At 38.1% G+C, this 288,358-nt stretch overlaps 1 protein-coding gene and 3 long non-coding RNA genes across 28 annotated transcripts; 2 read left to right on the top strand and 2 right to left on the bottom strand.

Annotated features, from left to right (window-relative positions):
* The first annotated feature begins 14,332 nt into the window (after window positions 1–14,332).
* LOC135329722 (uncharacterized) lies at window positions 14,333–33,671 on the top strand. The gene is made up of 5 exons (XR_010391346.1): window positions 14,333–14,648; window positions 28,794–28,859; window positions 29,072–29,305; window positions 32,250–32,457; window positions 33,536–33,671. It is a non-coding gene; the product is annotated as an uncharacterized LOC135329722 (long non-coding RNA).
* A 30,510-nt stretch (window positions 33,672–64,181) lies between these two features.
* LOC135329718 (uncharacterized) lies at window positions 64,182–70,262 on the bottom strand. The gene is made up of 3 exons (XR_010391316.1): window positions 70,175–70,262; window positions 65,485–65,601; window positions 64,182–64,260 (listed from the first exon to the last, which is right to left on the bottom strand). It is a non-coding gene; the product is annotated as an uncharacterized LOC135329718 (long non-coding RNA).
* Window positions 70,263–78,734: 8,472 nt separating this feature from the next.
* Window positions 78,735–80,139, bottom strand: LOC135324439 (uncharacterized). Its single transcript, XR_010385814.1, has 2 exons — window positions 79,974–80,139; window positions 78,735–79,359 (listed from the first exon to the last, which is right to left on the bottom strand). It is a non-coding gene; the product is annotated as an uncharacterized LOC135324439 (long non-coding RNA).
* TBL1X (transducin beta like 1 X-linked) lies at window positions 79,909–285,526 on the top strand. 25 transcript variants are annotated; one of them, XM_064500643.1, is made up of 21 exons: window positions 79,919–80,020; window positions 80,414–80,576; window positions 80,963–81,024; window positions 138,903–138,975; window positions 176,100–176,161; window positions 185,834–185,939; window positions 189,825–189,932; window positions 227,741–227,848; window positions 245,515–245,660; window positions 248,404–248,653; window positions 255,318–255,450; window positions 264,143–264,284; window positions 266,984–267,047; window positions 267,151–267,248; window positions 268,780–268,840; window positions 273,203–273,324; window positions 274,822–274,896; window positions 277,340–277,467; window positions 278,667–278,832; window positions 279,914–280,015; window positions 281,114–285,526. In XM_064500643.1, exons 8-21 carry the CDS (start codon window positions 227,791–227,793, stop codon window positions 281,138–281,140), a joined length of 1,572 nt encoding a protein of 523 aa, XP_064356713.1. In that variant the 5' UTR covers window positions 79,919–80,020; window positions 80,414–80,576; window positions 80,963–81,024; window positions 138,903–138,975; window positions 176,100–176,161; window positions 185,834–185,939; window positions 189,825–189,932; window positions 227,741–227,790; the 3' UTR covers window positions 281,141–285,526. The 25 variants fall into 25 exon arrangements, with proteins under 25 accessions (XP_064356626.1, XP_064356713.1, XP_064356724.1 ...); XM_064500654.1 differs by having other exon boundaries at window positions 80,963–81,028; XM_064500605.1 differs by lacking the exon at window positions 80,963–81,024.
* Window positions 285,527–288,358: the final 2,832 nt, after the last annotated feature.

Raw genomic sequence — 288,358 nt, 5'->3', positions numbered from 1 at the left:
CTTCTCCAGATTCACTGAGGGACTCTTAATTTGTGACAGCTTCCTGTGATTTGGTTGTTATATCATCAATTATTTCCCACTGTGCATCTGTGATTCAGTTTCTTCCTCTTAAATAAAGCACTTGGGACTTCTCCTTATCAAATTGCATCTTGCTGAGTTGGACCATCTCTCCTATTTTTGAAACACAGTTTGAATTCTGACCTCTCCCCCGAGCTTATACTTTCCCCTAACAAGTTGCCACATTTTAAATAAGCACATTCTACTTGCTATTAATGTACTTATATTTAGAAGAACGTAAGAACAGAGCAGACCTTGGCAAGATCTTATTTGAAGCAACTTTCCATTTTTGGAATGAACTATTGATAACCCATCTGCAAGGTTTTTCGAGCTTATGATGCCTCATCTAGATCAAATTTCACAAAATCACTTACAAAAATGTCATTCTGGATGGTGTCAATAGCTTTACTAAAGGCATATACCCAGTAGACCCTATCAAAGAATAAAATCAGATTGGACTGACACATTCAGATTAGTGTTCCTAATATGCTAAAATTCAGCTTTCTGTGTTGACATTCACTAGTCCTACAAAAAAACAGTAATCTTTACCTTCCTTCAGTTCCCTCTCTCATTCATAACATACTTTCTAATGCTTGCAACAACGAGGTACTAGTCCAACAGACAAGTGTCCTTCATCTCCTCCCATCTCTTGTTCTCATCTCTCAGTCTCTTCTCCTTTCTCTCATTGTTCCTCACACCTCTGCTTTCATGACAGGTTACCTGGGTGCCCTCACCTGAGTTCAATTCATAAGTTGTCTGTAATAACAACTAACAGAATGACAGGAAATGCTTTTGTTGTGCTTATCAGGGCTGAAGGGAACCACTTTTTCTTTTTTCTAATTCATTCAGTTTTAATTGTTGCCATAGTCTGACTCTTGCACTGAATGGAACATTAATCCATCTAATACCATATGGGAGATCTGCTGTTTGCTGGCTGTCTTTAGTAATGCCTGCTTCTCCACTCTGTTCTTGCAAATAAATGAACCACACTAAGCAAGATGAGAACTAGACTGCAGACTCTATCAATATACTGAGATAGCAGGTATGGGACAAAGATGAACTTAAAATATAGTACTGACAAGTACTTCTGAAATTGTTTATGCTAAACCCAAAACAGCATGAAACTCTGTGGACAATGTGGCAGAAAAAAAACTAACTTGGTTTACCACAGGGCAATGTGCAAATTACAGTACTGGTCCAAGACAACTCCTACTTATGATGATGTTTACTTTATAAAAACGCTCCACGCACACCCTACTTAACACACATACAAACACACAAATGCAGACACACACTGGTCTTTTAATGTCATTCCCAAGACTGCAAAAACAATAGTCAAAAAAGAAGACAAACACTGCAAAAGAAGTTAAACCAAACATATACACAATATATTTTCTATACCCTGAAGCAAAAAAGCTCCCCAAATCATTCTTGAAAACCAAGTCTAAATCATATAAAAGCCTCCAACAAAGGGGCATTCATCCAAAATCAATCAAATCAAAACAATCTCAGTTAAAAAAAAAAGTAAGTTAAGAGTTTGTACACCTCAAGATTATCTTATTGTGTGGTTCCTTAATGAAAACTCATAATTAAATCCATCAGAAATACTTAGAACTTCATCACGTTTCCCTATCTCAGCACATTTCCTTATTACAAGGCAAATTTCTTCTTTCACAACAAAACCTCCAAGGTACAAAGCAACCTCACAACTCAATTTCCAGATGAGTCAGTTCAGACAGAAACAGTCAAAGTTAAAAACAAACAATCCAGCAAAGAAAAAAAAGGTGTTAGGAGTCAAAACTCCCCTGCTGCTGAGATATAAGAGTTTGGGGTTTTTTTCAAAGCAATAAACAGTCTCAGCTCAAAGAAACTATTAATTCATAGAGCTATTTAATGCTCTCCAGTGTCAGAAGATTAATCAGTCTCTCCACACACTTATTCTGAAGCCAGTTCTCAAGTTTGAATATCATCCAAAAACAGTTCCTTACTTGAGCTGTACTTGCAATAAACATTTCCTCTTCCAATGTGCAATTTCAACAGATTACTAGGAAATAATCACTGATGTCATTCCAACGGGTCTACCACAGTGGAGACCAAATGGATCTCATACAAACTTGCCAACTCACTGGTGTGAAGCCCTAGGTAATTCAGAAGCGGCATAATGATCCCCATATAGTGTGTGAGGTTACTGGTACACTGCTGTAGCACAAATTCCTGCAGCAAGTACTGACATATTGCTGTCAGGGCAGCAAAGCGCTTATGTACTTAGCACATAGGAGCTATGTGTTGTCCATGCAGATTAAAACTAGCTCACGATTTAGAAAACAACTCAAGTCTCCTAAGACTTTTTAACTGATCCCTGATATAGGAACTATCTCCATGTCAGTGGATAAATGGCAAATATTTTAAGCTACTTTTCTCTTTGCTTCCTATAGCAAACATCTCTGTGTACCAGCAGAACTGCACCCCAGTCATTTTCTCAGGCATGAGAGCTTTGTATATACCTTTTAGGACTAAAATAAGCTAAAACTACTGCCTGTTATAGCTAATATCAATGTGCCTTTCTAATACATATGAGACGCACAAAAAAGAGGAGCTTCAACAGTTAATGTCTAAACAATGTAACTAGCCAGCTGGCAAACTGGTAATGATACTGCCCATTTGTACACATCTCTATGCTTTGATGAGGTGATGAGAAATGGTAGCCATTATGCGTTTGTCAGGAGGAACCATATCAGATTATATTAATTAATTTCCTTATGACAAAAAAAATGAATTTGTGTCTTCTTCCTCTTCTCACAGCAAGTAATTCTTTCCCATTTATTTAGTAATGTGATAGAAGCCAAATGAATGCTTAGGTCAACTTGTAGGGTAATAGAAAGCAAGGGGACCACCTTCCCCAGTTAATTCTTTAAACCAGGAGTTGGGCTTACCAGGGTGGAGTCCCTTAAGGGACTGGTAATGGGAGGGATTTAATGGGTCACAGAGGACAGAATCCTCTTTGCTAACCATGGAGCAAATTGTTATGTCAAAGGCTTTCCCCACGGCAGCATGTGCAGTGACTACAACTCTGCTCAGCTGGGGTAATCACTGTATTCTCACTGGCAAGTGGAGGCCCAAATTACTCCATTGCACAGAATTGTTCACCACTGCCACAGCACAGAAATACAGACTGCATGGCTCAGAAGGAGGCTTTTCCAAATGAGATGATTCTTCAATTATTTCTAAAAATATCTCAAGCAGTAGTCAAAATATTTCAAGGAATTCCTTCACAATATTTCACTTTATACTACTCTACCCTTGAGTAATTCTGAATATTTGTATACCAAAAGAGCTTTGTACATTCAGTGAGCAAAACTCCAGAGAGCAAATAATTAAAAATCATGAACTTGCATACTCAACAATAAATACATTGCAAAGAAAATAAACATTCTTATATATCATTACAACATAAGGTTCTTTCAGGAATGCTTCAACATTGTGATGTTTTCAATCTTCTGAAAATGAAAACAAGCCTACTCTCTTAAAACATTTCTTGTAAGTACACAAAGACTCAACACAGAATAAAGCATCCTCAGGTCTGGATTTCAAAGTCCAGATCCACATTTGGATTTTAATCTCTTCTCACCAAAAACTGATTTTGGAGTGATATTTAAAGAAAAAAGGAGGTTCCATCTTCTTCTTAACTGACAGCATTGTTAACAGAAAAAAGCCAGTGCTGTATAGTAGAGGAATTTTGTTGAGCAATACCATAAGCAGCTCTAAAAAATCCTGAATGCAGACCTGGTTGATTATTGTTGGTAAAACTATCTCTCTATTATCAGTTTCTGACATAGTGCCACTTCCTGAGGGCAAGTCCAAAACTGCACAATCAGGAATAAACAAGAAGAAAGATATTGTGAGATAATGAATGACAACGAAATACACCAGGTGAAAAAGGTAATTGAATTCCTTTTCATTGTCAAGATCAGCCCTTATTTGTACTCAGAAAAAACATCCACCTGATTTGGAAAATTATTCCCAAGTCTGCATCCAGGAAAGGCAATACAGATGACCCCCCTGAAGCAAAATCCAGCTGCAAAATAGCAGACATTCTCCTTCATGTGTTCAATTAGCTACATCCTATAATTCACTGTGCAAGAAATTCCCCTGCCTAATTTTGAAAGAACTTCAACGGTAACAGTTAACAACCCTCTGCAAAACTATGGCCATGTATAAACAGGTTCTGTACTCAGTTCACCATATTAATATACTATTATAATAATTATACAATAGTTTCTAAAATTCAAACAGATTCTAAAATAATTAACTTCAACAGAAAGGTAAAAAAATCTAGATTTCCTTTGTCATTTTTATTTATTTTTCTTTGCCTCAAAGACAATGTTGATAACTCTTCCTGAATTCTGTTTAATCCCAGAAAAATACTTATTTTTCACTATGTTTTTCACATATTTCACAAATGAACATGCACATATACATGCATATATGGTCCTTAGCTCAGGCAGCACATTCTTGAGGTTGTCGATAAATCCTCCAGCTTGTACAACTGGCAGAGCTGACACACATGAATGCATAGACTCTCTACTTCCTCTAAAACTCTGGGAAACAAATCACAGCAACATAGCTAAAGAAAATTTGAGGCCACGGTTCTATGACACAGCAAATCTAGTTTAAGGATTTGCAGACACGTAACATCAAGTGCTGTGAACTGGAGCACACTTTGGCAGACATAATCATAGACTCATGTAGGCCAGAAGGTACCTCTGGAGGTCACCTGGTCCAAGCCTTGCTCAGAGCAGAGCCAGCTTGTTGAGGTTGTTCCAGGCCATGCCTAGTCAGGTTTTGAGTATCTCCAAGGGCAAGATCCCACAACATCTCTAGGCACCCTGTCCCAGTGTTTGATCACCCTCATGATAAAAAATTTTCCTATACTGAGTCTGAATTTCCTGTGTCTTTTGCCTCTCATCCTGTCACTGTAAACCTCTGAGAAGATTTTGGCTTCATCTTTTCTGTAACCTCTGATCATCTAAATGTAGACAGTGACGAGATCCCTCCATAGGCTTCTCTTCTTAAGGCTGAACTGGCCCAGCTTTTGCAGCCTCTCCTTCTATGTCAGGTACTCCAGTGCCTGACCAGCTTGGTGGCTCCTCTCTAGACTCGCTCCAGTATTTTTCTTACACTGGGGAGCCCAAAACTGGACATAGTACTCCAGTGCTGAAGTTTCACAAGTGCTGAACAGAGGGGAGGAATCACTTGACCTGCTGGCTAAACTCTTTCAGCCCAGGTTGCGGTTGGCCTTCTCTGCTGCAAAGGCATGCCACTGACTCACGTTCAACTTGTCATCCACCTGGATCACCAGGTCTTTACCTACAAAGGTGCTTTCCAGCCTGTCGGCCCCCAACCTGTGTGGTCACACGGAGTTACTTGATCCCAGGTGCAGAATTTTGCACTTGGATATGTTGAACTTCATTCAGTTGCTCTCAGTCCATTTTTCCAGCCTGTCAAGGTCTCTGTGATTGGGCAGCCCCCACCCCCCAGTGTATCAACCACTCCCCCTAGTTTGGTATTATCTGCAAACCTGTTGAGAGTGCACTCTTTCCCATCTCCCGGTTCTCTAATAAAGATATTGTACTGACCCCAAGATCGACCCCTGTAAGATATCACTAGTAACTAACAGACTTTTCCCCTTATAATCTAGTATAATATTAACATCTTTTTAATTGGTTGCTTATATAGAATTTTTTATTCTTTAGGCTCCACGGAAAAATTGGTTGAAACTAATTTTACTTAGTTAACTAATTTTATAACTTTACAAGTAATTTTACTTTGCTTTTTGGACTTAAAAATGAAAAGGGAGAGAAAGAAACACTCTCCCACCCCTCTTTTTGGCTGGTATGCCTGACAAAAAGAAACTTCCCAGACTGCCGGCGGCACTAAAATCATTAAAGTGTTTCATTTTTTTAACTAATACTTTATCATATTCTGCCTTAAGAGCACTCAAAAATTCACTAAGCAACAGTTCATTCACTTAGCTTGTTTCCAAAGCTTCTGGGTATATAAAAAAAGTTTATCATAATTATATAACTATAATGTATAAAATATATATATATATACACACATAAAGCTGCACAAAATGTTAAATCTGTTAACATCTTTACACTAAAACATTAACATTTGTATGTTCATATGCTGACATGTTGTTTTATGTCACAACACATAAAATGTGTAAATTCTCAGACCTCAGCTTAGATCTTGCAGTAGGGTCTCGTGGATTTTCTTTTAATACCACTCAAAAAAAAATCACAAAACCCATCCTAGGGAACTAGACTTGATAGCCATTACAAAGTAAGAGAAATGACAAAGCATTTCTATTTACATTTTCACATATATTTCCCTAATATATACGTTTGAATGATTTGCTTTGACCTATTTTTCTATCAGATATATGTTAAGAGATGCTGACATTGCTGCACGCTCTCTCTTCAGGCAGGTGAGGAAGTGTTTTGAAAGTACTGTTGTTCAGGAACACATGACAGACCCCATGGCTTGCAATAGTCAGGATTTTATCATAATCAAAACCGCCTTGTTCAATCTTCCATGCATTCTTTCCCTTCCTGTTCCAGGCTGTCTGGAGCTTTTTTCGGCAGCAGGCCTGCAGACAGAGCTGGCTCTGTAATGGGGATGACCTCATCTGCACGCCACACAGCTGCAGACGCAAGCTGTGTGCATGGTGCTTGAAACAACAGATTTCTGGGGAATTTATTTGTTCACACATGAACAGTAAATCAGCATTCAACACTTCTGAGTTGCAGAGGGCTTTTGCTTTGTGGGAAATGCCTAAGTACAAGGTTTGTATTTCACTGTTAGGAACAAGGAATAAAATGCATATTCCATCTAACAAAGATATGCTAGAAACAGCTCAGAAAAAACTTAAAAATCATGGAATATTAACAGTTCTGCTTGGAGAGTCAGTCATTCTGTGCAATGACTCATGTGCCAGACCTAGACATTATATTTAAAGGGCCAAATTTTAGTTCATATAAATACATGATTTAACTAAAATGACAATAAGCCAATATATATTAAAAACCTCCTAAGACTTGCTATTTGATCTTTCATACTACTTGCTACTACAAGCCTATCACTGAAGCACCTAAACGACTGAACTACATCTGTCACCTTCCTGGTTTTTATCTGGGCCCTGAGAGCCTCGGTAGCCCCCTGGTGCCCACCCCGGCCTGACCCAGTCCCAGCCCCATCTCAGCCCAGCCCTGGGCCATCAGTCGCTGGTCACAGCAGTGCCAGCTCCAGCCTCACCACGACGCTGCCCCTGCCCAGCAATGTAAATGTCTTTAGCTGAGGGTACACGACCGATCCAAAGCAGTGCAGCTGCAGTCTGCCATGGTGGGACTTGCAAGCCACCGTGAGCCAGGACCAGGCCAAAGGGACCCCTTGACACCTTTGCCTTGCCACATCTTGGTGCTTTTGAAATGGAAATTGCACCAATTTCTAGTGAAAGGGAATGACTACCCACAAGCTAAGCCCTTCTGCCCTATGGATGCTCCCTCTTATGCTTTTTTAAATGAAATACATTTACGAGTGACCAGATTCAGAGCTTGTCCATTCTGCTGCTATGCTTCAGCCCTTACGCAGTGATTTATCAGCTCCTCTTCTAAGTTTGGCGTTGAAATTTGTCCTCATTGAAATGCAAGTTTGGGGATCTAGACTTGCATTTCAAAACTCTCCCTGTTACTAGTAATATTCTAAAGTGGTGAAAATAAGCATTTTCTATCAAAATCAGTGAATCTACACTGCTTTACAGTGAGAAGGTATTGGCCCTTTATTATACTGAGTGTATAATGAATCATCGTTTATGACATTTAATGAATATCTGAAGAACTCCTTTCCTGCATTTTTTCTCATTTTTTCCCCTCTGATCTAAAATAATTAGTTGCCAACTGTGGCCCTGCTGCTTAGACACAACGTATTGTTCAGTCAATACATCCTAGCAAGGTGCAAGCCAGAGTGTAAAATCCCCCCTGACACCCAGTGACAGGTAGATCCCTGTTACACTGCGGATTCGCTTACAGCTCTGACCTCTGCTCTACATGAACTGGGTTTGATTGCAAAATTGCTCTGCTCCGCAATACAGCTGTGTGGAGGATGTGCGGTGGTGCTGCACTCAGCCTGACAAGCCATTTAGCTGTAATATTTATAACTGCTGAGTAGAAATGAAGAGCCACACTTTCAGCACCTCCAAACTCTAAAACCAGCTGAAACAGCCAGGATTGCTGTCCTATATCCCGGTAACAAGCCTGCCTAATCCCCACATTGCGGGATGGAAAGGAACAGAAAAATGGTCCACGAGGTACAGACAACGAGCTTCATTTATTTCCAACACTGACAAGAAAAGGATCTCCGATATTTTGGGAGGCACCATCCCAGTCTTGTTGCTACTAGGAAATACATGGGGAAACTTGCCAAGACATAGCACAGTTCACAGCAAAGAGTATTTAAACCCCGAAGCCTCTGGAAGATAGAGAAAAACCTAAACAAATTAATGTAAATATGCTTCGCCCACAGAATTTTCTCCAACTCTGTCACATGTAAGGTATACAGTAAAAGTACCTCAGCATGACGGAGTTAATGTAGAATACTGGTAATCATGAAAATTGTGAATATTAATGTTTAAAAAGCATGGGATAGCTGTGGAAGGGATACAGTATATCTAAAAAGTACAGTTGTCAGACACAGACCTACAAAAATCATGGGTACTTTTAGCTGATGGCAATTCTGAAAAATCCACTGGGGGAGGAGAAAGGAATGAGGACAGAAAAAGCAGTTGTCATTGAATTGAAAACCCTGTCAGTATTACACACATAATTTCAATTTTGAGCTTTATTAAAAGTATAATTCTAGGCAGGCAATCCATTTAAAATAAAAAATGAAAGTTTCATTTTGAAAGTCAAAGTAAAATATTCAGATTATTTTGGCATGTTTTAGATTTTTTAAAATATGAAATTCAACAAAGTCTCACAAGTCCACAGACTATTTTTGCACCGCTGAATCTGCCTCTTTCTATGGAAAAAGTTTTAGTTTTAAATATTTATCTAGATTTCATCAGTAAGAGAGATACTTTGTCATAACAGGAATTGTAGTAGAGAATTCTTGGTATTCTTAGTATCCACCCTTTTCATTCAGTTTTGCATAATATGTGTTTTCTTCTGCTATAAAGGACATCACTGGAGTACCATGAGTCTTCATCATAATATAACTAATTTCAAAATAAAGATTAGTCATTGTATCTTCCTATCATGACATTATATGACCAATTATTTTTTAACATTCTAGATGTGACAGATCAATAAAGAAGAGTTTAAAGTCAAAAAATATTGTGTAGGAAATATTTTTAAATAAAAGGTTAGATTCGCCATGGAGATGCATGTAACTCCAACTGCATCCCAACAGCAACACTGCATTTTTATACATAGGCAAATTGTATTTTAAGCACATACTTTCTAACTGTGTGTTGTTGCACCAATAAACAAATATGTTGTATATTTGATAACATGTAAAACAGCATAGCAAATACAGTTAAATTGCACTGAAATCATAATGGATCTTTCCAGCTTCACCTGATCATCTGTAAGCGTTTCTTATGAGAGCGCAGGAAACCAAGGATGCCAAGCAGCCAGAAGTGCAGACCAGCAGAAGACCTTTTGTTTCATTGCTCACAAGGATTGTGGACAAAGAAAAAACTCTCACACTCAACCATCAAATAATGACATCCCAGTGTGCCCTGGGGTTACCTAGAAGCCAAGCAGTGTATTTGACATGAAAGAATTACGGTCCTGTGATGGCGAACACTGGTCACAGGCTGCCTTGGGCCAGCATCAAGACCCTGCCATAGGCGAGCACCAGCAAAAGGTATCTGTCCAGCCATGGCCTTCCACAGACACCCACCAAATTAACAGTGCATTGGGAGTGATTGTATTGTGCCCTAAACACCACCACCTGTACCTAGCTATGCATACTTTGTTCTTCCAATCCACACTTAAAACAGGCAGGCAAAACGGAGGGAAACCTGGCCTCTAATGAGAAATCCTGTATTAAGAAATATAGTTCTGAGCACACGCACATATATAAACATGTTTTTATGAGGGGATTCTTCTAAAGGGAGCCTTTCCAAGGTGGAGGAGGTATATTTCCTCAGCATGTCCAAAAGGAGAATAGAGATTTTTTTTGACCCTTAAGCTCAGTCATCTTCTTCCTTCAGCCTGCATTTTTAATGCAGGCTGAAAACATTGATCAACTGATATCAATCACCTATACTAGGCTTTTTCATTGCACTCCTGCTGGTAGCATAGACCTGCTGCCAGTCTTGACTATAGTAGTGAATAAAAAGTCTACATCAGCCAGCATCAGCATACTCCCTATTACCACCAGTGACAAAACAGCATCAACACTGGCAAAAATAGGAAGTTTCTTCAGAAAAAAAGATGAAAGAAAAAGCTTAGCAGAGACATAATCCTTATCTTCATCCCCTCTCTTTAGTTTGTGCTAGTGATTTCAACATGCTGTTACACTGATGCTCCTTGCCCAGCATTCAACTTCCTTTGCCAAGCTGAGTGTTTCAGACACTGCAGCAAAAGTCACTCCATCCTCATAATTCACTACATCTTGGTCTTTTCTGCCAATTCCCAACTGTCACCCAACTTGCAGGACAAAATGCATACCCAGCAGGGACCAACCCCTAGAGGACTCCACTTCAGGCCGCAGCATCTCTAAGACCTGTGGCAAAGCCACTGAGTATTAAATAGCACAGTGGCTGCTGCCACCATGGCCACCTCCCACAGGGACAAACTCCATATCCATGGCCGCAGGATGATCAGGAGGCAATATGGGTCAAAGAGAGGTGATGTGCTCCCACACAGCGCAGTTCGTTGCTATACTTCTAGTTCCTTTCACTTATGTCTCCCCTCATGGGAGATCTGCCAGTGGAATCATGTTTAATCTGTTTAGTGAGTGACCTGTTGCGGCTTTGCAGAAAACGAGGTAACTGCCCCATGTCTTCACTCAAAATCAAAAATCAAAATCAGCCTTGTGTCATGCTGAGTGCTGAATGACTACATGTAAAAAAATATCCCTGTTCTGTCAATTTAATCTCATGTGCACTAAGCATTAAAAACAACACAGCTTCATTCAAAATACTGCCTCTTTACAAGCATAACAAATTCTCTGTGGAGTAAAATTACTAAATTGGTTGATTCTTTAAGAGCGCCATTATGCATAAAGAAATGTAAAAAATGTGTGTGTGTGCTTTTCCTGCATTCTTTTTTCAAAGCTGCTGATTGTTCATGTGTGTGTGTAAATAAGCTTTCACATTCATAATCAGCCACCTCCTCTTCCTTCCCTCCCCTCCTGCCTTATTCTTTTCATACTGCTTCAATCCTTTGTTAGTAGCAGTAATCACACAGTGAGATTTGTCTGAGAAATTTCAGGAGAATCGAAATGAAAAAAAAAATCCTTTTCTTCACATTTTCATAAAAGCATAACATTTCATGCTCTTTTTTCTGTATGACTGAACACAAAATTGTGCTCCTGAAAAATAAACCTTTAAAATTTGGGAAGCAAAGGAAACTGAAATGTTTTTCCTCAGTAATGTAAAAATAATAGTGATATTACAAAGAATAGTCTGCAAAAACTTCCAAAAGAGAGTTTAGTGAGAAAACAGCTCCTTTCTATCTCAGAAAGATCTGGGTAATGAATAATGGGAATGCAAAAAATATTCATGATAATTATTAAAAAATATCGGTCTGTTTAAACTGTACCGGCTTTTTTCTCAGAAAAGGTGGTTTAAGAATGGAAAGAGTCCTCAGCTTAGCCAGTTGTGAGTAGGTGGAGTTCATTGCAGAAATGGGTTTATGAGGATAATATGCATTGCTATTCTTGATTCTCTTCTTTCCTCTTATCCTGTGTCTAATTATCTGAAACTAATTCAGATAATCTTTTACTGGTCTTGATTCAGGCCAAAGAGGAAGAAGAGTCTACTTTTTTTACACACAATAAGCTTTTTCACATTTCATGAAGGATAAAGAAAAGATAGGAGAAGGGGAAGGAAAGGAAAGGGGAAAGGAGAAAAGAAGGAAGAAAGAAAAGAAGAAAGGAAGAAAGGGAGAAAATTAGGAGTTCTGTTTTAGGATTCTGTGATTCTTCAGGCTTAAAGATTACAGAAGATAAGGCAAAGCTACCTTACAAAATGCCAAGTCTTTTCATGAGGCATTTTAATGTTTTTCAACTCATAAGTAATATTGCAGTCCTCATAACCTGTAGTAATTTATGTTCATATCGCATTTTTCATGAGATATGTACCTTTAGCCTAGCTTAAGGCTGGGCAGTTTATAAATATATAATTGCTCTCTAGTTACCCATCAAAATTGATATAGAATCAACTATTTTTTAGACTAAGTTAATTTGTTTTCACAGGCAGGCTAATAAACCTAAAGTTAATCTGTGGCATATAATACTTTAAGTACCTTTAGAACCAGAAAATTCTCTAGACAAACCTTTAAAATATAATTAATGCACTGGTTAGAAATAATTCAGGTTGATTTGAATTAAAGACTGAAATCGAGAATGAGATGGGATTTTTTAAAAAGAGAAAAATGTGGTATATTTTCTCCCCAGATTATGTAGACTCATCCGTGCCAAGTTCATGAGGAATTCTAGAAACTGTGGTATGTAATGTAATACCATTCAATGTAGACTAGTGGAAGGTAATGTGAATTAAAAGAAACAATTTAAAATGTTCAGAGACATGACTGGATTCCATATTAATTATAACGACACAAGATCCTAGATGCTATTGACTTGGACAGCTCAAAACTACTGTTGCACATACTTGAAAAAGGTTTGTGGGATTTTCCTGGTAGAGTAACATTTTTAAATTATTTACTTATTTATTATTATTATAGCGTGGCAGAGTTATATCGCAGGCATTTTTATTTGTGCATTTTCCAAACTGCTTTATAATTTAAAGAATCAAAAATAAATCTTCCTCTAGTAATCCTTTCATAACCACTGCAAGATTATGGCATTTATATGTCACCTTAACTTAAAGTGCAACATATGGAGTGCCAGCAGGAAATGAAGAAATTGTCAGAAAGACAGTAAGAGAAAAAGCAAAAATTGCAAGAGTTCCTATATATAGTTTACGTTTGATCTACTGTACTACTCTTCTGCTATTCTTAGGAATACTTATTCTCCTAGATAGTCTACCGTAAAAGTGCTCACAAGGCTTCCAAAGCTATAAGGGAACTGCAGCAACACATTGACTGTCATGTGTTTTAACTTTTATTATGCTAGCTATTAAGGTGCATTAATGTTACACTCAGGTACGTCATTATGATCATAATAATATATAAACAAGGTAATACTTCTGTAATAATTTTTTTTCATTTCCTATTTTTTCACCTTTAGACATATAGGAAAATGTGTGTATATGCCACAAAGCAAGTACTTCGGCTTTTTCCCAAAGCCTATATCCACCAACGACTTCTGATCAACTTTTAGACCCAGATTTATCCTCCTTATAAAATTTACCTACAGAACTTAGTTAACAGTACTTATTCCTTGGAAAATAAACATAATGGCTAGTTAAAAAAAAACCTATGACTTCATGCCTATACTGTTATAAAAATAGGCAATAAAAAGTTTATTATTCTGATCAAACATCGAAACAGGGTATGAAGAAGAATACCATTCATTGAGAAAAAGCCCAGATGTACATACAGACCATATAAGGTAACAGTGTGTATCTGAGAGACGAATTGTTAAAAAAAAAACCCCTCTACAGAGAGCTGACAGGAAGAATTTACAGAAAGAACAGACTACATTTGAAAAGACTATATTCATAGGTGAAGACGGAACTTATTTTTAATTACGAGGAATGTAAGGGGATTTTTTTTTCTTTTTTAAAAGAATAAATGACTTGCATGTTTGAGGTCGCGGGCGAAACATTTTTGTTCTCCACAGTGCAAATATTTTCACCAGTTTGGAGGCTTGATGTCCCCATCAGCAACACAAGCAGCTTATAAATCAGGTTAAAGACAGCTTCTTCTTTGCCTGGTTCAAAAAGTTCTGATATTTTGCAGATATAAAAACATATGGTGCATATGACAGCAGCTACTACAAATGGGCATTTTTGGCAAAATCTCCTTCAGGACTGTTTAACCTCCCTGGCAGTATTTGCAAGCGAAGCTTGGGTGGCGCAGAGGCCGGGGAGATGGAAGCAGGAGAGGGTAAAAGCAGGCGTGCAGCAGAGCAGTGCCGAGCAGGCACAGAGCGAGCTGCAGCACGTCAGCACCGATGTGCCCTGGCAGAGCCTCCCGACCGAGGCGGGAACTGCAGGAAGAAGCTGCGAGCGCGCAATAGCGCTGTATAAAACACTCAAATGACAAAATCTCTCTTCCAAAGAGGGCCAAGGCTTATTCTCCACTTTCCCGCTGAGCCAGCCAATCCTACCTCCTGGAGGCAGATCAGACACCACCCCTCTTCTCTCCGCACCACCTCAGTATGCCATTTTCCAAGAGGTAATCTATTTGCCAACTTCTATTTTTGTCAGATCAACCTGTTCCCTGAAGCATAATGAAAATTCCTTGCCAGATAAATTTGTTTCTGAAGTTCACTGGTTGCCAGCTCCACTCCAAGTTATTTCATTTTGTCCGCGTGTCAAAACCATTAGTCTGGCAACAGATTAAATCTCCAGTTATTGTCGTAAGTGTGTGTGTGGGGGGGGGGGGGGGTGCTAGACAATCACAACATGAAGCAAAATGTCTGCCCTAAGGAGATGACACTCTAATGATGTGGAAGCAAAAGAAGGTATTAGCGGTGGGGGTTGTCGCCACACGGTGGGAGAGGGGAAAGGTTTCTCGGCTTTTATGTCCAGCTGTGCAGGTTCCCCAAAGCTGCTTTCAGTGGGGAAGAAGGAAGCGAGATGGAGACTTGCACACTGACCGAAAGGCCATTTGGCAAGCTCCTACAGGCCCCGGGGAGACATGGTCCTGCTTTCTTCTGGGGAGTACCTGCTCTCAGTGTGGCTGAAACCTGTCACTCAGTCTGCATTGCAATTAGCTGAGTAATCCTCGAATGCTAATGCCCTTGAGTGAAATATTTTTTTTTTCCAAGCCAGCACGATATTTTATGGTGTCAGGAAATGAGTGGCAAAGGCCAGCATCCATGAAGAGATGAGTCACTTTAAGTGGGCAGACAAAGGAAGTAGAGCTGCAATTCTGCAAGAGGAGTGCGAGTCAGTCAACATATTAGAGGAGAGAGGCATAGGATTTTTATGAAAGGCGATGCTGAGTCATGAACGCCAGCAAGGAGACAAAGGGAGAACGAAGGTGAAATAGAGTATACTTAGACAGGATTAGCAGGAAACAGTCTGTGCTTCATATCATCCCTTCCATTCTTTAGGGCTCCATAGGAAATTATGTGCCTTGGCTTTTGAAAACAGTGGGTTGCAGAAGTGCTGTGTGCTCTCCTCTTGGTTCATTCTGCACGCTTTGCTATGCATTAGGACAGCGCTGATTAGAGTAAGACAGCTGGTAACCCTATTCAGGATTTTTCCCCTTAGGAAGAAAAAAAAGCTGATGTAATCCCCCAGGGCTCCTCCTTTGGTATTGCTATTGCATAGCTACACAGTCTCTCCCTGAGTCTTTCTTGAACAACATCCCAACCCTCCAATAGACTGAGGGTCCTTCTGGTTGTTTTTTCTTGCATATGTTTACTGCTTTATGTAAGAAAAGAAACAGGGAGAGTGAAATCAGAAAAACAAAACAGGTGATGAAATTTTCAGTCAAGGCACAGAAGGTGCATTCAGTACTGAACGTCAGAGAGAAATCTGAGAGAGTAGGTTTTGCGTTCCAAACTCTGACTTTTCTACTGATGGGGTGAAACTGAATTGGGAGGCAGCAGATGACAGACTGCTGATCCTCTGCAGCAGAGACCCCTTCCAAACTGTGGCAGCTGCACAGACACTCAGTTCAGATCCTCTGCCTCCCTCTCCTGCACACCAAACCATCATTTAATTGATTCTGAAAACATGCTTTTTGATCACACCCACAGGTCTCATAAATGCACTATGGTTAAATTCATCTTGGACTGAAGGCTGAAGGATCATATATCCAAGCCCTCATCTGAGCTCCTCAAAATATGAGTCTGGAAAAACAACAACAAATCTGTTTTCGAATAAGCAGGAAAAGAAATGAGCGTGCTAAGATTCTCTTTAAAAGAGCAAATGCTGTATTTCCCTTAATCTGTGACCACTCATTCTGAAAAGGAACATCTTACAAATCAAAGGAGACGCTCAGATTTGGAAGGCCAATCATATTTGAATGCAAATAACTGTTTATGTACTTGCAAAGGGAAATCATTTTGCAGTATATTACAAAACAGCTTGCTGCCTCTGTGTCTCTTTTTTGCCACCTGAAAAGTAGGTCAACAATCCTCATAGCTTTGAAAAGAAGAAATTAGGAATGCTTGTTGAAAACAAGCAGGATTTAATTTCAGTTGTAAACAGAAAGAAATATTAGCCTCACCTTCTCTATGTGAGATTTCAATATACAGTTAGAAGCCAGGCACTACTGCACATTATATAGAGTTCACATTGAGAGCCAGCTGTACCCCAAATTTTCACTAGTTTGACTCAGTGTGAATACAAGCAGATACAATATACAGCCTGCAGGGATAAAATCACAACCTCTCCCATGTGGAGCAAAGAGAAAAAGGGACAGATGAGCTAGGACAGCCTTAACAAAGGAGCAATTTTTGGAAAAGGAAAATGGCAAGGTGGCCAAAGGATCTGCTGATTCAGCATATCCCACCATAACTACCCAGAATATTTCAGACTGTGGTCTTAAACTATTCATGGATGCTGACATCATAACAGCTGAACCCAAAGGGACAATAATGATTTTATTTCTTGGCGTTCCTTGGAATAAACGTCCACTGAGGGCACTGTGGATTTTACCATACCAAGCCTAGTGAATCTGAAAGAACCTGTATTTCCCTTGGATAGAAACATTTCTCATTTAAAAAGAATAGCAATTGACACATTTCTAAAAGCAATGACATATGGTTGGGAAGGCTTCTGTTTTCATCTGTCTGATAAACGGTTGGGAAAGTTTCTGCTTTCTTCTGTCAGGCAACTTCCAGTACCAAACATGAAGCATTTAACCTGTGATGGTATGGTGGAAAAGGTCTTACAAAACTGAACATGTAACGTATATATTCACACATACATGCATACGCACATAATTTGATTCTTACTTGTGACAGATGCACTTACACACTTCTGCTTTTCCTGCTAATCTGTTGAACAAACTTCATCTTACTTAAGCAGAGAGAGAACTTTTAGGGACTCTCATCTTCTGGCCTCCCCACTTCATTCCATTACACAGTAACTACTCAAAAGATCCTGGGCAGAAACTGAAGCTTATTTATATTTTAGCTTAGATATACAAGATTGCATATGCATTAGTGAGGCAAACTGAGTAACAAAATCCCAAATAATGCACGATGGAATAATTGCATTTTGTTTAGCTATACAATGAATTTTCAGCAGCCCTTCAAAAAAAGGTATTTGGTGACTTTGGTTGAGATTACAAGCGTCAGTGCTGCTTGTGTCCAGTGATTCTAGTGGATCCTCGACAAACTACAGCAGGCTTTCCATTTGGATCTCCTCCATCATTAGGTCTTATTTTCCTGTCAGTTTGCCCATTTTATCATGGGATTCTTTCAGGCAACAGACTGGGTAACATACCTCCAGCAGCAGAAGAAATCAAACAGTCTATAAAAATAAAAATATGTTTTAATATTTTTTCCCATAAAAGATGGTTTATCAGAATGTATAATATGAATGTGAGGCTCATGGTGGCCATTTCACTTTTCTCAAGCACATAAAAAAGTTTTGCTTTTCCTTATTTTCTTCTTTAAAAGAGTTAATACACTAGAAAGATTTGTATTTAGGACTGTTTAAGTGTGTTAAAGCAATCCAGCAAAAGCTGACTTGCCAAATTCAGCAGTGATGTGAATTGGGGGTTAAGCTGCATACTAAGTTTAAATCAGTAAGCGAAGGGGTAAATGTTAACATTTTTCCACCAGTGCCACTCTAAGACTCAATGGACATTCCAAAAGCTTTTACATCACACTGATACTTCCTGTGGGCTAAACTGATGCCATGTTAATTAGGGACATGATTACAGCCTAAGTAAACATCCGTTTACACCAAGCATGAATTTTATAGTCCTCTTTATTTGCTTTTGCTGAAATACTTTTCCCAGTGTTCTGGGATCGCAGTCACTTCTTGTATTAATCAGTACAATTTTCTGAGATTACTGGAATGGCATTAGATTAGGTCAGCAGAGAAACTGGCCCTCTGTGTGTATCCTAATTTTACATCCCCATGAAATACCACAACAGTCACATCAGTTTGACTTTTATACTTGGAATGAGTTTCACAGCACACTCTTGCAGCACAGCTTCATACCATCATTTACTCCACTATATAATTTAGCTCAGAACCTCCAGAGAGACTTCCTTGAATCTGTTTACTCCAGGCAACATTTGACAGACTTCAGCTTTTTTTTTTTTTTTAGTGAACATTTAGGAGAATCTCAGCGAACACAAGTGGTGATTGATGCATTGATACCACAAAGAAATGACATATATATATTATTTTTTTACTGGAGTTCCAGAAGGCACTACAGTTAGATCATTTCAAGGAAGGACTCACAGGAGTTCTCCGGATGCCTGGCAACACAGCATACTGTTTTTTCTGTCAGGTCCTTCTGGACTGACGTGGAAGATCATAGTGCAGACAGCTGGCGTAGAGTTCAAAGATTTTTGCGCTGCACAGTGCAACTGGCATAAGAAGGATGAGATTACTATTTTATAGCTATGTGTAAGAGGAGTAACCTGAAAGAATGATGAGCTACAGACCTTGCCGCGCTTTGGCGAAGGAAGGATGGGATTTCTCTTTAAACTCCTGTCACCTAAGCTCCTAAAGTGATTCTGGTGAAGCTGTTCCATGAGGGATTCCCTGTTCTTGGAGCACAACGCACCGCAGCATATCTGCACCATTGCCATCTGAACCGGAGTACTATCAATGGATACTGCTCCATTCCTTACATCAGCACTTCTAGGGCGTCTTCCCTTTTCCCCAACTCCTTATTCTCCTTCTTGAAAGATTAGAGGGAAATAATCTAACATTTAAACATATCTCTATGGACGTAAATATGAGCTATTGACTGCATCACTTTCCTCACTTCCAAATGCATACTTTGGGCCATTTTTTACAGTACCTACAGCTTAAGCGATACATTGTTAGGGCAGAAAGAGAGCTACAACATGCAATTACAGAAACACGTGTTTCTTCTGTTTTGTTTTGCTTTTAAACACATGTAAGTAAAGAGATTTAAAATGACGATTCATTACATTGTTAACTGTCCTTTAGAGTGAATTAACAAGAAAATCTGAATAAGGGCTAGATCGGCTCCCATGCCAAGGAAGCCCACGCAAGAGTGGGAAAACAAATTCCGTTTGAGAGGGAGCCTGGCACAACAGTGGGACATTTTACTGAATTTGGCCTTCAGTGATTAAAGCAGATTACAGACCACTCCTTTGCCAGTTTTCCTCTTTTCATTTCAGAGCCATTTTGAAGTCATATGAGCACAAAATGGCATTTTAAAGCCCTACTCGACTAAGTAATTGGCAGGAAGAATGACAGAATCAATACTGTTTCGTATAAGGATGCCTGTGTACCCCCAGGCTATTATTTTGTATACCAATTTTCAGCTCAGATTGAATTTTTGTCATTCAGGTCAGGGCGGACTTAAATCTTGCCTTTTAAAACTTCATAGTAGCACACGAACCTTCATTATAGCAGAACAAGGTGAACGCACTTATGGGGAAAACCTGTGGCTAAATGGTGAAATAACATGATGAATACCTTCAGTTAAAGCCCAAATGAAAACCTAAGAGTCTATTATTTCTTTTTTAAAAAATATGCCTGCAACCTTTATTTATTTAAACAAGGGCAAAAAAAACCTCACTCTGGCTAATGAACACTTCTTCCACCTTTTTTTTCCCTCTTCCGTGTTTTTTTTTCCATGGGCCTTTAATTAGGCCTCGGCACAGATAGCCCGTGTTTGATTTGCAGTCACAGAATCTAATGTGTTTTAACATTGTCCGCCGGAACTGAAAAGGAAACTGTAATTTTATACAGCCTGGTAAAAATATTTGGCATCTGCATCTTAATGAGGCGGGCCGCGGCCCCTCCCCCCCTTTTCTCCTCCCCCCCCCCCCGCGCCGGGCGGGCGCCCCTCCCCCAACCGCCGCGCTTTACCGGCCGGGCCCGGCGCTGTCTAGAAAGGTCACGTGACCCCCTATCAGCCTCCCGGGGTGGAGGAGGGGAAGCAGATTGAACCTGTTCTTTGTTAAGAGGTCAACGCCGGCTCCCGCGGTGGGGAGGGGATTACCGACAACCTTCGAAGAGCGGCGCACTCACTGCCGCCGGCGCTGTGAGGCGATCGCCCTTGGCGGCGCCCCGTTAGCCCAGGCAGGCCGGCAAGGGGGACGGCGGGTCGGAGCCCCGCAATGGTGCTTTCTGTCAGCGGGGCGCAGTGTAGGTCGGAGGCCCTGTGAGGGAGATGCCCCGGAGGCCCTGGGCTGCAGGGCAGACAGTTGTCGCTGCTGCCTGGTGCCCTGCTGCAGAGAGAGAGCTGGGGATGGGCCCACTGGAGCCTCTGCCATGCTGCAGGGCTGCCCACCTGCCTCGGCTCCGGGCCGCTCCAAGGCCACCCGGCCATGCCACTCCCCTGGTACAGGATCCCGACACACTCACGACACCCATTTGTGGGATAAGCAAATAGCGCTGCTGCCCTCTGGGCCCGTTTAGGGCTTGGGAAGCCCTGCCCCAGCTGCCAGCTGGTGCCTCCATTTTGTCCACCATGAGCAGCTCTGGGGAGGTTCCTGCAGAGCACTGCATCCTCAGGCGGGCGCGCAGAGGTTCCCTCTCTGTGTAAGCGGTTGTCACCATGGCCGCTGCAGGGGCAAACCCTGGCGCGAGGCAGGGATAGCTGTCCCTTGCCCTTGTGGGAGTTAACCGTGCTTTCAGAAAAGTTTCCTGTGCCACCTTCAAAGGTTTGCAGCTACACCAAGCTAAAACTGAGGGTACTTCAAAAAGTAAACAAGGTGCAGGATTATTTCTGGCTTCTGTACAGGAATGCAAATGTGATAAAATCCCCTTGTAGGCTCTTCTCTGTCCTCTGCCTCTTGGTAGAGCTGCACAGTCAGATGTAATGTCTCACAGCATCGCAAGATTTGACCCATTGAAAACAGCAGAGAAAAAAATACTATAATATCACTATCACGACATGAAGTGCCCTAATCCCCATTCCTTTCTTTGCCCGCAAGAAAACTTTCTTCGATTTTTCTCCTCTTTCCAGGCTTAATGATCAATTAAATAAATACTAGCTTTAAGTCACCTTCCCTGCACTTCCTTTCCCTGCCCTCCCCCAGCCCGCTCATTGTAAGCCACACAGACATCTGTTTCTCACTGCCTCAGTTAAAACTCTTTCCTTTGAGTGCTTGGTGTGTTCAGAGGCCGAAGCAGAAAATGTGGTGGGGAGAGGTGGGGGGCGTGCTAGAGGCTGATTCCTGTCCTTTGACCTCCGCTTAAATAGCAGAGTAGGTTAAAAGGTCAAGGGAAACAATTGAAATGCTGCTTTTGCTTGAATAGCGTGCCAAATAAACTTATCCAGGGGATTTAGAGTGATCCTTTTATGGGAATTTCTACCTCTCTCAGGATTGTACATGCTGACTTTATGGGAGTTGAGGGCATTCTCAATTATTTTGGGGGGTAGGGAACGCTTGAGCTCCTCTAAATGCTCTTGTTTGAGGACGCATAAAAGGTCGGAGGGAAGCTCTGCAGCCTGCTTTAACTCGGCTGAGCTGCCTTGAAATTTCTCTGTTACAGTATTATTTTTGTCATTTTTTGAATTATTTCTAATCTATGATGTCAGCATTTAAAATCAAGTCAAAAGCATATAGGCCTGACTCTCTTCTTAGACAAAATACACCGCTGTGACTCCATGTAGTAGTGAACTTACTGTTGATTTATGCAGGTATATATGAGAGCAAATGTTTCCCTGAGTATGTTCCCCTAAGCAAATAAAATATTATTTTAGTGTAGATAGTTGCCCGATAGTCATATGCACTAGAACTTTCTTCGAAAGGATTCTATATAAATACATTTTGGTGGTCCTACACTGTCACAATTTCTGCAGTGTTAACTGACAAGCCAGCATCTTTGTAAAGGAAGGAGTCTCTTAGAATAAACAAACTTTTGCACAACTGAAAATTCATAAGAGCTTTTTAAAGAAAAAAAATGGATTTGCTAAATGAAAACTTTCATAAAATGTTTACTGCATTTTTTTCAAATATTAAAGCACATTTTTCAGAAAGCATCAGTTTCTGAAGGCAGAAAATTGATGTATTTTACTCTCCATTTTTCATCTAAATCTTTGTTCTTTTTTTCCCCCCATTTTGGTAAGAAGTCATGGGGAAAAAACAAATGTTTTCAAAACTGCACTAAAATAACCACTTGGCATTATCAACCCATTCTCATATGCACTAGCCCTTTGATGTTGAATTTTCCCATCACCAGTATCACTACAACTGTACTGGTCAAAACAATAGGGGGAGTTCTAGTGAAAGGGAAACCATTAGAGCACAGAGTGTTTTATTACTTTGCCATCTCATTTGCTTGGATCAGGGCCTGATCTAGCAGTTATACCAGTTAGAATTATGAGAAAAAAAACCTTCCAACCACCCCTCTATGCAGGCAGAAGACTTTGCATAGACATAGTTCTACTGCATAGTCAAAATAGGCTAGTTTTTGCTAAACTGTCACAATGAATGTAATATGGATATATTGGGACCTAAAAATTTCTACATTGGCATTTATAAGAAGTCATACTGGCATTCTGAACATGGTTCTGGACTACTGGTAACAACAACAACAAAGTCCTTTTGATGTAGGGAATTTCTTGGAAGTATTCGATGGAGGAAGAGCTGCAAAAACTGAAGGGTCCAACAGGCAGAAACTATGCTTGGCTAATTAAAAAGTTGATGAAATCAAGGATCTTTTGGATAACACTGAAATTGCAGTAGAAAATATTTCATAACATTAGAATGCTGAAAACCCTTCTAATGCCTGAGTGTAGACACAGTCTATATAGATCATGTAAACTGTAATATTTATCTTTTTTTCCCTAAATTTTGTTGCTTAAAAACAGAGTAGATGTACCAGAAGATCGTGAAATAGTAGAGGCCAGATATTCTGGAAATTTTTTTTTTGAAGTATGGATGCATGAATTGCTGTTCTCCTAGTTTTTTGTTATTATGACACATCTACATTAGACAGTATTGCTACAGTCATGCACAAAAGCCTATTGCACATAAAACATTCATGATACCAAGAAAAGTGTGTTAACCGCAGGATAATTCTGACAGCTTTTTTAGATTCTGTGATTAGACGTTACATTTCTGAAGGCAACTACAAAATATTGGGTAGGTTCATCTTTAACTGCGAAGGTCAAAGTAGGCCATTTCACTTCATCTTGTGTTCTGACCCATCTACAGCCTCTGGCTCTATCTTTATTTCTGTATAAAAGAACAAGTTCGCTCACTGGGAATCCTTTGGGGAAGTCACATGCTGCTGAAAACAGCACTAACAAAAGTGCTGCAGGGTACACCAGAGTCATTGCAGAGACGCAGAGCCTCTCAAGAATATTTCAAGGGTTCGGAATAAAACTGCAGCTCATCGGCGGATGGACCCCACCTACTCAGACGTTGATTTGAGGGAAATTCCCTGATGAAGTGGTCAAATCCCAAAAGAGTACCTCCATCATCAAGCCTCACCGCAGGTCTTATTTACTGCCTAAGACATTCATTTATGTAGTCTGTTATTTTGTTGTTTTTGTTCTTGAGGATAAAAAGACATTCTGTGTCCCACTTAAAGTGAAAAGAATATCTTTATAATAATTTTTGCAGAAAAGGCAGTCATCTCTTTTGGAGGCAGTGAAAATATTGCCCTTCTGTGTGTAATTGCAAAACAGAGTAGATCCACTCAGCACAAAAAGGGCCAATCTACCACAGTTGCATGTCATTGCTGTTTATCCACTGCTAGAAGAAAAATAGTCCCGTCCTCTTTACTGTTGCTATGGGAATTTTGAAAAAGTTCCCACAACTCTTATTTCGAGACTATTGGAACAATGAAGAATATTGAGGAAAAAGTATTAATCTTTATGCACAGCATTTTAATAAATACCAAGTTTTATTTAAAACTGCATAACCATTAGCTCTTGCCAGCTCTCATCTAATTACTGTTGCATCAAATATGGTGGCTTTCCAAGAATTTTGCTGAAGTTCCCCACAGCTCCGTTGCTCATCCATTTGGGTCACCTACTGAGTTACATTCTGCCTTGTGGTAAAGCAAATTCCATGTGTGTTGCCTCATGATGGTGCAATTAATTTATTTACTCAAGCAATTTGCTGAAACATTAGAATAGAAAGGCATATGGTGTGAACTAGATGAACAAGTCAGAGTCAATTTGTAACTTTCAGCAGTGCTAACTTATTATATATGATACGCTTCAATTGATTTGCTTTTGTGCCCAACTCTGATCTTTAATGCATTAACCTTAAGAAACCCGGACTTTAAACATACTTGTATTCTATAACGGCACAATTGATTTTTTGATGCAGTAGTTCCTTTACCTTAATTCTCTGGGCCACATTTTGAAATGTACAGCCTTCACCTAGGAAGCTACTGCAGTTGCTGGAGTATAAAATTCCTGAAAACCCTGTGGACAAAAGCTGCATATTTTCCAAATTTGAATCAGTCACAGATTGTAGTCAGGCCATTTTGGGGGTTTTGCTCAAAAGGAAATTTACATTTTTGTTTGATTATTTTTTCTAGGTCCACCCCTATGACAAATCTATAAGAATTTTATAATTAACCTTCTTAAGGTTAGTATTAATTATGTGTAATTTCATGCAACATCATGAACATGACTAGTGACATCATCACAATACTGACCTGTTACACTGAAAGGTATTCAATTTTCACTGTTAGATTTGGGGGGTAGGAAGAAGGAAGGGAGTTTTTTTGTGTTTTCAGTTTTTAGCTGTTCCCTTTTAAATACTTCCTTCTCTTAGAAAAAAGGAGGAGGAGAATTTATTTGTGATACAGATAATAAAAGCAAACTGTAAGAGAGAAGTATTGAATGTGAAATCACACTGTTCCTAACCACAATTTCAGAGGTGCAGGTGTGAAAAGAGAATTCACATTACCAGAATCAAAATGTGTGTGATTCTTTTTTAATGAGTAAAAATGGAAAGCTCTATATTAATCTGATTTTTGTGAGACTGAGCTTAAATGTAGAGTGCATGGTTTTATGCCAGTGAATATTTGAGAAAACACTGTTACCAGCTGCTGGGCTGCAGTCTCGTAGGCTTGTGTAAAGGGCTGCTGTGAAGATTAGAAAATTATATCCCTCAGCTGTGGTCTGCATAGGTGCACACATCATATTATTCCTTGGCTTTCTGCCATTCTTAAATTCAGACCGAATGAAAAACACAAGGACCTTCCCCCCTGTTGTTTCAGAGGAAAAGAATTCTTATCCTCTCAGTATCTGTCTGTTCTGAAGCAGGGAACAGAACGCTTGATTGCATCTTGTTGGCATAATCCTACTCAAAGGGAAATTAAAACTGAAGTTCACTAGGAGATCTACTAGAGATGAATGGACTGAGCATTGCTGTTGTGTGGAGAGCAATGCCTAATGGCATTCTGCTTCACAGAGCTCCCACGATCTAGGAAACAATATGTCTATTGCCACAACTGTTCAAGGTGGCCAAGTTACTCCCCCGCCACTCCATGCAGCTGATGCACATTTTAATCAAGCCATTCTACAGTGTACAGAAACGTAATTAAGGATTTAATTTTTATCCTCAGTGCTGCTGCTTCTCATGGGTCTTCATCTCTGGCACCCCCCATTTGTCTTCCAACACTAAGGGATTGGTTGAGCAGTAACTGCACACACTAATGATCATACATTGGGATGGGATGAGGAGAGCAATCTGGTTGCACTTCATGCAGAAGAGGAAGACTGGATGGGAAATTCAAAATCCTAATATCCCCTCACTTCCCCCCAAAATCTTATGCACCCGTAAACCTGCCCACATGTCTGATAGCGTGCCTCCTCTGACTGCTTGCGCCTCTGTCTTCCGCTGGGACACCAGATGTCTCAAGCAACTGGGAAGAAGGCAACCTGTTCTGTGCAGGAGTTGCTTCACCACTTAACCATTACATGGCCAAAGAGAGGAGAAAGTAGAAACAGCCTTGCACCCTAAGGGACACAGGGGTCAGGCTGAAACTAGATTCAAGAGGTAGAGAAAAGGGAAAATGAAACTTAATCCACAGTAGCAACTCAGTTGCACACATTTTGTTCCATCGAAGATGAACAACTCTCTTCCAGTCTAGAGCATCAACCTGACTGGCTCTGTTCACAGGGTTCAGCTGAAATGAAGTTAAATATGTTTGCTGGAATGGCAGAGTTGAAGGACTTGTGAAGCTAAATTAAAAAAAAAAATGCTATTCTTGTGTGGTTGCTGCTGTAAGATCCCACAGCAAAGAGACATGCACATTTTCCATATGGATTTTTTTAATTCTGAAAATGATGCAGATTTTCCAGGATCAAGGAGCAGGAGAGAGAGGGGTGATTTCAGGGCAGAATTTTCAGCAGCATGGCTTCAGCTCACCTCACCAGCAAATATCCCATCGACTGCAGTAGAAAGAAAATTAAACCAGCGCTGAGTGCCTTTGAAAATGCCACTTAGGCTGGCATTTAATTTTTATCAGTATTGATGCTGCTTGCATAGGTATTTTTTATTGCCAGTCATCTTTTGGTCTGTTTATGTACTGCTTTTTTACCACCAGTAAGCGAGCCCTATCTCATCTAATCCTATTCCTTACCCTTTCTAACTTCGATAATAAAGGATTCTAGTCATACAGGCTCATCACATTTTCCGGAATTCATCTGCTTTTGTTGTTACTGGGGTTTTTTCATCTGCATTCAAACAAAATTTTGAAATATATTCAAAAGTAGTTGGAATTCAAATTTCAATTGGAAAATGTGTCGAGAAGTGTAGGCATACTCTTAGAATGGTGTTTGAAAATGAAGTAGCTTTAAAAAAAGTTTTTATAAATTCTGGGAAAATGAAAAAATATGTATTTTTCTATGAATTTCACAATAAGCACATTTTGATCTCCAGTTGTTGAACACATACCTAACATTTCTACAAGCAATGGTTTTTCGTACTGTAACCTTGTCCCCACAAATAACTGACAAGTTCTAAGTTCACATTTTATCCAAGTTGGAGGCATTTCTTGCTTTAAGGCTCTGGAGTCCCGGAATAGCTCAGATTACTTGTATTTCTTTTGTGACTCTCTGTTAGTACTTTGAGTCAGCAAAACAGGAAATGTCAAAGGATTGTTGAGGAATGCTTCAGGTATAATAAATGGGTAGAAACAAATTCTCATCTATTCTGTGTATTAAGAATCGCCGCTGGATTCAGGATACACTGCTAAAACTGAAGGACGTTTCAGGTATTCTCCAGATAAAAGAGAGATTACAGTTCAGAGAGCAAACTAATTCAAGGGCAGACAGATGTTTTTTAAAAGGAAAATACACACAGGAAAGTCTTCCCTCAACTACCAGACTATGCATTAACTAGAGTTACATTTGCAAGGAGTGGCTTTTTATAATGATCTAAATGCACAAGAGATCATCAGGCAAAGCAGCTTTTCTAGGTGAATTGGGATTTGGGGGTTATGGGGTACTGCAGATCTCACAGAAATAGTTTAAATTGTAGTTTTGGCCCAGATTCACTCACATAATTATCTCAAAATTAACATGAAGTGTGTCCATGACAGGCAATTCATGCAGATTTACACTGGACTGAGATCATAATTTTGCTTGTGGTCTCTCTCCATTTAGCATTGAGGTTTGCTTTGAATAAGAGGAGCTGGGAAATGATGAACAAGAACAAAAACATGATCAACGACAGCAATAACCATAACAAAAATTACTGTTTTGTTCAGGAAACAGATTCAGAGAAGTCTACAGTCTCCACAACCCTGAAGTTTAAATGATGAAGTCATGTATCTGCATGAGAATATAATTTTACAAAAAATAAACAATATCTGCAGTGCCACATCAATCATCTGGACTGTGGGTCAGCCATCCATAGTCTCTGCCTGATACCATTGTTTGTGAAGTTATTTATCTAAGGAAGTAGCAGTATTTCAACTAGCCCAAAAGCAAATTTCTAAAGACCTGACTTCATAGTGATTATTAAAAACATGTAAAAAAAGAAATTTGCTGTAATGTCCTCATTTATAGCACTTACTTAAAATTTGCAGATTGCTTCTTTGTTAAAAGTCTTTAACTTCTGTTAGGTTGTTTGGTATTATCATTATTTTGGTCTGATTAGCAATCGTTGCAAGAGATCTATTCTCTTGTAGCTGTAAAATTTATCATTGAATGTTCTCAAGTTGCCATAAACAAATTATGCTATACCTTTTTTTTTTTTTCCTGTTCTTCTCTGTTTAGGAGCCCCTAGAAGCAGGTGACAGCACTAAGGAACTGAGGACAGAAGAGCCAAGCCTGCACTACAGGGTAACAGTTCTCCATTCCCAAGATCATCCCACTAGAACGTCACACTTAATAAGGGGAGGTAAAGTGTCTACAGATTAGTTAAGATGCTCCCCTGCCTTTAGAAGAGACAAATTTAAATACTTCCTCTGCCACTCATTTTCTGCGTGACCTGTAAAGGACTTAGGGTTAGCTTCCAGAACTCAATTTAGGTATCTATGTTTCATTTCTTTCAGGTCATGTGTTAGGATAAAAGAATGGACCAGAAGTTCCTACACAAGGACATTTAGACACCAAAATGCAGACTGTGGTTGCCAATGCTACACTGACATCTAACAGAGACCGACACAGAGATGCCTAAGCCTGGAGAGAGACAGGACTTCAGTATGTCCTGTTGGACAGCTTAAGCACCCCCACATTTACCATGTTGTCTGGGTGACTCTCATTCCCAGTCTCTGAACTATTCTTAAGTGAGTACTGTGTATAAAACTTAAGACATAAAGCTTAAGCTTTTTATTTATATTCTAAGAGAGAATCACCTGCGAATCATCATGCCTAAGCCCCTCTGAGAACTAGGTTGTAGCGTCTCTGGTTTGCATCAAAACTACTGGGCAGATGATACACACCACAAGGTATGACCCACAGACCTTACCTGCCAGGCATTCCGACTAAAGCATCAGCTAGAGCACTCCATGGGTGTCTCCCCATCCAAGCGCTCAGTTTTGGGCGGGGCGGGGGGGGTTGTTTTTTGTTTTTGCAGTAGGAAAGCTGGTTGGAGGAGGGGAGAATAATGTTGAGGACTGGGAAGCTATTCTAGGTATTTAGATATGACTGCTGTATCTGTTCTCTATTGCTGAAATGGAGAAAATTGCAATTTTTAGTATATTCAAATAGATATATTTGTGGCATGAGAATAATTCCAGTGAATATTGCAAGGAATTCAAATGCTATGTGCTTCGGCTTTGTGACTTAGCCCTGAGGGCCATATCAAGCTTTAAAAGCTTAACTGTGGAATGGATGGCCTCTTGTCATGCTCCTTTCTCTTCCACCTGCCTCATCTAAGCTAAACCTATTGCAGAGCCCTGGAGAGCATCATATGCAAAGGCAAAGGAAAGTCCTGTAAATCCAGAGGTTTTTTTCAGATCTGATATTCAGCTATGTGTGAATTACTCTCAGTTGATTAGTTAAATTTGTTTCTATTGTCCATGTGTGACATTCAGTACAGGTATGCCTGCATAATGATAATGTTAAGAAGGGCTCAAATGATCGCTTTTATAAGACCTCTGTAATATGAAGACCTTCTGAGACCATTTCTCTCCAGAAAACTGTGTTCCCAAAAGCACTTTGCTGTACTGTGTGAAAAATATGTATGCTTGCTGCATAAAGTCCCATCTCAAAATGTGGTCATCTGAAGTCTACACAGATACTTCAGGCTTGGTTCATCAAGACTCCCACTACCTTTCTTTCAATATTTATTTCCATTTTATTTGGTAGTTTTCTCAAATGAGGTTCAAACCTCAAAGTCATTAGATGCCTATAATATCTAATCTCCATTAGATCATGGAGTTAGCAACTGGAAAAGGGAATGGGAGAGAGAGAGATCCTTATATTGGTGGATTTATGTCTTTGTTCATCATCATATCTTTTGATTCGGATTTGCTATCAAGATATTGTCTGATCAAGGGTCAACAAGCTCTACCCTCCAGGTTAGGCCCACAGAATCCCAATTCTCATGTCAGCTGTGGCTTGGCCTTGAGGGCTGTTCTGTAAAGCCACACCTAAACTGCACTGCAAGTACTTTCTACTGTGTATCTGCAGTCCTGATCCCTGATCATCCAGTCTGGAGAACCTGCTGTAGCATGCACAGCTCATCTTAAACACAGAAGCACCTTCCTTTCAGGGTCAACTGGGAGGCAGAACGGGGATAGTGAGCATGCAGGTTTCTCCCAGCATGTACACAGCATGCAGCTGGAATATCCTCATAAATCTAAGGAGTTGGGACACTTTCATTAGTTCTACAGTTTAGATAAAAATGCCTGTCCACAGAAGGGTTTATGTCAAGACCTTCAGCCTATCGATCTTGGTCTTCCTCCTGTATGTTAAGTTATCTGAAGTAATAAGGCCAGGGAAAACCTGCAGAGTGATATATGTGAAGCAGTGAAGAGCCCATAGATGCTAGAGGTGCTCATTCTCTCAGCCTTACCTTGCGTGGTTACCTGTTGTTTGCTGTTTCCTTTCTTGTAGGAGAGAGTTGCTCTCTGTCAGTTGGCTGAATCTGTGTCTGTTCTCCTGCATGAACATTTAGCGCAGATGTGTTTTTTCCTATATAATAATATATCTATGAATCTTCCTGGAGTTTGCCAACCTTGGTGTGAGATTTAGGATTCATAGTACAGGCAATAAAGAAATATAATTGAAGTGATAGAATTCACTCATGTAGCAAATTAGCTGCTTATGACAATTTAACCCTAAATGGATGCTTATTCAAAAGGCTGTCATTGGGAGATATACTAAGTTAAAAGTCCAATTACTTCTCCAAAAACACCTGTATTTTGCAACAAAGATTTCTTCAAATAGCTCAGATCACTCCGATTGTCTTTACTCTGTCTCAGCAAAATGCTGCAAGTCGATTACAACATTTTTTAAAGAAAGGAAGGGCACTTATTCCCCCAAATACCCACCTTAGTTACATGGTTTCTGAGCTGCAACACTACTGTTCATGGCTCAGTGCTTGCATAAACTCCTCAGTGAGAAATCTGAACATTATTTAATTAGCCTGGTCCTGCTGTGTAATACTCCAAAGACCCTGTTTACCCAATTAAGACAAAGGCTGCATGATCTTACAGTTAGTGTTTCTATATACTGAGCCTTGCAGTTGGAAACTAGAAACATAAAACATTTCTCTTTGCAACTCTTAATTGTGCTATACCTAAATAACAAAAAGTGGATACAGAATAAAAGAATAAGGAATCCTTTTCAAAACCCCTGGTTAAGACATTCTTATGATGCAGAGGAGGCTCAGCTAAACAGTGGGTTTCAGGTTCATGATATGTTCTGTTGCAATAAAATAAGAAAAAGAAGACTTCAGATATAATAATAATAATATGCCCATGAAAAGGCTCTTCAAAATAAATACGCCGTTCACTAAAACTAGCGTAAGAACTACTATGGATAAAAGGTACCTGAGCTGTGGGTCTTACTAGGAGATGGAAAGGAAGGAAGGAGCTGATTAGTATTTGTATAACACTTGCCTGCATGCTCCAATAAATATTTTTTTGTCTTGAATTGAATTAAAAAATATAGTATATCCGAGTAGCACAATGCAGCTTTTGCAAAATCTTTTCTTTCGTTTTATTAATGGTGAACTATTTGTCTCACCTATCCACATGATAATCCTGAAAATCTCTCTTTCAGTCCAAAGATCTTCCTATCCAGAAGGGAGACTAGAAGTTGAGCTGCTTAGAGGAGTACTGCAAACTGCAAACCTGCTCTTCTGGCTCAGGTGGAGACTACTGCAGACAGGAATACTTTGCTTTTGCCAAGAGAGGATTTTGGCTTCAGCCTCCATTTTGCTATTGTTTTTCCAACTGTGAACTCTTGACACTCTCACAAAAATCTGAAGGTAAACTTTTTTAATTGTTATTTTAAAATGTGAGATCTTTAAGCTTCTTTCAGTGTTCAAAAATATGGTTAATGTACGGTCTTCGTTTTCTTACAATACCTACCTGCCCTGAAAAGACAGGTAGGCTGAAATTCTATTTTCTTCTATGTATCAGGCTCCCTGGTCATTCAGAGGAAAATCTATATTGTATGAGATGTGTACTGTATCGAGAAGCCAGACCCAAAGAGAGAATTAGGTGACAGCACCAGTAAGGCTTCATGGCTTAAGTTCAATTTAACATTGAACTTAATGTGGGTCAATTTGATTTTCCAATGAAAAATCAAACAAAAAAAAATCACTAAAATGTAAAATTCCATTTTACATCTAAAAGCTATTTCCAAGTAACTCTAATAGTAACATATATACAGGACATCAATAGCATAAGCTTTTTGTCAGATCACACAGAATCATGCTGCATCAATATTTACATGGAAAATCTCAAAGGGAAGTCTTGTTCCTTTCAATAAAAACCAGAAGATGCTAGCCCTGCACAAGAAAAAGAGAAATATGTAGGATGTTTTCAAAATAATGTTAGGACTAAATAGTGTATCAAAAGCTGTATGTTTTCTGCTTATTTACTTCAGAAGATATCTACAGTATTATTCTTTACACTCAAAAAATTTTGTTAATGCAGATGTGTGTTGTTAGCTGTGTTTCATCCTGAAAGTCACTCTGGGGATGAGGAACTGGGTAGGTGGGTGGGTGTATGCGCACGTGCGGAACAGAGTCATCCACTGCCTAATCACGCTAGTAGGAGTGTGACAATACAGCTAAGACATAGATGTTGGCATGGCCATAAACAAAACATGTATTGCTACAGTCCTTCTGCATTATGGAAGTTCTTTTGATCATATTGGTGTCCGCCTTTGGAATTACTCCTGCACAAAGCCACATGCAGTCTGGCAGCATTGGAAAGGTCAGGAGGAATACATTTGCGTTAGGGAACTGGCAGTTCATTGTCACTAGGGTTTGTACTCTGCAAAAATTGTGTGGCTGAAGTTTACATAATGATGGGAAACACTTAAACTATCCTTCCTAGGTGGATGTAACACTGGAGAGGTGTGTAAGGACAGATGACTAATACTAGGAGGATGCAGTATCACTGATTTTCAGCAAGTCCCTGAAGTGAAGAAAAGCTATCCAGATTATAATAGGATCTTGCCTATTCTAAGAATCCAAAAGTAAGTACTCTTTAAAGATTTTCATCAGGCCCTGCCTTCTGTACTGGAGGATCTAACAGTTAATTATCTAATAAATAAAGGCCAAAAAAAGGAATTAAGCAGATGATTGAAAGATAAACATTAGGGTTACAGGTGAAGTTATTAACAAATCTCATATAGCAGGAGGCAAACCAAGATTATACTTGCAATAACTTTCACAACCTCAAGCAAAAAGCTCTCCAAGGAACTTGTAGGAGTGATATCCACCACTCAGCCATTTGGAGCTAAATTCAGGAAGGGCTGCTATGTAACTGGTTTCCCTTTTAAATGCCTAAGCCCACTATTTAGACAGAGCCAGCAATTAATAACTCCAGGCTCAGCTGCTGTCTAAATTGCCTTGACACATATGGCTATATCTATACTAGTAACTTTAACAGTGCCAGGGAAAGTTGCCACGCACCGGGACTCAGTTGTCTATCCTGTTACATTTTTAGAGTGGTCTTTGCCTTATTTGAGGTCTGGGCACACCATCACTTTCCCAAAAATTTCCCTACCACAGCTAGGGGTACTTTGCACATTGATATGGCTACCCTCCTTGGAGGCAAAAAGAGCTTAACCGTATGGATTTGGGTATGGCCACTGCGTCAAAGAATGGTTCAGGGTACATTTAATCTACTTGTATAGACGCAGTGTAGATATATGGGATGGAAACTCCCATGGAAACATCCCATGTATTTCTGCCTTGAGGCATGCACAAATTAGCAGCTAATTCCTGGCCACATTCAGAAACTGGTGGCTTGATCCAGTGAAAAGGAGCATTACCCAACCCTATATCAAATATTTAAACACAATATTCACCCCAAAAGTGAAGAGACTTGAACCTTCATGTCCCATAATACAAGTAGCTCTTTTCCAAAGGTTCCTGGACATCTCAAAAGACTGATTGTTCATTGAAAGGTCATCAGGTCTCTGACTAACTTTTTGGTTATCACAGCAAAAAGTGTGGAAGTAAAAAAATAAAACCTAAATAAATGTCTTTAGTTAAATTTCACCCCACTTCTAAAATCAAAATTGATATTAAAATTTTTTGATACGTCGAAACATTTTTTGCTCTATTATTCATTCTGATACATGTAGTCAAGACAAAGGAAAAGCTGCTTTCAGACAGTTCAGAGGATGCATGTATGCAAACCATTTCATTTCCTAAAAAAGTGGGGTTTTACCTACATTTTGACTACTGAGATCACATTTAGTTACATAAATAAGTTGCCTTCCTTTCAAAAATGTTGAGTGCTCTTGAATCCTACTGCAGTCATGTTCCCACATATTAAAAATGCTAGGCTAGAAAAAATTTCTGAACACTATTTAGTAGACAAAAGCCTAAAGGTTTTGTTTACAGACTCTTTCACAGAAGAATAATCAAACTCTGTGGAAAGCTGCTACTCCACTTACTTGCTAGCCTTATTTTGACAGCCTTTGCTGGGCTGCCCTCCTTTGAAAAGGGTGGGTTGATGTGGAAGCCAAAAAAGTGAAATCATATTTACTGTCAAAAAATAAGTGTGGTTAAGCTTTCATCTGCCACTAGCAAGTAATCAAAGATGGCAGTGGTAGCAGCCCTTGTAGTTAACCCAGTGCATGTTCGTTAAACGGCAGGGGGTACCCAGAGTGTTTATTTCAGTAAAAACAATTAAGCATATATATTTTTTTTCAGTGTTAATGATTCCCTGTTGACAGAGCTGAAAAGGGAGTGCTTCTTGAGTTTCCAAGAGTGATTATTAAAGAGAAATGACTGTCAGTCTTGTAATCTGGATGAATGCCAAGCAGACCAAAGGTAACGAGATAGGGGAAAAAAGGAAAGAAAGAATATTCAGGGCTGATTATCAACATATTCATTTTTTTTCCTACATTGTCACAAATGAGCTTCACAGCTTTCCCTTTGTTATCAAACCAGCTGCTGTAATACAGTCTTTTCCATTACATCGCAGTGTTGTTCCATGTAAGCCTGAGATGGTTTCTTCTTCCTAGCTTCTTTCTTGGAAACATTCATCATTTTCTTTATAAAATATTACCTCTTATACTGCTGTTTCTCAAGCTTGTCCCCCATCTGTGGAGGATTTTGCTCACACTCCAGCTAGCTGTTTCAGAAAAAAGACTGGAATTTTCAGGCTCTCCAAGGCTGTAGAGAAAGAAAAATTGTCATTGTGCCAGGACACCATATTCTCTGGAAACCGTGGTTGTTAGGACCCAGAGTTAGGAATTGGTTGCACAAAAGCTGAGAAGAAAGAGGCCGTGCTCTTAGCTTTGTTTTATGAAGGAAAATATGCGAATGATTAAATTCATGACCTTAAAAAGGTGTGGTGCACTTACAGGTTGGCTCATCCTGTTATTCAGAGTTAGCAAATGTTCAAATGCACAATCTTTCATATAGCTGCAGAGTAAGTTCTGCTGGCTCATCATGATTGTTATCTCTAGTGGAAAGCAAGCAAACCTCTCATCTGTATGAGATTTGATGTGACATTCTGCACTTTAGCCAATTCCAGCTGGCTGCTCCAAAAAGGCAAGCAATGTTTCATAGGTACCACAGCAATTTCTCTCTGTTCAGTCTCCTGAAGTAGTAGCTGTGGGGCTATACTTTAAACTGAGAGGTAAGGAAGCATACATTCATATTCTATTATATATGGATTCTTTTACCACCTCTGTTGCCAGCTTTGTACTAATCCACTGCAGTAGCTGATGTGACTAAGTGACTGCTTCTCTCCCTTGTCCCTTTTGACAGTCTTCCCTCTATATATCCCCTACTGCATTGTATGTATTTCTCTGGACTTCATAATCTGTTTTAGAGACTAATTTACCACACCCCTTCCATACAAACACCTTTCCTCTCTTTCTCGTTCATTGTAGATGATCATTTTAGGCAGAAAGGGGAAGGCAATGCAGACTGAAGATCTGCTAGCATAAATTTCCACTGCAGTCTGTTTATTTCAGTAGAATTATGGCTGGGGATCAGCTGCCTGATAGATCATGTTCATTCAGCCTTTTAAGCATATCTGTTGGACATATATCTTCTATGATTACCATATCATTATCACCATAACTCTTATTAGAACCCAAAGTAGATTCAAGAATATAGTCTCCGTTGACTCCTGTCAGAAAGAAAAAGTTGTGTAAATTTCAAACCAAAGGGACATAGGTGGCTATCGAGTAAACAGACAGCACAAAAACAGAATGATTATTTCTGTAGTTCAATTACAAATAGTCATAATTTCAAAACAAGGAGATTTAGGATTCAAAATGAGCTACTGGCCTTTTTAATAGTGGACGAAACTTTTGGCTGGCGTGTAAGATTTACTGTTTCTGTAGTTAAAAAAAATCTTTAATTCACACAATATCAAACATATTTTATCATGTAAAATGTTCTAACGTCTCCATTAAACTGATTTTTTAAATTAATAGAAATTGTTCCAGTTTTGTCATTGTCACACATTTTCTCTATTGGTGCTAGCGTTGCCAGGTTAGTTCAGGGGTATGTTTTGTGAGCTATCAAGGGACATGCATGTGTGAGATCCTGGGGAAAAAGGGACAGTGCTATCCTTAAAAGCACACAGTTTTGTGAAAAGATGCTAGCTGTGAATTTTGTTATTATCTAAGTTAGCAAGATGTCAAAACCAAAAAAGGTTCAAATTGTTCTTATCTGGATGAGGAATGATGCCTGTTCAGCTGTTACATAGCTATTCTTTACTGACGATCATAAGAGTAATAAATAGCCCTCCCTCAATTTACTCTCCTGAAGAGTAATTAGGCCTCTGCAAGGTCACTACAGCAATTGGTTGGGGGTCTGCAAACAAGTAAGCCAGGTTTCTTGGAATGGTACAGTCACCCTTTCCAGACATTCCCCGCTGTTACCTGTGGTACCTCCTTTTAAGTGGAAGTTGCATTGCCATATGGTTTTGTTTTGCTGAACGAAAATCCATCAAGCCTATCCCACTTTAAGATAACAGTTTCCTCACTACTAGTCACACCTCAAGGCAGACACAACAGAGATGCAGAAAGCCATCACCGTGTTGGTGAAAACAGCCTCATTGCGTGCAGATCCCCTGCTGGGTTCGAACTGTGCCATAAAAAGGTGAAGGTTGCTCTATGAATTGGCTGAGAAAAGAATCTGCTAATGCCCTGAGCCACTCTAATAAGGTTTTTAGTGTCCTAACACAGTTATCATTCATTCAAATATTTTCAATCTGGAAATTGAAATGTCAGTTTTTACAATGTATTGCTTCTTTGAATGCTTGCATTGTAGAAGAAAATTCCCAACACACAGACATTCGGCCAGATCCTGATGCCACACTGATGTAAATTCATAGTAAATATATTTACATCAGTTGTCACTTAAGAGTTACTATGACGGGGCATTAGCACCCTTATTATAGTTTCTAGATTGCATAACTGTTTTGATTTTAAAAAATTATTTCTGATGTGACGAGGTCAGAAATGTGTGGTAAGAGTAAGAATATGGTATAATTGATTTAAGTAAAATGAATACCCTGTTTTATTAAACTTTGAAATATGCTGGTTACAATATAAAATAAGTTACTCCCATTAACAAAAAAATATGAGAATTGACTCTGGCTCTTGCTTTTCATTTTTTTAATTAAACATACTGCACTGAAAATCACTAATAGTATTTAATTCAAAGTGTATTCTTGTAAAATAGGAGTCAAATGCATGTTTTAACAGATTCAGATTCCATGTCTTTATATTTTATCTGCTGCAGTGCCTCTATGAGTTTACAAATGTGCTAACTAAATTTAGTGTGTAATGCAATAGTCAAAAATAATTATTAACAAAGAATAGCCTTTAGCTAAAGCCAAAATTCTTTGCACTGGTGAAATAAAATGAATTAAATGCTGCAAATGAGGCAGGCTTACTTTTTATTATTATTATTTACTTAGGGCTTGGAATAAAATTCCATATGCCGTGAAGACAATAGGAGATTTGCTCTTCTCTTTGATGATACTAATATTTGAACTTAGAGTTCTGATTTAGGATGTGTGACATTAGTCTTATATCATGAGTCAGTCTGTTGCTTAATGAAGAAAATTTTGTCTTCTATGCTTTACACTTCCCTGAACTGGCTTACTCTGGGCAATGATATGGAGCAATATCAGATAACTTACCTTTGAACCAGTCTACATTATGGCAGCCTCTTGGCATACAGCAGGGATCACACTGTTCTTAAGCTGTCATTCTTGCACACAACGCTACCAACTGTGGTTTAGGAAGCTTGTGAGATACAGCTCTCTATAAATTGAAACAATATTAGCACATCTTGCCTACTCTCATATTCTTCCCTAGACATCTGCTGTAGGCTGCTGTCACTGGACACAAAGAAATTTTCATCTGAACTGGTCAGCCCATTCCCATGTTCCCTTGTACCTTCTGCTGTTTTACAGGAGAGAGTACCTGGCAATCAGTCTTGGAGTAAGCACCATAACACTTCTGCAGGGACGTGATACCCTTCTGTGATGCTCATTCCTTTTACTTGTAAGGGATGGACTGTTCACCTTATACTACGTGTTTAGTCTCCAATTATAAAGTATATACATACACATGCTTTCATATGGAAGCACGCTTTATCTGATCCCTGTTTTCCTTAGAACTTGTTCATAATTTCTCAGAATATATGCAGTCCAAAGGGTAATAGAGTTTCTATTACCAAAAAAATTGAGAAGATTTTGAATTTCCAGTTTTTCACAGCCTTGTCAGAGAGTCACAACTGAAGGAAGAGGTGTTTGTAGTGATGTCACTACAATAGCAAACTTCTTATTATGGTAACAGATTTTCAGAACAGTAGTTTACACTGACCATTAGTGAGATTTTTAGCATGCTAGTTCTAGTCTCTATTTTTAATGGAAAGTAATGTTTTCTCACTTTCTACAAGCCCAGTTTGATTTTTAGGAAATCATTCCTTAGCTCTCAGCTAGGCCATGACTAGGCTAGGTTATTGGAAAGAGAACTATCTCTAGATCTTGCTCTTGTGGTCTTGGACACACCTTTGCATCAGCCCTTACAGCACCTAGGTTGCTCTGCTTCTTAGACAGTTTGATTTGCTGAGTCTCACACTTCCCTAAGGTTTTTTTCCCCTTTGCCTTGTTTGGACCTTTATTCTTTCATATTGTGTCAATCATAGCACAGTGCCAAAACCTGACCCAAAGATTAAACAAACAGAGAAACTTCAAAACATTTTGTGTCTGACTGTAGAGCCTCTCCTACGCAGGGCTATGTTGCAGTAAGGAAATTCTTCAAAGTGTGTTCTGTTTTCACTCTCCTCTAGTGTTGAGTGTTAAACATTTCTTTTTCTGTTTTCTTTTTTTTTTCCTTTCCCTGTGCTCTATCATTAGTGCCGACTCTGTTTGATCCATGAGGAGAGCAAATATCCTACTTCTGCCTACAGCCCACATGAGAACCTTTTTACTAGAGCCAATAAGAATGCTCTTGCACTATGGATAACACAATACAATAAGAATGAAACTTGGTTTTACATAGTACTTTCATATCCAAACTGCAGCCAGCCAAAGTAATATACATACCAAGAGGTATTATGGCAAGCTCCTACCTCTGTGTTTCCCCAGAGGTCACAACTCTGAGTTGAAAACTATGTGGAACCAAATGCTAGAATTCTGTGGTTGCTCTAGGTGAGCTGGTCTTAAAAGGTGGCCCTTCTGAAATCGAGTCCTCTCTGAGAATGATGTAAAGGTCAGTTTGTTTTTTCTCTCCGTTAAAAAGTATTGTAGCTTTAATTGCTTCCTTGGAAGGGAGAGGGGACATTGCCATTGCAGATGTGCTCCTTGATATCAGAATGTAACTCTCGTCATTCTTGAGCATTTTGGAGGCTCCTATCAAGTGTATCCATGATATTTGAGTGCCCAAAGGTTGTAGCTAAACACATCCCAACTCCTACTGAGCAATGGTTTCAGTGTGGTTTCATCAACTTGGTTTCAAGATTCCCATGTGTTTGCAGAGAGCAAAAGCCATTTTGAACTGCTATATTGTGGACTTCAAGCTAGGATAGGTGGGATCTATCTCATTTAACTTCAGGTGTCTACATATGAGCTATTCACCATAAACTTTCTTTATAGTCAGTAGAGAGAAAGGGGCAGTTCTAGACTGTAATTTTGATACCTACATGAGGATGAGGTGAATCACACTAGAAGTGATAATTTCTCCCACTTACCATAAACCTGAATTTGGTCAAATAAATTTCACTCACAGTATCCAGTCTTCATGCTACATAATGTTCATATAGAGATAATTGTTAGTTAAACACAGCCTTTTTGTTCCTCAGGACTCACTTCCTTTAGAAGCAGGGAGTGCAAGTTCAGGAAGAAAGATGTGTTTATGTGCTTATTCTGTTTCTGCCATCCAAACCTAGTCTGAGCTAACTTGACTATATAGCACTGCACTGTACAGCACCAACATGCCTTTTGTTATAGAACTAATGCATAAAAGTAGCATTATCCAACATTTCCCATGTTAATATTATATTTTCAGTTGTTAAAATTTTTGCCAACGATGTCATTTGAACTTTATTTTAGCTGAATTTTGTTGGAAAGTTTCACCTAACATAGCTTCCCCTTTCCCAAAAATAGAAAATGAAGCAATCTGTTATTTGTTCTGTGTTAGATATGTTCCTATTTCGCTCTCATTGAGAACCTGTTGCACTTTGATGCCGTGGAGAACTGACTTAAAAATCAATCCGGGAGATAGGCCTGGAGTATCTCTGGTTATTCTGGTTACAATGTCGATCCAACATGGATGACTGAAAATCCATAGACCTTTGCTGTAGAATGTGTGTGTTACAGAGGAGAGTAGCATGCTCCAATTATCTTTCCAGCAACTAGTCTTTTTAGCTGTCTACCACTACTACAACAGTGGTAGTAACAGCTACTACCGCTACTGTGACACATGATGTTGGAACTAAGAGTAAGAGTTGTCTCTTGTGCTTATCATACCTCTCTGTGCTTCTGGCAAGCAACTGTGTGAAGAAAGGTGGTCACTTGATTTAATGCAAAAGGGTGAAAAACACAGAGAGTTAAGAAGAAAGAAAAAGAAAGATGAGAGGCCAGAAGAAAAAACTCTGAGGAGGGACCAGGAACAGAAATAGGCGGATAATAAATGGTGATTAGAGGCAGCTGGATGTACAAACCAAGGAAGAATGGGCAAGGAAGAGAAAAAATGAAAGGCGAGTATATGTAGGAGGCCAAAGAAACAGCAGAGAGGGGTTAAAGCATCTCAGATTACTCGAGCCACCCTCCTACTGAACCTGGACGTAAAGCCATATCTCTGGCCACAAAGCATAAGCAGGTTTAATCCTTGTATTTCTTAACTCACAACCCTAACATTTTTCTAAGAGATGCTTTAGGGCTGTAATAAGAATACATCAATAAATACCATTTTTTTAAACTTGGTTATCTGAGAGTAACTTTTCAATCTGAAGTTATTTGTGAATATGCAATTTTCCTATAAAACTATTCTGACAGATTTTTTTTCTGGCATGTCATTCGATATAGTAGAATTTAGCAAGCAAAACCCCTGTCAGCACACAAAGCAAGTGCAAATGGGTATTGTCTGTGCACACGGAAACAGATCTATGAGACAAATTCCCATATATTAGATGGAAAAAAGGTACAAAAGCATGGAGAAAGAAGCTGAGATGACATTAAAAAATATGAGCTTCATTTTACATATTGAGAATACTGGAAAGCACGTTAGATGTGTCTTTCATTCTTTTTGTGAAGTTCCAGTGGGATCTTTGGCCCTTGCATAAGTCTTACCTGAATATTTCATTTGAATGAAAGCAACTTTGACATTGCACCACTGGGCTATGATGTCTTTGAAGACTGTCTCAATCTTTCCATCGTAAGTTAACCGCACTACTGATAGAGCCAAACTCTGAACAATATACTGCATGGCTCCAGACAGAACATATATCTTTGTTCCTAAAACTGATAGTATAGATGGAAGAAAACCACTGATCTAAAGTTAAAATGAACCCTTCGATTTTCAGAGGTAATGCACTGTTGCCTGTGAAATGGGCAGATGTCAAAAAGAAATTAATAACCTTGTAAATCACATTGCTTGACTTCTGAATTAAGAGCTACAAAACCATGGAACACAACACTTGGAAAATAAACTCACTTTATTAATGAAAGTTAATTCAGTTATTCAATCTGTAGTATAAATAGTCAGGGCAAGCATCCTTCATTGACTGTAGAGTAGAGTAGATCATTTATTTTTATTATTTACTTTCAGGAGAAGTAATGTTAAAGCTACTGGCTTCTGTGTACAGTGCTGTTATTTGCTGGGTAGAAATTTGTTCCTCCTAATTTTAGCACCTAACCAAAGTATCCATGTTATGAGCGGAGCTGCTAAGCTCCTGGGCAGTAGGCCTCAAAAGCAGCCTGCCTTCCTTTGTGCTCTATAAACTACGATCCCAGTTCCTCCATTATAAGTCTAAGGTGAGATGGTTTTTCGCCCAGCCCTTTTATTGCATAAACTTGTGTGAGTTGCTGTGCTCCTGCTCCTCATGTCTCAGTTTACATATGTCAAATTTGTATAATGACACTGGTTGAACTTTTCACTCAGAAGTAGACAAAATAACATTGACATTTTCCCTTGTGCAGTTCAATCTTAGTATGAATGTTTTCTTGTTTTAATTCAGCTCCTTTCTTCTGCTCCCTGGAATAAAAGCAGAAAAAAACCAACCCCCACTTTCCTTTTCTCCAGCATTCAAACAAAAACATTACAAAGCTCTGCTCTTACCGAGATGAAAGCTTAGCCACCTACTTTAACACCTATATTTCCATTTCCTTCTCCCACCATAAAAGACACCCCTCTTGCCTCCTTGCTTTACACACCTTACAGCTCAGCTTTAAATGAGCTCCAGATGTATGAACTCAGTAATCTGTCTTTCCTTACCTGCAGGCTTTTTAGGAAAAATGGATTATGTTTCCTAACTGTGCATCAGTGCAGGCATTGTCTGGAGAGCTTCCTACTACTTGAACAACTGCTGCAGAATGACTCCGTTTTTAAAGAAATCTGCTTGTAGGAAAGCAGTGTACCAGAGGCTCGCACACCATCTTCATGAGGACAACCCACAGACGCTCCTAAGGGGCTGGAGCAGTGCAAGGTATCATGCAGAAGACATTGCACACCTGGAGCCTCAGCAAGGTCTAGAGAAAGTATTTTCAGTCCCATCCAGATGGGATTTTTCTAATTAAAGAGCAGCCATGAGTGAACATGTCCTGGCTAGTACAGTGGATGCTGAGGCATCTAGTATATGTACAGTGCTTTGAAAGTCTTTGCTAGAGAGATTTATATCACTACCCAGGGGTATAATTTATTAGGGCATTTTCAACCCTGCTTGAAATGGGGTTGGGACTGGCAGTGGAAGCGGGTTGGGACCCATGAACCCATAGCATCAGCCCCCAGAACAGGGTGAGTAAGCCGTATTCAGGAAGAACTTTATACCCTGGCATCTGCTAAGGAAGCATCTGTTCGGAGAGGGCTGGGAGGGAGGGGAAAAAAGGGGGAAAAAACTCTTATTATCTCAAAAATGTTCACAGTACCACTCTTCCTCTGTTCCCCCTTCCTCCTCAGTTGCTTGAGCTCTCTACTTTTTAAGGGGAATTTATTGCATAAATATATATAGCTTACTCATGATGCTTCCTGGTTTGCTAGACGGAAGAGGTAAACACTGAAAAATGTCCATGCTATTCATGGGATAAACCTTGGCCACAATTTCACTTCCATCAGCTTTCTCTATATGTGAGGTAAATTTATGTTCAGTAGTAAAAATGAGGGAGCTGTCTAGTTTGGGTTGAATGTGCTCACCTTTGGGACTAAAATAGTCCTCAGGTAAAGGACAGCTGAGTAGTATGCAAATCAACTACATTTTTGAGCAAAGTTGAAAAAGGCTAAGGAGGTGGATGTGGAGAGCTTTTAGCCTGTTAACCTATCTTCTGTTCTTTGGCAGGACTTAGAGCTGACCTTTCTTTCAGCAGATAAAATGAGAAATCCACTGTATAACCAGATGCATATGCATTCCAGCTTTAAGTCCTTTAAGTTTACAGCTTTCTCTGCTTCCCTTGGAAGTTTTTCCTATATCTTAATAATCACAGAGGTGACAAAATCTCTGCTTAATACCACCTGTGACTGATATATATTAAGGGAAATGTATTCATTCCCAGTTCACCTCTAGTCTACTGTAGGTCTTTATTTATTACCATCCTGTTTCCAAGCTAATAAGTCTTAGAAAATAAATTTGATTTTTTTAATAACCTATGAATGTTAAGATTCAATTGGAAGCTTTTGAAGCTTTACAATATATAACTGGAGTTGATCTCTTATTCTTTCTTCTTTAACCTACAGTTCAAGCAATTATTACTTTTTCCCTTATTCTAATTTTGTGCCAGTTTATTTTAGCCTGCTGCCTGTCATGTTGGTAGATTGAGCCTTTCTACATAGTACTTTTCTAGTCCAAAGAGTAAAACACTTTTACATTAAAATCCATGATTTGCCAGGAAAATTTTTAATACAAATATTATTATTTTCCAACCAAAGGTAATAAACCTATGGTTCATTCTGATACTGGTTTCCACCATTCTAGCCTATAAAGCTCTGAGTAAACCTATAGTTGAAGACATTGATTCCTTTCGGTTTTAAAAACAAAAAGACTAAATATTTGAATCCATTTTCTCTGTATTCAGGTTTCAGAGTTTGGTTTTCAATACTAGCATAAATCATGATCTTTTAATGATTAAAGTCTGTGATGGTTGTAAATGTGGTCACTTGCATGAAAACATGCAATTTAATATGTCTGGCAGTGGAACAAATATTTTCCTGATAAAGTTGTAAGGGCTTTTTAGTAGGAGAAGGACTAGATTAACAGGGGTAAATTATGTTTATTGCCTTGTTATTTGCTTCTTGCTTGATGTTTTTGGGCAACTGAACGTTGTGAAAAGTAGCTGGTGACGACTGTCTCACTTTCTGTTTTCATATTATGACTCCCTCCTTTTCACCCTCCAGGTGCTTTCTCATGTTGGATAGATGGCTCGTATACTGTAAACTGAAAAAGAGTAGAAATCTCTCTCTTAGGGTCAGGTGTCCAACAGGTCTGGTTTCCAACCTTTTTATTCTTCCCCTTCCATCCACCTATTTGGGGTGAGGGTGAGGGTGAGGGTGTATACACATGAGTGTACATAAATGTTTACCATGCATGTGCACAAATGTGCGCACTGAACTGCACAGAACTTGGAAAGCAATATTGTACATTGTATGAGCAAAACATAGAGAATGAAATGTTCATCCCAGAGATGTTATGTGACATAAATTACTTAGAAAAGTAGCCTCACAATGGGAAAGTCTCTGCTACACATAGTAGAGAGGAAAGATTAGCAGAGAAAGGATGGGCTTCTGGTGACAGGAAAAGCAAGCTGATATAATCACTGAGGAGGAATGGAAGGCAACACGGTATGACTTTTTTGCTTGCTCTCATTTATACTGATCTGTAAATTATGCAGCACCTGAAAGTACGTGAGATACTCTGTACATATTTCCCGGAAAGAGTATACAATGTATTTATAGCTATCACATAACCAATGTGATTAACACTAAAGGGAAGGTGAAGTAAAAACACAACAGCAAGATCATGGCGATCCTTATGCTTCTTGTGATCATGTCTAGATGTTTCAAGCATTTTACTCGAGGTGGGATCTTTTCAGGGGGAATGAATGAAATAAGGTTGGAGAAACAGAAAGAAACATGTAAAACAAGAAGTGGCATAGAAATAAGGGGGAGTTACAGTGTCAAGGACATATAAAATGAAAATGGTGATAATAAGAAAACAGACAACTGCAATTGCATGGAAAAAAAAGTCAACAAATTGCAGTGAAATACAAACTGACAAAGACTGAAACATTTGTAACCAAGCTGGTAGCATCCAAAGAGTGATACCCTGACAGAGGGTTTGGCAGAAGAGCTTTTCTGCGGTGAGGCTGGGTCTTCTCCCATATCTCTCAGCTTTGAAAGGACTGCTTGGTTCTAGCTTCATAGGTTGACTAAGCCAAGCCATGGAGCTTTACCTATTTTTAAGACAAAGGAGAATATGGTGGACTGTGGAGTATGAGGCATGTCATAGAGAACTGATCAAAAGGGCAGGAAAGAAGAAGTTGCTAGAATTAGGAGATAGCAGGAAATAATTTTAAGCAGTGAAACAGGCAGTATACGGTCAAAAGGGAAGTATATGGGAGAATGTTTAAAACATTGAAATAATGAGTTCACTGGAGAGAATGTTATATATACTATAAATGCATACAGTGGGACAAAGAAAATAGGAGAAATAAAAATATATGAACCCAGAGGGGATCTGAACATCACACACTTTACCAAACCATACTGAGGATACAAAACTTAATAGCTAAATGTGAAGACTGACACTTTTGAAGAGATAGAAGTGGGTGGAAAGGAGGAGGGAGAAATAAACTTGTCTGTAAAGGAAATTTTGTAAATCACCATGGTAGGAACTGAAGTTGCTTCACACTGTTTTAAAATATATTAACCACTTCTATACCAGATTTCACACCCCTTACATTGTTCCTACTATATAAAAGGATTAGAATATAGGCAGATCTTCCTGATAGAAGATTCCCCATCCTAATGAAGACTCTATTCACACAAGCCCATCTTCACTAGCTTGTTAGGGATGGAGGCGGTTATGTGCTGGTGAATCAGTACATCTGATGTAGCACACTACACTTGATCTATTCCGAGCCACCAGATTGTCCCCCTGGGGACTGTTCCAGCCCAGGTGCAAATTACAGCCTCTGAAAAAACAGGAGAGTCTCAGAAGAGCAGATGGGTTTTCCATGTCTAGAAGGTCGAAAAAGGCTGTTAAAATAACACATCTGTGTCTCTGTCGAGTACAAAACAATGAGGAAAGCCTAAATCGATCTTTAAAAGGTAGTGGGAACCTAAGCTTCAGAGAAGATCTAAGCAACTTCAGATATTCAAGTGCAGAAAGTAAACAGAGAAAGATATTTATCTGGTGATCTGAAGAAAATAAAGCTTGAGATACTGATGAGATGTATTCAGTTTCAGGCGAATCTTACTTCCCCTCGAATTACTGGGGGAAAGGGGTTATTGTTGCCTAAAAGGAGATTTAAAATTTCAAAAACCAATGATAGATCACAAAGACAGGAAAGGCACTGGCACAGCTTTTTAAACAACATGCAGTGATAATCCTGGGAATTCTGGAAAAGTTTGTCTGACTTTGGTTCCAAAAGGCTGATGGGGAACCAATCCTGAGGTTGTATTTATCCAAATACTTTATTTTCCAACTTTTCTGATCTCATCAATCTCCTCAGAACCAAATTAAAATTATTTAGGAGAGCTTCCATTATTCTTCTTAGATCTTTATATCTGCTAGATCTCAACCAAGCTTTCTAAAACCACATAGCATTTTTTTCTGACATTTTTTGGCATGTAAGCTCTTTTCATTACCAATTCAGGGAAAATATGAACTTAAAGCTATTTCCAATATTGTAGTACAAAAACATCAGCTCATATAAACAATGCTTCTGTAAAAGAAGATAAACCATATGAATAAGTTTAAACACTTTTGTAAATATTGTGGCCCGAGGTTTTTACTGTTGAACTGCTTCTCAGGGAGAAGCATGGGCAACTAGAATCTACATTTTTCTAATCTGCTCTGGGTACTGTCTAAACGACAGCTGCATAATATTGTAAAGTTTTTGAAAAAAGACGAATGTTAAGCTGTTGTTAGAGGAAACAAGTAACTTGTATTTTGCTTTGGCAAAATCACAAATGCATTTTTAATCTCTTTTTCTTTCATCTAAAACCGTTAAGGGAGGGTTGGGTTTGTTTTTTTTTTATGTTAAAAGTCAATCTGCATTTTGCATCATGATAGACAAAAATTCTGCAGAAACTTCACGATTAATGTAGCTCAGCACTGCTGCAAAATCCTGCAGGAGCTGGCAATTCTGTTGCTTTGTGCTGATGGATGGCCAAGCAATTCAATTTAAAAATGAAACAGAATCAACATAAAACAAAGCTACTGCCTTAAAATATAATGTAGCAATCCCTATAGCATTTTCACAATTTTTTATTTTAATTTTACTATTTAGCAAGGCACTGCCACTCGGCACAAGTAGGTTGCAAAAGTTACCATTCTCACTTCACATTCCAGGTGCACGGGCTACAGAAAGCTCCCTTTGTTCATTCCTCAAATGTGAATTAACAGTAGCAGCTCTTATAGTCCTGACACTGAGTGTGAGCCATAACAAGAGAAAACATGAATTGCTGGTGTACTCTGAGGCAAAATTATGCAAGGAGACATAAATTCTAAAACTATATATGTAATTTTAAAACAAAGCACAGAGATTTTAATACAAAATCGTAGAGCCTGTAAAGTCAGATTTGCCAGTTATAGGGAAAGAAGTTTACAGATTGGGGAAGAGGGAAGATAATAGCGGGTTGAAAAATAAAATAATCCTATCTCTTTTTCAACAAATAACAGGGTTATGCTTTCTGCAGTCTTGCAGCTTTTTTAAATGCTCAGCTTCTCAATTCAGATGATCATCAGCTCCTATCTCACAGTCCAAACAAATTATGCACATTAAAAATGCAAGGCCAAGTCCCATGCCCTGCTAGCTGGCATCGTTCTGCTGGCTCCAGTGGAAGTGGGCCAGCCACGCTGTCTGAAGACCTATCTGAGAGGCCGCGGGCATTAGCTTGGGCTTGGTGCCACGCTGACGCAGCTGCATGGCATCTCTTTGCCTGGGAGGCTGGGCCAAGACGGGTTACCTTACTCTGCAGAGGGGGTGAAGATCAGAAGTGGTAAACCAGTAGCCTGAGGCTTTTTATGGCCTTCAGTTTCATTTCATGATGACCACAGCCACATTTCTGGGTGCATACTGTTGTTGAGGATGCTGGATAATACTGAAGTGTGTGTGTGTGAGAGAGAGAGAGAGAGAAACATATGAAAAATAGTTTGAAAGGTCTATTTCTCTCTTACAAAATAGTTTTTCCCACATTTGCCAACATGTTTTAAAGGAGAGACCAAATTATATTGCAATCCTTTTCTTCTGCTTTTCCCAATCATTGCTAAGTTTTAGTAAATTGCATTATTGTGTTGACCCAGTATAAAAAGATGAACATAAGGAAATATATCATCACATGCCAAAGACTCAACAACTATGCTTTCCTTTTGGACACTGTTACAAGTTCATATACACATTGAATATGTCAACACACAAACAGGAGTTCTGATGCAAAGCGGAATGAGTGCTTCATGGATCTCTTTTCAAAAAAGGCTCAAGTACAGTCAGCAGACATGTCAAATAGACCAAAGGCATAAATGTGGTTGATACAGATCAAAGGATCAGTGAGGAGCCACGATCCTGCTCCCTTTCCAGGAACAGATCATGACCATTGTAGGTTTCATGCTCCTCTCTGCCTGAATTATTATCAGAGCCTTCACAAATCTGCATACAGTTACAGAACTGATTAGTCATAAATTTGATAATAAACTCATCCAAAGCTGGAAGCTGGGTATAGGGCTTAGCTAGAAACAACATCCATGACAGCAGATCGTTCCCTGAGTATGGCTCTAACACTCATTTTTTTTATCACTAGCTGACACCCAGGCCTGCCTTAAGAATGAATTGATAGTCACCTGCAGGGATGGCACTGCTCTGTCACCTTTCATTAACAAACCAGTGTGTGATTCTAACACAGTAGTAGTCACATGTTTCCCAAAGGGTCCAAGTTTATGAATACTGTAAAATAAATGTCAAATAGAGTAAGCTGTAGACCCATAATTTGCAAGAATACCTCAGCCCATTTGTAAGTACAAGCATTATATGAGTGCTACCCTCATATTACAAATACACAGAGAAGTAATGACTTGCAAAAAGCAACAGAAAAGCCCAGCATTAGGAAACTGAGACCAGGGCTTTAAAAAACACTAGCAGTTTACAAAAGACTAAATAAGGCACTCAAACCAAGCAAAATTTTTTTTACAAATTTCAGCTTTTCTTATGGCACATACACTTTCCTAATTTCTCTCGCATAGTCTAAAAACTTTTTTTCACACTATCATCTTATCTTTTCCTTTCCTTTCTTTTTTTCTTTTTTCTCTCTGTGTTGATCCATATTATGAGTCCACATATTGCCCTGAATATAACCTCACCGGCATAGAACTGCCTCTGACTTCTGTGCTAAGAGCAGATTATATTTTTTCATTGAGTTTTTCACTGAAATTTTTAACAGCATTTTCTTTTTAAAATTTTGCTTTCCATTTGAAGTATGAGTGAATTTTGTCAATCCTTTTTTTTTTTTTTTCTGAATCAGAAGCCAAATAAACAAGCAGCAATGCAGAACTCCTACACTGAGAGAAGGGAGGGAGAGAGAGACACAGAGACACATAGGGGGAGAGAGAATGAAAGCGGTTTAGGAAAAGAGTGAATTTTCTCTCCACAGTTTGAATCTCTGGCAAATAGTTTGATGCAATTTTAATTTCAACCCAATCTGATTCAAATTACATGCTTTTTCATTTTATCGCTGCCTTGCAATCAAGTGCTTATCTTTGTACCCCCATGTATTTTGCATACATACTGAACAAGAAGATCTGTGCTATGCCTAGCCATTTTTGGATTAAGAGCTGGGGAAAGGAAGGGTGAAGATGCTTACAATGAGTATGTTTTGATGATTCATTTTACACTGAAAAGTTGCCAGATATGCATCATTTCCATTTGCTGGGAAATGCTGTTTCAGTCAACTGAAATTGTTTTTGATCTAAGGTGGGGGTCTTCAACCTACAAGCAAATGGAGACCACTTGGTAATTATCCTCATGTTGATGCCAAAGCCAAAAAAGCTGCTGTTTTCAAAAAAGCAGAACCAGAAGAAGAGAAGCCGTGTAGTTAGAATCTGTTTACATCTGGAGTATAATGAAGGAGATGTCAAAGACCACAGAGTAGATGGGAAGAAACAAGAAAGATTAACATTTATCTGCTCTAAGTAATCAAAACCAAAGTCTATTCACTGAAGCATCTGAATATCAGTAATGCCTTAAGTACAGTAATATTAAATAAAACCTTGCAAAGGTAATTTAGGGGGGGAACTGTAGCTGGGAAACTAGAGCACTTTCTGGTTTGGAAGGAATACATGGATTTTGCATAACCTCTGTTCTTCCCGCTATCTTAAAGACGAAGATCAGATACTTGTCAGCTATCTGATTTCAAAGAATTTCTGAAGCATTTTTATCACACTACTTTTTAAAGAGGTGGGGCCGCTAGTGGTTTTATAATGGAAGCACTTGCTATTTACAGACTTTAATTCAATTGCTTAATTGCTGCTTCAAAATGCAAAGGAATAGAACTTGAGCCAAGAGTCATTTTTATTAAGAAAATATTTGTTAAAAATAAAAGCAAACCTTCACCATATCATGTAAGTTGGAAATCAAAGCAGAGCTGGTTAGGGAAACCAAGTCAACTGCTCAACCACAGCGAAACGAGAGAACAAATAAGAAGATACCTGTTTGAATTTTCCCCCTGCCCCCAACAACCCCTATTTAATTTTAGTGACTTTGTAGAAAGAAATCTCAGCAGTTTTTTCCTCTTCAGGAATGTCCATTATACAGCCTTTAAGTTCCTCAGGATAAACATACTTTCTCTTAATGGTTAAAGAGAGATCAGGAGAAGGATTTATAATGCTGCCTAAGGTACATGTGTGTTTAGTGAAATTCAGAAAGAAATCTAAGTGTGTGCTATGCCTAACTTTTTGACTGTATTACCTCATTAGGTGCCTTACCTATCACAAATACATACCTAAATACACATGTAAACTAGGCATATGATAACAGTAATATTCTGATGATCGTCAGTTAACAAGAATTCATATCAATGGGCTCACATCTTACATTACACACAGACATGTCAATATCTGGCAATAATGGACCTGATTTTGACTTCCTTGCAGCCTCAGCTGATATTTAGTTGGAGAATGCAGGTGATTCCAACCAGGTCATTTACATTGCTTCTCTTCTTTTGAAAGCCTGATTTTCAAAAATTTGATTTATGGAGGTTTATGTTCAAGTATTGAAAGCAGAGATAGTGAACCCATTGATTATTAAACTAGTATTTGACACACCAGTACAATCTGTGATGATAATACATTAAGGAATATCCTGTACATCTGCGGTGTAACAGACTCTGAGAATGAACAGATAGACATTGGAAGAGCCTAATGGGTCATCTAATCCATCCATGGTATATGCAGAATTCCTAACTATGGGCCATTGGATATTATCCTGAGAGTAAGCTAAGGAACAATAAATAATTCATAGTCCGTTTGTAGTTCCAAGTCTTTGATTCTCACAGATAAGTTTGGAACAAGAGTGGCATTTAATAGTGGAAGAAATGCAGTAAGAACAGCAGCAAAAGGTTCCTCTTCAGTGTTATCTTTGGACATAATTGTCTGTGCCGGGCTCTGCAGAACTCAGCCAATTCTCACTTTTGTAAATTCAAGCATAAAGTTCAAATTCTCAATAGACCATTTTAAGGTCTCATTGAAGTTGGTGTAAATCCAGAGTAGCTCCAATGAAGTCAGTAAAAAGTTACTCTGAATTTACTGCCGTGTAACTAGGAGTGGAATCTGACCTCATCCACATAATGCATTCTGTGAATTACTAGGCCAAATCTTGATGTCCTCACATAGGCAAAAACTCCTGTTTGTCATCTCAGAAATTCTGACTGAGTAAATGTTCCTTGGCTTGCCCTTTAATCTCTTCATATTTTTGTAGCTTAGCCATGCATTCCTTGCAACTCCCTGTATCAGCTAGTCACTCTTTTTGGAGGCTGGGACAACACGGACAGAGGACTAGACTGGAGATTATCAGAGTTATTATCAAGCTGCATTTCCACAGAAATTAGAGGTGCTTTATAGGGCAATGCTTGCTGTGCCAACATCCTACCCCTCCCCTAAAGGTTCTGGAATATTTTCTGTTTGGTATCAGATCCCTCCCAGTTCAGAAAAATTCAGCCTTCATTTTTGCCTCCTTGTTAATTTTGGCTCCCTATTCATCTCTGGAAACGTTATTCAGGTGTGGTACATTACCACTGCTGTGATGTAGCAAAACAAGAATTGGCAACCTAAAATTTAATTTTTCCAACAGAGCTTATCTGCAACAGGCTGATATACTGCTGAATCTCACTGTGCAACCTGACCACCTGGTATCAGAGAGTTACATGTCAGCTAACTACATGCCTCAAAATCCTTTTCCTCCTGGAAGCAAGCTCTAAATTGCATTGCATCTGAAATGAAATTGTAAACTCTTTCGATTTGTGCTCTGAAGTGCTATTACAATTGTAGGTGCTGTAAAATAGAGGTTTTATACAGTAAAATAATTCTTTTCATGGAATTTTTATGTTAATTTCCTCCACTTCATCGTTATCTACAGGAGATCTCTTTTCATTAATTTTATAACAATAGCTCAATGTTTTTATTACATCTAAAATTGGTATAAAACGACAGATGTTTACAGTTTCACAGTACAGAAAATGGAAAGAAAGACATGAAATAAAAATGATATCAAATCTGGCTAATTACTAACTGTAAAATATACAGGTTTGGGACAACAAGGTAGTATGGGAAATTGTGAATCATAAAAGAGGAAAATAACTAGATACAATACCCTGAATGTAACATTATAACCATCTGAAAAATAAAGAAACAAAAGCCAGTGACAATTTGCCACAACAAAATATATGTCTTTCTAATTTTTTGAAACCACAACTTTACCTAAAGAAACAAAAAATTTCTTCAAAAAAAATGGGACTGCAACTCTGTTCAGATTCCCACAGTATACTTAAATGAGGTAACTGGCCATAACCCTAAGCACTATGTCTAGGAATTCATGGAAACATGGCATATTTACTTTTTTCCTTGGCTAAGTTGAGGTAATTTGGTGCTGAAAAATTTGTATCACTATGTCTTGAAGCCCATTCCCAAAATGATGATTGTTGATTGCAAAACTGTTGATTGCAACATCTTGAATGTTGTGTTATGTGTTGTTTTAAATGTCTCTGAACTAAAGGTGAAAGGAAGGTTGTCTATCTATCTCAAGCACTCAGACCTTAGGTCAGTGGTAAGACAGTCCCAAACTCCTACAAAATGAGCAGACTCAATACTGAAAAAGATACAGGAGAGCAGAGAGGCAGCCCAACGTGTTAGAGTGCATCCAGGATGTCAAAAGCATGAGGCCTTTGTCAATGGGACTGTTGTGAAAAAGTTTTGAAGTGATGTCACTCTTTGGCGTGTGTTTATAGACATCTGTGATCACATTAGGATCAAGTAGTGCCAATCATTTTGTGCATGGGTTATGGTGTGATCCTGTTCCCACACATTTTAGACTGCACTTGAGGGAGTGGCATCTTAACGCTGGCTCTCTTTTGCCTATCTCTCTTGAGCAAGCAAAATGGCAGCAGTCAATGCTTGCAGCCAGTACTGACTGCGAAGATCCCAAAGCATCCTTTGTCCACATTTATAATGCAGACAAATGTACCCTTTGGAATCCCATCAATGTTATTTAAGCATTGCTTATTCAAAAAGAAGCTATTAATTAGTTAAAAGAAACTTCTGCCACTCTTTCTTCACTCTTAAAAGTTCAGCTGGAGATGATTTTCTATAACTATCTTCATTAATTATTCAGTGATATAGAGGGCAAATAAGTCTAGAAGGAAATTACTGAGTTCTCTCTTTGGCTTCACATTGAGGCAAACCCTAAAGCGATGCATAAAGGATTGCTGTTCTAGTTTACTGTTTTGCAATGCCAGCCCTAAGCTGGTGTCAGCAGTAAATGACAACAGCCAAGCAGAAAATCTTTTACATTTCCTTTACAAAGTCTCCACTTCTGTAAAAAGATCTAAGACTTGGAATCAACTATGACATTACTTCATCTGACTAAGTGACCTAGCTGAAGTCACAGGTGCTGCATTTACACTTGCAGCTTTGAAACAATTGGCTCTTGCAAAGCACAGGTAAAGAAGCTGATGTTGGGGTATTTTTCATTGTTTTACTCATCAGTGTAATCATTTTTTATTAACTCTGTATAAGAGTTGGCTGGCTTTTTAATACCAACACTAGAAGAACATACATTTGGGATGATGGTCTGATTTTATTTTTTGACATGCATTTTATTTAGAAATTATATATATGTAGCGCACTGAGCACCTGCTGTCTTCAGACACACAGGCCATTTATGTCAATTATTTAGGGCTCCCCTTGAGACTCGGAAGAGCAGTTCTTTCACTTCAGAAACCCCTTCTGCCCTTATTCATCTTTATCAGATTCTTATCTCAACCTTTTACTGCAGTCAGTCGTGCTGGGTAAGTCAAGAAATAAGGGACAGACAACCTGCTAGTAAGCAGGTGAGAAACCCAGAAGAGACCTAACTCTGGAATTTAGACTCTGGAAATGTAATATTCCTTACATGTCATTCCATATTCCCATTTGTTTAATGAACTGTTCCAAATTCAATTGCACTAGCACACCAACTTGCTTTACTGGAGTATGCTGAGCAATGCCTTACTCATTATAAAGATCTTCCTAAACTTGCAATAAAGATTTCTGGAATCATGAAAACCTATTTTTGGCAAGTTTTTCAAAAACCAAACAGAACAAGGACCATATATTTTTCTTTTTTTAGAGGAAAATTCTTTTAATTATAAGTGGAGAATTACTTTAGAGAAAATGTTTCAAATTATTCAACCAGTACAAATTCATAGCAACAACTACTTATTTAAGAATAGCTTTTGGAAAGCACTCTAGTGACACTAGTAGATTCATTGAGAACTACAGAAATAGAGAATGTTTCCTGCTTTCCTGCAATAGTGCTATCAGCTCCCAAGTATACAAATTAACTGCATGCTGACTCAGCTGTACCACAACTGTGTGTTTGTCTTACATATTGTTCCTGTGGGTTTGTACTTCAGACTTGCCATTTAGGGTACCAAAGCCACCAGTGCTAACAGTGGCCTCAGTTTCTGGTGTTATTGTTGAATCCTATTTATTCCCCAGTGCTACATTCATGTGGTGAACTGTCAGCAACAGCATATATGCATACATTTAGGCACAGATTATTACCCCACAACATGGTAATACTACAAAGCATAGGTAATGTGGCTATATATAATTTAAGAATATTATTTCAATTTTTCTGGAGAGTAGTAAACGCTGACAACTGCTTCTAAAGTAAATCCTAAAAAAATACAGTATTTCTCTGAAAATGATGTCTTTATTATTCTACTTGTGGACAAAAATGGCTGTAATCTGCATCGGAGACATACTAAGGGCAGATCTGCATTAACTGTCTCTGACTGTTGTGCTCAGCAGGCATGTACAGCTGCTGGTCCTCAACTAGCTCTGAGTTCTTCCAGCATATTTTTGGATGAGAGGGATGCATAGCTTTAAAAAAGAAACATTTGCCAGACCACACATCATTTCATTTTTGCAGCTCTTATGTTTAATAAACTATTACTTCTTCCACAACACTGTAATATTTTCCACAACACTTCACTTTTCCAGAGCATTGTCCAAACCTCCTCTGGCTCTGCAGCAGCCAGTACTCAAATTTTCACATGATTTATTTTCCCAGGCACCTTTATTTTATTTTCCCAGGCACTCATGGATATTAAAAGACTGAGAGTTTTATATATACACACATATAAAAAAGAAAATATTTTTCAACAGTTACAGTGAAGCCCTACTATTTGTATTTCTTTCCTTTGTATAATTCACCATCTTTATTTCAGCATGAAGTTAACTTAATATTCTGTGTGTTTCCTAATGCAAGAATGTACCCTGCTTTGTCTTTGATTTGCTGAAGCAGTCTTCTATCTCTACTTAATCCATTCTACAGCTAGTGGCTTTTTAAACAATGATGATTGATAAAAAAAACTGATTTAGTCGTGCTTCTTAAAACATCTGCCCATCAAAGAATGACAGCACTGCATTGTTATTCTTCTACTCTGTGAGTAGAAGAACTGCACAAACAAAGCAAAAGTGCGAATACAGATACTGAAACTATTATGCTACGCCAGCTTTCTGGATTGCAAAATTTCCTTTTAAATATTTCCACAGCTTTAATAAGAGGCAGGAAAAGTTAGTGCTTGTTTGCAACAAAATTTTAAAAATAATTTTAATAATAAAAACGTAAAAACAATGTTAGGTATGGCTCTTCAAAGTAAACTTTTAAAATGTGAATGTTCAAAATTAGACACCTAAATACATTTTTTAAATCTCCATTTCCAGTGTTTTTGAAAGCCCATATCTGCCATTCATTTCACGTATGTCTGAAATTATCCAAGACTTTCATATGAGGAAACTCCACATAAACATGGAAGAAACTGCCAAGCTTTTGTCAACAAAGTCTGAATTATCTTACTTGCAAATGTGGTGTAAAGTACTGATTATATAAGACTAACTTCTGCCCACAGAAATTATAAGCAACAAAAAAACACTTCAATGACTGTACACAAATGTAGCCATTGGCCTAAGGACATATATATATTTTTAAGTGATACTGAGCACTCAAAATCATAGAATCTTAGAAATGTTTGTTGGTTGCAGGGGACCATCTAGTCTTCCCTCACTCTCAGAGCCAGAGTATCACCAATAAATTTTTTCCATGTTGATGGATGCCTTTGATGAAGATAATACAGAATTTCCTCTTGAAAAGGACCTAAGCTGGAACATTTAAAGTTTTGGTTTGGCTTCTCCACATCACAATGTAATGATTATCAATAAGCCCAGTATTGTTCCCAAGTCATACATCCTTAATCACTTCAGACATTTTTAAGGCCAAAAGATCATAGAGTTGATCATAGAGACTATAGAGAAATCAGACTCTCTCCATAGTTTCTTACCATAAGCTCATAATTCTTGGCTAAACTAGAATGTAGCTTAGAGAAAACTGTACACCCTGACCAGAAATTTCAAGTTCTGAAGACTCCATTGCACTTTAGTAAGTTGTTCTCGTGATGAATTAACCTCACAATAAAAATTGTACCTCTTATTTTTATACTAAATTTTTATAGCTCTAGCTCTCCAACACTGAGTTTTGCTAGGAATTTATTTGCTGGAGCAGTTTACCATGGGAATTTCATCTTTCTGCCGTGATAGTACCAGACAGCAAGATAGGTCTTTACATGCCATATCTTATGGTCAAATCATTTCACAGTCCTATTTAAAGCACAGATTTGACTGATTGTGGTTTGCTCGATAAACAACCCTCCATCAGAAATCTTAGCACATAAGCCTGGCATTCTGGAGTAAACAATTGATACATTCATTTGAGATGTCAAATATGCTTTAACACAAAGAAAGCCAAAATATATCCAAATATTTAGCATAATTAGGTATTTCATTAAATGAATATTTGAGTATGGACCAGTAATGGATTTCCAGTAGAATAATATTGTGGGCTTCTTTTATTTTTAGTCTTTTTTTTAATCATGTGAAGAATAATGCTTTGATTCTTGCCATTTTACATTCTTTTCCATGAACTGCTTGGCATGATCATCAACATAAAATCAACAAGTAGATAAGGACTGTTCAGTTAATACAGAGATACTTATTAGCTAGTTTTGTTGGCTTCTTTTTCTTTATTTAATCAGAACATGCAGATTTTCTTCCAAATGTGCAATTATGGCTGGACGTACATTCCCTGTGATTTCTTGAGACACAAAACCATGATGGCAGAATGGAACATCCACTAAAAGATGATTCCAGGAGTTTATCATTTTAATTATATCTTATTTTGAAGTTCTGTTTTTCAAACTCCAATTCCCAGTGATTAGATTTTATTACGCCTTAGTGGGAAGGTCAGAAAGCCTACACTGCCAAACAGATGTTCAGTGTGTAAATGTCTATCCATAGTGATCTTCTCTTCCAACCTGTAAGTTAAATTCCTTGTATATAATGAGACTTGTCTTGTACCTTTAACATCATTTTATTCCCTTCATTTTATCTTTTTCTCATTTTGAATTTCATCCTGAAGTGCAACTATACCTCTTGGACATAACATTCCAGATGCAGTGTTATATGTTTAGGCACAGTCACTTCTCTGCTTGGTACCCTGTTTTATACTTCCAGGACACAAGGTATCCACAGATGCCTTCGGGATACTAGCTCTCTTGGCCATGGAGTTCCTTTGAGTGTTCACCTTGAGACGATTACCAGGGATTACCAAACACTTCCCAGAGTGACTGCTTGCCAAGACAGTCTCCCATTCTAAAGGCAGAACTTGGAATTTTATTTTCTCTTTAGTTGTATCAAATACATTATGCTCATCATGACAACCTAATTAAGCCATTCAGCTTGCACAGCACAGGTAACTTTTTTCCTTATTTACTATCCTACCAATTTCTCTATCATCTTCAGATATTATTAGCGCAGATGCTATGTCACTGTCTAGAATGATCTTTCATCAGATGGAGCCACTCCCTGGTGAATCCACTTTAAAAAGCCAAGCTTTTTTATATGTTCTGATTAATACTTCAATTTTGGATCTATAAGTGACCCAAGTTTTAATCCTTCCCATATTAATTCCAGGTAGTACAAGGTTTTTAATTAAATTGTCATGTGGTTCTAAGTTAGTATTGCAATATCAGATAAAACCCTGTGTTCTGGGAAAGAATTTCCTGGCTTTCCTATAAATGTTGCATAGCTGGGGATTGATGAAGATTGATATTACCTTGTTCTGGCTTTCTTCCTTACTCAGTGCCAGGGACGTCCAGGAGTAGTGTCCTGGATCAACAACAGATCGAGATTTCCCCACCTTCATTTCTTGATATACAGGACACAATATGTGCCCTGTCTAATGGAAACAATCTGAGAATAAATGAGTTCAGAGGGTTCTCAATGTCTCTTTCCTCAATAGTTCTATTTTGGCAGTACTGAAAAACAAATAGCTAGTTCCTTTAACTTACTAGGATTTGTTTTTATTCTTGAAGTTAGCTACTGGCTTAAGACGTGGCTAGAAGTTTTATACCTGCACACACATCATTGTATTATATTATATGTCTGAATCATAGAAACTGATAGACCACCAGCCACAAACCCAGACCTAACCATGCTAGATGTTAATCAAAAAAAAAAAAAAAAAAAAAAAGAAAGAAAGAAAAAAGAAAAGAAAAAGAAAGAAAGAAGTTGTCCTTGTCCAAATGGACTTACATTGCCCTAAAGTCTAAGTATTTGGCCTTTTGTTACACATATGTTTTCTAGTACTCTCAGTAATATTTCTCATTTGTAATCTTGCACTTTAATGCATCAAGGTCATTGCATGCATAATTATCAAACAAAACATAAAATATCAACTTTATTGAAGATAAACCCAAAGGGGCTGGTCTTCTAAGGTGCAAAACATGCTCTGGCCAATTCTGAAAGCCCTCGAGATATATTGTTTCCAGTGTCAGCTCAGGACTTTAAGCATCTCTGAAGAGGTACTTAAGTCCTGCCAGGTATGGTTCAATAAATAACTAGAAGTATATTAATAAAATCACCTTGACAGTGTGAAAGACTTGGCACAACACGAGCAAAAAAAGAACCAAATACTCACCTAAGGTGAATGGCTGTATCCCCACCAAATATATTATGCCAATTTATACCATTTCCTACCCATTTTCCATCAGAGCCCATGGTTTATGCATACCTATATTCACAGTTTACAAAAGACTGCATTTAACTTCATAAGAGTATCTTTTCCTGTTTCCCTTATACATCTGAGTAAACTGCAGCCGAAGCAGGGAATGCCTACATCCGCTTAAAGGATGTGTGCAAATCAAAGTTGTCCTAAAATATTCTGCCAATTAATAGTCTTTAAATCTTTTCATAATTATTGTTTTTTATTGTTTGTATGTAATTTCATAATTATTACTTATGACACATCCCACTTATCTTCCTTGGGCTTTTGGGTTTTTTTTTTTTTTTTTTTTTTTTTTTTTGTCTGTTCACTTTTGGAGAAAGCTCTTACACTCTGCACTTTGTCTTAATTTTTAAGTCATTCATATCCTGGCTACAAACCTGACTCCTGCATGTTCATGCATCTTAAACTATCCTGACTTCAAAGCTAGCTTAACCTTCTCCTTACATTTCGTTTTCTCTGGCCTCTTTCTCTTCCCTTCCTCTACTCCTTGGCAAATACTTCTGAAACACCAGCTTCTAAATGCACGCTGGAATTCCTGGGGTTTATATCAGTTTTTTCATAAAAAATAAATCTTCATTGTGGTCATCCTTGGACTTTTTCTGAGGCATTTAGTCTATGATGATTTTAGGCCAAAACAGAGGAACTTCACTAAATATTTTTAGAATATTTACAACGGTCATGATAGAGGCTTTTTTAACCTTTTTGCTCAAACTTTCCCTACATTTTAGCCTAAAGTTAAACTTCCATTCTGATTAGAATGGACAATTGCATACAAAGTGCCTGCCAAGAAAATATATGGATGTATCTACCCTGAACATTGCAGTTTTATACAGAGTTATCAAGGACAATTTGACTGCTGGAAGTAGTCATAGTAGAGAGAATCCATGTGAACTAGTTACTGGTTTTAGCCCTGTGAGTGATTCCACAGCACACTGAATTGTAACATGCAGACATCCACCCTTTAGCTACTTTCAGGTGTATTGCTGTGATTTCCAAGAGCTGTCAGGCCAATCCGAGAAACAGAATTTAAATGGTGAATTTAAATAGTTTTTCCTATAATATTAAGTGAATGGAATTATACTGTCACTAAAATAGTCAAAAGGTCTGTCAACTTTACAGAAAGAAACTCAGCTGAAGTACCTGAGCACTGGCTTCTTCTTGGCCTAATGTATTAATCTTCGAAGTATAAGAAAGGTCTTAATAATAATAGTATTCCACTCAAAGTCTTGTATGTCAAGAACTTTTCCTGTCCAGGTCTCCTTACAAGCAATCAAACTTTGTAGATTAATTGGGAAACAATGTGGTGGTACAAATAGGGTTAAAGCATTAAAGGAAAATTAGAAATTTACGCTATCCTTTACCTCTAACTTGGAGCCCAAATTAGGTGACCTAAGCTACTATCTTGTAGTCTATCAAGGGCAACTGTGAAGTGATCTTGTAAAGTACACACCTGTCCTGTTAAATAAAGGAAGCTTTCATGTTGTGGTTAATATGGCTCTAATAACAGAGATACTGATGCCTTTTACACTGACCGCTCGTGTAGTAGAGGTGGTACTGGTATATACCTCAAAGATACTAAAGTCCACTCCAGGGGTAATGAAGTAGGTGGAGAATCCAGGCTTTGGACTGAAATTCTAGAAATGTAGTGTAATGAAATGTAATGTAATGTAATGCAAGTTTTTTGGTGGGCAATGGAAATATGAACCATGTTTCGTTTGACCTTCATTAACCTTGTTGAATCAAGCTCCTTCTTCAGTGTGGGCTATAATCAGTTCTGCTGTTTGTGGTTTTTTGTTAAGCCAGTGCTGTTTGTTTAGTCAGCTGTGAAAAGGGATGGAGAGACTAGTTTCTTACAGGCAAGGTGTGAATGTGAGTCTCCCACACACCTCCATTTAGAAACAAACCCCATTTTCTTTAGATGCTTTTCAATGGGCACATCAGGAGAGCCAAGCTGCAGTGGGTACAGAATGAGTAAACAGAAAAAGAGTTTCTTTTCCTTCTCTTTTTGGCCTACCTTAAATTCTGCCACTCCCCTGGAAATACATTTTTTTCTGTTATAAGATAACTAAAAAATAGGGTGGGTTTTTTTCAGTAAACCCTCAAGAAAACAAATCTCTATTGATTTACCCTAACGCACTTGAGTATGGCTACCTTGGAAAGTTTAGTGCTGGCCTCACTGAGGTACCATGTAGTAAAAAATGGTGCTTGACTCCACTGGGATTTCAGAGCAGGATAGTAATGCATATTGATTTCCTTGCTTTAAAACACACATCTTTTTGATAGTAAAGACACACCACAGTCTCTGTCCCAGCTGAGAGCAAATCCCATAGCAAATGGAACCATTTGTTATGGCTCACCGAAGTATAAAGCACTCCCCAGTGTGGGAAAAAGGTAATAAAAAGATGGAGGAATGCCCCATCCATTTCTCCATTTGTTCAAAAATCTAGGTAAGAATGTTTTAAAAGATAAACTATTAATTGCCGTGTTTCTCAATAATTTATAAAGAAGGTTAAATGCATGATAAAATGTGGGAGAGAAAGGGATTTTCTTCTTTTTTTTCACCTTTAAGCTACAGGAAGGCTAATTCCCTCATAACTTTGCTGAAGGAGTCACTGGAGACCTCACATGTTCACTTTGAACTTTTTCTGCCCTGAAGAAAGAGAGTGAGATAAATTTTCTCCTGAGTGTTTTTCAGTACTTGAGTTAAAATCAAAACCAAACAGTGTGAATAAAACTCACCTTCCCTCTTCATTTGCATAGACTTTTCTGATGTCAGAATTCCCTCTCTTCTTCTTCTGTCTAGAAGTCTAGAGACTCCAAGGAGTCACCTAGAAAAGGGTGATAAGAGATAAATTTCTAACATGACACAAATGGGAAACTTCCCTCTTTTACTTTCCAGAGACATCATCTGATCTTTGTAATTAAAAAGGAGGAACAAGAACATAAACCCAGCCTTCCCCACCTTCTTTCATAGTCCATTATTAATAACAGTACCTTTTTCTATCGGGTTCTCACATGTGTCACTCATTATACTGAAAGAATTGTACAAGATTAGCTTGATTTATCATTGACATTGTTTCCTGACCTTAAAAAAAAGCTGTCTTTTAATCCACCCCACAGAAAAACACTGAACGAATTTCTAAAAGGTGAGTGAAATAGTTGCCATAGCCTGCAGGCAGCAACAATGTAAATGCTAACAAGTTATTCCGGTTTTACATGTCTATTCACCTTTATATAGATTCTACCACCTCTGTGTTTCATACTACATGTGTTAATGCCCAAAAAGTTCTTTTGGGCCCTATAAACAGTCCCATAATATACCTGAATGTAAACTGAAATAGTTTCCTCTAATTCTCGATTGCCTATTTTATAAGCGTATTCTTGCTCTGCACAACATTTACATAGTGCCCAGTTTTGCCACCCATACATAGTCTCTCATTTTATAACCTTCTTTTTTTTTTTTTTTTGTCTTTAATTTAGCACAATAGCTTGGATTGTGACAATTGCCTATTCAGTTTCAGGGAAAGTAAAAGATGCCATCTCCTTCTGCAAGACCAACCCACATCTTGAATCCATATGTTTGTGTGTGTAAGAAAACTGGAGCTGATTTGCACCATGAGCAAATTAAGGCAGGAAGGGGTTATGATAGTGATAGGAAGGACAAGGAGTGATTGAATCTATAACTGTACCCTTAGGAATGACTAAAGGGATACAAAACACAGGGAATAGAAGCTATATTTTATTATGACCCACTATATTGCACGTTTCCCTCTTTCCCAAGTCAGAAACCTCAGAGATGTAGTTCTTGTCAGGAATATTTTTACCTGAGATTGAAAACTAAATTTACAATCCAGGACAATATTTGCTTAACAACCAGTTGGAGTAAGAAACTTCCCAGAAGTAAGAAACAACTTTTGGGAGCTAAGTTATATTTTCCTCAAAGCTTATGCAGATACAGACTGACTCTTATCAAAGTCAAAGGAGTAATGCCCACTGATTTCAGTGGTCAAATATTTTATCCAGAAGTGAGAAGACCAGTGCCAGCTACTCACCACAACTAAATCCCAGAGTGCTTGACACGGGTGCATCCTGTATGCTTCCCTTGGAGCCAAAGAGCACCAGGCAGGCTGTTGGCATCCTGGCGCTCTGGAGTAGGGCAGCATTATTGACTGTAACAATTACAAAATAATGTAAGTAAAATAAAGCTAAGTGTTTTCAGCACTGGGGACAATATAGTATTGCACTTTACCTGTAATGGGGGACATGCTGTTACAATTTTGGGTATAAATATGCGAACATCAAGACACGTTAGGAAAAACACGGGAGCAGAATATAGTATGTTAATAGTAGTAGAGAGAGACAAGAAGAAAAAAACAGGCTGGAAGATGGATAAAGTAGATAGCAAGTGATAAGTAGACAACAGATTGTATCATGCCTGATAAATTTTCGTTAAAGGCCAGTACAGAAAACTCAGTGAAAAGTTCCAGAAGAAAAATACATATATTTTCCACACTTGTTTCTTCAGAATATGGTTAAGTAATGAGCAGGCTATGAGATCAGCTTCCTTTTCTTTCTTTTTTTTTTTTTTTACCTATTCATTTAATTTGAAAGGTATACATCAGCATGTATAAATTCATGGCTATATTTTTAGACTGATTTTTAATATAAATCAGCACTTAAAGGAAGTAGAATTTATATATCAGCACTTAAAGGAAGTAGAATTTATATGAAAAGATAAATGCGTAAAGGGTTGCACAGAGCAGCAACTGAGGAGGGAAATTAGAGTCTTACTGACAGTCATCATAGCTGTCTCTAAACCACTTGTACATCTGAGCTGTTGTAGTTTGCACACATGCAAGCACGGGCTGAAAAGGGGTGCTTAAAAGTTTAATCAAATAATTCAGACAGCCAGCTGCCACTATGCTAGACCCAAATATTTCAGCGGAAACCCACCTCTTAATGATTCTGCACTAGATTTTAGCATAAAAAGGGGCGGACTGCAAGTAGAACTATTGAGCCTAGTCTTGATCTGTCTTACACAAAGCAAATTATCAACAGGTAGAAGTCTATAAAGCCTAGAGAGCAAGGAGTCAGCACTGCAAGACAGAGGTGGCCATTCCCAATCCCAGTTTCACAATGCAAGAATGAGAAAAAACAAGCAAAGAAAAATTGAAAGCAAAAAATTTCAAGATCTTTTTTTGTTTATGTAAAATTTGTAATATAAACACAACTGTATTTTTGTACGCAGTGCCTTTCAGCTCTATGAATAATTTGACCATGATTTTCAAACCTGGCTAATTAATATTAGGCCATTAAAACAATACTCAAGTTTCTAAACAAATATTCTCCTTTTTTATTGTTGTTGGACATGTTGAATTCCTGCTTTTCTCTATGGCTATGTAGGATGGTTTTGCCTTTTAGTAGACTCTTAGGGTGAAGTAAAACAAATACTTTAGCATCACATAAGAATCTTAGAAATGAGGCTTCTGAGGATATCCCGGTTTTAACGGAGGTGCTGTTCTTGCCCCAATTCCCTCTCTCCAGCAGAAGAATTAGCGTATGAAGTTAGAATGGCAGAATCACAGAAAAGTCAGGTTGGCAGGATGTCTGCTGCCCACCCCCCACCTGCCCTGGTCCCCCAGAGAGGTGGCCTGGCCCAATGGCTGGTCCACCATGGCCCCCCTTTTACATCCTCCTGTACCAGCACAGTTTCTTTACCCACACCGCGCACAAAAGGTCTCATGAAAATCTAGATTGTTTTCTCTGAGGGGTGAAAGAGCTTATTCACACAAGGGAGCTGAACCCATGGTTTCTATAACCATCTCCCAAGTGCCTGTAGATTCACATTGCATGTATCATGTTTTAAACTTAGACTTTAATTGTGTGTGATTCATGATCAGAATTTTCTAAGCATGATCATATTGCTGCAACCACGATCAAAATTTTGGGAACTATTACTTGATGCCTTTGCCACTTTCTCTTCCCTTACCCTATCTCGCAGGGGATGTGGAGGATGAATGCATTGTTAATATGGAAAACATTCAGCTTTTGAGGGTGAGAAGCACCACCGATTATGAATTATCTTATAAATACAATATGTATTACTCAGCAACCATACTTCCTTATCACAAAGGAAATAATTTTTGGCCCCACTGAGCTTACAGATTCCTAACTAGAGAACCAAAAATTGTTAATCCTAAAATGTAAATGAAAATGTAAGTAGGAAAATAGTTTTAAATAGCTCATTGATAAAGTTTGCTCAAATGTCACATTTTACTTTAATGGCAACTTTGTGAGAGAACTTTTTAAGAAAAAAAATGTTAATTTTATATGATGTATTTTCATGCAACTCTAGTTTTACTTCAGTAAGCTCATTCATTAATCTATTATTTTCTTTGTTTAATTGATTTCTTTGGTAGAATGAAATCTCATACATTCTCTAATGTGCCAGCTTTTATTATTAACAAATAAATAAGTAAAAATAAACATTAGGATTAAATGTGCATTGTTATGAGATCTACAGTAATTTCACCACGGATTTTAATGAAGCCAGAACTCCATCCTAAAACTTTCAGAAACTGGGGGAATGTCTGCACTGAGAATTTGGAGCCCACTATGCTTTGTTCTCCTTTTTTAAGCACTCACTCATTTACAATGGTAACAGTAGAATGGCAGCTGGTGTAAGGTAAGTGAGGTCTTTTTGAATTTGGGATTAAAAAAATTTTTTTTTCAAACTCTTTTTTCAAACAAAGTATAGAAGAAAAAGAATTCCTCAAATATTTTCTTTCTCATTTATTTATTTTATTAACCACAGTGTCTCCCACTCATGGGTGTATCCATTGATCAGTCATGTAGATAGACTCTTTAAAGGGGTGCTAATTTTAGAAATACCTATATGCATTTTTAAGTGATTCCATTTTTTATTGACAGTATTCCTCAAGTACTACCAATCCATTTTAGGAATAAGACAATCATGCCAATCAGATACTTGTGCTCACTACCAAAACTATAGATTTCAATTTAGAGGGGGAAAAAAGGAAATTAGATATTACCTACAAGATGCCTTTTTCTTTCTTAGTCATTCTTCCATACTTTAGGAACATCTCTTTGCAGTATGTTAAGCTTGCAACATGTCCACCACCTCATAGTAAATATCTGAAATCTTCTTTGCACATTCTTCTGCAGAAAGAAATTAGGGACAACCCTCTCGGCTACTATAAATGGAAAGAACTCCATTGGCTTTAATGGGACTTTGGTATTTTAAATTAATTCTGCGCATTCTCACTTCTGAAATGTTTGTGATGCAGAGGAAAAGGGAGTGGGATATTTTCCAATCTGAGTATCTGGTTTTTTTAATTGCCACTAAGTAGTTACTTTAGATTGATCCAAATTAGAAAAGACACGTTGATCTAAGTACATTGGTTAGAAATGTGATTTTTTTAATCTTTTTTTTTTTAAATGAGCACAAATTCTTGTGCCTTATCCAAATAGTTTATTTTGCTTTCTTGTTGAAGGGAAGGTATACTGCTGCAACTGCTTATACACAAATGGAGTGGTTTCACTTAAAATTACTTTTAATAATAAAACTAAAATGGTAACCATTCTAGTACAGGCAAGCACTTTGTTTATCTTGGCTTCAGCTTACCTTTGAGTGGTGAGTAGGATAGTACTTCATCTCAGAGGGATGCTGTGTTATTGCATGAACTCAGGTTTGCAAACTGCCATTTGGAAGTACACATTAGTGCAAGTATCTTCATAGGACCTTATGCTGCGTGAGACAGGTATATGCAACCCCGGCCTTCGTGAAACCTGCCCTTTCTTATTCATTCCTGCAGATCTACCAAACTGGAGGGTCCACTCCGTTATCTGGGCCTTCATAGGAGGATCTTTTTGGAAACACTCCTTCCTTTTAGGCAAATGCATGTGTGCGCAAACACACGTGCACAAACTCATAGGATGTCTTCTCTGGGTTTGACAACAAAATGATATGATCAGGAATACTAAAATTCTGAATGGAGCATATAGCTACATATCAAGGTTTTTTAAGTAAAGTAAGCTGGTGACTATGTGATTTTGTTTTAACTTAAGAAATAAAAGGGGAAATTGCACCTCTACAATTCCTTTCACTACAGCATTTTCTGAGAAAAAAGAAAACTCAACATAAAATTGATTTGCTACTCTCAAAATGAACATAAGGAAAAGTGTAAGGAAATGGTTATTGCTCTGTTCCTTGGTTTTGGTAGATGTGGGACTGAATATAGCTTAATTCCAAGCTTCAAGCTTTGATTACTACTGAGGTGTGCAGAGTACATGTGTATAAATGGATGGATGGATGGAAATATGGGTCTTAGTAAATAAGTAAACAATAGAAATCTTGCAGTGCAACTGGAACAACAAAGCATTTCTTTTTAAGCTATTAGGATGTAGCAAAGGACTGTTGGCACATTGATCCCATTGATTTCATTGGACTGTTCATGAAGCTAAAGGCTATGGATTAGTTTCAGGGTATGTGTTCTTAAATGATGCATGTTTGTATATTATGTCTGTGTTTGCTGATGTGTGAAAATACATATATATAAATATTCATTTATGGTTGTGAACCCTCAAAGTATATTGAAAAATAAGTAATTTCATGACTTTGTTTTGGTTCACAAATCTGATAAATGCTTTGCTGTTTTATTTTACAGGAATTTTTTAGATTTAGTAAAAGAAAATATCAAGCAAACTTAATTTATCCCTTACCAGAAAGATTCAGACAGTCTGTGTCTTTGCAAGCAATCAAGAAGCTTCCATTGAAGCTCACCCTTATGGGAGGCAAGCTGTTTAGAATTTCATGGCACTGCACAAAAGAAAGAGATAAAAAGTAACTATACTCTATTTAGTGACCAAATTCCAGCTGCAAACGTTCACGTGATCCTAGTTGGCAAGTAAATCTTTCTAGCCTGGCTACTCATTACTGATACAACAGTAAAAATAAACATTAATGACTGGAAATGTAGACTATAATTGAAATTGTATGATATCCGTGAACCTTGCAGCTGCTTTTACTCCCAATTAAGTCCAAGTTCATCTTGGACTATGATTTGCAGATGAGTCCATAAGACTTAAAAAAAGGGGATCTCCGCTCTATCTTGAAAGTTGCAGAACAATCAGCTTGAATGATAACACTGCCTTACTCTAATTTTGAAGCTGGTTTTGTGAACACTATAGTACTGAAATTAGAGTAGCAATGCCACTTTATCTGATATGTTTTTAACCTGACAGTATCAATTTGTTACAACAATTCTTGGCACATATATTGCATTTTGTTTTCAATATTTTCACCTCAAGGTAATTTCAGTATTAGGCTCCTTCAAAGTCTAAAAGGAAAACAAGTGAATAAACATACAAAATACATCACAATAAGCATATAAAGACACTGCCTCTATTCTTATCACAGAGGGATCAAACTATATTTGTTGGCATATAGAAATGGAAAACACTGAAATTGGAGTTACAATAGACCATGTACAAAAAAAAGTTGATTCTTCATCTAATCTTTCTTTCAAAAACATTTAATTTTTGATATTATATGGTTATTTTGAATTCAAGGTTTTACTTAAAAATAGTAAATTTAAACACTATATATTCAAGTTTACTTTCAGTTCCACTTGTACATTTATGAAAACTCTGTGCTTACCTCACATATCTTGGTTATGCTTTTTTCAATCTTTCATGGTTGACAGAGTTAGAGATGCAATTTATCTAAGCCAGAATGAGATCGCTATTGTCCTTAAAAAAAAATGAAAAAAAGCTTAGGGCTAAACAGCTAGTTCTATTCTAAGGCTAAGTATAGCAATAACTTTAAAAAGAAGAATCCTATGGAAGTGGCTCAAAATATTTCAGGTTGACTCTTTCACAGATTTGTATCCTTTATTACAAAATTTGGATTTAATTTAAATGAAATGTTTAATAGTCTTGAAAATAGAAGAACTAAAGAACTTGGTACAGAAAATGCAAAATAATGTAATTATCTTAATAATATGCTATCTTCATATTTCTCCTCTTTATCATGAAAAAAGAAAAAAAATACAGTAACATATACACACTGCCAAATGCATAGAGGAATCATAAGCAACTGCAGCTTGTAAAAATATTGCCAGTCACAGATTTGCCATGACATAACACAGAGGAAGCTATAGTTTGAAGCCAAAGCTGTCAAGTCTGATTTTAGAAGTCTCAAACTGCATACTTAAACTTGGACACATTAGAGAGATATTCAAGGAGGATGGCTAAGGGGCATACAGGAACTACCTCATTCCTATTATCTTTCCTAACTTATGTTTCTAGTATCAACATTAAAGCAAATGATGGAATTGGTGAGAAAAAATCAGCACTAGAGAATTCAGTAAAAAGGAGGAAGTGTGGCATCCATGTGCGATATGGGTGTGCAGCAAGTATATGCTACCAGGCATTGAGTTTTCACATTGTGACTTCAGTCAAAACAATCCCCATTTTCACATGAGAAAAGGGAGAGGGAGAAATAGAGGGAGAGGGAGAGTAAGAGGGAGGGGGAGAGAAAGAGAAAAGAGTGAGCAAGAAAGAGAACTTCCCTCTCACTTACTAGCATTGACAGATAAAATAGGAATACTTGATTTTAAAAATAAGGACACTAAAGAATTAAGGAATCATTTTTGTTGTAATGGAGATTCAAACTGATTTATTGAAGCTGTTTCTTCATCACTGCTCCATCTTTCAAATAACCCACTGTGTTATTTAGGAACGGCAATAGTACAAAAAAGATTACTTAAAGAGGTTCTATTATATCCACTACTTTCCCAGTGGTTGTAAAGTATCGAAAATGAAGAGAGAGCCTTATTCTACTCCCATTGAGGTCATGGCAAAAACACCGTTGATTTCAAGGGGAACAAGACAGAGACTAAAAATAGATTTGGTACCTGAAGGTCTTTATTTAAATACCCAGGTTTTGAAATTGTTGGCCGAAGTGTGGAAGTATATTTTGAATTTTTAAATATTTGCTAATATTGCATTTTGAATACTGTAGTACTGTATGTCATGTGTTTAGTAGTGCTATATTTCAAAGTTAATCATAAAAATGAGCTGACTTTCTTCTCTCTATAATGTATCTTTATTTGTATCCTTGTAGAGCACCGGAGCCAGTGAACAGAGGCCATAAAGCATATGAAGTGAACTACAACCATATGAAAAGTAAGACTGAAAAGCAGGTCTGACTCATTAGCCTTGTAGTAGTTTGGTTTACTGCTAGAGAGGTTTTGGATCATTATATTTTTCTTTGTCTCTTCTTTCTCGGATAAACTCCCTGCGAAAAGCTTTGTAATATGAAGAAAACAAAACTACAGGGAAAAACTATTTTATACAAAGCTACTTCCATTAAAAACAGAAAAAACAGCCATTTTGCATGCACCCATAAAAATATGGTGTATGCAAATTTAGACTGCAAAGTAAAACTTCTGTGTTTTCAGGTTATCAAATTTAAATGGAAATTTGTATTAAATACATTGATATTTAATCAGATAGCCAGACAGACATTTTGAAATCTCAAAAATATCAGTTCTGAGAAGTCTGGATCTGTAGACTTCAAGGCTAGAAAGCACCATTGTGATAGTTTAGTCTGAGCATGTAAGATCATAAAATGAGCCATAGGACTTTGTTACATTAGTCTCTTTTGAAATTCAGGACCTATGCTTGACTTAAGACTACAGTTAGAGAACATCCACACCAGTTGGTTCATTGGTTAATTTTCTCTGCTGCTAAAAACTTACATTTATGCCTACATTGTCTTTAACTTCCAGCTGTACATACTCCCTACATTTGTGTGACAGAGTGAAGAGTCCTCTATTAGCTCTTTTTGCACACATCAGTTCTTCTAGACTGAAAAGTTACTTCATTGATAAGTTAAATAAGCCATTTTCCAATCCTTTAATCATTATCAGTACTCTTCTCTGTAGTTTCTCCAGTTTATCATCATCCTTCTTGAACTGCAGATAACTGAATGGGACTATGTTAGTAGCAGTAACACTGCTGCCAAACTGATAATATAACCTCGATTTTCCTTCTTTACACTTCCTTTTTGTCTGTACAATAATCACAGCAGCTTGTTTGGCCATGACACCTCCCTAGGCACTTAAATTCAGTTTGTTTTCTGCCACCATTAACATCACTTGTATGAGTTTCTTCAGAATCTCTATTCTTTGTTCCTAAAAACAGCAGTTTACATCTAGAAATAATACGGCATACCTGGCATGCTTAAGTAGCTATACAGAAGGAATAAAAAAAACCATTTTAGAGCTCTTGAATCAAAAAGTTTGCATCCTGCAAGGGAAGCAAGCCATACATGTAAGGTATTTTACTGAGCAATCCCATTGAATTACGAGAAATCTTTTGAAGTACAGAAAATATTATACAATATAAAGTCAATAGAAACCGGGAACTATCACAGTCTGTGTCTACAATAGAGTTTTAGTTTGAATCAGGAGTGCACTTCTGAAATGAATTGCCCGATTCTCCCCTCTCACCGCACTTCAGTACACACAGCAGAGCAGTCTCTGCGCATGAGAACTGGTTTCCTTTGGGATTAAACTAAACCAGATATGTGCCTCAAGAGTTTTATCAAAGGTGCTCCGGCTGTCACATGGCAGGCAGCCCATGGGGCGAGACTAGAGCTAGAGGCCACTAGTCCTGAGATGCATCCGGCTGTCGATGTTGGTGCAACGCAGGTGTTTGGTCCCCAGAACGCATTGTGTCATTGTACACACCTGCACTAAGCCACCTGCTTATCTAGACATAGCAACATCTTATTTCATGAAATTCTTGTTTGCTTGTTCATGCTCTATACACTCTCCTCAAGCAAGGGGCTGGAATCTTCTTGAGGGTTTTTCCTGACAAATTCTCCACTGGATTGTTTCCACTGGATTATAATCTGCATTAATGAGACCTTTTCAGGAAGGTTAGATACTCTCTACCAGCAGGTTTCAGGTTCCTATCTCACTTCAACCATTTCAAGAAGTGTACTACCAGGGCCCCTCCTGATGCTGGCCTCATAGAATAAGACTGTCCTCACAGGACAAGGGGAGACATCTGACAACACTGTGACAATGCTCAGAATTTCAGTACTAATATACCTCCAGAACACCGGAGCAACTAAGGGAGCTGATACCTGTCCAGCATCTCTCACATCCATAACCCGATCTCTATGTAAGTTTGGCTTTTCTGTGGGAGACTTGATCCTGTTAATTCTCTAGGTTTTTCACTCTCTGCAGCTAGCTCCTAGTTAGAATGACTATCCGTTATAGCATCTTTCATGGGAGGAAAAAAGGCTGTCCCAAACATGAATTCTGTGCAGCTGGGGTCAAACAATACTGGGAAAACAAGGAAAGAGATGATCACCTCTCTGTTCTTTCTATCTAGACTGGCAGGAGGCCAAAATATCTCTAAGAGTAAATTAGAGCAACATAAAAAATCTCTGTTCCATCTGAGGATCCTAAGGGACCCATATAGCTAGCTAGGCCCATCATGTCAACCCACTAAATAGATCAGAGGAGTGAAGATTAGGTACATCAGAGCTGATGAATTATTTTACCTTAAGCAGTAACAAATATACATGTTCCACATACTAAACAACATATTCTATATATAGAATAAGAGTTTTTCCCTAACTTATTTCAATGCAAGATTCTTGCAATTGCACTTCAGAAGAATCAGTGAGTATGTTCTTATCATCTTATATAAAAAAACAAAAATACACTTGACTTAACACTTATCTAACATGCAATATCCCTGAGCAGTGGTAGATATGCATTCATTATATAATGGCACAGGAAAGAAACTATGAATAGTGTATCCCAGTTGGTAACTTCTGCTACAGTGTAATAGCATCAAAATTCCCAATAGAAATGACCAGATTCTTGTCAGATTCCAAAGAATCCAGATCGCCACATCTTGAAAAGGTGGACGGAAAAATACTGCCAGAATGTGCATGTACTGCATGTCACATAAAGCTTTAACAAAGAACAAAAAAAACCATTCTTTCTTTGCAAAATCAAACCTCTTAACTGACTTCCAAAGCTTGGAGACTAAGTTTCTCACTATGGTGGCTTTTGATTTTGTTTTGGCTTCAGACTGAACAAATGTGAAGATTCTGGAACACTTTTACACATTTCTGTCAGCATTTATTCTCCCAAACAGTGTTGTTTTACTCAATGGGTCTGCTCGCACAAGTGCTCCAGAAGTTAGTAAAACTCTTCAGTCTAGTCCAAAGATATCAATTAAATAACATGACAAAAAATACCAATGATAGTCTCAGTTCCTGAAAATATCTTAGCTGATGAGAATTTTCTTTTAAAATCATAACTCTTAATAAATAACTAAATGAGAAATCTTCTTTCGATGCTGGGGAGCAGTTGCTCGCATGAGTGGCTCTATAGGAAAATTTATCTGAAAAATATCAAATATTGTGAAGATGTTCACAAAATAAGAATCAAAGCTTGCCCACTGTGGGTGTGCGAGCGTTTCCCATCCTACCACAAACTGTTTTGTGGGACATAAGAGGAAAACTAAGTATTTATATTTAATGTTTCTAGGTGTTGCAGGACTAGTGCCTAATATGTCGCATTTCACTGTATAAAATATCTGTGTATTACAACATAAGAATTGCATATTATAGCTATATTCAAGCACTCCTGAGGCAAGTACTCAAGGTAGAACATCAATTCAGTTTTCACTGTCATGTCAAAAGTTTTCATATTCATTCTGTTAAAAACTTTATGAGACTAATAGATTTGCATTTCTTACAGTTCATAAGAGGAGCAAATAATCAGTATTTTGGAATTTTTTATGAGGAGAAGCATTTAACTATAGTTCCATAAAAGTAAAACCGATTATTTATTTTTAAGTGATTCTCTTATTCAAAAGAACTTAACTTTCCTCTGTATGGGGAGAAAACAGGAAAACATGGTGTGGAGGAAACCAGAGTTAGAAACAGTTACCAACACAATGCAATGTACCAGTCTTGACTTTGATTGTTTCAGGTTTGGGTCTCCATTTTAGTGAGGGTAAGAAACCACAGCTATGGCTTCCTTCATCTGGAATTATAGGACCTGAGCATTACTGCAAATCACAATCAATGTGTCCAAAGTTATAAAACAAACAAAAAAAGACTCTTAAAAATCTAGGGATTTCTTTTATACATGGTCATTTTGGGCTCTTCTGTTACACAAGGGTCAAAATCATTATAATAATAACAGCAATGATTCACTGTTCTATCTTTTTCCCTACCATCATTTTATGAGGGTTTTCTTTTTGTCATTTTAATTGAAAAAACAAGTCTTTTTCATCAGTTCTGTGCTGACACTCTTAGCCCAGTGTAGCCAGAAAAAAACAAGTTCCTTGATAGGCTTCATTTTAAGTTCTAGACAAGTATTACATCAATATTTTACCTTTTCTCTCCAGGAGCTAGCTGTAGCCTACCTGGCTTCCCAGTGTAGCTGAGACCATTCCTGCAATTGCTCTTTCAGACACAGCTATGTAAAGACAATTTAGAGCTGGAAAGGAACCAGGTCAGAAAGTGAGGATAGCTAGACAGTTGTAACTCTTCAGACTTGCCGTCTTCTTCCTGTCCTACCTGTTGCAGGAGTTAAATAAAGGTGGTAACATACACCAGTTGTGCTCAATTAAAAGGGAGTAAAAGTCACTCCATGTTATTGATAGGACATTGCAAATTCCATGCCTTTGCAATAGCTTTGGTTCTCCATGGTACATCCTACCTGTCGTCCTTTGACTAGCTCTGCCTCCCTGGCTGCTCTGCAAAAGGCAGCGTGTGGCAGGGCTCTGGGCTGGGAGAAAGGTAAATTTGGATGACGAAGCCGCCAGGTGCCCAGCTGCGACACGACAGCTTTCTGAGCCAAAGGTTCAGCCACTGAGTAGGCTGCATGGCCAGAGCATCCGGGCTGGGAATGATGGGCATGTGCTGCTCCTCAGTTGCTGAAAAATCAAACATATGGCCTTGAAGGCTGCATTTAGGCAAACCTGGAATACTACCACTCACCTAGCCGGGTGCTGCTTGGGAAATCCCACATGTTCTGGTGTTTCCTTGTGATACAACGCTTCTGTTTTGCAACTGTAAAACTCACAGTGCTGAGCTAGCATAACAATGCTGAATGGCAAGAACTGGGCCAACCGGAGTGGATGAGAGTTTCACTGATTTTACCAAAGCTGAATTACTCTCCACAGAACATAAAATGAGTGTAAATGATAACAGTCTCCCTGCTGAATGACCAAGCCATAGCAGTTACGAAAATCGTAACTTAAGACCGTGACTCAATTTTCTGATCAGCTTACATCATTGGTAAACCCATTGGACTTAAAAAAAAAAAAAAAAAAAAAAAAAAAAAAAAAAGAGGCAGGAACAAACAAAAAGCATGGGAAGTAAAATTCAATACCATCTCAGTATATTTTTTGTTTGTTTCAATCGTTAAGTGACACAAACCTTTGAAACCTAATACAGTTTTTCCAAAAAGAAAAAAGGAAAGAAACCAGACAAATGGGCGCTTGTATAGAAAGAGAGGAATTTGCATATATGTCTGCCTAATGATAATTACCTTGCACTGTAATTTCTAGATCCTGAATATGAAAATGAATCACTTCAAAGTTAGCCTGTACTAACATTTCCCGTGTTTCAAGATTTATTGTTTCAACACATATGTTGATGTATGTAGCAACAGTCTTTGCTTTGCTGCCTTTAATGGCATCATATTTTTCCGTAAGAACTTTCAGCGATGGCAAGTAAATAGGCTCTAGGCTAAATATATAACAAGCGTGAAATTCCCTTTAAGGTCAAAATAAGGCCCAAAAAAAGCAGAAAGGTCACTTGAAAAAAAAATTATGAATTATGATGCTAAGTGCCTACCGTTGTTATCGGGATTGGCATATGAAAGCAGACATCCAGGCAGCACTCGGATAATCTTACTGCTCGCCCGGTGCTAGCTACGAGGCCAGGGCTGCCGCATGCTTTGACCACCGCAAGCATAGTGCGAGGCATGGCTGCACCCGCACCCGGGACGGGCCGGCGGTGGGGAGAGGGCTGAACGAGACGGGGGCTGCGCCACAGGGCCACGAGGCTCGGCCAACGACGAGGCCGCACACGGGCGAGGCGGCTTCGCCCCGGGGCGGCAGCCCGGAGCCGGCGCCGGCTGCGGGGCTGCCGCGGCGGCGGTTTTGTGGTGCGCAGCTAGTCGGCAGCGCGCGGTAGCGGAGGAATGTGTCACAGTAATGCAGAAAGCTGTAATGATGTCAACTTGTTATTTACTTTCCAAATCTGAATGACTGAGCAAGGCGAAAGGAGAATCAATCAACCACAAAGTGACCCGACAGGCGGAAAAAAAAAACAGCGCTCGCTCCGGCGGCCGGCGGCGGGGGAGGGGAAGCACATGTAACCAGGGCAGTGTTGCATCATTTGCTTGCACGGGGTTTTGTATCGCTCCCTTCTTTCCCCGATTGAATGTAGTATCTCAGTACCAAGCCGCACACATCCAGAGAAAAATCAGGAAAGAAGGGCACGTTCAAGGCAAAAGAGCAACCACATTTTCCCGGGTGTTGAATTTCTACCTGATAAGTAATAAAATCCATTCTGCTGATTCACAATTATGGAGACTGTGTAAGTCCACGCTTTTTAATGTGCTCTAGTGGGGCTGTGGCAACATTATTTTTACATCGGCCAGGTCTTACGATTAGAGAAATCCATTTCTGATCGTGTGCAGTGTTGACTGGTGAGCTCCCAGCTGCTTTAAGACTTGAAAAACACCCCATTGTCTTCTGATCTGATTATGTTGCCTCAAATTACAGCCCCGAGAACCGGGCTTCTGCCGTCTCGCCCAGCGCAGAGGGAACCACTCTCCACAAACTGGAATAGCCTGAAAAATAGAAAACGGTTCTGGGGCGTGTGTCCAATTTGGTTAATTAGAGCCTGCCTGTTCTGGTGTGCAAAAAATGCGGCTTCCTCTTATTTATACTCTCGAGGGTCCAAGCAACGTGAATTTAGATTTATTTCAGTTGACCGTTACCAGATCTGATTTTTGTGAACCTCTTCAAAGGGAAGGCATTCCCGGCCGGGCTGAAACTTAAGCAGGAATGATAATAATAATAATAATGATAATAATAAACAGCAGTTAATAACCCGGAATCACCCAGGCTGATGGGACCTTGTGCCACGGGTGTCTCTGGGCACGCGGCCCCCAGCCGTACGTGCCGCGGGTGGGGGTGGGGGGCGGCTGTGGGGACAAGGCTCTGTCCATGTGTATTAGGTATTTTTGCTCCTTATTGCCGAGCTCAGGAGGTTAATACTTCATTTTTCCAACTGGGTGGGGGAGGGGACAGATTTTTCTCCCGAGTGTGTGTGTGTGTGTGTGTGTGTGTGTGTGTGTGTGTCTGGCGGGGGGTGTAGTTTGTGTTTCACTGGGGGGCGGCGGCGGGGGTTAAAGCACGGCTTTAGCGAGGATACCCAGTAAAAGTGAGGGGCAGGAGTTACCTGAGGGCGCTGCGGGGAGACGTTGCCGGCGGCGGTACCGTTGCGGGGTGCGTGGGGGGAGGGCAGGGGAGGCAGGGAGGGCGCGGGGTGGGGCGGCGCAGGGGTCCCCCCTCCCGCCGCAGGGACCCGCCGGTCGCCCCCCACCGCCCCGGCCCGCTGCCCCTCCCGCCGGCCAGGGCGGCGGCGGTAGTGGCGGCGGGCCCCGGGCGCGGCCGGCTCCCCTCAGCGCCGCTCCCGCCGCCGCGCGCCCGCACCGGCCCCGCCAACCGCCGCCGGAGCCGCGCCAAGCGGCGGCACCTCCTGACCGCCATTCCGCCCCAAAACTTTCCATTTTCCCCTTCCCACTCTCCGGGACTTCCTTGTGCTCTCTGTGTGTGCGGAGGGGGAGGAGGAGGCGGGTGTGCGGCGGCGGCAAGGGGGGATTTACAGTCTCCTCGCAGGCTGGCCGGGACCCCGGGGGAAGAGGAGTTGCACCATGCGCGGCAAATGAGGGAAAGTCTCTGCGTGCGCCGCCCGCAGAAGTTGAGGCTTCCCCCACACACCCCCACCCCCCGCCGCCGCCTCGAGGAGCGGGAGCTGTGCCTTTAACGCCCGCTGAGTGAGGTGAGTTTCCGAGGCGGATTATTCATCGTTTGGGCCCTTTTTGTGCGCGCCGAGGTGACAAACGCCGCTGCCCAGCCGCGGCGGCGCGGCCCCGCTGTCCTCGCCTCGCCTCGCCTCGCCTCTCCCGGGCGGCGGGGTGCGGGCGGCTCCGCGCCCCTCGGCGTGAGGCGGCGGCCGCTGCCGCTGCCGGGGCTCCCCCGCCTCGTACCCCCGGCGCGAGTTGGGCTGCTGCTGCTGGGTGAACCTCGAGCCATTGCTGAGTGCCGGCAAACCGTGCCTTTATTTTTTTTTATTTTTATTTTTTGAAAGAGAGGAATAGCTCAGTCCTTGTCTGTTATGACGAAGTTCTTCAACTCTGGCTTTTTTTTTTTTTTTTTTTCCTGCAGAACAGTGGCAAAAACGTGATCGTTCCGGGAGAGGAGAGATTTGTTTGGGGTTGCCGTCTTTGGTCGGTGTGTTTTAATTTTCGTTTGAATTGGGCGAGAAGCTCCTTGCTGAGTGTGTGTGGTGTGTGTGTGGGGGGGAGTTCCTGAAGTGGCTCCCTAGTTCGAAAATATCATTTTAATTTTTTCTCCTTAAAAAAAAAATGCTAAGGGAGAAAAATGCGAGGTATTCACACTGAAGTGTAGAGTTTGCAGAGCCCGGGTGGGGGAGGGGATCCCATTCATCGCCAGGGTTTGAATCAGCAGCAGGCGGAGGAGCCGACCACTCCAGTAAATCGAAGTTTACTTCCAAGTAGGTAAACAAGCTAATTCCTCCTCCCTCCCCCCACTATGATTTATACCGCTGCCAACTAACTTAAAAGCGTTGCGGAGCGCTGGGAGCACGCTGGTGCGCCCAGGGAAAGCCCTCGGCGGCACTCGGGTGAAGCGCGGAGCCCTGCAGTGGTGCAGGGAGGCAGGATTACGGACCTGTTGCGCACGTTTGGGGCCGGCACACGGAGCCGTGGCTTCATTTTCTGTGACCGGAGCGGCGAGGCACCGCCGCGCGGGTGCTGTGCGCGCCGCGGGGACCGGGAGGCACCTTTGTCCCCGCTAGGGCCATCCTGCTCCCCATTTTTTAACGCTGTTTTGCTCTCGGCAGCTGGTCCAGGGTGTTTGCTTAATACGGTGTAAGGCTACATGTTAGTATGGTGCCATGTAAAGCCGATGACCTTTGACCTATCTATTTATGTGTTGTTGGATTCTCAAGGAGACATCCTGCACGACACGAAAAGGGGAAAAAAAACCCAAAACCACACCCTAAAAAGTTAGACTTGTATATTAATTTTTCAAAGTCAGTGCTCGGACTGAAGACAACGTGAAGGAGAGGCTTTATTAACATGTCTCTTGCTTTTCTCCATGAGAGTTTGTGTAGCATTTCTCTTGATGTACAGCTCAACTCTTAAAAGTGCATGTGTGCGTGTTTGGGGGAGGGGGAATGATGTAGTTAATTGAATGTTTCACAGAAAAGAAAATATTGCAGCATAACGTTGCAGAAAACTGAAATCTGTTGAAAAGAGCACTTCTCAAAGGATGAGCAAAATAAAATGGAGTGCAAATTAAAATTTCAAGATTGATATTTCAGGCTAATAGTATAAAATTAAATTTATTGTTCCAGAGGGAGACCTGATTGTGGGTAATAAATACAAAGTCTTTACTTGTGACAAATACAATGTCACATCTTTCTTCCTTAACCCATTTATTAGTGATCCTTTAACTGAAACTGTTCATGTGGCATATACAAGATTTAACGTGATATACCTTGCTTACCATCTGACTGCACATGCTGGATTTAGGCCTCCTCCTGTCCTACACTTAGTGTGTTAGCAAATATAGAAACACTGCATAGGTTTTAGAATACATATGTTCTTTCTGTTATAGCAGATCTTGTTGGCAACAGAGCAGAATTGTCCTAAGGTGTTTTCTGTGTGTGTTTTAACAATTATATATTGCAACATCTCAAAGACGGTAATAGTAAAAACGAGAAGTTTTCCCACAGAAGCTTTGTAGAGGGGGTGGGAGGAAAAAGGAAAGCTAAAGAGGGAGGATGCTAACACATTAAAAATGCATTAAACCTTTCTTGGGCTACATGCAATAATGGTAAGACTGGCAGAGATGTAAGCAGAGCTGCTGTATTTGTCTCAGTTTAACGCCTTCAGTGAGCTAAGGAATGGCCAATGTTGTTTCTTCTCCCCCAAAGATTAAAAAGTCTGTTTCAGAAGCAAAGAGGATAAATAATAATGCATGCATGTAAACACTGCCAGCTGCGCAACTGTCCAAATCTCTTAGGACACACGCGCACACACACACAACCCTTCTGAAAGTAAGTTGTCATCTGAATGTGTCCTTTGCCCTCCCCCCCGCTTGATTTAGTAAGAGAACTTCCATGTCCAGTGTCTGTCATACCTCTGTTATGAATTACACTACTTGTTCTTTTCAGCAAGTGGCAAATCTGCTCAACAATAAGGGTATCAAAAGAGCAAACATATATTAAATTCTTGATGGAGAGGGCGAGCGTGTCTGTGTTTAGAACTGTAAGGTGTCTGTTCTGCCAGTTTTTCCAGTTTTAGTCCTCGCATTAATTTACAAATGGGCTTTTCCCATTTCCATGGCAACAGGACCAGAAGTAGACCTGCAGTCCTCCTGATACATATAACGTGCCTTGCCTCCTTGAGGAACTTCCGGAATTGCGGCTCCTCAGGTAGCAGCAGTTATTAAAGGCCTACGGCCTTGAGCTTGAAAAGGAATAGAAGAGAATATCCTCTAGTGCAGATGAGATGGTGTGTCTTGGTAGAAGATAAGTCAATAGTCAGATAGTCAGTAAGTCAGGAAAGTCAACAGTGAGATACATTTTGGATTTAGCCATGTTCCGAGTTGTGTTCGGCTTGGTGATCCGGCTGGGAAACCTATCCCAGGTCTTTAGTGTGGCGTTTCTGATGCATAGTGCTTTGGTCACTGCTTTGGAGCACTCTTACTGTTTTCTGTTGACAGCTTCTCAGTTTCAGTGTTAGAATTCATGCTGTAGTCTATTTTGAACTGTTTATATTTTAATAGTGCCAAGAGGCCCCCATTCAAATCAGGGCCATCTTGGGAATATCCTAGATGACAGTTCTTATCCTGAAAAGCTTGTAATCTGAGTAAATGAGAGAGACAAAAAAAACAGGAAGGTAAATGGTGGAAAAAACTGACTTGGGGGAACAGCAACTGATTGTAATACCTTATCTACTGGACAGTACTCTAACCTCATTTGGTAGGAGAGAGTAGAGTTGTTAACACCTCAAAGTGGCAGTGTTGATAAATCAGATTGTTTTATGCAAAGAGAGTGTAGATTTTCCTTCACCTTTGCAATGTGTAATGCCTAGCCTACATTTTCTCTATTATTATTATTGTTTTAATTCATAGTGTTATTTTGGATTATGTACACCAGCACGCCTATTAAATAATCAAGCTTTTGTAACTCTCGAGGGCAGATTCTTTTTCATAATCTTCATCATGAGGCAAGATGGAAGTAATTCTGTGAACTTTTTTCCAACTGCTAAGTTAAACTCCCTTCCCTCTTTCTCTCCCTCCTCTTGACTATTTTTAGTCAGGAGGAAATAGCTGACCTCTTTACTGCAAGAACCCAGACCCCCTGGGTGCCATTTATAGGTTTCTACCAAATGGCCTACTTGGACAAGTTGGTCGAAATTAAACAAAAACATTGGAACTACAGCTCTACATAGGAATAACAGCCTTCCTGTAAATACAAAACCTATAATTTTAATATGGCAAAACTGAAATGAACATCTAAAGGTGAAAAATGTACTTGAGGATATTTTTCTTTTCTCTGGTAGGCAAATGAATATTTTGGGTTTTTCTTGCGACAGTCTGGTCATTAATATAAAATTTCATTTAAGAATGATCGACTATGTTGCTTTACAATAAAAGAAGCCTCTTGAAGTTAGGATGGTGTAAAAACTAGATGAAATCAAAGAAGGATGTTTGTTGTCATAAGAAAAGGTCATAGTTTCTTATCCATTTTTCTTCTTATGACAAAGAACTACTAATATGCAGTAATTACATAGAAATATGTAAACTTGCTTTGCAACCTTTCTGTCAACCATGGACACGTACATGACTTTTTGTATGTTAAGGAACACAGGTGTCTTGTATTGCTTGTGCGTATTTGTCTGTATTCAGTTTAAGTGATATCGATGCCTTAAGAATATTGCACTGTAGGAGCAGGTGATGGATTTCTTCATTTGTTATTAAAAAAAAAAAGTATATGCTTGTACTTGCAGCCTGTGTATTCCATCTATAACCTCCTGTCCAGCTCCCAGCCCCCAATCACTTTTTTCACTTTGGTTTACTAGTATGGCTGCAGTAGGACAAGAGTCTTGGAGTTAGGTGCATCTGGTGATTTGACTTCCATTTTTGTTATTTTGTTGCCTTCATGTAATAGAAGGTGCATCACAGTGTTTAACCCCATTTCTTGACCTTTTCTGCCTGTAGTACAGACAATTAATACATGTCTGCTTGTCCTACTTAAATTGAAGTGTATTTAGAATTTCACAGTTCTAAGTATTCTGCAAGTTATAATGGAATTTTATGCCAAAAACCCTACACTATCCATGACAATAGTAAAGTATTATAGTATAAAGTATAAATATTTGAACACTTTAGCTAAGTGCATTGCATAAATACAATTTGGCTTGGGTGTTGAATCTTACTCATTTATTATCAGAGGGTACGTAGTCCACTAAAAACGTGGACAAAGCAGTGCCTCTTGATGCTTAGATAAGACCTGTGGCCTATTTATGAATAAATAAGTAGCACTAATAATAAATAATAATTAGATATATGTACTAATCAAAACACTTCTGCTGAATTAGGTGTTGAGTTTTATTGGCTCACTCTGCCATGGGAGGGTGATGCAAGGCTTTTTAAAAAGTGATGTTTGCCATTAATATGTAATGGCTACTCTATACATCACTCTGCTAGCATTCAAAATGTGATTGTGTTTACTGACCTAAATTTGATTTGATCCCCTAACTCTAAGTTATGGTTTAACCTCTTACTATTATGTAGTGGGTTTAGGATGCATTTTATCACATAAAGTCGTTACTGTGTTATGTGGAAAGACGCGGTAACATAGTGAATTTTTTTTTCTAACGAAACACAACTTTTCACTAAATTATTGATACAGCAAAGGAACAACTTTTTTCCCTCAGGTATTAAAAACATTCAGAAGCTATCCTTTGACATTGTCTTCAAGAAAACAAAGAGGATTTGCTTTTAGTGGAGAGATTCCCTTTGTCATACTGCAGAATAATACATTTGTTGTGCTCCTTTTTGAAGTCAGCAAACTGCAGTGGACACACAACTTCAGCTTCTGCTATATTTTGTGGTGCAGCACTATCAGCTCTTCATTAATCCTGTACCATCAAACATAGACTCTGCAGAATATTCCCTGCAGTTCAAGAATAAGGCCAACTATTTATGATTCATACTTCTGAACAGAATAATCATGTGTTATAACAGCACCAATGAAAGGACACTGTTGAATTGTTAAGATTAACATGTATACAGTTCTTATTTCTTTTATACTTAAAAATGTACAGTGATGAGTTTATGCTGATTTTAACACATTCTGGTAGCCTGCAGCAAAATCATTCAAAAATTACTGCTGAAAGAAATGACCTTCACGGTGTATCATAAACATGCACATGAGATTTTTATAAAATTAAGTAAAAATAGTGTCTTCTGCAAATCCATATATATTGGTAACTTACAATTAGGAAGTCTTAGAACCATATAATAGCTTTGGTATGGAGCAGCTACAAGTTGCTTTTTGTCTACACCAGTACGTTGAGTCTAGTTGCAACTGGCAGATGATATGCGTGCATCCAGAGACCCATTATTATTAACACTGTTGTTAGCACATAGTCTCAATTGGGATTGTTAACCAGTAATCATTTTCACAAATGTTAATTGTTTGAAATGAACTAGACTAACTGCCATATCTTTTCTCAAAATGAAGTAAAAAATTATAAATACACACACACCCATGCACACGTCTGAAAAATAGCCTTGCTCTCATACCCTCAACTAGGATACACTCAGGTTTCCAGCTCTGTTCAGGAATCCTGGAGGTGGTACAAAGCCAGTAGAGTGACTGTGAGACTGGGTCAGGCTGGATGTCAGGTGTTGGGAGAAGACAGGCAGGAAGTACTCCAAATTACATGCTTGCTGAAATGCAACAAGGACAGGAATGGATGCTGTGTTCACACATCTGACTGAGCATGGTGAGACTGAGAGGTGACAACTAGGGTACTATAAGTGGATGGGGGATGGATGCAGCTTCAAAATTATAATCTTTTCATCCTTCCCCCCTTTTTTTTTCGTATTCATTTGTTGGTTACTCTTACAAGTAAAATGAAAACCTTGGTCTCAGCAGAGAGATCAAGGCAAAATTACCCTTTCCTAGTATTTCTTTACAGATACGGTTGAGCCTTACTGACAGTGTAGGAGAGAGAGTCCTAGCGGAGACAGTGCCTATTCATATTGTAGGGATTAGTTTCCAAGGATATCTATCTGGTGCTTTTTACAGTTACAAAACAAACTTAACTCTTCTTTTACCCATTTACACACATCAGTTAGACCTCTAGGAAAGCAATTTGATTATGGAATTGACTGAAATGCAACAAATCCTTTCTGATATTTCAAAAGGTATTGATAATGCTTCCAATTATATGTTTTCAACTCTCTTTCATTCTGGCTTAGCTTTGACTACTGTTTTATTACTTTTGGGATTGAGTTTTTTCTTTTTTTTTAAAAAAATAAAAGCTTTGGTACTTTTAGCTAGTTAATGTAATTTTCTTTTTATTTGTTGACTTCGTAAATAGAATAATGTAATCTGGAGGGCATGGATAAAAGGCAAGCACATGGATTATTCTAATGAAGAACACATCTTCTTTCCTATAGAAGTTCTTAAAAATGAGAAGAAGGAACAGAGGCAGGCAGATTTTCAATAATATTATATGGTGTTCGCAGGACCTAGGGTTTGTGTCATTCTATGTGGAATGTATTGAAGGTTTCTTTAATTCTATTTTGATTGTTACTCTGTTTTTTTGGATTGCTGGTGTTATAACTCATTAAGAATGCTCATTTGTATTTGTTGCTATCTGTTTTTATATAAAAAAAATGCTAGGCTCTGATGCTTCTGCTTGTATCAGTAAGCGTCTTAAATAGCTAGTTAATTTAAATGAGCCAATTAATCTAAAAGTAGTGCATGACAGTCTATACTAAAAATTCATCCAGCTTCATCCTTACAAAGTCTTATGTACTTGGAAAAAAAACCAGAAGGCAAGCTGGAAGGATAGCCATAGATAAAATGTTAGACTAGAAGAAAAAAACTGCTTATTACATGCAGCATAAAGATACTAAAGCATTATCATAGTGGTTACTTTTAGTGCTGATGAATGAAATCAGCTTCTCCAGGAGACCATCAACACATCTTTACAACATAGTCTGGTAAAGCTAGGTAGAGATTAGGTAAAAAATAAAATTTAATTTAGGCCACAGTGGGCAACGTACAAGGAAGAGGAAGGAGAGTGGGAGTAGGTTACCTCAAAAGCTAGACTCTGCTGATTTTAACTTGCTGACTGTTAAGTAGCCAGCAAAAACTGCTTCAGAATTTTTTGAACTATTTTTTTTTTCTTGGCTAAGATGATGTGCCTTCACTTCTCTTATTCCTGCAAATTTCTTCAGTGTTATGATGGGGATATATATATATAGTATTTGGGTATTTTCTAATATGTCAGTGTTATTTTGTGGTTACAGAAATGGCTCTGTGTGTTTTAACATTTTGTATAGATATATGTGTGTGTGCTCACTGCTGGATTACATTTTTTTAAAATTTAAATTTTGCTTAAAGAGTATATTTGTGGTATCCATTACATTACTGGCAGTATATTTTTGGATAAAAACCCTTTTTGAAACATGGAAGGGTTCTTTGTGTCCTCTAATGTCAACATGTTGAGTGCAATTATACATTGTCAATCATAGTCAGTGGTGGCTTTGGAGATAAGGTACATTGTGCATAGCAGGTACACATGTACATGTCCAGTCTGAAAGAAGGAAAAATCTAATTTCCTCTCTTTTAAAAAAAGTAGTGTATTCTATACATATTTATGAAGTGTTTAGATAATTACAATGAATTAGTTGCATACTTTCATAGAAACATGTTATTTGCTCCTACCTTCATATTGCCATGGGGCTATTTTAGAGTACAACATTTTTCCTTATTTTTTTAAGTGAATTTGAATATATATTTATTAAAAAAGAAAATCTGCTTCTTAAAATCTTTACAGGGCAATTGGTAGGGCACTCATTTCCACAGCTGGATAATTATAGTGGAATTTAAATGGTTTATCTGCCCACCGTCCTACAGGACTACTATGAAGATTTTATTAGTTACTGTTAAAGAATTTTAAAGATCAAAACACATTGCCAATTTATTTTTACTACTGGTTTGTTAAAAAGTATGAATGTAAAATTCTACTTGCTGAAGTAGAATCTTACTTCTGTATCGAATTATATTCTGGGATAGTAAAGTATCAATAGGAAATTATGAAAAAAGTTTTATCTTCCTTTAGCGGTGGGTTTAAGGGTACAAGTAATGACTGCTTTAATTTCTTCTGTTAATCTTTAAATTATTTTCTTGGCTAACAAAGTTGGGCTTAGGACATTAGAGCTGCCACTGAAAACATCTCTGTTGTTTTTTTCCATCCTTTCTTCTAACCCCTTTAAACTTACTTTTTTTTTTTTAACCCTTTTTTTCTAATAAGAACTGTTAGAGTTGCCACTGGAGTTTAAGGGGAGATTCCACGGTAGTGGGTGTTTTCTCTGCCTCATAGCTTTTTTTTTTTTTTTTTTCCTCCCCCCTCCCCCCCCCCCATCAGCTCCACAGTTCATGGGTAATGCCAATGAGCATGGAGTTGGTTATACATTTACATGTACTACTACAAACATGGCCTTAATGTTGCAAAAACTTATTTGGTGTGTGCAGAAGTCTTTTAGGATCAGGGCTTGCATGAGGACAGTACAGATTCTTGGCTGTAAACATTTTTCAGCCTTTCTTTAGGTGACCAGTAATGTGATTTTAGCTTTAGTCTGGAAAGTTACTATTCTTCTAATGGAATAGAGGGTGTGGTGTCCCTTCCTTCTCCCCCAGCCTACTTAGCCTCTTTAAGTAGAGTACTCTTTTATGTATATAACTTCCATTATCTATTTTAAATACCAGTCTTATCTGAATCCTAACAATGTCCTTTGAAGTTTGTGTAGTTGACAAACACCAAGTTGAGATTTATAGCTCAGTCCCTTTAAAATGTGCACAAGCTTTTGCTGGTTGTTTCGAAATTTACACAGGCTTACTAATTTGCGGTACAAATTGTAAAACCTAGCAATGGGGTACAGATGCATGTTTTGAAAAATGACCCGCTTACATGGATGATTAGAACCTGTGACTTTTTCAGACAAGAGCCCTTAGTTTCTCAGGCCAGCCCACTGGCTGAGGAGGTCTGAGACAGTTGTGGCAGCAGCCACCCATAAGGTGTCTTGCAGGCGGTGGCAGGGCTCCCTTGTCGTTGTTGGTCTATATCGTGCACAGTCTCACAACTGGGCTGCCAACCGTGACCTATTATATCAAAAGCCTAACAGGTCAAGTCTGGCCCCTGATGCTTGTCTTCTGTGTAAGGGTTAGGGTGTCATATACTCTGCCGAGACCACGCGCCAGCCTTCCCACGAAGCCATAGGTATGCCCCGCATGTTTTATGCAGTCGGAAGGTCAGAATCTGAAGCTACGCTTTCTCTGATCCCTTCTTCTGTGAGTCTCAACAGCCTGTGTCTCATTGCTTTGTACAGACCATACAGACCGTAACATAAAGCCCACCCCAGACTACTTGGTTAATACAACCTCAGCAAAGCGTTCTTGAGATGAGTCCTGTAGCTGACTTGGTTGACACCAGTGAGGCTCACTTGGAAGGCAGAAGCCTAACAGTGCCCAGCACAATGCCACATCCTTCATATTGGATACTGTCCATAGAAGTAAATATGAAGGTTTCACTGTTCCTAAATGCACCCCCCACCCCCAAATGTAGTAGGTCTTTGTATTGGGGGTGTGGTGTCTGTGTTTTATCTGAACTTATTTTTTTTGCTGGGTGGTTGCTGTACCTGTATCAACACTGGGTAGGGAAAAATATGCTGAAAAAGCATCAAGTTTATTTTTTCAAATCTTAAAAATAAATTTTCTGACTCAACTTCTCATTTGATGACTCAGACATTCTCCTGATAGTTGTTTTACATGAATGTATAAATGTTTATGCTGTTAGCATTGTCTTAATTATTGTTTTTGTCTTTGGAAATATATATATGTAGAGTCACATTTCTGGTGTCTGAAGTGGAGAGAATCTCTTGCCAGCCTATTTACACGCTAATGCGTGTGAGAATGTATGCCCTGTGGCCTGAAACATCATTTATATATTTGCCAATTGCTTCAGTCTTAATTTCTGTTTGTGCGCCTTACATTTGGTTAGGCTGAATTTAGAATTTATTATTGATTTCAGCTGTTTGCAGATATTCTACTGACAGACCGTTTGCTTGTCTCTCCTTTGAGCCAGCATTTTACCCTCGTTAGTCTATAGATGAGTTCTTTTGAATGTTAGCCACATGCATTCATGAAGGTGGCAAAATTAAAAGAAAGTAAAAGTACAATAGCTGTGTGTGATCTACTGTTTGTAAACAACATCATGTAACTGCTTTCTGTGTTTATACTATACTGTGATATGCCCTCCCCCCCCCCATACACACACCAGTTTTATTCTCTCGGGTTGTCTCGGCTTCCCATTATACACAGCCATTTGGTCATATGTCTTAATTGCAATTTTTATTTTTGTATATTCTTGTTTAGTGTTCAAAAACAAACTAAACCAAAAGGACTAGGTAAATAACAGCAGTAATTTTTACTAGTTCTCTAATTTTGTAGTTTCAGCCAGTGGCTTGCAAACTGCTAGGGGAGATGCAGGCTATTTTTTAGAAGTCTGTGGGGGGAAAAAAAAAGGAGATCTCTTGCCATTCAGTTCAAATTCACTGTACAAGATATCTTTATAGGTCCACAAATTTAAAGAGATTAAAAAACAGTGATCTAATTATATTGTAAACGTCTTAAGGATGTGATGATATCTTATTTTTACGACTTACTGCTTTGCGGGCGTATATATCATTATGCAAGTAATAATCTTTGTTTTCACAGAAGGTAATTTATACCAACATTAAATTTTGGCATCTGCTTTGTTATACTGTGTAGATTTTCATGAAAATATCCCTTCTTTTGTGTAGGATTGTGGTATGTATTCTCTGCTAGAACAGAGCCTGTGATCACAGTTGTTTTGGCTGATCTTTAGTTGTACAAGGAATAATCTAGAGAAGAGCATTTGGATTCCCTTAGTTTGTGTTTATCAGGTCTGTAGCATAACAAGCCTGTTCAACTGATTTTTCTCTTCTTGGTCTTATGTAGTATTATTTTTGTTTTAGACTGCAGCCATCTATGTGGTACCATAACATTTCAATAAATCCAAATTCTTGCATCTCAAAATGTCAGGATTTTTGTTATGTGATGTTACTACAATGCTGTTCTCTCCTCTGCTCAGTAGCAGCACTACATGGTCATACTGGGGGGGGATTACAAAGAGGAGGTGCATATGGTGAGAGTGGGAGTGGGAAGTAAAACAGGCTATGGGTGTTTACACATTCCAGGCGACCATAGATCTGCACTCTTTGAGGCCTCAAATATTTTCCTTTTCACTATCGGTCTTGCAGATCTGGGGTATTTGGGCACACTGCCAATAAAAATAAGTAGTAATCTGTTAATCTCTTAGATTGAAATGTAATAAACAATATTGTACCTTTTTGTGCATGTATGTAAAACTAAAGATTAACATCACTTTTTAATTAGACTATAATGTTGTTAGAAATTCTGAAAATTACAACAATTGCCTATAAAAGGGCAAAATCAAATTTGACTTCTTCCTTCTAGCTGATTTGTTCCAAAGGGAAAGTCATGTAATCAAATGTTTTTAGTAACTAGATTTTCTGTTTTCAGCATGATAACCTTTTGGCTTCAGGAGCTGATGACAAATCCCTCTTTCTGATTTCTATGTGATGTGTGCATCTACATGCATTTTTTTTTTCCATTTTGGGGTGGTTTTAGTCTGCTTTATAAAGTCTTACAGTTGGTCATTCTGATTTCTAGCACTTATATTTCTGAGTTCTGATGAAATCAGATACACAAAACCATCCACCTGCATGTCCATTTTCTGTGGAATATTGGAAAGTATTTCCTGCAGTCAGCACTAAAATACAGACTGAGCAGGCAGGCAGATGAAGAATGATTTCTTCCAGGTTCTGTATAATGTAATGAACAGACCTTCTGTTTATTATTATTTATTATCAATGTTTGTATACATGTGTTTTCCTTCCCTGAAGCTGCTTTCTTGGATTTCTTAAAGCTATAGGAGATGTATGCCATTATTGGTTTTCCCAAGTGGTGCAGTACTGCCACTTTGTCACTCCAGCAACTTGCTCTGACACTGAGAGTTGATGTGCCTCAACTTGCTATTATTTCTGCTTTATAAAGAGAATTTGTTGCCCTGCAGAAATATTAGCATGTAATTATGACACAAAAAACAAGACAGTCCTACTGGAATGACAGCTGTTACCTTCAGCCTTCAAATCATCCTAGGACATGCAGTGCAAGAGGTAATTCAGTCTATATGTTTTTTTCCAAAGGCAGTTAATTGCTTAAAACTTTCCACATAGCTGTGACTGTCATCTAATCCGCAATTAGAGGCATTAAACTATTTTCCCCAAAGCAGTAGGCTACATCAGCTAGACCACTGAAACTTGGATAAACACATGGTAATATCTCTTTCTTGACTACGTTTTTAGGAACAAGGTGCTGCTCTGTCATGGAGTGACCTGAATCTAAAGCCAGAGGTTGTTTGGGGTTGCTGTCAGACAAGATCAGACTGTTAAACTTAACCTAAAGGGAAGTAAACACTAAGGTTACCTACACCTCATTATTTCTGTTCTTTTATGACAGACACTCAAGACTGTTTGTGTACTGGCTAAGGCTTATGCTGATTATGTTGTTAATGATTTGTGTCTCTAGCATGTGTACTGGCTGAAAGCTTTAGGAGGCCAACATTTTCAAATATAGGTACCTAAACAAGTGGCTTGATTTTCAGAAGCGTTGAATACATACAGCTACAATTGAAATCAGAGGAATTAGTGGCTGTTCAGTGCCTGAATAAGCAACCACTCTTACTCAGGAGTCTAAACACAGGGGCACATTATAAAATTGTGACAACAGAAGACTGTCTCCCTCTGCACCCTCCCCCCCCGCTGGTTAAATAAAGTAGCATTTTTAAAAACTATGTTAAGCAAACAGGTCCTACCAGGTGATTACAGCCAGTCTGTACATAGATGTTTCTTTTTCTTTATATGTTTTTTAAAATGGCAAAATTTCTTCCTGATTTTGAGAAACAGATCCAGCACATTTGGTCCATTTAAAATATAGATGACTCCATGCACATGGTGTATGGTTTGTATTGAAGTTAGGGAGCATTTACTGTAAATTGGTAACATGGCCGTTTCAGTATAGGTTTAGTTTTATTCAATGTAACATTTGCTTTAGTGGGAAGGTGTACTATTATTGTGCTGGTGTTGGCTTTAGTAGGTGTTACAAATATTTCCAGCCTTAAAATTCTTGGAAAAAAAATATTTTGTGCTTGTAATAGTAGCAACTGGGCTAGTAGCAATCTTGTTCTTTATGAAACAAATAAAAAACCTGAAGAAACAAGAATATGAGGTATAGTGACTTAATGCAAAAAAACCCCAAATGAGTCTCAAAATTAAAGAAATTTGCATTATAATTATGTGTTGAAATATCTAAAAATGGAATGGTATCAAACAATAACTTTTACTGTATAAGAAGAATTCTATGCAAATTATGCAGGCTAGGAGGTTTTTTTTTCTCCCTAGTTGCTTAGAAATATCTGAATGCTGTTTTGAGGCAAGTTTAATGGAAAATATTTATTAAAAGACATTTGACGTGAAGAACAAAATGTGATAAACTGTTCATGTCTAGAGAGGGCTTTAGATCCTGTAAAATAGTAACTTAGACTTCCTCCTCATTTCTTTTTCTTTTGTTTAGCCTGAGAACGTGTACGTGTATGAGAATGTGTATGAGGTGTGTTTAAAGGTATGCTGAAATGTCAAATCACAGTTTATGTGGTTTGAAATTAATTTTTTGATAGTTTCATGTATTGTGTTTCTTGCTAGTAACAAGAGACTTTAACTGCAGATCAGAATATAATGAATTTGCCTTGCTGGCCCAAAAAACCAAAGGGGTTGTTTGTACAAAAGTACAGTTATTGCTTAATACTTTCTTTTAGACCGTTTATTAGTACTTATTTTTTGTTTCACAAAATTTCTTAGAAATCTTAGTCATGAATCTGGCTGGTGCAGTAAAAACAGTAAAAAGTTGGGTTCTATCAAAGAAGCATGCAATCTACGATAGAAAGAGGCCATTTTAGTACTTATTTTTTCAACCAAAGCCAAACAATCTGAGTAGTATGTGCATTTACATAGTTATGTCAGTGTCTAACTTTGTATTTTTGTATCTTCATCCAAATTTTTTTCAAAAAAAAAAAGAATCCTTTACTAGAACTTAGGAAAATTTAAAGACAGTCCATAGCAGATCAGTTTCAAGGAGCCTTTATATTCAAAAATAAGCTATAGAAATTTGATCCTTATAGGAAGAGCATCCAACTGACAGATTTTTGTTAGTCTCTTGTATTGCTGTTTTAAACAGGTTTCTCTCATGATTGGTTTCACAGTTTTTGAACCTGATAGTTTCAAAGCCTATTCTAGGCTAGTCTGCTTCCTGTGAAAGAGTCATGTTAAGTGAGATGTTAATGTGTGCCACATCACACTGGTAAGAAATAAGTGGCAAAGTGTTTTGATGCTGCAGATCTTGCTTCACTGAATAGATTGTTATGTTCCTGAAGGGGTTGCGGGGGGGGAGAGAGAAGCAAGCAGAGCAGTGCCGACATAGTGCCATTTTGTTGGAGACAGAGGCACCTATGCCCGCTTTCCACCAAGTTTGTTCTCCTTGGTGGTAGCTCTAGTTGAGGCTGATAGCAAAAGAGTAGTTTAAAGAGGCTGATCTCTTCTAATGTGAGCATTTACCAAAGATCCAGTTTTCATCCTTTAATTGGAAAGTGGCCTTTCTAAAAGAGGAAATTGATTCTGTGTTAGTAAATTGCTACAAATCGTCACGTTAATGAAGCTTTAAAAAACAAACAAATGGAAGCAAAGCAAAAAACCCCTTCAACATCCCTCACCAAGCTAAAACTGAGCAGATGACAGACTTGTTACTGAGCACGAAGGTTATTTTAGGACATAGGTGCTTGCATTTTCAATTGATCCTCCGTTGTCAACTTCATGCATGTGGGAGGTGAAGTAAACTTTTCGTGAAAAACATTCTTATAAGAACAGTTGCTATTGATGGTTATGCTGGTATATCTACGTGTGTGTTTGGGGAGAAGGGAAATGACATAACGTTTTTCAACTCTTCTAAATCAAAGAATTTTTTTTTTAAGCAGTAAATCTTAAGATCATATCCCATTGTTTGACTACTGGAAATATATACTTAATTTTTTTGGTAAATACTATTTTCTCATTTTGCAGAACTGTGTAATTTTGCCCATATAATAGCAAGCATTTTAATTAAAATGCTGCTGATAAAAATATATATACAAGGGAGTTAATTATGCCTGCTAATAAAAGATCAAAATCAGGCCAAAATTTAGATGTTCTCCACTGTGCGTGCTTACATCGACATATCTATGCCTTTATTCCAGTTGTTTCTGTAATAGTTTGTAGACCATACATAGACCTTCAGGTATTGTCTAATTACCAGTATCAGACAGGTTGATGCTGATGTAAAAAGGGGCTGGGTCTAGAGCTGAGAGCCAATCTTTTTACCACTTCCAAAAATGTCTCTATTCTGCTTGAACTTACCTCAATTTAGAAGTAAACTTGGAACCCCCCCCCCAACAAAAACAGCTTTTCCCATAATATATAGCCTTCCACATCTTAAGCATTAAAAACAAAATGTTAGCTGCACTTTGAGTATGTTTACGTTGAATATAAAAGAGCTTAAAAAAAAAAGAAAAAAGAGGCAATCTGATTCCCTTCCACATGTATTTATATAGTTTGAGAATATTTTTGTGAAATGTGTATCTTTATTGTAGGCCAGATCTTTCCCTCATACAGGATATGGCTGTAGATATTAAATGTTTATGCCTGTGCTTAATTGCATGTGCAGTATTTCAGAAGTAAATAGCAATACTGAGATGCAAAAAGTTTAATGTGTGTATGTTTAGGACTTAGGCCTTAATTGCTAGTTTATTATAATCTCTAAGAATTTACTGTCTGGAGTATAAATGTTTAAAAATCCATATTTATTTTACTTTAGATATTTTAAATAAAAAGTCAGTTATTGAAAGCTTTCAATGGGTTGTTAATACCCAGTTGCTAGGCCTTCTGATTCCTCTTTGTAATTCATGTTTTATCCTTGTATGAATACCTTAAATCTCCATATAGTGAAGACTGGATAAAGAGATTTTTAACTGCCGTCTGGGATGTTCTCAAGGAAGAAGGTATCTGTGAAGCTTCAAGTAAATAAAATGTAATTTAGATGTGAGAAGGTTAGCAACTGTGTTAATTGCTCATGAAAAATACCTGCATAGTACCATACTTTGACTGGTTTTTACAAGTAAACTCCGTATCTAGCAGTCTGAATTTTCTATCCACTAGCAGTACCGACCCATTCTGCAACTAAGAACAAAAAATGTGTGCTGTAAACGTCGCCTAGTCACAGCTCGTTCCTCCTGTTTTAGTCATTGGTGACATTCATGCTCCCTCTCAGAGATGAAGGAAGCCCGTCACCAAAGGAATGATACAAATTTTATCTGGTATTCAAAGGATTTCACAGATGAAACTTTAGTTAAATTAAGGAAGCAGTTGTAAATATTCTGTCCTAATATAGGAAAAATGGAGCTCATGTAGTCTGCAGACAGCATATAGATGGAGTTTACGGGCTATCTATAAATACCTGGGGTGCTTTATCCCTCACAAATTGAATGCAGGATTTCTCAAAGGCTTTTTGCCTAAAGTACCCACCAGACTTTGTTTACCAACCTATTTATAGAAACAATGTCTATCTTTTCGATATGTTGCTTAGTTTTTTACAGACTGGTGGGCTGGGGGGGCGCTGGGGGCCGGCTGGGCTCGGGCAGCGCTTATGTGCTGCTTTGCCTCGTGGGCCCCGTGGCGGCGTCACGGGCGGCTCTGCACCGCCAGGCCTTCGGCAAACGCGTGCGTCATGGCACACGTGTGCATGGTCGTACACGTGCACCTCCGCTGGCCAAGGCGAAGCATCTTTGAGGACGGGTCTGCCAGAGCCTCCGTAACTCTCCTTTGGTGAAGAGCGCAAGGATGGGAATTTTACCCCGGCGTTCACTGGGGCAAAATGGGGATGTCTTGGGAAGGAGGTTACCACCACTGCCATGAGGCAGCAAGGCCAAGTTTGTGCAGCACAGCCATGCGGCTGTTGAAATGCCCTTGTCAAATGGCTTCCTGTGGCCGTGCGAGGAGGGCTGGCGCGGCGGCAGGGGAGTCAGGCCTCTGCGGGGCGCAGCACTGCGCCCTCCGCCTCTGCGCCTTGTGGCTAGCCGGGCCCGCGCGCAGCTGTCCTCACGTGATGCAACTCAATTTTATTGACTGGGTGACCTTAATAGGTTTCACTTGTGTACCTTAGTTTTATTGCAGTTTAGCCCTCTAAATACCCAGGAGGCTCCTCAGATAACAAAGATGTATTAATTAGAGGTTAAAAGGAATGAAAACTTTAGAAAAACACTTTTCTTATTCTCATCTTGTAATGCATATACATATTACATGCATTAACTGCACCTTCATGCTTGGAGTCATACAACAGTTAAAATATTTTGACAAGTGATACCTGAGGTTACTGTAGAAGAAGAAATATATGTAATTCTCTGTGTAATTCTCTTTTTTTTTTTCCTCCCTCCCCCTTTTGTTTTATTTGTTTTGCATATTTGAGATTCTGCTGTCACAGTCAGTTTCACTGCAGTGCTCTAAGGTTGCAGTTTTTCCCATCCAGTCTGTTGGATGTTTTGCCCAACAGTGTTATTTTTTAAATGGTAAAAATAACATTAAATGCAATTTCAAATCATAAAAGCAAACATAAGGACTGGGACTGATTTAGCCTCTCAAACTATTTTACCTCACTTTTTTTAAATTTAGTAGATTTCACATTGATAGTTGCACTTAAAATAGGGGGAAAGGGATAGAGAGAGAAGTAATAGCAGTAGCTAAACAAGGAAGGAAGTTATAGCTAAAAAAGCTAAAAGCTTAATGTGTAATAAAATATACTTTTTCCATTTGTACAATCAAAAAAAATAGTACACTGGGTTAGACACTAAACTCTTCTGTTGTGAGCTGAAAATTTATCTGATTTATTGTACTTTTAAATAATACATTGTTTGTTTTTTTGCTAATGAGTGTATACCAGATCAGTTAGCATTTTAGTCCAAATCCGAATTTAGGTTGGTGGACCATAAAGGAAATTTCAAGACAGATAAATATCATAGTCCAGAGCTTCATTTACTGCATATTTGTGTAACTTAAAAATTGCAATAGATTGAGGAACAGGCATGTTTAGGCTCACCAGCATAATATCGTGTTCAATTCAAATAATCCATATTTTTATGGATCCTCCCTATTTAAACACTGATTAAAAACAGTATTGCTACCTTAAAAAAAAAAAGTATTAAGACTAGAACTATTTATGAAAGAATACTAGTACAGAATTCTCTGCAACTTGTTTCTTGCCCAGTGGTTTGAATGTAGTGTTTTCACATAACCTGTACTCAGTGAAGCAGCAGCAGAAACTGAATAGCATAAGATGAAGTCTAAAGGCGAATGACCACTTTTTACCTATCGGGGGGTGAGAAATTACATAAAAAGCACCATGCTGTTTCTCCTCATGAGATGGCCTGCCTGGCTACAGTGGTGTAAAATTTGAAGTTATTTAGGTATTCTGCCAGCTGACAAGTATGGCCATTTTACTGGGTCTTAACTTGAACTGCCCGTGTTTTTTTTTTTTTTTTTTTTTTTTTTTTTTTTTTTTTTAAGGTGGGAGGGTTGAGAGGAACAAGAAACTGAAATCATCCATCTGTGTGCACTGGACACATTGAGGTGTGCAGCTGTAGAGGGACTTTCTCTGCCTGGTTTCATCACTTACCAGTAGAAGCCAGAGTTTTTAGGGTGCTAATGGTAGGTCAGTCCAGAAATCTCCCTTGGGCAATGCTAATTGGTTTGGGAATTATGAGTTGGTATGCATCGCATATCAAAGTGTTACTGAGGTTTTCCTAAGAAGGGAGGTTCATGCGTTTGGCATCATCTCTCTTTATCTGCCAGTCCATCCATCCAGTAATACAACAGTCATATCTGCTAGGTAATTTCAGCCACATTTGAAGAGTGTTAATGCTCTCAAAGATGTAGAATTCCTACAGATTTTGTGGAAAATCAGTCATTGAGGAGATGGAGACCACATTAGTGTAACTCTCTCCCAAGGGAGAGTGAGGAAGGGCTCGGCTCGGCGCTCTACTCATTCTGTGGAGATGCAGCCGACTCGCTGTTTGAAGATGTGCATGCTGACTGGCCACACGGTACGTGTTATAATAGTGTGGGTCACTGAAGAAGTTTGGAAGGCTGGTTAGCAGACGCAGAACATGCAGGTGTAAAAAGCAGACTCCTTTAGTTCTGCTGTTGGTAGAACAACGTATGTATTCGCAATGTGGGCTGCAATCTGTTATGAACTTAATTCCAATGCAGCTGCAAGTGCCTAGGTGTAGAATGGGCATGAGCTTATTTTTTTTTCAAAATATGCTTTTGAGTGTAATTGTGACATACAGATAAAAAAGTTGCACATCCATCACTGAACTATTTTAAGCCTGTCTACTCATGTTTCCGGCAATTTGAGTTTTTACAAATGAGATATTTTTAGATGAATGAAATGAGTACATAGCACATGCTAGAGGTATAAAACAGCTTTGTAAGTTGCAAGTTTAAAACCCTCTGTTTACAATCTGATGTTCTGAAATCTAATGATGTACAATATTTGTTATCTAGTACATCATTACAGAAATATAACACAATTCTAAATGTCTTCAGAATAATCCATTGCTGTGCTGAAGTGAAGAATCATCAGAGTTAAATTTATTGTTTATCAAGCAGCCAGAAAATTTATAATAATTAACACTTCTTACATAATTAATTCCTGTACCACTTGCATGAGGACTTTGTTTTACTAAGCTATATACAGAAGCATGTATAAATTCCTTTGAGATAGTGGTGTGTGATGTACATACATAAAGACTTTCTGTTTTATAGACAGCCCCTTTACCCTAACCATATTAGGCATGAGGATTAGCTTTATTTTTATATGTTGTTCTGTATCGTGGCCCAGCTGGCATCTCCAAGTACAGTCTGTATATAACAAAATGACTATATCTCAGTCAGTACATACATTCTCTTAAATTATTTGGGATATGGTTCTCATCCCTCATGGGCCTTCAGTTGTGGAACTCCTGTTAATTTTATGACTAGACCTGTAGGGCTTGGTATCTCATAGATCAGACTGAGCATATACGCCATAATTGTGAGACTCAGAGAGTGAGGCTAAAAAACTGCCCAGGAGTTCCTTTGGCCCGGGACTTCATAGAAAATCTGTTTGTTGTGCGGGGACGTGACACTTCAGGCATTTTGGAACATCCATTCTTGTCAGTAAATTCAAAGAGTTTGTTACGGTCTGTTCCTTTTATTGTTTTCCAGGCACAAGAAGCTCTATGCTCCAGTAATGGCAACAGTGCAAAAAGCTCAATGTGATATCCTAGTATCACCTGTGTATTTAGATGGGGCTATTCTGCAAGAGGTGCTGGGGTGTTTTTTGGGTTTGTTTGTTTTGTTTGTTTGTTTGTTTTCAGTTGTAATCTGTTCAAAGCATGGTACATCTACCTATCCTCTTGCTGTAAGCCAGCCAGTATGAAGTGGTTTAAACAGAGTTACATTTGGATTATAAAATTCTAGTAGTGAGGTGCGTATTATTAGCAGTGATTAAAAAATAAAAGTACAATAGACTTAGGAGATATGCCTCTGCCAGGAATGGAGAGAAAGGATTTGTGAAATGACAATATCATGGACAGTTGCATAGCTGCATTTGTTCCATTTCAAGTATAACAGTGCATAGTAAAAGCATATAGGTCTTCATGCAAAAATTTTACTTTATTTTTGAGACAAGAGGTTATAATTATATTGGTAACCGCAAGATGGCTCAGGAGGAAAATTGGGTGTCCAGTATTAAGCTCACCATCCATGATGCTGATATTTCACAGAATGGTTGAGGTTGGAAGGGAGTTCATCTTGGATTGCTACATGCAGGGTGTGATCAGTGCTTGCTTTTAAGTGTCTTCACACTGTGCTCAGATTTAATTACCTATATTTAGAATGAAATCCCTTAAAGCAGAAAAATCATGTACATTACTTTGCCTGTTTTTTCAATTGTTAGGGCCACAGCAAGTTACTTCCCTCTTCCTAGGTATAGCAGAGAAGAAGTGGTGCTTTAAATCATGACACTGTGTGGTTGGATGGGATGTGACCCATGGATGGAATGGTTAAAACTTGAAAGCCTCCCTTCACCTGCTTTTCCTCTCTACCCATTTCTCTGAGGAATTATTAACAGGTGCCAAAGGCAAGAGTGCTGCATGGCCCTGAACTCTCAAAGTAGAAAGAAAAGATCAAATATACGGGGGAAAAAATCCAGAGAATAGGAAACTACTACAGTTGTGATTCATTGTGGCTAAAGAATAGTCTAACAGTACTTAGTAGATTTGAAGTGAGAGTGCAATGTAACTATAACTGTTAAAAATCGCATGAAGTGGTTTTTTTTAATCTGTTTTTCATGTCCTGCCACAGGGAGGACACTAACAGAATGAGGAGCGACCAAGAAAATATTTTAATCAAACGTTAAGCACTGTTGAGAGGTATGACTGGGGGTGCTGCGCTCACAAAGAGATACAGACGCTTTTCTAAAATAAGTAAGATTATTTTCCCCTCCTTTTTTTCCTCACACTAGTGTTCATCCCATCCTCCACGTCATGTTTGTTAGGCTGCAGATTTTGAAAAGAAAATATTTCTTTCTCTCCATATCAAGATCTCGAGCCCATTTGCGTTGACATTTTAGCTTTATGAGGGAGAATACATTATGTAAAGTTTCCATTAGCCTGCAAAGTATTAAAGTGTTGAAAACATGAGTTGTTTTTGGTGAGTTAAGCAGAGCAAGCCACTCATGATTTTGTCCTCATCAAAATCAGATAAAGTATTTTTTAGGGTAAACAGAGAACTTAGTTTCTCTAACACTTACTTTCCTTCTCCTCTCTTTACCTTTGTTCGGAAAATGCAATACACTGAACAAAGGCCAAGCTCTTAATAACACGAGTGGAAGCATAACTATAATTTGTAGTTGGGAATATCGTGAGTAGCATATGTGGCCGTATGTTCCTTTGGCAAGATGTTATTCACGTTCTCCTTGAACATATAATTATGTATCATTGCTTAATAAGGAGAGAACTTCTCTGTCAGACATTACTCTGTAGTGTTAAGCTTTCATGCTCTAGATTTTAATAGAATGTTTTTGAGGGTACCAGAAGATTCAACTGTTTCATTTTTTTCTGATTGGAGATAACATTACTACAGCATTAATGGTAGTCTAAAATAGGTGAAAGTGTAATACGCAATAGTGTATTTGTGCATAAGGAGTAAAGGAATATAAATGAAATCTGTCTTGACATGCACTCACGATAACATTTTTCCTGCTTGTTTACAAAATGAAAGAATATCTGTCTCTGGTAGAAAATTCCGTGTTTAAAGCAGTCTCCCACTATCCTTTGAAGTGTTAAATCCTCCTAGGTTTTATTTTTTTTGGCACAAGAGTAGTGGATGTTTAAGAAGCCAACAACATTAACTTGCACAGGAGCATTCCTGTCTTATTTTTGTTTCTAGGTCTGTTTCCTGTGTTGGGGGATGGGGAATGAGAGCACAGCTGCTCCCAAAGTTCAGCGTGAAGCTGCTTCTTTAGTGTGTGTTTAAGCCTTGGTCACAGTTTCTTACTGGAAGTCTTTAAATGAGCTTTAGTCAGATCTTCAATTGCTCTTTTGTAGGCATGAAGCCTCCCTCCTTCTCCCCTCTCTTCCCTCACCCCATCTCTGTCCCCAGCAACCAAACCCATTCGCTGATAAAAACAAAACTCCAGATTATCTGCAAAATAAATAACCAAGAGAACCTTCAGATGCAGAAAACTTCAACATACGTGTTTCTGGGATCAAATAGATAATTGGTCAAATGTCAGCTTGACAGAATGATTGATCGGTATTTGTTCTTACTTCTCAGATTTTTTTTTTCTCTTTTTCAAAATGTTGATTCTTGCCAGTAGAAGAGATTGGTTCTTTAGATCCTGAAAGTGATCTGTTGAACCTTTATTTCTTAGATAAGTTGAACACCATAGAGAAGGGAAGATGAATTTTCTACCTTGGTTATTCATGGTACCTGAACTAACTCAAATTGAAAAGTAACAGCCTATTCTTCTCTTACGCTTCCTTGTATACATTTTAAACAAAATCTTCTGTCTGAATTTTGACATACGTGTTCCTGGATCAGAAACATGTCTAGTTTTACAAACAAATTAAAACAGCCCCTTCTTCCTTTTGCCCAATTTGCATTTTTATTGGCTTGTATTGCAATCGCATGTATATGAAAGGATAAACCAAGCCTGGAGTGGGACGAATAGGCGCGTTGCAGGATTTTCTTTCATGCACTGTTGACGTACCTTTGCTCATCTAGACTAAAATGTTGGGATGAGATGGAAAAGCACATACCGTTGGTTTTATTTGATACTTCTTTCTCGAGAGTAACTTGAATCTTGGTATAGGAAGGATATGCTTTGTTTAAAATTTAGAATACTAGAAATTAAAGCTGATATTGCCTTTCTAGAGGCATGCAGCCTACGACAGTGAGCACAGGGATTGAAGTTGAGTGTTCAGTTTGGTTTTGTAAAATCGGTAGGTAATTTAATCCAAAAAGAGCTGACAAAAGGAGTTAACTCCTTTGGACTCTTACTCTTGGACTCTTACTCTTGGACTCTTACTGTTGATTTATAAAATCTTAGAATACTGGGAAAGTGGTAGAAATCTGGATGGATGCCAGTGTTGTAGACCAGGTGACCTGGGTAATTATAAACTCGGGCATTGATCCAGGTAAAATAATGGAAGTGGCTGGGGTAGGATTTGGTTAATAAAGAACAGAGGGTAATAATATAACTAATGCATATTGACTTGAGTTTATTGAAAATAGGTCTCATTAAACTACTACCCTTACTGCGTTTGGGTTGTCGATGAAGAACTAATGAGAAAATACATATTTAGACTTCTGTAAAGTCACTTGCTCGGTGCTACTAAACATTTTGATGAAGAAACAAGAGCAATACAAGATGAGAATGGCATACAGTAGTTGGATTAGACCTACAGGGAAGAATATTCCCTATTTACAGTTACACGTGAGCTTTTTGAATAGCTGTGTGCTAGTGAGTACCAAAGATACTGTTCCCAGTCCTAAACACTTTATTGTTTGTGCCCTTGTAAAAGTTCTTACTAATTAAGTTTATAGATGATTCAAAGATTGAGAAAGTAATAGTGAATGGGACAAACTGCTAAGTGACCGTACTTGTCAAACTGGCCAAAACAAAGTTATTGCTTTAATATAGTAAATGTAACGTTGTGCACTGAGAAACAAAGACAGCAGACCTCTTTTTAGAGCCGTAGACTCCATCATATGGAAACAGTCTGTGGCCAAAAGGCTAAAGCAATCTCTGGGTACATAAGGTAGAAAGCTTGAGAAGGGGAAGGGAGATTATATTTCCTTTGTATCTGGGACTGAGAGGACAAAGGCTGAATTCTCATATCTAATTCTAGTGTCCATAAGTAAGGGAGAAAATAGATGAAGGTTCAGAGAAGAGTCCCAAGAATGGTTAAAGGGCTAGAAACAAGCCTTAAGTGAAAAGGCTCTTTGAGTTCAAGGTACTGAGTTTAACAAAAAGCTAGAAAGTATTCTCTTTGAGCCTTCATAATGCATACATCTCTGAACGTCTGGTGTTTAGGTCTAACTGGGAGAATAATGGAGTCCCTCTATTCTGATTCCAGTTCTGTCATGTCTTGACAATTTCAAAAGCTTCACAAACTTTATGTACAGTGAGGGCTTAAGAGTATTCTGTGAAGTAGTTAAATATAATTACCCAATTTTATAGATGGAGAAACTGGGCTAAAGTCATATGCTTTAGTTCTGCCTCTAGTTTTTTTAGTGGAGTCCATGTACAGAAATCTCGGGGCAGGGGTGTTTTCTAATTGTGTTCTTAGTTGAAATGGTTCTGTGAACTTTCCAAATTCTAGGTAATGCACTTCTTTTATTAATAAGAGAATTTGCTTTTGTTATTTGAGCTCTGATCTTGAGGAATTATATTCGTACCCGTCATCCGAAGAATGACGTTCAGCGGAAACTAACATGAAAGTGAAAGCCAAAGGTTTTGATAATTATCTGATATGATAACTGCAAAAAGTGGACAGTAGCATAAATAGTGAAAAATACATTCAAATACTTTATTTAATCGTCTAATGACAGACATATATACCAATATATGTCGGTTACTCAGAAAAATAAGACACGTAGGATGATAGGGACTATAGCAGATTACAGAGAATGATTGCAAAGTCAAGAAGTATGTGATAGAGTAAAACCTATTGGAAGTGTACTCAAGGAAGACCATGTAGTTCTGCTCTTAACTTTAAAAAATGCATCCTCTTATTTATAATGAAATCAATGTATCACTCAGTCTTCATATAAAAATGGATGTTATTTCTGTAGAATTTATACATAAATGGAAATTAAAGATTTTTTTTATTGTGTCAGGTGCTGATGTTAGAGACTTACTGCAGTGTCTTACTATTAAAATATATATTAAAAGAAGTAGTAATACAACCCTAAATTATCAAGTATATTGTAGATATTACATAAGTATTCATTATGCACCAACTTTTCCTATTTAAGTGGCAGGAGCCAAATAAGAAACTAAATAATTCATGCAATACACAATATAGTGTATTCAAGCAATGTGTTTAAGATTACGTAATACAGGAAAATTATAACTGAAAGCCCAAAATGTGAAAATAATTGACTGGAACCAAAGGGACAAGGCATGGAAATAAGATCCGAAAGTTTATATGTAAGCAGTTTTCATATTAGTACATAAATACATATTTATCTTCTCTATTTGAATTTTCTCAAGGATGTCTGAGTACTTGCTATCCTGTGTCAAACCCATTATTTTTCAGATATAAACTTGTTAGCAGATGTTCCAAAGATCCAGCCTGCTTCTACCCTCATGATATGATGGGGTGTGGTGCGTCAGAACTTGGCCCTCTCTACCTGGGAAGAGTGAATCAACTTTAATTAGGTCAGTCTTTTAATGCCAAAACCCTCAAGCCTTTCACTGTCCCAGCAGATGCATGACAAGAAATTAAACCCACTAATCCCAGTGCAGTGTGCATATACATGAATTCTTGGAGCTATTAACGTTAGGAGAGTTGCAAACCTTGGATTGTTTTGATATCAACAAACAAATAATGCCAGGTCCTGCCTTGAGCCTCTTTTGAATTCTTAAAATTATAGCAAAAATGTTCAAAGAAACTTATGACTGGTAATAGCCTTTCAAGTTGTAAGAATATTGAGTTCACATGTTTATAACAAGTGTTAGTCAGACAGTCCAATTCAGTGCTGAAGTCAGTGGGCTCAGCCCTGCACTCCAACTTCCGTAGAGTTATGGTCGATTAAACCTGAAGTAACTGAGCTACCGTGTCAGAATAATGTCATTGCTCAGAGCCTTTCTAACTTGTTTCAGTTGAAGCATGGCTTCCTTTTTCTTGTTTAGCTGTTGTTACTTAAAAAAAAAAAAAAAAAAAGAAAAAAGTGAAGGTCACGACAATCTTGTCTGACGTGAACAAGCAAATTTATTTCTCAGTCACGTATAGATAGTGCATGGTTGAGTGTATAGGAGTTCTTTAGGATCTGACTGGATTTTGTGCTAAATGTTGCACATGTTATGTGCCTGTGTACAGTAGATGCTCATTACTATTATAGATAATAGAAGCAGAGCATGTAAATACACTTATGGTTGTGGTTGCACAAATATTTCTATTCTAAAATGCTGTATTCAGTTGCATAATGCTTCTGAATTAATATAGCTTTTTTTTTTTCCGCTCAGGAGTATATTTTCAACCTGAATAAGATGCGCAAAAAACAAATTTTGAAATTGGGTGGTACTGGGGAAGTTGCATATAATTTGTAACAGTATTTGAAGGAGGAAAAAAAAGAAAGGAATCTTGGTGCCCCCCCCCCCCCCTTTTTATGTTCTAAGACCACAACAGGTTTGGATATAAATAATTCATTTTGTTATGCATATTTAAAACAAAACTTGTCTCATACAGATATATTTTAATGTGGACTATTTGACTTGTATCCTACTTCTCCTGTTCAGCAGTAACCTGGCTGTTTTAGTCTGCTTCCTTTTGTGAGATGAGTGCTTGGGGGGAGGGAAGGTGACGTACCTTCTGAACTCTCCCATGATTTATAGCAGTATATGAAGAAAATGGCAGGACCCACTGATGCTGCATCATATATTATTGTTGTCTTCCTTCCTCTTGTGTACTTTTTCTTGCATTTTCCGTGTTAGTGCTTTCTGGATCAAAATTTAGATGTTACGCTTAATTTTGCCCCTGTCAGCTAGCTATACCCAAAGATGAAATGAATCCCATTTTAACTGAGTTGTTTTCTTGAAGACCTCTATCCTAAATTTCAGGGTGCTTGGAGATGAAATCCTGTTTATTTTTACAGCATGTTGCCAGTGAATTACTTCCACTCCTGTGTTGGAGGAGTCAAGGGATGGGGCCAGGGACAATAAACACCTCCCCATTCTCCCCCCTCCCCCCCTTTTATTTTAAAATTTAGGTGCGTTTTTACCCAAAGTGTTTGGAAATTCTTTTTCATCTAGGTCAGACACAGAAATTTTCATTCCACAGGGAATACTAACTTTTTATTTTGTTTTCTTTTTTATTTTATGAACTGAAATGAAAAGCCGATATTTCAAAATTCGGCACTAAAAATGAGACAACTGAAATGTTTCATTTTCTTGCACATTATTGGTTTCAATTATCATGTTGATTACTTTGCTACTCATTTAAAGTAAATTATTAAAAATACAATATGTTGTAATAGAATATATTTCAACATAAATTGCATATTGCCTCCTTGTAATTATTTTTGCATTTCTTCCATCAAATTTCTGCAAGATATGTTCGTTAGTGTGTTACAAAAACCATTCATTTTCCTATGTATTAATGAGAGTTGTTCTTCTGTCAAAATTTCTAACCAGATCCACTTCTAATTGTTTTACTGGCAAAATGATTTCTCATTTTGATGGGCATTGAATAACTACTTCTGTATTTATATTGAAAACAAAAATAAAATATTCCTGGCAGCAAAGGTACCACACACTATCCATCTTTATACCTTTCCCCAAGACCTATCTGCTTCCATTACAGACTGAGATATCATGGAGCCTCTTGGTACATTTACAAGTGCTATAGATAAGTGTTCATAAGGAAATAAAGCTGTCTTGTGATTTCCATGTCTCCTGCATTTTAAGATGTGTTACAGAGAGACACTGAAGAAGAATAGATTGTATTTTATTATACTCTTAGCTTTCACACAGCTGTGGATGTTATTGCTGTAGGCAGTACTTAACTAGAAGGTTTTTTTTTTTTTTGTTTTTTTTTGTTTGCCTAGTCTCATGCACGCTATTATCTGTGCCCAGTGGATTGAACAGTGTACCATATTAATTCTGGAAGTGGCTTTAGGCCATTCATCCTTGCTGGTTGTATATGTGCAGTTCAGTTATCTGGAATCACTAGGAAAATTATTCCTGGTTGTTCACAAATTTGTCTGCTCCTTCTAGCATATAGTCCTGTTAAAGCACAGACAGCTAATATAACGAGAACTTATTAACAAATAACATAATGTAGCAATGGCAAAGAATCATAAACTGCTGCTTGCTAGAGTCTGTTGGTCTAAAATAAAGTCTCTAAAAAAATATCCTTATTCTAGAATACATTCATGACATACTACTCAATATAAACTCATATTCTGTCATACATGGACTGTTTCTGTAGAAACAATTATTTGGCTTAATATCATAAAATCCCTATGATCATGATAACATGTAAAAATCTTATAGCATACAAAACTTATTTTTGACTTTGAAAGTATTATTAAGTATTGTGTAACGTAGGCCATCAGATCCTAGCTGTCGCAGAAGCCTATAGCTTCCTGTATGCTAGACCCATGCAGCCTGAAATGGAGGATAACATGCCATACACACATCCTTGCACAGTAATAATAACAAAAGTGCAACTGAAGACCTGCACTTTAGGCACTGCAGCATCCTCTGAGTGCCATAGAGAAGTGTTGCTGATAGAACAAGTCTAAGTGCTCAGCAAGAACCTGATCTTACCAATCTTTTGTTTTACATGTGAAAAGGCTACTACATGTTGTGTGTGTGAAGATCTTTTTGCTGTATTTTTGCAATCTTTTCACAAATGTGTTTTTTAAATGAAGACGTACTACCACAAACAGGTGTTTGAATGAAGACATACCACCACACCAAAAAGAAATATCCTTATATCACATTGTTTTCAGTCCCTGAGCCCAGAAATCAGCTGAGTAAAATGCTTAGTGCACTGAAACATTTTGCATGGAAATCAGTCTTGCCATCTTGGCTAATTGTCCAGTTTTGGTCCTTTGCAGAAGCCAGCAGTCTTGCCATGGTACAAGAAACTTGAGGCTTCTCATGAATTTCACTCATCCCTACAGAGGGAGCAAAGAGGGGTGAAAACATCTCTCTGATTTGGCTCTTATGTTCCGCTTGTCCACTGACTAAAAGAGAAGAAACAGTCTAAGCTACTGAGGAAGATGGCGTTCTTGCTCTCTTATGAAAAACAAGTTTCTTCATTTCTTCTCCCTTCTCTTCTTCCCATCCCATCCTTGTCTCCTCAGGCTTGATTGTGGGCAGAGGAGAAGGGGGATAAACAACCCTTGGACCTATAGTATGCCTCACCTGTGTCTTCCAAATCTAGCAAGAGGGAGAAGTTGACCTTACTTCATCTGTCCTTGACCTAAAAAAGGGGGCTTGGGGCCAAGATGCTGGCATACCAGGAGGAGCAGAAATGGCTTGAGAGGCAAGAGATGCATGTGAATATAATTAGTTGCTGAGGCAAGGTACAGGCAAATGTAAGGCTGGCAAAAGGGATACCTGATGAGAAGTTTGGGAAATAGCCAGAAGCTCTTCTGCACTGCTGTGTAGCTGGAGAGTACAGCTGCAGCAGGAAGCAAAATTACTGTATTCTATAAAATGGCAGCCCTGTAACTGCTGTGTGTATTACAGAAGTGCAGGAAGAGTTCAAAAATCAAAAGCTGGTAGAAGAAAACTTAAAATGCATTTTTTTAAAGAAAGTTTAATGATTGTTACGTTTTTGACTAGCATATTCCAAGCGAAAGGCTTGTGCACATGCTTAATGTCAAGCAAGCACATCTTTCAGTGTTTTAACAAATCTGATCCCAAATATAATTTTTACATACAGTCTGTTTGTTCACTGATGATGAGAATTGCATTTCACTTTGGTTAAGGTAGAAAAAATATCCAATCTATCTAGGTAACATCATATTGTTACCTACTGCTTCTTCTACCTTTAAAGTTATCAGTCAGTTATGTTTTTGCTTGAGATAGGTATGCTTCATAGTTACAGTGGTATTTTCAGCTGTAAACAAATGAAGATAGAAACAGATAGGACTTAAAAAAAAAAAACCAAAAAAACTCAAAAAAACAGCTACTAATATTTGCATCTTGATCTTTGAAAGTTCAGTTATCTCTTCTAAAAAATGCCTTTTAGAAGCAGGATACTCAGAACCTTTCTTGAAAATAAGTTATATACATTTTCTGAAATTAGCACTCTAAAACAATGCTACCTAAAATTTCTAGGCAGTTGGATGAATATTGGCTGTTTCGTCCAAACACATTGAAATTCATACAAGCTGCTGAATTTACACAATCTGTCAGGCGGATAGAAAAGCCCTGTTTTTCTCATCCATTGGGCCAAAACTAAGATCACTTAATAAAACAAACATTGTGTTTCTAATCCAGCATGATCTTATACACTTTTGAGGTCTAGCTTTTCCCAATTAGTTCTTCATTATGAAAAGTAAATAAAGTATCTTTTTGTGAGAGATCATCTATGCAGAATTCCAGGCAAAAGGAAAATAGGATCACTAGGATAATAATGAAAACCTGTCTAGTGATAGGAAGGATTTTCACAGCAGTGATAATGCAGCAGTTCTAATATCTTAGTATGTCTCTAGAAAATGTTCACAAATAAACGACTTGAAAAAGGTGTTTGTATGAGTTTACAGTTAGGCAATTGCTATTACTGTCCTGTAATCTTAACAATTATGCAAATACATGTGTGAAAGACTGAACTAAAAATTGCCACATTTTTTTTTTCCTTCAAGTAAAATCAGCAAGGGCTATCTTTAATCAGTCATGCTTATGACAGTTGTAACTTTGTTGTCTGTGACTCTGGTCTTAAAAATTCTTAATGCATGCCTTTGCACTGAATAGGATTACTCGTGTGGGAACGTGTGTAGTCAGAGACCGCTGGTACAACGTATGTTGTAACTTTCCCGAAGCTTCTGACCTGGCTGTCAGGAAACTCGCAAGTGTGTATCTGGAATGACAGGTGACCTCAGAAGTTATCGACTTTGTTAGAATATTCTGCAATGTATTGTGTAAATCCTATATTTAAACCTTTACAAAAGTAATTCTATGAAGTTATATTTCACAGTGTTAACTGAAACACACATTACACTAAGGATTATCTTAAAGAAAACTTGTTACTGTTGTGAAGGGTGAGCCTCTGGAAACCAGTATTAGCTTCAGCTCCTTTCCGTAGCTAAACTTTCAACAATCTCCGTTGAATCTAGAGCTGCGGTTCACTGGGGAAGCACGACTGAGCATCCCAGCTCCAGTAAAGTTGGAAGCAAAGCACCTTCCTCCTATATATTCTCCAGGAAAGATATGAATCATGTTTTTGTCAAAAGTAACAGTATGATTCACAAAAACTATTTTCTTACGTCCTTGGGAGGTCAGATACCAATGTTAAGCTGTAGTTATGCACCACTTATGTCATCCTTTTTACTCCATTTTCCTTATTTAGTCTCAGTGAAAATAGGAATGAAGACACTTTCCAGGTTTTACAGTGGTCTCAACTATTGTCAAGACGACAGAGAATTTTTTTCGAACGCTCTCCTTCTGTAGGAAGTACCCTGAAACAAATGTCTCAGCTGATAATTCAGTTTTGCTTCAGAGCTTTATTCATTACATAAGGTTTTTATCATACTGTTAAAAGAATGGTTTTTCAGGCATGGAGGAATATATGGACAGTATAGTTTTTACTTGCAACCTTAAAATTTAGTGTCTCTCACTGCCATAGTTAAAAATACAAATGCTTTTTATCCACAAAATAATGCCCTATCAACTTCCCAGAAGATAAAATACTCTGAAAATGAAATACTCTACTCTGAAGTGAATCCAAGAAAGAATTTCTGAGATAAGTCACCAAAATAGAGATTCTTGAAGAATTTTGGAATAATATTTTTAGAGAACAATGATGAAATAAATTCCAGAGGACCTCTCTTAGCAACCTTCTGACCAAACCCAGGGACTTTAATTGATCTACACCTAATTTAAAGATGTAATTAAATTTTCATATAATTACATTGTCAAGGGATATCAAATCAGTGATCAAAGATCTGCAAGTGACTTTTAAAAATTAAATTATCTCACTTTTTTAAAAATAAAGTTCAGAGTATAATTTAGTCATTTTTTTCCTTCCGATTAGAAGGTTAATTAGAGAGTTTCTTTCTATCCAGATAATATATTCAGGCCGCTTCTCATGTGGGTGTTGCATCATCTGAAAATTTAGGTACTTGCCCCTCACAAACTGGCTCAACACACCTCATGTAAATGATGAGGCTCTTTTTGCTGTTGGGGAAAACATTAAATGTCTCTGAAGAGTGACCCATGAAAAGCTCACGTGCTGCAGAAGAAGCCACTTGGAACCAGGCAGAGGGAAACATTGAACCCCACAAGGTTTGATCTCTAGTTTTGGACTGAAGGTGTACTAGCCTCCACAGCATGGGGATCACGCAGATCTCAGTCTATGATTTCACGTGTCAGCGAACCCGCTGTAACCGTGGGCTGCCACTAGAACGAACAGTATTACAATCCTCTTCTCTGTGACTTTTGCGTACAAGATCTGGTGATCACGTGGCACCGCAGAGAGTCAAATGAGGAAGTTGTTCCAACAGAAAGGTAGTGAGTGGGTGGCGGGTGGTTTTCTGTTAGACTGATTGATCTGCCTTGCCCTTCTCTCCTCCCTTCCCCAAGCCCCCTGCGCTGCAGCCACAGTGATGGTGTCACAGGAATAGGATGATGCAAGTGAGGAAGAGCCAATTTCTAGCTGGGAGCAGGAGGGGAGTTGGGACTGCCTCTATGGTGGCTATCCCCAGTTAACCGAATGAGATGCTATATGAAAAGCTCTGTTTTCCAGTTGTTAAACCCCATGGCTACATCTCTCCTCAATATGCTTTCCTTTATATTTGCCTTTGTATTTGAGGTGATCAGTTAATTGAGCTGAAAAAGCCTTAAGGAACACAGGCCAATTTGGATTTTAAAGCATTTGTTTCGGTTTCAACCTTAGGATTCTGTAATAGTTTCAATTCAGACTGCTGACTGGAAAGATACCCTTCATTGCCTTTTTATTTCTTAATGTTTGAACCTGAATTAATCATGTTAGGTTAGGTGGCCTTCCTCTTTCTTCTCCCCATCTTCCTTCTCAACCCTGCACTGGGCCTGCCTTGGGAATTGCCGAGGGGGTGGATGTGTCTGCCTGAGGTTCCCTGGGCCACCTTGCCGCAGCTCTGCCGCTACTGCCGTCGGATGCCTTTCTCCTGCAGAGAGCGACAGGAGGGAGTGATGGACGGGGTGTCTGGGAAGGGGCCAGTCAATCTCCCTATGAACTCCCGAGGTTAAAGACTGGGCAAAATGTGTAATGCCATTCTCACAAACAAATAATGAACTTTCAGATGTATTATTTATTTTTCTGTGATCTTCTAAGTAAAGTCTGTTGTATTTGGTATACTGTGTGTGTTAGATTGATGCCAAATGTACTGTAAATATTTAATTTTTTTTGTTTATTCTTTCTACCTTTTTAGTGTGTTAGAGAGTGGGAGGGCACAATCTCGTACTTTGACATTATATTTTCGAGCATCTCATTTCTTTTTCTTAATCTTCAAAGTATGTATCCAAGAGGATAGAAGCTATCTTTTTTTATATGAGAGCTATTTTAAATGATTATTCAGCAGTGTTTTATTTATACACATACACACAAACACACGTGCATGTGTAGATACTTGCACTGCACACGTGCACACACACACACGTGTATAAAGACATACATAAACACTGTAGACTGAGCTGTGCAAGAAATTTTTTCTTCTCTATTCTCTTATAGCTTAATTTTCTAAAAAGTAATAACCTCACAGGTTTTAACCTCATTTTCTGCCTTCTCATCAAATACAATATTTGCGTAAGTGTTAATGTATCAGCCCTGTCTTGTTCTTCTTCACAGATGTATTCTTCACACTTAAACTACAACATTCTTCTATATTTCAAATGAGGAAAGATTGCAGCAGTCTTAAGTCTTTGCCAAGTCACTGCTGACCTATGTTTCTGTGATATTTGGTTTACGGTGTGATTCACTTTTAATGTAAAATACCAACATGTATATTGGGCTGGTTACCTTATTTTGAGAGAGTTGTGTCATAGTTTAAAGAAAGGCTAGGCCTTCAGCTGAAAATATGGTTTAACATAATTCATACCTGTTATGATCGTGCTGGAAGTAATTTGCAGCTTGTTGTAGTGAAACAGTATTTCTAACTGAATTAAGACTAAGTCTGAGAAAGGAAGCAATTTCACCGTGTAAAAATCTTAGCACATGTGGCTTATTGTTGGGCTTGTCTTTTTTTTCTTCTTAAACTGAATTCATTATTGCAATAATTAGAGGCCTGTTGCTTCAAATAAAAAGCTGAGGTAGTTGGGGAGGAGTTCATTAACTTTTATGTGACATGTTTGTTTTCCAGTGTACACAATAATGCTATTGTGCAGGTTTTTGGCCTCTTAACTGATAAATAAAATTTATGTTCAGTGTTGCTTTAAGTCACCTGATTGTATTGCAACTAGCTATATGCAAAGAGATTCATAAATGGGTCGTTCACTTGAAGGATAGTTGAAGAAACTGTCCAATATAGAAATACCTGTTTTGGTCTGGGAAATCACACAGATTATGCAGTACCATCTTAGTCCCTCCTCTATGCAGAATTGAAGTGTGTGATTGATGATAGCTCATTGTTTGTGATGTAATGGTGGTACTGTAAGATGAGGTAGAAAATGCTGAATATATAATCTTCATTTGTAATCACATCACGTGTATTAACATCAATTTCTAGTTTTTTTCCTCTCTTTTTTCATATGCACTGATGGTTTTCCCCTTTTACCAGCTAATTGTTAATGGGACTTTCTCAATTTCCCTTCCCTTCATCTCTCTTCATCATCCGACTGTATTCATCGTTGTGGGGAACTGTGTTTTAGATGTTTAATCTTTTACTATTTCATCCTTAGGCAGTATAGTGTGTTATTGAGTGACCAAGTGAGTTGGAAGTTACGATAGCCGCTGTATTCTATTCTATGCGATGGCTACGGATACTAAAAGAAAGACCTTTTTGAATTTTCATAAATTGTTGGTAACTTCTGTGCTTTGTTAATTTTTGCCCTCCTGTTGCTCCTCAAGCTGTATAAGATAGTTAGCTCTACTTCATGTTTAAAGGGAGAGAAAGTGGCTGATGTGTGCTACCGTCTGTGAAAGTCCAGTGGGAAAAGGGGTGGTTGAAGGATGATTCTTCTGAGTGGTCTTTGGATGAGGGAAAACAGCTATTTGGCAACCATTAGTAGCAGCAACTTCATCTAAGACCTCGTTTCTCTCCCAACAGGAAAAAGAGTGCAACAGCATCTCAAATCATTAACAAATAATTTGTATGATACTCCTGATTTACTTAGCACTTCTCGTGTAGAAAATTTCATCCTTTATTGATAGGGCAGGCGTACCTTATTTTAAGCTACAGGGAAGCTACAGTGTTATCCCTGGCCAGAAAGTAAGTTTGTGTTCACAGCAAATACTGCATTTGCTTATTGTATGTTGTATTAGGTCTCATTCGAACTTGATTTTTTTGATATTTCACGGTAACACTGGAATATTGTTATTTTTCAGAATGCACTGTTGGGCAATGCAAATATTTGTTCTCAAAATCCCAGTTTATAGGAACATAGTATTTTCTGAAATACGGTATTTTAAAAATAATGATGAAGTGGTGACACAAATGAATAAACTAGGGGATTTTCAAAGCAGAGACAAGTCTGAAACATCTCTCCTTCAGTCTTCCTGTTGTGCACTGGTACTAGCTTCTGCTCAAACCTTAGTTTTAGTGTCAGTTCTAATTCTTCTGAATTTATCTGGCAGATTTATCTCTGTCAACCGCAGTATTTGTGTGCCATCTCATTCTTTAGTTTCTGATGTCTGTACTTTACTGATTTGTTTCCTATCTGCTTAGTCCATCTTTTCATTTTTGGTAAAATGGATTTATCTTGTTTTTATGATTAAATGGAAGGAGCTTCTTAGGAATCAGATCTGGATCCTTTATTACATCTTAACATCGTTCTTTGGAAAACTGATTATATCTTGCAAATTAGAGTAACATCTTGAAGGTAATAAACCCTACAGAGCTTGTTAAACATCCTTTTTTTTGTTTCTAGATTCTCACTGAAGCAGAATTATATTATTCCAAACTTTGCTGAGTGTTCCGCTGTTGCTCTGTGCGTTGGCTAGTAACTAACAATTTGCCATGCCAGAAGGACAGAATTATTTTGTCTCATAGACTCTACATTCAGAATATGATTTCATAATTGTCAACTAAATATTGACTTTTTATAATGATATTTAAATATTTGTCACCTCTGAACATAAGCAGTAGTAAAAAGGCAGGAGAAGGACTTTTCTAGACAAATTGAAATCCATGTCTGTGTTCATCTGCCACTTGCAACTACATGGCTGATATTTATTCTTTTTTGTTTTTTTGGTGGGCTATACAATTCACATTAGTGTTTGATGCATGAAAAATGCACAGCACAAATGTGTATTTTGGTATCACAATTGGTGGATTGGCATTTCGCCAATAACAGTTTGTTTTGAAGACTTTATTGTATAGATCCATTGGCATTCATGAAATAATTTTAATTGGTGTTTCTGACTGAAACAGAAGTATTCAGAGTGTGTGCGTGTTTTTTCCTTCTGTCCTGCCTTCTGAATATAGTATGGCTTCATTCATGTAAGTAACCCTCATTAACAAAGTGTTCCTTTGAAATTTTCAGCTCTGAGATATTTCTTAAATTTTCTCGGTATTTTTTTCTGGTGAAGCTCTTGTTGCTGACAATAAGACACTAAAATGGAAATAGTGCAGAGAGCTCATTGACCTAATATGAGTTACCTTTGGACACAGTGTGTTTTCTGTCATGTCTAGATGAAAATCCTGAAAAAATTGTGTTTTTTTTTTGATTAAAAAAACCCTGCAGTTCAGATTTTGACTTCTCATAATTGATATTGGTGCATCTGAATAATCAATAAATTTCAGAAAGTACATACATGATGTGGTTGCCTCAGACAGCAGAGCTTATGCTCAGTGGCTCAAAAGGACCAGGAGGATTATTTCTTCAACAGATCAAATGTACTTCAGTAATGCTTACTTTGAATTTAGAGTTGTGATGGAAACTTCAAACACTGGGCAGCAAGACTGATTCCTGCTGGCAAAGAGCAGGAAATCATGGTGCTGAACTGAAAGAGACAATTGAGAAGTTAGACGCAAAAAAGGATGTGTTTTTAGGAAGAAAACAGGAGTGAAGATTTAAGTAAACAGAGCATGCAAGTATTGGTTATAAGGAAAGGGAATTCCTGCAATTTCATTTAAATCAGTGGATCCAGGAGTGGATCCTGGATTTCCAAGCCATGAGGTGGTACCTAGGTACATAAACCAGCTATGACATGATGCTGTATTAGACGGGAACCAAACAGGCAGCAGCTCTTTCATCTTGATTTCCTCAACAAGACAACCTGGGGGAAGGCACTGGAGCTTCTGGATAGGTCTCAGGGCAGATGATGTACAGACAAGCACCTCTTTTCTGCTGCTCACTAATAGAGGTGTGGGAATACTTAATCCTAACCTCTCTCTCTTTCCTAAGCTGTAGAAAAATCTTGAGGTGGGTGACACTTTGCCACCGTGATTGCTCTTCAGCTGCCCCCACGAGCTGCTACGGGTTGTCCTGGAGAGGAGTTAGTCGTGGTGAGAGAACAGTGCCATCTCCCCAGAATAAACACAACAGCCCCATACTAGGCAGTACTAGCAAACTGAAAGTCGGAGAAGCAACTCAGTGAAGAACTATTTTTGTTCCACTGAGGAATCTAAGATAGATTGCCTTCTGTAGGCAAGCAAGCTTCCAGCAGTTACTGAAATGATATTTGGCACTAGCTTTTTTTATTATTATTACATTAGAACCTCACAGTGTAATGTAGTAAAACTGGAGATTAAAATTGGATGATATGCTATTTCTTCACTTGCAGAGCTTTATAAGAAGAAATGTGATTTTATTAGTTTTCTTTTTTAATGTGAACTTCAGTACTGAGAATATAGACCTTCAAATTAATAATAGTTCCTAATGAGTGTCATTCTTCAAGGGTTTTTTTTTTGTCTTTAATCTCCCCTTTAAAATAAGTGTGATTTATGTAAGATTCTTTCCTGTTGTTGAGGCCTACTTAGATACAGAAGCAAAAGCACCATACAGAGAAAGAACTAGGACTCCAGTTAGCAAACTCCTGTTGTGCAGTTTCTTTAGCCATCATAACTCACAGCAACCTAGGTTTGCTCTAATTTATACCCCTAGGATATGTTTCTTAGATAATGCTATGTAGCGAAAGATTAGTGGCACAGGGGACCTCTGGCCTGGCTTCCATATATTTCTGTCTGTGCTGCCAGAGAACAGCCAGGGTAGGATAATACTGCTTTATTGGTTTTGTTCAAGATGTGCATTCCCACGCGTTAGCACAGTTGTCCTACACAGCTGGAAGAGTTTTCAGCTGCCCACTTCCCTTCGAAATCTGTCCGTTATCTGTTACTCAAACTGCACATAGGGATCAGGTCATATTTTAGTTTCTGTCTTGGAGGGCTAGCAATTTCTGTAGCCCTGCTTGACGTTAGCATGTTACGTACGTATCTTTTAGGCTCTCACAATTCTGAAATTGTATGCTGTTGATCCATCAAGAGTCACTAATTAGAGAAGATCGGTGAAAAACCTCGTGTGTATTTCAGTTTCCAAGATTCCCTGAGCTCTTGGCATATAATTCATTACCAAAACAACTGAGAACCTGCACTTAAAATGGTGGGATAATGTTATACTGCTTTGTCAAGGCTTGGACTAGGAAAAGAGGAAACAAAGGATTAAATGACTATAAGAGGAAATCTTCTCTCCTCCCCTTTTCCACCATGTTTTATTTATTTTTTATTTTTATACTGTTTTAAGGGCAAGAAGATTACTCTCTACAGACAATATCTAGCTGCTTATTTAATCGCTAGTGCACAGGATGGCTAAATATAGGAATGCAAATGCAATATTTATGTTGCTGTGAGAAAAAGACACGCTCTTATCTAGGCCCGATCTGAAAAAAAAGAAAAAAAGCTTTTTTGCTAGGATAGCTCAATTGGTCAGAATCAGTATTATTCTTCTGACGTCTATAATCACTATGCTGCGGCTCCTACTGTTAACTGTATTTACCAGTACGTCATATTTCTCTTTCCATTTGGGATTAAGCTAGACCCATGGAAACACACACATAGTGTGTCTTGACAAACAATTATGCTGAAATACATAAAGCAGTGCACATTTGCTGTATAATGTTCAAGATGTCCCCTGATTTTCTGGGAGGACACCTTTGGTAGTAAACTGTCGATTTGTTATTCATGACCATTAACTGATTCTGCGTTTTCTTTCCAATACTCTTCCTGGCAAGCATCGTCTTGCAGGACTCAGCTACCAAGTGTCAGAGTAGGTCACTGGAGAAACTGGCTGCTTGTGAGAGTGTCCTATATAAATCTGGACCATAGAAGAAAAAGGTGAATTATCAAGTCGGTGGAGTTCTGCAAAAGCTCTGAATAATGATTTAGCTGACATAGGCTTTGACGCAATACTGATGAAAATGTGTGGAACGCCAGCCATCACAGATCATGGGGAATTCTCTGTTTCGACTTGCCCGGTAAAATCATCACCACAGTACCCGTACTCTTTGAGGGGAGGACGATCCTCCTATTATTTTCAAAGGGATTACAGTTACAACTCTAATGTCATATGATAATACCAACACTAATACCAGCAGTTTAATAAGGGCTTTTCTTTATTTGTTTTGTTTTTTTAGCAGGCACAGTTAGGGTCTCTGCTTGGGCGTTCCACTCCCGTAAAACCACCCCAGCTTTCCCTCAGATTGGACTGGCTCATTGTGACAGTTAGATTGCAAATATTTTGATTAGGGATGTTTTGACAACATGTGAAAATACTCCCTGCAAAGGAAAAAATAGCTGAAGATTGAAAAAAAGATCTAATTTCCCCAGGATTAATAAGATAAAAACCTTAAACTTGTGATTAAAATTTCTATTTTTTTTTCTGGTTTTCAAGCATTTTGATTCCTTCCTCTTTTCTCTGCTTCTTTGAAAGGAGGAAACTTGAAAGATGGGAACTCAAAAGTGAAAAAAAATCTAAAAAAAAAATTAACACACCAAAAAAAATTATAAATCAAGGGTTCTAAAACAAGTAATTTTAGTGAAAAAAAATCAGTTCATTGGTAATTGCTTTTACTTAGACGTTTCCTTTGAAAAATTGCAGTGCATCTCTATATGTTGAAATTAGTGGGGGTCTCGTGTAGTGCAAGAATTTGGAGAGCAGTCTTTTTCTCTTTTTTTACATTTGCCTTTTGGTATCTTAACAGGATTTATCTGAAAACAATATATTTACCTGTTTTTATGGAATCTTTTGCTACTATGTTAGTATTCTAACATTGACTCAGTATCTGAGATTGGTGTAACTGACTTCTAGCAATGTCTAGCCAGTAGCCTCCAGTGCAGGTGATGTTTCAGGGGAATTAGGTATTTCTCCTTTCTTCAGCTCTTCTCCTCTGCATACAAGCATCTTAAATTATTTACAGTTTTCAATGAACGTAATGCCCATAAACGATGCTTTAGTGTCTTGCACTGAATTTGTAATTCTTTCAGAAGGCATCACTTGTTTTATTTTTATATTCATATTCAGGTTAATTGTGATGTAGGCTGCCATTAGCATGCCTGTTCATCAAGAAGGCACAGAGATCTTAAAGTAAATAACCAGTACCTTTCACCCCTTTTCTGTGGCCATAACTAGATCACATAGCCTTTTGAGACCAGTTTTTTTCTGAATAGATGTTTGACCCATATTTCATGTAACCCCAAACCAAAAAAGTATTCCTGCGTTCATGACGCTTGCTCGGATAAGCACTCTTCCTCACATGGAGAAGATTGTGGAGGTGAGCAGTCAGTCATCTGTACGTAGTAAGAAATTCCATGAACAGAATCAGTGGCTCTCAGAAGTGTAAAGGTGTCCTGCAGTTATGCTTTAAAATTGTTTTTATGTTTATATAAAGAAGTATTTTTAGGAGAAAGCACTCCACTGTGATTTGTCTGAAGCAATAAGAATTCTACACTGTTTCTTTTCAAAGCGTTTTAGAAGTCTTTCTTATTATGCAGCATATGTCTCTTCATGTGTCTAGACTAATTTTCAGAGGTCTTGACTGGTCTGTTTAGTCTGACATGCACTACAGGAGTATATTAAATAAAATATACATAGATCAAAATTCCCATAAAATTAACTTCAGTGTTATTTTATTTTTTCATCAATAGCTCCTGCATGGAATAATAACAAGTTGTATTTTGAAAGCTTTTATTTTTCCACACTGATACTTTATGCTTTTCATTTTAAACAATGAAAATGGCAGAATAGCCTATTTTAATACTTTGGCTCTCGTGCACTAACAAAATAAATACTGTGCCATTTGGCTGAAACTTTATCAGCAGGTATTTGGGTCCAGACAGAGAGTTTGTGTTCGGAGTTACTCTGTTTTTGAGTAATGGAAGTATTTCTGCTGATCTTTCAATAAAGCTGTAACTTTGTATCTCAGTTATTCAACTATGTATTTTATTCCTTGGAAGCTCCCCTATACTTTCAATATATTGAGCCTATACTCAGCTGCATTGCGTTCGTTCCTAAGAGGCTAGATCTGCATGGCTCAAAGATCTGGCCGTGGCAACCGTGCCAGATGTCATTCATGGTATTAACTTTTTTGGTGATGCTGAGTAAGTTCACTAGAATATCATGGATGTCCTAACAAAAGACATATCACCTAGTTTTTTGCCAGCTGCTGGGTGCCTGAGTGGCAAACTAGTTACTCTGTGTTCAGAGCTTTAATGGGTACATGTGGCATGAGTAGTTTCAGGAAATCTTAATTACCTATGCTGTTGCTTTGATGGAAAATCCAAGACAATAAACCTAAGGAAGTAATTTGGGTCTTGTGTGTTATGCTTTTGATCTTCTGAACAAATTTAAAGTTACTGTAAATTGATCAAAGTTTAGAAATGCAAGCCAAGAATACAACTGAAGTGATGCCCCCAGCAAACCTGGTAAAATTCCACTTGTAAAACATTTTGAGAAAGTGCTATTGTAGTTTTTTCCTTCCTTTTTATGAAGATTAACTAGACTGTATGTTTCTGGTATGTGGGTCATTATCTCTCTTGATATTTGCATATGCTGAGTCCTTCTGCGATGTCATAGCTATACCTTCCCTCACATCATACAAATGCCTCACTCACAAGATACATTTGTTGCAGGATACTCTCCTCCCTTAGCAAAGAGAGTGTGATGTAGATAAACACATTTAAGTGCTTTAGACTCTCTGAACGTGAAAGGAGTCAGGCTCTTAAACATAGGCATAGGATCTGTGTTGGGCCTATACTTTATTTTTTTCTTATTCTGATAGTTTTGGTGTATGAGAGTCTAAAGATTAAAAGGTAAAGTGATGAGCTGTTGGTCAGTCAGCGAGGAGGAGGAGAACTTGCTCACTAGAAGTGGCAGCATTGATGATGATGAAATCTGCTGAAGTATGTTATGACTTTAAAAGCCTGTGTCTTTCATACTAACATCAAAAAATAAACAGTGCTCAGATATAGATAATTCAGTATTCTTGAGAAATTAATTCAAAGAGCAAACACCACAAGGCAGCAATGCAAACTTCCTTAATTTAGTCTCATAACTGTGCATCATCCCTGGCCAGTGATAGTAATTTACTGTAAATCACTTTAATTCTTGTCCTTTCTAGTAACACTGCTACCACATTGTCAATTGTGAAACACTGCCTGCTTGGAAACGACAGTGTTTCCTTTAACATTTATACATACAAAGTTTTGTAGTGTGCATACATACAAACTGTAGGCCTCATTTGCACATCTGTTTAGGCATGGGTACTTTCCAACTAGGAATATGGGTGTATTCCATTGGTAGGACTTTTGCAAGATGTTCAGACAGTTGCATTCCAATAAAAGTCACTTCTGAAATCATGAAATCATGCTGGTTTTCTGCATACCGATTCCATATTGAAAATAAAAAAAATACATCTCTTTCACAATATTTATGGACTCTGAAGTATTAATATATAAATATTGTTTACCCTGATCCTAACTGCAGACATCAGAAGATACTGTCCTAGCTTTCAAATTACTTGCTTTTTTTGGAATAAGTCAAATGTATACTCAGTCAAAAGTGTATGTATTTTATATTGACTTGTCCTATACCAAAAAATTACCAGAATTGTGCCTGGTATTTATCTACAATTTAAGTGTAACATAGTCTTTTCCATTATCAGAAAGAAAAGGGCCAAACTGTAACATTCAGAACTAGTTCAGGAGTGCCCGTGGCACAGGGAGTAGAAAACCATCTTTACAGCCTGGGGCAAATTGTGCTATTGCAGATTAATAAAATACTGGCTATTACTGCAGATTAATAAAATGCAGTCATCGGCAGGATTGTCGTAACTGGTTGTATGCTGGCTTTTTCATCACTTCAGTTGTAAAGTAAAAGGCATGCACTCAAGTCACTTTGAAGTTATTTTTTTTCCACTGCTAACTGCTAAAAGGGAAGAATGTACACCACTGGCTGGTTACAGCTGCTGAGCTGACCAGCAGTAACATGCTAGGTCATGGCAATGCAGGTGTTACTGATCTGTACCCTCTGTGATGCAGGGCAGTGCTCTGGAAACAGAAATATCTGAAAGGTGTTTATATTTAATTTGTAGAAGTGATGTAGTGAGTATATTTGTCTACAGGTTTTGTGAGGTAATGCTGGAGGCATTGCACGGCTACGCACTTTCATTTTTGTGCACTGCTGTTATTAACACTGACTTTTACATCTCTAGGTCCTGGCAGAATTCATTTTATCTGCCTTATATATTTGTGAGCTTGAAAGACAGACCATAATATGGAGTTAACCTGAAATTTTAAAGGTGTATGTGTGATACTGGGGGAAGAAAGAGAAACTAAGTTCAAATATAATTAGGATATTTATTTTCTTAGAAGAAGTGGTTGTGTTGTTTGACTGGAATGCTTTCCTTGTTAAAAGAGAAAGACTCCCATGTACTAGCTCAGTGGAAAGTGCTGGCTTTGCTAGTTGCTGGGAAGAAAAAGTATTTTTTGGAATGTGACTGCAAAACAAGGATGGCATTTTTGAGGCAATTAAGAGATTTAAGCATTAAGGGAAATCAGGTCATGTTCTGTCTAGTTCTATTAATGTTCGTGTTCTAGTCAATTTTTTCCAAAGACAGGTTGTGTTAGTGGGAATAAGTTGGCATTAAGAGTATCTGATTATTAATTATTATAAAATTAACAGTATAATTTGAGTAGCTGCAATATCCTGTGTTGTGTAGGAACCGTAAAGCCGTGTGCCAGTCAACTCCTTTGTCCAGCATCACTCTTTGAGTTCGTGCTGCTGCATTTTTAGATTTTGTTTATTTTTTTGGAGCATGACTTCAGCTATGATCTAAATTTTAGAATAAGAAGAAAATTCGGATTAAAAATTCAGAATCTTGAAAACATTTTTCAGGAGAATTTGTCAGGGCGAGCAAGAGCTTTGGTAGAAGTAGAGATAATAGAGCAGTTTTTGCTCTGACAACTTGGAACAAGTATGTGTAGGAGGTGGCCTAAAGCGTAGAGGCTTGTCTAGATGGGATCACCATAAAAAGGCAGTTTCCATGCCAGCTGAGGGCATGCAGAGAAGAGCAGGCAGTGGTGATTCCACCACAACTCCAAGCCAGGTGGACGTTTAGCCTTTCTAGGTATAATCTCTCTGGCAGCGTAATGCAATTATGTGGTAGAGGAGAGAAGTGAATGTCTATAACCATCCATTTAGAAATGGCTTTTGAGTGTAGGCACAGGCATTTGGCATGGAGTAACTGGAGTACCCTTGTTACTGTGTACTGTGTAGTTCATCTGTTTGTTGCTAATGTTTGGAAGTGTATATTCAGGATTAAGGATTAGAAAGTCTCAGTTGCTAATTCAGCTCTGCAAGCCCCAATGTCTGGTCTCAAATAGGTTCTTCTAATCTTTATCTTGATATGCAAGTATCTAAAATGAGAAGACTATCTGTTAACATCATAGGATGTTGTGCAGATGATTTAATGGTCGTAGCAGCCTGAATCAGGTAAAGTGCCGTAATAATACTACAAAGATGGCTCTAAGCCACCAGTGTGATGCAGCTGTGGAAAAGGCTAATGTGCTTCTTTCTATAGTGCATTAGACATGATATTTTTGCAGAGACAGAGAGAGAAACGCTGATAGCATTTTACAAGGCCTTCTTGAGACCTCATTTGGAATACTGTGTACAATACTGTTCACTTATATTCAGGAAAGATGGACTTAAATTGGAACAGGTGCAAAGAAAGACTACTAAGCTGATCAGAGGAATAGAGTAATTATCTTTCAAAAAGTGAATTAGAAAGCTTCTGTTGTTTAGCTTAAGGCATTGAAGGTAGAGAAGGGATACAGCAATTCATTGTAAATAAATTTATGGATAAACATCAGGAATGAAGAACTGTTTCAGCTAAAGAATAATCATTTTTGTCTGGTACTGATATTCTAAATGCGTCCTAAATAAATGTAGACAGGAAATTATAAGAACATTTCCAACCATTTCAAGATGAGAAGGACCGTGGGGCAATGAACCTAAATAGTTTTAAGTTAGAATTTAGTAGGTTTTACAGAAGGAGATTTTATTTCTGAATAAAGGCAGAAAGTTAAGCTTTTGAGATAAGATTTTAGATTTCAAGTATTTGAAGTATTGAGGTATCCAAGGAGCTTGAAGGGAGACTGAAACTGCTTTTTTTTTTCCACTGTGTTTACTTGGCATTAACAATATGCTTCAGGGTTTCCAGTGGTTGCTTGTGGGTGTGAAGTATATTTTTAATGCTCTTCTCCTCCCGCTGCCCTTTAATAACAAGTTTTCTTTACTTGTTCCCCCTCACCCCCTTATTCTTGCATTCACAGTTCAATTGATTACGAGATTTGGGATCAGCAATGAACATCAGCCCCTGGGGACATAGGCACGCAATGATCGACATTATTATCTTTTCTGTTCTATGATACATAGTCCACTTCCTGTGATCATTTGGGAGAAGTTCTTATCTTGCTATTTTCTGTTTTTAAAGAAATTTTCTGCTATTGCAAAGACATAAGATGTGGACAGTGCCCTCCATCTTCAATTCTTCCTCTATGGTATTCTGTAATCACAGCCTTTCCTATGGCATTTATGCTTTTATAGGGTACGGAGAAGCATTTTGTGGTGTTTAGGGCACATAGATTGTAGATACCATGGAAATTTCTGAACCAAACATTCACTGTGTGGCTGTCTGCAGTTTTCCCAGCTGCATCCCTTGCAGGGTCCCCGAAGGGACCATCCTGTCCCCCAAAATTGTGTTTGGAGGCACATGTTGAAATATCGTGTTGGTGATCCAGATAAGGGGTTGCATTCTTTCTGCTGCCAAAGCTTTGCTGTTTTGTCTGGAGATACTCTTCTGCCATGATTTGTGTGTATATGTATATGAATATACATGTATATATGTATGAATATATATATTTGTCTTCTCTATCCCAGGAAGGAATTTTCTGAGTAAGTGATGTCTTGCAGTTTGTTTTTCCCTCGGGCTTTGCACTTGCAGCATTTCTGTGAGAAAGTGAACTTCCAGGGAAGTCAGCAGATCGTCAAGAATCTCAGGTTGAAAGGGGAAATATGGAAGGGAAATGAGATGTGAAATTCTTTCACAGGGTCTAACTTTGGTATTGAATTAAGTCATCAGAATGTGGGCAGGAAGTAGAGAATGAAGAAGAGCAGCACATCTATTAGTTTGTCTTGGTTTTCAAAAAGATCATACAGCCTATGAGTTCTGTAGTGTTTATAATACATTCATGGCATAACTACTTTCTGCTAAGTGTGAAACGGGAAGCAGTGTTGTTCCTAAATTAGTGAATTAAGGTCACAATTAAAGCAGCTGGCAAAGGATGGAGCACAGTTCTCTAGATTTTATTCTGAACAGAATTTAAAGAGAAGGTTTCTTCTCAGCCTTCTATTGAAGGGCCATATTGAAAAATAAAATCTTACTTCTTAAATTACTGTATTTTTAGACTCAGGTCCTATCATGCCAACAAACTTTCAGCAGACTTTTATGTGAAAAGAAGGACTCTATGCTTTATGTGACTATTGTCACAATAAAAATTTGATTCTTATGTATATAGGGATCACTATAATATAAAGTTGAGTATTTATAAAATAGATTGTTAGGCAGTAGAGGACTTGTAAGAAAGTGAATTAGGAAAGAAGGATATTATTCTTGCTTTTACCAGTAAGTTGCCACAGGATTTTACACAAAAAAGGAGACAAATAATTTTGAATGGCTCATTATTTTTATAATTGTACCAATTTGGGGTCAGTTGAGCCTCACTTATTTTTCTCCCATAAAAAGACACTAACTCCACTTTAGAGTGAATTCTGTTTTTAAAATGAGTTGAATTCAAAAGAATGTACTTAGCTTTGCCAACTAAATTTAATAGGCAGTCCTTTTGAGAATTTTAGCCATAATCTTTACAGTGTAGTAGATGGTTAAAAAATATTGATTGCATAATTTACTTTGAGATATGACAAGAAAGACATGCTGGGAGAAACTTTTTAATCAGAGGGACTTATGTTGTGGTAAATTGCTTTCTCCCTGTGCAACACCTCACAAATCATCAATCTGAAGAAAAAAATGCACTGGGAACTTTGTCTTTCGTTGGCAACTGTGCGACAGCAACTGTGCTGTTTATATTTAAACCATTGGGCTAAACCATCTACTACTTTTAGGCTGAAGTGAACTTCTAGCGATGCCGTTCATGTTGAGTTCCTATAATTGTTTCTGAAGTTACCAGGCCTCTAGCACTTCCTCTGTCCCACAGCTCTCTGTGACCTGTGAAGCTCAGGGATCAAAGAAATGTTAACTGTATTGGCTTGAGGACATACAAAGTATAAACCCTTATCACTTGTGTTTAAATGTTTGCTGAAAAGTTCTAGTACTTGTCTGTGTGAGCAAGTTAACAGCATAACCTAGACTATAATTGCTGTAGCCGTAATGTTAAATCTTCTTCTTTGGGTATGAAAGCCTTTTCTGTTTTATCTGTGCTTACGTCGGATGAAGTTTGTTAAGCCGAAAAACTACTTATTGAAACAAAAATATATTCGTGGGAGGTTTAAACTAGTGCAGTTTTTGATTCTGTCATTATTATACTGGTAAATGTTCAATGTCAGCAAACCATTAGAGTTGTAAGAATCATTATTTTGCTTCAGTCATGTAGACCTTAATGAGGTATAGGCAGTTGTTAAACTGATGAGATGTAGTCTGTTGAATATAGCTAGTAGAATGTGATGGGGGAATTCTTGGCTTCATACTAATAATTCGTAGGGGAAAAATGTATGTGAACCTTCATTTGTAAATGATTCTATTGACCTTTCTGGAAGGAAGTGTGTGTGGGTGAACAAAGTGTCTTTTTCATGTCACCCATGATAGAAACTAGACTGTAAACACTGTACTACTAGGGATGTCAGGAACTTTAAAATGTGAACAAGAAGATAGAACAAACTGAATGATTAGATAAAGTATATGGAGACAAATACTGAAATTTGTTTTACGTTATTTTTATCAGTTTACCAGTTGAACAAACAAACTTCAAAATCAATCTTCTACTAATATATATTTATGTAACTATCAAACAAACATGAACATGTTGGAGAATAAGGGAAACTTACAGTGCCAGCTTTTGATAAAGGGATCATTCAGGATCACTAGTGCTTATTAGCTTCCGTATGAATTATAGCCATTGGATTATTTAGGTTTTGAAGCGTAGTTCCAAGGTCATGATTCATATTAACAGCCCCACTTACTCCATGGGGTGTGTAAGTGGTGGATTTGCAGGGTCAGTGGTGGTAGGACCCGGGATAACTGAATCTCATTTTAACTTTAACACTAGCAGGCAGTATACCACACTGGAGAATAAGAGACAGTACAACATTAAATATATTGGTGTGACTGTTAGAGACCTCTTCAGAAGAAATAACGATTAATATCATCTTATATTATCCTGACACATAGCTTTTAATGTTCTGTGTTTATCAGCAAGATCTGATTATTTTAAACTTTCTTGTTTTCCTGTTGCATCTTGGTGGTCAAGTAAAGATAATTACATATCACTTCCAGCATTAATTTGTACTTAACTCAGGCTGAACAAAGGAATGAGTGATTTATTTGTAAATAATGCATTCACTGATGATATTACACTTATGCTTAATTTCTAAGTATCACGTACACAAATTGTGTGTTGAAAGGCTGTCTTGTCGAAGTGTATATAACCATTATTCATCACTTGTTATTTAAACATAAAAAGTAACATCAGTCTTTATTTCAGATAAATGAGATAGAGTTCTTTTTTTTCTTAGTTTCAATATAGAAAGAATCAAGGTGTAATAAAATTCCTCTTCCACATGCACCTTTTAGTGTTGAATCATTTATTTGTACACATTAAGCAAATTAAGTTTTTATTAAATGACCACTCAGTATCAAAGTAGCAGTAAGAGGCAAACATGCTTTCTTCGCTGAATCTACTCCATTTGAGCTGAGGCTGATATTTTAAGCTCAAGTAGGGGATTCAGTTGCACAGATTTATTACAGGCCATGAGAATCCTATAGCTTAGACCCCCAGGCTGGATTTGAAAGCTGCCTCTCTTCCCCTTCTGGTCCCTCTTCCCTCTCCGCTCTTTTCCCTCCCTCCCTCCTGCACACACACTCACACTCATCAGCCTCCTGAGTGTTGTTTTAGTGCATGGCATGTTGGAGGGAGGATTCAGGAATAGACCCCATTAATTGTTTGAGATGAGTAGGATTTGGGGCACAAATGTAAACAAGAGTGGAACTGAGGCTGCTATTGTTATCTTCAGGTGACGGTGTTGCATTTGGTTGAAGAAGAGCCTGGATCTGTTGCTCTCTTAGGGAAGGAAACAGGAGTAATGTGACCAGCTATTGTTTTATCTTGACGAGAAGGGCAAGTACAGTGGCCAAGGGGGCAAAAAATGAAGAAAAGCTATGTGACTTTTTATGCTATTTAGAATGTATTCTTGGGAAACAAACCCAAGGTTTAGGCACAGAGAAATTTACCAGCACATAAAGCAAAATGTCATGTGAAATGTGCCATGAAAATGTGAAACTGTGTGTGTTTGAATGAGGTGGGGGTAGAAGAAGAGGGAATAATACCAAGAATAAGCTGTGGATTGTAATGAACAATAGATTTGGTTTTATACCCAATGCTACCTTTTAACATTTATATTTAAATACAATCAACATACTAGTTACATCAAACAAGATTATAAATATCAGGAAGCTAATTACAAAGGTAATGTGAAAGATTAATCTACGGTTTCAACTTATACAAATGTAGACATTTTCCTTTAGGTTCACCTTTGGATACTCTGATACATCAGTCCTGAATTGTATTATTACTAATTATTAACTAATTATTACCATGGGAGGAGGTGCAGCATCAGAAACTGTGAGAAAGAAACTGGATCCTCTCTGAGACTTTGCAGCTTCAGGAGGCCAAACCTCCAACTGTAGCAGAAGAGCTGGCAGAGTTAATGCCTGTCAGGTCAGAAAATGGAAACTCCCATGATGGGGAAGGCTGGAAGCTGGTGACTTCTGGCACCAGGAGGAGGGCTTCTGTTCCACTGGAAAACTTGCAACTTTGGATAGGGTTCGCTCCCCCTGTAGCTGTGGAGCACACGGGATCACCCAGAGGAAGCGGCGAGTGTTAGTGGGAACTCACTGCTGCAGGGGAGAGACCCCCATCTGCTGATCTGACCTGCCATCTAGGAAGGTTTGCAGCTTGCTGGGGGCTCACATTCAGGATGTTGTGGAGAGGCTTCCAAGGCTTGTCTGGCCCTTGGACACCCTGCTCTTCTTCCATGTGGACGTGTGGACACCAGTGATACTGCCAGTAGAGACTGGGAAAGTATCAAGTGTGGCTACGTGGCTCTTGGGATATGGGAGCATGGGGGCACAGGTGGTGTTCTCCTTGATCCTGCCAGTGAGCGGGAAGGGTCTGAGGAGGACTGAATGATCCTGGATCAAAAATTGGTTGCGGAGCTGGTCTTGACAACAGGGTTTTGGTTTCTGTGACCACAGGACCCTCTTCAAGGAGTGCCAACTTATTGGTAGAGATGGGATCCACCTTTCAAAGTAGGGCAGAAGTACCTTTGCCAACAGGCTGGCCAGCCTGGTAAAGAGTGCTTTAAACTGCTAAGGACAAGGCAGGGAGAGAATAACCAACAATCAAGTGAAGAAATGGTGGTCAGGCTGGGCAAACAAAGGGTCTGGGGTAATGTAAACAGAAGGGACCTCTTGATCAACAAGACAGTGTTGAATTGGGATTGCCCCAAGCTCATGCATGTAAGTAAGGAAGTATGCATGGCACCACATTATGGGTAAAGCTCTCCTGTCCTTTCTAGGAAGTCAGCATGCCCAGGTGCCTCTCTGAAGTGCCTGTACACTAACACACACAGCATGGGGAGCAAACAGGAGGAATTAGGAGTCAGTGTGCAGTTACAGGGCTACTATTTCATTGGGATCAAGGAGAAGTGGTGGGATTGCTCACACAACTGGAATGCTGCGATGGATGGATACAGGCTCTTTAGGAAGGACAGGTGGGGGGGAAGAGTTGTCCTTTATGTGAGAGAGCAAGCGGAATACATGGAGCTCTGCCTGGGGACAGGTGAGAGGTTAGCTGGCAGCTTTTGGGTGATGAAGGAGCCAACGAGAGGAGGTGCTCTGCGGGACATTGTACTTAGAAACAAGGAAGAACTGGTTGGGGATGTGGAAGTCAGGGGCAGCCTTGGCCGCAGTGACCACAAGATGGTGGAGTTCAGAATCCTGTGAGGAGGGAGCAGGGCAAAAAGCAGGATCACATCACTGGATTTCAGGAAAGCAGACTTTTGGCCTGTGCAGGGACCTGCTTGGAAGAATCCTATCGGATTTGAAAGGCCCAAGGGAACTGGTTGATATTCAAGGATCACCTCCTCCAAGCTCCAGAATGGTCCCAACAAGCAGACCTTAAGTAAAGGCGGCAGCAGGCCTGCATGGATGAACAAGGACTAAACTCGCACATAAAAAGGAAGTGTACAGGAGATGGAAGCAGGGACAGGTGACATATTCCCAGGAGGAATATAGAGACCCTGTCCAAGCATTTAGGGGTGGGGTTAAGAGAACTAAAGCCCACCTGGGGTCAAAGCTGGCAAGGTATGTGAAAGGCAACAAGAAGGGCACACTACAAGTACATAAGCAGCAAAAGGAAGGCTAGGGAAAATGTTGGCCAGCTGCTAAATGGGGCAGTGGTCCTGGAGACAAAGGAGACAGAAAAGACAGAGGTACTTAACACCTTCTTCACCTCAGTCTTTACTGGTTAAGACTGACCTTCAGGAATCCCAAGCTCCTGAGAACAGAGGGCAAGCCTGGAGCAATGAAGATTTACCCTTGGTGGAGGAGGATCAGGTTAGGGAGCACTTAAACACAATGGACATACACAAATGCATGGGCCCTGATGAGATGCACCTATGAGTGCTGAAGGAGCTGTGTGATGTTGCTGCAAAGCCACTTGATTATTTCTGAAAGATCATGGTGATTGGGAGTGGTTCCTGAGAGCCGGAAGAGGAGCTATCTATCCTGCCTGTCTTCAAGAAGAGCATGAAGGAGGATCTGGGGAGCTATAGGCCAGTAAGCCTCACCTCGATCTCTGGGAAGGTAATAGAGCAGCTAATCTTGAATGCAATTACTAGTCACATCAAGGACAGGAAGGTGATCAGGATCAGTCATATTAACCAACTGGATAACCTTTTATGATGAGATGACTGGCTTAGTGGATGAGGCAAGAACAGTGGATGTTGTTTATGTTGACTTTTTTGAGTCAGGTTTTTGACACTGTCTCCTCTAACATTCTCATAGACAAGCTGATGAAGTACAGGCTAGATAAGTGGTCAGTGAGGTGGTTTGAGAACTGGCTGCATGGCTGGGCTCAGGTGGTTGTGATCAGTAGCGTGAAGTCCAGCTGGAAACCATTCACTAGTTATTTCCCCAGGAGTCTTGGAGCACATGTGAGTTGTGCCCCCTGAAGCAGGAAGGCAAATCCATTCTTCATCACTTGCAGCTTGGGTTGCATTTAAGTGAGGAAACTATGGGGAAAGAAATAAACCCTGGGAGATGAGTGGAAGAAGAGGAGTTGTGTGAGACAGGGAGATTTATGAAACATGGGAAAGGAAAAAATGAGGTAAAAAGGGAAATTAGTGAGAGATCTGACAGGTTAAGCATACCCATATGTAAATGCATACCAGGGAAAATCATAGGGCTGGCTGCTGGTTTTGATGGATAACAAGAAGCTGAGATCATTTATTCTATACTAATCTATATTACCTCTTTTAAAAAGATGCCTGTTACAAATAATGGTTAGTATTAATCTGCATGTCATGAGGTAATCCCAAGAACTATTTTTGGGTATTCAAAGGTGGGAAGAATGTTCTTAATGCAATTCTCATCATATTTGAATTTATTATATAATTCTGACTTCTGGTTGCGTTGATGTAGTCCAAATTCTGTTGATGCAAACCCTATCAATAACAACTCAAATATTTAAAATGTTTTAAAATTAGGACTTATGCAACGAATCAAATGTCATTTAATTTGATGCATTATTTCCCATGTTGGGTGAATCAGCCTCTCCCAGTTGTATGAAACAATCTTAAATTCAGTCTTAACTCTCCCTCCTCCCCCCACAAAAAAAGGGAAGACAAGGTGGAAGTTGGAGACGAGACAGGAAGATGTGTTTGGTTGGTTTGTGCTTTCTGCCTAAAATAGGTGAGGATATGCTATCGTCTACTTTCTTCCAGTGGAATAAAGATAACCACGCTTATCCTTGCTAAACAGTGCTGTGAAAATGCCACTCAATTTAAAAACTATTAAAACTCCTCCCACCCCCATATTTACTGTATGAGACTGAATCAAGGGCTGTTTTGTCTTCAGAAAGAATGGCTCAGAATACTGGCATTAGTTGAAATGTAGAGTGAGTTTATATTGAAGATTTAGACTCCATCTGACTTTGTTTGCATTCTCTCTGTAGGAATGGAGACTGGTGTATCAAACGTGTAGCTGAGGGAGATAATGTACAGTGCTGGCTGGTACTAAATTGTTATTTTGTTTTGAATTAAAAGAGTAGTTGGTGTTAATCTAACGTCAAGACCGAAGTACCCACAATCCACAAAACCTTCATTTAGCTGCCTTGACATCTGAACCCTTAGGTGTTTATATTTTTCAGTAGTGAGGGATTTAAGTGGCTAAAATTCCACTTCTCACCGGAGAGCACTGCTGTTTCGGCTTATCTTCTGCCTAAGTCCTTCTGGGATCCTCAAATTAAGTGTTCCTGCACATGAGCACTTGTACGAATTTGTTTAACACCCCTCACTGGAAGTGAGGTCAGCATAAAGCACAGCAGCCATGGCTATGGCACACTAGTCACAAAGACTCTGTAGGAGCCAGGGAGGGAAGTACAGAAGAGACAGGGAGTGAGTTGTTGAGGATAAATCTGAAAATCAATAGGAGAGGCAAGTGCAGGGAGGCTGAGTGGGAGAGTGAAACAGTGGGAAAACCACAGGAAGGTAAAAAGCAGCATGAGGGAGATGACAGATCTATCAGTGAGGGGGACAGAAGGCTGAGAGATGATGCTGCGGATGGAAGGAAAGATGGTGGATGAGGGCTGGAAACTAATGGAAACAGGATTCCAGTTGGAGGGAGGGTAGGGAGCAATATATAGTATGAGACACTTGATGAGATGGAAGCAGTTACTCTGAAGAGACAGGGAGGAAGGACTGGGATCAGAAATACGAGACTGAGCTTGATGACAAGGAGACTGTGATGGGGGGGATGAATGTCCACAGGATTGGCACTGATACAGTTTGGAGGAGAACAGTCGGTCAAGTGGGGGAGACTCTGGGTGTTTGTATTCAACAGGACGAAATTTCTGTTCTGTTACTTCCTTTAAAAGAGTTGGCAACTAAACCAAGCTCAAAAGCTGCCTTGAAGAATGTTATTACCATTCCAAAGTCAAGCACTGCAGAACTAGGAAAGTGAAGAATTACGGTTTGTCTAGAATATTTTAATTGAGCTCCCTTGGACATATGCGTTATGATATAGTTTTAAATTATATGATCTCAGAATTATATGGTCCCTGAAGACTGTGGAGCAAAGGAGACAGGTCTTTGAAAACTTGCTTTGATTTGTTGTAGAAACTGTAAGTTAGGTAGTGAATGGGGTAAAGCGCTGCAAAAAATGAAAGATATGGTTACCTACTTAAGGTAGGTGAATACAGCTTCCCCAGAGAATTAGTTTAAAGTATGATAGAATGCTAGGCACTCTGAAATAATTGAGTTTTAGGGATCTTGGGCTGAGCACTTAGATCTGTCATGTTTTTAATTCAAAAGTTTCCTCCTTTCAGTTCACTGTCTATGGGTATCACATCACATACCACCCAGGGGACTGTAATGCAATCTACTATCATCACAACAATACCAAAGAGAAGCTGTATGTGAGAACTAGCCTTTCTGTCGTCGGAGTACTGTTCTGAAGCAGCACAGAATAACTTGAAATAAATAAATTGTCAAGCTGTGCTGTGGCTTAATGCAATTCACTTAATGTGTAGATTTTCAATATTCTGTTTTCTTCTGTCTTCTGCATTCACTGAATGAGGTGGGGGTCCTGTGGAAAAAAATTGCCTGTCATCACCTAATTAAACAATGTCAGACTGGGCACGGACAAGGGAGCCCAATTAACTCTGAATACTTAAAAAAAATAAAAATAAAAATTAGGACTTCTCAAGTGCTTGTTTTAAATGTTGTAAGTTTCTACTCCATCAGTCACCTTTCTTATTTTAACATTTTATATATGGGAGGATGTTAGTGTTTATATATAGCTTGTTGGCCCTTTTTCTTCCTTTTTTTTTTTTAATGCATGCTTTCCATATATTTATCCTGGGAAAATCTGGATGCCCAATGTGCAAAGAAAACTTAAAAACTAGGAAGCATATTTACAGTCAGTTTTTAAATTTCCACTAACTTCTAGTAAATTCTTCTCTGAAAAACTGTTACTTGCTTACTTTTTCAGTTATGTATTTACTTGTATCAGGTAGAAGACTAAAGGTAATTTTCCTTTGACCTGATGCATTTTTAATTATTTTTAGAGAAAGTAATTCCATGTTTTGTTCTTTCTAATTCAGTTATGTTCTTACCATGGTCAAAAGTAACATAGTGATTATTATTTGAAGAGGATAGTTTCAGTTGCTGTGGCATACCCAATGCGTTGTTTTTCCTAGTCTATTATTGTTAGGTGGGCTGGTCTAAATTAGATGGGCTAATTCAAATTGGAAAATTTGAATATGTGCAGGTGGACTTTTGTGTCAGCAAAGCCACACATTTAATTGGAGCTCCCTATGCCTGCAAAAATTGATTCCATATGGTCGAATAGCACATTTTGGAAATATTTCTTCAATTCATACTAGTGCCAGGAGAAAGCAGAATAACTTTTTTTTTTGAGTTCCTCCTTAACTAAGTGACAGTGCACCTGTATGCAAACCATCTTTCAATTTATAAAATGGTAACTGATTTCAGATAGGATTTTCTCATCCCATGTTAACAGTTTTAAGGTAGCTTAAGGCTGTGACTAACAAAATCTTAACAGCGTTGCTTTCTGTTTGAACTCCTAAAAACAAGTGATGAAATGTAGCTAAATCATGCAGTCCCACCTTCTACTAGGTTGAATTTACATGAGGTTTCATACAGAAAACTCTTTCATTTAAGTCTCATTGCAGAGAAAGAAAACTTTTAATATGCCCTTGCTTAAGTAAATTGATGGGAAATAATCCTTTTAGAAAAGCTAGAGGTCTAAATTTTTAAATAGCTCACAATTTTGAGCTGACAGTTTAAAAGTTAATACAATCAAGAAATGAACTTAATAAGAGTGATGCAAATTGTTTTTTTTTTTTTTTTAATTGTATGCAGGTACCTAAGGATAAAACTGGCCTGAAAGGAAAATCTGGGGGAAGCTGGGAAGCTTGACTGTACTTGCACCTGAGTAAGTGAATGCTTAGCTGGAAATCAACTTTCAGAATGTTAAAATTGTCGAATATTTTTCAGCTTCTCCTTGCCTAATTACAGACTGGAAATTGAGACAATACTTTGGGTTTTGGATTGAAAAAGACTAGAAACACTGGGATTAGCTAAATGGAATTTTGCATATAACCTTCACTGTTTTATAGTAGGTTTGCTTTTTATTGCTACCCTTAACACCTGCATAAAATTAAACGTACATTGTATACAAGATTTCTTGGTATTATGGTGTTTTGCCTTTTTAGTTACTTGCTGAATTTGAGGGACCTCTCCATTCTTAAAATTAAACTCAGTCTTGCCGGTTGCGACCATAAGGAGGAATTGAGATTTAGAAGGAGTGAAGTCCTATAAAGAGGCAAAGTATGAGATCATCAGAGAATGAAGGCCAAGAAGAGGACCTCTCGGTGGCCTAATATGGTTGTCTTGCAATTGATGATGGCTTATTTCACGTTGTTTGAGACAAAAGTTATTGTCTCAGGTGGAGTAGTTTCCCGTAAAATAGGATGAGGACAGTCTTTTCTCGTCAGCTTGGATGGGGCATGTAGCAGACCTTCTTAGACTTTTGAAGGACCCCAACAATCCCAAGCCCAGCCTACCTAGATTTCTTAAAAGGCAGGAAAAGATGAGTGTTTTTCCAGGGATAATGGCCATGCACCTAACTTTTCCTTTCCTGGCAATCCAAGCACTATTCTGGTTACAATAAATTCTTTTCGACGTGCAGAAGGTAACTTGTTGTATTGTTTAATGTGTTTATTTATTTATTCATATATATTCATATATGAAATACATGTAATTTTAATGAATAAATAAGTACAGCATAGCACTAAACCTCTTTCTATTGGTAGTGTATTTTTAATGACATGCAAAGTTAATTGAGTTTTCTGAAACAATTGTCAGAGCTGGCACCTTCCTTCCTGCTGGCATTTATCATGTTAAAAGATTTAGTTCTGGAAGGCTTCAGTAAAGTGAATATTCTTACTTGTATTTACATTAAATTTTACAAACTCTGATTCTCAGCTGAGAGTCTCTCTCAATTTAATCTGATCTAAACTTGTTATCAGTGCATTTTATTCCAAATCTTTGCTGTGGTTTAATGATATTCTTGTACTGAATGGATGAACTTATAAATTGATATCTGTCATGTCACTGTGTGAGAAAGTATGTTTCATTTTGCTATAGTATTTACCGTTTCTCTGTTTGCAGTGAAACAGTGGGCAAAAAAAATGGTCTCTCTTCAGTTGCCTGTGATACTAAGGAGAATTAAATATGTAACTTAAAAATATGCTATGAAAGCTATACACATATAAGACTTTTAATTCATTCCACAATCCAGAAGTGAATCATATCAGCATTTAGCATTACCATTTCTGAGAAGTATTTTAAAACTCTTGGGTTTGTAAGTCAGATAGTGAATCACATTTTAAATGCTGGAGACTGTATTTTAAGTAAGTGGTTGCTTTCTTGTCCATTTGTAGTTCTCATTACAGTTACGGTTCCTGTACATGATATGCCTTGCCATGTTTGCACTCAGTATGTACAGTTGCACACATTAAGTCCATGGACTAGTGAACAGGTGTAAGGTTATTAAAGGATAGAAATTCAGTATTCTTAAATGATGATGGCATGTTTTTAAATCAAAATTGGCTCTGCAGCTCTGTTTTAAATCCAGCAGGGACCTTTGAGAGAGGTTTTTACCTTGTTTCTTTTAACTTCTATACTAACACACAGCAAATGTTTTCATTTATTTCCTGTGTTATCAGTCCTGCTCTGCATATTTTGGCCTATTGCTTTTGACAGTGATGAAAGACAGGTATTTCCTGACCTTTTGTATTTTAGGCCCTACATAAGTTCAGCTGTTCATTTCAAGAATATTTTCTTCCTCTGCCTTGTTCCTGTTTTGTCATTTTGAATGTAGCACTAGAAATTCCAGGTGCAGTTGCAATCTCTTTGGAATTACAATTTAAATTTTGTGCTCGTTTACATGAGAAAGAAGCTTGCCCGTACAAAAGAAAAATTTTCATTCAGCTAGGCTTGAGTATATGTAAGTGTAGTGGGTCCTGCCTTGAAACAGAGATCATGTCAATGCTACATTTTGTTGTCCTTAATTGTCTAAATAGTAAGAATTCTCCTGGATATCTAGAGATCATCTGTACTGCTTAAGAGAAAGCTGCAGAAGTGTTTGAGGAAGGCAGAAGTTAAGAACTATTGAACTAAGAGGTGGAGATAATCCAATTAAATTGTGTAGTCTGTTCCTTTATGAGCGTAGGTTTGATCTCTACAATAATTTAGGTGTTCCATCCAGTTTATTATTTGCCAGTTATTTGTAGTTATTGTATCTTCCACATTTTTTTCTCATTCAGAATTGAAATTGAGTGGTCTGGGGCAAGATTTTTTCAGTTAAGCATAGAAATGAAGTGGCCTTATTTTTGAAAGCATTCTGCATGCAGCAGTTCTTGTGCGTGGTGTTCTGGCAAGATCTAAGCTTTTGTGAAAGTCTGCATCTTGGTTTGAAACAAGAGAAAACGTATTAGTGATGCAGCTCTCTGTGCTGTGTTGCTTTGCAGGGATTATTAGGTAGGATTCGGTTTCTTAGTTTATAGGCTGAAGTGAAGCCAGCTGACACTGCTGATACAGCCTGTTGATGCTGTAGGGTGAAGCTCTTTAACTTCTTTTAGCAGTTAATTTCAGGGGAATTGTTATTTTTGTAAATTATGTTCTGTGGTGATGACAGTTTTTAAAGGTAGCACACATCCTGCTGTTCCATTGGCATAAAAAATAGTCTGGTGTTCTCTGGGGATTTAAAACTGTTTCTCTACAATCTCTCTCTCATGGAGGTAAATTAATTTTCTAATTAGACCTCTATCAACTAAGAATCTACTAAAAATCTAAAAATGTTGATGTATGATGAGGCAAATTTAGAAGGTTTGAGTTATGCAAAGTTTAAATAACTGAAATTTTAGTAAAAGGAACCAAATATATTTATTCAATCAATTTTATTTATTAAAATACTTTTTCTGAGACAACTAACAACTGTGGTTGCAACTTGCCCCTTGCTTTCTGTTTTTAGAAGACAACTTATTTTGATCTGACCTAAAATGTTAATGAAATTATACCTCCTTCTTTTAGTTGCCTGAAGCAAAGTGTCACAGCTTTTCATTGGTGTTTGGAAAGTTGTATATCACTAAATTTGAAAGGTACAAAAGTCCCGCGGTTGGTCTCAGCATTAAATATATAGACACTTCTGCTTTATGAGGCTGTAAACCAGGTAATTCATCACTAGTGGGGATCTGGAGATAGACGTGGGCTTTTAAAGAACAATATGTTGTATTACAAATTCCTTTAGAGGGGGAGTGTTTGTTTTTTAGGGATTCCCAGAGAGTGGAAGTCTATTATGGTGATACTGTGCATGTAATAAATCATATGCTTTGCCTAGTTTTTTTCCTCTAAAGGTCTAGCACCATTTAAACATTCTGTCATAATAAAAATAACAAGTACTATCTTCTGTTCAAACAAGGAGGAGGGGGGAAAAAGGATTTTCTTTTTTAACAGGTGCAATATTCTTGTTATCTGTATAATTAAAAGATAGCATGTCTACAGCAGCAAACACTAAACATGAACAGCAGTGTGCTGGTATTGCTGTTGTCTGCCCAAATATCGAGAAAGGAGAAGGAAAGAGGAATGATAAGGGGGGGATATGCATGGGAGCACACTGTGATACGGATGAATTTGTGCTGTTGTTTTTTCGGGAGGTGGGGGGACGACTCATTACAGGATGCTTGATCTGTTTGTTTAATGGTTTTTCATATTTAGAAAGCATGTATAGTGATCCTTCTTGCAAAACAGCTCATGCAGTAACTGGCAAAACAGAAGCAATTAGTGGTGTAATCTCAAAGGGAATCTCAGGCTTCACTTTAAGTGCAGTGATTAAATCTGCTAAAATGATAACCATGGCTGCCAAGAACTCCTGTAATTGGTCACTAATATATTTTGTTGTAGCAGTCGATAACTACTAGATTTCATGCATGTAATTAGTAATGCATACACATTTGGTCAGTAAAATTGAAAATCCTAATAACCAAGGCTAGAGGGGGTAGAAGGGAGCACCGAGCTGCAGAACTGAAATAGCGCTCTGTTGATAGTACCTAACTAGAACTGTATGCTTCAATAAAACAAGCGTCCTACTGTGCTGGAATACAAATGGGCTGTCTGTGGCAGGATACAGCAAAGACATTTGGCAGAGAGGGATTTGAGAGCTTCTGGCATAATGTAATTGAATTGGCCATTTCTTTAAAGATACAGCAAATTGTTTGTTGCAGCATTCATCATCGTAAGGAAGGTCAGACAGCTTGCCAAACATATGATATTCATAATAAAAAATAAAACGGTGACGCTTATATTTAAACACAAATCATGTTATCATATTTGTAAAAGCTGTGGAAATGAATGGGAATATTTTTGGTGGCGCTGATGCATTAGCAATATAAGTAAGATTGTAATTCAAGAGGGGAAAAGCATATATTCGGTGAAAACACCCCCAAAGAAATTCAGCTAGTGAGCAACATATGATCCCTCTGACTTGAGAGGATAGTAGGTGTTTTGGCAGGAGTATTGCTGACTCTCTCCTGATCACTAAAGGGGAGGTAGACTTATATGATCCTGGTTTTTCCCTTTTAAGAAAACAAAAAATAACGAAGAGGAAGGACTTAAGGAAGTGCTTAAAAAGAGACAAAATCTAAACCGAAGTATTGCTGGTTTATGTTAGAATCAGTTATGTTGTGACAGAACAAGATGATGCAACAAGCTGTAGCGTATCTGAAATGTTCTGTGAAATGCTTAGTATTGGTATGTTGGAAAAACCCTGTCAAGTCACATCCAGAATGCTGAACATAAATTGTATGATAACAGGGGCTTTGGGCCACATAGTGATGCCTCAGCAAATGAGTAGCTGCTAGCTTTTAGGTTTTAACACATTTGAGGGACTGGCATTTTGATTTCTTGCACCACTGATAGGGTTGGAAATGGGAATCAAAATAATTAGATTGGATATACAGATCCCAGCAAACCAGCCAAGAAAGCGGGTAAGGGTGGGAGGGCTGCTTTGAATTCTAAAATGTATCTGCTATTTTTGAGAAGAGGTGAATTACAGTGCAGATACTCACCGTTTATACTTAAAATATATAATAAAATAATTGAATTATGCTTCCTCCTATCAAAGCTTGTTAAAATCAGTAATGAAATATGTTAGTATTATATTAAAAAGGAGCACATTTTTTTAGCTAAATTATCTTAGTTACAGCATGCACAGAGTACATACAGGAAACCTGGGAGCTAGCCTTTTACATCATCTGATGCATTCCTCCTTACTGATATAGGATTGTTTCCATCAGTGCATTTTCTATTATTTTGTCCAGCAGTAGCTTTCCTGTATTCCCTCTGGCAGTTTTTCCACAGGCCAATAGCTCTTCCTTTCCAGAAGCCTTTCCTGTTAGTCACTCAACATTTTCCATTAAAAAAAAACAAAAACAAAAAACCTCATTCCATCTATTCCTGGTTGGTTTCCATACCGGATAGAAAAAGCCTGCCTTTTTCTGCTATGCAAGTTTCTACCTTTAGATATTTGTAAATTATTACCCTGCTTTGTTTCAGTTTTCATTTTGTCACCTATACAAATTTATCGCTCAATCTTTACTCAACAGTCAGTTCTTCAAGTTTTTGCCACTGAGAGACTCTCCTTCATTTAACCAGTAGACTCAGGATTCCACGTACTCTACGTTTATAAAAAAAATCTCTTTTCTCTGTTAGCATGTGTTTGGATGCTTTTTATAGATGCTGTCCAAAAACACCCCCCCCCCTTTTTTTTTAATTCTCTCATGTAGCTTGCTGCCCATAATATACCCTACTTCATTTATGGCTCAGTGCAGTTTTTCCATTCCTTTCCATATGTGTATCTTCCGTTTTTTGTTCCAAACCTGTGTCTCTTGCACTTTGCCAAAGACCATCCCTTTGTTACTTTCTGTGTTTCCTTTTCATTGCGTTAAATCTGCAGCCTTTCTTGTCTCTGCAACTTCTCCTAATCAATCTAGTCAATGTTAAGCATCAGAGCGCTGTACTCCATGGCTTGTGTGCACATGTAGGATGAGGAAAGCAGTGGATTCAGATATCAGTATCTCCCGTGCTTTGAAACCAGAGGTGCAGGCCTGTGTCTCTGGTAATAATATGTGCTTTTAATGCAGGCTTAAATATTTGTCTGCTTTTGCCGAAGTCCGTCCTGTGTCCTGTCCTTAAAACACTATCTGCATTTGCAAGAAAACTCAGCAGCTATTCAGTCCAGTTGTAGTCACTCGAAAAAGCTGTGTTGACCTGTTTCTGAACATCCTTGTTCTGAACCAAATACCATCCTTTTCTTCTTCTCTATTTCCCTACCCCAGGTCTCCAAGCGATTTTAGATGGTACTTTTCTTGTTCTGCTATTCAGTTCATTATTTCACGTCACTGAATTATAAAGATAGCAATGACGAATAGCAAAGTGGTGTCTTTTGTCTTCATCTTCTCATCTTACGGGTGCAAGCCCATAATAGCTAAAGCTCCTTCAGAAGCTGTCATTTGCGTACCTCACTGTGCATGAAAGTCATACTATTTTACAGTTATTTTACATAAGTCTACGAGAGAGTGATATGGCTAAAAGTGACTATGGTGTTTTGGTATATGATTACAAGCCTAAAAATTGAAAAGTGTATTTACCATCCATACGGGATGGATAATACCATTACTGGAGTGAGTGTGGAGGTGCAGTACTCATACTGGAAGGCTGGAGTTCAGAGTATTTAGATGTGTTTAGGAAAGAGTTTGGGAGTTAACTGAAAATGTGGTCTAGAGGAGCTCATCCTTCTGGCAGGAAACTGAGAAAACCCAATCTCTTTTGTCAAATAGAGACGGAAATTGTGAAATGGTCATAAGCGTGTGAAGATTTATGATATTAGAAGGCACTTTTGTTTGGAAGATACATAAATAAAAAAGACCTACTGGATATAAACTGAGGCTAAAAAAATGCAGACAGGAAACAGATTTTGTTATTCCCGCAATATTCATAGCTATTTAAACTTGGGAAATTGTTGAAACTGAGATGATGCACTCTCCATTAGCCGAAGTTTTACACGCCATTCTGATGCACTTCTAAAATACAGACTTTTTTCAGTGTTTCAAAGTTATGTTTAATGCAAGCATGTGTGTTTGAGTTCCAAAACTTGTGTTCTTAAGGCAATCCAGTCAGATGATTTTATACTGGTCTCTTTTGGTCTTCATATTGATGAAGGCCTTCAGTTAAGGTTTCATACATATATATGCAGATTATTTAACTGAGATGATGGCTGTATGTTTTGCTGGGACAGTTGCAGCACAGTAGTTGCTGTACAAGTAAGAAATAGTTCAGTAGTTTGTCCCGTTCCAAAAATCACCTCTGTGATGCCTTTTCCAAAGTGCTTCTGTTATGCTGGATATAGCCTGCTCAGATGAGAGCCCAACATCCTGAGCGATATTCAAAGTTTACTTGAATGCTTGGCACTGATGCTTTGTGAAGAGAATTTGGAAAAAATTACTACTTTGTGGTTTTTATAATTTTTCCCTTGGCCTTTATCTTTTTAGTGGAATTGGCTGGCAGTATCACAGCCACACTAAATGCAGCATTTTATTCATGACAACAGTTTTATAGAAGAAGAAATCCCATGGAGTTTGGGAGAAAAGAGGAAATGAAAGAATCTCAGCTTTTCTAGATGGGTAATTTGCTGCATGTGAACCAATGCAAATGCAGCCGACTTGAACAAAGAGATGAAATTAAATACCATGTACAGGTTCTATGCCTGTCTGCAAGGACCTGCAACGCTTGATCCCCCATGTTTTGACAGCTGCCATTCAGTCAACAGTATAGCAGTGCATTTTATATAGGCTATAATAACAAGGCAGCGTGTTATACAGATAACATTTTCTATATCTGTTAGTGTGTTAAATGCTATTAAATATTTCCCCTTCCAAATTATAAATAACCTTCTATGTTATGAATTTGAAGTAATAGAAGCACCTTACATATTTCAGCAGCACACTGTGCTATTTGTTTTGTCAGGAGACCTGCAGACATCTTTAATCTTTTATTTTAAGTTATTAAAATCATATGACATAATCAGCAGGATGCGCCCTATAGCTAATTTGATTGTACTGTAACTGAGAACAAATCCGGGTGACTTAACTGAGAACAAATCAGGGTGGCTATTTCTTCCTTGTCAGGAACACTTCTATGCGTACTGTTATCTTATCCTTGGTTACTGGAAACACATTTATGCCTTTCTTCTACAATAATCTTCAAAACTAATTACATTCAGTGAGTATCTTATCCTTTGCAACTTTTCACTACCAGTGTACATTATCTTGGACTTTGTCTTCTGCTATATAACTAATGAACCCAGTTCTTCATTATTCAGTGTTGATTTTGCTCTTGAAGGCCATGTAAAAAATATTCAAATCCTTTTGCTTTATCTGATCTCTTATGTCAACACTTAGAAACATGGTGAGTTAACTCCTCTTGTGAGATAGTATGAAATCAAGAAAGCTGTTAGTTTCCTCCTAAACTGGTGGAGGAATTTCATTTACACACAAACTTAGCTGTAGAGATGCATACAGTTTGTTATTTAAAAAAATAAATATCACAGCTGTGTAAGACTCAATTTTTACCAATGGACATTGAAAATTTTTTTGTATTTTTGAAACAAAACCCACTCATTTTTATGTGATCCCAGGGGAATTCATTTTTGAAGCCTGCTTTGTAATTGTAGCAAGTTTTTTTAGAAATTTAAAACATTAGTTCTTAAATAACTAATGCCTACCTCCTATCCATGGACTGTTTGGAAAAATTAGGCTTGTTTAGGAAATGGTAAGTGACAGCATTAATATCTCCTCCCTACCCTGGAAAGTGCTCTCCTTATTTTCCTTTTCCATGCCCCTCTCCAGGAACAAAAGCAAAACAAAAATGCAGATGTTGAAAGGCACAAAAATGCGTTTAAAGTATTTTCCTTCTGTCTTGGAACAATGGTTGCTGACAGCAGAGTGGCTTGCTTGCTTGTTAAAATTAGATTTGAATCATCAGTGTAATAGCGGTAGGAAATTGTAGGATGGAAGGATGCCAGGAAGCCTATCTATATCTGTCCTTTCAGTAAGTGTAAGGTGGTCCCTGAATGACCTTAGCTGGCACCTTAGTTCAGAGAGTTTGTCCTGTCTGACAGATCATAGGTATTTGTTTAAGTATCCTTAAAACAAACTATTTTGTACATAAGCAGAAGCCACTTAGGAGAGATATCAAGAACAAACACGCAATGCTTTGTCAGCTAGGCCAGATGCTATTAAAACTTAGGCTTCCTAAAAGTACGCTTCTTTTGGGTTCCTCTACCCCATTTTACTGGGCCCAAGTTCATTACTTCTCACTGTTTTCCTGCACTAGGATAAAAAGGCTGTGTTTTGGAGGTCGGTTTATTGGGGTTTATGGTTTTAAAAACACTGTGCAGTTTTCATGAGCTAGTTGTGAGTAAATTAGAGGACTATGCCCACTCTAAAGCTACATGAGAGTCAGCAAAATTCTGGATTATTCTGTTTCTCCTCAGCTGTTTTTTGGCAGTCCAGCACCCAGTTGCTTCCTTGCTATAGTTATTATCCATCGGCTTTGTAGTAATCCAATCTATACAAGACAGTGACCTCTCTATGCACCTTACAACCATTCACAGAAATGGTTGTAATTCTGCTGATGCAGAAGGCAGCTGCCCATTTAAATCTCTTTTTCTTATGGAGAGGCTGGTTATATCTGTGCTGTGCACTGGCTTCTATTTCACTTCTGGTGTGGTTTTAACATTATTTCCATAAGCAGCTTGGTTCCTGATTACTTCAGGGAGTGCTTTGCATGATATAATGGTAATTGATATCAGCTGAAGTGCTGTAGCTACCAGTCCCCTAATTTAAATTGGTGCCAGTTGGAGATGGTAGAGCTAAAAGCAGTGTTGTGCCTTGGAGAAGGCCCTGTGTTTGGAAATGTTTTAGTTTGCTCTCATGCTGGAGTAAGAATTTTCTGACCTTCACGTCATGCGGTTGCTTTTTTCCTGGGTGGCAAAATGGAACCAAAGTAGTCGTGAAGGAACCACCAAGGAGGGATTTTAGTTTTAGTGTTGAGTGATGTTCAGTGCATTACTGTTCTCTTCATCAGTGCTATGAATGCAATCAGACATATTTTAAAATAAATCTACATAAATAACTGGCTTATAATAATGCAGCATTGGTTTATATCTTTTTATATCATTTGTTTATATCTACTCCATTTAACACTCTCTCTCTGTATTGTATGTATGTATCCATCTATCTGTATATATCCAGAGTTTATATATAACATTTACTTATTTTACTGAGACATAAGCAATTCTACAGCTGGACTGTATTGTTTATAGATATTATTTGTTAATTGTTAGCAAAAATTTAGGAGGTGCAGGACCACCAAAGTTTCATGAGACTGATATAGCAAACTTGACTGTGCCAAGGAGAAAATGGGGAAGTGTTACCTGAGTATGAGGAGCTGCCATGAGTTGAACTGCTTGTGTGTTCAGTGTGTAGTCTGTAAGCTCTACCTCAGCATATGTACCTACTGGAAGAAAAGTAGGTTACACAGAAGATTTTGCTGGAAGACATTATCATATTTGTATTTGAAAAAATGGATGGGGATTATCTAGTTTTTTTCCCTTGTGCCTTTAAGGGCCTGGTGGAACGACATTCTCAGAGGCAGTTTGCTAGGCTCCCGGTATCCCAAATGACCGTGGTTTGTATGGTTCCACTGGTAGCTTTTTCTGCTGACTAAATTGTTTCCAGAAATCTAACTCAAGTTTCTTTGCTGTACATTGAGTTCGTTGTTTATCGTTCTGTCTTTGCTGATTAGTGTCATTGCTTCTTGTACTCTTTGTAGTATCCTGTATCATGTTTGTAGGTGGTTGCTTGCCATGTTTCTTAAGATGAGGACAAGAGCCATTGTCTTAAATATCTCTGTTACGTGCTTTCCATAAAGCTTTTTCTTTTTTCTTAAACATTTTTTCTGTTTGTATTGTGTGTGTTTTTAAATGTTTCTAAGTCTAACCTAGGATATTAAGGTTTTTATGGCCTTACTATTTACATTGTAGTTCAACTCAATGCATTGTGATATTGCATGTACTCTTAACCATACTGTTAGCCAATATCATCTTTAAACATATTCCATGTCCCCTGGGTGTCTACCTACCATCTCTTATTTTATCCCTTTAGTTTTCCACCAGATTTCCCATCTTCTCTCCAGTGTACTTTGCTGAAAAATAACCTCCTTATATTTTCCCTTGTTGATCTCCCAGGTTAGTCTTAATTAAACAGCTAATCAGATTATGGTGACTTTTTCAATTTCTCACCTTTTTGTACTTTTCAATTTGATCAAAACATATTAAAGAATTGTTTTTCCTTGTATCTGGCACTGATTCTCCACTGTTCTGCACACAGGTATTTGTGTGTGTGCAGGATGGGTATAAATGATTCTTTAAAACACGTTTGTATCATGTTATCTATTCCATTCATTTTGCATGGTAGGTATGAAGCATTATTTGGGTCCTAATTCTTCACGACTTCAGCATCTGTTTCCCAATGAGGGCTGGAGATGTTGCTCCTGTCCTTTCAGCCTCCACTTCCTCCTCTGGGCAAAGGGAAGCCAACCCTTTTCTTAGCTGAGATAAGCCAATTTCAATGCCGGCTGCTCCCAAAGGGACTGTCCTGCCCTCCTCCTGACCCTGACCCGTGCTCCCACTCCCTCGGTGGCGTTGGCTCTGTAATTATGCAGCCACACGGTGCTGGAAAATGGGTGTATTTGGGAGGTGAGCTTTCAGTCAGATCACTAGTCCCATCCAACTCATTTCCCAGCCATGTGGCAACAGGAGGGTCTTAAATGAGCTTAGGCTGGCTATTAGTATGTAATGCTAAGTTGCTGCTGGAAAGCTGTAGTTTTCTGTTTGCTTTTTGGAAGCAAACTATTGGCAGTTCCCATCCGCACAGAACGTGCCATAAGTTGCAGTCTTTGGCCATTGAATGATAGTAGCTCAGCCATTTATGTGGAGGAGCGAGGTGGGCACATGTGGAGGGTTTCCTCAGAGGGAGGCTGCAGCTAAGCTGCCTCTGCCTGCGTATCACAGCCCAAAGAAAGATCTGTGCAAACCCTGCCGTTGTGAAGCTGTCCAGTCAGAGAAAGTGGCATTCCGTTTTCCTTAAATCTGTAAGCAAAATTAGGATTCTTGGAAAACCTAGGAGAATTATTTATAAACCTTTGTGTTCTTAACAACCAATGTGACTGATGTCAGTTAATTCTCTCTTTTTGTTGTTAAGCTAAAAATAGCTTAGCAGGCTAGAGCTCAAATCTGAAGACCGTTCCAAACAACCAAATAATCATCTTTATTGTTAATTGAAAATTTTGCTTCAGTTGGGTGGCATTGTTTTATAAGACAGGAGGATGCTCATTGACTACTCATTTTCTGTATTGTTAGACGAAAGCTTACCTGATAAAAACTCCAGCTTTTCATGGCTAATGAGCTCAGCCAGCACTTGGTTCCTCTCCATGTACTACAGGAAATAAACCGTATGGAATATTACTGCGGAATATTTAGGTTCATTTATAAATACAAAGATTCATGTGTACAAATTGGCTGCAGCCTTAATTGATTTAGAATACTTGATTAGACAACACAGCTGAGCCAATCTCACCCTCCTTGCTGCTGAGAGAGGTGGTGCTACCCTCTCTTTTGTCTTCCCTCACTTCTGGCCATATGGTGCTTGTCTGACTCCTTGCAACACTACTGAACTCCTTCCTGGAAAAGATCAAGCCATTTTATCTAGTTTGATGGTATGAAACAGGTGTGAGGAACTATGCACTTTCCGTCTGGAAACAGCATTTCAGCACAAGGGTTACAGGTCTAAAGAGAAAAAAATTCTAGTGCCAAAAGGTATGAGCTATATTGATGTGGGTTCATTTGTATTTACTGTTTTGAACAAAAAAGCAGTAGTCTAGTTTTACATACATCTTCTGTGATATATTTTTAGCCTTTGCCACCTGCACATTATATAATAGTCCTGTGGCAAAAAAAAAAAAAAGGCATTTCTAGCACAGATGGCATGATTGATAGAGTTGTGGTTTTACATACTTCAAATTTTAGTGGAGTGAGGAGACTTTCTACTCCTAAACTTACACTATTCTGCATTCCAAAATAAAAGATATTAAAAAATGCGATGATGCATATATACTTGTCTGAGAAACAAGGCTTAACTTTTTTTATCCAGTAAAAAGCAGTGGTCACAGAACTTAAATGTTCTTCACTGGCTAATTGTATAGCGCTTGGCTATGTTTCAGTAATTTTTGTAATGGATGATGGAATCACATGTTTGAAATATAGGTGCTCTTCTGCTTATTCTGAGTTTTCTGTCTTACTGGGGTTCTGCAAACTAGCAAGATTCACCTTTGGTATAGTGTCATCATTTATACATTGTGCATGGTCCAAAGTAATAGTGGGAAACAGTTCTACAGTTTCTTTTCTTTGATGGTTTGATACCATCTTGAATTAAAAATAGCCTTAGAAGTCATGTATGAAAGTGCAAATAGTAAGGTCGCATTGGCAAGCTTAACTCTTGCACTCGAGATCTGGGGCAAGCACTGGGACGAGAGGGGTTTTGTTAGCATTGCTTGAGTCCTGCTGCAGCCAGTTAGCAGCACAGAGTGGGCAATGGCAGGGACGGTGTAGGACTGGTGCAGCTGGAGGAAGCAAGGCACAGAAGATATTATAGGTTTCAACATCTCTTCTAGTAGTTAGGATCTCCGCAATTTTAATAGCATTTATGACACTGTTGTTTATATGTCATGTCGTTGGCTTTCTTAAGGTTTTTCTAAAGAAAATGGAAGCTTTTTAGGTTCAACCGTGGAAACGTCCTACCCACCTAGCATTGACAAGAATGCTAGATTTGGGATTCCTGGCCATCAATGCTGGTGTAACAAAACCTTTTAAACTTGAGCTAAATTAATACCTTAGGTACCAAGATTGTGTTGTTATCTCTTGGGGACCAGCCACTACAGAAAGATATCTGAGCTGGAAATAATGAATTAAACATGCCTTTGCACCAGCAGAGCCAAGTCCAAGGATGGGTTTGCCAGACCCTTTCTGAGAAGAGCTGTGCCTGAGATGTGGGTCCTTCCTGGGGAGCCACTTGGCATCTGTACAGTCTCTGGGTGGAGAAGGGGGTCCTGCTCAGCTGGCACAGTTCGCCTATGCCAGCTGAACGGCAGCGATGGGAGCGACCTCGTGCGTCCCCAACCGCTTGGGCTTCCTGAGGCCAAGCTGGGCAAGCAGCACCGAGGCCTGATGAGCCAGCCGGGCTACGGGCTGCCTGCGGGCTCTCTGAAGCTGTTCCTTGTGTGTCGCGTGCCGAAAAGAGGAGCCAGGGCTCGGCAGGCAAGGTGAGTGGACTATGGAGACCTCTGCCTGAGCCCAGGACCACTCACCACCAAGTTTCAAAGCACTGCTGCAGAATAGCGAGGTTTAGAAAAATGATTGGAAACAGGATTTTAATGGAAAATAGTAGTAAACAAGTACAAATGGCTTGGCTTCTTGTTTTAGTGTATGTGAGGACAGCCCTTTATATTTTTAAGTGATTAGGGATTTTGAATATCCAGCTTTGTACTCCTTAATGAGTTAGTGGTTTTGAAAATCTGGGCCCGTAACAAATTACCGGAGAGAGGTTACTTACAGCCGTGTCACTTATGAAATGTCGTCATGTATGTACGTGCATACAGATGCGTTTGTGTGTGTCTGCAGAGTGCATATTAAAATTGTTTTCTTCCCATATTTATCCCAAGGTTTTGAGGTGTATTTAATATTGTGTATGAAGCAGCATCTTAGACCTGAAGGCTCTGTAAAAGCAGAGCATAATAATGGTAACTGATTTTTGGAAATGCAGAAGTAGTGAAGGAAGCAAGATTATTTCAAGGGTGCTGGATTTCTCAGGTTTTGCAGGGACAAAGTGTAGAAGCAGCAAAGGGGGTAAGGCCGGAGCGTTGCCCACGTATGGATTTGTTTGTACGCGGGCCTTCCCATCCCCTGCCCTCCCCCTCGCAGGCCCCATCTGCCGCTGCCTCATGAGTCATATCAGGCAAGTACAAAAATGGCTGTGGTTGCTACCTGTTTGTGGGTGATTGGTTGTTTTTCCCCTCTGATTGCTGCAGGCACGGAAGAGAACAGCAGCTTATCAAGCACTTCAATCTGGTTTGCTGAGTGTAACAGCTTAAGAGAAAATGGCTGCCTTGTTTTCCAGGGCTGTCCTAGGGATGACCATGCAAGAGAAAATGAGGATCTGAGCATGAGAAATCTCTAAGTAGTTTCCCGGGCCATTTAGCATTTATAAATACACCACGAAGGATCCTTTTTCTTTCCAGGTAGCTGCATGACTTAAGTCCTTTAAGATTTACCATTCAGCACGGTGATTGAAGCTGGTCTGCTTGAAGGATGACTTGTTCTGAATATAGGCAGGAAAGGAGCTACTCCAAAATGTCATAAATACTCCTCAGGAACCTTTCTGACATACATGTGTGTATCTTTCTATATACATACATACACACACACACACACACACACACATACACATTTGTATATGTGTATATATGTGTATATATACGTGTGTGTGTATATATATATAAAACAAGTGAGATTTAGATTTGAAACTTGTTTTCCAAGGTGTTGGTAGTGTAATCACCGACTCTTTAGTGGTTACATTAAGGAAGTGCTGTTTTCTCAAGTGTATAGTGCCTCTCTCCCTAAAAATAACTTTCTTCATTTTGCCACATTTTGAGTAATACAGCAATGCATTAGAAGCAGACGTTATGTGACATAAACTAGAAATGCATATAACCATTACACTGCAGTATCTCTCCAGGCCAGGAATTTTTCAGTATGAATGCACAAATGATGTGCACAAAACAGTTTGCTCCGAATAACCTGCTACAGTACTGTATGCTGTTGAAGTGTATTATCCCATTATAAGATGGGAAAATAAAAACAATTTTTACCAAATTGTACTAGGCCTTTTGCAGTGGTATGTTTCCTTCCACTCTTCAGAGGATCTCAGAATGCTTTAATGAATTAAGTCCCTCAACTTCCTTTCGAAAAGGTAGAAACTTCATACAGAATTCTAAATTCTAGGAGAGCAGGAAAGTAACTTTTCTGAGTACCACGGGAAAGCGTCTAAAAAATGAGCAGATCCCTTGGCTTTTGGACCTTTAACATAGGAGACTGGTTCATAAGCTCTGGTAGATTTAGTTGCAGTGGTTTTAGATGGGACTGCCCACAGTTATCTGTTGTACCCATCTGCTGGGCTTAATCCTTCATGGACTGCTTAAGCTGAAGGGAGCTGGCCTGTGGGTAGGGTGGGAGCAGCGTGGACCTCTGCCCCGTGGTAGTCCCCTCCAGCTGGTAGGTTGGGCACTGAGGCTCTCGCATCTGAAACTACCTGAACTCTTAACAGCAAGACTTGTAATCCCCCCCCCATGCATTTATAGCAATAAGAGGAAAATAAAAAAATTAAACGTGAGCTTCCCTGTTAGCTTCCAAACAGTGTTTGCAAAACTGTTGATTCCAAGTTACTACTAGCAAGGTCAGTGTTGTGGCACTAATGTATATTGGTTTCTGAGAACTCATTTCTTCCCTTGAATAGGATTTCCCTCTTCTTCTCTGTCGCTTGTTTAACACAATAGTGCAACAAGCCTTTTTTGTAGACCTGACATTGCTTTTGAGTATAATCACAACCTATGCAGTCCAAATCAGCTAAAGGCAAAAGGTAATGTACGTTCTTTATTTTGTAACGAAGAGCTGTAGAGAGAGCGCTGTCCTGGCCCCTTTTTCTCAGTTAGATGTGGCACCGCTGAACCTGTGCTGGGTACGTCTGACCCTGGGAACGTGGCGCTGCACGTGGGCTGGAGACGCTGGAGTGCTCGTGTAGCCGCTTCCCTCTGCCAGCGGTCGCTGGCACTGCTGCAGGGCCACTGCAAGCTTGCTGAGAGCTCGCCCAGGGATCAGTGGTGAAAGCTCTGCTCAGAGGCAATCGCTGCAGCTCTGCCAATATCAAACAGAAGATGCATTCTTGTGAATTAAACCCTCGCTGTATTTCCTTTGTGTTTTCCTGAGCTGCCTTGATGACCTTTTTTATATTGAAGAAAGACTTTTCCAAGGAATTACACATTCAAATTGTGTAGGTATGTCAAAGGAATAGGAGGAATGCCAATTTGGAGATGGTATTACTGTTTGTTCCTTATTTATTCTCTCACCACTGTCTTTTTTTCATTGCTGTTGTTACCTCTAGGGGTGGAGAGAATAGGGAAAGAAAGAATTGGAGCAGAGAAGTGTGAAAATGGAACTGGAAAGAAAACTGTAGTTTTTATTTTGAAAAATCCTTTGGCGAGAATACCTGCTTCATAGTGCTGTGCCAGTACAGAAGCTGGCAGTGCTGCTCCCTCCCTGTGAGCAGGGCTTTACTGCAGTGCTCTTCACTTTCGGGGCTTGTTCCACAACTGCCTGCTTTCGTTAGTCCCCGTGTTTTGGATAGGTCCCACGAGGTCTATCCGTGACAATATGAATTTGGGCAGAGTACGACAGTCTGATCAGGTGGCATCGACTCTTAGAGGTATCTTGAAAACCCACTTCAAAACAAAGGAAAGCAAATTATCGCATTGAAAATGCTGACCAATGTTAGTTCATTGGCTGTACCAGCATTGCACAGTATGGTGGGGTTTTTTTGTTGTTGTGTTTTTTTTTTTGTTTTGTTTTTTTTTTTGTACGGTGAGCCCAAGTTAGCATAGTTAGGAAAAAGAGTGCAGCTTCTTTAGGGCCGTGCTTTCCCTGGGCCAATTTTACTTTACTACAGGAAAAATTAAGTAATGTGGAATGTCGTATGTCTTGCAGTACTCAAGCATCAAGAGATGAATATCTGTTTTGCAGTGTGGCCTGGAGACATAGACAGTTTTCTTATAATTGCCATCTACCAGAATACATCCATGCAGTGTCTAATTTTATTCTTAAATTGTAGCTACTGGGGGCAAGGATTATCCTCTTTTTTTAATGTGGATTTTTCTAGATTTTAGTATCATCTAGCAAATAGGAATCATAGTTAGGATTCCTAGGCAGCAGCATAATATAAATAATGGCAAATATTTATTGATCAAGGCTTCCTGTCTTTTTGTTATATCTTGAAAACAAATGGCTGGATTGGATGCTCGTAAGCTTCTTTATATTGATAATTCCTCTCATCAACAACTCACCAGTTTGTAATTCTAAAGAGAAGAAAAAATAATTAAGATTGGGCTGGTAGTTTTTATTGTCTTAAAAACAAATGTTGTAAAAAAGCAGTTTGAGAATTAGGCCTATGTGCATTAAACCCAAATACTTTAAAAATAGAAACCTTATGAGATGATTATATTGATGTACCGTTTTGCCAAAAAGAAAAAAATTTCCATGGATTAATAATGTGGAGCAGCTTTGGGAAGACCTTTGCTGGTATTTTCGTAATGCAGTGTGAATGTTAGGCTGTGAATGTTAGCCCTGAAACTTGACCTACTGTAAAATGTTTACAATTTTTTGTTCCCTACATTCTAAAAATGGAGCATCTTTCACAGTCTCTTACTCTCTTATGAATTCTCCTTTTGCACACAAACACAGAAATCAGCTGCTTGCTTTGCTGGGCTGACATGCATGCTGCTTTATTTTTCAGTTTCATCAGTAATAGGCTTTTCCCAGATTGTAATGTTGCTCCATTGACATAATGATGTTACTCCTTATTCACACACACAAAAAAATCTGGTAAAGTCTCTCTATAGATTCCACAGTCTAATTTACTTTACAGTGGGATTATGTAAATGAATAAAATGATTCAAATTAACCTAATAGCTTTAATTTCTCAGCACTCTATTCAAAGTTGCCCTGAAATGGAATATACATATACAATAGTATCCTAGGATATATCGAGTCTCCCTATCTGATATGTACCTCTCTGGCATCTGTGTCAGCTCGGCTTTGAAGTGACAGTGGACTGTGCACATTCTGGTTTCCATAGAGAGGGTGGGGAAAGAGAAAAATACAACTCTCTGCAGGACTTTTAAACCCTCTTAAAGAGCATACTATTCATGCATTTCAAAGTCAAAATTATTTTGCATGCCAACCTGCGCAAAAAACAAGTATAGTTAAATTACAGAAGATTGTTGAAAAATGTGCCTGTAAGCACAGTGTTGGAGCCTCTCACAAGAAGGGAAGTTTCACTGTGCCCTTTCCTTTCTATAGCATTTGGCACAGCTTCTGAGGATCAGCAGTGGGTGATTAGATGAGGGAATCTAAAATGGACTCAAAGGACCAAAAGTTGCAAGGATGTTGACAGCTCCAACACAGAACAGAATGTTTTTTAACAAATATTCTTGTATGAATGTATTTTCCTGCTAGCATTTCCAGGTAGATCCCATAGCCATGCTTATGCATGCACAATGATACCTAAGGCCTAAACAGTGTGCAAAGGGATTTTCTTTGATTTCTTATAGAAATTCTAGATTGAGAACCCCAGAGACAGTATAGTTTGAACTCTCCTCTCTTTAAACTGATGGGGGGGAAAAAAAAAGAGTACTTTTTTTGTTGTTGTTTTCCTCTTTTTCATTTAGGAGCATTTCAGTTGTTCTTCATTTTGTATGCTGGTGTCTTCAGTTCGATGTTCAGTCTAGCTTTTGAGACGCAGAGCACATCTCCTGTTGTTGACGTTGTGTTCCTGTGTGGCTTTCCCTTGTTTTGCAGGTCTGTTCACTGTCCCCTGAAAGTGTGTTTGTCTTTTTGTGGTTTGGTCTACACCACATATCTCCACTGACAAGGATTGGAAAGGAAAAGTAGCATCTACCTCTCCGCAGTGCCAGAAAAAATGCCAGAAGAGGCTCAATTGTGGGTGCTTCTGTCATTTTAGCTGGTGTCATTTGGGAAGACAAATGGCAAAGAAGCACCTTCTGCTAGTATGCATGGTATCTCACTGTGCCGGAAGAGGCTTTCTGTTAGGGACAAGTCCTCAGATCTGTTGATCAGACCTACTTTAGAAGGTCTTGCCACCAGAACTTGAGCCAAAGTGGATATGCTATTCCTTCTTCCCTGTCTGTTTTGCCAGCGAGGTACCATGTGGCTTTGATTATTTCCTTTGGTGAAAGTTATTTTGCACTGCTGATGTTAGTCCAAGATTAAAGGTTATTAATACCTTTGGTCACTAGAGCATATCCACATTAGCATTGTGCTATTAACTGCAGGTAGCTGAAGGCTTTTTGGCTTATATGATTATGGTTTCTATTTGTGGATGTGTACAAACAATTTGATTGCAAAAGGCAGCAAGTAAAGTAAGGTAAAGTAAGTAAAAAGGTGCCACATTTGTTGAACTGTAACTACGCAGGGTATTTCTTTAATGCACACACTTGGGTGTCACTCTCTTTTTCTTTACTTCTGTTACCAGTGAATCTACCAGGAAATAAAAATGAAGTGTATTTTTTCTGGCACAGAGTTTTCAAGTAAGGATACAGCTTCTTACTGTGAGATAAGAAGTTTTTTCACATCTAGGAAAGAATACAAAGGTAATTTGCACTACTTTGTATTTGCCATGAGCTTAGAATATTTGCATAGGTACAACCACTCAATTACTGTGAGTAATAAATTATAGGATGTCTACAGAACGATAGTCACTAAGCCTTAAAATGCAGTTCTGTCCTGGGGTCAAGCCTATGGAATCATATTGAAGTCAGTGATGTGTACATGTGTACCCACGCACAAAAGGTAAAGGTGATAGGATTGCCGAGCTGTGACAGACGGCAGAATAACATATTTGTTGTTGATGCTCTGAGGAAGGATGTCTACCTGACTTTCTCATTGTAGACTGAGTTGAGAGGGTTGGCAGTTAAAAAGCTATTATGTGTAATTTGGACAAATTTGATCTGGAAATAGTGGAACACAAAAAGCATGGAACCCAGTAATGTTGTCACTGGAATCAGTTTTCATTTTAAGAGTCGCAGACCTGGATTTGAACCTCAGTTTCACCAGTGCAAATCTGGAATAGCTTAATCTGTAATTCATTTGATTCTCTCCAGGCACACTTTGCTGTAACTGAGTTCAGGCTGAGCCAGCCCACTCTAGACTAAATTGTTCACCTGTTTATTCACCTGTGCAGTTGTTCGGCTCCTCACCCACTGACTTCCTATAAAGCCAAAAGACATGGGCACATTTTATGAAAACATGGAAACCATGAAATTCATAACATTTGACAGCCATGACAAATAAGCAGCCTTATCCATTACTAATCCCCTGAGTTTTCTAGTATCCTTTCTTTATGTAATTTCTTACAGCAATTTTTTTTTTTCTAATCAATGTTCTTCTCACTTGTTATTTATTATTCATGATATTGATAAGAGATCACTTCCTGGCTTTTATTTTCACTGGTGACTTAGTTATTTTAACACAGTAACTATGTTTAGCTTGTTTCCTTGCTGTAGATTTTTTTTGGTGCTTTTTTTCCAATGTGTGGTTTCCCATTTTATCATCTGGAAATATTATTAGAGATATTATATACCTTTTCCTTATCCAAAGCCATGGTGCATCTGTTGACCTTCAGGGCATATTGCAGGGGCCATCTGGTTTTCAGGGGAAGTGGGGGTCGGGAAGGAATGGGGAAGGATTTAAGGTAGAAGGAGATATTAGGTTACTTATTTGATTCAGGTTTTGTTTTGTTGAAGGAGAAGGCTGATTGGTACTTTATGATAGTGTTTGACTTTTTGCATTCTCCTTTCTTACTGTTTTTGTTTTGAAGTTGTGCTGGGCACAAGAAGCTGTGTACTTGTGCAAGAGAGTGTGTGTGTATCAAAATAAACAAAACAGTGTGGCCCCAGACTGCTTTAAAGTGGTGACCAGAACTGCAGTTTCAGCCGTGTCCATTACTATTATAATTAAATTAGATTATTTGGAGGATTGTTGCTAGACTGTGTGTGTCTCTCACTTGGAGAAAATGTTGGTTGCCAGTGAGGAATTAGCAGGGTAAGGTACCGACCCCCTTTGAACCTAGAAAAATTAATATCTAGAAAAAGGTCATGTTCTCTTTTCACCCCAGTTTTCCAAAAAAGAACCTGATACTCTCTGCCCACGTGCAGCTGCCCAGTTTAGTTGATTCTCAGCACATGTATAGGAGATACCATTTCATTTCTACTGTTGTCTCTCCAGAATAAAAGCATCTGACATGCTGATGTGGGTCTAATTTGAGGCTGGAGGCAGAACAGGAAAAAAGGAATGTTATCAGCTGTTAGTGTTCCCAGTTTTTCCAGATGACTATCATGATTGTTGTTCAGTGGTTTTGATGCATTAAGAACTTCATTTTTTTTCTTTTTCTCTATTGTCTGATACCAGTAAGAAACCATTAATTGGCAACATAGTCTAATTTATTTTGTTGATATGTTATATATCATGAAATACCTTGTAGCACATGAAAAGCTCCATTTTTATATGTTAAAAGCTGTTACAGCTCAATTAACTAAATTCTCATGCCTAAATTGAAATTATTGCCACACGTTTTTAGAAGGAGAAAGAAAAGGTCTTGTAAGTAAATTTACAGGATAAATTACTTCTTTCAAATGAAAACAAGAAACAGCTTTCTTATAAGACAGAAGTTTAAACTCACACTTTGGAAATAATCTTCCATAAATTAACAAAGAGCTAATTTAAATTAATACACAATTCTCAAAAGCAATTGTGTTTTCATATGTACACGTTTTGAGTGAGCTGTTTGAAAGAAAACCCAGCCATCCCTGGAGAGGATGCATGTGTAGTGGGTAATTCTAGTGAAAGTTTAGACCCAGATCCTTCTCCTCACTCTGTAATCTTCCATAACTGATTTCCTCCAAAACAAGATCTCCTCCCTCTCCAGCTCCTCCTGCCCCATGCACATCTTCTGATAGCCTGCAGCAAATCAAGTGTCTGGGTTATAGCTGTGAGACTATGATAATCCTGTTGTAAGCTCCTGTATTTAATAATGTCTGTAGCATTTATTAAATATTCAGTTTATTCACAATCTTTAGAAAGGATTTATTTCTTCATTTTGGGCACTGTATTTTAGAAGTAAATAAGCCAATTAAGCAGTATATTTTCCTTACAAGTAAATCAGTGTATATGGAGAGGAAAGAGTAAGAGAAACAACCCATCTTCGTAATATTTAATCAGTTCTGCCTGAATTTGAGTTCACAGGTAGAGGGGGGAAAAAAACCCTAACTTCTGCTGGGAAACAGAAAGCTAAGTAACTGCATTAGAAAAGTTTGCTTCACTGCTTGTCATTTCCAGGGATATTTCATATTTAAGTGTTGCATGGGTTTGATGTGTCATTTCAACCTTGCTTCTGCCTCTTTTCTCCATTCTTCTGTTAGGTAAGCTGTACATTTGAGAGTGAGGCAAAAGAGTTTTTAGAGATGTGGTGCATATTTTAAAAGGTTACTTGGATCTTTTCCTTGTAAGGTTTATCTAATTAAAGCACTCTGACCGTGACACTTTTCACTTTGGGGGGAGGCGGGAGGGTGAGGACGGGTTAACCAGTCTTAATTTCGTTAGCTGTTGTGGAGCAGCAGAGGAGAAGTAGTTAGCAGAGCATTGTCTTTGCCTTGGGATTTCCGATGTCTGTGATCAAAAGCTTTTCTTGTGCAGCCATGCATGGTTTTGCAAAAATCCCATTGACGGGTCAGAGCTGCTGGAGTTAGAAACCTTGCAAGACTGTGTAGCTTTTCTTAGGAAAACATGTTACAACATAAAACATCTCCCAGAAGAGTTCTTTGTTTGGAAAGCTTCTTGAAGTGCACCTTGGAGTTTCCTCCTCTGGTGGTAGCGGTTTTGTGCAGTAAATGTGGCACCACCAGGGGTGGTGACACCTGGGCTCAGCATCTGCAGGGTATGTGGAGGTGTTAAAGAGGCTGGGCTACGGATATACTCCATCGTGCCATAGAACAGTGTCTGAATGCACTCCAAAAATTATCATTTTTTGCTATTTTTCCCCACAATATAGAATAACAGGAGACACAATAAGGACACGAACAAGCAAGGAGTCGTGTTGTGTTTGGGATAGCACAGAGTACAAAAAGTTCAACAGTTAAAATTCTGTCTTACAAGACTGAAATTCTGTACTCAAAACTAATTTGTTCTGCTTGTTTTATTCTGTGAATCACAGCCTCACGTTCTTTGTATTTTAAAGTGCTGAGTTCCTGTCTGCTACTTTCTTTTGTTCTTGTAAAAATACTTGTGGACTTCTAAGCTAGATCTTTTCTGGCTCAGACATCAACTAGATCACTAACTAAATTCCAAATGTAGAGCCAAACCTTACCCTGGGTGTCTCTGTAATGTCAGTGGAATTACAACAGGTGTAGTGGCAAAAGAATTTTACATGGAAAATCTTGATTACTTCGGTGAGCCGTAACACAGAAAGTCTGTCTGACTTTCAAGTCCAGATTGAATTTGCAGTACACCTTGTATAAGAATATAAGAATAAACCTTGTAAGCTGAACAGATTTGGTGACAAGTCATTGGACTCCCTTAACTAAAGCCATTCTTCCCATTCACTTTTGGAGATGCATCTGAAGGAATAAAATAGCTGAAAATTCTATTGAATTGAAGAAGTGGCTTTTGCTCAGTGGAATGCCATCATTTTGCTTTTCTTACCAAAGTAACATTTTTAATGGAAAATTTTCATTTCTTCTAAAAACTTTTTTTTCTGACAAAATAAAATAGGAAAAAAATATTCCAAATTCATGTGGTTCAAATATTTTTTGGTAGTTAGAAAATAAAATTGAAGTGGGGAAGATATCATCCTGCTCTCATTTTCCTTATTGAATAGAAAAGAGGAAACGTAATGAAAAGTTGGTTCCTAAGATGCTGAAAGGTGGTTTTTTTAAATTAACTCAGACTTTTACAAAGAGTTTTACAAAAAAAGTGTATTCTCTAGTGTAAAACTTTTTTCTCTTTTTTTTCTTTCTTTTTGTTTTCTGCTTAGAAACATTGAAAAGCTCTGTAGATATGTCAGAGTAATGAACTGAAAAAAATCCATGCAAAGACAGAAAGCCTAAGAGTAGATTACTTGGCATAAAACAAGTGAAACAGCCCTCTTTCACTTGTTTTTTACCTTGGTGAACTTATGTATCTTCCATTTTCATACTACGAATTTTACTGTAATATCTAGTTATGGATGAAGGCTGCCTTGTATTAGAGATTGTATCTGAAGCTTTCCTCAAAAGTATAAGCATGAAAGAAAAGCTGGCAGACGATTGAACTAACACATTAATATCAGTCTTAACCTGTTGATAAATTTCCAGTATGGAACACAGTAAAAGGAAATTCTAAAGAAGTATATGAGGGATCTTAGTGAAGTAGCTTGGTGGATGTATATATGAAGCATTTTCCAAATGGAAGGAGAGCATGAAGGAGAAACATGCAGAGTACTACTTGAAAATATAACAGGTAGATGAGGGCACTAACGAGCAAGTAAGAGGAGGTTTGAGAAGGGCTGTGAAGGGCCTTAAAACTGAAGAAAAACTGCTTGTGTTTGACGCAATACGGTGATTGGGTGCTAAGTTGTTTAGAAATATTATGATAAGAACAAAAAGCTATGAAAATTATCTTTGGATAAGCTTTGTAATGAATAAGAGTAGTGTTCAAATGTTATGTTAAAGAAAATACTTAAATAACCTAGAGATGGAGATCTAGAAAAATGTTTATGTTAAAGATATATTTACCAGGGGCTACAAGCCTCTGTGGCAAACAGGATGGCTGTGATGTTGACAACGCTTGACAAAAATACAAGCGTGGCAAGAAGGGGTGGCACAGCGAGGGGAGGAAGAGTGTTGAGTGCTCAAAATGCTTCTGAAGTTGCCAGTCAAAAGTCCTGATCACATTAGAGAGGGACTGAGATCCTGGTGTTTGGAGAAGAGGCAAATCTGGAGCAGAGTACCCATGTATAAGTAATAACTAAAATTGCTTTTGGATGAGATTCCCTCATGAGAAGGGAGTCAAGGGCAGAGCTCTGTGAAATCCCCGCATGAACCATGAAGCACAATGAACAGTGAAAGGAAAACTCAAAAAAAGACCGTTTAATTCCATATATTTAATAGTTTACTTAATAAATTTAAGAAATGAAGTTTCAATTACTGTATGGGTTTGTGCAGCATTATTGTTTCAGTCAATGGCATTTATTTTCATGTTATTTTTTGACAGTAGGATCTAGTTTCAAAAATATGAGAAAAACAATTAAGAGTGCAGAGCAATATTTGAGAAAATGCTAGAAGCTGGGTGAGAGAAACCTGCCATCTTCCGAAATGCTTTTCATATCTGCAGTTTATGTTGGTTGCGAAGGGGAAAAAAAGGTTGGTTTACCATCTATTGAGTTAAATGATACACCAGATAGAATTACTTCTCCATTGAACAGGAGGGAGTATTGAGCAAACCAGTATGTTTACATGAGAAGGCCCACTAAATTCCATAGATGCTAACAGTGAGTAAAAGAAACTGTATCATCTTTATCGAAAGGCCTAACAACAGCATGTGCCTCCCTTCACTCTTCGGGCCGCAGCAAGCATGGAAGCAGATTGATTTGGATTTTGTGTTGCTGCATAACTCTCTCTGGTTAAAAAAAAATTATATATGCACACACATTTACATACATAAGGAGCAAAAACCCTAGAAGACCGTAGTTCTACACGCTCAGCTGTGTCCCTGTTACTCATTAAAATAAGGTCTCTCAGGTGGGATCATCTCACCTGCCTTCTCAGGTTACACAGACGCCTTCTTCTGAGCCACCTCGCCCTGATCTCCCTTCACTGTCCGGGAGAAAAATTGGCGCTCCTGGCACACGGCCTCTCTCCTACCGCCTCAGGTGTATCCTGCTTGGGAACGGCCTCTCCTCTTGACTGGAAGAGGAGCCTAGCGCGGGCATGGATGTCTATATTGTATGTGTGTGTCAGAAGGCAGATGAAATCAATCCTGCTATTAACTACTGTTGTGTTTGACTAACCTGAATGATCGACTTCTTATAGTTTCTTAAATACTTAGTTTCAGATAGCTGTGTTTGCGTTTATTGTATCTGTATTTTTAATCAGCTATGACAGCTGGACAAGTTTGTTACTTACCATAATTGATATTTGATGTGATGATGTACATGAAATTGAAGTAACCTGTTATAAGTTACTTTCTAAGAGGAGAAAACTAATGGAAGTTTTAATGCCAAGAGAAGACACTGAGGCAAGAACATGGGTTCACCGTCAAAAGAGATCCCATAGCAAAGGATACTGGAAGGATATTGAATGAGGGTAGTATAGTCAGGAAAGGAGCTGAGTAGCTCTAGGCCTTTTTGTAACTCATTTTTGAAATACTAAAGGTGTAACTCACATTATAAATAACCATATGTTCATTAAATAACTGAAGAAGGAAGATCTGGGAAAGGTTTGTCCAGACTTTCAGACATTCATAACCTTTTTTTTTTTCTTTTTCTTTTTTAAGGGCAATTGATGTTTTCTGTATGATTTTCAGGCTAAGAAGCTATTTTCATCTCTTGAGGCAGTTCATTGTTGTCAAAAGCTGCAGGAGAAGGAAAGAGCAAAGCTGTCTTCCACCCTTAAGTGGAAAATATAAAAACATTTTGGATTTAATCAGACTACTGGTTGGTTGATGTAGTTTTTACTTTCTAGCAGAGGTCTAAAGCCTAGCTCCACTGCAAACTTAATTTAGCTTCTTTTTCCTGAGTCCAAAGTGATGGCTGAATGTATGAACAAAGAAGTGTGTGCATTCTGCCTGCCAAATTGGAGTTGAGTTGTTCAGTACCTATTATGTAATTCATCCTCATCTTATCTTTGAAGAATGTACTGTTTCTGTATTTCAGATTTTTTATTCAACCATAATATAGATGTATACCAAAAATGATAAGCTTTGTATGAGACGTACACAATGAAAGTGTATTCATAAAGTAAGAGCAAGAGTAGTTGACAGTGAAAAAACTGAAATAGATACAGATTACTCTGCAGACACTATTGTAAATGTCAAGTAGATTTTGACAGCTGGTAGGTTGGAGACATAATTAAAAAAAAAAAATCCATACATGTACAGACTGCCTTTTAGCATGAAGAATTGGCACATAGCAAAATAAGAGGTGAGTGGCATATGAGGGATTAAGGCATCTGAGTTTTAGTGGAGACTGGAGGCAAATTAATAGACCTTTGAGACAACTATAGCGGTAGCACCAGTGTGTATTTGTTGATTCATGGCATAGCAATCTACACTAACTAAAGAAGGGTTTGTTTCGTGCAGTTTGCCGTCCCAGTCAGAGCCGCCCAGTTAGAGAAGATGGTGTCAAAGGAAAACTCTCTGGAGGAGGGGCAAAGATGCCCTGTTAACAGACCGACCTGTGTGACAGTACATTTCAATGGAAGGGAGAAATAAGGTCTTTGCATAGTGAGCTACTTTATTAGACATTATCGTAGACTGGATTATTAAGACATTTAAGAGAGATCCACTTTTAAGCAAGAAGTGGTATTTCTGTCAAACATGATTTCTTTTATTTGCTTTGCATTTAGACATCTCCTGAAGTACTCTTAGAATACTAAGTATTGAAGGTGGAATACTTGTCTTCTAAATTTTACTTCCATATATATTTATTTTTGGCTTCAGTTTAGGTTACAAATACAACAGCACTTGGTTGTGACCCTGCAGAGAGATTAATTTGCTAATGTAAACTTTTAGGAACTGGGCTGTGCATTTATTTATGTATCTTTGTCTTTAGTCTCTTACTTTGATTCCTCTATATGCCTGTATCATAGTTGTACTTACCACTTCCATTTTTTCAGACAAGCTTTTTAAATTAACGTCCTGCAAGTCTGGCAGTGTTGCTTGACATGCTGCGTCCGCTCAAGCCTGTTGCTGAAGCATGAGTAGGTCCTGATGAATCACAAAGGACAATTTGAATCTCTTAAAAATAAAATAGCTGCATTTTTGCTAGAAATGGAACAGTAATGCAAAATGATGACATACCATTAAGTCCTGAATTTATTATTTTCCTTATTATAATGAAGATAGTATTCAGACAGTAGGCATTTCCTGCTGGAGTTTTAGAGAAAGTCATCTGCTTAACCGCGAGAAGACTCCAGATATACATCTGGACCTGGCCAAGGTAATAAAACCAATTTTGGTAACTGTAGCCTTTCCAGCAGGTGAAAGGCTTTCTTCATTTCAGCTTATCAAGTTTAGCAAATAGTTTAAAGATGAGAAACTGCTTCGGAGATTACAAGGCAGGAAAGCCCCTCCCTTCCCCGAGACAGTCGCTTGATTAGAAAACCAAAAAAGAGAGGCTGAGATCTACTGGTTTTAAGATATTGGAGGACACAGGGACCAGAAATACACTGTTCATTTCACTAGTTCCAGATTATTCATCTTGTATTTACTGATTTGGTTCCAACTGCAGAACTGTTTTATTAAATGTTTTGCACATCTTATATAAACTTTATTAAGTTGTAAAACACATTAATTGCAGTACAAGAAAAGAAAGAAAAGATATGTATTTTGTGAGCCGTTTAGAGATTCTAGAAATTTTCCTCAAATTATTGGAAAGATGAGTCTTCCCAACTCTTTTGCACTGAGCAGAATTCAAGATCACATTTATTAAATGTGTTCTTTTTTAAATCTTATTGCAATGACACAGTAAAAGTTTCAGAAATGGTTTAATGTAGCCAAATTTACCCTGTAAACTGAGTATTTTGAAAATGTTTGTGCCAAGAGGTTTCTTTTTTGATTCCTGGAACATGTGAAGAATGGAAAGTTAGAAAAGAATGGACTGAGAAGTGACTGTTGGTTGCCATCATATTATAACACAAGGTTAAATTCCACAGGTTAATTTGAATTCTGCTGTGCATCTGTGCATGTATTGTGTGTTCATGAATGTGTTGTGCACATTTGGTAAGATGTGTTGTACAATGCAAAAAAAAAATTAGTTTTCTACTCTAAAGAGCCTTTTTCCCCCTTACCTTACCCATTCCGCCTTGTGCAACAGTTGCCTAAGCCTAATTCCCTTTTATGTGATATTGATTAACAGCCATGCTGAGTCTAGGACTGTCAGAAGGACTAAAGGGTATTTAATTATTCAACTAGAATAAAGTAGAAGACAGTGTAGCAGCAGCTGTAAAATAAGAAACTGAAATCTAGGCATTTTAACTCCAAAATACAAGAATTGTTCAGCAATAATGCAGCAATTCTGTCTCTTGTTTAAAGGAATTTTATGGAAGTCTAAGGACTAAATATTTGGAGAATATGAGTGACTGATGGGCTTGTCCTCAAGATCACTGCATACTTTGGATATGTTCTCAGATGCAAAGCCAAGTGATTACCATCACACAAAAAGAAGAGCAGTTTAGCAGAGATGCAGTGTGCCTGAAGTCAGATTTTCAAAAAGGAAGAAAGGCGCAAAAGCATTCCTGTGGCTAATTTTCAGGTAGGTCAGTCACTTCTACAGATCATGCTATTGCTCACATGCCTGAAAATTTGGACATTTTGTTAATGAACGTTTGTGAAAATCTCCAGTCCTCATGCATAGCTTTCATGTGCAGATTTGTTGTAGAAATATTTATATTTGTATGGTTTTTGATTTGAGCCCTACTTGCCGGTTCTGAAGGAGGAGCCAAATGCTAGAATCTCTTTAATACTTTGAACGTTGAATAAAACATGAAGAAGGACAGGGTTATGTTCAACTAATAGCATTTAGATAGCTAAAATCACAGCCAAATATTTTGCCCCCCAAGATTACCAAGATACCTGTTACGATTCCGCAGAGGATGGATTTTTTTTCTCCAAGGTCATGAATTGCAAGTACTAGGCATTAATGTTGCGCCGGCCTGGAAGCCTGGTGTATATGTACTGTTGTGTTTTGATACTGGCAGCGTGAGGAGGTCCCAGGACTGCAGACCGCTGGGGCCTGCGAGAGTACCACTGTGCCCGGGCTTTGTTCATATGCTCTTTATTCGATTCCCACTTTTGGCTATGATCAAAGAAGAGAGACTGGCTGAAGTGGATGTTTGACTTGATGTAATAAATGTGTTGTTATGGTCTTTTAATTTTAAACTTAAAATAAACATAAATATAGCTTATTATACAGAATTGAGTTTTATGGAAAATGTTTACATTACAACAAATTGTTCAAAAGAATCAGTATTATGAAAATGATGCATGAGTACACTTTTTTACTGTAAGACTGTAAATTGCATTTTATCTTGACTAAGCAGTAAGAAGCTTCTTTTTTAGAATACAGTTTGTGAAGTCAGAGAATAAAAATGGTGTTCGGTACTTTGAGGAGTTTTTTGCTAGCATGTTTTGGTTCAGCATTAGGAGAAGAGGCAGCCCATAACAGAGCTGTAACGTTTCTGTCCTCAACAGCCAAGAGCTTGAATGTGATACCATTCATTTCCTAAGGAAAATAGAAAACACCAGTCCACTGGTGTTTAGCTAGCTAAAGGGTTTGGGGGTTGTTTTGTTTAGTTTACATGTGCTCGTGCTCAGTCTCGAACAGCGGATGGATTTTCTTTTTCCTTTTCGTGTTTTGGGGTGGGGTGAGATGGTTGGAGAAACGACAAGAAGAGGTAGAAGACAGTAGTTAGTTCTTAGTTTTTGATTTTTTTTTTTTAGTTAGATACTTAAAAAAAGAAAGAAAGAAAAGAAAAAAGGCAACTCTTCCTATTTTATGCAGCCTTTATAGTATCTATGAAATCCTAAGGTACATATGCTTGGGGTGGGAGGGAGAGTCCAGGAAAAAAAATAGAAAAAATATTTTGTGGGTTTCCTGTGAAAACCTGTCGAAAACGTTGTGCCACCTGTTGAAGTAAAACTAGACCATAGCAGTTTCTGTTCTTCGAATTATTGAGCCAAGTGGGCTCCCTCCTGCTGCGGGATGTGGTGTAGCCTTTCCAAGTAATGATTATCTCATAAGAGGCTGAGATATATTTTAGTCATCCCTTTTTACAGATTACGACTCAGCAGAATAAAGAGGATAGAATGAATAGATACTGCTCTTTCTTATAAAATAGTTTAGTGCCTAGTCTCTCCACCTAATGAGTAGATCTTTACGTCCTTTATTCTCAGTCAGATTAATCTTTCTGTTAAGGGTTTAGCTGAGGTTTTAGGAATCTATATGGAAGGCAGCTTTCCACACCAGGGTTAAACAAGTCATAATACTCCACTAGAGGTTTTGTACTACCTGTGAAAGCTAATGACCATACAAATTTGAGATAAATATGTAAAACCTGTTGTATTATACATGCTTTTTTGTCTTGTGTATTTGATCTTTTCCTACATCACAGAAATCTAAATCTGTTTTATATATATACACCTGGAATTAAATGCAAAGCGTGCCACACATTATTTTGTGCAAGTTCACACAGGTTGGATCACTCGGAGCATGTAAACGTTAATCATGAGACTGCCTTACCTGTCCCGTGTTTCCACATGGACGCAGGAAACAGTGATTTGTCCTTTACGTGGGGAGACTCTGCGGTCGCATTAGGCAGGAGAGTTACAAAGCATAGCAGGAGAGCGAGTTTATGAACAACGTCGAATGTTAGGATGCTGAATGCAAATTAAAGCCAGCTTATCACACTGCTTATTTAAGAGGTGAACTTTACTGTGACCAGAGAGTAGGTCATGAACCCAAATAATGTTGTTGTTTTGCTCATTAATCCTGCAGCAACGAAAGAAACAAAATGCCCGAATAGCAAAGCTCGGTGTCTAGGCTCGTTCTTTTCAGAATGAGATGAGTTACTGCTGTTAGGAAAAAATAAATCATTTTAAATTAATTCCTTGCTGCTTCCACAAGTAGGCATTAATTAATTGTTACGTGATCAGGATTGCAAAAATGTGATAGATCCAGTTAATAGTACAGGTCGGTCACTAAATCTCTGGAGTGACTGATATCTGCCCTGCCCTGTCCTGTACTGTCCTATCCTTCAATGCTTATCTATATGTATGCACACATTTTTTTTTTAAACTGGACCTCCAGTCTGTGGGTAGTTATGTCATTTCCCAAGCAAAGTCTGATCCTAGAACAATGTATAGAAACCTCCATATTTAATTTGTATTGTAAACCACTGTTAGAGTCACGGTTAAAAAAGTTTTTCAACAATGTCATTATTATGTCAGTAATGTTCACTAAATGCATAGAACTGCTTTCGTCTGTGTATGAATTCCGTATCGTGATGGAAGTCTCTCAAAGCAGTGTATTTCAGTTTGATTATTATTGCATTTATTGAATGGTTAAAGTTACTCAGCCTTTGGCCTTGAGGCTTTGTAGCATGCCTCAGGTGGTAAGTAAATTGCCTACAAGTGCACTGCTTGTCATGTCTTACTGCTTAATTTATTATTTGGAATAAGCACAGTCTCATAATAGGCAGGCAAGTCACGCAGCAAATAAGCGTTAGACAGGGACAAAATATTCGCCTTGTAAAGCCATTCCTGAAGTTGAGTCACTTATCTTTCATAGAAAGTAATAAATACCAAAATTAATGGCATGCTTCTGCTTTGAAGAATTTTGCAGAATATTTGCATATCTCAGCAGACTGCTGATGAATGACCCGTTTACTAGCCCTGTGATGGGTGTCTGTTGCCATCTGATGATAGTATTTGGTCCCCGTTTTCCTGGGAAGGAAGAAGTGCAGTGCAGTGGTGGAGAGATGTCTGCATCAGAAAAATCACCAGTGAATTAGAATATATTCATCACCTTTAATGGTAATGACAGTCTAGAGTGCATTTTTAGAGTCAGAGTCAATACAATACAATTTTTATGATGGTTGATTTTTAACATAATATTTCTGAAAGTCATGCCAGTGCCTCTTTTGGAACCAAGGTATTTTTTTCCATCTAAAAACACGCTTCAGTTATGTAATTTTGAATAGCTGAGCATCTCAAGAAAAAGGAGAAACAAGATCATTTAACCTTTGCAGAACAAGTTTTGTTTTTCCAGAGCTTATATTACAATGCACACAACATAGAAATCGCTCAGACATCAACCATGGTTTATGTAGTTAAAAAATCATAATAGTATTACTTTATGATAGATACCTTTATACATTGCTTATCTTGTATTGTTTTGTATTATATTACAATATATCCCACTGTTCTTTGGAACTCTAGGTTGTAGAATGAACTATCATTTCTGATGGCACAAAATTACTTATTACCCACATGGTGGTCAGATCTTTCATGAGATAGTATGCTATTATGCCTTTCTACATGTAATAAGACTGAAACATATTTGTAAGTCTGCGTCTCTGGTAATTGCTGCGGTTGATTGATTCAATCTTACTAAAGCAGTCAGTTTGATTTCTCTGTATTTTATTTATTAATACTTTATGGCCAGAATGGCAAAACATAGTGCTTGTTGCCCTAGCCTGGCCTATTAAATAAGACAGTATTGAGAACCTGGCGACCTAGCAGAGAATCTGTTTAGATATACTAGTGGAATGGAGCACACCACTGCTTAAATTTCTGAACACAGCATACTTTTTGGTAGTCCTCGTCTCATAGCATGAAACCTTAAATGAGTTTTTATCTTCTAAAACGTAGATCAGAAAGGCCTGAGCCCAAAAGAGTATATGGAATAATTTCCAGCCTTAAAATGTGGCAAATACAATAGTATACCTTATTTCCTCCATTTGCAACGTTTCTTCACAACGCCATTCTTCTTTTCTTTTGCACAGAGAGCATATTCTTATTATTCTGTTTAACAGTAAATGAAAAGAATTGGTCACTTGTGGTCCTTTTTGCTTGGGATTTGCAGTTTGTTTTAAGGACAGTGATTCTATGCATGTGAAACAGTGCCTTTCATATGTAATGTTTTCCCATATCGTGGCCATTAGCAACCACAGATAAATTTATTCATACCACTTAAAAAATATGGGAAGCCATACAGATTATTAATGAAGTGAATCATGAATTTTTAAGCTTTAAGGGGAGGCTCTAAAAAGAAATCGATCAATTGCTGTGTTATACTGTCAACAGTATAAGACAGTGGATTAGTATTGATGCTGGAAAGCAAGTCTCCGTAAGTCTGTTCTGGCTCGGTAGCAGGTTTGCTGTACGTTAATCACTTTAGGATTTCTCAAGCTTATACTCATCTTGTCCCTAGCTTAGTGCTTGTGCATGCATATACACACTCTACACCTATGTACACATGAAACCCTAACCTGAATTTGATAAGAGTTTTTATTAGTTCTCTCATCTTTGGCAAGAAGATGGTAACTGCTTTAACTCCACAGTAAAGAAGAAAGATGTTGAGATGTTTCTTCAGACCTTCCCACATTTTCTTCTTTCTATGTAGAGGGAGAAAGTAGTTTCCCACAGTTTGATATGAAAGGGTTGTAGAGAGATTTAGTGTATTACAGTGCAAAGAACCATGGTTTGTGCTTACCAGAAGTCTGGGTGCTGCAACCAGGTGGGCCCAGGCAAGTGTGGCTTTGCAGCACAGCTTCTGACATTCAAGCTACTCCATCAGCCAAGTAAATCCTGAATCTTCTTGGTATGTAAAACTCGTAATTTATTCACTTTAATACATTTTCTTTCTTTTTTCTTACTATTTCTCTGTGAAAAAATATGATGTAAGGAAAACGGCAACATAGGATTTAGTAATTCTTTATGTAAAACAGAGTAGAAGCAGCAGTATACAGAAGCAGAGGCCTTGTTAGAACTGCAGTAGAAACAGACACAGTGCCTGTGAGCATAGCGTTTAGGTCTCCAAAACAGGCTAGTGTAATATGTGGCATTAAACATTTTTAAAGAAATAAAGGATATGTATAATGTAAGTGTTGTGGCATCTTAGTCAAAATTAGATTTTGCAGAGTATAGTAAGGGAGGACTGTGAAGTCTGAGAGATTGTTTCCATTTGCTGTTATGTTCAGTTTTCATGCACTGAATTTTATACAATGAATGAAGAATATGAGTTCTATAGAATAATCCAGCTTTTTGTTTTATTTTGCTGCCGTGTCTAAGTAATGAATCTGATAATTCCTTAAATGGGAAATATGCCAGCTGAGAGAAACCTAGAGGGCAACAAATGGGCAGTGATGACAGAATGTCTTGAATGCTGAGAATGTTGTTTTGATTCCAGACTGTTTAAAAATATATTTGTCTAGTGGAAGGTAATGTTATAGAGACAGACAGATAACACAAGAGATTTCCTAGTTATTATGCGCGCGCACACACACACATGCACGTACACCCAAGTATTTTTTTTTTCCTCTAAGCTTAGGCCAAATAAATTAAACTGCTAAATCGTTCATGAAAAAAAATAAAGACAGGACACAAAGCAGTGAAATCAAAGCAGTTCTGCCTTAAGGCTGCAGAGATTTCCTTATCTTAGCCTGCTGTGTCTAGGTATTGCAAAACATACGGCTCACCTTTAGGGGGAGTCTCCAAACAGTGGGAGATGTTACATGCCATATGTGCTGCAATAACTGGAGGTGCAATAACAAGGTGAACTGAGGACACCAAGATGACTGTATTTTAGACTCATTGCTAGTTTATTGAGGGTTATATATATATATATATATATATATATATATGTATGCATATATGTATGTATGCATATATGTATGTGCATATGTATATATAAAGGACAATGTCAATGTGCTTTGACGGAGGTAATTGTTTTAAGGCAGCATGAATCAGGGAATTGGGGATGCTGGGTTTTAGGCGTGAGGAGGGAGGACAAAAAGAAACCTAAGAAGGAGAACAGCTCTCTCTGTGTTTCCTACGCGCTAGTCTGGCTGCAGCTGAATTGGCTGAACAGGCTACTGTCCCCCACAGTTCCTTACTGCACCCCTGAGATTTAATCGATCCTGTAGGCACTCCCTGACCTGATTTGTTCGCTATAATCTAGGCTAGTTTAAACCCTTTTTAACACCAACTCTCTGAACTCTTTTAATCAGAACCATTCTGACATAAGCAGTTATTCCATGGATACTGAGGGGCAGCGGTGTTCGGCATCAAGGTAAGGGAAGAGCGATTACGATAATCAAGGGAATAAGTTTACACCAGTGAAGCTGCAGTCAGAACAATAAGCATGACTGCAGCCTGAAATTACAAACTACAGAAGATAAAATGGGGAATTTGGCTGCCAGGTTTATTGCTACCCTGATAATAAAATTTAACTTTTGATGCCTGTCCTCCAAAATTTCTAAGCAGAGTCTCTCAGCCTCTTAGCCCATGCTTCATGTCACTCAGTTAAGAGTTGTTCACGTAGCTCAGCAGAATGGAGAAGCCAAAGACTTGGTCTTCTCTGATGCCTTGTAAGTTGAGAAGTAAAGCTGTACCAGAATAGAATTTTCCTAAATAATTTTGAAGGCTAGAGCAAAAAATGACTGTAACACCTTGCACCTCCCTAAAACACTTAATTGCAAAGCAAAACAAAATCTGTAAACTGAGATGCAAACAGGCTCTTAATGATCCTTTTTGCTTGCTGATCTCATTGGTGTAATTCTTTTTTTTTTTTTTCACCCCAGTGAATGTTTTGCTATCTGGTCCTTCTCCTGTTAATGTAATACAAGGAAACCACTTATTTATAATGAAGACTAAATATTCATACAGTGCAGCTTTAGGCATCAGCATCCATATACATATACTTAAATTGGAATCAAAGTTAAGTGGTGTGAATATCCCTGACATGTTCCATCATGAAATAGAAAGGTTCTGTTTGATTTAATACAGCACAGTAAAAATAGGTATCTTTCTGTATAAATAGTTGCTCTCACTTTTCATAGTTTAGTTCATAGTTTAGTTCCCAAGCATAAAAAAACTGATGCAGCTGCTTCCATTTTGTTTTGACGTCAACAATAATCACACTTCTCAGACCCTGGGAAAAATAACATTTTAGTACTGACTAAAAATAACATGCAATACTGACTGTACAAAATTAGTCTTGAAAATTTACTGCTATAAAATTTACATGAAGGTGCACTGTTAAGTTAGTACAGTACATGTAGGTACGAATTTAAGTAGTCTGCATCGTAATTCAGATTATTATCCTGATCTATATGGCTTTCAAACATACTTCAATTTCTTACTTTCACATTTGAAAAACAGACATAATACTGAACAGAACTGGAAGAATTTATTATATAAATTTGGTGTACAATTATGTATTAAATATTGTAAGGCATTTCTAGGTGCTGGGACTAATAACAAGCATTTTACCCTTTCCATTCTTAAGCTGCTTTGTCCTACAGTCTTTAAAGAGATCCTTTTTAGAGTAACAGAATCAGGACCTTGAGCTCTCATGCTGGAGCGGCAGGGCCAACGAAGCTTTGGGACACAGGAAAACGATTTAACTTTGTAGTTTCCCACGTTCCAGTAAGTATTTCACCTTCCCCAACATATTTAACTAATCAGTTGAATTTTCAAGGTTTGGGGTTGTGTGTGTATGTGTGTTTTTTAATTAATTTCCGATGCTTGTATTAAGATTTTCTAGAACATACTTTACAAACTTAACTATGTCTGAACATAGCATGAGACATTATAAAATATTTATTGGTTAAATTATTTAGATAACCAATTACTAATATTAGGATCTTGACTAGTCTTTATGTGTGCCCTTTCACTAAAGTACAGAGTGGAGAATCATTAAAAATATATGAGCTTTATTAGCCAAAATATCTCTTATTTTCTCTCTTATTTCTTTTTCCATCTCTTAAAAATACATGGAAGAACTAAAACAAAACAAAGATGGTTAGGTCATACTGTTTATGGTATCAGAATTGCATAAATATAAAGAACATCACATATATTAAGAGATAACACTTTAGTCAGATTCATTACAAGGATTTATCTCAGTCTCACTCTGCAGATAAACTTTTCTCACATATACTAGTCAAGAGAGGTGAATGTGGTTTCAGCGTAGAGGTATACATCCCTGTTTACTTCCGTTAGATGTATCTAGTAACAAGATTATGAGACAGCTAATATCAACCATCAGGTTAATCAGATTAACAAATCAGCTGGACTGAAACCAAAAGAAATTATTTACTGTACTATGCTAATTTTGAAAATATTCTGTTTTTTCTGGAATTTCACTTGTACTGCAGACTCTTACAATATTTTATCCAGAAGTTCAAATACAGGGAAATATTTAGGTTACTAGCCAACTCAGAGGATTGGGTTCTTTGGACCAAGAAGCTGCCAGACCAGTTCTCTTTACCACAAAGTCTGTGCAATATGTGTGTGGTGGGTTTTTTTTGTCTGCCTGTTTCAAAATGCCAAGGTTTTTCACAGCCATATTTACTCTAGATAAGCTCATGTTCCTGCTCTTTACTTAATTTAGTATACTTCTCTAGCCAGTATTTTCAGTTGAATTTTTGATATCTACACAATATAACCTGTTAGCGTATGCGATGCATTTTAATTGGGGGAAGGGTTATAAATCACATAGTTTGTGAGAGTCATCTAATTTAATATAAAGAATTCTTACTATTAGAGCTGTGGAAATAATTTTAAGTCAAGTGAAAAAGTAAAATCAAAAGTTAATTTGTAGTATAACAGAAAGTTCCTGTGTTTTCAGTCACAAGTCTTCAGCTTTGTTATAGCTGCTTAACCAGCATAAACTCTGTGTGATCAGAAAGAGCATCTCCTGTTTGGTACTTTTAAGATCTGTCTGAATTCACTATGCAAGTTTGTGTTATTACTTTTCTTATTAAGCTCATTTTTGATGTAAGCAGTACAACAGGCATATGTGATTTTTATGCACAGAGATTAATACTGGAAGATCGTAGGATAATTTAGGCAGGAGAGGACCTCAGGAGGACTCTAGTCCACCCTGCTGCCCAAAGCGGGGCCAGCTCTGGGGTCTGACCTGGCTGCTCAGGGCTGTGTCCAGTTGGGCCTTGTAACCCTCCGGGGACAGAGATGGCACAAAAATCTTCTTGCACGAATAGTCAGCATCTTCTAATGCTGAAGATAGTTGCTGAAAATAAAAGTTAAGTTTTCAAATAAGTATTACAAAGAAGGGTTCTGCTTGCAGATCAGCATATTAGGTTGTTTCTGACATGCTTTTTAGAACAGCCATTTATTGGCGCTTACAAAATACTGTCTACGTTTTTATAGTATGTAACTTCTTACTGTGTCCCTCCAAGTGTCCGGTAACTATTGTGTATTTGAAGTATGTCTCCAGCTGTAAGTTTTATTCTTAAATGATTCCTTTTATCTCTTCAAACTTTTATTTTCTGCTTCTATTAAAAAAAAGAATTTAGTGGAAGTCTTTAACTATACAGCTGCTGTATATTTGCCCTGGCTTAAAATAAAAGGAAGAACCTGTTTATGTAGTAATTTTGGAAATACTTTAAAGAGATTATATTTACCTTAAGAAATAAAGAATCATTTCAAATCAGAAGTAGCACCCAGGAAATTCAATTTCATTGACAGTGTAGCAAGCTTTTTCTTAGAGCATCTAAGTGAGGGTAGTGTCCCATTCCCTGCCTGGCAAACACAGTGTCTCACTTACATAAGTTGATGGCCAGGGTCTATTTTATTAAAAATGACTCAAAGATTTCTCAACACTTTATACATCAAAATGTTTTTAAGATTGCATCTGTTGTTTATTCTGTTTAATGCCACTGACTTTTAAAGGAGTCTTTGAAAACACATGCGTGAAATAAGATGTTGCATGTGAATGTATGACTGACAAGTATTGGGGTTTGTATGGTTTGAGGCAGACCTTGCTCAGTTCTGCTCTTTTGTAGAGGTAGAAAATATACTAAAGAGAGGAAGTGAAGCTCAGAAAAAAGGAATTGGCTTCGAATGATAGGGAAGTTGGCTGGCTAATGCAAAAGTCACTATCCCTGCAATTAGTTTTCCAGTTTCAAGCCGGAGGGAAGGAGTGGGAGGAGAGTGCACGTGAAATTGAAATTTCTGCTGCTAGGTTCACACAAAGAAGTCTCCGACTCTCCAACAGCTTAGTATTTTACAACCTGCTAGTTATTTTACCAGACAGCGTAAACACCTGTGACTATTTTCAAAAATGAAGTCTGGTAACGTCCCAATAGCTGCTATTCATTAGCCACCTTCTCAGATTGCTGGTTGGTCTGTGATTCTGGGAAACGTTGGCGCTCTCTCATCTTTTTTGATTCTTGGTTTACAGCTGAATCAGTTTGGTTTTGATCGCTGAATAACTGTATTTCAATCATGAGTTCCATTGTTAAATATTTAAGTAGTCACTCTTTGGAAATCGAATTCCTACTGATGTCCATCTTTCCAGGTAAAAAGATGAGACAGTGTGTGGATGGACAGAACAGGACAGAATGGGAAGATACGTAAACCTGAACTTTTTACCATGTTTCAGTGTGTTGTTTCAGAGTGTAGTGATAGTTTTTTTGCATGTTCTTAGCAGGTTAACATTTCCTGAGGAATTCAAGTGACCTGGATTGTGTAAAATTTCTTTGCCATTTTTGTGTGCTAATCCTAGTGCTTAGCCCTGAATTCAGAATCTGTATTCTCCCTTAGTGAGTGGAAAAAAATCCAAAACATGGGCAGGCTTCTTTTTCTCTCTCCCTATTGTACTGGAAATTTTCTTTTATAAACTTTTTCTTTTAAAAAACTTTTCCTTGTGCAAGTAAAAGAAAAAATAGAGCACGGGTTAACTTTAACGTGTACTGTTATTTTTAAGAGAATTTATGAGTAGTAACCGTCAGCTCTACAACAAGCAGATCGCTTAGGCTCCTGTAGAAATAGTACAATAAGTTATTTCTTATTGTATTGCAACATCAACATTTTCTATGTCCCTGGTGAGAACATCCAGGGGAAGTAACCAAATAAAACAGTGTTACTGCTGTAGCTGGTTCCTGATGATTCCAGTCCAGAATATGGGTTATTGATTGCCTAAGAGGCCTAAGAGGAGGGCACCTTTTCAAAACCCCTTTTCTGTATCTCCTTACCAGCCATTACCAATTTTATCCCATATTATTCCATGTCCCACACCTTGGTATAAAAGAAGCTTAAGTGTACAACATCCTAGAGAGCTTTTTTTCATTAGTTAAAAGAATAATAACTTTATGAGAATTTAGCATTTTTACAGTGTCTTCATTTAATAGTGGGACACATTTGGGAAGACACCTGCAGTCAGAATGACTTCAGCCCCTGCAGAGGTCTGCTTATTGGAGTTTGTCTGAAAACAAAAGCCACAGGGAGAAAATGGAAGAACAGCTTACATTACACCATTGGAAAACTCTGCCCAAGAAATAAAATTTTAAACATTTATTTGTACCTTCATGATTCCTTAGAAGCTTACAAAATGCATAGTGCTGTGGCAGTGTGCTGTTCAACTCATATGCATTTGCATATATATAGCCCAAGCCTTTTTTTAAATTTCTTTTGTCACCTATCATTCATAAGGATATACAGGAAATAAATAATATGCAGAAATTTCTACTTGAGAGCTATGTCAGACCATCTGCAGGAGAGATATCTCTAAAACTATCCATTGGTCCAAACTTTCCAAAATTTTTGATCGTCTGGAAAACTTCCAACAGTTCTTCCTGTATTTGTGCATTTCCTTGTTATTTTTGGCATCATACAGTTCCCTGGGATGTACATGAGGTGCATTTTCTGCCTGATAGCTCCAGCGTTACACTTAGTGGGCTAATCAAACAAATAACATTGTTTAGTACTGTGAAGAGATGAGTGTGTTGTTTGTTTGTTCTTCTCCCCACTCTAAATAATGTGGATTTTCTTTTGCAAAAATACACTGGAAAAGTAAGGAGTCCAAATTTTGACTTGTGAAATACTAGTACAGCGGGTCCATAGTACCAGCAATTCAGTCATCTGTCAGCCTGATAAATGGATTAGTGTAAGAGGTGTTCCAATGGGGAAATGCAGCCCATGAGGCTTCCAGCTAATTATATTTAAGTTGTTTAGTACTGCTGGGAAGCAGCATCCAGGCAATTACTGAAAGCTTTGATGCAGTGTGCACCATTGGGGTGTGTATTCAGAAACTCATTACCCTTTCGGGCTTGTGTTGGATGGATTCTAGAAAGCTGACATGAAACAGGGAGCAGGAATCAATACCTAAAAAGACATTTTAGTTAGCTTCTGATCCATTTCCTGATTCAGCAGCTTCCAGCCTATGATGTTTGGTACAATTGCTATATTATAAGGAGCAAATGCAATGTGTAGGTGCTAATTATCATATATGTACATCTGGTTGCAACGGTGTGTATGCAGATTGCTGCCAGGCCGAAGTTATAAAAGCTTTTTGGGGACCAATGGCTCCCAGACCCCTGCGTGGCGGGAGCATCCAAGGCACGCCTGCCTTATCTGTTTTTGATGAATTGATTGCAGTCATTTCTCTCCAAGCCTGACCTTGCAGTGATTATTTATGCCTCTGCAACATCAAGATTATACTCCTGCAGTGTCCATCATGTCCCACCTTCAAAATCTTTTGGAAACTTCAGCTAGTTGAAAATGAAGCTGATGATACTTGGCAATACATATTAAACGCTGTTTAAGAAAATCGTACTAGCTCCGGCTTTGCTGCCAGCTGCAGTTCATGTTCCTGTCGCAGCTCTACAAAACTGTATACGTTCTGTATTGTGCGTATGTGGGAAACAACAGCTCCTTTCATGTGCTGCTCTTCAGCTGGGTACATTCAAGGTGTGCGTCCTAAAAGTAATGTGGTATTTGCACAACTGGAGGCCAAAGATTCAAAGCTCATTTCTTAGGTTAGAGTGACACTACTCAGGGGCAAAAGTTGCATGAATTATACTGTTTTTTAAAACATCTATACTTTTAAATCAGTTAATGGTGATTGTTAGGGCAACATAGAGGGGACTATGTTTCTTCTTCCCTACTGTTTTTTCTTCTATACTTTTGCCCGAGGTAGGGCTAAATAGACAAAATAGAGGATTATAGTTCAGTGCTTCTGAAGAGGATAATTCTTCCTCATCTACCTGAAGTATCACAGATTCAATAATTAGATGCTTTACCTTTTTTTTTTTCCCCCATCACAACAATCTTGGACATGCTGTTCTTTTTATCTCGTATTTCATGAAGTTAAGCAGAAATCTCATGAGTTACTACCAAGAGACAAGTATTTTTTTTTTAATCTGGACTTGTTAATTAGAAAAATACCATTTGGTTTGCCTGCGGGTTAGTAAAATAAATTTTGTGCTAATTGATATGTGTATATGTCTCTGATTAAAAAAAAAAAAAAGAAAACAGAAAATTACAGAATGCTCTTTTATGCCGTAACGCCCATGAATCCACATACTGTGAAAAATATTCTTACTATACTAAGCATTTTCAGTTTTAATACCTGCCTTGGTTACTGTCAGACAGCTGGCTTACCACAAATTCATTATTATTGCTGAAAGTATTGGCCTTTCAGATAATGGTAGATAATTCGTGTATCTCCAGTCTCTGAAACTGTTGTGTGTGATGGATAGAAGATCTACTGCACTGAGCTGCACAGCTGAAGCAGAAGACGACTAAAGCTGTTTAAGCATCTGTGCAGGCAAAGTGTTGACTGTAGTAAGGAATTTGGAGCGCTGACTGTGTAACAGTGGCTCCCAGTCTGGCTCTGAGATTGATTGTACTGAGTTACTGCTTTGGAGTTTGGGATGTTAATAGTCATTTAGCTGTTTGAGAGGCCTGTATAAAAGGAGTGGCAGAACAGCTTTGTTTTGTTCCAAATCTGTGCTTCTGAAATTCTTAATTTCATGACGTCCGGTAGCTTTGAGAGAGTTAAGATGAAACATGAAAATAATTTTTGCTTACAACGTATGTTGCAAGTGTAAGCTTTATGTTCACTAGAGACACATGCTTCAAAATGTCAGCCCAAGTCTTACACCTTTTGCAAGCAAAGAAGAACAGGGCACTGCAAGATCCGGGTTGCTTTGTTGAAAGTAAAACCCAGCTCTGTGAGGTTTACCTGAAAGAGTGAGATATTCTGGGGAGAGTCTTTCAAGGGGAAAACACGTATTTTAAGATTTTCTAGGAAGTCAGGGGATATTTCTGAGGTTTTGTTGTTGCTTTGTCTCTGATTTTACCATGGGAAACCTTTCTGCACTAGCACTATAATGAATATTTATTTCAAATTTGACTCTGTGATTTCTGACTGACTCATGACTTTTTCGTTTTGCCTCCGTCATTGAAGCTGAGTGTTCATCAGTGCTAGATTTAAAACAGAAAGCATTTCTAAATCCCTTTAAAAGAATATGCTGTGGAGGAATAGATTGAGGAGTATCAAATAAGTATCTGGAGAGGAAAAATTTTATCATGGCAAGCCATTAAATAGTATTTATTTACTCTTTAATACCTTAGTACAAATAGGTTAATATGCAGGCATTGTGTGGGTGTTTTGAACAGAGATTAAAATCCCAGTGCATACCTATTTTGTCAAAATGTGCTAAAGAAACCTTGTGTTTTGTGTTGAAAGCGGTGGTCTTGCTTCTGGTTCCACTTGACTGCAGTGTTATCCATAATCCTTGTACAGACTAATTGCTGGTCATGTCCCAGAGGTAGCCATATTTATACTATAGTGGTGCGATTATATTTATGTATAATATTAATGCATAAAAGAAACAAAAAGCCCAGCTCATCAGCAGAAGTTTGCAAATATCTGAATGTTTTCTTCACTGATTCGTACACTTTTGCTTAAATACACAATTGCTTTGTGTATATTTTAAGCAACTTTAGAAAAGGTATTTGGTTTATATTTTGCGGAAGGGTGGCATAATTATTGATGGCCTACCAGAATGTGCTATATATTCCTTTTTTCCTGAGAGTATAATCCTCCAGGGGTTGTTTGAAAATATTAAAGCTGTTTATCAATTTGAAAGAGAGCAAAATATTCATCTTGTGCACTCCATATCCTGCACTTCTCTCCTAGAGATTGATAGTGAAATCTCTCAAAAATGCTTCTGTAGTTTTGTATCTGTTGAAAATGGGCTATTTATCATTTAAACCTTCGTGTGCCTTTAAAATCCAGAAAGGAGGGGGGATAATAAATTAGTCACTCAGTTAATGTTTTTGATTATGGAACAATGTTGGAGAATTGTCCTGAAACACATTACTAGCATCACTGTTTTGATTTCTTCTCATCTATATTTTCTCATAAAATTAAATAAAACAGTGTAGGTGAAATTATGCAAAAACAGAATTTGAAAATTTTTTAGGACTCTAATTCTAAGGAATTTAGTAGGATTTACAAAAGCATCTTCTTAAATTATGTGCCTAATTGCCCTGAGTTTAAATCAAGAGTAAAGCTACTAAACTGTTTAGGTAAATCCCCCTAGGCAGAGCTGATAATTTTGAATGCTGCCTCTAAATCTGGCCCTCAGTTTCAGTTTCCTAAACTGGAGCAGGTCCCTCCAAACGCAAATCTACGTATGAGGCAAGGATAAACACAATATTTCGTCTATGGCTTGCTAAAGGCAGCACCAAATTCCGGCCTCCTTTAAGTGAATGTCACTTTATCGACTTTTAGGCCTAAATGGTACTGTGCCGTTTGGCAGGTGCTGAGCTTGTATCCTGCCGTGCCCGGGGAGCTGCTCCCTGAGCAGGGCTGTAGGTACAGAGGCAGAGGTGGAGATCTTGATGTCTTGATTCCCACTTCTGACATCGGTAGGGATTTTTGTATTGACTCTGTATGTATGTGTTTTGATGTTAGTGTTTTCCGTAGTTTTCCTTCGTGGAGTATCGGGAAGAGGAGGTGACTGAGGGACACGCTTGCCCTGTTAGGCTGCCTTGCGTATTTTCAGAAGTAGTGCTGCATCCAAAGCCAAACCGTGAGTACCAGATTTACAATTAGTGAAAACAAACGAAAAATCGGAAGTGTTTTTGGTTGCTGTTTAAACACGGCTAATTTCTCTGGCAATTTAGCAGCCCAAGGCATGACAACCGCACTAAAGATAGCTGAATTGGCACTTCCAGTATCTATCTTTAACTCTGTTAAAGAAAAGAAATTTTTAATCTCGCCAACTGTGGTGTTTTCAGAGAGCAGTTCAGTGGAACGTTTCAGCCACTTCTTTTTCTTATTTCCTTTTCTTCCTCCCTTCCCCCTTTCCTGAGACGCCCGTGTTGTTTGTGTGCCAGGAATGAGATGTGGCTGTGTGCGAGCCAGCTGGTGCGCAGGCAGGCAGGGTAGTGGTAGGGTGTTACTACTGCCTGTATTACAGCAGCAGCTAGATTGCAGCCAAGGTAGAGAACTGGTCGTCTTAACCACCCAAATACCTAAGAAAGAAGCTTTTTTCGTCCCAGAGAGCTTACTGCCTACAGAGACGAGGCCGGCAAGTGTTTAATAAAATGAAGAGCTGTTACTCCTTTGCTCTACACCTGTGGAGCTGAGCACAGATTTGGAGAGCAGTGTTCGTATCGCCTAACTCGAATCTTGCTGAGGTCAGGATGAGGAGATCGCCCGCCACCTCTCTCGTTTCACTGCGTCCGCTCAGTTACTGGAGGAGAGAAGTGCCTGCCTGGATTAGCAGCTAGGATATTATTCACAGGGGAATTTAGTCCACCTGTCTCTGGAAGGGTCTTTGCAATCCTAACTCAACATAGAGCCTAAATACACGAGTACTTTCTCACTATATGTTTGTGTGTGCGATTGTGTGCACAGATGTATGTGTATATATATGTGTGTGTGTATGTGTATGTATTTGTATATTTATATGTATGTGCATATGCATCACAAAATATGTGCTAGTTCCAGCAACACAGCATGCACATTGCTTATCGCTCTCCAGTGCTTTAATTGCAAGGCAAGACAATAGCTTCAGATGATAAGATGCTTAATTTACGACCAGGAAGGAATGGTTAGATCATCTAATCTCCCCTTCTCTGTATTACAGACTCTTTGCGCAGCTGTCTTTCTGCGAAACCCAATAACTTGTATTTGACTAAGGGATAACTTCTGTTTTCACAAAAATTCATTTTCTAGGAAAGTCTCACCAAACCTTGGATATCAGGAAATGGAGAATCTGTACATTCGCCTTTTGTTAATTGCTCTAATGGTTAATCACAGGTGATGAAAAATATACTTAATTTCTCATTTGAATTTGGCGTCAGCTTCCAGACATTGGTTTGTATTATATATACCCTTCTTTGCTAGATTAACGAGCCAGTTGGTACTTGGTATTTCCTCTCCATGAAAATACTTATATGCTGTAATCAAGTCATCTATCTTTTTTTTTTTTTTTTTTTTTGATGAACTGTACGGGTTGAACTCTCCAAATGTTTCCTATTAAAGTATTTTGTTCAGGTCACTGATTACTTTTGCAGCTGTTTTCTGTGATCTCTGGGGTTTTTCTCAACTTCTTTTCTAAATTGTGGGGATTTTAATCCTACTGCAGACAGTGATGGTGTATAATATCAGTATTACCAATGAAAGTTAAAAAAAATGAAAGTTTAGAAAATATTACTTTCCTTTTATTTACTGCTCTCTGTTTCAAACCTTATATTGCCACTTATTGCTGTATGAAAATGGATTTTAAGAAATTAGCTTTTCTTTGTTGAGTAAAGCCCAATGGGTCAGGCCATGTGATCAAGCTGTGTTAGCATAAGAAGTTCTTACAACCATCCAAGTGTATGCTTTTGCCCAATTGTAAGGGAAATCTATATGACTTTTAAATATGACTGACACTCACAGGTAATAGAACTTTAAAAAGAAAAAGAAACTTAATATCTTTTAATCTCAAATTTGTCCTTGTTTTATTCTTGAAAATGATTGGTTTACTTGGCTCAAATTTACACACATGCGCACGCGCGCGCACACACACACAAAATGTTTTGAGTAGGAGGCCAGTATAAAACTTTGATCAAAAAGTTGCCTGGCAAGGTAACCAAATCCAATCTTGCCTTAGGATTTGTAACTCTTCCAGGCTCTGTTGTCAGTGCTACCTGTACTGATGCCTTCTGTTGTGCTCTGTAGCGGCATGGGAAGATGAGTGGCCTCTAATGGTTTTGTCACTGATAAAAGCTATCGGTGATCCAGTATATGAGATCTGTAAACAAAACAGATGAAAACAAGCCCAACTAACTTATAATTAGGGTAGAAAGAACTAAATATGTAGCCCACCCAATATTTTAATTTACAGTGAGTTGTTTTCTGATTTTTTACAGTATGTGTTAAACTCAGTGGATCCTGCAGAGGCCTTCAGTGCAGATCAGCCAGTATATTCCTGATATTTCTCTCTAGAGCAGCCCTAGAATGTCTGAGCTCTTATTGCATCCCACAGAGTATTGAATAGAGATAATTTTAATGATTAATCTACACGATTTTTCTATAAGACATGGAGAAGTTGTAATAGCAAAATACTCTAATTTTTGCTTGGATTTTCAGATTATTTATACAGAGTTTTGCTTCTTGAGTATGCCAAATTCTTCATAAACATGCATGCACCATGGGAAAATGGCAAGGGGAACAATTCTAAAATAAGATGGAGAGATGGCAACAGTCATCTCAGAATGTCATCTGAGGATTAGATAGGTAAAGTATGTAGCTACCCAGATAGATAGGTAAAGTATGTAGCTACCCAGATAGATGGAGGTTCATACAGTCAGTAGAAAAATACTGACTTCTAGCTGACATATCTTGAATACTTTACGATGGTATAAAAGCCATTTCTTGTCCCTTGTATACCTCTGATTAGAAGGGGTATATTACTGTCTTGTGTGAGTAGTTGTATTGGGTTAGATGCTAAATTTATCTCACAGTGATGTAAATGAAAGCATGTAATATTGCGGACTGAGAATTAGGATTGGATTTATGAAAACTATCTACTGATGATGTTTTTAAATATGTTTTTTATTAAATTGATTATATTATAATATGATCCTTAATGTATAGTTTCAAAAGCTGTTAGATATTTGTCTGGAAGGATATAAATAATTAAAAAAATCTCCAATGAATATCTCATTCCACTCTACAACATTTAATTATTCTATTATATAGACAAATATTGAGCATAAGACTTAAGACTTGAAATGCAGGAATAGGAAGCTAGTCAGATATATGTTGAAATACACAAAGGAAATATGAAACAAGGATTTACTGATCATGCTCAGTGGCAGGCATGCAAAAGTCTGCAAATAGGTTTATTACTGCAGAAGAATGCCAGACTATGTTTCCTGTGCAATTTTCAGAAAGATTTTCTTCTTGACCTTCCCCGCAAAACTTCAGGAAGGTAAATTCTTTGGCCTACTTACTTCTTCTTGCATGTAAGTGGCGCTAAATCAATTTCAACTGCTTGGAAATTTTCTCAGGAAACTCTTTTGTGTACCCTGCCATTCTCCAGCAGCAAACAGGCCCATCGGTACGGCCCTCAGCTGCAGTGCCCTAGCCGATGATCTGGACAGAGTTTTTGCTGATGTTGTACTTGACCAAAGGTGCTGAAAAACCTTGAGCCAAGGTTTGCGTGTATTAGGATTCTTTTAGGTTGTCGAAAAAGTGCACAGCTTTGCAAAACACCTGCATGCTCAGTGTGTGTGTGTATGTGTGTTAGTTTTTTTTCCTTATGGTTCTGCCAAATCTCCTAACTTGGGAGACAGTAAGAGAACGCTTGGTACACTGGAGAATGCCAAAAAAAAAAAAAAAGAAAGAAAAAAAAAAAGAAAAAGAAAGAAAGGAGTCAAACGCTCGGGTGTTGACTGGGTTGCTGTATCTCTCATTGCAGCCCTCGCAGCTGGCGGATGTGGTGAGCTCCATGGTAACTCAAACCCCCAGACTCTGGACAGCAGCCTGCAAGGAGCAGCATTCAGCAGCTCGAGGGTCTTGCGACCAGGTAAGCCAAAGTAATCTCCAAACATGGCCTTACCCTGGGGACACGGTTTCCTATCCACCTGCCTTCCAGATTCTCTCTTGGTGAAGCCTCATGTCTAGTTTGAACTTAAGAAGTTAATTCTTAAACTTTATACTTGCTAAAATAAAATTTCTACTGGTGCTGTCATTCAAGGCTACAGCAGTCCAGCTCACTCAAAGAGAGACATTCAAGGAAATGCTTAAGTTCATTGAGGAGTGGTTTTTTTATGCTATAGATTCAGAAGTTGCAATGTAACAAAGCAGAGAAGCACTTTATGATTCTTTAAGTGGTGATTCTTAAATTAGGTAACTGCCATGGTAGGAATTAACCCCAAAGTAGATCTTACAGTGGTAAGATCTCTCTTACAACTGTCAGTACCTTTCTGTAAGTATTGTCCTTTCGTTAACCTTAGGTTTGGGCTCTCTTACCATCTTGCAATCATTTGTAGAGACTGTTTCTATGTTTATGTAACTTTCACAGGTACTCTGCAGACTTTTCAAATTGTTGATGTGCTCTTTTTATGCAACTGCCTTCTAAATCCCTTGCTATGCTAGTTACAGCACATGGGATATTCTGGTTAACATCTTAAGGAGACACAGAATCCTTCCCCTATTTTGGTGAATTGTAGAGAAAACAGTAAATCAAGAAAGACCTTTCCTGTCTTGGGAAAATGCAGGGGGCTATACAGCTATATTCTCTATTCCAGTATCACTAGTGCTGTGAACAGAGACAGTATCTCTGCTCCTATGCATTTATATATCTAGGGGTTGTATGACCCTTTTTGCCCTAAGCTTTCACTGGCATTTGTTTTGAGTTGTTTACGTGCCATCATTTTTTTCCCCAAAGCTTCCGGTTTCCATGCACCGTTCCCTGGTTATGACCTGCATTCTTTCTTTCTTGGTACATCAGTCTATTTGGCTGTAATAGAATGCGCCTGTCCTACAAAGCAATCCATATTACTCTGAATAACCACCCTGCCACCTTTATTAACCAAGCTGCTGATTTTTGGGTCATAAACAACTGCTCTCAGCAATGATTTATATTTCCTTTTGTATCAGTGATGATACTCCTATGTAATCTTGAGCTGGTACTGGCAGACTTTATTGGGGTAACGTAGAGCATGCTTCTTCGATTGTTCTTGCCTGTTGACAACTACTTTTTTATATCTATCAGTTATCTCTGTCTTAATTCATTTAACTTACATTTGATGATACCGATAATAGGGAGAGCAAATTTCTTAATCTGTGCAGTGTGGCTCTAAGCTAAATGCCTTACAAAAGTCTGTGTGTTTCATCTGTGGAGTAACTTCTGTTGACCAAAATGTGTAACTTTATCAGATGATTAAATCAAGACTTTGTGTTTTACTGACCTAGTCTTCATAAAACGGTGTTGACTGGCACCAGTTTTATTCATGTCATTTCCCAGTGAATTTATCCTTTATCACTTTGGTCATTGTTTTGCCTGAGATTAATAGTTGGCTTAGAGCTCTATAATTACTCAGATCATACTGCTTACCATCTTCAAATACTGGCAGAAAATGTTAGCAGTCTTACTAAATTTCTCTGGTATTCCAAAATGTATTGAAAATTAGCATCATTGAAATAATGTGTTCTCAAATGCTTTTAGGATGCTAAGGCACAAATTATCTGGGTGTGCTGATTTAAAGTTGTCTTTTAACATTCATTTTGATTACTAATGGCCTCCTCATCTGTATAAATTCTTTTTTCTACTGAAAGAGAGAGAATATTTAAGTCATAATTTTTTGCACAGTTCTTAACAGTTTTATAGTCTCCATATGCTGATGGGTCTGGACCATAGATTGTTTCTTTACTTTTAAAACATAAATCAGAAGTTGGAGACCCTCAGCTTTCTCTTCTGTTTTCTTTAGTCCATAATTTCCTATTTAAATTAATTCCTATCTAAGTATTCTTTTTTTCTTTTTCTTTTTAAACACATAATGTGTATTCCTCTCTAATTACTGCCTTCAACACAGAAGTAGGGTGTGCTGTTAGCCACAAGTTGCCTCTTTTGAGACTATTTAATAGTGACTTTTCATCCCTAGTGGTAGTGGGATAAGGGAAGGTCCTTTCACATTTTCATCTATGTCCTTGATCCCAAATGCATACATAGTTTTCCCCTGGTTCCCTTGGCCAACCAACTTCCATGCTAGTGATTAACTGATCTTTGTATATTGAATATGCAGGTCCAGAATGCAGTTATCCTTTTGGTATTTGAAAAATTATTCTGTGAATAAAATTTAGAAGTGGCTGATGTTTTACTACTGACTGCATGATATTTCTAGTTTACATCTCTCAGGTGGAAATACATTCTTTTCATATTTTACAGACAGGTACTTAAAGGAATAGATCACGGTTCTCTGATACGGTTTGGTGGTTTGCTATATCTCACATTAGCAACAGTATATCCTCCTGGGATTTGCTAGATAGCATATTATTTATATGCATTCAAGATCTTGTGCCCCTGGCTTATCAATAATTCTGAGAGATAATGGTGTACTTAATGTAGAGTGTCATTGTCTGTTTCTTTTTCCCTTGCTGCATTTAATGACAGGTTTTCCTGAGAAGTTATAAACACCGATTTTAACATTTTAATCATGGAGATTGCCCCAACAGTTTTAAGCAATAGCAACTACATAAAATATCTGCTTCTGTGGTCTTTATGGTCTCTCTTGCTTGTTTCCCAGGCCTCTAGTTCTTCTCTCCACATGGGTTACCCTGTGTAAGGTTGAGTTTGTGTTACATCAGTTTCTGTAACACCTCCCAATTGACTTTAGAACCTTTTTGACTGCCCTAGACAGTCCTTATCCAAACAGAGTAACCACATGTCAGTGAGATGAAGCTTATTCAGTGACTTTTGTTGCTTCTCCCCATGGATGTGAGTTGCTGTTCCAAAAAACAAAACCTTTCAATTTTTCATCAAGTACGTAGCTGATAATTGACCATCAGTCTTTTTTTTTTTTTTTATTTCATGTCGCTTGTAAGATCAGGCTGACCTGAGATCTCTTTCACATTCTTCTTTCTGAAATGTGCAGCTACTTTTTTTACTAGCCGGATATTATTAACGTGAATTGGTGATACATGCTTTAGCCCTTTTCCATCTCATAATAACACTAAGACTTTCATGTCCTAAAGCAAATGTCTGTAACTAATCTGATGTGAAGACAGAGTCAATAAAGGTAGAAAATTTGATGCTTCAAAGAAGTTCCAGAAAAATTTCATGCAACTTCCTGGTGTCAAACATTGTAGAAACCTTTTGTTGTGTTTTGGTGGGTTAGGAGGAGCAGTCAGTGCACATCTGCTCAGAGAATTTCATAATAATCACATATCTGAACCAGTGAGAGGAAACTCCAAATGCTACAGGCTTTTCTGCCTGAGTAAAACACATATTTCCAATGGACTAAGGGAACAAATGAAAAAAACTAAACAAATTGTTTCCCACTCTTGTGAGAGCCACGCAGCGTAAGGACACGTAAAATCTGTTCGCATTATGAACATCATTCTCTATCCCTGCTTTAATGGAGAAGGAATTGGCTTTTGTGAGGTTTACTGTAAGAAGATGACAAGACCAAAATGAAAAGTGTGAAGAGGATCTGTGCTTACGTTCATCTGAGTTATCTTTCCCATTCAGGAGTCAAGTTTTAGAGTCTAAAGAGGAAAAAACTTGAGTCTGTTACTCCTCTTAGTCTAGTACTTTGTCTCTTTCTTGTACAGTAAGTTTTCAAACTCCTCAGAGCCTGACTTTGATTACTAACTTCGTAAAATCTTAATGTCTTTCTCTCCTTAATATCCAAACAGCACCATACCTCCATAATGAATCAGAAGCTTAGCTAAAACTACATCTTCTATACAACCAAACGGGTCAAAGTCAGATTCAGATATAGAAATAAAGTTAGTAATCACTTGCTAGTGGATCTTCCCTTGTGCCTGGAATTGTACTAAATTATATGCAGAGGCTTGTTCAATCCTGTGTTTTATGAGTTTAGTTGCCTGAGCTAGAACCACAATTTTTGCATGTTGAGCATCAGGCCACTTTAGTGCTAGGTAGATACCAAAATTATTTCCCCAAGTTAGTAATGGCTTTTGAAAATTATGGCCAAAACCTTTATCAAAACGAATAAAAATCTGTTTTAACAAAATGTAAGCATGTTAATCTTGTCTCATGCGTTCTTACTGTTATCACTGTTTATTATTGATATGGTGGAGGTGACAGTGACAAGAGGCTGACTATACTGAGATCATTTGTGATGTGTTGTATAAAAGCATAGTGAATTATGGTATCTTGACCAAAAATCCTTATAGTGTAAAAAGTAAGACAAAACAGAGAGGTGAAGCAAAATTACAGGTGAGAACAGGGAGAATTGAGAGAATTAAATTAGAAACAGCAGGAGTATGCACATGATACCTGGAAAGAAACAGATTGCCTTTTACTAGATTGATGATTAGTGTATTAATTAATTACCTTGAATTTAAGAACTAGATGTTTTATAGGATAAATGGAGTAGGTTTTAAACAAATCAGCTGATAGGTTTCTGTTGTTTAAGGAGCTTAGAATGGATGAGTCTTAAGAATGTCCCAGATAAAATGCAATAGAAAAAAGTTGCAACTATTTTTGGTAAAATTATACAAGCACAGGTTAACAATTGAAAAGGTTCAGTATTGGTCAGCGTATTAATATTCTTTTCCAAAAATGTTTCCAGAATAGTATTTTTTCAGAAGCTTTTCAGAAGCATTCTTTTGACATGAATGAAAAGAATGTTTCATAATGGGTCAGCATTGAGATGGTTGATTTTGATGGAATGTGCATCTTTCTAACATGACAAAAACAATGCATTTTATACAAGGACTGTGAAAGGAACTATCATAAAACAGTTGGTTATTGATCTTTGTACCTTTCAAGTGCATGGGTTTTATAAGTATTGTAACAAATTCGAGCATACTTGTCGCTTAACAATTTTTATAATTGTTTACATTTGGTGATTTGTATTTGTTTTAATTTATTTAGAACTTGATCAATGGTATTACACAGGCAGGCAGAGAAGCTTTCTGCATGGTAAAAGCAGATACTGTTGGCAGTAGATCCTGCTATTTCATTTCACTGATCAATTAGACTTACTAAAGTAAGATGAACTAGAATAATCAAACTTGTAAATAATTTGTAAATAATACCTTATATAATTCTTATTTTTAAGTAATGAACCATTTATATATTGATTTTGATTTCTAAAAATTATTTTTCAAGTGTTGTCAACAAATAATCTAGAGCCTGCGGGACAACACATGAACTAGCAGTTTGTTCAGCATTCATTATTCATAGTCTGTGGTTATTCATATAAGACACATGACATTGCTTCTGTTCACTAGAAAATAGTGAACTGTTGTCATAACATTTTGAAAAATAAGTATTAAAAATAACAAAAAAATAAACAAGCTTTAAATTTCCATCATTTGCAACAGTTACAAGAATAAAATATGGTTATGTTTATATATTCACTGATACCTCGCTTGCTACTTGGTCAATCATACTTAACTGAACTCTGCATTTTTATTCATGAAATATTACTGAATTTGTATTTTTATCACCATTCAGCCAAGGCAGAAGAAAGGATATCTAGCTAGAACATGAACTTGCCCATTAGGAAACAATTTTTATGACTTACATTGTGCTGAAGAGATGAGGAAACTACTATTCCTGTCACTGCCAACTTCTGAGAAACTTGTTTTGAGCCTTGGGATTACATGGCAGTGTTTTAAACTACTGCTAGTGGAATAAGACTGCTGCTGCTCTTTTTTATTCTTTTCTGTCTTTTCTTTCTTTCTTTCTTTTTTTTTTAATACAGCTAAAGTTCCAAGGAAGGTTTTCTATGATAGTGAAGAGAAGCTTGAACACATTAGCATTCCAAAATCAGAAGATAAAATGCATTATCATGTGATTTTTAAACTGAACTTGTTATTATTTGAGGCATAACTCAGACCTTTCAGCACCGAGGTGTGACAGTCCTGTACACTGTCCTTTGAATTGAACAGCTTGTTGGGATTCAGAGTTCAACATGTCAATCTCTTGACAGTGCTACTAATAGCCAAGAAGAGTGGAGAAAGATGATGTACGTGCTAATCAGTTTATCTACAGTGCCAGATTATGTCAAAAGTGCATTAAACAATAACTCCACAAGGAGTGAATGATATCTGTTTTAGAAATTGGCTGCCGCTTAGAAGTGCAGAAGCTGCCGTACAGTGATGATGGGGGAACAGGATTTGAGTAGCGTTCTGCATTGCCCTAAACTGTTCCTGTGAGTTTGCTCAGAAGAGACTTCACGCAGCCAACCAGTTCTTTTCCCAACCATAGTCTGCCTAACTTGCCTGGGCAGGACTGGAGAAATTTGCCTAAGTCACTGAATTTCGCTTAAGCTGTGGTGCTGTTGGAAAACTCAGGTATGTCCCCGTCTGTGTACAGTGCACACATGGCTAGTTCAGCACATTTCAGAGGTGTGGGATCTGCTGCTGACAAGCTGTAATGAGGGACGATGTATGCACAGTAAACCTTCAAGTGTGTGTAGTAAATCTGCTGCCTCCCAAGGAGAGTTAGAAGAGTTTTCCTCTGAAGAAGAATGGAATTTTGGCATTTTTTAAACGTTTGAGGCTTTTGTTTTAAACTGAGTTTTTTTCTTTTATCACACTCGGCTGTAGAAATTGAATGACTGCAGGCGGTCTAATTAAACATACTCCTAAATATCTGAACATCTCATACAGTTCTCCCACAGAGAGACAGAACATGACAGAACATATATTTATTCTTTCAATAAGATGTTCCTCTATAAATTAATACCTTGGAGATGTATATGATCTGTATTGCCATATACTTACTTATATCGTCTGTACTACCTAAACTGCTTTGATTTAACGGAGCAGTAATATAGTATATGGCATCGTACTATTTTATAGATTATGCCTGATTTGTGCCCAATATACACACATTAACGTCAGTTCCTGTCATCTTAGCTGTGCTGAAGTCAGCTTGTGAGGATTTTCACATAATATTTTACTGTCTAATCTTCACCTTAAATGCTGCAAGTGAAAAGAAATCAAATTACTTTTTTTCTTATAAGTTTAATTAGCTGTACTAGTGAGACTTAAGGCGTAATTATTCAGTGTGAACTTGTGAGATTTAAGATACAATTAATGAAAACGATATTGCAAGCATGTCATCATCGACCGTACATTTTTACTTGCACACTGAGGTCGCAGGTTCACACTTGGTTTTGTAATGGAGCACCTTGGCCCCAGCTTTTCCTTCGTAAGTGTGATTACACTGCTGCAGTAAAGTTATTGTAATGATACAGTTGGAGATCAGACGGTCACCACAGAAAAAGCTGTGGTGGTGTAAGACACTGCAGTGCCTGCACCTAGGCCAGCGGAGCGGGGAGCTTGAGCACGCCTTAGCCGCTGCAGTGGAAAGTCAGTTGGTTGCCAGCCAGCTGTTGCTGAAGTCCGTTAAAACTTAGTGGGATACTTTAGCATTTGAGCGGGTAAGGAGAGGTCAGACAATCTCATGCTTTGATTCAGCCGTGAGGGACAGTGGTCTTCAGTTAAGGAGCAGAGGCAAACAGCTGCACTTCTGGAAATTTTGCGCAATTGCAGCCATTTTTGCAGTATCAAACCAGTGTGTGGCAAAGCCTATTCCCTTTGCATATTCGTATTGCTATCAGACCCTTCGAGGAGAGATGGGGTCCCGGTGCTGTATAATACTGTATCTCTTTCTAATAAATGGCTCTAGAGATTGGGATATTATGGTTGTTATCTACTTAGAAAATATGTGGGGAGCAGGAAAGAAACTCTTTCAAATAATGTATCCATTATAATAAAAAAGGCATTTTGTAATTTTTGCTATGTCTGAGGTGGTTAAAGTTTTTGTTTTGGTTGCTCTGTGGGCTACAGTGTAAATTAGCAAGTATCTCAAATCTCCACAAAATGAATTGTATTTATAGTCAACTTAAATCAGTTTAAATAAGGTCAGCTCAACTGGTGCATGCACAAATTAATTTCCCTTTTATCCAGCCTCCTTCCAGTCCTAATAAACACAATAATCAATCATAGGAGCCTTTTTCTATAACATGATTGTGCATCTCTGATCAAGGAAATGTAAAATAATTTCTCTTAGTCCCTACTCCGTTCCCCCCAAAACCAAGGCATGTGGATTTAATTACTCATGTTAATCATTTTTTACATTGCGTGATGGAAAATAGGAAAAAAGTATCTTTTTTGAGATCATATGTTTAAATAATCATTATATTCACCATTGTAAAATGGTGAATGTATAATATGTTTATGGTTTCCCACAATGCACAAAAGATGCCAGCCTGACTTGCAGTATTCTTCACAAGCAAAAAAGCGAAGATGCCATATTTTGAAGAGTTTGCATTGTAGTGGCCTACACCCATCTTCAGCAGTAATAGGTGCTCTGAGGTTAGTGACACCTTTCTTATTGATTCCAGTGGGTGCAAGACATCAGCTAGGAATTTTCTGTTTTACTTCAAATATAGCATTAGGTCCCAAGCAAAAGCTTAGATTAACATGATGGAAGATACTAGGAATAAAACAGTTCCCTTTAGTTTGCTGACTCCCTAATAGGTTGACCACACCACTTACCTACTTCTCACACAGAACTGGAACTGGCCTGCTAATGAAATAATATTTTTATTTTTATGCTGAAATATTTACACTATATATTAATTTTCTACGATCTTTTAATCAGATGCATCTATAGTACATTACACATTTAATAACTTTTGTCTTCATATGCAATTATGAAAATTGTATGATATCCGAAAGATCAACTTGCAATCTGTTTATAGCAGTATAAGGAGTATTTTACGGCTTATTAGTATACTTGTGTCTTTAACAACCAATTCTCCCTTTTCCAGTGGCCACCGGATTAAGGCAAACTTGTGTTCTGATTTATCTAAAAACATGTGTTCAGAATATGTCCAGTAAAGTCAAGGTGACAAGATTAGAAAAACAGCAGTCTGTTTGAAGAAGTGTTCCTACTGTACTAGTTAATGACAGCTTCTAGATGGCTAGTTCAGAAATGCTGTTTCTCTACTACCACACATGTCAGGATATAGCAGGGAGTTGCTTCAAAATGGTATGTAAATACAGCCAGAGCAGTCAAATGCTGCTTCTGGGGTTTTACATGGGCTTGGAGCTTCTGCTGCTATTTCTGCCTCTTCTACTCAATACTGATACAAAAATAAAATTAGTCTGGGGAAATCTTGGTGTAATTCAAATGCAGCTGCTGGCTTTCGTATAGGAATTGAATTGTATGAGCTATATAAAGTCAAACCAGATTTTGACCATTTTATTATCTTGCCTTAATATTAATAGATTCAGTGTTAAATATTTGTTTAGTATTAGAATATCTTTTTATGTCTGTAGAGAAATGAAATGCGGAAAGTACCCTTATTTGTCCTTTAAGCTTGCAGGCGATGAAATTTGTTCCTGAAGAGATTTGACATGAATATGTTTTGACACTGAAATTGGTCTTTTTTTGTATGTTAAAAATCAAGGATCATCATGCAAAGATACTAATCTCTTTATTGGCAAAGAAGGATGTGGTGCACCTTTTTGAATAAACATTGCAATTTGGCTTTAGACAAAACAGTGTCTAGTTGTTACTTACGTGATTCTATTCCATGAATACAGATATTAAATATCTTTGGTCAATTAAGGCTTAATTTTGTGTTTCAGGAAAAAGTTTGTTGTCCTCATATGTGAATTACTTCCATGTTATAAAAATGTATTACTTCAGGTTTTAGCACAATAACACCCCTTGCACTGTCAGTTTCATCAGTTTTTTGCAAATTCTTTTTTGAGCTGAAAGTTCAGCTGTGATGAAATATGACTAAGGCTAAACTTGATGTCTGATATGCCATGAGGTCTCTTCTAGCCATGTTTTCCCAAAACATTGCTTTGGACCTTTCCAGATTATGCAATATCATGCCAGTATTTTTGTCATTTTCCCTTTTTTAACATCTCTAGCTTTTAGTCGTACTGTGAATCATAGTGGGATGATTCTGTTTTAAGCAATTTGAGTTGATTAATCTCTACATAGTAGTAAATTGGAGAAACCGTTCTTTCCTTTTTATGTATGCATTAGGTTTCTCTGTAGATACTGATAGGTTTTTGTAAATTACCTGCTTAAGGGTAGGTCCAAATATTTTGAATTAGACTTTTTAGTCCTAATTACATAACATTTTAAAAGTCAATCAATATATACACTCTTTGTAAGCTCAAAGATTGAAAACTCTCCCCCGTAAGTAAATCTCTGAAATTATGTGGAGATCATTCAAAAGAATGCAACAAATTAAGTATCAGTTTTAAATCAAATAGACCAGGGTCAGAGCAACAAAAGTCAAGGGAGTCTGAGCTATCTGCAGTGACATTGATCTGAAGATTGTGCTCTGAAGGATGAAGAAAGGGATCAGCGGGAGCAATTAGATCAGTGAAGTTGAGTGGAAGGGAAGAAAAGGGTCTGACGGAGCTCCAGTTTGGCGCTTGGAGGTGAGGAGAACAATTCTGTTCCTCAGAGTCTTTTCACTCCATAAATACCTGATTAACTAGTGTTACTGAAATCCAGGAATGGGGTGAAGCTGGTCTCTGTCTGAGCTATATGAAGCCTGTTGTTCTTGCTTAGTCCCAGTTCCATGGTAGGTGTAAATACCAGTCCACCAACTCTTCCTTTTTTTTCCTATAAACTAACCATCCTTCTTTCCTTTGGTATTATATTTTCCATCAATATAAATATTTTGAGAACTTACAGTATCTCCTTTATATTACTTGAGTTTCTCTTCTACTGCACATTTCAGTCATTCCCCAATGCTTGAACTGTGCCGTGTCTCTCAAAGCTCACTCTTAGTTATGGTCATCAGTGCTGTAATCAGTGGCTGCTCTCGCGTTGCGTGCGGTGCTGTGATTAACGTGTGCATTTCCTTCCTTGGAGATTTGTAGAAGTCTAGCTTCGTCTTTGCCTATGTTCCTCTCCTGACTCTAAGTTAGTTTTGTTTTAGGATTCTGCAGTAGAGAGAGTATTTTTTGTGTTACTAAAACTTTGACAGAAATATATTGGAGACAAATGAGATCGTATTTGTATTGATTTAGACCATCGTTCCTATGCAGTAGAAGAATTGCATGTCCCTTGGAAAAAGAGAGTAAAATAGGTATAGTCTTGTTTTTCCGGTGATGAAGGAAATAATTTCTAATACTGTGACACATTTGTTACTACTTGTGTTGATGTTTTAAAGAAATATTTTAGGCATATAATTTTTGCTGTGGCTTTGTCCCAGTTGCTGTAGTTGACCATTAAATTTAGCCCTAGGGCTTGTTTACGTAATTTTAATTATACTTTTCAGTAGATTTAGAGAGAGTTTAAACAGCAGATTTTATTCATCAAGTGGTTTCTTAATGTTCTGGAAGCTTGCTTAGTTCTTTTTATTGCAGTTTGCCTTGAGAGGATTTCGAAAGCTTGAAATATGTTCACAGAGAATAAGAGATTTAGCTAAAAACTTTGTGAAGATAGCAGATCTCAATCTCTCTTGCTTTCACATGAAGACGTTACAATGGAAGGCAGATGTTAAGGTGTTTACCACAGTCAGACATGATCACTCAGTTCTAAATTAGATCTACCCATGATGGTCAGCATGAAGCTAATCAAATCACTTTCACCATTTGATCTGGTTGCGTTGCCTTTCATTATCAAAGCTAATTTCAACTGCTTTAAGCTAGAACTGATCTGAAACAAGAGATAAATTTGTGCATTTGTGATCATATTTTCCTGCTGTTGTATTTTGTATGATCCGAGGCTAAAGACTGGGCATTAAAAAAATTAAAACCAAATGATAATTTATTGTGTATCGTATTTACCGCTCTTTGTTTTGTTTTGAACAATGCAGAATAGATTTGGGTTAACTTTTACCATTTTTAATTGGTATAACACATAAAAATCAATGTTCTGCCCACAGATTTTACCTCCTTTCCTCATGAATATTAGACAGTATATAAGAAGATACTTTGTCATTGCTTTAAAAGTACAGGAAGCCCCTCCTAGTAATTTCAATTTAACAGTTGAGAACAACAATGATTTCTTTGTGAATGGTGTGTAATGCCATGTAATTACTAGGCTTTTCAGTCCATTACTAGCGTAAAAAAGGTCAATGGTTTGCTTTCCCCCATCCCCATTTGTATTTTACCTGATTAGGATAGTAAATGTTAAGCGAACAAGCTTGATAGCAAAAATTAGCTGTGTTATCAGTAGAATTCTTATGAATCTCTTACTTCCTGTGCATTTTATAAGAGCTATATTTAGTACTTTTGTTTTTCTCATCAGCTGTATTTGATTGTTTAGTCTTTACGTTTCAATTCTGCTTCTGTTTGTGCCTATCTGATCTATAACAACTTTGCTCTGGCCATTGGGGAAGTTGGACCACTGAGGGCAAAATAGCCACTGTGACTTGATTCCTGATTGGTTTTGCTGGTATTTTTAATGCTTATTCATTTAATTAGTAAACCACTACTTAAATTAGGCCCACCAAGCTAAAATGGAGGTAAAAGGATGTGGTCAAGACTTAAAAACAAGATGTGGTTACTTATTGTATGCAGTGCAGATGTGACTGGATTTTGTAGAACCCCAGGGCTTGGGAAAGTGATGACAGGGTGCATCTTCTTTCCAAGTTAGTTTAAACCACGATTGAAATTATTTAGTTCTTTTAACTGGCAGAAGAGTTGAGTTGTTTCAGAATATGTAAAGATTTGGGGAGGGGGAGCAATTGAAAAATGTGTCTTTATGTGCTTCGTGTAATGATACAACATATTTTGAAGTGTTAGAATCGGGTGTTGAAATAAATTGTAACTTCCCTCATGTTTGAAGGGTATTTAATTATGTTAAAGGCTAAATTGTACCCTCATCTGCATTCAGATTCTACAAAATAACTATGTAGCTTGTAGCTCAGATTATATTTCTGAGTATCTTCACCATATACTCAGAACTGGTACTGTTGCACATAGTAACAAGTGCCTTTTACTGTATTTTTCACTATTAGCTAGAATAATACTGACAAGAGACAGTAAACTATAATTTATCCTCCCCGTTCAACAGTAAAACTGTTGATCAAGCTTCAGTCAGATACAGCTTTATGTCACCAGCTGTGACAGTAATGCTGCCAAAAGAGGGTATTGCACTTAAAGAATCTGAGCAAATTTCACTTAGAGACCTCCTCTTATTCACAGTGATGTACAAGAAAAAACAATTATGCGGGTTGACTTTTGGTTCCCACTTTTGAGGCAGAACCACAAAAAGGCAAGTGCATTTTCTGTGGACATAGTATAATGAAAAGCAACAAAAAATTCAAAATGCATAATGCCATTTTTCAAATCACTTTGCAGGTTATGCAGCAAGAAGTGCAAAAATTCACCAACCAGGCCATAATGCTGTAATATTTCAGCCTGACTGTATCTGAGCTCCCCTTGGCAGAGTTCTCCCACTAAATGCGTTGCACTCATCCTCCTAGGGACATTTGCCGTTGTCTGCTGGAGTGCTACAGCCTTTCTGCTTTCAGCCGTCAGGCATTCCTAGGGTTTTCATTAAGGAAAATATTGCAGGGCGTATGAACAATATTGTGCATTACTTTTAGCTCCAGCCCTTCTAAATGCCTACATAACCTGGCACGAATGAGTTTGAATATTTGCATGTTTTTTCCTGCTACAAGTATTTCTCTATTTAACTGTTTATTTTTTTGAGGGTAGCAGTAAATTGTGACCAATCTCTACACAAGGCAGATGACGTGGTTCTCTTTTATTTATTTTTTTCAGTTATCTAATTAATGCTACATGATAAAGAGGAAGTCAGGCGTTCATTTCAGCAGATACAGCAAATATTGTAAGGTTTAGTCAACTGTGGCTTGGAAATAGAAAACTGCAAAGTTTCAGCCACCCCAGCGTAAAAATAACCTTAGCTCTGAATACCCCAAACCCTGAGGGGAAATAGGGAAATTCTAAAAGCATAACAAATTAAAAAAAAAAGACAAAAATAATCATGCAAGGTGATGTAAGAAAGAGAGCTGAAAAAGTGAGGAAAGCAGTTTATTTCTCAACGTACATGCTGGACCCTGCATGCCTCTACTTCTTTCTCTTAAACTGCGGCTCCCTTAGACGTGCAGATGAGGTTCTGTAACTACAGCAGAACCACTGTCATGGCCATGCTTTACTTCAACATAGTCTCATCCTTTGCTTTAATAACCCAAGGGGGTTTAGAGCTTTAAATGCAAGTTCTTCGGGGAAGAGGCTTTGCCTTTGCTCTCTGAAGGACGTGCCATATTGTGCAACATTTAAAAAATGCCTACTAATACCACTGAGGAAAACAAGAGACGGGAGGGAAAGGCAAGGATATGTGTTTCTGCAGTTGCTGAAAAATAGCTTATACTTTTAGCACTTCATTCTCTTCTACTGAAAAAGTACTTCTGCTCTTTTTTTGTTGCTTTTCTGGAAGGTGAACAGAGGGAATAGGAAGATAAGCAATTGTAAAGGGAGTTTTCTGTTGTGTAAGTACATATACAAATTAGATTTCCCCTAACCTGCTTCTTCTGGATATCTGCCAATTAATAATTTGAATTAGCAGGAAGCTGGAAGGTTGAGAGTGTGACGAAAGTTAATCAACCTTGAATTCAAAGTCAGGGTTGTTTTTTATTATTGTGACGATGATGTTTCTTGCATGGATTTTTAAAGTGAAGATATGTGGTGGTTTATATCCTTTGATAAGTTTTGCATTTACATAGTGCTTTTCATTTCCATTTTTTTTCCTGTAAATATTGTCCAGCTAATTATCACAAAACACTGATGAGGTAGATGAATCCTAAGTGAATTATTATAAAGCACTTTACAGTGTGAAGCTGTAAGTAGGTAGATAAAGTAATATTTCCCAAGGTTGTTGAGCTGGAATTTAGAGTCAAATGTAATCTTCAGAAATCAGTATTCAATTTAAACTACTTAGGTCCTCTTGTTGTTTTGAATTATAAAACAAGTTCGGTAAGGCAATATGGAGCAAGCTTGAAATACTTCTCTTAATTATACTTTGGTGTTCAAATTTTTTTTTTTTTTAATTTACGAGCATATTATGGTTCCAAACAAATGTAGTAATTTTCGGTTCTAAAGGCTTATTTGTCTCCGTGGCACGAAGATCACTTAGATGAAACACCAGACTTCCTGACAAAGGGTTTTATCTCTGCACAATGCTGCTTTTCTCTATGGGCGCAGGTGGCTATTACTAAAGTTTTATACAGTTCTGACGTTTTAAGGAAAGGGAGCTTGTGTAGACTATGAAAACAAATATGTATTTTTTAATACGTATTTTTAAGCTAATATAAATGGACATGAACAATTTGTACTTGAGCACTGTATTTACATAGTAAAGGAGAGAAAAATAAATCAGTGTGTCTGTAGGTCTTTTTTAATGTAACACACAATTTTCCTCTTTAATTGTAAGGTACATCTGCACTACTTGTCCAGGGAGAGTGTCTGTGGCAGTACTGGTGCCGTAGTGGAGAGGGGCATGACAGGAATATTTTCCGCTGCCTGATGATACCTCCGTTTCATCATTCACCTGTCAAAGCTGCATTCGCTCTCACTCACTGAAGCTGACAAAATCCTCCAATTTGGGTATAAATCAAGGTCACAAAACAAGTCTGCGAGGGAGCCATGCTTCAGAGCCAGGCATCCTGATTTTTATCCATTTGTTTTTATCAGTCACTGCTGTTCATATTAAGGTGGTAGCTAACGCTGCCCTCAGACATAACAGTTGAGAGATGACACACAGGGCCCAGAGATCCTGATGTCCTGGCGCTATAGCCTGGAGGCTGGTCACAGCATGTTGTTTTGACTGCAGGGCAGCGGGACCGCTGGGGCAGCCTGCTTCTGAAATTAGCGGGTCAGAGAGCCCAGCCTGGCTGGCACACACCAGCGCTCCTTCCCTGCCTGCACTGCACCTTTCTGTCCAACGCAGGTTAAGAGTTCAGCAGTAGGAGCAGAGCGAGCACCTGTGTCCCAATCCAGTCTGCAAATCAGGATGCACCCAGAATACCTACCTGGAGACTTCCGCTCCCTGGCTTCTGTGTGCTACGTGAACCAAACAAAAAGGTTTTGATATGTTTTTACCAAAATGTTTGTGATGATAGAATACTGATGTGTTTATGGGCACACTTCAGATATCCAAGAGTGGTATTTCTTGTTTTAGTTTGTTGTGGAGGCATTTGTTTTCCTTAGTTTTGAGGTCAGAGAGATTAACATGTGCTGTATTGGGTTCCAGACTAACTTTCTTTAATTCAAAACTCTCTATGGTTTTAAAAGCAACTTCTAAATTCTCTGTCAAAGTATAGATCGAAGAGTTTAATAGTGGAAGGTGTAATTTGAACTTCAGACACATAGAGCAAGGTTTTCTTTTGTGGCCTGAATGGAGAGAGCGAGCAAAGTTCTTTGGTTGCTTTTGCTATAGCAACACACGACTAAAATAAATATGTAAAATTCGTCCATGAGAGAGAAAAGGCATGTTGCAACCTTTGTTTTGTGCATCCTGTGGCTTTGTGTGCACTGTAAATGTGTTTTCGCACTTGTCATCTCTGTCAAATGTTTCTCATTTTCTAAATATAAACTTATTTGAAAACAACATGCCACTCATCATCATCATCATCAACTTTTCTTCAAGTTGTAAGTTTATGTAGCACATGGAACTGGAGTAGGATATGATAATCAGTATAACAATTGCCTAGAATAGTTGCCAGATAGAAGTTATTATAGGCTGTCTTAGTTACATCTCCAGCCCTGTAAGTCTTCTCTGTCATATGTCAATATCATTCATTGATGCATCGTCTGGTTTCAGTTATGGCCTGGAGCTACGCAATAATGAGCCAAAAAGGGCAATTGCAGCACCAGGGACACTTTTCAAATTCTTTCCCCAAAACTAACATTTTTGTGTAGATAAACAATCATGTTTATTTTTGTCAGACAGGATCCACCACCTCTGTGGTCTCCCAAAATGTAGTCCTCACTTGCTCTTTGCTGTTCTTTAGGGTCTCAGTAGTGTGAAAGGACCCTTCAGAGGCCACAAGCATCTTGACTGCATAAAAAACCCGTGGTTTATTGCCTGGGCTTACACTATTTGTGTCCATTGTACGTGAATTATTGTTCATTATATAAAGCATTGATTTTGCTAAGCAGCAATCTATGAGAATAACTGATTTTCCCCAGAAAGGAATGTAATTAGTGGCATGGTTTTTGTTGGGTTTTGTAGAGGTAGTTGGTGGTTGTGTTTCAATCACAGAGTTTTAATAATGGCAAGGCCAAAATATTTGAATCTAAAAAATCCAGATTTTTTTCTTGTTTGTTTTAAGGCTATGCAAGGTTTCTCCTAAGGCTATGTGAGGACAGCCTTGAGGTAACCTTTTGGAAAAGTTCAAGCCATGTTTCATTGCTAGCTCTTCTCACATAGTGACACTGAATATATCGATACTCACTATCTGCAGTATCATTTCAGAAATGGGTAATATTGCGGGAGTGTTCACTGTCAGAATGTGGTGCTGGGGTCAAAAATCAGTCAACTTCCGCATGCAAATTGCTTGTCACATTTCCCCTTGGAGGCAGCAGATAACTAGAATGAACTGAAACTGGAGACAGTATGGGTTTTACGACACAAATTGAACTCCTGCCAGTGACAAATGCCAAGGTACACTGTGAAAATAAAATGGTGTAGTGCTAGCTAAAGTGCATGACATAACTATGAATAGATATACCCATGTGCACAACACAGTTCCTACCTTTCTTTGCTTGGAGAGAACAGTTTCGCATGCACCAAGGTCGCCAGAGTGGTTATATCCTGTGAAGCTCATGTCATGCATGAAAGTACATAAAGACCATCTGGGAACTATAAAAATAGCCTGTCCTTACTAGATGATTTGTGTGGTGGCCAAGGATTGATATGCTCATTCAGGAAATGGCAAAACAATGTCAAGTTTGTTGGGAAATAACCATGCTCTTTCATCCTTGGGAATGGCCTGGTCTCCCATGGAACTAAATCCACAAGGACAATTTGGGACCACATGGTTTTGATGGACTGTTCTGAATGCCCTGTGTGAACTGAAGTTTTTCAGTGCAGATAGTGGAAATGTTAAGATTCTTTTTTAATGTTTTAAGATTTCAGGTTTGGTGGTTCTGAAACAGATTGTGAGACTTAACTCACATATGAAGAATAAAGTTTTTAAATGAAGTAATATTAGATTTGTCATAGAAGTAACTACATTCTGCCACATGCACGTCAGATTTATTCAACCATCTTGCAAGTGCTTTATATTATGATCTTGTATAAAGATAGTTTATAAAGCAAGACTGAAAATTTTGTGTTGACTTGCAGGAGTGCAGAGCATATGACTTGGCGAATGTTACCTGGATTTACTTTTTTTAAAGTCCAGTCTAGAAAGAAGGCAAGCAAATAGAAACAGCCATAAATACTGAAATTCTATTACACATTTTACATACAGGAGAAAAAGTAATAGAGGAGATATCACCGACTAGTTTTCTGACCAGCATTTCCATGTCACAGGTGACACACTAACAGCTTTTGCGCACAACTTGAATGAAGTATCATACCTGAATGACTGCTATTGAAAATACAAATATATGCAAAGATTGCCATAGACTTTAACCTGTGACAGATTAGTCTTACTATTTCTAGTGTTAATGGATATGCTAGCTAAAGCTATCGAGGTTGTCTGGCGGCTTAGTCCGATGGTCCAGGCACTGTTTCAGGTGGTATCAGGAAGCCTAAGAGATGCTAATAAGAGAGTGGTCATAAACCACCTCCCTGATCTAATTTGTTTAACACTGAGCTTCTAATTATCATAATGCATTTATGACTTTTAAAGCTGCCATTATATTGACAAAAAAGTATTAGCATGAAGGACTTGGATGTTTTCCCATTAAATAGTTTCTGAGTCCTCTAATGGCCCATCTGGCTTTTATTTATATTACCTGCCAGAGCAGTGGTGTGCACAGGTAAGAAGGTCTTATGTGTCATGTAAATTCAGTAAAAAGTAACTATATCTATCTTATCTTTGGTAGCTATGGTTGAACTTGGATTTGAGATCAAAGCCTTAACAGGCCCAAGCCATTGCCTCTCTAGTGCCTGTAGCAGCAAATTTTATCTACGAACCATTCCTGCTACCACCACCACCCAAGTTTGTCAACCAATTAGATCATTCCAGATTCAGCTAAAGTTTTAGCAAATGTATAGGAAAGAGGAACAGCTCAGGAATTTATACTTCAGAGAGAGCTTGATTTCTAAATTAACTTGAGAATATGGATGTGCTTATAGCTCTTGGGTCTCCTGCGTGTCTCCTTATATTATAATTGTATAAAGAGAAAACAAAAGATACACTTCTTTCAAACTTGGAAGAAAAACATAGGGGACATATATTCAGTACCACAAAGTTCCTTTTATTCCTGTTTTTCCAGAGGCATGACAGTATTGCATTTGCAAGACTCAGTTCTTATTTTGTGGTGTTTACCGCATTAGCAAACAGCTTCATTTTATATCTGAATGAAGACAAAGTCTTCAGAATTGTATATTTACATCTAATATTAGTAATATTTTAGATTCTGTCTTGGGAATATTTATTTACCATAGCATTTCCTTTTATTAAAAAAAAAATCTGTAATCTGTTACTTTTGAAAGTGGCACAGATCATCACATGTAGACCTAAGATGATTTCTTTGATGAAAATGTCATTTTATGTTAGAGTCATAGTTACAGGCACTGATTCAGCTGGAATGAAACCTATTTATTAAACTTACTGAATACAAGTCTTCTATCCAGGTATAATTTGGGGGGAGGGAGGGATTAAGGGTTTTTTTTTCAGTTCTGTGAGGACCTTTGAGTGATTTTAGTGGGGGAACGTGGTGTGGATTTTTCAGGAAGCAGTGAAATCCTCGGAATATAGACTTGTGGCAGAAGCAGTTGTGCAACTTCCCTGTTTTATGGCCTCACCTGTAATTAAACTAAATGGTGCTTCCTGAATACCATTACACAGTGAAATTAAACAGCAAGAATTAAATAGGAAACCATTTCTTTACTCTCAGATTCAAGCCTCACTTCAGCCAGCACCCTAACCTATTACTGCTCTCACTAGGCTGTTTCCCCTTTACTTCCAGTTTTCTTTACTCTCTCAGCCTTCTGCTTCCCCACGATGCATGTTTCTGTGCTGGTTCGTTGAAGCTTTTTTTCCACACCCCCAGCCATATGTGCCCAGTTCTACCTATCAGTTCTCTCACCCTCCAATTTGCTGCCAGTCCCCTGAAAAACCTTTTAAGCCCTGAAGTTCAAGCTCTGCTCAGATACTGCCACATGCAAAAGTTTATGATACTTCTCCTCAGGTTCAGCTGTCTGGTTTCATAAAGGAGCTTGGGGAACGAGTTTACATTTGCAGAAGGAAAAGTGAGTACTACAACAACTGGTGGCAAGAAAGGTTATATCAGTTAGTAGCCTTTGCAGCCTCAATGTTAACAATTACCCATTGTAAGATGACCTGATGAGGTGTTTTGTATGTATTGTGATTTGTGTGTGTTATGGTTCCACGTCCTATGGATTAGTGATTATAGACGTATATCAGGTGTAAATGGTTTACCCCTTCAGTTTCACCTCAAAGGCATTCCAGCAACTTGGTTTTAAATAACTTCTCAACAGCACAAACTTTAACCGGACTTATCCTCATAAGTAAAAAGGGTCCTTATAAATAAAATTTAAATAGAAGTTGTGCATTACACCGCAGATGAACCAATTGCCCCAACTTAAAAATAACTCTGCTGCAACCAAGTATTTATTTAGATAAGTGATTATGAGAATTGGTGTATTGAGACATTCTATTATTCTCTTACCGGTTAGCTTACATTAAGTGAAACACTTTTAAGGGTTCCATTTAGTATCAGTAGACACCACTGCCTCTTGGTGACTCTAGATACTTTACAAATATAAATAATATGAGGAACTGGACCATATATTTAGTAATGGAATGACAACACTGTGCATCCATTCATGGGACTGTTTAATTCATTAGAATTTTTTTTAAGTCAGTGATTTATTTGTTAATTTAGTTCTGTTTCCACACTAGTAGATATTTATTTGACGTCCCATCCCCAGGCTTCTCTTTCCTCCACCTCTCCTTGAGTTTTATACTCAACAATATGCAACTCAGTTCAGAGCTCAATCAACTGGAGATTATCTAGCTCTTGAACCTGTCAGCCACCCCATGCGCTAATTAACCGGTGCCTCATGGAAGTTCGTTGGGGAGGATGCCAGCAGCCCTGCCCTCCCCTCTTCTTAGCCGCTGTAATGGCATACAAAATCACTAGGAGCTGAAAGCTAGGTTAAAACAGGGCTAGTGGGGCAAGTGAGCTGCTGACACATGGGTGCATGTTTCTGATCTTTTTTAATACGTTCTGTCAGATGGCATACTAGAAGTCTCTCTAAGAGCCATTCTTATGTAGTAACATTATTGGCAGATTATATTATGGCATAACTTACTGGCATGAGGTAGAGCCAGGAAGATTGTGGTCAGCTTTGCTTTTTGATAATCAGTAAAGATGATTTGGTACTTCTTTCTAACAGTTGAAATAATCAGAGAGGTTAGAGATCTGAATTTGCAGAACTTCGGCTTTACATTTAAGTTTGTCACAGAGGCATTGTGTTACTTCATTTTGGAAGAGAACGGATGTGGTCACTTTTAACTGTAATCATTAAGCCATTGCTGACATCTAATATGAACATGAGAAGCTCTCAGTTACACCAAAATCCAAACCTACCCAGAAATGTCTGAGATATATTAACTAATGCTTTAAGAACATTTGAAAATACAGAGCATTAAAAAGTCATTAATGGATAATGCTGTTTGTTAGGACATACGTCTCTCTGTGTGAGAATTGTGTGTTTGTATGCCTGCATCTTCTTATATTGAAGAAAATACAGACTGCAAAAGTGTATGCAAAACTATGCTTTTCTTACACTATTATCATTATTGGTTGAATGAAAACACCCAAAAATGTGTTTTAATTAATGATTTTTTTCTACAAAACTTTATTTTCCTGCTTTTTATGCTGTATTCTTTCCAAAATAAATGCAAAATTTATTACTAATAATAACTCTTTTTCTTTGCCCTTGAGATTTGCTGAAATTATTACCAAAAAGAGGTCTAAGTTGCTTGATTCTGGTTATATGATAATAAGTGCTGTATGGGTATGTTCATAAGAATAAAAAAAATTAAATTAAAAAAATTATGTAAGATTTGCACATGGGTCTGGATTTAAAGTATCGGCAGCCATACAGTAAAACTTCATTACGGAATATCTTTAGTGGTATTTTTTTTTTCATTTTCTGAAAAAGAACAGACCACTATTTTCATATCAGGTAATGGCAGTGTATTAACAGGAAACATAAAATCTGGACAAATCTCTTCTTCTCTTTGAGCTTTCTTTCACAAGACACTTGGTGTGAAGGGAGATTATCTGCATCAATAAATCGAGTGGGGAAAAGAAGTCTTTTGGGCCTGTGGTGTGTAAGCATTCCTAAACATCAAGCCAACCTTTTAGGTGTTTATTAATAAAGGAGAGAAAGGAGTGATTTTCTGCGTTGGTTGTTAAGGTCTTAGAAAGAATTATTTCCTTGGTAGGCAGTAGGGTTTAGAATGTCCCTATGCTCAGACTCCAGATCAAATCTGTACAAGTTTATAATGAATAAAAATAAAAGTGAAGGCTTTTCACTGACACATTTGATTTGATCACCTCTGTCTAGTTTGTAGTACAAAAACATTGTTCAGCGACAGCTGAAAAGGCTCCAAAAAATGTATCTCCTCAAAAACCAGCATTTTAAACACATGATATCAACTAGAAAAAGTTTTGTTGCTCTTCTGGTTTTGAATCCAATGTCTGAGAATGAGCATGAATTAAACCATGTGTGTTTGCATGCATTTCTGGTATTCAGAGAAGCTAACTAAATATTAGCAGTTCACGAAATGCTGAAAATTTCTGTGATTTTCCAACTAAGTTTGACCAAAGTAAAATAAGGGTCTTTATAAGTAAACAGCTATGCTATTTAAGTCTGTTCTTAACTTAAAAAAAAAAAGTGGGAGAGGAAAATATCATCTACCTTCTGTTGAAAAATGACCTTTTTTAAAAAAGTTCCAAATCTAACTAACTAAATCTCATGATTGAATGCTTGGGGGAAAATCCTGAACTCTTAAAATTAATACAGGTATGATTGGTTATTAAATACAGCAAAAACATATAAAGGAACACATAGTCTGACTATGCAGGAATAATCTACTGATAAAGTTAGTATGAAGGATAGCAGAGATTTCAGAATCAATGTTGTATTTTGGCTGTAAACTTTTAGCTTTCAATTATTGTTTTTCCTCTGAAATATTCCTTGGGAGGAAAGCATATTTTCCGCTATCCGTAAATAGTGGTTTAGTAGAACTGCTTGTGTAAGTAAAACCAACTGAGCAATCCCTCAGCCTGTAACTGTGATCCCCTTTGCCTTTTGCTGTCTTCTGTCCCATCCCTCACCCTTTCCTCTGTATCACTGTGTATCTGCTTTCCTTACATAAAAAGATGCTAAGCTCCTGTCACCTTAGTGTGGAGCAAAGTTAGTGCAAGGAAAATATTTTGATCATTTAATTACAGGCCTCTAACAAACCTGTGCAGAGCATATGCAAGTAGTATCTTCAAGAGGTTTTATATTAGTCAAATTTGTGTGGATTTTCACTGAGATGGAAAAGGCACTTCTTTGCCATGAGAGCAGCTTTTCTGCCAAATGTCAAGTCCCTGCTCCAAAGTGTGGAAGCACTAGAGATTCTCATTGAACCAGCTGTATAAATACTGGCAAAACTATATTTTTCCCTAGCTTCACTCTGAAAAGACTGAGCTATTTTTGCTTATGCCTTCCAGAAAAATTTAGCCTGAGGCAAACACTCACCATGGAGCTTTACAGTCCAAATAGTTAAAGTGTAGTCAAATTATAAGTGATAATATAAGCTTATAGTATGTCACAGTTAAATATAGGTGTTGATGTCTGCTCCTTGCGTAACAGCTACAAAGAATCTTGAGTTTCAGTTAGAAATAGAGACAGAATTATCTTCTCTTCATAAGGAAATGAAAAACACATGTTAAAAAAAGGTAGTGAAAAGTGAAAGGATAAATGTGAATAAACAATACATGAATGCTCATACTTCCTATGTATATTTTTTTATTCATACTGACAAATTAGAATGTGTATTGTTCATTATTCAGCTGCAAAATGTCTGCAATAAGCAAGGAATCATTAAAAGGAATTACGGATCTCTGTTTCCCCCATCTTTCCAGCTCATGAATCTCACATTCTTTGCTGCCCAGAGTTATTGTTTCAACAACCTGTAACCAGGTGTGAAGTGTGCTGTCCTGGGAGCTGGAAAATGCAAGTTTGAACCTGCTAATTCTAAAGTGAATATTTTAATCTCTAGTCTCTTAAATTTCTTATACTACTTCCAGTGCCACCTTTCTCCTATATATTTTCAAATAAAAACTTTTGAGTTCTCTACAGCCAAAGATACAATTGAGGTCTGAGATTTGGAGGGGAAATTTGAAGCAATGAATTCCAGTCTCAGACAAGTGCCTAATCCATGGCTACAGGAAAACACATAAATCTGTGAAAGAGGCACATAACTTTCCCCATTCCTTGTAGAGGGAATTTAATAGCTAACTAGCATTTGAGAATTGCATTCCAGGAGCTGGACAGCTAAAATACTCACTTGGTTACTGTATCCTTAGAAGATCCTATAAGCATGACTGTACTGAGTATTACTCCATCTACTTCGCAGCATATCTTTTCCAAATAAAATTCTTTTTCTGAATAAAATTAGTAAAGATGGTAGGTAGCATAACTGTTCCAATCTGGAAAAAGACTTTTATTTTCAATTACTCAAATACTGCTTTTCATAGATAGATAGCCATAGATAGATTTTGCATCTTTCCAACACTACTGTGATTTCCCATTGTGTGAACTAGAAGAAACAGAGGATCCTGGGCTATATGAACAGGAGCACAGCCAGTTGATAGAAGGAGGTGATTATCCCCCTTTATGCAGCACTCATTGGACCACTCCTTAGAGTACTGTGTCCAGTGTTGGGCTTCCCAGTGCCGGAAAGACATGGACAAACTGGAGCGAGCTCGGCAGAGAAACCCCAAGGCGCTGGGGGCTGGAGCACCTGCCCTGTGAGGAAAGGCCGGGGGAGCTGGGCTTGCTCAGCCTGGGGAAGAGATGGCTTCAGGGGCACTGAGCAGCCCACTGGCGCCTACGAGGAGCCGGAGACGGGCTCATCACAGTGGTGCGTGGTGGGATGGTGAGTTGGAAAGAGAGCGGTTTAGGGAGAGTTTCAAGATATAAGGAGAAACTTTTTCCTTTTGGAGACAGTTGGGCAGTGGAGCAGGTGCCCCATGAGGCTGTGACATCTCCATCCTTGGAGGTTTTCAAGACCCGACTTGACACAGCCCTGAGCTGCCTGATTGGACCTCAGAACTGGCCCTGCTTTGGTCAGGGGTTGGACTAGAGAGCTCTTAAGGCCCCTTTCCACCTGTGATCCTCAAGCCTTTAGGCACCCAAAATCCTACTGATGTTTAGTGGCTTACTTTTGTGATAGTGAATGAACATGTGGTTGATAGGTATTTCAACCCTTATGATCTAGCTTTCCTAGGGTCCCCCTTGGAGCAAAGGCCAAAAGCTTAGAATCTTTTTATTCTCTGAAGAAACAATTCTTTTCTAGGGATTAAAACCTTTAAAAGCGTCTCGAGCTCTGTATGTGTGGATTTAAACTTCAGTTCTCTACATCTTGATTTTTTAAGAGGAGGAGTACTTTTTATTTAACTTGAGGTAACTAATAACTGTGTCATAATATATTAAAATCCTACTTGAGAAGTATTCAGCTGAAAAATTTTCATGAAAAACTTTGATTATGTCATGTCTGTCTCTGACTCCCCAAGGATTTTTAAGTTCATCTTAGTTTCTAGGCTGTTTAGCTTATAAAAAGTAGGTTAAAAAATCTTTCCTCTTATTGTTGCCTTTTAATCTATAGACTTTGCTATTCATATGAGGGCTGTGTAGTACTTCATGATGCTGCCACCAGAAATGTGATGCTTTATCTTTCTGTGTTTTATAGAAGATTAAGATCTTCAAAAAAAAGAAAATCTAGTGAGGACTGACAGATCACTCTTAAAATACAATCTCAATACATAAAGATACTTTGTAAGGTTTCTCTTTGAGAGGGCTGCTCCATTTTCCTGCCATCCCCAAATTGAAGGAAAGAGCAAAATACCTTATCGAAATGTACCCAACTGCCAAAAGATTGAGAGGCAAAAAAGGCACAAAATCCACCAGCAGTCTAGAAGGCAGGCTCTCTATTTCTGCTCATCCTTCACCCATTCCTCAGTCGCCATGTTTTACCTTTCCTATTCCACAGGGAAATGTATTTACAGTACATGCACCTTGGAACATTTTGTGTGTACCTCCATACATCGCTGATCAATGCGTTTGTAAAAATGGACTACCACCCTCCGACAAGAGTAGAAGCACAAACTGTTCCTCCTAGCTACTGTCTTACCAGTAAGACATAAGGCCAGAAAACATAAAATGACAGAGAGCCTCTGCCTAAGGGGTTATGGCCAGTAACGGCATACAAAGAAAGAGGGGTGGATAAAAAGACAGATAATGTGTGTGATAGTGTTGTACAACTTAGATTATCCTACTGGCTATGCTGTGCCTCAATTTTTCTTTGCTATTTTTAGTCTGTGTATTGATAGCATATAGAGGAAAGGGTTGGGGTTTTTTTTAAGAAAAAAAGGAAAAAGATCCAGATGAGAATTTCATTCCTAATTGCAAAATTCCCATGTATCTGGACTTGGTGCTTGAGGTGGTGTTCATGAGGCTGAGGTTACTCATTCATAATTCTTTTTATTGATTTTTAAAGAGAATTGTTTTAAAAAGCCCTGTATTATGGGATACATATGGGATGTTTCTATATGAAATACCTAGCAATGTAAAAGCAGAAAAGTAATTTAGAAGTAAGCTTTTAGTTCAGTGGTTGCTTAGAAGTTCCTACAGCCATCTTTCTAAAGCAAATTATGTCCCTCCCATCCTTCTTCCTTCCCCTTCTAGCTTCCAACAAGAAAAGTAGTATCGTACCTTACATAAAATATGGAGGCATTTAATGACCTGTCCCCAGGAGTAAAAAACAACAAAAAAAACAAAAAAAAAAACAGATTTTCAGTAGGAGCTAAGTATTAGAGGTATTAAATATATAGCAGAGAAATAGCCTTAATATATGTATGTATTTTTCTGTTGTTCTGTTGCACTATACTGTATAATGCTTGTCCTTACAGCAGTTAAAATTGACATTCTCTTAAGATTATTCAAGAGTAAAGAATAACCTATCTATAGCCATAGTTAATATGTTTATAAATAGTCCATAGAAAACTCTGGGATCTGCTGTACTGAAAGTTCAAAATAGTTTCCAGTATAATTTTGTGTTTTCACGTATTCTACATTTTCCAAAATATTTGTTTTAGGGGATGCAATTTTCCATGTTGTGAGCCTGAAAAGTATTTTTTCCCTTTAACTTGGAGTATAATCCTTTCAGCTATTTTGGAGTTACAGGCAAATGGGAAAAATATTTTTTTGCTTTGTGTAATACTACTACTAATAAAAATAAAGAAAATCTTTAGCCACACTTTTAACAATACTACAGGGAAAACAACTTAAGGTTGAAATACGTAGTACAATCTATTTCCTCTGCTTGCTCTGAGGAAAAGATTAAAATTAAAATTAAAATTAAAGTTAGAAATGATGGAATAATAACATCAAACTGTTCCCAGTAACATCTGCTAAGCTTATTAGCTGAGACTAATAAAAACCCACCCCCAAAACGACATCACTGCACATTCCCTTTGCCTGAAGCAATCCCAACTTGAACTAACTGGAACTAATGGTTTCTTTTCCAGCAGAAGACTCCTATTGTTTTATATCCTCTTACAGGCAGAGCTTTGGTAAGCGCAAGGTTTGGCTTTGTCGCACAAGTTACAGGCACAGTCATGAGAAAGTACCAGAATGGCTTTTTACTTACTCTGTTCTCTAATTGTTCCTCTAGCAAACAGTCCTAAAAGATACTAAAATAACATGACATTCAAATGTACACAACATTAAAGCTCGAAATTTCACTGAATATTTGGGCCTTGTGGGAAAGAAGTAAAGCACAAGCCTACAGGTATCTGGACAAACAGGCACTTCTGCATAGTGTCTTTACTGTGTTTGCATTACCACTGCAGTCTGCCCATTGCCTCAAGAGTGTTTCCTGTACACTAGAGATCTGGAACAAAGCCATGAAATAAGAGACTTGGCTGATGGGTATTAAGAAGTCTCCAACCCCTCATGTTTGCACAACTGTGCATCACCTCACTAGTCTTGCAGTGTTTACGTGACATGCCTGCCGTGCCACTCCATAAGATGTTGCACAGTGAAGGTCCATCTCCTTGTAGCTGGCACTAATAGGATTCCAACCAGTGAGCTGACAGCAGCGTGTGTTTTCAAATTAGGATGTGCCTCAGGTGTTATAGGAGGCAGTTTATGTAAGAAATGCAGTAGAAGTCACTCATAGGTATTTTATCCTTATCTCCTTCCAAAATACGAAGAACAAGCAAGAGACAGCCTGACTGCAGCCTGATGGTTAAACCACTCAATTGGAATGGGAAAACATCAGGATTTTGGCGCCTGCTTCAGGATTTGTGCCATTTCACACAGCAAAGTTGCTGTGTAAAAATCAGAAAAAATCTAAAAAGCCTTATCCACGTATTCCATCTTTCAAGCAAGGCATTCAGGCTTTCTCTCACTTGTTGTCCTTCCAGGCCAATAGCTCTTCTGTTGTTTGCTACAGAGTTACCTCATACAAAATAGGCATCACGCCTGCTAATCCCATCTGCCTGCTAATCCCATCTGGCTCTGGGCCCTTATGGCAGTGATTGTTCCTTTTCTGTCCCAGCCACAGGGTGTCACCTCAAAGGGGAATGTGTTATCTACTGAAGCTTGGCCCATCTCATCACAGTTGGGTGTCTACTTAGGTCCATACTCAAAGGCAAGCTTGAGTCTCAAATACACTAAAACTTCATTTTGAGTTATCTTTATTGTTCGGTATTAGAGAAATTATTAGCAACTGCAAAATAAATTGTACATTATTCTATATATTGAATGGAGGAGTGGGGTTGTTTTAAAAATTCAGCTGTGGTATTTTGCTCACATCTGTGGTTGCAGAGAGAAAATGAAACAATCAGACAAGTACAACTCATCCCATCATATTCTAGTCACCTCACTACTCTGTGAATACAAAGCACTGATGAAAAAATTTAACTGCTAATGTTCACTACTTTTTTTTTGAGGTTGTAGTAAATTGAGGTAAATCCAGGTAAACTGAGTCAAAAGTTAACTTTGAGATAGATAACTGTTCCTCTTGCCAAAAATCAAGAAAAACAAATATTGATGCTATAATTACACAGTACCAGAGTAATTTTTCCATTTTTTTAAAGCTGCGGTCTTTCTTGACTCTTTTGGACTCTATTACTTTGTAGCTCTGCTTGTAGGATTTAAAACATACTGCTTGTTGCATAGTATACGTGGGAATGCACATGCACACACTCTAGTAACTGCACAGTCAGATGACTTTGTGTTTTGGTCTAGTTCATTTGAAATGAGTAGACGCGCTCAGTTGTCCCACAGTTTGTCCAAATCAACACTTCTTTGCAAATGTAAGTAAGTAAGTAGACGAGTGCGCATGGGAGGAAAAAAATCCTAGTTCTATTTAGTGGCAACATTCCAAATTGATTGTAGTTGTTCCAAAAGTCCTGAAATATCTTGATTCTCAAACTATATCCTATAGTGTGTTTTGATTTCTTAAGCCTCTGTAATTCTGTCTTTTTTTTTTATTTTATTTTAAAACAATAATTTCATTTGCAAGCTCCAGAGTACCATACCTTTAGTCTGCCATCAATCTTATTTTGGGCTTCCTAGAGCTTTCCATATAGTATACGGTGTAAATATTATTTTTGTTTATTAAAAAAGAGAAGAAATATAATGGAAGTTGCCTCTTCTCAGGACTAGGCTATAAAAGAGGTCTAACACAATTGCACTAATTAAGAAGAGTGGTTGTTTTTGTTTGCTTTCTTCGCCCTTAGCAAAATGCAAAAAAGGAAGGATCGCTATAGGAAAACCCATTTCACTGTACAACAAAGGGAGTTGGAAAAGATCCAGTTGAACTTTTAGAACTGAAATGCTGGAGGCTGATATAAGTAAACCAGCTAAGAACTGAAAAATGACCTGATCAAACTAAGAAATTATAAGTATGAAAGAACTGATGTACAGTTTTGCATCTTTTGATATAGGAACAAGATTGCAGGGAATTTGGTGATAAAAGGCTTGTCTTTTGTTGACAGTTATTTATTTTGTGCTGGAAATTGTTGGTTAGTTGAAAAATGTTTAAAAAGCACTTAGAAATTGCTAGAATATCCCTTGTTGCCATTTTTTGAATAAATAATTCTGGGTTTGGATCCAAATGGCTTTTCAGTTTGAAATATAATTTATAGTTTTTAAACTATAAATTTATAGTTTATAAATATATATATAATATGTATAAACTATAAAATATAAACTATATATAAACTATAAAAATTTATAGTTTTTAAAAATGTAATACTTATAAAAATAAACATATTGAAGTGATGTCCACCAAAGTGTTTAATCGGCCAAGCTATTTTTTAGTAATATTTTTAATTAGTTTTGAATTGTTTTAGTTTTTTGACATAATACTGGATGTTTTAGTTTTTATTTACTTTTTTTGCAGGACAGGACAAGCATTTTGATGATTAATTGCAGATTTAAAAAAAAAATAAATACGATAGCCACAGTTACCCTTTTTTTCTTAGAAAAAAAAAAGCGATTCATTTGTTCAAAGCACATCTTTGTCAGTATTCCACTGACCTTCTTCCTGAACTCATTTTTTGTTTTATTTTGATGGACCCTTTTATTTAGATGAGAATCCCATTTTGTTAGCTTTGCCTGCACAGCATTTGATTTGTCAAGAGCGACCTCTTCAAGGCACAATTGCAAGTTTGTTAGTCATCGCCAAATGTATATAATTCGCATTCCTTCTATCTCTTTTCTTCAGTTGGCACCAGATTCTGAGCTCTGATATAGTTGAATTCAGTGCTTGATTGTATGAGATATCCTAACATGTCCGTGTCAGAGCTAGAGCTTGTTTATATCTGTACAGTTTTTGCTGAAGACCTCAGATAGAGATGCAGTTGTTGCGTCTTTTCATAAGAATGTGGTCTTTAGGCAGCAGTGAGACTGATGATAAACTGAAGCTTCTGGGGTTTGCTTTGTTTTTGTGTGATGTTTTTAAAATCAACAGAAGGTCAGTGTAAATAAATATTGTTAGACAAAAAAAAGGAAAGGAAAAAAAAAGAGTCAGCCATAACTTTTGGCTGTTCAGGTTTTCTGACAAGCCTGTTGCCTTTTCTCTTTGAGGTCTCTGTCCTTATTGAGCTGCTATAAATGTCAGTGCGGGAGCTCGAAGTGAGACAGCACATGGTAGTAGAGAGCACTAACATGACCCTTCTCTAAGGAGATTATCCTGTTCTTCAAAATCTCAACTTTTATTTCAAAACAAAAAGCAAGTTGGATGTTAGCTTGGTGAAGAAAACCTCAAAAACATTAACACAGTGTAAGGCAAGTAAAGACATCAGTGACCACCTGTCAAGAGCCTAGCACAGTAGCTCTGAGAGGTTTGAATTGCCTCGTTTTTGCCATTCAGGTGACCTATGGCAATCATTTAGCGAATGACTATAGTTAACTATTTAACTCTCCACAAAGAAGGGCCTGGGAAACATAGTGCACAGCTTACTGTGAGCAGCATTTTGATTTGGAGTCTTAAGTGGATGACCTCTAGAAGGGGCAACTGTTTATATTTTGGGGGTGGTTTTCCTTAAGCAAGAAGGTGTCAAGTTCAAGCCTCGCAGCGGAGGAATCTAGAAGGCATGAAGGCCCAAGCTGTGTTTTGAACAGGGCTGTCTGTTATTTTGGGGACTCGAATTGGTGGAGTTTGGGGAGAATCACCTTGCATGCTGTGTACCTTGTAATCGGCAAGAATGTAATTCGGTCATTCCCTTGTCAGAGTGCTTGCAATGAAAAGATGGTTTATGCTGCAGTTTCTAGAAATGGCAGCAGAGGCTCCAAGGGGAGAAGGGGCCAAGTGCGCTCTTCTCCTCTCTGAAAGTTTTGTTTTGGCATTTTGGGAAACATTGAAATTCCTCCTCAAGAAGAGACAGCTGGAATAAAAGACAAGCCTGAAGAATGCAGTGGTGTGGGCCATATAGAGCTGCTTAGCCTTAGGGAAGGCTGCTGATGGAGGACTGTGTTCTGACTCTATAGTGAGACACAGCCTTGAAATACACAAGTGCAGGGCTCTTTGAAAGTTTCTGCTGAAATTATTTTTCAACAGAAAATAGCGAGGTTGACGAAGCAACTTCTTTTGTGAGAAGTGGTTTCTGGCTTTGGGAAATGTTGTTTCACACTGAACTACAGAGCGTATGGAAAACAGTAATATACTAATTTGGCTATGCTGTTACAGTGCCTTCCTAGAGGAATAGTTCAGCTCGTCTCATGTTCACATTTTCTTCTATACGACGAGGAGACTCTACTGGCTCCTCAGAGATGTAGCTTAACGCATGGAGCCATCGTGGACAAGAGAAGAGGAGCATGAGTACATCAACTCCAGCTCCCATGCAGCAGTGCATTGATTTGGAAACATTAAATATTTGAAGTTTTTGAAATGTTTTCATTTTTATGAGCCCTCTCATTTTTTCCTATTTTCAAAGAAAACTCATACTTCTCCCTTTTTTTCTTGTTTTTTCCTGGTTGTCATTAAAACTTTTCTTGGGAAAAGACGTTTCAACTGAAACTTGTCAAATAAGTAGGTAAATAGTACAGCCGCTGCAGGAGATAAAAGAAAGTTGGGGTTTTTTTGTTTAACAGTAATGACAGAAAGCATCCTCCAAAAAGCTGAAGACTACTCAGTATTCAATTAAAGCAGACTGGAGCGTGCAGATTTTTTTCAAGAGGTAGTATGAGGACCAGGATTACTGTCAGGAGAGCCGGAAGTAGAAATAGGAAGCCTCTGTCTAGGTGTTTTCTCTAAATGTCTGGCCTGTTTCCGTCTTCCTGGAGAGAAGATTGCTTGGTGACTCCCACTCCCTGTGGATGGCAATGCTGCTTCAAGTAGCAAATGTAAACTCCTTTCCTGAGGTAGCCTCTGCTGTAGCCGTCAAGGACCATGTGAGTATGATTTAGAAGAAAGGAAGAGGAGCTGGGTCTTATGACGCTATTCCAAAGTTTATAAAGTGATTTTCCTTTGATTCTTCAGTCAGATCTCCCTTATTTGTGTTAAGACAGTGCCAGGAAAAGCAATCACTTTATGTGAATAGGGAGTGTGATGCAAATAAACCAGTCTTGACTGACCTGGCTAGGGCTATGCAGAAGCCTAGCTATACCCTAGACTGCCTTCTCCAGAGTCACTTGGATAGCCCATTAACAAGATCTGCGGTGCTCCAGAAAGGTTGAATTTGAGAACAGCAGTATGTCAGTGTATGGAGCCAAATCAAGTCCAGTGCTGTACTCAAGGAAATAAGCTTCCCTGGTCACTCAGAGCACAGGGGAGTGTACTGCAGAGGTAGCTTTGCTGAAGCCGGCTCTAATCCAACTGAATGAGTTAGTTCAGCAAAAGCCAAGCAGCCCTAGAAGCAGAACAGCGATGGTGTATCTAAGCTAATAACCGACCTTTCTACCCCTGCATGTGAAGCATGTCTGCAAGCCTATTGCTGCAGAACTGAGAGTTGAGTATATATGTAAAATAAAAGTTAAATTTAGTTTTGCATGATCTTTGTGGGATCTTAAGAACCCATCCACTGAGTGGTTTTGAACGTTTGGGGTCCACAATACTTTGGGAAATTCGTAGCCTTAGCAGGCTCTGCTCACAGGTTCAGACATTTCTAAATATCTGCAAGATCATAGCCCAAATTATTAAGTCATAGTTGAAGCAAGTAGAGCTTTCTATTATATGTAACCCGGTGCAGGAAAAAATGTTTCAAGTAAAGAAAGCTGGAACATGTGTTTGAATGCTTTTTATAAATCTGCTTGAGGTTGTGAAGAATTCAGATGTTATTGCTGGTTTACGTGTGAAATGTCTCCAAAAGCACATCGGTATTGTCTCTAAACTACCCCTTAATTTAAAAAAAAAAAGTATTAATCTGGCTAATACTAGTCTCCAGTAACAAAAGGAGACTATCAGTTAGCAGAAGTAATTATATCGCAATGATAACTAAAGGTTTTTGGAGCCTTCTACAGAAGTTTATATTTTTACATTAGAAATATTGAGGGGGAAGCTAGTTGTGTGTTCGTTATGAATCAGACTTAGAGATACACAAGAGATAAGTATGTTTCTCTCCTTCCCACCATGTTTTCTGTAGTCTGCTTTATTTGGGGTGTTTATCTGTCTGGAAGAAGGAAATCAAAAAGATTGTTAATGAAATTGAGCATCGTCTTTTGTTGCTTAGCCAAATTTCTAATGAACAGATTTCTCTGGGTCAAAGCCCAGATCTCTGGATCATTATGGACGGTTAAAAGCTTTACGGTTGTGTATCTGATTGCTGCACTGGCATCTGGGAGGGAAGAAACCTTAAATGTATGAGTGGGGTTCATCTGGTTATTTATGGCATGGTAACAATGTGTATAAAGATATGATCCGACACATATGTCAAAGTAATTCCTGTTCACCGACTTCAGGGAAAATGCATTGTAAATGCAGCTATTTGGTGTGTTTGAGATTCTGATACAAACGTAGCTGCTCTGGAGGTTTTTCTGTGACTGTCAAACTATTTATTTTGCAGTCAGGCTGATTTTCTCTGGTTTAAAATCTTTTAAGAGAAGTCTTCTTTAGCAAAACAAACAAAGGCACTCCTCTTTCCCTCCCCCTTCCCAAAGCAACGCTGTCTATGTGGGGAATACCATGTTCATGCCTTAAGTTAGCAGGATGCATCCAGGAACTGCATTTGTAGTTTCTTGATAGCTTTTTGTTAATAAGGTTCATTTTAACACAAAGTGCGTCACTGACGAAACTGAACTTTTGTAAGAGGTTTCAACTTTGCCAACTTTCCTACCACCAAATACTGAAACTGCTGTTCTGAAAATATTCTTTAAAAAGTTATGTCAGGTATTTTTTAAGCCTGTAGCTGTCAAAATTTCTTGATTTATTGTTATCATGACTGCAGTAATGATAAGAATATATTCTAAGTACTCAGACAGATGGGGATAAAAATGGCCATAACTGTTGCCATGAACATCTTTTTTGTTCTTTATTGTGTGGTGGTGATTACGCAAAAAGAGGCACGGTGAATTATTAATTATTCAGAAACAAGTCTGTTTACCTGGAAGAGGTATGTATAAGGTTACATTTAAAAATTAGCCCCTTTTAAGGAGTTTCCTTATTGGGTTTTATAAGAAGTCCTGTCCTTCCAGTACGTTCTCATGTTAAATCTGAAATGCCATGCGAACAACTTTCCTGGGTCAGGGGCGGATTCCCCCAGTGACGCCTTAGCCCTGCCATGAATGCAGAGCACTGACCGGGAGCGACCGGAGCTGGGCGAGGGGTGGAAGGAGCATAGCCAGCGTCAGCGTCCGCTCAGCTCCCTGGCCGTGGGGCCGTGCATCCCCCCCACAGCCATGGGCACCACTTGCTCTGTTTTTTCAGCGTCCTTCCGCTGCATGCTCTTCATGCCTATAGATGTACTCCATTAGCCTCGTTTCTTTGACTTAGTGCAGTCGTCTTCCCAGTGGCAAAGTGACTGTAGTTTAAAAGGTAGACCTATCCCATGTCCAAGGCAATTACCACCTTAGTAACTGAACCCCTTACAAGTGACAGTGCTTTCCATCTCCTGATTCTGTAGTAGAGAAATTTCGGCCTGTTTTACAGATGGGAAATAGAAGAAGAAAGAGACTAAATGACTTTCCAGGGACTTGCATGGTATTTGTGACAGAACTAGATATTGAGTGCAGCTGAGGTTGTCTTCATCCAGCACCTTAACAGAAGGGTGATGATTTTTCCAAAGCAGATGAGATTTTCCCAACCGAGACTGCAAGATTTTCAATATTTTGTATCTTCTTGTCTTCCATGAAGTACAAGCTGTAATAATACAGACTAGAATACTTGAGAAAGATGACTCCCAAATTAGGAAGGTATGGGTTGCTATGGAAAAACAGCATCTAAGCCATTGATGAAATATAATAAAGGAGAATAAAAGGCATAACAGGGTTCAAAAGACCTCCATTTACATAAATATGCAGAGACATCTGTTACAGTCATGAGTGACCTGCTGGTTTAAATCATCAGCAGGGGAAACTTGTAGTCGATCAGTATTGCCTGCAGTAGCAGGTGCTACTTTAGGCAACAGGATTTCCTGAAGAGGTTTTCGATGAACAAAGACCTCTCTGCTTGCCAAGAGGAGACATACGGAAAATTGAAACAAACAGTACACTCCTATAATGTTTCATTTATAATACACAACAAGATTGTAGTGTATGCTTCTATGCCCAAATCTTTACATGATGAGTTATAGATATGTTGTGGCTGACGAAGATGTAAAGTTTATGTCTGAAAAGTACTTACGTCTTTTAAAACCAAACTACTTCAATCAGATTCCCAAAAAGGAAATGAATTGTCATCAAGATTTAATAGAAAATGTTTCAAGGAAATTTTTCATCTAAAATACATTATGTTGTGTATTATCACAGTATATGCCCAAAATAGTAATGTAAAACTGTCATCCTAAAGGTTATGTTTACACAAGTGAATAACTGAAGTTTAATTCTCGCTCATCATTAATCATCAAAGACATTATAACATTATAACTTTTTATAATGCCAGAATATTTGTATTCCTTGTTGGCACAAGGTATATTGCATTATTTCACACACACACACACACACACACACACACACACACACACACACACCCCATAATAAAATTTATAATTTCATCTTAAATTTAGATTTGTTTCTATTTTATGGGAACTTTATTTAAGTTCTCTGAATAACATATAAGGGAAAAATCTGTCTTTCAAATGGATGAACTACTGGACAGAAGACTGGATTACAAATTTGGGGATAGAAAAAAAGTGTGATTTGGTATACTATATGTGACTGTAATTGCCAGCAGTTCTGATTAGAAAATATTCAGGCAGTAAAGAGTAGTGTCCAAAGAACCTGTAATGAAGCCACATAAGCAAAAGAATTAACATTTGAAAGGGCTTTCAAGATTTAAAATGTTCTCTCTCAATCTGACTCTCTATATATGAAGTATTACTCTTTAATAATAATAAAAGGTATAGCATAGCTTGAGCACTTGATTCACAATATTTATTGGGTGCCTCACATGGGGACGTAACAGCTCTGATAAATAAGAATAAATGAGACCTTTAAATACCTTAACAACTCCCACCTCTATTTTGATAAAAAAAATTAATAATGAAGCAAGATAAACAAAAACTGTTCTTTTCTTTCCCTTTGAACAGAGCGTGGATCATACTTCTCGTAAACCTCATCATATTGAGGTTGGGCTAAGATGAGCATAACCAGTGACGAAGTGAATTTCTTGGTGTATCGCTATCTCCAGGAATCGGGTAAATTGCCTGTCTTTCATCACAACTCCAGGTCATAGATGAAATGGGGGCAGTTGGCTTTTTGCATGGTGTTGCTTTAGGAATGTTGCATTGAGTGATTGAGACTGATATACACAGACTAAATATTTCTTGCACAAACCCATGTTTCTTTGAAATCATAGTTTTGAACATAATAAAAGTGCAAACACAACACAGGTACAAAGTAAACATTGCAGTTAGGCAAAACAAGAAAATAACATTATGTTAACAAAAATTTTTGTGGAATTATATCATCTCAGCCAAAGGTTTTTTTGGCAGCACTGAGGCAAGCACATTGATTCTGTATCTCTTTTTCTTAGCTACTTGAAATATTTCTGTCAGGTACCTGTTAAGTAAAGAAAGATTTTCTCCAAATACATTTTACATTGGCTGTATGAAGTTGAGCCTCTAAATGGAATATTGGGTGCAAACATCTGATGTTTTAGAATTTAATCAAGGTAATTATGTATGTAAACTGTGCAAGTGACATCTTTTTGGTGTCAATACATCTCTGCCTTACTATCACTTCCAGTGCTGTTTTCATCCCAAAAATAAGAATGTCTTTTAGAGGGCCTTTCCTTTTAGAAGTAAAGTTTCATCTTTTCTTCAAAAAAATACTAAAATCGAAAAGTAAAATTTAGAGTATACTTTGTTTTCCAAGTCTTGATTCCACTTTCTGACTTCAAGTAGTAGAAGTTCTGTTCACTAATGGAAAATGCTCTGTTAATGCAGAGGTGAGACAGGGTCAGAAACATTGCCAAAAGATTTATAGTCCGAAACCCAGTTTACTTAGCATTGGCTCTCTGCCCTGGGTTGGTGAAAGTAGAAATGGCTAAAAATCTTTGTGTTTCACATTCTGGAAGAAAAAGGCATAGATTTTTGTGAAAAATACACCTCTTATTTAAATCAGCTTCAGAATTAGCCCTCTAGATTTGGCAGATAGCTTGAATAGAGGACCAAAAATCCAGCAGGTAGATGATACTGGGTCAGCCTGCTTCTGTTGGACTAATGAGCCATACATATGGGCTGCTTAGATATATTGTTTTGATTTGTTTCTTCTCCTTCCAAGGCTGTTTCAATCCGAGGAGTCCAAATCCCTATGCAAGGAATTTCCACTGAACTTCAAAGAGGATTTATTATAGTTTTTCAGGATTTGGTCTTTTAAAACATTTCTTTGAGAGTGCAGTGCTGGCCTGTGTTAATACCTGTTTTCTCAGGTTGTATTCTTCTCTGTAATAACAAAGCTTATCAAAAATGGTCTGGCTCTTGCATGCAATATGATGAAGGAAAGATAAGAACTAAGAAAAATAAAATTTCATGGAGAAGTTGTTTATTTTGAAAAATAAACTATTGGGTACCGTGCTGGAAAAGCCTTTTGAACATTAAAGCAATGCACAGATGGACATAATCAGAGGCTAAAGAATCCTGAAATTGTTTTACATTGTAACATTTGTCTTGTAAGAGATTCTACATAACAGTATGTTAATACAGTAACTTTTCCTGATGAGAAAAAAGAAAACAAAGCAGGTTGTCTTTTGTATTCCTTTTAATACATCAATAGGGTAAATTACTGTTGTGTAGTGATTCAGAAGGGGACTTTACAAAGTCAGTCAGGAACGGTGGTATCAGCCAAATGTCAGGAAAAAGTTCTTTTACGTAACACCCTCCCCCACAGGCAAAGAATATTTTTTGCCATTTTAGGGAGAACTTTACACACAAATTTTCATTTTACTTGCAAGTTGTACTGCTCTTATTTTCTTACATGAAGTGCCAGATGTTTTTCTTACTTAATCCACTCAGACCTAAAGACATTCACAAATACATTCTATTTCCACTGTTTTTGCCATATTTTAGCCCTACATAAACTGATAAGTGAAGAGAGGAGAAACTGGGGTTAAATATTTGAAGAAATACTCAAAAATGCTTCGAACTGAGCATATTAAAACCTAGATACTAGGTACTGGTTTAGTAGATGTACCTGACAGTTGGCAAGTAATTCCGTTCAACAAATGAGAACTATAAGCAATGATGAATTCACCAATCTCTTTAAAAAGCATCTTACACTTAGTTTGATCTTCTTCCATACTCTCACTGTTTTTCTGTAGAGATTGTTATATCTGTATTTTCAGATAAGGTAGGATAACAAGACAGAAATTGTTATACAGCATCTTGCATTTCCACCTACTAATATAAATACCATTAGACAAGACAGCAAATGAAGGATGTTTAATCGATAGCTTCAAAAATAATGTATGCCAAATTTAGAAGGCTAGTTTTTATTTTAAATTAAATTTAAGTTCATAACCCTACAGGTTAAGGGGTTTGATGAAAACAGGGGTTGTTAGATTGATCATATATTAACATTAGCTGAACCCAAAGCTTCTAAAAATTATATCGAGCATGGCCATAAATTTTACTTAGAAAACCCTCCACATGTTCAGTTTTCCTTTTCAGTTATCTTTCTTTAATCTCCTGTAAAAAGTCCAGGCTTTGCCCATAAAGTACAGACAAAAGGTGAGAGGAAGAGAGAAACAACAAAAGGAAATATGTATGGTAAAGCAAGTGTGTAAAAAGCAACCTATCCCTTTGACATTTCAAGTATTTTGCAGCTGTAAGGCACAGAAGCACTTGAGATTATTTCAAACATTGCCATAGCAAAGATACTAATGGGTGCTTTGCATTTCATTATGAAAATGCTTGCAGGTCATTCTAATGGAAGTTCAAGTCTTCTAAAATTGAAGCTAGAAATGAAATTCAATAATTATATTTTCCTCCTTAATTCTCTCTCAGACCAGCAAAGTTGCACTGGAGAGTATTAATAGGGTTGAAATGTCTAAACCATTATTGTTGCTTTTTAACAAATCTTGGCATACCAAGGGGGGTTCCAATGAACTGGAAAAAGCAATATTGTGCCAGAATTTGTAAAGGTTAAATAAGATGATCCAGGTAACTGGGGGTCAAGCGAAACCATTGGAAGGTTGAAACTAGATACCTCCAACAAAAAATTAAGAGATGACAACATAGCTAATACCAGCCAGCAAGCTTTTGTGGATAGTAGGCTTGCTGAGCAAACTTGATACTGCTTTTTCTGAGATTACAAGTTAAGTTGACAAGGATAACAGTAATACCCATAGACTACTAGATGACATTTACTTAGTCTTGTTGACACTGTGGTTGAACAAACAAAATAACACTATGTAAAAAGAGTGTAGCCAGAGTGGTCAAATGAATTAAAAACTGGTTAACAGGAGAATCTTGAAAAGTGATTGGAGATGGGGAATATTCACCTCAAAGCTTGTTTCCAGTGGGAACTCACAGGAATCTGTTCTTGGCCTGATACTGCTCAATAACTTTATCAGTTACCTGGAAGGAAATACAAAATGATTCCTGAGTACATTTGCAGATGAAACGGAAAATGAAATGATAAACGGTGGCGATACATTAGTTACACAGACTGATCTAGATTCAGACTGTGGATACAGTCCGAATACAGGCTGAATGGTTTAATAGAACAAAATATAGCCAGGGAGACTGTCCGCATGGAGTGCCCTGCTGCCTTGCTTGCCCTCGCTTGGGCTGTTGCCTCTTGTGAGTTCTGCTGCCAAGGGCCCAGGTCAGCATGGGGCTGGAGAAGGCGCCTGGTCCAGCCCTGCTTCTAGCTTTGGATGGGGACAACCTCTCAGTGTTAGGCAGTGCACTCAAATCCCTTCACTCCAGCACAGGACTTGGACAAGTTCATGCTCTTATTAGCCATATAAAAATAAGGAAAGAATTGCCTCCTCACATAGGTGCTATCTCAGAGCTGATCTTTTGTCAGAAAAAAGCAGTGCATCGGGCATAATTTTCATTTAAGCGCTGTGAGTGCAGGAATTCTACCACTCAGTTTGCTAGGTGTTTTCACTTCTGCTGTAGGGTCATGAACGCCCCCCATTTCTGAGGTATAAAGAAGGTGGGTGTTTAATTTCAGTTTAAGATTGTTACTTCCTATCCAAAAGCCAAGTTCTGCAATACTCCTTAGCTTAGTCCCTTTAGAATATGAGCTTTTGGCACACAACTTAAAATAGCCCAATTCTTAAAAGTGCCAAGCACTTCCAAACTTTGTTCATCCTAGGAGTCAAACTTTTAAAAATCAGGTTATATTTATTTGTAGGTGTCTTGGTTCAGACACTATGTTTAGATGAAAATGTTGGACTTAAGTTAATAAAATAGACTTGGATTATGTATGTATGTACTGTGAATGTTCTACCAGTGCAGAAATATGAGCACACAAAATACTCCTATACTGGATATGGTTATACCAACAAAGCCAGTGCATTGGCACAGATGAAACAAGCTTTGTGAAAAAAAATATCGTTCTACCATCCAAATAACGTTGGATCAGGATTGCACGTCTTCAAACTCCTGATCGCCATACTCGTGCCAGCAGCAGTCTTTACTGCCAACATATTCCTTCTATTGGTTTTCTTCAGAGTGAAAAACTGTGCTTTTAGCAAAATCATATAAAATTATAAAAAATATATATTATATATTTTATATATTTTATATATATTGTATATAATATATATATAATTTATAAAATTATATAATGTATATGATATATAAAAATATAAAATAAAGAGTTTCCCCATTCTGGTTTGTCTGCTCAAAACAGAATTAGGCAATTATTTCCCTTTTGGAGTGAAAATCAGAACAAGTTACCAGTATGCAGTAAGAATTCCAAAGACAATTGAAAAGGGGGGAGAAAAAGAAAAGACAAAACCTGGGGAAATCAAATCTTTCACATACCTTTTAATCCAGAGTGTGCTGCCATCTGTTTTGAGTAACAAATCCTATATTAAGTCCACATGCTACAGTAAGTTACCTTGCCTATTCAGCCCAACTTGTCAATTCAATTATTAAAGCTTTTTCAGATCTAAAGTTTTTGATGTATTGATTGATTTAATTGTGTTCCTCTTCTAGCACTTCCATGTATTTCACAGTATGGAATCCTCATCTAAAAATCAGCTTCCCATCTGTCCATTGCTTATGCTGCTCTCTAGCAGGACATTTATTGTAGTGGATGTCTGGCAATGACTTGTTATAGTTAAGGTTGCACAGCAGTTTCCATTTTCACTCTCAGCTTTCACTGTTCAGGTTGAATTTTTCTGTTTTATGACATACAGTTGATGAACTATTCCTCAGTGTACAGTCAAGCCATCTCCAAGGCAATGGTGTAATAAAAACATTAGCTGCATGCTTTTGATAGAAAAGATTTTCAATGAAATTTTTAGCTGCTGACTGGGGACTGTTTACCATTACACTTCAGAATTGTCGTTTATTTCTTCCCAACCATACAAGTTAAGGCAGCTAATAAAAGATAGTTGTTTTCACTCTGTAGATTCAGGGTGACAGCAGTGCAACACAACAAGATTAACCAGGAGTCCAACACAACCAGCAGTGCATTGGTCTATGTTTGGTTCACGTTTGACAGATTTTCGTTGTTTTCTTAAAAGATAAGATGTTCTCTCTTGTTTTAAGCCTAGGCTCAAGGGCACAGTTACACAGCGTGAATCGTTTCTGCAAATCATGGCACAAAAATCTTTGTAGAGTTGGCATGTGCAGGCAAGGACCTTTCCTGTCTAGTGGATCTTACTGTCATTCTGCCTGTGGACATTGTAAGGGACATGGATGTTCTAAAGCTTCAGGGATTTCCTCACTGTGCTGTTGTCCAACCAGATACTAATATTTTGAATAGTACTAAATTACACTTTTCCCAATGCCCTCTACAATTTCTTGAAAAGGAACAAAAAAAATTTGAAGGAAAATATCTTCTTCATGAATCATGCTCGTAATTTTTTAACAAAGAGATTTCCTACAAAAGATAAACAAAGTATCACAATTTGCACAGGTAAGTTCTCCAGCGATAGGAAATGGCTGAAGATTAATATTTTGTTCTATTAATTTTTGCCTTATGCAACAGTCTTACTTATACAAGCCTATGTAATTTTTGTCCGAAGTCCATATTTTTCTGCAAATGAGGTACACGTTTAGATTATTTTGAATAATTGTGTATGGCACAGAGTTCTTGAGCCACAGATGTGAGAAGTGCATGTTCAAAATAATTCAGATTAAGCATAGCAGAAAATATTGGCATATACAGGTCAGCTAAATTTATTTCAAAGCTTACTGCTTCCTTGGCATAGTAGGAAGGCTGCTGCTAGGTAGAAAGGGGAATACACAGTGCATGAGTTTTGCTTAAATTATTAAAATATACACCTTGAAAAATAATTCATGAGAAACATGAGGCTCTTGTCAATAAAGGCACCTGTCCAGTGCAGCACTAAAAATAATAGTGTGTACTGGTAATGGAGTCTGTGGATGATGATTTTTCTTTTTTTTTTTTTCCTTTTTTTTCCTTTTTTTTTTCTCCAATTTGGCTCATTAGGATCATAGTATTGTTCATACTGGAGGATATCCCAGGAGGTCACAGAATTAGAGAATGAATGACGCTGGAAGGTACCTCTGGAGGTCTCTAGTCCAACGTCCCTGCTCAAAGCGATGTCAGCTAGAGCACATTGCTAAGGGCTGTGTCCAGTCAGGTTTTGAATATCTCCAGGGATAGAGACTCCACAACCTCCTTGAGCAACCCGTGTCAGTGCTCAGTTAGCCCTCACAGGAAAAACGTTTTCTCTTATGTTTAAATGGAATTTCCTGTATTTCAATATGTCTCTATTGCCCTTTGTCTTGTCACTGAGCACTGCTGAGAAGAGTCTGCCTCTGGCTCCTGTGCTCCCCCCACATCATACATTTATACACATTGATCAGATTCCCCCCCAAGCCTTCTCTTCTCCAGGCTGAAGAGCCCCTGCTCTCTCAGCCTCTCCTCGTACATCAGACGCTCCAGTCTCTTAATCACTTTTGTGACCCTGCGAGTCGCAGGACTCGCTCCAGTAGCTCCGTATCTCTCTTGTACTGGGGAGCCCAGCACTGGACCCAGCACTCCAGGTGTGGCCTCCCCAGGGCTGAGCAGAGGGGAAAGATCACCTCCCCTGACCTGCTGGCAATGCTCTGCCCAACGCAACCCAACTGCAGTTGGCCTTCCTGGCTGTAAGGGCACGTTGCTGGCTTCTGCTCAGCACAGGGAAGCTTCAAAGGTATTTTAAAGGACCTGTACATAAAGGTGCTTTTAAACCTGATAGTCACTGGAATGCTCTTGAAACTGTGTACAAAACTATACCATAACAGTAAGGATAGGAGACCTTTTATTTGCTGAGGGAAAAATACATCCTTGAAATGACATTCTCCCAGTCAAAGATAAAACATGCATTTTGGTGTTATTCCGATAACTATCCATGGCTGCATTTGTGTACATATGTGTTATCAGTGGCTCCAGGGCCACATATGCTCCGCCCGTGGTATGGAGTAACTCTATCGTTCGTAGGTTAAACTCAGCAGCACTGATACAAATATGCTTGTGTCTTCGTTTAGCTTCTATTTGCACAGGTACTTCTGTGCTGGGTATAACTGGGTGCTGGACAGGTATTACTTATTAAATAAAATAATACGCCATTTATGGAAACATGTGAAAACTGGGTGTTTAAAGGCCAGGGCCTTAATCTTTTTTGTACCTCAATTTTCCTATCTGAAAATGAGAGTAGTACTATGTACAGTACCTCACAACAGATGGTAGAAGGTTATATTCCTAAAATACTTTGAAATCCTCTAATGAAAGGCCACTACAGGTGTTCTGGGACAATATTTAACAGTATTTTTCCGTTATTTCAAAGTACTGTATGTGACTATGTAGATGAATATATATAGCTAAACACAGTATGAACTGTTATACTAACTATATTATTCAGAAACTGGTGTTAAGACTGAAGGCGGGGATTCTTTCACCTTTTCAGCTGTATGACAGCCAGGCTTTGGGCAAATATAAAATCCATTTTTAATTGTCATGATTTAGCCCAGATCTGATCTGTGGACACACAGCTTTATTTATATGATGTCTTACCCTCTTTTGGGCCAGCCTACTCAGTTAAAATAAAATGATGTAGGCTTATGATCCAAATCTCTTATCATTGGGCAGTTGAATGTAGAACCAGCATTTGTGACATTTCATGGATTATTTGAAATAAACAGCACAATGCTGTACTAATAGTGTAATATATGTTATAGTGGCTCCTTTGGATAAGGATGCTTAAGCAATTTAACAAAAGCAGTTTTGATTTAAATGTTTCCTAAAAGTCACCCCAGGATTAAAATACCTATTTAATGAGAAACTGTCTGTAGTTATATATGTTGCATATAATATAACATAATATATATAAAACTCCCTTTGCGTAATGTGTATGCAGTAAGAAAAAGAGTATGCTATTAAAAGGGTATAATTCATTTTAATAAACTGCTACTCTTTTTTTGTTTAATCCCTCCCCTACTTTCCGCATCTCTATTAAACTAGGGAAGAAGTTACTAACCAATTCCAGAAACAGTGAGTCTGACTCTGAGTTTTAATTTATACGTCTTAGTTTGGGGATGGATGACAGCTGAAGAGAGACATCTATTTCTCAATTAAGTACTGTATTATTACTCACAGTTTCTCACTGCACTGGTAATCATCTTTATGCTCTTTGCAAATACTAAATACATTTAAAAAAAATCTGGGTCAGCTTTAGAAGGCCACTGGCTTTATTGGGCTGAAGTTCCTAAACAATTTTTCTTTTAACTTGTCAAAGCCAAGTCTGGAGGTGGATCTTGGGAAGGATGAAACCGTTAGGTTAAATGTAAATACTTTTACCAGTCTCCTTTAAAGCTAAGCAAATTTCTAAGCTTTCTAAGGTTTCTAAGCTGACAGTACCTCTATATCTTACGAAACAATGTGTGAATCAAAACCACATTGTGCACTTTTTTCATAGAACAGTGAATACATACTAGCAGTATTTGCTGGTCAGTTTTCCAAAATCCAAATTCCACAATGAGGAAGAAAAAATATTTTTACAGCCACAGAAGTTATTCATTTTGTCATACTTTGCTCTGGTTATATTTTCAAAAGAATGTCGTAAATTACGTGAGGGCCATTTTTATATGTGTTTGTATGCATAGACTTACAATTTTGTGCCCAGATACCTACTTTACAGACATATGTATAAACAGTTCTTTTGAATTTTTTGTGTTGCAGTTCAAGAGATTCTTTTGAAAACGTCTTTCTCTGTGTCATTTACCCCTCTTACAATATAAATTCCATGTAAGAAGAGCAATACTTGGTGCAGAATTTTGTAAGTTCCTGTGAAGGAAAAAAATACACCGAGTATCTTGTTCTTTTGCCATTTGCAGAACCCTGCTTACTTGGTATTTCCTTCTAGGTCTCTTCACAGTTTTATAAACTTGGCTATTTTAATTTTTCTTTGGCCTGAAAGTTGCCATACAGTATTGGATCTCAGACACTGAGCAAATATGGTGATTTTAAGTTATATGAGCATAAACAATCATACCTTTGTAAATTTATTCCATAATATAGGTTCTCTGATTTTGTTTTTGATCACTTAATGTCCTGTTTTTAAAGCCTGCATAAATACAGTATTATGATATCATAGAAGTATCAATATTGGGGCAAAGAAAAGTATATGTAGGTCAGAATGACTTCGCTAGTAAAACTAGCAAAAGTGGTACACATTTGTCAATTTACTGCTTTTCCTTATGATTCTGCAGGCCTGGTGAAGGAAGCTGTATCTGCAGCATTGCATTTTTTTTATTATTATTATGAATAAGCCTGCATTTAGTGCTTGGGACTTTCTGACTGCACAGCTCTGTCAGCTATAAATCCCACCTCCACAGCTCCCTATCCAGCACAGCTTTACTCACACTCATTTGAAGTGACCATTGGTAGAAACCATCCTGGTGATGGAGTTTCTGTATGCCCACTGAGTATCAGCAGTGGTGTCCTATTTGCCACTGCTTGCAGGTCTACATTACAACCAATAGAAGAACGTGCCTTAGGGAAGAATATGCGGTCTTTCTTATTTGTGTTCTTTCTTATCTGAATGTGATCCTTAAAATGAGGAACATCTGCTCATTGGATGTTTGATTCCAAAGACAGCACGAAATGATAACATCCCATCAACTTGGAAGGAAAAGAATACTTTTCTTACTCTTGCAATGGCCTTTGTAAGTTATTTTAAATTTTGCCCATAGTTCAAGTGCTAGTTCTGCGCTGACATTTATTCACAAGTTGTCAGACTAATTTACAGAGAGTGAAAATGGAGATTATTTCAAACCTTATTTTTAAAAGATTTTTTGAAGTTCCTCTTTCCATTGCTCTTGTTCTGTTTTCTGTCTGTATCGTATTTCTCTTTTTGTTAATTTGCAGTGCTCAGAAAGACTTCAACAGTGAATGCCAAATAGTGCTCATCAAAAGATCATTTCCAAGTTGTGTTAATCTTTTCCAACATATTTTCCTGCATGAAAAAGAAGAAAACCTGCCAAAAACATTCTTTGGCACATAATAAAATAATTTTGGGTAGCAGACATTTGCTCTGAATTCTTGGCAGAAGGTGAACAGGTCAGATATCCAAGAAAAAAGGGTGTAACATTTAATATTAGTGAGTAATTGCTTCTACAAAATTTAGGGTAACAAGCCCACTATAATTTTGGCAACTAACATAAGCTGCAGTTAGAGAACCTTTCTTCATATTTCCCAGGGACTGTGAAAGAGCTTGTAATACAGGACGCATTTCCCAGGGCTCTGGAAATAGTTTTAATCATTCAGCAATCGTAATCTTAAAACAAATGTACAGGCCTTATTGTTCAGCTGATTTTTCTAAAAATATATTTCAATTGCAGTTCTTATATTAAATTGCTAATGTGTGTCCTTGTTAAGCCCTTTATATAATTGCAAAGGTAAGTCTTCAAAAATAAGCAGGCACTGCCAAAAACAGAGAGGCACTCTAGGATATATTACTGAGAAAGAAAAAGCTCAGCTTGGAGAATAATCTCAGTCTGCTGTGAATAATAAACAAGATGTGGTTTAGGATTTTTGCCCACCTATTTTTTTAACTGTTTGTAGAATATTATCACTGGCTCTAGGCACCAAACTTTTATTAATTTCAACCAAACATATTTCAGGGAAACCACTGTCCTTTTTGTGAAACCTCAGTGTGTGTACACTAGGGTTCTATGAAAATAAAGTTATGTTTACGTAATTACATTAAGACAGAAATTTAAGGAGAAGCAAGGACGGGGATCCATGTTATGTTCATAATTCTCGCTCACAGTGCATAATATGGAAGGGGAAATACTAGACTTCAAAATGGCAACTGCAGTCAACTACAGTGAAGAACATCATTATATTCTCTTGGGCTATGGGCAACGAAACATGTAATTTACTTCAGGAACTAGATTAGCATATGTTAGGCGCAGGATCAAGAAAATACAGTTGTTCTAAGTTAGACTGTTTGCTTCTGGTTTTGCAGCCAGAAGTTGCGTTCTTATGTGAACTTTCAAATATGGACTTGGTGATATATGTTTCTTGCTTCTCTACGCTAGTAAATCTAGACCTTCAAAAGAGTTAGTTTGGTACTAATTGTGCTGTTTGTACATCATTAGCGCTTGGAGGAAATGATTTTGTTAATGGGCCTGTTTCACTGCTCTTTAATGGAACTTTTTTAAACTGCAGTGGTAAGGCTCTGATTTATTTCACATCACCACATTGCACCATGCCTCCTTGCCTTGCTTCCTCCTGAGATGGCACTCCCAAGACCTGGATGTTAAACTGTGGAAGACATTCTTCCACTAGTTGCATCTGGTTTCCTTGGCACGCTCTGCAAGCCATTGTGCTGGGTTTGGTGACATGGTAAGGTGCCAATAGAAGAGGGTAGAGCTCTTTTCCTCCTGCATGGGATTTTCTTTTGCCTCGTTGTTCTGTGGCATGTTTCTACATGATGAGCTACATCTCCCGTGACTTTTGCACATTTATCCATTTGTGGTCATAAAATGACTTTACTTCGCCCTCTGATGCCCATCTTTTTTTCCCTGCAGCCTGTACATCTCTAGTCAGCTCCTATACGCATTCCATTCTTGCATGAGTTTTACATCAGTAGAAGTTGCAGTGATAGTGCCAGATACTAGACTACCTTAAGAAAACAGGCAGTCATGCACTTGAAAAACTGAGGTTGCCTGCAGGTCACATTGTAGCAGTTGCAGCTTGGTTCTACTGAGGCGGAAGTTTTAATCATTTGTACAGCCTTGATCATTTTCCTATCTTGTACCTGCCAAATACTTTCTAAGAGAACAGTTTGTTCAGAGATGAGGATTGGAAGAACTACTACTGGGAAATTCCATAAAGACAATGCAATATCAGAGAAATCGATGAAATAAGAAACATTGATTATTTTGCATTGCAGGTAGAGATGGTTAAATTATTAGAGAGAAAGAAGAGGTTGTCAGATGGTTTATGCCTTCTCTCTGCCTCTTTCCCTGTCTCACTCTCTTAACATCACTAGTGTAGTGATTAAAAGATACAACATAGACCTCCATATGAAATCTTAGTTCTTTCTGGGACAGAGGGCCATACTTGGCATGAGTTATACAAAGATTTGTAAGAATGGGTTGTTACTTGCACTCAGTGTTTGGATAGAGGCTGCTGATCATACAAATACCTGAGATGTGTGAGAAAGACAATTTGATGTTCATAATTCCTTATTCTCTGTCTTCTTTAGCAGTAACAGATGTTTCAGTGAAGACTCACACAGTATGAATAATTAAACTGAATAGTTTGCAAATAACCTAGAGGCAAAATCTGTTTTTAATAAATGGCTTGAAAAGGATGCTAAGTAAATTTACCAGAAAAAAAAACAAAGTCCAGGTAGTTCACAGACAGAAAACTAAATCAGTACTCAGTAGATAGCTTGACTATTGATAACCAGGGTCTCCAGAGTAACTGGCTAAGACTGTTATACTCCAGAAGTCATTGCTCCCAGAGTCCTTTTTATGCAGTTCTGTTCACATGTACATTTGCAGCAGAAGATGCTGTAGCTGTTACCATTTAACAGTGCAGTTTAAACAAGACTGCTTTTTACGGTGCTAAAGGAATCAAAGAGTGGAAGGAGCACCTAGTGAATGGCAGTTCGCTGGATCTCCGAGTGCCATATGAACTTGCACGGGGGATACTCAGCAGCACCCCATTTGCATGCTTATAAGGAGCAAATCTTAACCTTCAGGGCAGGTGAGACACATCTCTAGTGACAGCAAGGAATTCTCAGGGCTACGTGGCAGCGCAGTTCTCTTTCCTTATGCCTACGTTTGGTGTGCATTGCTGCTGTGAGCCACGTTTATTGCAAACAATTAAAATTACATAGCTTGCAGGTCAAATGGGCACACAAAGAACAGAATTATGCTCACTGAAACAAAAACTAGTCACTTTGTAATCAGTGACAAATTTTGTTTTAAGGGAGGCCCATTTTTAACTGAAAAAGGAGCAGTGAAAGGAAAAGAAAAATCTCAGTCATCTCTCTTTCTGCAGTTACAGCAAAATGTACCAGTGAGATTTTGTGAAACAGCCCTACATATGCATTTTTGGCACTGCCTAGGGCAAGAATTCCCAAATGGCTGTATATGTATCACTGATAGTATGTACAGACACCTCAAAGTGGGAAATGATACAGCACAGAACCGGGACCTGTTATCACTCTCAGTGGTAAAAAAGTGTGGGAATCTCTAAACAGGGAATTTCTCTTAGTTTTCAACTCAAAACACTTGCATAACAGTTTCTGGAGTGGGGGGGTGGGTGATTCATTTAAGTTGTTTGCATTCATTCTATGTCCTCTATTTTATGTTCTATAAAATCTTTCAAGACCCAACTGTTGCACAATTCATAGATCACCTACCTTAAAGGTAACAGCATTGGAAGTCTGCAGTTAATCTACTGTTGATTTGGATATTTTTCAGGTATAATACCGTATAAAATATTTACATACTTTACAGAGTTGATGGTTTATATATTTCTCATTTTTTCACTAGAGTGAGTCAGGAAAAATCTGGAAGCCATTCTCTCAAATCTGCCAAAAGATGGCACTTCATGCAAAAAATGCACAGGTTTTGTCACTGCACAAGTGACTGTCTGGTTCAGTGGTACAAAACCAGTTAAGTGTGTGGCCATGGTCTTCCCTGTCAGCCCTTTGTGTTTATGTCCTTAGCTTTAAAAGCTCATAGTCTCATTTCATGTGTCTTTGGAGGATTTACTACATTAAGATTTCATTTATTGATGCTACTTGAATATAAATTAATGCTTTATAGAGTGGTTATTACAGTTACTAAAATGACAGGATTTATGGGATATAGGGCATAGGGAGATAGATTTGCAACTTTCTGCTTTCTTTTTTTTGCACTGCTATTACAGCATTTTTAGCTTTGGTCTATTGGAATTTCATATCATCTCTATCACATCATGTCTTAAGATTCCCATTTGCAGAGCACATTCTGTCTCTGTTCTCTCTCTCCCTAACTGCCTTGACAGCCTGCATAGAGTCACTGGAGGGGGTGGCATGCTGGTTTCTTGGCTTTGCGTTCCCTAATGTGGTTTCATGAACTTCAGAAGGAGAGCCAAGTTAACATTTCTAACACAAGCATTTAAATAGCTAACATTTAAAAAAACTTGCCTTTGTTTAATAGAAATCGCCTTTTTATAAGACTGAACTATGAAGAGCTACAACATTGCTATGTAATGCAGTGCACTCACACAGAGAACCCCAGAGAAAACTGATGACATCTGGTAACTATAAAAGCAAAACTCAAGTGATTTTTCAGTGTTATCAGAAACCTGACACGGGTAGAGCTTCAATCAGGATTTTCTTAATTGTATGCATCACCTTTAAAATTTTCATATAGGTCTCATAAAAACATTGCTATAGTTGTGTAAGAAACCAGGAGATAAGTAGCTATTGGTTACCTGAGTTGCTTTTTCTTTAATTACATTTGTATGTTAGGATTTTTCCAAGAGGGGTGAGGACCACAGTGTCCAGCAGCACCTACTTGAACAGTTTCACTCTGTTGATTTTCAGCATTTGGAGTTTTTCAGATAAGATTTTAGGGAAGTTGTCTTGACTTCTGGAGACGTGTGAATATTGCTGTTCCATGACACTGGAGCTGAGAGCACTGTGTTTTGTCATCTGACAGGTGCTTTTGTAATGGTTCCTTAGCATTGAGAGGACCTGTATAATAAAAAGATTCATTACAATAATACAGCTGGGTTTTTACGCTGAGAATGTCCTTTTCTCATGTGCAGTCAGGTGAGCTGTGTTACTCTTTGAAGATGTGGCAACTCAATACAGGACAACGAAGTTAGCTATATGTGGCATTAATCTGGCAAAGCCATCACTTGAAATTTGCCAGCAGCTAACTAAAAAGTCAGCAAGATACCAAATACAGTAATGACAGATACAAAGTCGTAGTTAAATCTACTGTACATCCACAGTAATGATTTTCTCACCTTCTTTATAGTTGTTTGTTGGTTGCCATTTTTATGCCATCCATCTTCTGATTGAATCCGGGACTATTTTGCAAAATGCTGAGCTGCCAACTCACAAAATAGCTGCTGCCTGTTATAGTAGTGAACTTCCCTGCTTCTGGATGACAGCTTAATCACTGATTTTTCCATCATACTTTTTAAAGTCTATTCCTTTTCAAGAAGGTATTATTATTGTTAATATTATTATTAATTATGATTATACTACACATACATGGAAATTAAGGGGGATCTGATTCTGTAATTCTGGTGATTTGCATGCCATATGTTTATAGAGAGAGAGATTTCAGTGTCGAGTGATCAGGCCATGGACCTCCGACTCAGGCTGCATATGCTCAGTGCTTGCTTGCTTTCTCTTTGTGGAACCCAAAAACATGCTTAGATATTCTGTAAAACAAATAACAAGGGAAAAACATGGCCCTGCAGATCTTACAGTCTATTTTGGATGCAGCGGGAGGTGAGACAGCTCATAAACTAGAGCAGGACGTAAAGAGCAAGACAGGGTAAGAAGGGACCAGGGACTAGATAAATGATACTGCATAGTTTTTCATGTGTTTTTTCCTGTGCTTTATTTTCACACCTTGCAATCCTTTGTAATTATGCTCATAGCTGGACCAGACACTTTTGAGTGGCACTCCAAAATACTGGGGGAGAGTCAGGAAGGGAAAGTAGGGTAGGGAAAGGGAAGGATAGGGGGCATTATCAGGAAGAGTAGAAAACATTGGCGGAAGAAAATGTGAGGGGAGAGAACTGCGGAGAAATGAATACCTCAGTTTTCAAATAAGAGGCATTCTGTTTCTTAGATTGTTTTTACTATCTATCTATGGTCTTAATTGAACCACTTCCAAAAGGAATCTTAAAAAAAATTGAGCGAGAGAGTGAGAAAGCATTACTCCTAAAGCTGTGGAATAAGCCCAAAATCCTGTCCTGCAGCCCACACACAATTGGACATTGCATTGATATGGGGGAAATCCCTCAACGGACAGAACTATAAATGAAACTACTGTTGACAAGGGGAAGAGGCATAGCTATATTTAACGGAAGTATTTTCATTTGAGAGCTGCTTTCTTTTTTTCTTTTTTTTTTTTCCTAGTCTAGTCAGTGGAGACTGCTAGGGCTCTTCCTGTTTGAGACAGTACATGGGTGGTTTCCTCAAGGCTTTTAATGTTAGATTAATGCTCTGGAGACAGTGTGGTGATAAATGGGTTCCTACAGTTATATCTACATCCTGTTCTCCCTTCCCCCTCCTGCATATGCCTGTACATATAGTCAGTCTGCAGTGCTTGCCTTCATATCAAGCAGCAGCTCAGAGAAGCTTCACCCAGCATTTAAGACACATATCTTTCTTTAAAATACATCCGCAAAAAATCTTCAATTTAGGATGCTGTCAGCTTCATTACCAGCCATTTCTAGGACAGTGACAAAAATGAAATAGAGAAGAGCAAAACTTATGATTAAAAGGAGGGTCAGTGAATTGGCTTGTCATCTGCTGCATGACACATTCCAATTAATTACGTTTGCTATTACTATTCCCTTTCAGAAAACAGATTTATGGGAGTGGCCTTTTTTGTTGTTGTTTCATGTTTTAATGGCAGTGCTCTGCATGTCATATTACACTCAGCACTAAATGTGGTGAGCAGAGGATTTGAAATCTCTTCCCTTCTATGAGAGAATGGCTCCCCTGTGTGAGCTGCATCTCAGCTTTGGTTTTATACAACTTGTGCGTTGATGGGGATTTAAGTATTTGGCTTCAGAAGACGCTGATACTAAAACAGAGAAAGAAAAGTGAAGATTTGAGTCATTTTTACTATTAGCTGAACTTGCCCTTGGTGTGATTCATATTTTTTTTCTGTTTTTTTATTTTCATTTTTTTAGTTAGTAGATATCTTGGGTGATGCCTCCTGGTGTGCATTTCCACTGCTGTATGACTTCCCTGGGATGGGACGTGCCTGGCGCAGGGGAGGGCTGCAGCAGTGGAGGGGCCTCGGGATGGCTCCCTTTAACCTTCTGGGTTCCCTGTAACCGGCTTGCCTTCTTCCGTTCACGCTCCAGTGTCTTGCAGGTCTTGCAGCCAGCTTATTTATAGACTGCGAAGGTGCATGTCGCTGATGCGTTTCACTTTCACGTCATGGCTTCCTCTGCCTGCTTTCAGGTTTCTCCCACTCGGCCTTCACATTCGGTATCGAGAGCCACATCAGCCAGTCCAACATCAATGGAACACTAGTGCCACCTGCCGCACTCATCTCCATCCTCCAGAAGGGGCTCCAGTATGTGGAGGCTGAGATCAGCATCAACGAAGTAAGTCCCCCCGCCGCCGCCAGTGCGCCCCACTTTGCGTAGCGTCACTTTGGGGGCCGACCTTGACAGCCCAAATAATGCTGAGTTTCTGCTGGCTTGGTTCCGTTTTGTTCCTCATCCCTATTTTGCCCCACCCGCAACTGAGTGATGAAAAGCTCTGGATGTATATATGTATTTCAATTTTCGGCCATGGGTTTGAGGACCTCTTTGCATCACTTAAACGGATTTTATCGTGTTCCCACTAACAAAGTGAACAAATCAGAAGTGCACAGATTCTTGCAGCAAACAAGAAAATGTATGTATGTGTGTTTACAATCTTGTGTTTTCGAGGTCACGGCAGGATTCGACAGGAAAAGCCTGCAATGTGGGTTAAAACTTCAGCCCTTGTCTCTGTTAGAACCAGTACTGCATGCAAGCCATGATAAGCCTGATCAAAAGTCCACAGAAGTCACTGGAGAGATTTTTTTTTTTCCCGCTGGCTTTGGCTCAGACCGTAGAAAGACTAGGCATCGTCCCATCATGTACATGGTGAAGGAATTGTGGGTAAATTTCAATCCTGGCCGGGCCACTGGTTGTCTGTATGGATTGTATAAGCACCCAGCAAAGTGCCTCTGCTCTCATATTGAACTGCTTGGGGAAATAAAGGCAGTATGTAGAAAAAGCCAGTATTTTTGCCCTGCTGACCTTAAAAGCATGATGCTTCAAAGGGGAGTGAAGCACGACAGATAAGGAAGTGCTGCATTGCAAAACATTTGCTATAGATGTTTGTAATTGTCAGAGATCTGTAATAAATAATAATCCATAGAAACCTATTGCTTTTTCCTCTATAGCTGAATGTAGTACATGAAAAACATGGGTGAGAACAAAGGAATATAAAAAAGAGAAAAGATTATGTTTGTAATGCGCGATGTGGAAACTCATTTGGTTTTATCAGTAACATTCCGTATAGTTTTCTTTTTAAGACCTGATATCGCGTTTAAGGGTTGTGTATATGTTATTTTTTAATTGGAGCAATGACATTTGACATTCATGCCAAGCTGCACTTTGATGCAGTTGTAATAACAAACCACTGTTAGGAATCTGTCTCAATTTGTTGCTACTTAACATTTTGCCCTATGCTTGAAATCGGATCTACACAGTTAGACATTTCCACCCATGAACAACAAGTTCAGGTTGTATGAAAGCCGTATGGATCTCCTCCTATGAATCCCCCTTGGGGAATCAGAATTGGCTTCAGTTGGGAGGATGACCTAGAAATATGTGTGTCGGCACCGTGAAGATTTATGGTGCTCTCATAGTGGTTTGATTCTGTTCAAATACATACTTTGCTGTAACGTTAAGCACGTTACAGCAAAACAAGTCATTTGTTTTGAAGTCCAATCCCCAATAGTGGCTACATACATGCTTCTGTATGTGCATGTCACTAAAGTGTAATCAGTGAGTCTCCAAACTCATGTTTATAAAATGGAAGTATTGTTTATGAATCATGGAAAGACAGTCATGGAAATGTTCTAGTGAGCAATTTTACAGTTAAAAATTTAAGATGCCAAAAATCCATTGGCAAACATATTTTTCATTGTGTGACAAGGACTTGAGCCAATATTCAAATAAATGTGTGTAGAGACATTTACATTAAAAATGATGAAGGGAAAGAGTGCCTATATTTGTCTTTTCTAATGACTCTTTCCTCCTTTATCTTCCCCGTGGGGAAACAAGTACGTATTATCTTAATCTTGTAATTGTAAGGGATAATTCAATGAATAGTCCAACAGAAGCATACTAGTCAGCCAAATTACTATTTTTCCTTATTAGTTATTGTTATCCATTAAAAACGATAATGTTTCCCAGCTGCTTCATCTGCCCATATTCTAACTCATATTCCTAAAACCCCAAACTTTCACTACTGGGTCTTGTTTATTATGAATAATTAAATGGAGTTTGAAAGAGATCATTAAAATGGCACTTTCAGAGACTACAAAACCTTTACCCCATATTTAAGATAGTGGGAAAGTTGAAGTGAGGCTAAATTAAGTAGATACAGCAGTTGTTGGCCTGAGTCCGTATTAAGTCTTAAAAAATAGCCCTTAAAGATTAATTCAATTGATTGTTAACCTGACGCCTAATTAATGAAAATCTAAATGTAAATCCTAATTATTTGTCTATGAAACTGAAAAAAACAAAAACAAAAAAGGGAAAAATAATAGTATAGCAGTCCTGTAAAATCAGCTACAACTGGTAGTGCTGGACTGGTGAATGCAGTGTCACAAACCACTGAATTTGTGCATACATCTTGTTTTGTCTGAGGTTCATTATTCATCTACCACCTCCATTCAAATGTCACTGCTCATGCAGCAAGAGAAACAATTCAACCAAAGTCTATTTTTCAGTTTTGGCCATGACTCATTATTTCAAAATACAAAATAAAGAGAAACTTTCTGTCATCATTCAGACAATTTGATTTTCATAGCATAATTTTTTGCATCTGTAAATATCTTATGTACCTGACTTAAAAAAATTGCAGCAAATTATCTGTTCACAGAACAGATTTCCAAGTTGAACGTGAACACCACCATAGTGGATGTGAGAGAGGTGGACCATAGAAGTGTGGCACTATAGGTTAAGTCAAGGTGCAGTATCTTCACACAAGCTAGTTTAGTTTCTCTTTAGGGTTACCTTTTTGCATTCCTTGTCCACAGTGAAGATCCTGAACCTGCAGTTTTACTGCTGCTCATTTTCCCTGCAGGATGGTACAGTATTTGACGGCAGGCCAATAGAATCACTGTCTCTGATAGACGCGGTGATGCCTGATGTTGTACAGACCCGGCAGCAAGCATTCAGAGAGAAACTAGCTCAGCAACAAGCCAGTGCAGCAGCAGCGGCAGCAGCAACGGCAGCAACAGCGGGAGCAACGACGACTGCTGTTTCCCAGCAGAACACACCAAAGAACGGAGAAGCCACTGTGAATGGAGAGGAGAATGGGGCACATGCAATAAGTAAGCCAACATGTGCAGCTGCTTTCCGTTACTGGGGTAGATTTGGGTTGGAATAATACTCTTGTAGTTAGTTGCCATCCATAACGTGACAGGACTTGGGGGAATTATTCCAGGAGGGAGGCATATTTTTGGAAGGCCACTGAGTGAATATCACATTTCCTGTCACAGTGCTGTTTAAATGATGCCTTCTCAGAATCCAAAAACTTCATCTATCTTCAAAACTGCAAGCTGAAGCTGGTGTCATGCTGAAGCTGGTGTCATGAAGTGGAGCTGTATGCTGTTTTCTTTGAGCAGGCTACCCAAACTTCTTCAATATTATTAGCTTTATAAGTGCTTTTAGACAATTGATAAAAAATTTTTAGACAGTTGATAAAAAATTAGGACAAACTGTAGCTACAGTTGATCATTTTGGCCAGACTGATGATTAAATTAATAGAAACTGGGAAGGAGATGGGCTGAGAGGTTGGGATTTACAAGCCATATATGTATTGGTAAATAAAACATCACCAGAGCATAGCTTTGAACGCTATCCTATGGACAGCCATAGCCTTATTAGCATGGTCCTTGGCTCACTTGGGCCTGTACACACTAGCCATCTTAGTACAGTATGGTCAAGCACAAAACAGAGGATTGCATGGGCCAGGAACTATTCCCAGCAGACAGTCTGGATGCAGCCAACTTGTATTGAAGGCACAGAGAACATTATTCCTAACCTGTTTTATTTAAGAGTACCTGCTTAGTCATGCAGACCACTGCAAATATCTAAGTAAGTGTTAGCTTCCCTAGACTTCCCTAGTCTGTGGGAAAAGTTGAGTCCTCAAGAGCTCTGAATTCACCTCTGCTTATTGATGACAGAGGGAGACTAAGCTAGACATAGTTAGACATGTAAAGCAAGAATTGCACATACCAGCATGTGTAACTAAATCTTGATGGCTGTGTTGACATTGTGGGGCAGATATGATTAATGGTTCTGGTTTCTGTGTGCAAACCATACTAGGGCACTGGCTGCCCTCTGAAATGAGAACTTAATCCCTGATTTCCCTCAAAACAAAATCCAGAAGAACGTGTTTGGCAGGTTTTGTGGAAAGCTCCAGTAGCTCTTTGGCTTAGACAAGCAGGAGATCAGGGCTGTAGTCATGCAGTGGAGTGTATTTGTTCTGCAGTGTAGATACCTGTATCAGTCTCCATCTTCTTTTTGATCTGAACAGATTCCACTATGAGCCAGTCAGAAAAATGTTTTCAACGCATGTTTTTCTTTGGAGAACTCCAGTTTGACAGGATAGTTTTCCCCAATAAAACTGCAATGATTTAAATTACACTTTTCTTTTGAGAAAACAATTGTAAAAAAGAGTTCTGAAAAAAAACAAAGTATTATCTCTTTCTAGGCCATGAAATATTAACGTTTTACTTCAAAATGATCCTTTGCTTTGAAATTGAACTTATTTCATATATAAAGGGGTACAAACAGATATGAAAATACTTTTAAATGTATCAAACTGTGACATTTTGTTTGTTGACCCTTTCCTTCAGCTCATTTGTGAAAATCTTTGGGGAACTTATTCCTGTCTCAGGACAAAAAATAAATTCTGAAGGTAGAAAAACTGATTAGCAGATCATCACTAGTTACAGATCCTCTCAGACTTGCTTCTTCTTGATCTGAAGAAACACACACACTATTGTATTTAAAAAAAAAGGAAAGCCTTGCAGATCACTTCAGATGTATCTCCACACTCTACACCTTGCTCTCTCAGGCTTGCCATTTGCAGCTTTGAAAAAAAGTAATTCTCACAGTGATTTTTAGTAGAAGGATTTTCATGAACAGTTACAGAACTTTCTTGGAATATTTATGAAGAAGTCCTGTATGACTTAATATCTCATGCAGTAGCTTTGCCTGGAGCAGGATGGCAGTATCTGACATCGTGTTGTTCTGTAGAATTTCACCAAGGTAGAATTCATGTCAACCAATGAGGTATTCCACCAAACAGCAAATTTCAAGGCATAACTGTGGATATGCAGCCTGCCAGGCAGATAACTTTTAACAGAGCAGTGGCAATGGGAAGACAGAAGGTCCTCGGGGAGTAGCTGGCCAACTGGCACGTGCCGTTGGCAGCTGCTGTTGTGCCAGTTGCTCATCATGGGCAAAGAGGTGAGGTCTGCAATTTAAGAAGGTGGCTTTGGAGAGAAGCTCCTGAGAAATGCAAGGGCAGTGGCGCTCTGATGTGTGTGTGGGAGAACTGTAACCTTTCTGTCTGGGTCATTCAGCATGTATCAGCAAGGTGGTGTAGCACAGCCGAAGGTTGAGGTATATACATGGAAGATGCACACAAAATTGCAAAACTGGCATTCTCACCTTTGAACAGACCTTTTTAAACAACAAACTCCAAGTTTGTTATTTTTTACTGCCTCAGTAATTATCAGCAACCACTAGAAATAAAGACTTTAACAAATCTAGCTGGTAATTTATTGCATGGGTCTGATTAACTTTCTTACACTTTTATTTCTCTCTTTTATTGTAAAGGTAGAAAAATATAGTTACGTTAGTTAAATAATAAAAGTCATACCCTTCCTTTTCGTTATTCGTGTAGGGTAAAGTGTACCTCCAGTCTTACCTTCTCCCTTATCACTGTGTTCACAGAGTCTGTTTAGTCTAGGATAGACTAAGACAAAAAGTCTGGCAAAAGTTTAGGTTAGGACAAAAAGTTTAGGATAGGATAGTATAAAAGTTTAGGATAGGACATAAGATGGGTAAGGTGAAAGCCGGGACACCTACTGGGGGTAAAGGGCTGCTGATATGAAAGATGTGAAGAACTTCCCAAACCGTCATTTCCACTACTGTCAGGTTCCACAGAACTGGTATATACCACGGTAGTTTTAAATGGTGTCTTAGTCCTTAATCATAACCTGGAAGTCACCCGTATATCAACCTGTCCAAAAAAAAAAAAAAAAAAAAAAAAAGGAGAAGAAAAAACAGAGAAGGAGATGTCTTTGGGAAGTTATCTAGTTTGCATTTATTCTGATATGGAGTTCTCCTGGACACTGTAAGTCTTCAAAAAAAAGTGTTAATGTATTTAATATAATAAGATAGAATATATTTTTATATGTACTGTATATAATATAATTAATATGATAGGGTGATTTGATCTAAGAAAGAGGGAAAGAAAAAAAATCTAAGCATAGTAACATTTTGAGACACAGATTTAAAAAAATAAAAATAAATTTGCTACCTTCTATTGCTGTTTCCTGGTAATGTTTTCGGCTTTCAGTCAGCTTAAAAATTAATAAGAAAAGAAAAATCATGTAGAAATGGAGCCAAACTTTGGATTGTTTTCCAACTGAAATTTAGTGTCATTTGTTTCATTATATTTGCAAAGATTGGCTTGGGTTTAAGAAAAATAAAACTCTGAACAAAAAATCCTGAGCGTAGTTCTTTTATTATAATCGTGGCCATAAAGAACAGCTTCAACAAATGGCCTGTCAAAGATTTAAGTAAAAAAGCACATTTCCTGAGAAAACTCAGGTTTAGATCTTAAAATACCTTTTTTTTTAATCTGGTGGAAAAATAAAGAAATAGTTAAAATCACTCACTGGTATTTTAAAACTGTATGTAAAAAAAAAGAACTTCATCATAAAAGTTTGGAGGAATGTAACTTTTAATTTCCAGTAGGTTTGTGTTTTTAATATGTTTGAGGAAAAAGATTAGAAGAACATAGTGTATTTTTAACCAGAAAATCCCTGGCCTTTAGAAAATGGTTTGTATTAACATTTCAGCACAGTCCTCCAATATGTGACCTACTGACTATGTTTTTCACCTATGAAAATCTGTTGCATTTGGTAGAACTGTTGTCTGTTTCAAGGATCCTTTGTGCAAATGAGGTCTTAACCAAGAACTTTGTGATCTGCTAAAAAAATAAAGGCCTATTGCTAATGATTACTGTAGCTGGGAACTTCTAATTCCCTGTACATCTATAGTATCTGCAGCCATGGGAAAGCAGAATTTTCAGATAAGGAAGGGCTCAAACCAGCTCACACTGTACAAGGAGCTCAGCACTCAATACTAGGATGTCATGCTGTACGCTATGGTTTCTGCAGTTTTTTGTTGTTAAAGTAACCAAATCTATATTACTAGTGTCTACCTGAATCTGGCAAAGAGCCTGAAGCAGTATTGCAGAAGTAGGAACTGCCCCATTTGTTCAATGGGGTATTTTACGTTTTGTGCTTAGCAATAACAGTCTAAATATGAATGTTACTGGCTATTTAATTACTGATGAAAACAGGAAGAAAATACACATAATATGAAGATTTGCAAACAGTTTCTGAAAGACTCCACATCCTCCCCCCCCTTATTCTGCACAATTGGAGCTGTAGCGTCAAAATGTGTAGTGGAAAATAATAGAAAATAATCCTAGAGGTGTTTGATCACTCCCAAAGGCAAATCAGTCTTGCATACGCCAATGCAGGTATCAGCTGATCAAGGTTTCTTTTTCATAGCAAGACCATTTTTCTTTACAGCAATTAATAACATCAAAAGTGTGTATTTAGGTTCTTCCATCCGGCCATGTACAAAGGAAAAATTTCTAAGTATCAGATGGATTTGCTCTGATAGCACCTCATAACTCTGGGACCTTGGAGTACTGCTGTTTCCAAGCCTTCACTTGATTTCACTCAGAGTGAAAAGCAGCTCTGCCATTAGAGCCAGGCAGGTGACACTAGGATCGTATCTGGTAAGAGTAGCATCTCATTTAAATTTTTCAAATTAAAGTACTTGAAAGATATTACCTCTTGATTTGCCCCCAGTTTCCAACTCACACTGTGAAAAGGACACAGATGAATGCATGATCATTACCATGCTGCTGATTTTCTCATCTAAGTAGGCTTTAAACCAGGTGATTTTCTGCTGTGGGGAGAAACAGACAATCGTGAGTTCTGGGCTCCTATCTTCTGGTTGGTTTTGATAGTGCTTTGCTCTTCATTTCCCTGATTACCCAGAATATCATATCAGAGTTCCTAGTTGCTAATGTCAGGCTAAATCTCAAGCATTAATGTATCCTGACAATATTAATTTTAGTAGTTACACACATAGGGAATTATCAAGGGCAGTGATTTACATATGGACTTAGCAGAGGTGTAGGTTTTGCAAACAGGCTTTTGTAATATGTTTATTTTTATGCAACAAGTCCATGGATAGTAAGTGTAGTTAAAAATACAGATATTTTGAATGAGGAATGTGAACTATGAAACTACTGTTACCTGTTTCCTAAATTTAATACTCATAACAATGCCATATAACTCACTGAATTACATGTGAATCTATGGCATAGCTAGGGCATAGACAGAACACTCCATAATTAATAAGGTACCCAACAAAATATGCTATTAGAAGTGCTATTTATGCGACTCAGCAAAAATTAGACTGAGCAGAACAGGGAAGTTGAAAGTATGGGCAAGGGTGGAAATCTGGAGATCCTCTTTCAAATGGCAGTTGTGTACCATCACAGTCTGTTTTGCCAGGCAATGGGCTGTAGCTCAACAGAGCATGAGTATCGGGACAGATGGTTGATTTTAAATACCATAAACATGTGGCAATAAAGGAGCATAATTATTTCACTTGTGAACCTATGGATCTCCATGTGTGATTAAAGAATGACTAACTAAAAGACTTAACCCAGAATAAGGACTTGGACTTTGATCAATCAGAGCAGATCATCTGGCCAAGAAATCGATTAAATAACCTGAGGCTGCCTCTCTGACAGCCTGCCATGTACCTGCTCTTGGATGTGCTTTCTGTGAAATGGGCTACACTTCTGTATGTAACATCTGTTATCTGTTGTTTCAGTGTGTTACCTGTCCTTGATTGGTGTCTTGTTCACAAGGGATAATAATCTTGTGTTGCTGCCAGGAAGTGTAGTTTGAGCTGAAAATGATGAAGATTTATACCAAAGCGAGGAAAATCTGGAGTGAAAACATTGTTCGTGGTGCAAATTGGAATGAATTGCTGCCACTAAGAGAAATTCATCATTTTAAATTTGCTTTATTTTTTCCTTAAGGGATTACAAGAGCTTTGTAAAAAACAAAGTTACTTAGACTGCAGAAAAACACCAAAATTGCAGCGTGCAGGTTAAGTATATCTATGCATCACTGGTTCCTTTGCATATGTCATGATACCCTAAAGTAAGGTGATCACTCACTGTTTTCCTGCAGTGCTCCGGGAATGAGGCCCTTATTCAGTATATGCATCTGTCTGTAGCCCCACATATTACTTACTGGACACCCTCCAAAAAACTGGGTGTACTGTATGTTACTTTTTTACAAGAACAGCATAAAGCTTTCTCAAATGTAGTAATATCCTATTTTAATAAATCCTTAAGTTATTTTTAATAAAGTCAGCTTCAAAAAAGCATACTGAAGTAAATGCTAACCATTTTTTGAAGAAAAGCTTCATGCATTTATACAGAATATTTTGGAAAGTTTTACATTTTGAAGACCTACCATAAATTTAAATTGCCCTAGGGAAGAAAATAGAATAATGTGGTCAGTGACACAACACAGTACATTATTTGTAATGTGTTCATTGCATTAAGCTTTAGCCTGTGGGTAGCCAGCTATTTTTAAAGCAGATCTAACAACATCTTGCAGACTACTTATATTCTGATATATCTCCTTACAGATAATCATTCAAAGCCAATGGAAATTGACGGGGATGTTGAAATTCCTCCTAACAAAGCAACAGTCCTTCGGGGCCATGAATCAGAGGTGTTCATCTGTGCCTGGAACCCCGTCAGTGACCTGCTAGCATCTGGGTAAGAGCATGACTGAAACCAGCTGCTGCAATGAGAGTTTATGTAGAGATGCAGGAACATGAGAGCATGCACTAGAGATTAACGAGACTTCTCTCTACTGCTTCTCCAGCCTGCAACTGTTTTTTTCAGTGGTACCCTACCTATGTAGGAGTTAGGTAATTGTAAGGTGACACAGAATATCAAGCACTTGCACATTTAAGATGTTCTGGGTTAAAGTGCCTGGCGTACACTCTGCAGCCCTGAATACACATAAAAATATTGTAAATGTTATTAAAATAATTATGGAAAATTCTCAAAATATGAGAAGGTCATGTAACCTGCTCCTATTCTTCTTACTTGGTGGTGAACACTTGGGTCTCAGAAAGTCCTTGTCATCCAAGCTTTCTTTAAAGAGTATCAAAACTCTAAAACAAAGTTGTGTTTGGCTTATGTCTGCATTAGCATGGCGGAGCACAATAAGAAGAGGTCTGCAGAGCAAAACACTTGTGTGAGGACATTATGTCCCAGTGTTTGTACTGGGGAGGAGGGCTTCAGGCTGGACCTAGTTTTGTCCCATAAGCTGAACATTCAGGAGTGGTTTGAGGGCATATTTTGATTTAATTTCATTGAAAAGGAGTCCCTCCAGTTTGTGCCCTGCAAGACTGCTCTACATTGAGAACCAAAGCATGCTAAGTGGGACAATCAGGAGATTCACTTACAAAACACACTCCTGATCCAAACTAAAATGCTAATATAAACATACCTATAAGAGCTATATTGAGACACTGTCAAAATCTGCATTTGTCCATGCTTAGAATTAAACATTAAAATGAAGGCTAAATTGAAGAAGTCTAACTGGGAACCCAAAGGAAAGCTGATAAAAGAGAGAGGACAGGGATGGGTCTTCATGATGTACAGCTATCCAAAAGTAGGAGAACACATTTCTGAAAAGGAAGAGAGAATGTCCTTATTCTATTCCCAGATTTTAGCAAGATCATCAGCATAGTCTTCTTCTAAGTCAGTGGTTGACTTAATACATGAAAATGAGGAGTTAGAGTGCAAATGGGAAAGAATAAATATGAAAAATGAAAGTCATTGAGAGAAATCAATCCAAGTTGTAGAAACAGCACAAGACCTCTAAGAAAGTGAAGACAACAGTGTTGAATACAAGAGTAATTTCTGACAACAAACTGGATTTTTAGAAAAGAGAATGCTTCTAAATATCCTTTTTATTCTGAAATGTCCAATCCTAACAGTACTTTTAGTATCTATAATACTAGGTATCTTCGTGTATTCATTTTAAATGGTATAGCAGCAGAAATTGCAAAAATGCGTGTAGATTTTTTAGATGAAATACTTTGGTTGTCAGCTCTTTTTTTGCGTAGGCTTAATGGCCTTCTGATTTATGACAGTCTGTGGGTGATACCATGATTCAGACAAGCAATACTAATAACAGACACACTCTTAGGCCTTGCATTTACTATGCTTTCTGCTAACCATACTCCTCTATCCACTCAGCCTTCTAGTTTCTCAGGCAATATTACTGGACAGTATTACTTATTTATAGCAAAAATCAACCCAAACGACTACTATTAAGAACATAAGAAGGGACCTCCTGGTCATGAAGGAGGCAAGGGTAAAACAGTTGTTTCATACAGATAGTTCTCTTTCAAGAACATAGTTGAGAGAGCTATAGAATGAGATTTATTTAATGTATATATGAAAAATATTTTAAGATTGACCTGTCTAAAAGAACTGTGGCATATGATATTCCTTAATCTTCCCGGTCCAAATCAGAGTGGTTGTTTCAAGGGAAAAAAAAAGTATCAAAGGAAGGCAAAGAATTTGTGACATTAATGAAATGTTACTGCCTACATAATGATTTGTAAATCATCAAGTGATCTTGAACTAACTTGATCCTGTACTACTCATTTACCATTTCAGTATATGCCTAAATGCTGTGATTATCTGTAGGTAATCACGACATGATAGTGAAGGAGCCCCCACAGATTAAGGTGTGAGAATTTAATTAACCATAGTAAATTGTTTTCATGGTCGGTTCTTACTAAAGATGAAAATTTAGAGAAAATTTCTTAAAAATCTGGAAGAGCGTTCGAGGAGTGGAAGCAAATTTACATAGAAGATTCAATGGCTGTCTTCAGAGCTGTTATCTTAACCTCTTCATTTAGGATGATTCAAATCAAGGGACTGGATATGTTGATCCAATAGATCTCCTTCAGCCCTGTCATCCTAAATAATGCATTTTTATTGGTGAATTTACCCATTATGGTATTTATTTGAATTCTGTGGAAGACGGTCTTCAGATGATCAGTAAGCACAACCACATTAAGGAAAATCCATGGGGAGAAAGGATACCATACAGAATTACTCTTTAGGGACATTTGGTGGCGCCTGAGATGAAGTGAAGAATGCTGCTTTATTCTGGAGAGTATCTACACAGCTGATGTTAGACATTTACTCGAGTGCTCTGTCCCTCTGCAGGTACCGACCTCTCTCAACTCATTCTATAAGGAATTAAGACTCCTAAATATAAGTGTTCAGACCTCATCAGTTGGCTTTAGCATTGATAGCTACCTCTGGGTATCTGATCACCTCTTTCCCAGTACTTGCCATTCCTGTCCTGGTTCCTGAGGCACTGTACTTCACAGTCCTAGCATGCATAGTTTAAACCATGCAGCATCTGATAAACCAGAATATGTTCTGCGGTGACTGAGGAACCAGGCGTGTTTAATTCTGCTGCAGGGCACTAAACACCAGTAGATGGATGGGGCAAAGAGCAGGGGACACTGATACCTTAAACAGTTTCAGCTAAAGCTGGAGGATGACAATCAAAACTATTGGTTAGATGCCTCCCATTCCCTCTTGTCATCCCTTCCATTTGCCTTTACCCTTCAGAGTTATAGGTCGTTATTAATAAGTTTTGCAGCTGAGTTTTGGAAGCACATAAATATGCACATGGTCTCATGCAGACTGATGGCAATGCAATGAAAATACTAAGAATTTAGGTTCATGCACATCTTGATTAGATTTTAGCTTGCTTATAAGAAACAAAGCATGAGAATTCAGTTAGCCTTCAGATAATGCAGCAGCGAGTGCCATATAAAGCCCATATGATTGAAATGGCATCTAATGCACAGAAAAAAATTAAACCAAAGAAAGAGAGCTGATTGTTTCATTATGCCATTGCACAAAAAAGTGTTTGAGATGTCTAGTATAATATTGGTAAGAGTTATCATATATGGTGAAGTATGTATTACAGCACCAACTAAACGAGGTGAAAAATTCCCTCAGCTCTTCAGTATGCTGCAGTTCTGTTTGTCCTTTACAAATTAATGCCTTCAAAATGAAAACTGCAGTTAATCTGATGTTCCAGTGCTGAACTGATATATTTTATAATAGCCATATTGTTCTGCCCAGTCCTTAGTTTTCTTGTACTTTCCCATCTGCCTGACCATAGACGTCTGCTGCCCTTTAAAAATATGTACATAAAAAACTATTAGATTAGTCAAAGAACACATTTCTTATGTCTATGCAGTACCTAGTACAATGGACAAAGTATTTTCTTCAAGTTATACAGCTAATAAATTTCCCTAACAATTAGTGTTTTAGAAAGCATTCTGATGTAATCTTCAAAACACTAGAAGTGTAACACAGGTTTACAATCTAATCCAAAACAAATTGTGTTTGCAGAATAAATTATCCAAAACTACAGCATGAGTTTCCAAATGCAGTGGTATCCCACTGAGAAAGGGAGTTTGATTTTTGATGTTCCATCCACTCATTCACAAAGACTTTTTAAGGTATGAAGGCTAGCACAGCAATGTATACTCTCTGGACTTTGTGAAGGGCTGTTAAAAAGAAAAAAGTGGAGACAGGAATCTCTCTGATAAAATAGCCAGAAAAAATACTTTCTGTCAGTTACTCTTTCCTCTTCCACCATGCCTTAAAGAGGAGGATGGGAGAGACTAAAGATATCAGTAGAACCTGTGAAAGGCTTGAGTGTCATGGGATGCTTATGAGAAGGATGCTTAGATATTATGAAGGGAAGTATTATAATAGTACAGTAAAATACATACAGACTGACATGTAAGAGGATTAATTATCCATTATGAAACAAATCAACATTGCAAAACAAATAATTGCATAAAACATTTTGGACATGTAAAATAAAATGTAGATGGTTGGCCAAATCTCAAGCCATCCCCAGCCATAGTTCCGATTTTGCTCTTCTCTGCAAAGACTGATTTCTTCCATGAAACATCTTTCAGTATCTATGTTTTAATTTTATGACACGTAAGTTATTCCAGATGGTTATGTTCCATGGATGGTGCAGAAACCCATTACAGCTGCCTCCGCATTAGTAAACTAAACATGCCTGGGAATATTCCTAGGCATTGAGGCCAACTGGCACAGAATGACCTGTATCTATGCTAGCAGACTGTCTTGGCTGCGGACAGGGTAGCTGCCTACAACCTGCATATTTGGAATTGTCTTTGGACCGTTCTAACCACCAAGCTATGCCCGGGAATTATTCAAGTAGAGTGTCGGGGCCTGGAGTGCACCAATAGGCCTTAATGGCCCTGACAGAGAATGCGAGTTCAAACAGACCTGGCCGGGGAATAATCTACCAGTTCGTTAGCATAGGTGGTCATGGTCCGGTAACCAAGTATGCTTATGAGCATACTTGAATTTCTTAGCATTGAAACAGACTGTGAATGTCAACGTTGTGGGAGCCTTGAACTCTAGAAGCTTTTCTAGTTAAGATTAGGGTGCTTCTGTCTGCACATCTAGCTTCCACTTCCAGGAACACGCTCTGTTCTGTTGCATCCAGCCAGGTCCTTTAAGCAACCCTCATAGCCTCAAAGCAGGAGGGCCTGGCGTCATTCCCAAAACCCAGCAGTAGGTTTCTTTGCTCATCTTTGTTATCTACACCAGCCTTTTTCACGGGGGGTGAGGGGACTTTGTCTCTTCCAGAGCTCCATGTGCACATTAGCTCTCACTAGTCAATGAAATAATTAGCCATAGAAGCCACTGTTCACAAAGTTTTAGGATGACGGCTATGTCTCTCAGAAGCAAGAAAAGATGTTTCTAGTTCGTCTTCTGCCATCATCTCTGGGTCGTATATAATGCTTTGAATTACCACATTCCTCATACTAGTTGTTTAGAAACAGTTTTGACTTACCCATCCGTACCCGCTATTGCAGATTTCAAACTCCTCAAACTGTGCCAGGTGTTAATTCTGCTAACTGCAAGGGCTGATTTATAGGAGGTGACTTTATTGAAGCCTGTTTCTTCATTGCATCAAATGCGTAATGCAAAATGGTCAGCCATTAGGTGAGGTCTGAATAAGCAGTACTGTAGAATCAGCATAGACAGAGGGCCTTCTGCTAAAGCACAGGCAGTAGAATCTTCCTCTGGATACCTCCAAGATACCTCCCTCTACTGACTCCCTAGGAGATGTAAGCACTTATTTTGAGAGGCCTGCTTCATTAGCAAGAAGTTAGATGTGTAAATTAGGAGGAAGGGTTCCTTCCCTTTATGCCTTTAATAATCTCTTTTAAAATAAAATAGTATAAAAACCTAACCTATTCTAGCCAGAAGTGCTAAATACACATTTTTGCAATATTGCATAACAGTATAACAGTAAATATAATACTTGAAACTGAAGATGAGAAATAACAAGCTATAACAGTCATCTTACAAATTTCTTTACACAACCGCGGCTATTTTAACCTCTGTGCTGACAGTTATGCAATGGGGATTTTATATGTCTCAGATAAAATTCTGCAAGTGTTTGTCCACCTGGATTCATGATTACATGGGGGCTGAAGAGCATGAAATAGGATTCTTTCAAAACTAAGCCTAAAATTTGACAATAAATAAAATTTCCTAAAATTTGGCAATACTCTACCCTAGAGCAGAACAGTACACCTATTACTGAAGTGTTCATGACTTGCATGTTGGAATCAGCTGCTTTATCATGCAGATAGAAATGCTTCTGTGGGCTAAGGAGATTAAATATCTTTCTAAATTGTGCTTGAACTATGGTCCTCTAATAAGGCAGGGTTCACTGAATCATTCAGCAGAAATCAGAATACTTTGCAGAGCAGAGAACACTCCTTTTTTTTTTCCCAGCAACAAAAGGGAAGACACACAAATACCCCTGCCACACACTGGTAGGCTTATAAAGCTTCTCTGCAGGGACACATAATAGCTTATGTAGCCTTAGGAGGAAGAAAATGGAAAAACAAAATTAAAATACTGGAAAATAAGATTGTCCAAGCACAGGCAGAATACTGACTAAATAAAACTGTTGAAAAACAAAACATAACCCTTTTAGAACTAGCAAATACAAAATTGTGTTTGATAGCCGAGAGCTGAGTGTTTTACTCAAAGGGTCCAATAACAAACTGGGTTATTACAAGAGGGCAGGCCTGGCTTAGAGTCTGCTGTAACAGAGGAGCCAGCACTGAAGGAATTTCCTGGTTGGTTAGCATGTTAACCCATGGCCCAAGCCTATAAAAGGCTCATGTTCCCACTATTGTAAATTATCACAAATAAAAATGTTCCTTAACTTCTAAGCTTCCTGATTAACTTCATTAACTTTCTAGCTAATATGTGCAAAATTGTTGGTCAGTTTTCCAGATCTCTATAGAAATAAAGAGGTACATTACAATCACAGCTGTGTATGATGACAAAAATTATCCTGACTTAAATTACGTCTTACTCACTAGTGTAAAAGATGAGTGCCAAAAATGAAAGAATGGCTGCGTAGCAGTAGGCTGTGGTTAGCCTGGCAAAGCCCTGGCCAACCGTCACTTCTCAGCATGACATACAGGGTTCACAGGAGGTGGGAGGCACATTCCCCGTGCATGCAATGACCCAGCAGAGCTCTGAGCTGGTGATACAGGCAGAGGGGTTTTTGCTCTTATGGTTCAACCATTTTTGTGTAAAATCTGGCTAAATTATAGATAAAATATTTGCTGTGGGGATAATACAGAAATACACAAAGATCAATCAAATTTGGCACTTGAAATGTATGAAGTTTTTCAAATTTTCCTGGAATTTTTATTAGCAATAAGTGAAATGTTTTATTAGTAGACCAGAATAAAATTTTAAATTCTCTTGTGAAGGATTTCCTTTTCAGTAAAACATGTGTTATCAAAGCAAAAATGGATCTCAGGAATTTAGTCTAAGGAGAAATACCTTCTCCCCTTGCTAGTCTATAGGAAAGGAAGTTTTAGTCATTACTTAGAAAAAAACAGGAAAAGGTAACACGTGAAGTATACAGACAATGAAATTTCATTTGGACTATATGAATTCTAAGAATCATAAGTGAGATCCTAATTCTGCTCCAAGAATGTTTCTTTTTACTGTGTATAAATGAAAATAACCCTCTGGACAAAACAAGCAATCCATTGTACAAATAGTTTTATTGATTGTTTTTAAAAAAGGTGGCGGGGGGGAGACATGTGAGACAAATCCCAATAAACTAGAAAGCATAATATATTCCACTTTGTTGCAAATTGATCTGTGACCTCAGAGACATTTTTCATTGGAAGAAAGACTTATGCAAACTGAAAATAAATGTATGATTTATGAGAAGATTATGATAAATTCTTCACTTCCTCCTCACAACTTTCTCTAGACAACATCAGAATTTTAGTTTGCAATAAAAACGTCTTCTTAGAAAATATTAAGTCTATAAAACATTAAAATCCTAATGCTGTCTCTGTGTTGCTTTCTGTCTCTCATCAAGAAAAAATACTCTCTTATGTCAATAGTTTGCCGCTTTTTTGGACAACATGAGCTAAGCAGCCAAGCTCCAGACAGCAAAGGACTCTGTAGACAAGACAACGTGAATTTAAATTACCTTTCTATTTTCCTGATCTTTAGGTTCCATGGTTTGATTTAATGCTGAGAGACTGCTCTGCAAATAGCTTCTGTCAGAGGCTATACTCTGGACTGTCCTGAACAGAAGTGGGAAAAGTACTTTATGAAAGCACTGTCTGACTTAAAGGCAGCCTTATGGTCTTCTCCTGCTCCTGCAGTGGTTGTCTGAGGAGCTCAGGCTGAACCAAGGAGCTGGCGCTGCAGCAGCCTTGTCACACAGTTAGAGGTCCACTTCTCCCCAGCTGCTGCTGCCATGACACTCTGCACCTCTCCAGACGGTGACTCTGCAGGTCTGGTCACACTGCCTTCAGAGCAGACTAGGACTCTGGAGCATCAGGGACTCTACAAACCATTAGGACTTTATATATCTTTATGTGACATTTTTGGGGAAGCAGGCATGCAGAGCCTTTGTGTTTCTATCTTTATTTGGATTTCCACAGTGTTATGTGTTTGTACTGTAAAGTTTCCCGAGACCATCTCAGTTACGCTGATACGATCTTTATGTAGGAAGTGCAAAATGTAGAGCACAAGCAAATGTCTTTCAGGTAAAACTATTTTGAGTAAAGCAAATGATATTACGATGTGGATTCACATTATATATGTAATTTAAACATGCGTTAGCATAAAAAAAATTTTGCTAGTATAGGGACTGCAGGAAAGACAGAATTGGGAAGAAAAGTTGCATTTTAAAGGCTGTGATGAGATGTTCTCTCAAGCAAAACTATAACTGGAGGTTTTCACTTTGTTTACTGGGTGGACTCAATGAGAAGTGTTCATGTTTCCACATTTGCTTTTATAGATCAGGAGACTCAACGGCCAGAATATGGAATCTCAATGAAAACAGCAACAGTGGTTCCACTCAACTAGTTCTGAGGCACTGTATAAGAGAAGGAGGACATGATGTCCCCAGCAATAAGGATGTGACTTCATTGGACTGGAATGTAAGTTAGCTTTTAAGACTGGGCATGGTTTTTAACTGTATAAACTTAATTCAGAGGTGATTACAGCTGCTGCTCCGTATCTTTTATATATCTGAGGTGGCCAGAACCTCTGTCTTAAACTACAGACGTCTTCTTTCAGATACTCATAATAGACTGAACTTTCCCCTATACACTTGAATTTTCCAGGACTCTTGCCAGCTTCAAATTTAATAATGATGTATTTATATATCTAGTTTTAGGAGCATGAGTAGAAATAGCTAACTTTACAAATGAAGATTAAGCAAGCGATCTTTGAACTAATGAAGCCTGATTAATTGTGTATTTGCATCTCATGGTTAATGTATTTTGGTATGTGAGGAGATGGAAGCGCCAGTGAAGCTTTTCCTGAGTTTGGAACATTTATGGACACCCCCTTCTATTTGAATACTGTGGTGCATAACAAAACACGCTCACATTATAGTCTTCATTTTGGTAGGAGCATGTGTAGTCATTCTCTTTCTTACCTTTCCACCTTCTGGATGGAGTTGTCTTGCCTGATACTTTATTTACTTTCATCTGGCAAAATCTTCTGTCTGAGATAATGTCATCCTGCACAGAAATGACTGGAGTGAACAGAAAAGATAGATATTGTTGAGAATCTCCAGTGTCTGGGCAGTGTCCATGGGCAACGTTAAGGCTGTTGCATGTCTCATTTCTGACACTGAGCAGTGTAAAAGGAACTTAAAAGACAATGCTGGAACCTGAATTAATTTGGAGATCCCTTGCCTTCTGTCAGATTTGTTGATGTTAGCACAGACAGAGTGATCTCATTTGCCTTGTTTCCATAGGAAAACAGATTTAAAAAATAAGTACCAGAAAGGATTCTCATCAATATATATGGTCTCATTTGCTGGTCAGAGACCAGGTTCTATTGGTTAATCTTTACTGCACTATTGTTGTCCTCCAGGTGAGCTAGGTGCTTTCCCAAAAGTAAAAGATAAGGCCACCACATAGAACAGGGTCCCCTATATTTTGTACATTTGACACAATGAATGAAGTTGATGAATAGTACAGAAAGCACAGGTAGGTTAGCAAAGCAAATAAAGATAAAAGCAACTGTGTTCATTATTTGTTTCCTGTGGACATCATGGTGAAGAAATATTATCAGGAAAAACTGAGCTGAGGAGTATGAAGAGGGAGGTTGCATGGAGGAGAAAAGTTGGTGAAAAAGGATGGGACAGGGCATCCTGTAGTAGTTCCTTACCTTTCCAGACTTGATTGATCACTGTTACTTCCCTTCTCCCTGGTGCTGTTACCACCTTTGTTCTCATCAGTAATCTAGATATGTATATCTCAGTGAAGTTGGCTTGAGTTTTGATATTTTTTCCTACATCATTTTACATTTGAATTAAATCTACAACTGCTCTGACTCACTGTTTTTGGAGGGTTGGAATGGACATATATTTTAGAGGATTATTTTATTCTTTTTCTTAATTTTCTGTTCATGATGCTAGAAAAGCCATCTGCTTTTATTGTTTACTTAGAACCACAATATTAATCATATTCCACTGTGAAATTTTCACACTGGCTAATATATTAAATCAGTTCTTCTCTTCTGTTTTATGTGATTTACATTGTAATAAGAAATGTCATCTAAGCAGTGCTTGTTAGATGTTAATTCTAGAGGTCATATTCAGATCATGTCCCTTGTCACCAAGGGCAAGATTCATTTCCCTTAGCTTTAACCACCTAAATTAGTCATACAGGTTTCCACAAAAATCAGCAGAAACAGAGATGTGTGCTTTGGTGGTGGTCTGAGAAGAGTCCTGAATTACACTCCAGAGGCAGGTGATGCTATCAGTTATAGAGAGAGGCTGCTAAGCTAACTCCAAACTTCTCAACTGGAGATAAATGAGGTGAATGTTACCTCTAATGCAGCAACTGAAATGTCTTAACAAGTAAATGCCTAGCTCCAGCAGTACCTGTCTCACCAGGTTCCAGGGTCAGATTTCTTCTTGATTATTCTCTTATTCTGGCCCAATAAATTTTATATTCTTGGCTACACAGGAGCTAACCTTTGATGAAGGGTTCCCTCCAGCAGAATATGTATATTTGCTGACTATGATTAGCAGGCTTTCTTCTAGTAAGTGGAACCCATGAATTCAACTTTGCTCAGGCCACCCACCATAGCAGTGTGCCTCTGAGCATGTGTGTGAATCTGTGTTTAGACAGCTAGGAAGCAGCTTCTTTTTGTTAGATAACATTTGAGGTGTTAAAGGTGAGTGTAGGTGGCTTAGGAGCTTAGGTCCTTCTTGCAGGGATAGATGTCTGAATTTCACTGAACTTGGATTTAGTCAGGATTTAGGTGATCTGTTGATGATTTAGAGGCTCTTTATGCCTAAGAAGTGGTATCCGTTTATTAACTGGAAGAATTCCATAGAGGTTGTTATATCTTGTTTTCCTTTTCCAATCCTTTTTATTAAATTACTCTATGTGATGGTGCAGTCCAGTATTTCACAGTAAGTTAGGGAGTTTTATTTCCTCTTTGATATCTGCCATACTAACCTTTAATTTAGATCATAATGTAATAATGATATTAGCTGTCTCACTATGTGGGCTCAGATTTACAGGAAAGCATAATGCATCAAACAAAAAAAAAAGGTTGTTTGAAATATGTTTCATCTAGTATTTACCTTAGACATTTTTATATATCCTAACAGAGTGATGGAACATTATTGGCTACAGGATCTTATGATGGTTTTGCAAGAATATGGACAGAAGATGGTAAGTCACACAGTAGTTACTGTTCTTAAGCAGTTAAGAGCAGTGAACTGTAATTTAGCTAACTTGCAATCAAATTGTAATATTAACTTTTTCTTTATTACAGGTAACCTTGCAAGCACCTTAGGTCAACATAAAGGTCCCATATTTGCCCTGAAATGGAACAAAAAGGGGAATTATATATTAAGTGCTGGTGTCGATAAAGTGAGTTTTAAAAACACCTGATTCTGAGGTATAAATGTGTTGATTCAGTGAGCTTGGGCTGCTGAATTTCATAAGATCATTTTCTTCTGCCCTAGGAGTCCTGGAGAGTTTACTTTCTTTAATTTGTTTTAGTAGGTCTTGATTTCCTCAGATTAAGCAGTTGATTATGTTTTTGAGGTTGCATAAATGTGTACTATTTTTATGTGAAAGGTTTTTTTAAACACATCTCCATTGTGCCCCCTGTGTGAAATCGGATCTTAAATGTTTTTCAGATAAAGAAAGAACTAATTTCCTTACTTACGCATATAGTTTTATCAAATATTTCCAGAGAAGGAAATAGCTAGCTCATCTGATTATTAAGACATTTGCATTCAAATAGTATATAAGGTTTTCTTTGCAAATGTGCAAAATATGGTGGTTCCGAACTCAAAATCAAGCAAAACGTGGGAGCTTCCGCTGAGTGCATATTAAGATATTAAAATGAATGGATGCTGACTGAAGGATGAACACAAACCCATTAAAACTCAAACTGGAAAGTAAACACCATTCATCTTGCCTAGCTTTAGATGCCTAAAAAGTTAGATGTCTATGTCCTTGGCTTCCTTTATAAAATTAGGAGAGAAAATAGGCAGTTCCAGAAGATGAGTTGTGTGGCCTGTGTCACAGTGAGATGTATTGCCTGCATCCCTTTCCATCAATTTAAAAAAGGGATCCTAGGGGAACTAGCTCAGACCTGTACATCTGACTTGTAGATGAATCCTGTATTTTAATGTATTTGTGAAAGGGGAAACTTAGAGTTTTATTCATTTAATACTGACTTACATGCAGCTACACTTATCTCCCAATGGTAGTTCCCTTATCCTGGCAAACTTACTTTCTCCCTAACAGCAGTGATTCTTTAGATGATCTATTATCAGCAAGATGAGGCATCCTTAATTTATTCTCTGGAAGTATATGGTCCTAAGAAATTGGCAATTCATTTATCAGATAGTATTCAGTTCTGCAGGGGGGTTGCTTAAGTATGCTATAAGTATGGATTAAACCTGCAGTAAACAAATTGCACTTCAGTTTGTCCCACCACAGTGGTAGCAAGATAAACATTTCACGTGGTAATTTAATTATTATAAATGTAGTAGTTTTATAATAGAATTCAACTTCCATCTTAGAAAAGGGGGAAAGTCTGCTTTAAGGAAGATGGCAACTAAAACAGCTGTAACAAAATACTTATAAAAATTTTTAGTATTGTCTCCTAACATTATCCAGAGAAAACATGCCCATGCTCAGTACTTACATTACTTCCTCTGTAGGGGGGATACTTCTATATCTACACTTAAGTTATTATTCTGTAATATTTGGAAGTGATTTCTGTTTATTCAGCTACGCAGCATACAAGGCTCTCTGCAGTCAATAATTTTGTCAGACCATCTTTTAGAACTGCTTCTCGGTGAGGGCTTGCTCTCTTTGTTTTGCTGTTAATCTCTGAGCTGAATCATCACTAATCTTTCTTTTTCCCCCTTCCCTCCGGATACAGACAACAATAATTTGGGATGCTCACACAGGGGAAGCTAAACAGCAGTTTCCATTCCATTCAGGTAATTTCTATGTAACTCTTAGTAGTAAAATGAAATGCACTTTTTAATTTTGTCAGTCTGATGTATCCTTTTGTAAAAATGTGTCTGCCAGATCTGTAATCTGAATTACGAACCAAAGTTTTTGTGCCATAACTACCCTGAGTATCATGGCTTGTGGGTTTCTCTTTCTTCAGAAAGATGGGGTTCTGTGGGAATCAGCTGTGAAAGTCAAAGTAAACTCTAAGGGAAGATATATACACCAGCTCTGCCTGCCCAGCTAACTGATTTTATCAGTACTGTGTTCTTGAATAGTATCAAGGCTAAAATGGTGGCTTATAAAGACACTTTTCAGTGGAGACCTCTAGGATCTCTTCCACTCTTTCTGCTAAGGCTCTTGTTGCAATGAAGCTGACTTAGACAGAAGCAGGTGCAGATCTCTCAAAAGCTTGCATGCACCCCTGCAAACAGGAAGGTCCTCAGGAATTTCTCAGCTTTTACGTTTGATTTGAAGTGTAGTTCTTTTGTATTTGGTTTGTCTAATTATCAGAAATCAATTGCCAACTCTGAGATTCAAAACCTCCCTGCACCAAAACGTTATTTGGACAGTCGTTCGTAGATCTTGTCTGCTTCCAGAAGACAGGAGACACCTCAGGTACTAAGTATTCTCGAGTAAGAGGCAATCATTAATGTAATCTTAAATTCACTTGAGACCAGCCTAGCTGACTGAATTCATAATCCAAACTTGGTAAGTTGTCACAGTGAAATATTTTTATGGGGCATAGGCAAACTGAGTTTATAACTACCAAAACATTCCAGATTCTGATGCTAGAAATATTGTAGTCTTCCTGTGTAACCATAGTCTTCCAGTCTGTAGTCTTCCTGTGTAACTTGTAACCAACTAATCCGTTTTTAAATACAGCAGGCTTACACAAGGTGCTTAATGGTGTTTAAAAACATACATTTTCCTACTAATATAAGAACATTTAATTGCCACATGTTTTCCAAATGAATTATTGCTAGTTCTCATTCTTACATTCTCACAAATGTTATTAATATGCGGTAGCAATAGAAACAGTAATTCAACAGAAGACACAGAGCATGTCTATACACCCAGCAGATTCACACTCTGCATTTTTGTCATTCATCTTCTCAGTTACTGGTTCAACTGTCAGTTTGGAGGAGTCAATGTCTGTTGACAGATTTTCTCATTGTGGCATTTAGTTATCATATCTGTCTGCAGGAGCAAACTTTGCACAGTATAGTGGTGTAGTTAATGAAATTCTGAGGCGTACTAATCCCTAACTATTGGTCTAAGTAGGTGCGTATTCAAAACGTAGTTGCCCTTTCAGAATGACGTTCACTGAAATTTAACTGTCTACAGGAATGATGTGCATCATGGACACACTACTCCGTTCTCCTTTTAGCTAATTGAAAGCTTGACTACATCTTCCAATACAATGTAGCAAAGTCCATCCGCATTATTACACTGCAAAAAATAGTATTATTACATGTGCTGTTCATCTTTAGGCCATAAGACATCGTTGAAGTCGGGATGTGGTGAAGCTAACATTTTTTTAATTTCAAATGTGCTTTCACACAGTGAAGTAAAGGAGTTAGTTAGTTATTAAGTAAATTGTTGATAGGCCAGAAATATAAGTCCAGTAGCCCCTTAAAATCTTTCCCCTCCAGTAAGCAGGAATCTTTGTCCTCACATGAGTCTAAAGCCACAAAGACCCCACCTTGTCCTCCTTGCATCACTTATGTACCAGAACAAAGGAATAACAAATTATTTACCATATCTGGGGTCTGAAAACCCTGTCTAAACAAGGATTAAAAGGTGCCATTTTAACAACTAAAACTGTAGTCTAGACAGAGTACAGTCCTCTTAACACATATTCACGAGGCATACTTCTTTAAAGTCTAGAGATAGCTGGCCTAGGTATAATGTAACATTTTTACTTTCAGCTCCTTTAAAACAGCTTGTTTAGGTTACACACATATGGACAAAACTTATCTTAGAGACTGTCATCTTAAGCGAGACTCCTTTGTCTTAAGTCTTGAAGGCCTCCATATCATTGATGTTCCCATGTAACTTTAGGGTTTTATGGTCCAAATATGTAAGTATGTGGATAAGTAGCTCATATCTAAGGTTTTGTTATTCTATTTCAAAGTTTTAGTGGCCATCAGAGGACATTCAATGAAAAAAACATAATCACAGAGCTTATTTCTTTAAAGTGGAGTGAAATAATCCACATTTCACATCTACTGATAAAAGCATACTGATATCTATACACCCAGGAACAAATTTTAAGTTGTACAGTAAAAGTAATTTGTAACATCCAGTTTTAGACATTTCATGTAAGTGCTCTGAATCACTCCCTGCAGATGTTTAACTCTCCACTTTTGAACTTCTAATTCTAAATCACACATAAATTTGATGAGTAAAAGCTTAAATTAACTGACCCTTACTGTAACATTTTATTGTTCATATTTATTTTAGCTGCATTTCTTCAGGTTTGTTGCTGCTTTTATTAGATGGCATTCTAATTGCTTTTAGGCAATTGGCTAGTAACCTGTGTGTTTGGAGACGCTTTGGCAATTGGATTACTTTCATCAAAAACTATGTTTAGTAGTTTTTTCCACACCATTTTACGTTATGATTTATCCAATAAACATATGATAATAAGTGAATCCAATAAACATATGATAATAAGTGAATCGGCATTAATTATCAACACTCCATGATTCAAATTATGCTGTAATAAAAATCCATCACTTTAGATGCCAATATCTCTCAGAAAATTACTTCTGGACTCATATGTATCATCCTAGATATTAGCCCTGAAGGTATATTGCTACTAATGAAGATAGATCTTTTGTTTGCTCTGAAAGAGTAATACAAAGCTTTGCAGCATAAAAAGAAAAACAGGCAGTTAGAGAAGCAAAATTCTTCACTGTTTCCTGATCCCCATTCATGTTGATCAGAAATCACAGCAGTAATATGCCTTACACACCATTTCCTTTATATTTCTGCAAGGTATAAATTTCTTACCTGTCACACAGAATTATTGATCTATTTCATTAATATTCTAAAAAATACTTGTATGTGAAACAATTTCAGCCCTCACTTCTCATTTAAGGAGCTGTATAGTGATTCAGAAGGTGACACAGTTCAATCTCATTTTGTGGTTCATGAAAACTAGAACAGGGAAAAAAGCATATTTAAATGTGTTTGGCAGAACACATATCTTTTCACCTTTATACTATAAAAGTATTACTCTCTAAACATTTTTGAACAAGGAATTTCTTGTTTTCATTATAATGGTAAACTTACACTGTATTGTTGACAGAGGGTTTTTTTTTTTTTGCTTCTTAAATGCTAGTCTCGTTCTGACAGACCCATTTATAATATGTGTGCTGATAATGAAAATTTCTTTATTTTGGCAAATCTTATTTCATCCTCTGGAGGGCACCTAAACACTTTTCTGAGGAAAAAAACAAGCAGCAGTTATAGAAACACACACAAGCTGTATGTCAGGAGTTCCCACGCATTTGCTCCTGTGCATGCTTTTGCTCTGCAATGACATGCTATGAAAGTTAATGAATTTTTTTCCTATTTTCTGCAAAGTGTGTGTGTGCACATAGGAAGCAGTTACATGTTCATGTGCTATCTGTGTACAAAGTTTCATTAGTTCAATCCAAGTCAATGCAAAACCCTCCACAGAAACTCTTCCTCTGACTTCAGGTAGGCTTAATCAGCGTATCTATCCTAAATCAATGCCCAGCCAAATTAAACTGTCTGTTTGTAGATATGATTAATCCAGATGTGTCTGCACCGAATGAGAGGTCTACATTGGTTGTTGCCTGAAGGTAGTACAAAGCAAGATGGCCACATGCTCCCTCATCCTCCATATCCACATCCTCCCATGTGTTGTCTCTGGCATTCAGAGGACTGTATTATGATCTGACTCAATTCTCTAAGCCAGCTGAAACTATCCACATTTTTTCTAGGTTAGTTTTCTCCCAGATTCTTAGCTGACCTGGCTGACAGAGGAGCTCCTTGAATGCTAGTGATGGCACAAGAAAGGAGCATGCAGCTGGGAGCAGGGAGGGCAAAGGTGGAAGCAGGACTGTTTTGCCCACTCGTGTAATTTTACCCAAAAGAGCCTCACAAATAGATGTCACACAAAGCATCCAGATTGCCCATCGCAAGAGAAAAAATGAACTGTGCCCCTCAGACAGTCCCTGTCCGGTTGCAGGTGACAGACTCACAACTAGCTTTTAGTCTCTTTGATACAGAGGGGTGACAAAAGCAGAATAACTTGGGATAACTGTTTCTTTGCTGTGTTCCCTAATGCTCCTTCCATTGTTTGTACTTCACAGCTCCTGCTCTGGATGTAGACTGGCAGAACAACACTACTTTTGCCTCCTGCAGCACTGACATGTGCATTCATGTATGCAGACTTGGCTGCGATCGTCCCGTTAAAACCTTTCAAGGACACACAGTAAGTTAAGTCTAAAATGTTAGTGGTAGAGTCATGACAGCATGTAACAATGGTGGCAGCTGATGTATTGAGCAGGGTATTCTAGCACCAAAGGTGTTATATCTCATTGCTTCCCTAAAACCATATTCTTTGGGAGTGACTCACGGCCTGTGAAAAGGGATAAACTGTTCTAAATCGGTTTAGGAGGCAAAACCTGCAGCCTGAACAATGACACTGTTCATATGTAGCATGAGCTGCAGACTGAAGGCACATTAATAAAAAAGATTTTGTTTTCTACTCTCTTAAATGCCTTTAATAAATGAGTGAATAAATAAGGACAGAACAATTTACTTCCATTGTTCAGTTTTAGAATCAATTTCATCTAATGAGATCCATTTAAGATGTATTTCACTCCTCTTCTCCCTTCTTCTTTAGTATTTAATGGCCGTCAAAGGCTAGTTTTTCTAGTTTTTATTCATGAGGAAACTGCTATGATATACTGACCTGTAAATTAGATGTTAACTCCCAGAGCTATGTGTCTCCCCACTGAGGAAAAAATTATACGTTTGGAAACCTTCAGCAAGTTTATGTGGTTAAACTGGTATTAAATTTGTATTTCCTAGCAGGTTGGTGCACATCCTCATCAACAGATTGATGGGTTTTATTATTATATGAAGTATACCATTTTGCATATGGGCCAAATTTTGACTTCAAATACGTGTGTGCCATTCCTTTTTACTATAGTTAAAACGTGTAAAATGGGTAAGGCAAAATGAAAATATTTCCAGTATTATTGTCACTATGACCCGGAGCCAGTTCATGCTTTTTAAAAAATAATCTTTCCCTGTTTATAAAATGCTTTTTTCCCTCCTGTTATTATATATGTCTGTCCCTCAAAAAAGCGGAGAAAACTTACTGACTATCTAGGGGATACACTAGACTTAGTTAATTACAAAGAGCTGGAAAACTGATGGAGAAAGAATCATAAACTACTTAATATTCCAAGCTGGATTTCCTTTCCACGTACTGCTCTCTTCAGAGATACCACAATTGTTGTAAAGCTGTAATATCGAGAACCTTAAACTGCACAAATAACTCCCTTCCCCCGGTATTTTCTATTGCAAATTTGTATCTCCTAGATCTACAGGATATTAACTTAGGAAATAGCTGAATTTTAAAAACAAGTTAGTGCTGCAGCATCAGTCAACCTGGTTTTAGGGTTTATTTAAATACTGGCATTTGAAGAAAGAGGGCATTACAGATTTTGTGCCAGAAAACACATCAGAAGACTGATTGTGTAAATCATCCACGAGCACAAACACAAAATGGTTACCATTCCTAAATGATACTTAAATAACACGATGTGGAAGCAGCACTGCTTTTCATCACCCATAAAGCAAGGACTGCAGTTTGTGCTTTCACTTGTTGCAGGCATAGACCTTGAGTGACCTCTGCTGGGTGCCCAGTACAGTACAAGTAACCTGAATGTTCACTTTATAAAATCACACTTTATTTCAGAACGAAGTTAATGCAATCAAATGGGACCCATCTGGCATGCTACTAGCATCTTGCTCCGATGATATGACATTAAAGGTAATTTAGTTTCCATTTCAGCTATTCAAAAAGTAAAAAGAAAAAGTTATCTCTGTTTTTTAGTCTTCTCCAGAATGCTACTACTGTATCAGTAAAACCCTGCACGAACAATAGCTTCATTTTGTCCCATATTTCTTAAAGGTGATGTGAAAAAATAAGACTGAGCATAGAGAAGCAGCCACTGGGAAAACCGAAGCATACTATCCAGATTAGTGTCAAGTGACTGATATGTCACTGTCACAGAATAGTCGTAGTTTAAAATGTATATATATGTGTATATATGCCTTTGCCTGCCTGTCAACAGAAGCTCTTTCCCTATGCTAAGCAGTCTATTCATTACACTTCGTAAAGAATATAAAGAATTTCCCCTTTGGAGTCTTTCTTCTGAAAGTACTTTATTGAAGCAGTCTGATTTTTTGAAAAGCCCTGGCATAAACAATGGGCCAGGACAGGTATATTCAAAGGTTGCATCAAGCTCACCAAATATCTGAATCGCTCTCTGATGATGCCTGTCTTTATCCATTCACTATATGAGAAGCCTAGGGCAGCTACACTGGTGATTCACATACCTCTGTTGGGTGCCTGAAGTTAAGTGGAATTAATCTGGGTTCTGGCACATACGTGGCATAGGCTGCTCTACCAGTATAACTGGGCTATTGTGCTTTACTAGCAAAGTATTACTAATAAAGGGAGAGTCTGGGCTGGCAAAACTACTTTTTACAATAGACTTTTTTCCAGCCCAAACTTTTCCCTTCAGTCTTGTCCTCCTTTCCCAACCCCATACAATGAAGGCTATGTCTACATAGCTGTATATTGTAACAGAAAGGCCCTCCTGCTGGACTGCAGAACAATGCCAACACAGCTATTGTTTTATACTATTTCCTCTGAGCAAAGCTAACATCCCAAGAAAGATTTGTTTTTGTGGATAGAATTATACCAGTAATACAGATTTCAGTGTTAATTAAGGCTCTCACCTCTTTCCACTGTGGATTGACACAGCTAAAATAATAGATGCTTATAGCATAAACACAGCATATGTATAAGAACTAAAATTCAGAGAGCAGCAAAACTTGTAAATGTACGTAAGACCTAAGTATACATCTGCATTATGAACATTTTCTGTTAATCTGTTCAGTCTTTTTCTGTCTTTGCCACATACCCACTGGGGTTTTAATCCCTCTGGATTCTAAATAGAGTATTCCAGATTATTCACAGAAATACAAAGTTACAGAAAGTAGGTCTAGAGGAGACTTGAAGGGAGCATCTCAGGACTATAGTATTCAGCAATAATACTCTGCTTAAACATCATGATCCAGTGGTAGTCTGTATTTTCTGGTGTCCAGTTCCGCACTATGTTTTTAAAACTGCTTTGGCTCAGCGTTGTTGGTAACAGTTCAAATTTCTGACCACCGAATTTGGCACAAGACCTAATGGTTTTCTGTCACTGGCCTAGCCTGTTTTTAAAAACCTTCAGTGATGGAGATTGCATATCCTCTTCAGGCAAATACTCTTCCTCTTCCATTTTCTTTGGAAGTCAGTCCTCTCTGTCTTCATTTTTTTCTCATTTTTGAAGTTCTTGATGTTTTCCTACAACTTGCTAGAACATGTTAACTGTTAGGCATAGAACATGCCTAAACTTTGTGTAACGTTTCCAAAAGTGGACTCAGGTATGCTGCTGAAAATTCAGCATAAGAGCACATCATTTCCCTCATCATGCAGATTTATAACTAGTGAGTTAAATTATTACTACGTTTTTGATATCTCTGTGAAACTGACTGACTGTAATTTTGGGTTATTTTCCCTGCTGTGAGAGATTAGCTTGTTCTTCTGGTTTTCTTAATTATCTGAAAAAAGACTTACTGTATTACCTGTCTTGTCTATTCAGCATATTCTTTGTCTCATACTAAAGTATTTAGCCATGCAACACTGCATAATTAGCAGATTTTGTTCCATCATCCATGCTGTTAAAAACATCAGGAAAACAAGTGGAGTTTTGGAGGAAAAGGAAAACCTGACATGAGAATTGACTGGCATAAGAGAAAACTCCTAAATTTCAAGCAGTCATAGGGACTCTATTCTCATTCTTTAAAATAACTGTTATTGCAATCTTTGACTTAACAAGTTAAATTTCTCTAAATAGAACATCTTCAGCTTCTGTGAAAATACAGGTATAGGCTATGGGCAGTATGACATCTAGTTCTTCTGATCTATTGAATAAATACTATTAAAAGTGTATCAGTTTACCCTAATGTGGTTACTCTAATATGCATGCATTATAGGTACCAAACTGCTGTGTTAATAAACTCAAATTAAGTTATGCATGTGTATCTAGATATTAAATGAAGAAATGTCAAGAATAACACATAAAGAGGTCAGAAATAATTTAGCTGAGAATAGATTAGTAACATTGCCATTTTTCTCCTTCGTAATTACTCTGACATAGATTTGGAGTATGAAGCAAGATACCTGTGTACATGATCTTCAGGCTCACAGCAAAGAGATTTATACTATCAAATGGAGTCCTACAGGACCAGGCACCAGCAATCCAAACTCCAACATTATGTTAGCAAGGTAAAAATACACCTCTTCCTCTTGCCTACCGAGAAAAAGGAGCGTCTTTCTGACATATAATTCTACGGTTATCGTGATGTCACTCTTCCTGCAAACAATTCCAGTAAGCCATCTGCAGATAATATTAAAAAGTGCCTGTGCTTACATATCGGGGGATAGATACAAAAGGAAGGAAAACATATTCGGAAAAAGAAGAAGAAAAAGAAAGAAATTTGAGTCATGATATTTAATTTTTCGGCTATCTCAATAAAAAGATGGTAAATTTGACATTGTATCTTCACATTTGGCAGCGGGCTTTTATAAATGAATATATTTAATGAGACAGATGGCAGCCTATTAAACCATTTGGAGTGTGTTCTAACAAGGGTCATGCAGCTCACCTGTGCCTATACTGACAATTTATACAGCCTTATTAACTAACAGAGGAAAAGCTTGGATACTTTTTAAACTTCCACTTAAAAATTCATTCAGAATTCTTCTTTGAGTTTAGGAAATATGTTTTCTTGTAGGAATGCCAATTGATGGTAGTACCACTGGATTAACAAATCAGTTTGTGATATCTTCAGTTCAGGAAAGAATTGTATCTAATTTGATTAATTTATTTTGCCCTCTGTCTGGGAGAGCACAGGACAAGGGATAGGGAAGAACTTTGCTTTCTTGGGGTTGTTCTTCTATTATGGTTATTTTTAATACCAATTACTTCCCTTGTCTTTCCTTAAGACCACAGTTTGGGATTTAAACAGATTGGAGCAAAAACATCACTGAAAGAAAGTGAAAAGAACTGCAATTCTAGAGAATTATATACAGTTAATTCATTAGATGATACTAATCCATTAGGAATAAGAGTTCTCTGAACAGTCTATCCTGTTAATGATAATATATTTTCAACTTCCTCAATAATAGCAGGTAGAATCTCAAAAAGAGAGAGCTGGCCCTGTTTGGGATAGTGATCTGATCCTATGTACAACATCCCTAGTTGAACTCAAGGGTCCACATACAAGAATTCAGTTCTGTAGATATTGTTCCTGCCATTAAGAAAGTAAAAGCTCTAGTGAACATTAGTCTTTCTGTTTGAAACTACCTCCTGCTTAGCCAAAAAAAAAAAATCTGTAGCGTTCTCTTCAAATATTTACAATATCAAACTACAAATTGATTAATACCCAAGTTAAGACATGCTTGTGTTTGAATGCTTCTTGCAGTGCTTCATTTGATTCCACTGTTCGGCTTTGGGACGTTGACCGAGGAGTCTGTATTCATACGTTAACAAAACATCAAGAGCCTGTCTACAGTGTAGCTTTTAGTCCTGATGGAAAATATCTAGCCAGTGGATCCTTTGACAAATGTGTCCATATATGGAATACTCAGGTACTTTTTTGATTTGTGTAAAACACATCTGTTTTAGATGACACGTTAGTAGCAAAAACTGAAATGGAAAATATAGGTACCTCTGTAGACTGTGCCCTGCCAGCCAAGGTGAACCTGATTGTACTGACTGATACAAATCCCAGCATAACAGTTGAGTCACTCAGGGGAATGAGGTGACTGTCCAGAACATTTCTGCTAAGGCTTCTTTGTAGGCTAAAACAATAGCGTACATGGAAATAGGTACATCACACTGTGCTGTCAGCTTTGTGAGGTAAAGGCATGGGTAGATTCTTAGAAATAAGTGATAACATATTCAATAACAAACTTAGTTTGGTTGTGAGTCAGATGCACCTGACTTATAGTGTGTGGTGAAGAGATGATAGATACAAAGGGTGAACAGTTTGGGGATACTCTGGAGAAAAGTGGGATAATTGGAGTTTTTTCCTCCCAGCCCCAGGAAGCTCTTTGCACTCATGCCTTAGGACCTAAGCCCTGGAAGCAAGCTGAAAGAGCTGATCTCTGCTTTCATGTCCACTCAGTTCTTTTCTTCTAAGAGAGTATTCTGTATATGATCTGTACAGGCTTAGAAACTGTGGAAATACTCCTGTCAGTTAGGTTTTTCTGGGCATGGAGATGCCAAATGTGTGAGAAGGTTATGCATAGAGATGTATACTGCATGAAGAATTGAGGGAAGTCCCAGGCCCCCTCATAGTGGTGGCAGAACTGTCATCAGTGCCCACAGTTCCACAGGCAGTTACGGACACTGCTGCCTCACAGCCTGAATAAACAGCAAACTTTATAGAGACAACCACCTCAGCCTAACTCCCTAGCCCTTTGCTATTACAGAGTTGACAAAAAGAAATGTTCAAGACACCTGTTGTGAACTGCTTTCTGGAGGACCCTGTTTCTCTTCATTATCAAAGACCAGTCTCCTAACTTCAGCACCTTCACGAGATGACTGTAGTTAGGCGATGTGAATAGCTCCTCCTCACCACCACTCTCTTCTCTTAATATATTGCCACACTGCAGAGAAAAAAAGGAATCTCTGTGTCAAACGTTTGCATGCTGTTTTGCTTTGTAGAGTGGAACTCTAGTACATAGCTACAGAGGCACCGGAGGCATCTTTGAAGTCTGCTGGAATGCTAGAGGAGACAAAGTGGGAGCAAGCGCATCAGATGGATCGGTAGGAATCTGCATACACTGCGAATGTTGGGTGGAAATTACTCTTCTGGAAAGTGTCAACAAAAACACACATGCCTTACTGCCTGCTCTGGGCAGAGGTCAAGGTGTAGACAACTCAGGACAGAAATAAGTAGAGCTATGGAGCTATTAAAAGTGCCTCCTCTTTTGAAAGGTTTTGAATATTAGGAGGTGGTGGTGTTATTCAAAATGAAGAATGCTTGTGGAATAGGTGAATATTGCTGAAGATAGGGAAGACTTTTAAATACATATTTGATAAGAACAGTAGCATTTTTTCTATCATTACTTATGTTGTCTGTCAAAATTTAACAGAAGTCACAGCAGTCAACTGTCTAATCAATAGTTGTCTTGGGGCTAAGTTTTATCTTGCAGAAGAAATTTACCCTTAAATAGTACCTAAAGGAGGAAATTTTCAGCAGGATGTGCAAAGACTTCATCACGTGGTAAAGGAGAAATATTGCCTTGGAGATACCGATAATTAATTACTATCTTTGCTGTTAATGTTACTTTATAAAAATTTCAATTATAGCATGAGCAGCTTGTGAAGGACATACAGATGTTATAACGCACTCTGTAGCTTTTTTAAATAACTCTTCTTCATGGTTGGCTGTCATAGCTGTGCTCTAGAGCAGTATTTTTCAAGTTTTTAACCATGGGAGCACCAGGACGTGATTCAGCTGCCTGAGCTTAGTTGTCATGCCATTTGAGATAGTGTCTACTTCCATTTCAGAAATACATTCATTTGGAGCAGTTCTTGGAAGCCATGCATGGCACTATGTTTAGGCAACTGAATAGAGCCTGTAAGCTTATCTGGGATGTGCAGTGTCACAGAAATGTTTTTAATCTAGTGAAAGCTCAGCAAAATGTTTAATACATGGTTTTCACTTGTTTCCTCCCATACGGTTTTTCTTGCTTGTGTACATGAAAACAGGTACTTTAGAGAGACTGATGTGAACCTTGGGAGTACGACAGGCCATTTTTTCAGCTGCTGGCTGATCAGCCTTTGTGCTGGGCCATATATACATATGAATTCCAAATAATCTTCAGAAATGGTTCTTAATCCTGAGTCTTTTCTCTCTAGGTTTGTGTTCTAGATCTGCGGAAGTAAAAGTGAAATGTTTTAGAAGAAATTTCAAATGGACCAGCAGTGAATGTGTGGGGAGAAGCACTCTTCAAAACTATTCTTAACAGCTCTAGAACTCTACGAACTTGAACAAAGTTAGAGTGTACCGTGAAACCAACTCTCCCTGGCCACAGATGTCTAGTATTTTGTCCGTAACCTTCATCAAGGAGTAAAAACACAGTAACTTCAGAGGGGGAGGGAATGGTTTCCACCTGGAACATTCAGCCTTGGAAGCATGAAGCCACCAGCTAGGCATTGCACTGTTTGGTTTGCGTCTGAGAACTTGCTCTGATGGCTGGGAAAAAAAAGCTGTGCCAAAAAAAATTAATAAACAAAAAAAAGAAAAATGCTGTGATAAACCAAAAGGGAAAAAAAATCCTCCTCCATGCGGTGTTGTATTTTTTCCTTTCAATTTGGACACTACAGTTGCTCTCCCAAAGGACGTTCAAAGACCAGTTTGTACTGATGAAATGCTCAACTTTGTAATCACAACACTTTCTATTTTCTAGACTACTTTTTTTGTTCAGTGGTTTTTCTATCAGCTGGAATATTATAGCCTGGAGGATCTCAGGCTTAGGATGAAGCTTTTGTTTTCCTTTTATTTCTCCCTTCCACTCCCAACTTCTCCTTCCTTTTTTTTCCCCTTCTCTTTCTTCTTACCCTTTTTTTCTTTTTTCCCTATATACCCATAGTAGATGCAGCCAGGTGGACATGACAATGAAAATTTTTGACAGACTGCTTCTCCTCTCTTCTCTCTCTCTCTTTTTCTTCCTTTCTCTCCGTTTAAAAGAAAAAAAAAATCCTCCATGCTTCAGATCTTAGCGTCTCAAGGGCACTTTCAGCAAATTGTGTAATAAGTGCTTTATATAAGAATGCAGTGCTGGGGAAGATTTTTACAGGAGAAAGATGACTTTTAACAGAAAGAACCCAGTGTATTTTTGGAAAAAAATATTTTTTATGTTAAACACAGTTTTAAAAGCCTAAAGTGGCCACCAAATGTAGACCAGTTGTGTAATTCAAGTAAAAAGAATGACACAAACAGAGTCCAAGGAACATGAAAGGTGCAGTATCCTTTTTCTCTTCTCTCTCAGAAAGTGCTGTAAGAAAAAATGCCATTTGATGCAAAACATGCCATTCATTTATTGAGAGTCCTCTTCCAGCAGCCAGACATTTATATAGACTAATTTCAAATTTGTGGCTGTTTGATGATGTACACTAATTAAAAGAAATCCGTAAGTTTTGAGACTATACATTTATCCTCAGTAATAAAGGAAAACATTGTATATTCCCTTTCCTCTATAAACAGTTCGAAGTTCATGTAGACTGTGGCTTTGGCTGCCACTGGTCATGCTGAGCAATGCTGACCTCCACTCTTCATCCCATTCAGCTGTTTCTAACCCAGTAAGTCAGTGGGATTTTATCACTGACTTAATGGGACCAGTTGGACCAAGATATATTGACTGTGCTTATCATTGTTGATGAATGGACTCTTGCCAAGCTCCTGTCCATCCATGATGAGCACACACCTAAAATAGGATCTTCCATTGCATCTGGCAGCATGTCGTGCGGCTGGCACCCTCAGCTGCACATTCTCGTGCTCTGAAGAAAGCTCTGGGTCTGCACTTGGAGGTTCACTGCCTGTCCAGACACATTTAGTTTAGAGCACCTCTTTAGTGCGGTGCTTGGAAGACAACATAGATCTCTACAGTAGGTGAGGACATGATAAATGATATATAAATTATTTCTCAACGTATATACCACTATAAAGTTATAGTGGGTGAAATGATCAGAATGACAATAAAGACTTTCTAAGTACCACTTCTCCAGTTTGGACATGATTTCCTTACTGCAAGTTTAAGACATTTGTAATGATGCCTTCTGAAGATTTCTTTACTGTAAGAGCAAATGATGGAAGCAAAAAAGGCATATTATAAGCAAGCTGTAGGCAGAGTTTATTGACAGCGCTGTAAACCGTAGGGCAGACGCGAGGTGGTGGCCATTATTTAGACAAGTCCTCAGAGTTATCTGAGTCAAACTGGTATCTGCTCCAGCTCGCAGGCTAGGTTAGCATTTGTAGTGTGCAGAACAGCAAGCCAACAGAAAACCCCTTAAAATCACATAGCACAAAGGCTGCGATTTCTGTAACACAGAATCTTCCCTTTGATTTGACCCCAGCTGCTGAAGTGGTGATTTGATCTGAGCAGAAACCAAACCAGGCCCATAATGTTGAAACGGTGGTGCAAAACCTGCCAAGCATCTTGGCATCGTGGAGTTCATACTACATTTTTTTTTTTTCTCCTTTGATTTCCTCTCTTTACACTTGTATCTGTACAATATCTTAGCCTTTTCAGTGGAACTAGCCACTGCCAGCTTCAGCCTTTTTTCTTCAGGATAACTGCTAAAAGGCTTACTTAGTCCTGAGGTGAAAACATTTATGTGGGATTTGGATTATTAATTACAGTTAGGCTAATTTATAATTTATATCAAAGAATTGGACACTGGAAGGTATCAAGGATTATTTTTGGTGTTAAATGTGTCTATGTGTTGTTTTTAGTTTTCTGCTCCAAGAGCATGACTGTAGATGATCACGTGACAGTTTTGCACTGTTTTATAATAACCACGTGTAGCTACTAATTTAAAGTCACTACCTAAAAAAAGAGTACTTATTAGAAGAGAGACTTGAATTTGAATACAAAGGTTTAATGTGGTTTTATAAAGCACAGTTGAGTTGATGATTTGATTACAATCATTGCATGTAGATGGTTCACTTCCTAACTTGTACAGGAGTTTGGGATTGTGTTTCTGAGAAAAACAAGCAAAATCTCCCTTTCCGCAGATAGTGGAAGACAGGCTGGATGGGGCGCTGCTTTTCAGTCTGCCCCTTGCGTGACGCTTGAATAGCAAACCTCAGGACTCAAAGAGAGCAGGTTGCTCCATCTGAGTTCAGCTGTGCCATGTGGCTGTCTGCTTATAGAGCCCAGGTTTTGTAATTTTTCCAAGAATAGCTACTGTAGATAAGTCCGCAGTGTTGAAGATGTGTGTTTCTTTTTTTTCTTATTAGCTTGTTAACTTCTCAGTGAGAACACCACCTTTCCTCTACCAGTCTACATGGAGGTAAGAAGCCACAAGAAATGCAATTTCAAAATGAGTTGGTTTACAGTGCCTACCGGTGAGAGAGGCTGCCATGCCAGTGAAGAATTCCCTATACAGACCATCAGATTTGAAAGCAGCATTTGCAAAAAGCTGAGAAAATTCACCTTTCTTCCCCTCCTCCAGCCTCTAAAGTGGGAAAATCCCCAAAGGTATTGTAGTAGATAGTCTTCGGGTAAAATGAGAGCAGCTAATGAGATGAAGGAAAGCAAAAGCTGTGATTGCAAAGGCTAGTTTTAGGCAGGTGGGCTTGTTTCTCCAGGCCATGGGCGATGGGGAGAGAGAGAAGCTCTGCCAGGGCTTAGTTGAAACTGGAGATCGAAGCCTGGATGTTCAGAATTGCCCTCATGAGAGCTTGCATTTTTCTGCATTTCTGCAGTGGTGTCCCTAGGCTAGCGTTACTTTTTATGACTGCCTCTAGGGGACAGAATAGCATGAAGCGACAGGCTGGTGGACTTGAGCAATTTTTTCACACGCTATTTTGATAATTTTATTTGTAGTTCTTACCAGTGGAAGAGAAATTGAAAAAAAACCTGAGAGACCAAACTGAATTGCAAAACCATCAAGGGGCTTACTGGAATTTTATCTTTGCTGGCTGTCTGGAACTGGCCTTGAAGTGAAAAAAACAGTTTCTGAAAAAACACTCAGCTCCATGGGTTAGAAGGATACTGAATCTTTTATGTAGAAAACACTGGGTCCCTTATGGGGCACTAAAGGGCCTGACTTACAGGGTTACACACACATTAACCCCATGCTACATCTTAGAAATTTCCTTTTAATTTGTTTAAAAAGAGAAAAAATAGCTAATTTTAGAGCCAAGTGAAGTGCACTTTGTCAAATGTAAGGGTCTGCTTTGTTTTTGGGTTTCTTTTTTTCTTTTTTTCTTTTTAATTTTTCCTCCTTTTTTCCTCCTTTTACCTTTTAAAAAGAAAAATGTGGTTCTTTGTCAATAGCAGAAATGTTCTTTCAGCCACTCACTGAAATTCTGAATTCTGGCTTCTGCAGTTTTTATTGTCTGTGTCAGACTTGCAGCCAGACTTGGTTCTCATTTCAGCATTTCCCAGGTTCTGTTGAAACAACATCAACCCCTTATTTTGTTTCTCCCCCACCCACACTTTCTTCAAATTCACCTTGTGTATTGTAGCTCATTTGTTTTAAGGAGAGAATCAACAGATCATATTCAGTGTCTTGAATAAATTGCTATATTTTGATATTAGAGAACTCTGCGCGTGTTGTTCCTTATTCTTTCTTGACTATTTTGCATTCTGCGTTTAAGAGTTGAAGGGGGGATTAAATTTTCCACACATTTATTGTTCAGTTTTACTTTTGCCAAATGAGTCATTTATTGGAAATCCCTCATTTTAAAGGGAGCAAAAACATGAATTACTAAACATTGACAGCTAGTAAGGAACCACCTTCAGTAAGACTGGGTTAAAGTACTTTAAAAAGAAAGTTATCTCAAAAGGAAGTTTCTCCAGATAAAAGAAATTTGTCTCTAAGCTGATCTAGATAAATTGTTAATTCTTCCTCAAGCTATCACAGCCTTGCATTCAATGAGCTGCTTGCGCAGTTTATCATAATGCAGGAGAGTGCATGTGCTTCGCTCTACACACCAGGGGAGGTTTTTAAAGGACATTACAATGTTCCAGCTCATGCAATGGGGTTATAGGTCATCTTCCTTTCAGCTGTAACTGGAAGGGTTTAGAAAAGAGGGATACCCCGTCCCCCAGCATTACCAATACACTGGAGCAAGGGAAGTGGGATTCCTGCCATCGCCCTCTTGAATTGGAGCGTCCATGGTCACCCTCTAATAGCTCCTCCATCCTGCTGGGGCCTCACGACACTAATAGTTCACAGATATAATGGTTATTTTTTATTCCATAAAATAGCACCCACTACTTTATGGGGTGTCAACGTGAAAGTGTGGGATTTTTGTTTTGTGCTAGTGTAACACTAAGCCAATTCATCTAAGCCAAGGCTAAAAGATTGTCAGCAGCCTTCAAAAGGAGCTACCAGCCAGATCAACACAGGGTCTTACGTGTCACATCATCTGACTTTTAGATATTTAAGGACCTAGAGCTTATGCTGATGATTTGCACAGTATCACCTCATCCAATACTCAAAAAAGAGAAAATACTTCTTTTTGTGCAGTTTTTCACAGTCCACACTATCAAATTCACAGGATATTAATATACAATTAATTCCCTGTAATTGTATTATTTTAAAGCAATAGGACAGATATTTTTATTCACCTCTCACAAGACTACTAACCACCAGCAATCTTCATAACAGTTCCTCAAAATAAAGAATGTGAGAGCTAGGGAGAAAGGAGATAGCTATCATGGGTCTAAAGCTTTAATAGATAGCACTACATAAAAGCTGTGACTTTACCCACTCCTTAAGTCAATGCTATACTATAATTCCACTTTTACTCACATCATTTCCAACTATATTTCAAGAAAATGTAATACTGTCAAACTAACACTGTAATTTAGTTCTCATTTGTTTATCCTATAAATATTTACTTACCCTGTAAACCATTTGACAAGTAGCAGTTGAAGTATTGAGCAATCCTAAATGCCTTGCTTCTTGCTCCTGTCAGAGTGCAATCCAATAAAAGGATATTTGTTATAGCTATTCTGTGAAGATGTATCGCAGCACCTCACTCAAAACCACTTATTTCCTTGCCATCTTTCTATGGATCATTTTCCATAAAGGGAAAGATAAGTGACATCTCTTAAGAGTGCATGCAACTTCATATCTAAGCCCCATGCTCTGAAAAGCATTTTTTTAAAGCTTTGAAGTCTCTTAAGTGAAGAAATGACTCATTTGGCAGGGGATTTATCATCCTTGCTGACTCTTTTCCCAACAGGAAGGAAGATCTTTGCTTCCTTGGAGATAGTTTTTTTCTACTTCCTTTGGAATATATTCACAAAACAAAAAGAATACAAAACGTAATAAGCACAGGAAAACAGATATATCCTCTTTTCCTGCTGCAAGATCTAACATCTTTTACCCTCATAGAAGAACTCTTGACTTCAGTGTGTAAAACACTACTGCCTACTTCAATACAAAGGATCAGGAAAAAGATTCTACTCATTTGTTTCCAAGTCTTTACCATTAAAAACTGGGACAAAATTGGCCTCCTAGCCCTTCATTAGAGTAATTCATTACAGTAAGAAATGCACAACAAATGAAATGGATTTAGTTGAGAAGTCCTGACATCCTGGAGTCCTAAAACTCAAAATTATTTCTCTAGGCTTCCAATTGACTTCTCTAAAAGTCAATGGAGTCAACAGAAAACTACACCCCAACACATTGGGTTGCAGTTCCTGAAAGAATTGTCTATAGTTTCTTAGAGGACTGGACATAAAGGTCAAACCCTTGGAGGGATTTTTTGAGACTTCTGCAATCCTCACAGCCATGGTGTCCTGACAGAGTGACTGAAAGAGGTTTTGAGTCATTGCAGAAAATGCCTTCAGTTACTACATTTAAGGTAGATGGATTCATAGTCTCTCGAGAACACCAGAAGTCCAAATGGAAATGTCAGCAGTGTGATGTTACTACTATTGTGGAGGCTTGCTGGATTCTTTTCTGGAGGCTACTTTGGGGAAAATCTTGAGAAATTTGTCCAATAAGATCACCACATCTAATTATCCACCCACGGCCTTCCTTCAAAACAGATGACACAGACAGAGCGCCTCCGGGTCAGTCAGCCCACAGAGACACACAGCTACAGACAGAAGCTCCTTTTGTTCATATCCACATTAAAGGTCCACGTCTCATGACTTAGACAGGGAACACAGACCAGAGCATTTAAAAACCAAATCTTTCCAATATACCAGCTTCTTGAATGGCAGTCCTACTGTTTCAGTATAGAGATATTTCTGAAGATGGGCATAAGGCCTATAAAAGTCTTTTCACAGACAAGAAACATCAGATCATGACAAAGAAAATCCTAGATCTCCTACACAGATGATTGAATTAAAAAAAAACTGATACCAAAAAAATGCTCTGGACTCTCTGCCAGGGTCTGCAAAAGATACGTAGATC

The sequence above is a fragment of the Dromaius novaehollandiae genome, chromosome 1 (assembly GCF_036370855.1).
Source record: "Dromaius novaehollandiae isolate bDroNov1 chromosome 1, bDroNov1.hap1, whole genome shotgun sequence".
Lineage (NCBI taxonomy): Eukaryota > Metazoa > Chordata > Aves > Casuariiformes > Dromaiidae > Dromaius > Dromaius novaehollandiae.
Note: the sequence above shows the minus strand (reverse complement) of the source record. Positions and strands in the feature narration are given on the sequence as shown.

What these genes read in the sequence shown, in the direction of transcription:
- TBL1X (XM_064500556.1), top strand. Translation starts at nt 227,791, where the DNA reads ATGAGCATAACCAGTGACGAAGTGAATTTCTTGGTGTATCGCTATCTC. An exon ending in GCAGTTTCCATTCCATTCAG is followed by an intron (nt 268,841 to 273,202) that starts GTAATTTCTATG and finishes TGTACTTCACAG; the next exon opens with CTCCTGCTCTGGATGTAGAC. An exon ending in CAAGCGCATCAGATGGATCG is followed by an intron (nt 280,016 to 281,113) that starts GTAGGAATCTGC and finishes TTTTCTCTCTAG; the next exon opens with GTTTGTGTTCTAGATCTGCG.